Below are 288,358 nucleotides of genomic sequence, written 5' to 3'. Positions count from 1 at the left end.
CAGTTGGTGTTGGCAAAACTGGACAGCTACATGTAAGAGAATGAAACTGGGTTACTGTCTAACCCCATACACAAAAGTAAACTCAAAATGGATCAAAGACCTGAATGTAAGTCATGAAACCATAAAACTCTTGGAAGAAAATGTAGGCAAAACTCTCTTGAATATAAACATGAGCAACTTCTTCATGAACATATCTCCACAGGCAAGGGAAACAAAAGCAAAATGAACAAGTGGGACTATATCAAACTAAAAAGCTTCTGTACAGCAAAGGACATAATCAGTAGAACAAAAAGCCACCCTACAGTATGGGAGAATATATTCATAAATGACATATCCAATAAGGGGTTGACACCCAAAATACACAAAGAGCTCACGCACCTCAACAAACAGCAAATAATCCAATTAAAAAATGGGCAGAGCATCTGAACAGACACTTCTCCAAAGAAGAAATTCCAATGGCCAACAGGCACATGAAAAGATGCTCCACATCACTAATCATCAGAGAAATGCAAATTAAAACCACAATGAGATATCACCTCACATCAGTTAGGATAGCCACCATCCAAAGGACAAACAACAACAAAATGTTGGCAAAGATGTGGAGAAAGGGGAACCCTCCTACACTGCTGGTAGGAATGTAAATTAGTTCAGTCATTATGGAAAACAGTATGGAGGTTCCTCAAAAAACTAAAAATAGAAATACAGAATTCCACTCCTAGGAATTTACCCTAAGAATGCAGGATCCCAGTTTGAAAAAGACATATGCACCCCTATGTTTATTGCAGCACTATTTACAATAGCCGAAAAATGGAAGCAACCTTAGTGTCCATCAGTAGATGAATGGATAAAGATGTGGTACATATACACAATGGAATATGATTCAGCCATAAGAAGAAAACAAATCCTACCATTTGCAACAGCATGGATGGAGCTAGAAGGTATTATGCTCAGTGAAATAAGCCAGGTGGAGAAAGAGAAATACCAAATGATTTCACTCATCTGTGGAGTATAAGAACAAAGAAAAAACTGAAGGAACAAAACAGCACAGCAGACTCACAGAACCCAAAAATAGACTAACAGTTACCAAAGGGGAAGGCACTGGGGAGGGTGGGTGGGAAGAGAGGGATAAGGGGATTAAGGGGCATTACGATTAGCACACATAATGTAAGGGGGTGGGCACGGGGAAGGCAGTATAGCACAGAGAAGACAAGTAGTGATTCTATAGCATCTTACTACACTGATGGACAGTGACTGTAATGGGGTATGTGGTGGGGACTTGATAATGGGGGGACTCTAGTAACCACAATGTTGCTCATATAAATGTATATTAGTGATACCAAAATAAAAAAATACTTTAATAAAAAAAAAGAAAAAGAAATAGGAGACAGAGAAGGGCCCATCCTTAAGAAACATGGAAGTTGAAAACCCAAGGCTGACAGCTGAGACTCCAGGCTGAGTAACCCTTGGCGGTTTTCCCAACAGTCATCTAAATCTCCAGGGTGGCTCAGCTGATTGCACTCAGGGCTCACTTCCACAGTCAAGCTCTAGTCCTTCTTCCCCATCTCCACCTTACCTGGAAGGCAGATCAGGGGAAGATTTTTCTTTGCAACCCTTAGGAACCTCTTCCTTCCCCAGCCTTCCTCTCTTGCTAGAGATAACTTGCTTTAAAGAAAAACTAATCCAAAAATCAGGAAAGGTGTGGATATGAAGAAGCAGCAATCCTTGCTCCCTACTCTACCTGTTTGTGGGTGAGAGAGACAGAGGGGCCCCATACTTCTGCCCACCACCTTCCCCCAGCTGTTTGCGTCCATCACAAGCATCAAGCCTGATGCCACAGGCCAGGGAGCATCCTTCGGCTGCTCCTGGAGCGAACTCTGAGTGGCTCTGACCCACCTCCTCTGCCCTGCCCTAGCCCAGCAGAGCGGCTCAGGCTTGTCCTCCTCCCCGATGAAGATTTGGAATACTCCCTCTGATACATTGCCATCCTTTGCCCATTTCACCTCTTCTCTGACCATCATCACAATTTCTCCTTTACTCACCTGCGATCTGCACTATTTTTTAAAAAGCAACTTTATTCGGGTATAATTCACATTCAGATTCACCCATTTTAAGTGTCTAGCTGATAAGTTTTGATAAATGTGTACAATATGTAACCTCCACCACAGTCATGCCATGTAGAACGCTGTCATCACCCCAAAAGCCCCCCGGACCCCTTTGCAGACTCTGCCTTCCTGTACTGGCCCCTTGGCTACCATGATGTGCTTTCAGGCCCTATCGTTCTGCCTTTTCAAATTTTTATATAGGGAGACTCACACAGTACCTAATTTTTTGTGACAATTTAACAATGCTTTTGAGGTTTATCCAAGTTGTTACATGTATTAATAATTCTTTCTTTTTTATTGCTGAGTATGGATTTGCTTATCCCTTCACCAGTTGAAGGACATTTGAGTTGTTTCTAGTTTAGGGTTACTAGGAATGAAGCTGCCATGAACATCTGCATACAACCTGTACTATTTGTTATTTAACACTTTTCTGTAAATTTTTAAAATCAAAACTACTTTAAACTGGAACTTTCTATCACTACCATAAATGGATAACCTTATAGTGTACCATAAATCAACCAGGTAAAAATATTAAAAGGGATAATAACCAAAAGTTACTAAACTTCAGCTAGATCCTATTGCCTGCTACCTTAGTTTCCCTTCAAGTAAAGTCAGAAATGAAGGTTTTTGCACAAGTGATTTATTGAGGGATGACTTTTGGGGAAGGGGTTGGTGAAAGAGGCTGAGCAAAGGGGTGGGCTCATCTGAAGTCTAGCCTCAGCCTGGTCTGGCTGGGAGCTCTGGAACATGAATGATACCACAGACTTGAATCATCTTGATGAATGAACACTGGGCTACTGTCACCTACATCAGCCAGTTATTACCTTCAGATTGCCCTGGGGCTGATGGTAATCTCCCACCTATTTCCAGGTAAGGCAATGCCCAAGAGAAGGCTGCAGCTGTAAACATTAGCAACTGGCACTCACAGCAGCTGGGAAGTGAGCAGATCAACTGGGCAGAGGACCCGAGCCAGCTAACAGCGTCTGTCACATCAGCCAAAGGCTTGGACCCTAGGTCACCATCTCTCCAAGTTAAAAGAGAGATTAGCACATGTCAGAGAGATGTTAAAACTTTGTTAAGCACCAAATAGAGACCTTTCCATAATGCCTTCAGGTGACTGGAAAGAACTGAAAAGAGAGTAGCTTCCTCGCTCACTGAGAAGCTGTTCCTTGACTGCCCTCCTGGTCTGCCTGCCATCTTCCTCAGCTCCAGTATCTCAGCAGTGTGTCTGATGCTTGGGAACACACCCGCTGTGAGGCCCTAATGGGGCCCCAACCCCCAGACTGTGTGCTCAGCTGCCCTGCTCTCTCAATGCTTTCCTATTTCCTGGCCACGTCATGTGGCGACCATGGCCTGTTGGAGATGCTGCCCACTATTTGCTCCCAGATCTGTTCCCTGACTTTCCACTATTCTCTGTACTACAGGAAGCTGCATTTCCCAGGCTCCCCTACCAGTGGCCTCCAGCTAGCTCTGCCCAATGGAAGGTGCTGGTGGAAGATGGAGTACTGGGGGAGGGGAGAATCAGCATCTTCCCCCCTGTTCCACCTTAGGCAGCACCCTCAGCAGCGGCTGTGTTTCCACTTTCCAGAGGGCAGCCCTTACCTGGCTCCAGCTCCTGCAGGAAGCCCTTCTCGCCATGGGACCACCTCCCACAGGCAGCCTTTGCTCTGATCTGCCTTCTGCCACCCAGCACTGACTCTGGGCTTTCACTCAGCCTTGGGGTAAGAGGCTTCCTGCTATTACAGTGTCCTTAGCTATACCCTATTTTAGCTTCTCATCTTCTCCATTATCAGTGTAGCAAGTTGCTGGTATTAAATTCCTTCTGTTGAAAGGTCGAGTAGTTTCTGGACCCTGACTGACACAGAGAGCAGCAAGGTAGCCCTGAGCTAACCAATGGTTTACAAAGTTACCAATGAGAAGTTCTACATAAACCAGTCAGGTGCTAAGGTCCTGTGGCTGTGAAAGTCATCCAAGGCTAAGGCCCCAGCTTCATGCACTTAAAACCCAGATGGAATATGGCAAGGGAGAGAAGGAGGAGCAATGAGCTGTTCGCATACCTTCAAAGACCCACTGTGTCAACACTGTCCCAACTTGATGCCCTCCTCCCCTTCTGCCTTCCCCTCAAGGAGTGCCAGCCTCCCTGGCTGGCTCGGTTATCAGGACTAACTCCTTCCTGCTGGCTCTCCAAAATATTGTTTCTCATCCTCCAGTGGGCCCTCTCCTTAACAGTCAGGATGTAAAGAAACAGAGATGACACCATGGGACTTTTAGCGCCACTTAAACAGATGGTTTTATGAGACCTAATTCCCTTTGTTGTTTATGAACGGTGCCCCTGAGAATTTGAAGGCTTGCACACAGCACCTGCTTGCAGTTGCATGTGGGCATTACCCTCCAGATGGGAGTCAGGGAGGCAAGTGATCCATCCGAGGAGGATAAGGCCAAGGCTGGACTCAGTGCTTTGCTCAGGACCCTGTGGTCATTTTCTCCCCAGAAATGGCCATGTTAGAGGAAGGGCCAAAAAAGGAGCTCTGGGATGTGAGCCAAGGAGCAGAGTGGCCTAATGTGGAAGCAGCCATGATTTCCTGGGAACAACCCTTTGCTGTGGGTGTCCAGAGACATCGCCTTCAGCAAGGGATTCCCTCCCAGCCAGGCACACAGAAGAGCCTTCAGGAGGCAGGGCCTACTCCACTCACTCAGCCCACAATAGTGCTATGTAAGTCTGTTCCTGTCTGTGGATTTACCACCATCTGGGCAAAGACAACTTGCTGACCATGAATTTGGAAATCTTGCCAGCAGTCTACCCTTCCAGGTTCTGGTTTTCTGTAGAAACCAGGGACTACAGCAATTCTTATTCCACTCTTCCTTCTTCCTCCACTATTAGCAAGAGATTTTCCTTAGAAGACTCCTGTTCCCTTGAGGATGACTTAGTTCATCCACAAGTTTTTTGTGGCTAAACATAAAATTACCGTTTCCCAAGGGAGACTCTGCTTCTAGAACATGGTGAAGTGAATGGAGCACTGGACTGGGAGACAGGAGACCCAGGTTCTTGTCTGGACTGTCACCAGCAGGGTGACCTGGGGTAAGTCACTTCTTCCTCTGTGTCTTGGGTTTCCTCAGAAGAACTGAGCTAATGACCTACCAACTCTATGAATGTGACGTGGGGCCAGGGCACACAGAGTCTCCCCCTAGGAGGAGCACACTTTTTTGTGTAGGCACTTTTTTGAGCATCTAATGGATACTATACCTTATGCCAAGGTTGTGGACATAAGAATTAATAAGTTCAGATCCTCAACATCCAGTGAAGGAGAAAAATAAGTGAAATCAAAGGGACAGAAGTGTTGAGAGCACCTGGCAACAGTTGGCCAGGAATAGCAGGGCTCAAAGTTAGGCTTGAGGAGGTCAAGGAGGGCCTCACAAAAGAACAGAAGCTTGAGCCATGGTGTGAAGGAAGGATGGGTATGTATTGCCAGGAGGATAGGACAGCAAGCGCCTTCCAGGCAGAAGCAGCTGTGTGCACAAAAGCAGGGAGGAAGGCAAGACTGTCATGTGCAGGCAGACAAGTGCCAAGGTGGAGAGGGAGTGGGCGAGGAGCACCCAAGAGAGAGATGGCGGCTGAAGAAGGGATGAGCGAGGCCTCTGGGGCTGCCTGCCAGAACCATTGGTCTGATCTATGTGTGGTGGCAGGCTGACTGGAGCACCCCACATAGGTCCCCAAGCAGAATCCCTGTCCTCCCCTGCAGTCCTTGCTTCCCCAAGAGTGACAAGGACAAGGTGACTCACCACAGACGGCTTCCTACTTGGGAGCAAGCAGGGTGACAAACAGGGCTCCCTTCAGGCGGGAATCACAGAGGGCCTCGGTTTTGCAAGGCCAAGGAAATGAGGACCCCTGCCCCTCAAGCTGCAGTCCAAGCCCTCACAGCATTACTCTTACCTGGGCCAAAGAGAATGAAAGATTGGGCTGCAAGGATTCAAGACTCAGGGACCTATCCTAGGGCCCACTCCTCCAGGCCAGGCATGTAGTATTAAACATTTTAATTTTTGTATGTGCTCTGATGCTCCAATAAGAATGATGGCTTATGAGGCTAAAAACAGTAATGTTTGCCATCTTGATAGTTGCCTTGACCTTTGATCCCTGCTTTGAAATTACCAGGAATGGTTCTGCCCCCAGCTGAGCTACTTCCTGCTGTGTGATTGTGACTGTGACTCTGGAAACCAGGGGTAATTGTTCCCAACAGGCTTACTGGGGAAGGATTACTATTGGGAAGAGTATTGAGGCTGCAGATGTAAAGTGACTCCCACTCCCAGGCCCTCCACTAATGGCAGCTACTGTGACAGCAGTGATCCTGAATGGATGAGGAATTTTTCATACTTCCTCTCTCTGACCCTCCAGTTTCTTCCCTGTAAACAAAGGCACTCAACTTGTTCTCCTTGTTTTTACCTGGAACATCACAGTGTCCTAGCTACTAGCATCCCACAGAAACTCCTTTGCGCTGGGACCTGAAGTTATAGACACATGGTGTCGTCTGTTCCAGACAATAAGACTTAGGGCAATAGTTCATGGATCCTTCCATGGATGGGCCCCAGGGGTGACCCAGGAGACTCTTAAATTGGGTGCAAAATGCTGTAAGAGTACATTTTCCTGGGGAAAAGTTCCATTTAAATTCACCAATCAGTCTGTCTCTATCCAAAAGGGCCCTCAAGGTTTTGGACCCAGTTTCTAATGCCTAGCATGGTGGAGTGAAATTAATGAACACATGTGAATTGATAGAATCCCCCAGCTCTTTTTTTAAAAATCTCTTTTGTCCAGCATATGAAACAGAAGACCTGAATTTAAAGTGGCTACGTTCAATTCCATGGCAAACTCCATTAATTTTGAGACTGGAATACCCTAACATTTATCAAGTTTTAAGCAAGTTCCCATACTCCCTCATATCCCCCACCCCAACAGTTCCTACAAATGCTGATGGGTATAAATTGCTTTTTAAAACATAAAATACAGTAAATTTTATTTGTTTGTAGCTTCTCTGAGACTCTCCTAGCACTTTTACAAGTCACTGATGCTTCCCCCAAGGTACTGAAAAACCAGGATTTGGAAATAGCATCCCCAATCCAAGAAATAAAGATGATTAAGGAAAAATGTGTTTTACAGCCTCTGTCCTAGGAATTTTTCAAAGCCACAGAGTCCATTAGACTTTCAAGGTCAAAGAGTTAATCTAGTCTTGAAACATCAAGATTCCCTCCCTTCTCAGCTCCACTTCACCCCGTACGGATTATACTATACAATTTTAGCACATACTGAATTGCTTTTAAGTTTTACATTATTCAATTAATAGGAGCACATGGTAATAAATTCAGTAGTTCAGAATCACTGATGACAACAGTCCTGCATCCCCGTCTTCCTTACCTCAGAAACAATGCCTTTAGCCACTTCCGTTCTTCAAGTGCTGAATTCCACCGTACGGACTTCGATCGACTCCCGCCGTGAAACGTGGATCTCTCTCACTCCGCCTCCTCTTCACTAGTCTCTCAGTGTTCAACAGTCCTATTATTACCTTTATTCTGTCTACTGGTTGCCTTTCTTAATTTAAATATTCAGAATTTATTTTCCATCAACCTGACATACTCCCTTAACTCCTCACTTTGTAGGATAAACAGATCGGAACGCTTCACCATTTTCTCCATTCTCCTTCCCCCACCTTCCATACTTCATCTTATGTCAGTTACACTTAAATGAAAAGAATAAGAAAAACCTTTTCTTTTAGTAGAACATAAAGAAAAGTGCATGTACCATAAGAGTATACAGACTGACGATTTTTCATAAACCAAACACACTGTGTAACCAGCACCCAGATTAAGAAATGGAGCATTATTAGCTCCCCAGATATACTCCTTGTGGTACTGGAGAAGTCTCAAAGGTGCCCCATATATTAAATTCATGTTTTAAAATCCAGTTTATGTTATCAGCATATGTAGGAATTATCAAGCAAGGAATGTGGAGGAGTCATAGGAAGCAGCATAAAATTAGATAAACACTAGGGTTCTGTAATAAAAAAAAAATCACTGGGGTTTGCTATGGCATTGAACATAGTCTCCTTAAATTCATTTTTGTTTGCTTCCAATACAGACCATAATTTTCTTGTACAACCCCACCACCACCACCAAGTTTCTAATTGACTTAGTTTTCATATCCCTTACATTGTATGTCTTTATCATAGTCTTAATTTTAAAAAAATAACATCTCAACCAAAGTCCTCCATTTTTCCAGGTGTTTCTGCCCTGAACTATTTGCCTTTTGCTCTGAATTGAACTAGTTTCCTTCTTGGAAATATAGTGTCTTGCTTTCACTGCTCTCCTGAGTTATATCTACTGTTTCCAGTATCCCATTTTTTCCTATTTATTGATTTACACATCCCCAAATAGCTTCCTATGAGGAGGAGACGAGAGTTAAATTTTCTGAGACCTTTGCCTATTTGGAAAATGTTTTTTATTTTGCTTTCTTACCTGATAGATGTTTGGCTGAATATAGAATTCCACCTTCAAAATACATTTTTTTCATAACTGACAAAATATTTTCCTGTCATGTCCAGAGTTGCTGCTGAAACCCAATGATTCCTTTTCCATTTTAGTGGACTACTTTTGTCTCTTTGGAAACTTTGGAGATTTGTATTTCCTTGATATTCTGACATTTCCCTAGATATCTTTTTCATTCATTGTGGGCTTCTTAAATGTAAAAATTTGGGTCCTTATTAAACTATGGGAACTTCTCTTCCTGCTTCTTTATTATTTCTCTCTCCATTTTTTTTTGTTTTTTCCCTTCTCTTTTACTCCTACTTTTCTCTCATAATCTGACTCTTTATCAAACTTTACTTCCATCCTTTAAATTTTGATTTTATTGACTCTTCATCCTTTAATTACTTATTCTATTTTGGCAGTCATTTTTAATCCTTAAAAGTGTCTTCTACATTCTGCATACACCTTCTTCTTGTTTTATTGGTGTAATACTGTCTTCAATCTCTGCATTCACTAGATATTTTTTAGAATAGGGCTTCTTCCTGATCCTCATCTTTCTGTTGTTGTTTGTTTGGGTCTAAAATTTTGGGCTATTCCCTTTCATGCTGCTGCTTGCCTCCAAAGCCTTGTGACTGATGGTTTTGCATTCATATTTAAGAAAGAAAGACAGGAGAGCAGGGGTGGGTTTCTGCTGCTGTTGGGTATGATGGACTCTCTTACTATATCTTCTCCAGAGAGGACCACTTTGTGAAGTGGTTGGGTGTATTAATTTCCTAGGGCTGCCATAATGAAATGCCACAGACTGGGTAGCTTTAACAACAGAAATTTATTTTCTCACAGTTCTGGAGGCTGGATGTTTAAGATCAAGACTCTCAGCAAACTTGGTTTCTCTGAAGGCAGCTCTCCTCAGTTTGCAGAGGGCCACCTTCTCTCTGCTCCCTAACCTGGTCTTTCCTCTGGGAACATGCATTCTTGGTGTCTCTTCCTCTACTTATTTATAAAGACACCAGTCCTTCTGTGTTAGGGCCCCACTATGAACTCATTTAACCTTAATTACCTCCTCAAAGGCCTCCTCTGCAAATATAGTCACATTCAAATTTGGCACCTTAACCCATGAATTTTGGGGGGAACACCATTCAGTCCATAAAAGTCGGGCATACATGCTACAGCAGACTGCCAGATATTGTCCCAGGGTGAACGGGAAGGAAGCCAGTTCTAAGGCAGGTGGACCACAAGTGTTGAATGAGCAGGTCTTTCCTCTGAGACACTGTGTCAGTTAGGTATGTTTTCAGTAATGCATTTTAAAACACTCAGCTGAGATTTGTTTTTATTTTTCCACATAAGAAATCTGGAGGTAGATATTCAAGTACTGGTACATAATGTCTTTCTATGCTGACAGATGATAACTACAATTATTGGGGTCAGAATGTAATAACATAGATAACTTGTCGAATCACTATCTTATATACTTGAAACCAATATAATACTGTATATCAACTATACTTCAGTGAACAGGAGATAGTCAAGTACAGACAGCAGCTGAGCAAGGTATTTGAGAAGCCAGACTCTTTCATCTTTGCTCTCTGCTGTCTTAACACTTTGACTCTCATCATCATGATTGCTAGATGGGTCTGCAGCTCCAGGTGTCACATACACTGTACTCAGGGCAGGAAGAGGGGAGGGGCCAGCCCCAGCCACATCTGTGCAGTTTATTAGGGAAGCAGAGCATTGCAGAAGCTCTCCAGCAGTGTTTCTCTTTGGCCATATCTAGACCTCAAGCCCCAGCACTGCAAGGGAAGGGAGCTGGGAAATAGAGTGTCTGACAGTAGAACCGGAAGCAATCACGTGCCAGGGCTAAGGATGGACACACAGGCAGCCACGAACAAGATCAGAGTTCAAACAAAATCGAGGAAGGATGAAGGCAAAGAACAGTTCCGGGGTAGTTAACTCACAGCCCACATCCATACCAGGGGTGCACACACTCCTCCTGTGAAACTCAGACACCTTCCCTCACCCTGACTCCTCCCTGCTCACAAGGCTTCCATGGGTACCTCAACGTTGGCATTAATTCCCTGGTTTGGAAACTGCCTCATCTCTGGCTTCCCTCAGGGCTGTGAGCTCCATGCAGGAGGAGTTGCGTCTTGGTCATCTTGGGACCCCAGAGCCTGCAAAAATGGGGCCTTTGATACTTATTGATGAAGGGTTTTGGGGAATGGGAAAAGGAAGGGGAAGTGAGTCGGTAATTAGTACTCTTTGGATTATTCTTTTGGTTTCTGATTATGATATCTGTAGATTTGGGGTTCTGGAAGTTTTAATATAGTGATATATTAAAATATATAAAGAGAACAAGGCTATTTTAAGGTTTCAGTGTCTGATACCCTGCAGAGAGGTGAGTGAGGAAGGAAAGCTATACCTAGGCTAGTTTAATAAAGAGGAGTCTAGAGACATAATTTCCCAGCTCCTCTGAGGCACGCCCCCTCCTTCTCCAAGATGGTGCCTTGGTATAGAGGGTCCCTGATTCCTGGAGGGTCCCTCTGATCCAGGCAGGGCCCTGTGAGTGCTCACTGCTCTCTGAAGCTGAGTATTTCCTCTGCCCGGCTCTCTGGCACTCGTGGCCCCTGAAGTATCACTGCCCATCTGGCCTCCACTGCTAATGTCCACGGTTCTGGCCATGGCCGCCCTTCATCAGACACAGGCCTCTGATTGTCCACAAGTTCTCTCAGTTTCTCTGCATCCCCTCACTGCAATGTGGGCCCTGCATTACCACACCTGCAAGAGCCGAGATGTTCCACCACAGACTAGTTGTTATAGGCCCCTCTGGCACTATATCCTCACCATCCCTTCTATGTCACACTGAAAATGGTGCTGAACTAGAGGGTTTAGAGGATTAGTTTAGCAGCAGCCACCCCCAGATGCTGTTCAGAGAGGCAGATCTCAAGCCCCAGTGCTCTGAGTCTCCCCCCTCCACAGCAGGAAGAGCCAGGCACCCCTGCCTCCTCACTTGAGGGCTAGCCGCAAGGACAGGGGACATGGAGGGCCCAACCTTTCACCCCACCTCAAGGCCCTTCTCTCACAGTCCTCTGAGGGGGAAAGAACAAGCTGTCTGTGTTTCCCATTTGACTGGGATTTCAACTAGGCTGTATTCTTCTTCCCAATGTTAGTTTCATAGCTGAATTCCAATGGGTCTCTGCAGGGAAGGAAACCAGCCCATCAATATGGAGACATAAATGCTATCCAAAAACATCATATTAGTACAAAAGTAACCCAAATAAACTTGCAGGGAAGAAATATTAATTATATATAGGGATCTTACGTGGATCAGCAGCAAAGAACAAAGCAGAAATAGCAGGACATGGCTGCCTCACAGTCCCCTAGTACAACATTTCTCAATCTTGTATACAGATTCTCAAGAAAGAAACTGATTGCCCAGTGTGAGTCCGGACCAGGGGGATGGGATCCAGGTACAAACGTGGCTTCCAGGGGACTACCTATGCAGCAGGGGACACTTTGGGGGCAGTGTTTGTAGAAGGAACAATTGTTTATGGGCCAGGCAGACATCTCTCAAGTGGTCCACCTGGATGGAGACCTAAATAACTGATGAAAATGAATTAACAGAGCTTTTTAGAGCAATATAAACATACTTGATTAAATAACACAAATATCTTAGAAAAAATGTGTTATGCTTTTAGCCAATATTCAGTGTAAATATGTGGCTTTCCAAATATTCTCTTCATAGAAATATAGTCAGGTGACCTGCTATTTCTGCTATGTTAATTCTCTGTGGGTTGTTTATATGTCCTGTCTCTCTTCCATAAGATTCATGAGGTGGCAATGGATTCTTAGACATGACACCAAGAGAACAAACAACAAAAGTCAAAAATAAATTGGATTTCATATAAGTTAAAAACTCTTGTACATCAAAGGATGCTATCAAGAAAGTGAAAAAACAGCCTACATAATGGAAGAAAACATTTGCAAATCATATGTCTCTTAAGGGTTTAATATCAGAATATTTGAAGAACTCCTAAGAAACAACAAAAAGACAAACAACCCAATGCAAAAATGGGCAAAGGACTTGAACAAACATTTCTCCAAAGAAGATATACAAATGGCCAAAAAGCACATGAAAAGATGCTGCACATCAATAGTCATTAGGGAAATGAAAATCAAAACCACAATGAGAAACCACTTCACATCTACTAGAATGACTGTAATATTTTGTAGTTGATTTATTTATTTTTTACATGAAGGACATTATGTTTACTGGGCTCCCCCTTTCATCAAGTCCCCCCCACATACCCCTTCACAGTCACTGTCCATCAGCGTAGTAAAATGTTGCAAAATCACTACTTGTCTTCTGTGTGTTGCACAGCCCTCCCCATGACCCCCACTCACTATACATGCTAATCATAATGCCCTCTTTCTTTTTCCCTGCCCTTATCCCTCCCTTCCCACCCATCCTCCCCAGTCCCTTTCCCTTGGTAACTGTTAGTCCATTCTTGGGCTCTGTGATTCTGCTGCTGTTTTGTTCCTTCAGTTTTTTTTTGTTCTTATACTCCACATATGAGTGAAATCATTCGGTACTTATCTTTCCGTGCCTGGCTTATTTCACTGAGCATAATACCCTCTAGCTCCATCCATGTTGTTGCAAATTGTAGGATCTGTTTTTTTTCTTATGACTGAGTAATATTCCATTGTGTATACGTACCATATCCTCTTTATCCATTTATCTACTGATGGACACTTAGGTTGCTTCCATATCTTGGCTATTGTAAATAGTGCAGCGATAAACATAGGGGTGCATCTGTCTTTTTCGAACTGGGATCCTGCATCCTTAGGGTAAATTCCTAGGAGTGGAATTCCTGGGTCAAATGGTATTTCTATTTTGAGCATTTTGAGGAACCTCCATATGGCTTTCCACAATGGTTGAACTAATTTACATTCCCACCAGCAGTGTAGGAGGGTTCCCCTTTCTCCACAACCTCGCCAACATTTGTTGTTGTTTGTCTTTTGGATGGTAGCCATCCTAACTGGTGTGAGGTGATATCTCACTGTGGTTTTATTTTGCATTTCTCTGATGACAAGCGCTGTGGAGCATCTTTTCATGTGTCTGTTGGCCATCTGAATTTCTCCTTTAGAGAACTGTCTATTCAGCTCCTCTGCCCATTTTCTAATTGGATTATTTGTTTTCTGTTTGTTGAGGTGTGTGAGCTCTTTATATATCTTGGATTTCAACCCTTTATCGGATCTGTCATTTATGAATATATTCTCCCATACTGTAGGATACCTTTATGTTCTATTGATGGTGTCCTTTGCTGTACAGAAGCTTCTCAGCTTGATATAGTCCCACTTGTTCATTTTTGCTTTTGTTTCCCTTTCCCGGGGAGATATGTTCAGGAAGAGGTCACTCATGTTTATGTCTAAGAGATTTTTGCCTATGTTTTTTTCTAAGAGATTTATGGTTTCATGTCTTACATTCAAATCTTTGATCCATTTCAAATTTACTTTTGTATATGGGGTTAGACAGTGATCCAGTTTCATTCTCCTACATGTAGCTGTCCAGTTTTGCCAGCACCATCTGTTGAAGAGACTGTCATTTCCCCATTGTATGTCCATGGCTCCTTAATCAAATATTAATTGACCATATATGTTTGGGTTAATGTTTGGAGTCTCTATTCTGTTCCATTGGTCTGTGGCTATGTTTTTGTGCCAGTACCAAGTTGTCTTGATTACTGTGGCTTTGTAGTAGAGCTTGAAGTTGGGAAGTGAGATCCCCCCCACTTTATTCTTCCTTCTCAGGATTGCTTTAGCTATTTGGGGTCTTTGGTGTTTCCATATGAATTTTTGAACTATTTGTCCCAGTTCATTGAAGAATGCTGTTGGTAATTTGATGGGGATTGCATCGAATCTGTATATTGTTTTGGGCAGGATGGCCATTTTGATGATATTAATTCTTCCTAGCCAAGAGCATGGGATGAGTTTCCATTTGTTAGTATCCTCATTAATTTCTCTTAAGAGTGTCTTGTAGTTTTCAGGGTATAGGTCTTTCACTTCCTTGGTTAGGTTTATTCCTGGTTATTTTATTCTTTTTGATGCTACTGTGAATGGAATTGTTTTCCTGATTTCTCTTTCTATTAGTTCATTGTTGGTGTACAGGAAAGCCACAGATTTCTGTTTGCTAATTTTAGATCCTGCAACTTTGCTGAATTCTGATATTAGTTCTGGTAGTTTTGGAGTGGAGTCCTTAGGGTTTTTTATGTACAATATCATGTCATCTGCAAATAGTGACAGTTTAACTTCTTCTTTACCAATCTGGATTCCTTGTATTTCTTTGTTTTGTCTAATTGCCGTGGCTATGACCTCCAGTACTATGTTGAATAACGGTGGGGAGAGTGGGCATCCCTGTCTTGTTCCCGATCTCAGAAGAAAAGCTTTCAGCTTCTCACTGTTCAGTTTGATGTTGGCTGTGGATTTATCATATATGGCCTTTATTATGTTGAGGTACTTGCCCTCTATACCCATTCTGTTGAGAGTTTTTATCATGAATGGATGTTGTACTTTGTTGAATGCTTTTTCAGCATCTATGGAGATGATCATGTGGTTTTTGTCCTTCTTTTTGTTTATATGGTGGATGATGTTGATGGATTTTCAAATGTACCATCCTTGCATCCCTGGGATGAATCCCACTTGATCATAGTGTATGATCCTTTTCATGTATTTTTGAATTCGGTTTGCTAATATTTTGTTGAGTATTTTTGCATCTATGTTCATCAGGGATATTGGTCTGTAGTTTTCTTTTTTGGTGGGGTCTTTGCCTGGTTTTGGTATTAGGGTGATGTTGGTTTCATAGAATGAGTTTGGGAGTATTCCCTCCTCTTCTATTTTTTGGAAAACTTTAAGGAGAATGGGTGTTATGTCTTCTCTGTATGTCTGATAAAATTCCAAGGTGAATCCATCTGGCCCAGGGATTTTGTTCTTGGGTAGTTTTTTGATTACCGATTCAATTTCGTTGCTGTTAGTTGGTCTGTTTAGATTTTCTGTTTCTTTCTGGGTCAGTCTTGGAAGGTTGTATTTTTCTAGGAAGTTGTCCATTTCTCCTAGGTTTCCCAGCTTGTTAGCATATAGGTTTTCATAGTATTCTATAATAATTCTTTGTATTTCTGTGGGGTCCTTAGTGATTTTTCCTTTCTCATTTCTGATTCTGTTGATGTGTGTTGATTCTCTTTTTCTCTTAATAAGTCTGGCTAGAGGCTTATCTATTTTGTTTATTTTCTCAAAGAAGCAACTCTTGGTTTCATTGATTTTTTTCTATTGTTTTATTCTTCTCAGTTTTGTTTATTTCTTCTCTGATCTTTATTATGTCCCTCTGTCTGCTGACCTTAGGCCTCATTTGTTCTTCTTTTTCCAATTTTGATAATTGTGACATTAGACTATTCATTTGGGATTGTTCTTCCTTCTTTAAATATGCCTGGATTGCTATATACTTTCCTCTTAAGACTGCTTTCGCTGTGTCCCACAGAAGTTGGGGCTTAGTGTTATTGTTGTCATTTGTTTCCATATATTGCTGGATCTCCATTTTAATTTGGTCGTAGATCCATTGATTATTTAGGAGCATGTTGTTAAGCCTCCATGTGTTTGTGAGCCTTTTTGCTTTCTTTGTACAATTTATTTCTAGTTTTATACCTTTGTGGTCTGAAAAGTTGGTTGGTAGGGTTTCAATCTTTTGGAATTTACTGAGGCCCTTTCTGTGGCCTAGTATGTGGTCTATTCTGGAGAATGTTCCATGTGCACTTGAGAAGAATGTGTATCTTGTTGCTTTTGGGTGTAGAGTTCTGTAGATGTCTATTAGGTCCATCTGTTCTAGTGTGTTGTTCAGTGCCTCTGTGTACTTACTTATTTTCTGTTTTGTGGATCTGTCCTTTGGAGTGAGTTTTGTGTTGAAGTCTCCCAAAATGAATGCATTGCATTCTATTTCCTCCTTCAATTGTGTTAGTATTTGTTTCACATATGCTGGTGCTCCTGTATTGGGTGCGTATATATTTATAATAGTTATATCCTCTTGTTGGACTGAGCCATTTATCATTATGTAATGTCCTTCTTTATCTCTTGTTACTTTCTTTGTTTTGAAGTCTATTTTGTCTCATACTAGTATTGCAACATCTGCTTTTTCTTCCTGTTGTTTGCATGAAGTATCTTTTTCCATCCCTTGACTTTTAATCTGTGCATGTCTTTGGGTTTCTGGTGAGTCTCTTGTAAGGAGCATATAGATGGGTCTTGCTTCTTTATCCATTCTATTACTCTGTGTCTTTTGATTGGTGCATTCAGTCCATTTACATTTAGGGTGACTATTGAAAGATATGCACTTATTGCCATTGCAGGCTTTAAGTTACCAAAGGTTCAAGGTTAGCTTCTTTATTATCTTACTGTCTAACTTAACTCGCTTATTGAGCTATTATAAACACTGTCTGATGATTCTTTATTTCTCTCCCTTCTTATTCCTCCTCCTCTATTCTTCATATGTTGGGTGTTTTGTTCTGTGCTCTTTTTGAGAGTGTTCCCATCTAGAGCAGTCCTTCCAAGATATCCTGTAGAGGTGATTTGTGGGAGGCAAATTCCCTCAACTTTTGCTCATCTGGGAATTTTCTAATCTCTCCTTCATATTTAAATGATAATCGTGCTGGATACAGTATTCTTGGTTCAAGGTCCTTCTGTTTCATTGCATTAAATATATCATGCCATTCTCTTCTGGCCTGTAAGGTTTCTGTAGAGAAGTCTGATAATAGCCTGATGGGTTTTCCTTTGTAGGTGACCTTTTTTCTCTCTCTGGCTGCCTTTAATACTCTGTACTTGTCTTTGATCTTTGCCATTATAATTATTATGTGTCTTGGTGTTGCCCTCCTTGGGTCCCTTGTCATGGGAGTTCTGTGTGCTTCTGTGGTCTGAGAGGCCATTTCCTCCCCCAATTTGGGGAAGTTTTCAGCAATTATTTCTTCAAAGACACTTTCTAACCCTTTTTATCTCTCTTCTTCTTCTGGTACTCCTATGATGCAAATATTGTTCCGTTTCAATTGGTCACACAGTTCTCTTAAAATTCTTTCATTCCTGGAGATCCTTTTATCTCTCTCTGCATCAGCTTCTCTGCGTTCCTGTTCTCTGATTTCTAGTCCATTAATGGTCTCTTGCATCTCGTCCATTCTGCTTTGACGTCCTTCCAGAGATTGTTTTATTTCTGTATTCTCCCTCCTTAGTTCTTGCATATTTCTCTGCAAGTCCATCAGCATGGTTATGACTTTTGTTTTGAATTCTTTTTCAGGAAGAGTGGTTAAATCTATCTCCCCAGATTCCTTCTCAGGGGAAGATGTGGAAGATATCTGGGTTAGTCTGGTCTGGATCAAATTTTTTTTGCCTTTTCATGTTGATAGATGCTGTGGTATACTGTTGACTCATTTGTCACCTGGAAGAACCAAGACCCTTTCCACTTGCTTCTGGCCTTTCTTTACTGGGACAACTGTGACCCCTAGAGGCTTGTGTTGGGCAGTTGCGCATAGACTGGGTCTCTGTTTCTTGCCCGGCCGCTGTTGAGGAAGCTCCCTTGCTGTGAGCGTGGCCAGCCTCAGGCTGCTGCTCTGCTATGGCATGGCCGTGCCTGAGGGGTTACGGGCTGGGGGCTGTTTATCACCGTGAGGGGTCTCAGAGCTGCTGCCCAGGGGGTTAGGGTGCCCGGAGTCCCCTGGGATTCCCAGCTGCTGGGCTAAGTGTCCCAAGATGCTTCCATCCAGCTGTGGGGTCCCTGTCCCTTTAGGTCTTTCAAAAAGCATTCGGTTTTCTTTGTCCCAGGGGCACCGGCTGCAGGGAACTGCTCGCAGGTTTTTACTGTCCCATTTCACTAGTTTCATGCGCTCCTTGCACTGTGTGTCTGCACTCTGGGTGCGGATGGCTAGGGCTGGCTATTTAGCAGTCCTGTGCTCCCTCTCCCTTCCTGCTCCGACTCCTCTCCTCCCACCGGGAGCTGGATTGTATCTTACCCCCTTCGCCAGGTGCTGGCTTCTCGCAGGTGTGGATGTAGTCTGGCTGTTGTCCTGTATCTTCTGGTCTCTCTTTTATGGATAGTTGTATTTGTTGTATTTTCAAAAACATGTATGTTTTTGGGAGGAAATTCCCACTGCCCTACTCATGCCACCATCTTGGCTCCACCCCCCGACTGTAATTTTTTTAAAACACTGAAAATAAGTGTTAGTGAAGCCATGGAGAAATTGGATCTTGTGCATTGCTGGCAGGAATGTAAAATGGTTCAGCTGCTATGAAAACAGTTTGCTGTTTCCTCAAAAAGTTAAACAGAATTACCATATGACCTAGCGTTTTCACTCTTAGCATGTACTCAAAAAAAAAAATGAAGAAAGGGACTCAGATATTTATGCACCAATGTTCACTTCAGTTCAATAGTCAAAAGATGGAAAGAACCAAGTATCCATCAACATATGAATGAATACATAAAAGTAGTAGATCCATACCATGGAATATTACTTAGCCATAAAAAGGAATGTGTCCAAAATTCTGATTCATGCTACAATATAGATGAACCTTGTAAACATATCCTAAGTGAAATAAGCCAGATGTGAAAGGACAAATATTGTATGCTTCCATTTATATGAAATATCTAGAATAGGCAAATTTGAAGATATAAAAAATAGATCAGTGGTTACCAGGCATTGAGGGTAAGGAGGACTTTCTTAAGTCCAGACTATCTGTAATAATGCAAATATTTTTGGAAATATTAGTGATGGTTTTACAATGTAACTAATGCCACTGAACTGTATACTTAAAATGGTTAAAATGACATATTCTATGTCATATATTTTTTATCACACACACACAAGAAAAACATCATGAAGATGTTGGATGAGAATTCTCAGCACTGTTTGTACAGAGCTTCACTGAACCCCCAAACATGAGGAGTCAGGTCTTCTGAAATTATTGTGTTAATAGCTATGTTTGCTTCCTTCATGAATAAAAAAAATAAAAAACAAGTATGTGAGGAGAAGGCAAAAAGGACATGGTTATCTGTGTCCTCTCTTATCTTCTTTGGAAGGGGAAATATGCTGGAATTATTAAATGTAATTAAAGGAATGGGGGATGACATCTTTTAGACACGTGGATGCTATGAAGTATTTATCTCTGGTTACAAGCAATAGCAGCGCCCATGTAATATTAGTTAAGCAGTCTTCTGCCACATGAACATCCATATCTAAGGATGTGGTTATTTGGGAGACTGAGTTTTCTGGGTGGAAGGAAATTCACCATATGATGACTGGAGTTAATAGACTGTGAGATCTATTTCTGCATGATGTCTGAACTAATATATTACTGTGATCTTATATAATGATGACGTTTGCCCCAGCAATCCCAATCCTAGTTATGTACCCAAGAGAAATGAAAGTGTACCTCTCTACAAAAACTTATACACATTCATAGCAGCTTTATTAAAGTAACCAAATATCTGCCAACTAATGAATGGGTAAATAAAATGTGGTACAGCCATACAGTGGAACATTGTTCATCAGTAAAAAGGAATGAAGTGCTTATATGTGCTACAACTTTGATGAACCTTGAGAACACTGCTGAGTGAAAGAAGCCAAATGCAAAAGACCATACATTGTATGATTCCATTTATGTTGAAATGTCCAGACCAGGAAAACTGATATAGACAGGAGATTAATGGTTGCCTAGAGCTAGCTGTATGGGAGAATGAAGGATGACTGCTTCTTTATGGGATGTTGAAAACATTTTAAACATAGATTGAGATGATCAATGCACAATTCTGTGAATATACTAAAAGCCACTGAATCATATGCTGATGGTATGTGAAGCAAATCTCAATAAGATTGTTACCCAAAAAAAGTTAAACTGAAGAGAATCTCCTGGCCATAAGTACTAAGGGAAAGTAAGAGATTCAAGGGTACCTCTGAGTTTACATGGTATAGATGCAAGGGTGTATCTACATGTGTAATTCCCTATGAGTTACAGTGTTTTAGTTTGTAAAAAGTGGTTATTAGACTATCATCCCTAAGACTAAAACATATGCATTGAGTTAAACAAAACCAGAAACTTAAATTACAAAACCTGTAATATAAAAATTTAAAACCAATGATGAGTGGTTTAAATTTCATTTAACAGATAATTTCTTCAAAGGTGCAGAGAGAAAATTACCATTCTTGAGTTACATTAATGTAATCTTTTTTTACAGCTTTATTGAGATCTAGTTCACATACTATGCATTTCAGCCATTTAAAATGTACAATTTTATAGTTTTTAGTATAATTGCAGTAGTTCAACCATCACTGCAGTTTTGGAACACTTCATTTACCCCCAAAAGAAACCCTATAACCTTTAGCAATCATGCCTCATTCCCCCTTCATCCCCCCAGCCCTTGGCAACCACTAATCTTTGTCTGCATAGATTCGCCTATTCTGGACATTTCACATAAATGGAATTATACAATATGTGGCCTTTTGTGATTAGCTTCTTTCCTTAGCATAATGTTTTCAAGGTTCATCATATTGTGTGTCCTTTCTTCATTCCCTTTTGTTGAATAATACTCCATTGTTTGGCTATATGATATTTTATTTATCCATGTATTAGTTGGTGGACATGCGGATTGTTTCCGCTTTTTGGCTATTATGAATAATGCTTCTATGAACATTGGTGTGTAAGTTTTTATGTAGACATAGATTTTTAATTTTCTTGGTATATACTTAGGAGTAGCATTGCTGGATCATACGGTAGTTCCCTTTTGAGGAAATGCCAGACCATTTTCCAAAGGTGCTGTACCATCTTACATTCCTACCAGCAGTATAGGAGGGTTACAGTTTTTCCACGTCCTTGTCAACACTTGTTATTATCCATCTCTTTTTCATAATTGCCATCCAGTGGGTGTGAAGTGATATCTCATTGTGGTTTTGATGTAGGTTTTCCTGATGGTTAATGATGAGCATCTTTTTGTGCATTCAGTTTACATTCAAATTCTCTCTGCTCTCTAACTACCCTGACCACTGCTTGCTTAGGCCCTTACCATCTCATTCCTGACCAGTTTGCATGCCTCCTTACTGGTCTTTCCATCTTCTATTCCACTCCCTAAAATGCAATCTCAGACCCTATCACTTCCTGCCTAAAACGACAGAACCCACACTGCTGAATGTGGCATTCAAGGCCCTTCATGTTCTGTCTCCAACCTCTCTATGCCACATCTCTCTCTGTTCCTGGCTGGGCTATGCCTTTGCCCATGCTGTTGCCTCTGCTCATCATTGCTTCTTGAAGTATCAACCTGATCAGCACTAACTTATCCTTTAAAACTTAGCTCAACTAGAATCTCCTGAATCAAGTTAGACAGGACCCTCATGCTGCTGCACAGCTCTAGCGGGGGCAGTTCTCATTGCAATTCATGTTAGGAGTTAGCAAAGTATGGCCACAGGCCATATCCAGCCAACCACCTGCTTTCATATAGTGTGTGAACCAAGAATTGACATTTACATTTTGTAATAGTTGAAAATAATTAAAAAGTAGACTATTTCATGACACAATTTCAACGCCTATAAATAAAGTTTAACTGAATGCAGCCACTCTCATTTGTTTACGTATCATCTGTTGATGCATTTGTGCTGTAACAGCAGAGTTGAGTAATTGCAACAGGGACAGTATAGCCCACAAAACATAAAATATGTACCATCTGGCCCTTTACAGAAAAAGTTTGCCAAACCCTGGTCTATGTGAATGGTGCCCTGGAGTCGTGTAGTATAAAAACTACATGGATGTGTTCAACAGCCCTGCTTCCAGGCTCCCCTGAAGCTGTCTTCATACCTTTACCCTAATATTTATCACATGGTATAATACCTGGTCTTCTTTACCCACAGACCTTGTGCTCCAAAACCTGACGCTGGCCCTCTGAGTCTGGCTCCCCTTTACATCCTTGGAGTATAGCCAGGATCTAGCACCAAGAAGACCTCAGTAAATGTCTCCATTACTGCACTGAAGTCAATATTTCCAGGATACTGAAGATGAACTAATAAAACATTAAATAATTCAGGATTAACATAACTCATAAAAATGATAGTAGCACTGCTGGCAAAATTCTAGAGCCATTGTTTCTGACTTTAAAAACATTCCACACTCTAGCATAACATGTGTGATTTGACCTTCTCTTCTCCCAGAGAAGAGCCAATCGGCATATTTCAGAGAATCACATTAAAGTCTCCCCATGGTTGGTGTAAGATGCTGGGATGCTGCAGCACCCCTTAACCAGCTGGAGAGCCCAGACTGCATGGAGCTGAAAGCCAAGCCTTTGGAACATGGTTCCAACGAGGGTAGGTTAATGCAGAGAGTTTCACCTGGTGAAATCACAGAGATCTCAGTGAAATGGAAGACTGGGCTTAGTTTTGAGAAGGAGGTACAATAAGAACTTTGAAGCTGTTATGCCCAAGAAATATTCTGGAATGCAGGTGAAAGGCACCAGCCAATATTGATCCCATACTTTTGTGCCAGACACCACGGAAAGGAGGTATCTGGCCTTCCTCAGCTCATTCAGACCTTGAAAAATCCTATTTCTATTGAGGGCACAAACCCAGAGAGTTGACACCACTTGTCCATATCTCTCAAGTGTAGGTCTCATGGATCCCCAGCCTGTATCTTTCTATCTTCCATAGTGTCTTGCCAATGGGTTTCAGCCCCAGACAAGTTCGCTATGGATTCAATGAGACTGAAAAATGACAATGAAATGTTCTTGGGGTGAAAGGGTTTATACTCAACTTTATTCCCATGGTGGCAGGTCAATCACTAGAATCCCATCCACTCAGAGCGAGTCTGCATGCAACAAGCTGGTCTCTGCCTCTGGGCCTCTCTGCCCTCACAGCTGCCTGTCTCTGTCCTCGGCACTGCCACCACTCCAGTCTCTGCTCTCCTGCAGCTATGCAGTAGCCCAGAGCACTGGGCAGGGCTCTTTATATAGAGTCAATAACAACGTATTGCCCACACAAGTGTACTGAGCAAGCCAACCAAGGCCAGGTGGGAATCCTGGCCACAGGGACCTTCCCTTTCTCCACACGGAGACTCTTAATGAAATCACCGAGAGCTTGCTCTTTCAGCAAGGACTCCCCCAGGCCTTTTGTCATTCTTGGTTTCTTTTAGTTCCCTGAAATTTATTTATTTCCCTGGAGAAAAGTCTTAAGCTCTTAACATAAATTAGGAGGCCTTTCAAGACCTGTCCTGTGTCTCCCCCAACCATTATCATCTTCTTTCAGTCTCTCTACATCTCCCTCCATTGGGGTTTCCAGGGCAACTAAATAAAACTTTTAAAGAATAGTTAAGACTTATTTGGTACTTGCCATGCTCTGGTCTAAACAACTTCACCTATACTGTCTCACATCCCATGAAGTAAGTGCAATTGTCAGTTACATTTTATAGATAAGGGAACTGAGCACAGAGAGGTTAAATAACTCGCCTAGGGTCACACTGCCAGTCAATGGTAGAGTTGGAATCTGAACTCAGGTAGCCTAATTTGAGAAAGTATAAAGGTTAAACAAGTATGTTCTTCATCTCTTGCAAATGCCATTTCCTTTTTTTTTTAAAATAAGCCATCTTCCATCTGCCTCTAATCTTTGAACTTGCAGTTCCCTCTTCCTAATACACTCTCCACCTTGCCTGGCCAATTCTACTCATTCTTGAGATCTCAGTTAAAATACCACTTCCTTTGGGAAGCCTCCCTGATTCCCTGGTCTGTTTACTTTTCAGCCATCACTTCTATTGCACCCTCTGTTTCCCCTCAAAAAAGGTACTTGTCACCCTTTTTACTGAGGACAGCTCTTTGCAAGCCTGCCTCCCCGACAAGGCTGTAGACTCTGTGAAGCCAGGAAGTAGGCTTTGGGAATGCTGTTCCAGCTCTGACACTTGGCCTGACCCAAACTAGACTCTTAATAGATATTTGTGGAATGAATACATTTGGCAGTGAACTTCTCAGCAAAACTTTTACCATGAATCAGCCTCAAGATAAAAACTCAAATCAGGGTTTCAGGCTACTTGTAAGATCTACAAGGGTGTGGGAGGCAGTACAAGAGGAAGGAGAAAAAGAAAGCAGTAGAGAGCAGAAGTCAGTATATTGTTGGTGGCACTCAAATAACTTCTCTTTTCCTCCACATCCATAAGTCATCAAGAATTGGTTGTATTCAATCTGCACATTTTTGGCACTGATCCAAACCACTGCATCTCACCCTCAACAACCTAACAGTTCCATTAGCCTGTGGTCAGCCCAGGTGCTCACTGACTGTCACGCCACGGAGTTACAGTAGACAGAGCAACGGTGTTTGACTCAACTGCAGGTGAGGAGTGAGGAGGTAAGGACAGTGACTGGAATGATATGGCACCACTAGTACAAAAAGGAGGGGGCCAGTTACCTCCATACAACTTGGCTCCTGGAAAGAAATAGGACATCTAGTAGCAGTGTTTGCCCTGGGAGACCACAGGACAGAGATGGGAGGGAGAAGTTCATTTTTCTTGCAGACTCTATGGTATGTTGGGATTTTATTTTTCTACTATGGGCATGTACTGTCTATTTAAAAATAACTGAAATGTTGATTTTTAAAAATGAAAGTAAAATGAGTATTGGCAGACTTCCTAACTCAGTCGTGGCCTCTGCACTCAAAGCCTCTGAGGAGGCAGCCCTGGCTGATGGCCTGAGCACATTTCAGAGGGTTGGCTAATTGGGCAGCACAGACTTGCAGCCTTTCCCCTCCTGACACTGCAGTTCCTACTCGTTCTTGGAATTTCAGGCCATCTCAGCTTTCCTCCAGTGACTCATGGAGGGTGTTTCCCAATGCCCGGCTGTTTGCTAGCAACCCCAGGCATTGTTAGGGAAGGATGTCCCACTTTTAGATAACCAGATGGCCAGTTAGACCACTTTGGTAAAAGCGAACATGGGTATGGAGGGATTAGGAAGGACTCTAATTTTCTAGGACTTTTCCCTTTGTTTTTAATTTTCTATACTAATTGAATTTTACAATGTATATGTTACTTCTGCAAACAGAAAAAATTAAAGGTATAAACAGTGCCTGATGAACTACCAGCTGCAGCCAGTGTGCCAAGGACTGATTCTGTGTCCTGCGGGGGAGGCCCCGACCCTTCAGAGGAATAGCGGTCTGCCTGCATCCAGAGGACTCATGTATGGTACAGAAGCACAGCCAGGTTAAAAGGTGTTTAAGGCAAGAGGGAGCCATGGAGAGTTTTATGCTGGGGAGTATAGTCTCTGCTCTGCCACAAGCATTCTCATGTTGAATTATTCTCCAGCTTGCCCCAGGCGTATTGTAAGGTAAGCCTCTTGTGAACACTTCCTGTACTCATTCCAAACTTTATTTTTCCCATTCCATTCTGAGCACACCACCTCCTACCTTCCCTGTCTTTACCACCAATAAATAAATCCACCTGGTGCTCAAGCAAGACACTTAAAGTATATTTATTCTTCATTTTCTCTCTCTTCCTGATAGCTAGTTCCCTAATGAGTAATGATTTCATTTCCCTAATGACCTATGGATTTCTTCTCTAGAACATTTCTCCTGTTCACTCTCTTCCCTCTACACTCAAACTATGACCAAAGCCCAGACCACCCTTCACCTGGGTCACTGCCTCTCGCTAGTCCCCTGATGCCCCTCTTGCCCCTCTCCAGTCCCTCTTGGACTTAGCTGCCAGAATGCTCTTGCTCAGGCACAAATTGGACCTAGATACTCACTTGCTTAAAGTCTCTGATGGCTCCCCAACACACATAAGATGAAATAGAAACTCTGTGATATGACCTACAGGTTGTCCCCAGCATCATCCCAAACCCATCTCCTACTGATTCCCCACATGCACTCCATTTTCCACATAATATTTATTGGTAATTTCATGGTTTTCATGCAATTGCATGTCTTTGCACATGCTTGTGCTCCCGGGATCTGGATTTCTTCATAGGAATCAGCTCCTTTTCTCTCCCACATCTTCTGCCCAGTTATATTCACTTGACCCTATCAATGCATACTAGTAGAAAAATCAAAATTTCAGTTCCTCACCAAACCCTCCCCTTTTCATTGACCAATTGATCAGGTCCACCTAAACTTGATAAGTCATCTGGTTGATTTTTTAAAAATTAAGTAGTTAAATTCAGAACTCAGCTAAATTGGGGAATATCATCTGCCAGCTCTTAAAGAGATCCATGTAACAGTGCAGTGCCTTGGTGAAGCACTGAAGCCCAACTTGGGAAGGCAGTTCCAACCTGACCTCCACTATCCTATGTCATGGCTACACAGCTACTACTGCAAGAGCCCGTGTTCAGTAGTGCCAGAGGTGTTTGGTTTACGGCCCTTGCGATGAGAAGTGTGTAGGGCTAGGAATATAGTAATGCTGATTAACTAACCCTCAGAGCAACATCTACCACCTACTTCCTCTGACAAGCTAATTTCCTTAGCCACAAATATATTTTTGTGCTCTTTATTCCCTAACCCAACTCTAGCATACACTGTTTTCACAATTACATGCATCATTCCATTCTGATGAACCCACATATAAAGACTGGTGGACAAGACTAGCATTTGGCATACCCCTGCGGGAAGCCAATTTTCTGAGGTAGGCCAAATCTCTTTGGTCACTAAATAACAATTTGTTTTTACTGGACAAATTGTGTGAGGTGAGGGTTGTGCAATCCCGTCCTTGTCCTGACTAGCTACTTTTCTAGCAAACGTATTTCCATCAGCAGAGGCTGTCTCCCATCTTGCTGAGGCAGTCATGTGTGTAGACATATGTCTGTAAGTAGTGTTTAGGAGGTGCAGAGGGATGTTACAAAATTCTCTTGTGAGTGCCAAGAAGAAGCAGGACTAGAGAGCCTGCCCTGAGAGTTCAAAGGGCAGACCCCACTTTCTGGGTGCTGAGCTCTGAGGAACCATCTCCAAGGAAACCACCTTGCTGACTATTCAGGCTTCACAACACAGGAATGCTGGGCAGTGGCTGAGGGGGAAAGAGTGCACTCAGTTACCTTGCAGCCTTTTTTTAAGCATTACCGAAGTGCATGCACTGTGACCTCTGGTCTACTTCTGGTTTGTTATTGCGCCTTAGGTATGTGGAGGGCGTAGCTGACTTATGAAAATGACTGATAAGCCCTCTGTCTTTGCATTGAGGTGCAGATTTGAGTCTTCTTTGCGAAGAATGGTGTGTGAGGTCAATTTAGAGTACGCCAGGCCATCTGGAATGTCTCTCCTAAAAAGGTCCTCAGAATTCCCACCTAATAAACAGGTTTGTCTATTTGTTTCTGTAAAAAATACAAAAAGAAAAACTCTTATTTCTTGCCCAATCTTAAAGGATCTCAAATTCATTTTTTAAAAATTATATATTAAATAAGGATTTGAGGAAATCAGAACGAATAACCACAGATGTTTCTCTAGCTCCAACATTTTAGAATTCCGTGAATCACAAAGATTTGTGTCACTCATAATGTTCTGCAAAGTACAATGAAGCTGACATACCAGAAGTATGACTTAAGAATTCACTTAAATTGAAAGATTGAACCTGTAACTTCCTTGAATTGATGCTCTGAAGTAGGAAGACAGGTGAAGGACTTCTGTTAATCCTTCCCTCCGTAAACTTGGCATTTCACAGCAACCTCTCTCTGACTAGGGAAAGGGGAGCAAGTTTTCTAAGGTGAAGTCATTTCACTCCCTGGCCTACAGTCCTGTTACCTGCCCTCCATATTTGCCTTTCCTTCATTCTGACGTGGCCCTCCAACATTTCACAAGGGTGACATTCTTCCACTCATTACCCTTATATGACCTTCCTTCTCTACATAGCAACTTGATTCCATATGCTCACAAATATCCACTCATCAATAATGAATATAGTACAAATCTCTTAGGAATTCTGACCCAATCTGACTCCAACCTGTGTGGCCAGAGGTAGCCCCCTTCTTCCCCAGCACAGACTTACTGCCCAGAGCCCATGTCCCTGTGCCCCCCCCCCAACGTGCTTGGGCCCCTGTGGGGGCTGTTTTTCTCACAACTTGTTTGGTCCAGGTTAAATGCTGCCTTGGAGGTGTGCCCCCTACACGGAATCCCTGCCTCTTCTACAGCATGACTCACCTCTGCTTTTATTCAAACTATGTGTGCAGAAGGCACTTTTTTCATGAGATGGTAAATTCCTTAAGGGTAGGGAATGAGATTTTTCTATTCCCCTACAAGCTTATTATAGGTAAGAAAACAGTATTTTTATTTTGAGTGATTTAATTTTTTTTGTTTTTTTTAGATAATTATTTTTTATTGAAGGGTAGTTGACACACACTATTACATTAGTTTCAGGTGTACAACACAGTGATTCAACATTTATATACATGACAATTCTAGGTACCAGCTATCACCATACCAAGCTGTTACAATATTTTGACTATATTCCTTATGCTATACATTACATCCCGGTTACTTATTTATTTTACAATTGGAAGTGTGTACTTTTTTGTTGTTGTTGTTGTGAGGGCATCTCTCATATTTTTTGATCAAATGGTTGTTAACAACAATAAAATTCTGTATAGGGGACTCAATGCACAATCATTAATCCACCCCAAGCCTAATTTTCATCAGTCTCCAATCTTCTGAAGCATAACGAACAAGTTCTTACATGGAGAACAAATTCTTACATAGTGAGTAAGTTACATGGTGAACAGTACAAAGGCAGTCATCACAGAAACTTTTGGTTTTGCTCATGCATTATGAACTATAAACAGTCAGTTCAAATATGAATACCCATTTGGTTTTTATACTTGATTTATATGTGGATACCACATTTTTCTCTTTATTATTATTATTTTTAATAAAATGCAGAAGTGGTAGGTAGATACAAGATAAAGGTAGAAAACATAGTTTAGTGTTGTAAGAGAGCAAATGTAGATGATCAGGTGTGTGCCTGTAGACTATGTGTTAATCCAAGCTAGACAAGGGCAATAAAACATCCACGTATGCAGAAGATTTCTCTCAGAACGGGGGGGGGGAGGTTCTAAGCCTCACCTCTGTTGATCCCCAATTTCTCACCTGATGGCCCCCCTGCGACTGTGCCTGTCTTAGGTTGTTCCTCCCTTGAGGAATCTTACCCGTCTCTGGCTAACCAGTCATCTTCCGGGGCCATACAGGGAAATATTAAGTTGGTAAGTGAGAGAGAAGCCTTATTGTTTGAAAAGGTTAGCTTTTTACTTCTTTGCATATTTATGCCCTTGAGTGATTTAATTTTTAAAGAACTTCTCTTTGCTCTATAGCAGTCCAATTATTGATCTCCTCCCATGCTTTTCCCACAGAAAACAAAGTAACTCATCTCTTTATAAAACAGGGGAGGAAAAGGGACTAGTACCCAAAATGTTTAACAGGCTCTACATTTTTTTTTATTTGATATTGGAGCTTATTTTTGCCTTATAATGAGTTGTATTTTATTTTTAGTATTTAAAAGCTCTTAAATTATAAAATACGTGATTTGTAAAAAATTAAAAGTATGTAATGTGGGAACAAAAGTCCCCCTGACTCCAGGTTGCCCTGTCAGGTGTAAGGAAGGGAAGCCTTGGGGTGCCGTCCAGTGTCGTGGTAGTGGACAGTGATGTCAGCCAACACAAATGCACAAAAAGCTAGTGCAAGGTGCCCGATGAGCCGCCCTCTTTTATTCCTTTTTTTTAATGATGATACAAAACTGGCAACATCTTAGTACCTCAAAGCTTACAAACATTGCAATGCTAATGGAGTTCCCTCACAGAGCTAAGACAGTTTCAAAATAAATTCCCTGGCAATTTTATACTCCAGAAATAGTCTATATTTCAGGGTCACTGTAAGTCTGTTTCATCACAGACACTGGGAGCATGAGTGAAGTGAATCGAAGGTGAGTCACCTGAAGCAGACTTGGCTGTGGGTGTTAAGAACTGCAGGTTTGGGACTTTACCTTGCTTGTTATGCTGCCACAGTTTCATGGATGTCGGCAGAAGACATGAGACTCCTGAGTCAGAGACAAAGAACTCTCTTACAGCGCTAGCAGTAGCAGATATCAACATTTTCTTGTGTCACTTCCCCAAGTTCCCATTCCCACAGGGTGACGTGAAGAGGGTCAAGGAACATGCACTCATAGCAGGTGGCATGACAGGACAGGAACCTTGTGTGTATTTGGAAATTCACAGCTTTTACAATGGACAGTAAGCACATTTGCTCTTCCAAGGCTGTCAGCAAACCTGCTCTTTGCTCTGGGGCGAGGGAGGCACTATCTCCATTTTCAAAAGCTGTCCACTAAACAAACATTCTTGAAAAGAGTCCAGAACAAAGGCCCTTGGGCCTCTGTTCTATTGAGAAAACTGTCTCCCCAAAGCAGGGTTCTACTTTTGCTGATGCCTTGGGGTAGTCAACAAAGTTCAGAACAATAAATGGCAGCAAATTCAAATAACTCAAAATTCACTGTGAGTTCCTTGGTAGGGCAAGGTGGTCAGAAAATAAATTAATAAGCAAACTAAAAGGGCACATTTAAGATATATCAAATAAGCTGAGGTCAAATTTATTCAGTCATGAGAAGACCTAGGTAAGAGAGGTAGGCGAGGACCAGGGGGACATAGGGAGGAAGTTTGAGTTTTTATTCTGCTGTGGGGAGAAGGCATTGGAAGGTTCAAAGTAGGGTTCTGGGTTATGTAACAAAAATGGAAATACAGTGGCTCAGAAGCCCCTCCTTGTTCTAGTGTAACAGGCAGTGGATCAGCCATGTGAACAATGCAAACATTCAGCCAAAGCCAGTTAAAAACTAATTTCCAGTAAGTCCTCACAGAGATGCAGAAAACTGTAGCCTCATGCTGAAAGCGGATGGTGTCCTCTGCACTTCCAGACGTGCTTTCAGAAAACAGCTGAGGAACAGAATGAGTTGAACTAACATCAAATTTTCATCTCTGGGACAATGGGCTTTTTAAAGCTGATCTCTCTGGGTTATGGAGCATGCATAGCTCTAGGGAAAAGACCCTCTGTGTCATCAAAAGGCAGCACTGTAGCCTAATAGATGTGACCATCTGGGTTCCCATCTCAGCCCAGCTGTGCAGCCCCTGGCAAGTTCATCAACCTCTCTAGCTCTGTTCTGTCCTTTGCAAAGTGGGGATAACAACAGTGTCTATTTCATAGGGTTTTGTAATGTGGGTCATGGCTGCACGTGAAGAGCTCCGCACAGTGCCTCACCCGAAGGAGGGTTCAACTCATATTTGCAGTCAAGTCAAGAGATATAGTGGCCCAAAGATCAAGATTGTTGGGGAACAAAGTCTGTGAAATATAAATGCAAAGCACAGATGGCTTCATCTGCCAATTTTATCAGGTTTGCAGGGGCTGTGACTGGTAATAGAAAGTGGTAAAGAAATAAAAGGCAATAAGGAGGCAGAGTGATATAAAGAAAGGGACTTTGAACCCAGACAGATCTCAGCGTGGAGGTCAGTATATGCCTGCCTAACTGTAATAACCTCAGTTGGGCAAGTTACATTTCCTTGGTTATAAAAAAGGAAGAAACAATTGATAAAATGGGGAAATCTTACCAAAGTTGTGAGGATTAAGTGAATTAATATGAAGCAACTGAGACATGGTAGATATACAGTAAATATTAATAACCTTAGAAGAGCTTTTTCTCTTTTGTACAGATTTTCTTCTACATACAGAATAGAGCTGGGAAAGAGTTTCTAGGCCAGTACCTTCACTCCACAGATGGGAAAGTCCCCAAAGGAGTACTGCCTGCCCTGTGCCCTCAGAGGGCCAGGCTTACAGGTCTTTTCCAGCTCCCCCTGCCATTACTTTGCCCTGTGTCCATGGAGCCCCTGTGACCCAGCTTCCCTGAGAACAGAGTATATGAGATCCCAGTGAGGGTATGAGTTGGAGAAACCTAATCTTGCTGGGAGTTTTGTCAGCTCCCCAGCTGGGCCTGCGTCAATTAGTTTAATGGACTCTTTTGTGCAGCCCCAGCCAGGAAGCAGGAAGGGACAGTATTTATTTACTTTTTTCTTTCACTACCTGGGGTTCACAAATGTGCATCCTTATATTTACTTAGAGGCTCTCAGCATCAGGAAATCTATGCTTGCCCATCCCTGTTGCCATAACAAGGTCCCGAAGGGTGCCAGAAGCATCATGTCCTGCCTTGTTCCTTAAGACCCAGGAAAAAAATGGGACCACTTGGCTCTTATACTTTTTCCAAGAAAAAAAACAAACAAACGTTGTAGTTGACATAGTTTAAAGAATCACACAAAACTTTATTTGGAAGCTACTGAATGACTTGCTTAACAAGATACCTACCTACCCTGGGCTTCTGCTTCATGTCTTAGCCCTGGATGCTAGCTATCATGTCCAGGTTTTGCAATGCTTATCAAGCTGGCAAAGAGCATTTAGAAATCTTACAATTCCCCCTGCCCTCCCAACCCCAGTACCAAGTACAGGTTTAGTGACAAATGTTCAGTTCTTCACTATATGAATATCTAACTTTCCTGGGCCAAAAATTTAGCAACTCACTGGGGATTGAACACCCCAAATACATTTTTATACTAATGTCCTGTGTTTTCCACTAAATCTTATTCTATCAGGTAGAGGTGGGCAGAAGTAGTTTGCATTATTACTGAACGAAACACTTAAACTAGGTAGAGAAACAAAGCATTTTGTTCTCCCTGTGTTTAGAAAATCATTTGTTTGGCATGTTTTGCCAGCAGAAAGAGGAATCAATAAATTGTCTACAAATTGGAGCCTTTTAAATTCTAGAATCTCTTAATGATCTCTGGTTTTCTATCTGTAGTCTGTTTTCATCTTATAACTTCCCTTGAAAGAGTCTACGAAGTATGAACTCAAAGAGAACAAGAAATGGATGCACATTGAGGGAGCTGCCCAAGACAAAGCAAAGAAGAAGAAAATGGTCTTTGAAGGTAGTGTGAAGGTACCAGAGGGTTAAGTTGTTCGGGCACAGCCCTTCTCACATCACCACAAACTAAACTGAGACACTTTGCACATCACCAATTTATCTGAAATTAACTGTTAGGATTCTGGAATTAAGTTCTGTCTCCTATTCTCCATCCCACCTACCTTACTTCGTTCCTTCACTGAAAATTTTTCAATCACCTTTACTGTCTCCTGTGGGGAAAATGAGCACAGAGAAGTCACAGTCCATGTGTGCTTTAATTAAGGAGGACAAGACTTGGAGACATCTAACACAGAACACAAATGAGGGGGTGATGGCCACGTTGTGATCCTACTGCCTGCTGAAGGGGATATTGGTCCAAGGTCAGTCACACCAGAGCTGGGAAGTTCCGACAGAGCACTCTCCGGATTGTATCTTGTAAGAACTGAGGAGATGAATTGGAAGAGAGGTGGCCTGCCTAGTGGGGAAGGCAATGAGATATAAGGGAAGGAATAATCAGCTGAGACTTAGGAGAACTTGGAGGTATATCCAAGCTGCCTTGAAATGGTATCTGTATTTGGGGGTGGGACAGCCCAGGGTCTTCAAAGCCATTTTCTAGTGTTCATAATCTATGATTTGCCCATGACTCTGTGATGGGTCAGGAATACAGAACTGTTCCTAATTTGTGTTACATCCTTTTATAGCCCAATGGGATTCCCGTTTTTCTCAAAATCTTTGCATGTGCCCTTCCATTTGCCAGGAGCTCAATTCTGTTGGATCAGCTCTGTTCAACAGAACTTTGTGGGATGGTAGAAATGTTCTATCAGCTTGTGGAATCCAGTAGAGTAGCCACTAGCAAAATGTACTGCACACATGAAATGTGGCTACTGTGACTGAGGAATAGTTTAATTTTAATTAATTTAAATTTAAATAGGCAGTTTCGGCTCAAGACGGCAGCATGAGTAGGGCAGTGGAAATCTCCTCCCCAAACCACATATATTTCTGAAAATACAACAAATATAACTATTCCTAAAAGAGAGACCAGAGGATACAGTACAACAGCCAGGCTACATCTACACCTGTGAGAACTCAGCACCTCACGAAGGGGGTAAGATACAAAGCCATGACCTGACAGGATGCAAGCACTCCCCCAACCCCAGCTCACCAGCAGGAGGAAAGGAGTCAGACTGGGGAGGGAGTGGAAGCACAGGACTGCTAAATAACCAGCCCTAGTAATCTGCACCAGGAGTGCAGACACACACTGCATGGTGTGCTGGATATTACAGAAATGGAAGGGTAGGGTCCAAGAGAGAGACTGTGAGTGGGTCCCCACAGCCAGCTCCCCTGAGACAAAAGAAAAGCAGGCACTCTTTATAAGTCTTAAAGGGACAAGGGCTCAACAGATGAACAAAATTGTCCCAACACACACAGCCCAGCAGCCTGGGAATCTTGAGGAACTTCGGGTCCCCTAACCCCCTGAGGGGTAAAGCAGCCCTGAAGCCCATCACAGCGATAGGTAGCCTGCCATTCTTTCCCCTGGCCAGTGCTGCAAGCAAACCGGCTGAACTGCCACAGCTGTGGAGCAGCCAGAAAGCGGCCCCACCCACAGCAGCTCAGGACAAGGACAGAGTATTAAAGGCAGCCAGAGAGAGAAAAAAGGTCACCTACAAAGGAAAAACCCATCAGGCTATCATCAGACTTCTCAACAGAAACCTTACAGGCCAGAAGAGAATGGCATGATATATTTAATGCAATGAAGGCCTTGAACCAAGAATACTGTATCAAGCACGATTATCATTTAAATTTGATGGAGGGATTAAACAATTTCCAGACAAGCAAAAGTTGAGGGAATTTGCCTCCCACAAACCACCTTTATAGGGTATTTTAAAGGGACTGCTCTAGATGGGAGCACTCCTAAGACTAAATAGATGTCACCAGAGAAAACAAAATCACAGTAAAGAAAGCAGACCAACCAAATACTAACTAAAGGCAAAAAATAAGATCAACTATCCACAAAAATAGTCAAGGGAAACACAAAAGAGTACAGAATAAAACACCTAACATATAAAGAATGGAAAAGGAAGGATAAAAAGGGAGAGAAATAAAGAATCATCAGACTGTGTTTATAAAACCTTAATAAGAGAGTTAAGTTAGATGGTTAGATAGTAAAGAAGCTACCCTTGAAACTTTGGTAACCATGAATCCAAAGCCTGCAATGGCAAGTACATATCTATCAATAATCACCCTAAATGTAAATGGACTGAATGCACCAATCTAAAGAGACAGAGTAATAGAATGGATAAAAAAGCAAGATCCATCTATATGCTCCTTACAAGCTTTTCCTCTAAAATTGGAAACAAGACAGGGATGCCCACTCTCCCCACTGTTATTAAACATAATTCTGGAGGTCCTGGCCATGGCAATTAGACAAAACAAAGAAATACAAGGCATCCAGATTGGTAAAGAAGAAGTCAAACTGTCACTATTTGCAGATGACATGATACTGTACAGAAAATACCCTAAAGGCTCCACTCCAAAACTACTAGAACTAATATCTGAATTCAGCAAAGCCACAGGATACAAAATTAATACACAGAAATCTGTTGCTTTCCTATACACTAACAATGAACTAATAGAAAGAGAAATCAGGATCAAGACAAATGCTGGGCATAGAAGCCACAGGGCATAAATATGCAAAGAAATAAAAAGCTAACCATTTCAAACAATAAGGCTTCTCTCTCACTTACCAACTTTACATTTCCCTGTATGGCCCCGGAAGATGACTGGTTAGCCAGAGACGGGTAAGATTCCTCAAGGGAGGAACAACCTAAGACAGGCACAGTCGCAGGGGGGTCATCAGGTGAGAAATTGGGGATCAACAGAAGTGAGGCTTAGAACCTCACCCTCCCTGTTCTGAGAGAAATCTTCTGCATATGTGGATGTTTTATTGCCCTTGTCTAGCTTGGATTAACACATAGTCTACAGGCACACACCTGATCATCTACATTTGCTCTCTTACAACACTAAACTATGTTTTCTACCTTTATGTTGTATCTACCTACCACTTCAGCATTTTATTAAAAATAATAAAGAGAGAAATGTGGTATCCACATATAAATCAAGTATAAAAATCAAATGTGTATTCATATTTGAACTGACTGTTTATAGTTCATAATGCATGAGCAAAACCAAAAGTTTCTGTGATGACTGCCCTTGTACTGTTCACCATGTAACTTATTCACTATGTAAGAATTTGTTCTCCATGTAAGAACTTGTTCGTTATGCTTCAGAAGATTGGAGACTGACGAAAATTAGGCTTGGGGTGGATTAATGATTGTGCATTGAGCATTGACTCCCCTATACAGAATTTTATTGTTGTTAACAACCATTTGATCAATAAATATGAGAGATGCCCTAACAACAACAACCAAAAAAAAGTACACACTTCCAATTGTAAAATAAATAAGTAACCGGGATGTAATGTATAGCATAAGGAATATAGTCAAAATATTGTAACAACTTGGTATGGTGATAGCTGGTACCTAGAATTATCATGTATATAAATGTTGAATCACTGTGTTGTACACCTGAAACTAAGGTAATGTAATACTGTGTGTCAACTACCCTTCAATAAAAAATAATTATCTAAAAAAAAAAAAAAAAAAGAAAGAAAGAGAAATCAGGAAAACAATTCCATTCACAATGGCATCAAAAAGAATAAAATACCTAGGAATAAACCTAACCAAGGAAGTGAAAGACCTATACTCTGAAAACTATAAGACACTCCTAAGAGAAATTAAAGTGGACACTAACAAATGGAAACTCATCCCATGCTCTTGGTTGGGAAGAATTAATATTGTTAAAATGGCCATCCTGCCTAGAGCAATCTACAGATTCAATGCAATTCCTATCAAAATACCAACAGCATTCTTCAAAGAACTGGAACAAATAGTTCTAAAATTCATATGGAACCACCAAAGATCCCAAATAGCCAAAGCAATCCTGAGAAGGAAGAATAAAGTTGGGTGGTGGATCTCGCTTCCCAACTTCAAGCTCTACTACAAAGCCATAGTAATCAAAACAATTTGGTACTGGCACAAGAACAGACCCACAGACCAGTGGAAAAGAATGAGAGTCCAGATATTAATCCAAACATATATAGTCAATTAATATATGATAAAGGAGCCATGTATATACAACGGGGAAATGACAGCCTCCTCAACAGCTGGTGTTGGCAAAACTGGACAGCTGCATGTAAAAGAATGAAACTGGATCATTGTCTAACCACATACACAAAAGTAAATTCGAAATGGATCAAAGACCTGAATGTAAGTCATGAAACTGTAAAACTCTTAGAAAAAAACTTAGGCAAAAATCTCTTGGACATAAACATGAGCAACTTCTTCATGAACATATCTCCCTGGGCAAGGGAAACAAAAGCAAAGATGAACAAGTGGGACTATATCAAACTGAAAAGCTTCTGTACAGCAAAGGACACCATCAATAGAACAAAAAGACATCCTACAGTATGGGAGAATATATTTGTAAATGACATATCCGATAAAGGATTTACATCCAAAATATATAAAGAGCTCATGCACCTCAACAAACAAAAAGCAAATAAGCCAATTAAAAAATGGGCAGAGCATCTGAACAGACACTTCTCCAAAGAAGAAAATCAGATGGCCAACAGGCACATGAAAAGATGCTCCACATCGCTAGTCATCAGAGAAATGCAAATTAAAACCACAGTGAGATATCACCTCACACCAGTTAGGATGGCCACCATCCAAAAGACAAACAACAACAAATGTTGGTGAGGATGTGGAGAAAGGGGAACACTCCTACACTGCTGGTGGGAATGTAAATTAGTTCAATCACTGTGGAAAGCAGAATTGAGGTTCCTCAAAAAACTCAAAATAGAAATACCATTTGACCTGGGAATTCCAATCCTAGGAATTTATCCTAAGAATGCAGCAGCCCAGTTTGGAAAAGACAGATGCACCCCTATGTTTATTGCAGCACTATTTACAATAGCCCAGAAATGGAAGCAACTTAAGTGTCCATCAGTAGATGAATGGATAAAGAAGATGTGGTACATATACACAATGGAATATTATTCAGCCATAAAAAGAAAATAAATCCTACCATTTGCAACAATATGGATGGAGCCAGAGGGTATTATGCTCAGTGAAATAAGCCAGGCAGAAAAAGACAATACCAAATGATTTCACTCATCTGTGGAGTATAAGAACAAAGCAAAAATTGAAGGAACAAAACAGCAGCAGACTCACGGAACCCAAGAATGGACTAACAGTTACCAAAGGGAAAGGGACTGGGGAGGATGGGTGGGAAGGGAGGGATGGGGGGAAAAGGGGCATTATGATTAGCAGACATAAAGTAGTTGGGGGGGCATGGGGATGGCTGTACAACACAAAGACAAGTAGTGATTCTATAGCATCTTACTACACTGATGTACAGTGACTGCAATGGGGTATGTGGTAGGGACCTGATGATGGGGGGAGTTTAGTAACCACAATGTCCCTCATGTAATGATACCAAAATAAAAAATAAATAAATAAATAAATTTAAATAGCCACATGTGGCCCCCGTATTGGACAACATGACCCTCGGTTTTCTCATGGCCAATGTTCAGATCTCAGTTCTCAATCACTTTCTCAGAGAAGCTATCTTAGGATTGCCACCTTCACTAGACAGAAGAATGCTGCTCAAGAGACTCCCATGTATTAATCCCCAGAACCTGTGACTATGTTACACTACAATGTAAAAGGGAATTAAGGTTGCAGATGGAATTAAGTTGCTAATCAACTAACCCTGAAATGGGAAGGTTAACCTGGGTTTTCTGGGTGGGTACAACTTAATCACATGAGTGCTTAAAAGTAGAAGTAATTACAGAAGCAGTATGGGCTACAGAGATGAGATGGATGAAAAAAGATGAAAGATTTAGTGTAAGAGGGAATTTACCCACTTCAAACCCACTGCTGCTTTGAAGATGAAGGAAGGGGGCCACAAGCCAAATAATTTGGATAGCCTCTAGCAGGTGGGAACTGCCCTCAGCTGACAGCCAGCAAAGAAACGGGGATCTCAGTCCTATAATGGCTAGGAACTGAATCCTGCTAACAGCCTGAATGAGCAAGGAAATGGATTCTCCCCTATAATTTCCAAAAGACATGCAGCCTGCTGACACTGATTTCAGCCCTGAGATCCTCCAGACTTCTGGCCTACAGAACTATACAAGCTAAAAGATTCCTGTTGTTTTCAGCCACTAAGTTTGTGATGACTTCAGAAGCAATAGGAAACTGATAAACTACCTGTAATAGACCAATTCTGGCCCTCCTCTGTCTTTGGCCCACAGGTGTGAAGAGTCTAAGGGGCCAGAGAGAGCTACCCACCTGGAGCCCCCCATCTATCTTGACCTCCCTTCACCTACCAGAAACCTCTAATGGACGGACAGAACCTCAAGAGAACACCTAGTTAGGCTGTGTTTGGGAATGGGGTGAGCCAGAGCTGGGACATCACAGTGTCCACATGGGCATATGTGAGGCCCCTTGATGTGAGGGACAGAGTAGGGTGGGGGACGGGCAGGGCGAGGAGGAGGTCAGGAGGAGGGCTAAAGGGGGAACCAGCTCTCTTTGTGCTGTCATGCTCCAGTGTGGGATTCTGGGAAGTCTGCAGATTCTAAGTTCAAACCTGGTATTCCAAGTCCCAACGAGGACATATTTGTACTTTTAAAATACTTAGCCCTATGCCTGGGGCCTCCATGCATGCTCTCAAGCTGGCCCCCACAATGACAGGAGCATCCTATTGCTTACTCTCCCCACCTATAGTAGCACCCCCACCCCTTTTCAGTCAATCTCTCCATCACCTACATTATTTTCTCCAGAACCCAGTGCTATCTGAAATTCTTTGTGTGCTTTCTTGCTTGTGTCATCTCTGCCTTTCCCCCCATTAAAATATAAACTCCAGAGAACAGGTCTGCCTTGCTCAATACTGTGTTGCCAACACCTGGATGGAGTAGGTGCATAACTAGTATTTATTAGATGAGAGGATAGGCAAATGCATTAAGGGGGAAGGGCCTTGTGGCTGGGCAGAGATGTTTGGAAATGGTGGTCTTTGTGTAACCTGTACCACCAGCTCTTCTTTACTCTGAGGAATTGGAATAGGAGTCCCTGAGGTCTTTTTAGGTTTTAAATTTCTAAGATACTCTAGGAAGGGGGAAACCCTAGTGGTTCCTGGCTCAGAGGCTCTTATTGCTAACTTTATTAGTTATCTATTGATGTATATCAAGTTACCCCAAAATTAGCAGCTTAAAACAGCAAACATAGATTATTGAACAGCTTCTGTGGTTCAGGAATTTAGGAGCAGCTCAGCTGGGTGGTTCTGATTCAGGGTCTCTCATGAGGTTGCAGTCAAGCTCTTGGCTGGGGCTGCCATCATCTGGAGCCATGGGCTGGACCGGGGCTGGAGGAGCCATGGTGGCTCCTCATATGGTGGCTTCCTCATATGACTGCTGGCTGGAGGCCTTGGTTCCTCACCAGCTGTTGGTAACAACTTGGTAGTTCACCATGTGGACTTCTCCAGAGGGTCCCTTGAGTGTTTTCTTGACAAGGTGGCTGAACCTCCTAGAGTGAGTGATCCAAAAGAGAGAGAACAAAAAGAAAGGCAAAATGCCTTTTGTTGACATGTTTTGGAGGTGGCACACCATCACTTTCATCTTATTTGTTAAAAAGGAGTTGTCAAGTCCCACCCACACCATAGCATTGGGGGATTAAGCTCCACTTTTTAAAAGAAAGTACATTTGTGGATACATTTTTAAACCATTGCACTGACCACAACAGGCCTTACTTCCTTGCCCAGGCTAATCTCTCTCCCTGCTCTCTTCACTTCACCTCTTACTTCTCTTGGATCTTGGAGCCTTTTACCATTTTCTCCCTATCTTGCCTCTTCTATTTTCTTTGGCCACTGTACACAACTCTTCAGCATTCTTAAAAAGTCCCTTTTATTCCATGTCATTTCCCTTCTTAATTCTGTAATTGGCTCCCCACTAGGTCCCTGCCTCCCAACTGTTCTCTATCTCACTGCCCTGCTGGTTCTTCTTCCCCCATCCTCTCTCTGAACACATACAATCCCTAATGCCCTTTGGTTCTCTGTACACTCTTGCCCTTGAAAATCTCATTGGCTTCTATGATTTTAGCCATCCGCTCTAGGTAGACGATACCCCAAAGCATCCTATTCATTCTTCCAAGTTCCATTCCCAAATGTCTTCCTGTCTGCTGTATTCCTCCATCTGGATACCTCAGAGGACTGTGTACACTCAGCCTGCCATGTCTTCATTTCACTTCAATAAGCCCATCATCTTCTCACCACCCAGAGGCAAAACCTGGGGCACTTTGACCCTTCCCTCTCCCTCCCCTCACATGTCCATTTCACTGCTAACTAAGCTCTTCAGATTTTCCCCCATCACAGTGTCACTGATCTACTATGACAGCCTATGAATTGGCCTCCCTGTCTCCAGGGTACATGGTCTAGTCCTTTCTTGCTCAGCATGCCTAGACTAATCTAGTACAGCAGGGCTCTGGGTGTGTGACTCTCCCTGCTTAAAAACTTTCAAGGGCTCCTCCTGGTCACAGACTTAGGAAGGAACTTTTCAGCTTGGCATCCCAGTATGTGAGATTATGGTGCTTTTAATATTTAACTGGCAACAGGTTTACTATCCCAAGACCTGAGATGAAATCCTGGATGTGTCACTTGCTGCTGAAGTGACCCTAGGCAAGTTGCTTCACCTTTATGAGCCTGTGTTTTCTTATCTCCAAAAGGGGAATAGCATTATTTACAACACGGTGTCTTGAGAATTAAATGAGATAACATATATAAAGTACATTTCCTTATTCACATGAGCTGCATTGTGACTGCTGTCATTATCATCCTTAATAAAAATACTTAGCAAAAAGTGCCTCTCACAATGTAGGTGCTCAACAAATCAGTGCCTTCCCAAACTGTTACTTGAGTGTGTGCCTCTGGTGTTATTTTTATTTTTAAATTACTTGTTCCAGTTGCTTCTTATTTATGATGAGTGACAGAATTTCCAAATGCTTATGTCAATGTATATACTCCTTATCAGAGGTTGGCCAACTTTTTCTGTAAAGGACCAGGTAGTAAACATTTTAGGCTGGGTGGGCCATGTATGGTTTATGTCACAACAATTCAATTCTGTTTTTATAGCACAAAAGCAGTCATAGACTGTACATAAATGAGTGGGTATGGCTGTGTCCAAAACAACTACATTAATGGACACAAAAATTTGGATTTCACATGATTTTCACATGTCATGAAATCTTCTTTTGATTTTTTTTCTACCATTTGCAAATACAAAAACTATTCTTAGCTGGTGGTCCTACACAAACAGATGGTGGGCTAGATTTGATCTGTGGGGCTATTTGCTGCCCCCTGGTATAAAGTTATTAAATGTAAGGATAAAACAGTGAATTGATTTAAGAATAATATGACTTAAAGACGAGTACAGATGATAGCAAATCTGGAGAATATTCTGACAGTGGTGAAAGAATAATCTAAGTCACGCAACACATCAATGTTTATTGCCCATAAAGCTCTACAATCTGGTTCAACCTAGTTGTTCAGCTGTATCTCCTCCAGGGCCCAGCCAAACTGGGCTTCTGTTTCCCCACACAGGCCCTCCACATTCTCCGGTCCCTCCATCTGGAATACCCTCTCTGAGTTATTTTTATTCACAATACTTCTGACACCAAACGTGTGAGATTTTTCCACATCAACAGCCAGTTCAACTTTCCAGACACCAGCTGGGTGTCCTACAGTTCAATTCAATTCTGCCACTACCTGGAGCCAGCATCAGACTCCATGGGTTTAAGGGCTTCATCCCACAAGGATGCCCTCACTTCAGATGCCTGTTGCAAGGATTGTTCATCAAAGCATCCACACTCATATCTGACTTGGCTACAAAATTGGAGGTTTCCACAACCCCCCTCTTTCAGGGTTGATAATTTGCTAAAACAGCTCTCAGAACTTAGGAAAGTGCTTTACTTACCATTACCAGTTTATTATAAAGGATATTATAAAGGATACAAAAGAACAGCCAGATGGAGAGGTATGTAGGGTAAGAGGCAGAAGGATCTGTAACACAGGAGCTTCTGCCAGGGATGAAGACCAAATACATATTTCTTATTATATCATGATATAATGTCTTCCCATTACACTTATTAAAATCATATTGTTTAACGGTCACACTAAGTACCACCTCTGTTTAAAAACTCTGCAATTATTCCTTTCTCTCCCCACAAATGGCATTTTCCCTTCTCGTCATGCCCTCTTCCCTCAATAATAGCTTGTTGGCAACTCCATTGTTGTATTATAGTGATTTGGCTCGTTATCTTACTTAAAACCAAGGTTCTCGAGGTCTAGGACCTTACCCATCTAAGATCCTGTAGTGCTTGGCACATAGCAGGTATTCAGAAAGCATTTTTTGAATTTTGTTTCCTTTAATTGAAAAAGATTTGACAGTATTCTGGCCACAACATAATGGAGTGGAAGAGATTCGCTGGTCAAAATTCTAGTAAGTAGAGTGGACTTGTTGGGAGGCTGAGGAGGGGAAAGACTGCATGTGTGGGCAGGGCTGCCAGAGTCCGATTTGCTCTGCAAGGTTGCATAACTTGTCTCTGTTGGTGAAACCTTTGGCAGAAGTGTATGAATAGAGAGAAAACTAAGGCTTCCTAGAACTTACCATGCATCTGAGAGGCTAAGGAAAGAGCAGGTGAGATTCAACTGCTGATTCTCTCCAGGCCTCAGGAGAGCAGTGGTCTGGGAAGGGCCTCACGATACACATCATGCCCCAGTTCCACGAACTGAATCAGGCTCTGAAGCAATTGGCAACAGCCTTAATCACGAGCCACATCTCACAAGTTCAGTACAGACAGGCTTTGTCATTTCTTTGAGGGAATCACTGCCATTTCTCTTGCAGGCCCAAAGCAGCATCCCTTGTCCCATCTAACCCTGATGAGAGGGCAATTTAAACTGCTCCGATTACCACGTTTCATTAGGTAAGGAGGACAGATTAAGCAACGGTGGCCCAAATAGCCTTGTGGTACACAAACGTTTTCAAAACCAGCGGAAGTCTTGCCAAAGTAAAGGATGTCAGGGTGAAATATACTTGAGTATCAGTTTCCTTCTCTCTGGCAATGGAGAGGATTAATTAAATGCTTGTGAAGTGCTTTGAAAATTTAAGCTGTTAAGAATTATTGTTCTGTGTAATAGGGAAAAAATAGAATTGTTGGCCCATTAAAGCTGTAATGTTATAAGCCTGAGTGCTTTTTTCAGGATATCTTTGAGAGCTACATTTTTATTGAAAGAAAGAACAAAAAAGAAGAGAAATGTGTCTGTGAATACACATGCTGAGAGGTCAGCTGGGTTTATCAATTTTTCTGTTGATTAAGAAATGAACTTCCAGAAGCTGTTTCTTATTGATATCCAAAGCGACAGTTACTGAGAATAAACCATCGAATGTGTAGGGACAGTTTCACTAAAGTATCAGCAGACAGACACTTTCTTTCAATAAGGTCAAGGGACTAAAAGGCTGTGAGCTCGTATGCGTGTAAACACAGTTCAGTGAGCTTTGATGGTCTCTTCTATCTTCACATAACTAACCAAGGCAGACATCCTTCTGCCTTCACTCTGTTGGCAGATTTGCCCAGGAACATTTTTGCTGTGTTTCCAGATGATTTGTAGTATTTGAAAGGGCAACATCCTCAGTGGACTCCCACTGCTCTTTCAATCTATATTGACTGAGGACTTTCTTTTGTGTCCGTACTAGTTTCCTATAGCTGTCATACAAACTGCTGCAAACTTAATGGCTTAAAACAACACAAGTGTCTTATTTTACAGTTCTGGATGGCAGAATCTGAAACCAGTCTCACTGGGCTAATGTCAAGGTGTCGACAGGGCCGGTTCCTTCTGGGGGCTCCAGGAGGGAATCTGTTGCCGTGACTTTTCAGCTTTCTGGAGGCTGCCTGCCTTCCCTGATGTATGGCTCTCTCTCAGTATCACCCCAACTTTGGCTTCCCTTCTCACATTTCCTCTTCTCTGACTTCCCCTGGTTCCGTCTTTCCTTCTTAACCTTTGTGATTACATTGGACCTGCTAGGACAGTCCAGGATAATCTCATCTCAAAATCCTTAAAGCAATCCCATCAGCAAAGTCCTTTTTGCCATGTAAGGATGCATACTCAACAGTTCTAAGGATCAGGTTTTAGATGTTTTGGTGGGGGGGATTATTCTATCTGCCACAGTCTCATCTCCCAGCCCTCCTCTGTTTTTTCCTGTCTACTCAAGCCAGACCCAGTTATAAGTTTTCTACATGGATTAACTCATTAAATCTTCACAATCACCCTAGAAGAGAGGTTTGTTAATATAAATGAGGAAACATTTGTGGAATATAACAACGAAGCAAAACTGAAGGAACAAAACTGCAGCAGACTTACAGACTCCAGGAAGGGACTAGCAGTTACCAAAGGGAAGGGGTCGGGGAGAGGGTGGGTGGGGAGGCAGAAGGGGATTGAGGGGTATTATGATTAGTACACATGGTGTGTGAGGCGGTCACAGGGAAGACGGTATAGCACAGAGAAGACAAGTAGTGACTCTTTGGCATCTTACTATGCTGATGGACAGTGACTTCATTGGGGTATGGGTGGGACTTGATAATATGGGTGAAGGTAGTAACCACAATGTTTTTCATGTGAAACCTTCATAAGAGTGTATATCAATGATAACTTAATTAAAAATAGAGAGGTAAGGAAATGGAGGCAAAAAGGTAAATGACTTTCCTAATTAGTACTCAAGCCTAGAATTTATAGACTTTGTCCTTAAAGACCTTTTATTGTCTTTGTTTTTAATTATGTAAGTAACATAATATGTGTGATTTAAAAAAATTCAAATGAAAATCAGGCTCCCTCTCCCTCCACCCTGTCTTCACCTGGATCCTCCTCTGGCCTCACCTAGTAGCCCTTTGCAGCCTTAGTGTTTCCAGCAGTCACCACTTACCCTAAATGTTAAAATACACCTTCATTTTTCAAATTAACATAGATAGTTGTAGGGTAATTGCTCAGGTAATACAACATAAACATTTATTAATTCTTTTAAAATTAGTAAAGTGAACATGTTGATTTAAAAATTCTCATAAAAGACTTGAGGGCTCTGAAGAATTCATGCATAAATCCTTCTAGATCAGTGTACCTCAGCTGAAACACACAGGCATACAGCAAAGAGCAAAGGCTTTGGAGTCAGGCAGCCCTGGATATTTACTTTCACAATACCACTTATTAGTATGTGCCCTTGGAAAAGTCACTTACCTCCTCTGAGTTTCAGTTTCCTCATCTGTAAAACGTTCCCATCATACATGTTTTTAGTTTTACATTAGGTAATCTGTAAATGTAAGCATGTTAGAAATTCAATAAATGCTAGCTCTTCCAAGGAAGAAAGAACAAAGATCTGTTAACAAACAAGGAATGAAAATATATTTCAAGCAGAAAAACTGTAAGTAGATTTCATAGACAGCCAGAGTATTTAGGGACACAGTCCTTGTCTAATATTTCTTTGTTTGCATAAAAAAATTGTTGAGGGCTCTTTATGCACCACACACTGTGCTAGGCCTCCATAGGGATGCCATGCTGAATGTGTCACGACCCTTGCCTTTAAAGGTCTTGGTGGACCCCTTAGCACATAGCTGGAGCTCAACATAAAGTTTTTTAAAAGGCTAAAGTCTGATGACAATAAAGATTTGGATCCATGGAAATGAGTGTGTGTGTATTGAGGGCAAAGTGGGGGAGGGAGTTGGGGGTGGACCAGAGATTATATCAAAAGCACTGGACAGATGCTAACTGTATTTCATTGATTTAAGACTGACATTTAGAAAGTAATTGTAGTTAATATCATCAACCTTGACTGCCAGGTACATAAAAACCTAAATGACTTTCTAGCTTCTTGCAAAATGTAGTGTCTAGCACACATAACTTTATTTCCTAAAGAAATAGATTAAATTTAAGGAAAAAAAACAGCTGTTAGCTTATGTATTTTCTGATCATTTGGGCTTTCGGGAATTTTCTGCAGTTAGTCCCAGGCACATTTTTGGATGTTCATGCTGTATCTTCAATTTCTTCTCATTGTGTTTGGCAGAATTTGTTTTGGATGTTGTTTAATACCTTCATTAACCTGACAGTAAGTGAATGGCAACAGGTGTGTCTGATAAAGAAACATTGTTTCTGCTCTGCTTCAGGCATGTCTGACATGTTGGGGACCTGCTTTCCTTTGCAAAGCTGATAGGAATCTGTTTGGGAGGGAGGAGTGCCTCCCAGTTTCAGGCCAAGAAAAGCTCTCTGTTTGGCTAGCAGCAGAGCTAAGTTTGGAAGGGAATGCTAATATGTCTTCAGATCTATCCATGTAATCTGAATGATAAATGGGTATTAATGGTCTAACATAAGAGGAGATAGCAGTAGTTTGCTGGGCAAGAGACATCTGTGATTGTCTAGAAACAAACACAGCCCATCAGTGGTCCAGGAGTGATGTGTTTGGTCTTGCGAACTAGTCTATTGTAAAACAATTGTATTAACATTACACACTTGGAAATCATCTGTACTGTCTTAACTGGTTTGCCAACTTTGACAGTGTTATCTGGGACTGTGTGTAATGCATGTAAAGGACAACTTGCTTTGACTATACAGAGGACAGTCAGTGTGTCTTAAAAGCACTAACACATTCATCAAATGAGTCAGTGAACTAGTAGAGGCTTGATAGAAGAGAAATACGAGAAATGGGCCTTCCAAAAATTGAGGGGCTGCAGAGACCCATACAAAAAGCTATTAATTAGAGCAGCAGCACAGCAAGAACTTAACAAAGACAGGACTTGGGCTTTGGGAAAGGGGCACTAGTGACTAGGAGGTGAGGGGTCATGCTAAGTGGGGCTAAGGCTTTGAGATTGGGGGCACATTTGGAAAGTTACTATAGGATTGAATTTTTATATTGGAGGGTCTATAAGGAGTTTAGAATTTTATATATCTGATATATATGCTAATAAATATATATATAATTTGTATACAATTATTATATTATATGTATATTATATATGTAGAATTTGAATCCATGGTTCTTAAATTAAGTACACTGATTTGCCAAAGATATGACCAGCCACATGTGTCTGGGTGCTCTTAATTTATGGCACAGTTTAAAAATAGTCACATAAGAGAATGTAGAAGAGGAAAAGAATGTGTGCATATGTATTATTTTTAGTGAATTCCCATGTGAAAGAAATAGTGATGTCTAATATTAAACATGGTTCAATTGTTAGAAATCATGGACCTAGGCAGAGAAAGACAAATACCATATGCTTTCACTTATTTGTGGAGTATAAAACCAAAGCAAAACAGAAGCAACAAAATAGCATCAGACTCACAGACACTGAGAAGGGACTAGTGGTCACCAAGGTGGAGGGGTGAGGAGGACGAGGGGGATTAAAAGGGCACAGTAATTTGCAATCACAATCTAAGTTGTTCACAGGGACTGTTGAACTACTGTGATGTACATTTGAAACCAACATAAGATTGTATATTAATGATACTTAAATTTAAAAAATAAAATAAAAATCATGGACCAATGCAGTAAGTCAAAAACACTTTCTACTTATTCCACTTGCTTCTTGCTTTATCTCTTGGTAAAAAGTTACCAGGCATGATGGAAAGAATAGTTGTTTTTGAGAAGATGCCAATGACTTGGTACCTAATCTATATTAAGTATCAAGTTACTAAGAATTCATATAAGATCCCAAATATAAATAGTATTATTTGTACATGCTTTATTTATAATTAGGACAGAGGAAAGTAGTCACTATCCCTGGAGCATTTACAGTGGGTTAGCTTTGGGACAAGCACTTTATATTCCATTTGAGTGGATGAAATTGCATTTGATGTGATTTGACCAGGAAGGCCGAAATAATTAGACTAGGAGCCCTGAAATAATTTTCTCACATGCCCTGAAAATATTTGTCATTCATCCTGAAATCCCATCAAATAAAGCACTATTTGGGTTGGCTTTACAGTTTACAAAATGCTTTTCTATAGATTAACTGTCGTGGAAGCAAAGTTGCCTCCCTTTTCAGAAAAGGATTAGTAGTTACTTCACAGTGGGGCTGTTTTCCTTCAAACTTGTTTAAAATTTATAGTAGTGAATTTCATGTCCTACCATACCTATTAGCCATTCATATTTTAGGTAGGAATGAACGAAATCAGACTGAGCCTCTCCTAAATCTAGTTAAGATAGTGGAGATGAAATTAATCAAGTGAGATTAGTTTTGTATAAAAAGGAAGGTGAGAAGGAAGAAGCAATTTTAACTCTAGAAGAGAGCAGGCATGAGCCAAGCCAAGAAAAGCAAGTGCGAGAATTCCAGAGGCAGAGGTTACTTTTGAGTGGCTGACATAAAAGCTCCAGCACTTTGAGACTGACCTGCGTGTGGTGTCTCCAGGGAACACTCTGTTCTGGGCACCCCTGCTGCTTAAAAGAATCCACCAGTCTGTAAGATGACTCCCTGACTGTCAGCAGTGGGCTAAATGAGGTATTGTCATTTCTAGATGGGGATAGGAGTGGGCCAAATTTAATTTTGGCAAAACAGGGTGTTTGGAATTTTAATTGCCACATTCGTGAGTTCTCTTCAATCAATGTCCACTATACTGTCTGCAGAGAGGCCAAGAGGTTCTGGGGAGCAGGCAACAGTGATATCTCACCCATTTATGGCCAGAAAGTGACACCTGTATCCTTTACCACCCAGTACAGGGTCTCATGGCTATTCCTAGCACAGCACTTGTGAAAATGGAGAATTACCTCCAAACTGGAGCAAGACTGAACTCTATTGACCTTCCTATATGCAGAGGTGTTATAACTCCCCCCAAAAAATACATGAGAAGAAAAATGCATTTTAAATAGTGTAATTAGGAATACTGTAAAATTGTATTTTGTATCAGTAAATTTTATATGATGGGCATTTATTTATACATATATACCTGTATGGGATTATATAAACAAAACAGTGTATTCTGTAATTCATGGGCAGTTCAAAGGACTTTAAAGGGTAATTTTGATTATACTTATTTTTTTCTTATGGGCAGAGCTTAGAATCTAATCCTGGTAGGATGCCACTATATGTTAAGTCCATCTACACTTTTGTATATACCATGTATTTGCCTCATGTCTCCTTTGTTTTTACTCAGCTTGTTCAGATCTAGCTTATATATTTAAAAATATGTCCTATATTCTATCTTTAATGTCTAGTTTTGCCTTAATTGAATTAAAATTGACAAACTTCAAATGGTCCCTGTAAAGAATCTTCTTAGCTTTCCTTATTAATTCACCTACTAGGCCTCCATTCTCTCTGACTCCAGAGAATCTGACTGCATGGATCACACAAGCTGGGGGAGTGACCTGCAACTTCCTTTCTGAGTTCTGGGCCCCTATTTCCATTTGCTTTTTGCATGTACTCCAGGCACTTCACATGTGATGACTCTAAAACCAGAATTTACCTTTTCTCCCTCACCCTGCCTATCATCATTTGCCAAGCTAGAACAGGCTGTAGCGCAGGGCAATGAAGCAGGGCTTGGATTTGAATCCTGCTTCTACCATTCAGCAGCCGTGTGACCTTAAGCAACTTATTTGACCTCTTTGTGCCTCAGCTGCCTCATAAATCAAAGGGGGATAGTAATGGTTTTCATGAAGGTTTTGTGAGGACTGATGTGGTAATACATGTGCCTGGTACAGAGTAGATGCTTAAAAATGGTAGCTAATACCATTTCTACTAAATTTATGGCATTATCATTAGCCTCAGCTCTTCTCCCTCTTCACATCCACCCCCCCTAAATCCAACTGATTCCACTCCAGATCCTTCTCCATTTCTCTCCAATACTCTCCTCAACATGTCCTTTGCTACCTCCCTGATTCAAGCCTCCATTTCTCGCGTTAGACGTTAAGTGTTCTCCCTTGTCAGCCTTTGATCATTTTGGCCAGTCTCCTCAGCCAAGCCCTACCTCCCTATCACATTCAGTCTTGGACACAACCATTCTCTTTTGTGATTGTCTCTTCATATGTTACCTCAGTTTGGAAAGCCTTTCCATCTCCCTCTGAACAATTCCTACCCTTTAGCCAAAGCCCAATCCAACTTTATTCCACAGTTAATCCTTTCTTGGCTTCACCAGCCCGGAAAGGATCGCCAGTTACCTTGGTCCACAAAACCCAGCACTCTGAACCCCATCAACTTCAGCATCGTCTCCACCTCATCCCTGTGCCTTGTACTCTCCCAGGTCTGTCCTAGTTCCCCCCAGAGGGAGAAAACCACATTGGAGGTTTTTTTCAGTTCCTGGAAGGTGGGTTTCTTACCACACAAGGCCTTCCTCTGAAATGCTTTCCCCCTTACTTGTCTACTTCCCACTCACCTGCAACCTAAGTTCTTCTGATTCTTGGTTCTTTGCTCAGTCACTGTATTTAGCCTATTATATACCTTCTTAGGATTATGAACCATTTTTTTGTAACATTTTTCACTGTTGTAGTGATATGTTTGTGAGACTAATGTTTGTGTTCCACGCTAGACTGTATATATTCAATGAGTGCAGGGCTAGTGGCTCTCTTCCCAGAACCTAGCACTGTGCCTGGCATTGGTCAAATGAACGAGTGAATGTCTTCCTCACAAGCTAAGCTCCATGCATGACCAAGCACGGAGTATGAGACAAGGTATTGAAATCCCTCTGTATTTCTTAAGAAAAGAACCACCCCATCAAAAACTGCATGGACCTATATAATTCAACCAAGTTCCTCTACTAACTTCTGGGCTTTGGGGACCAGCAATTTAGTAGTATATTATCAGCACACAGCTTGCGGTTAAGAACACGTGACTTTTTACTTTCCCAATTTCAAAAAACACTGTTCTGATGTGCTAATGGCCCCAGAGGAAGAGAGCAGAACACAATAAGCAAAGTACTAGGTTGAGAACAGAAGTAGAATAATCAACACAGTCTACAAATTTATTGAAAGAAGCTGGAAATTGGCAGCTTGCATTAGTAACTAACTTTCCGTCCCTTTGGCTTTGGAGCAGCAACTTTTGTGTGTTCTCAGTGAAGTGCTTGCCTAGAAAACTTCTCATCGAGAAAGATTTCCTATTGGTGGGAGCCTGGATATAATGCAGCCACTACTGATGGTTTCTAATAGCTCATATAATAAGTGCCTTTTTTGTTTCCACAGAGAATTTTTATGGAGGATCTTACCTGGAAATCCAATCAATGTGTAAATGTCTCACACTGGTGTTTGCTCATATACATACATTGTACCCATCAAAGAATTGTGGATATTTTCTTTTTATTGTTTTATTTAAAGAAACAGTCCCCTTGAGCTTCCAGATGAGTAAGGACAAGAGAAAAAGGGGCTTCCCACCACCCACTTACCAGCTAAAACAAGCCCTTGAAACTCGTCCGGCTTTTGCTGAAGAGCGGCTCGGACCCAAGGGAGGGACTTGGACTTCTTCTTTCGGGGTGGGGGCCCCGGTCGATCAGCGGCCAAGGTAGCCGGTTTCTTTCTCTTGGGTTAAGATTGGAGTTGGGAAGGGCGGGGGGAGGCGCTGTGAAACCCGCACACACACTAGGAGGGCCTGTAAATAGCGGGGCGGCGGCGCAGGACGACCCCTTGGCCCGAGGAACAAAGCCCCGCGGGGTGCGCGTGTCAAGGGGTCCCTGGCGCAGCAGGCAGTCCCGTTTCTCCCCAGGTGGGGCCGGTTGCGGGCCAGAGCGTGAAGTATCAGTTTGTTGGCAAGAGGTGTGTGCAGTCGCACCAACGGTAACCGAGGAGCCGGAGCGCTAAACGCCAACCTCGGCTGCGCGGGGTGCCGCCGGCCGTGCGAACGCCCCTGCGCCTGCGCACCCACAGGAAGCCCCGCCCCCTCCAGCCTGCCGGCGCGCGGTGCCGCGCCTCCTCATGGCGGCCGCCGCAGTGTGTGGTATTTAGCGGGGGCGCGCGGCGGGCTCGAGGACGCGCGAAACGGCGGCGACGGCGGCGGCGGCGGCCAGGGGGTAGCCGGAGCGGCCGTTGCGGGGCGCGCTCGAGCGGCGGCGGCCTAGGGTGTCCTGTCCAAGTCGGCGCGGGGAAGAGGCCGTGGCGCTGCCCGCGGTGGCGGGGGTTGGTGGCGGCGACGGAGCGCTTTTGAGCCGGGACCGGGGTCCGAGGCGCGCTCTCCGCCCACAGGTAAGTGGGGCCCGGCCTGGAGGGAGGAGTCGGCTGCGAGGGGCTCTCCGGGAAGAGGACTCCCAGGCCTGGTAATGGCGGCGGGCGGGAAGGGCGGCCGGGCCGCGTCGCGCCGGGCGGGGACGCGGGCAGCCCCCGGTGCCGGATGCCTTTGTCTCGGCCCGAGTCCGGCCGCCCGACCGAGCGCCGCCTCCCGCCCCTCCCCTCCCCTGCTCGGCCCTGCCCGCCGCCGCGAGCCGGCTCGCCCCCGCCCCCGGCGCTCCGGGCCGCGTAGGCCCGTGTCGGGGGTCGGGCCAGCGCGGCCGGCGAGGGCGGGGAAGGGCCTCCTTTCGGCGCGGCCCGGCCCTGCCCCCGTGTGACGGGGAGGCGGGCCCGGCCGGGGGAGGCGCCCTGCGCTCCCCGCGACCCGGCCGGCCTTTGTTGTGAAGGGTCCTGGGGTGTGCGGCTAACATGGCGGAGGTCAGCTGAGTGCTGGTAGTGGCCGGCCCTGCGCTCCTGCCGCGTCTCGCAGCGCCCCGAGGCCCAGGGGCCCAACGGGGACTCGGCCGCCCTTGGCCTTCCCTGCCCGCCCCGACCCTGTCCGGAGCAGCCGTCCTGGATTGTGCTGCGCTCTTTCACCGCTCCGGCCGGAGCCTTCACTGTGCGGTGGGAAGAATGCAGCCTCCTCCCTTGTTTATGTCTTTGGGAGATCGCGTGAATGTCTTGCCCGGGAAGCTCCAGCTTCCTACTGTAAACCGTGGTTTCTGTCTAGTAGTTTGGGGGCCTTTCCAAACTCTCCCAGATGTATGACTTGGGAATGTGGGAAACGGCCATAGCATTGCGTAGGTTTTTCTTTTCCCGTTCCTGGAAAGACTTAAAATTTACTTTGACATCCTGAGAAGTCCAGTTTGTGTGTGTGCGTAAAATCAGATTGGGTAGCTAGCTGATTTGTCAAAGTCGTAGAAGCTATGAGCATGGCTATAGGACAGTGATCGAACTGCCCGTTCCTAGCCGTTGAACATTCACCTTTTTTTTGATAAGCGGCTGTCAAGGGTAAATTGTTAACTTCAGCAGTTGAGCAAGGACTCTGAAGTTAAACTGCCTGCTTTGGTTCCAATCCTGCCCCACCGGTTTGTGACCTTTGGTAAGATACTTAAGCTCGCTGTGCTTCATTTTCCTTATCTACAAAATGGGTGTAATGACAGTACCTACCTCAAAAGATTGTTGGGAGAAGGGTAGTAGGTAAAGAGCTTAGAGCAGTTGCAGGCCCCTGTTAAGCCCTCAGTAACTGCTGCTGAGGCAGTTGTAGTTACTTAGTAACTAAACTTGAGGTCGTCTTGGCATGGTAGGTTGGAAATGCATAGGCCAGAATATGTGAAATCACATTATAAATTAATAGTGATTGGGTTTCTCATTCAGTGCATTTGTTATTTATAAAAAATGAAAATAAGGTTTAGATAATAAATTGACATGTTCCGAGATGATGGCATTTGGAAATTTCTGTGGTAAGAGATTTGGATAGGTCTTGTTTGGTTTGGAATTCAAACTAGCAAATTGATTAAAATGAGATTTCCTTTTAGTACTTTTACATTTATGGATCAGATTGCTCACAGGGACTTGAGTTAACTAACTTGGAAAAGTGGAATAGTGAGTCCCTTTGAGTGTTAGGTGTCTGTGGTGTCACCATCTCTTAGACGTTACTGAAGAGCAGAGTGTAGTGTGACGGTAAATGTTATGGTATGGTAATTTTATTAGGGACATACTGGCTCAAATTGTGAAGGAGAGAATTTTGGTTAGCTGTTAGGAGAACTTTGTGATAAGTAGATTTTAAGACCTAATGTGGATTATGCAAATTGTGTAATTTTTGGTCCTGGAAATTAAAGATTGACTTCTGTGATCTGGAATGGTTAATTGCAACCCTAAAGTTTGCTTTGCCAAAATATTTTCTTTAGATATATTACAGAATTAATTTAAATGACCCCTCTTGGTACTTTTTCCAGCATGATTTAGTAACATTTAATATTTTTAACTCAAGTACAGTATAATTAATAGATAATGGGACTTTTCAGCATAAGTATTCCACAAACTACAAACTCAGAAATTTAATGCAATTTAGCTTAATATTTATTCCCTCTAAATTTTTGGAAATTCTTACAAAATTGATGTAGAGCAGTGTTCTTTAATTAAAAAGAATATAACCAGGCTAATAGTAATTGCAGATATATCTAGCAATGGCAACAGTGATACATGAAGAATGGGACTTTATTTTCAGTGTACAGAAACAGGTCTTACATAATGAGGGTAACAAAGTAAGTTGAATAACTGCAAAGTGAACACGGTTGTATTTTAAAGTAGTTGATTTACTCTTTCTAAAGTTGGGGTTGATCTTTGCTTAAAGAGATATTACATGCTATGGTTTTAATTACAGAGTTTTCATACACACCTTATAATGTTTAAATTCTGGATATTTTTGGTACAGACGTTACTACAAATGAAATCGATGTATGAAAACCTCAGCCTCCGTTTCCCTCCTCCCCACAGTAAAACCACAACTGGGTATAGATTTTTCTTTTTTATAATAAGTATCCTTAATGTTTTTTTCCTAAATAGTGATTTTTCTAATTCACTTTAAATTATTTGGCTTTCCTTGTCTGTAGTTAGTTACTAGAGTATCTGCTGCATAAGGAAAGGTGTGATTTTTATTCCACTGTCCTCAGTGCCTAACACTCAATACCTATTTGTTTCCTGATCTATCTGAATGCTGTTGACAATGCAGAGCTCTTTGCTTGCGAACTCTAGACCCATGTATTCTCTTGCCTACAGGTCATTTTTTTTTAATGACTTTTTTTATAGCAGTTTTAGATTCACAGCAAAATTGAACAGAAAGTACAGAGATTTCCCATATACTTCCTGTCTGCACTTGTGCATAGCTTCCTCCATTATCAACATCTTCCACCCAGGTGATACATTTGTTAAAATTGATGCACTTACAGTGACACATAATTATCAACCAAAGCCCATGGTTTACATCATGGTTCACTCTTGATGTTCTGTATTGTAAGTTTTCACAAATGCATAATGATATGTATCCACGATTACAGTATCACATAGGGTAGTTTCACTGCCCTAAAGTTACTCTTTAATCTTCCTATTCACCCCTTTCTTCACACTGACCTCTGGCAAGTGCTGATATTTCAGTGCCTCTATAGTTTTGCCTTTTCCAGAATGTCATGTAATTGGAATCATACAGTGTACAGCCTTTTCAGACTGGCTTCTTTCAACTAGTAATACACATTGAAGGTTTCTCCACGTCTTCATGGCTTAATAGCTGACTTCTTTTTAGTGCTGAATAATACTCCATTGTCTGTATGTATCAGTTTTTCCACTCACCTACCAGAGGACACCTTGGTAGCTTCCATAGTTGGCAGTTATGGAAAAAGCTGCTATAAACATCTGTGTGCAGGTTTTTGTGTGGACATACATTTTCAGCCCCTTTGGGCAAATACCAGGGGGCATGATTGCTGGATCTTAAGGTAAGAGCCTGTTTAGTTTTATGAGAAACTGCCAAACTGCCTTTGAAAGTGGCTGTACTGTTTTTGCGAGTTCTTGTTGCTCCACATGTCCACCAGCATTTGGTGGTGTCAGAGTATTGGATTTTGGCCATTCTACTAGGTGTGTAGTGGTATCTCATGTTGTTTTAATTTACGTTTCCTTGATGATAGAATGATATGGAGCATCTTTCAGAGGCTCATTGGCCATCTGTGTATCTTTGGTGAGGTGTCTGTTAAGGACTTTGGCCCATTTTTTAATTAATGTGTTTGTTATTGTTTAGTTTCAAGAATCTGTGTGTATTTTGGATAACGTTCCTTTATCAGATAATGTTTTGCAAATATTTTCTCCCAGTCTGTGGCTTGTCTTCTCATTCTTTTAAAAGTGTCTTTCCCTGCAGGTCATTTTCTACTTTTATGTATCAGGGTGCTTCAAATACGTGTTTTTTTTGCTGTCCTCCACCCCTTACCCGCCAGCCTACATCCTAACGCTAGAGTGGCACACAGTGGAGTGGAGTGGTTAGGAGGACAGGAGATTTAAGAGTCAGACCTGGAAGTGTCTCTCTTGGCTCTGTCCTCAGTTGTGTTTGTGACTTCAAACTACATGAGAGCAGCATCACTGCCTACTTTTGCATTTAAAACACGTTACCTAACACATAGGAAGTTCTTAAATAATTTAAAAATTAGGTAGTGACTTAATTTCTCTAAATATTCTAATGAGGGAAATAAACAGATATACAAATTTTGATACGTACAGGTCTTCCTCAACTTAAAATAGAGTTCCGTCCCAATAATTGTAAAAGAATATCGTAGCTTAGCCTAGCCTACCTTAAACATGCTTAGAACACTTACATTATCCTACAGGTGGGCACAATTATCTGATAACACAAAGCCTCTTTTATAATAAAGTGTTGAATATCTCATGTAATTTATTGAGTACTGTGATGAAGGTGAAAAGCAGAATAGTTGTATGGGTTCAGATGGTTGTAAATGTATTGGTCGTTTACTCTGTGAACGGCTGACTGGGAGCTGCAGCTGGCTGCCTGCTGCCCCAGCATCAGAAGGGAGAATCATACCACCTATCACTGTGTGGATATGATCAGAAATTCAAACTGTGGTTTCTACTGAATGATTATCATGTTTGCATCATCCTAAAGTCAAACTATTTTAGTTTGGGAACCATCTGTACTCTAACGGAGTCAGAAGTGCTGAAGTAAAGATAATGTTGATGGGAAGAACTGCTGTCAGAAGTGGTGACATTTACACTGTGATAAAAGTATAAAGAGCTAGCCCTTTCAAGGGGGGAAGGAAGAAGAACATCTCAGATTGAAGCAGCAGAGGAAAAAGCCCTGGGGCAGGAAGAATTTAGACTGTTGTTCAAGGAGCTGGGTGAAGAGAGTGTTGCTGGAGCAAATGGATGAGGAGGAGGAGAAGGCAGGGATCAGACCCTGCAGAGTTAAACTAAGGAATGTGAATTTTAAGAAGAACTGAGAAGCCATCAAAAGATTTTAATTAAGGGAGTAACATAATCCACTTTTAATTTTAAGGATTGGATTAACTGTGGTTTGGAGAATTGATTGATTAGAAGCTGGTTCTTTGATCAGGCAGTAGTTGATTATGACCTGGTTTAAGATGGTGGCAGTAGAGATGAAGAGAAGTGGGTGGATTCGAGATGTATTTTGGAGACAGAATTAAAACGAGACTCGATGAATTAGATATGAGAGGCAAGAGAAGAAAGGAATTAGGTGGTTTCTGTCTTGAGCAGCTGTGTGGATCATGGTGCTATATACCAAGGTGGGAAAAACGAGGGGTGATGGGACAGAAGGAATAGCAAGAACATTCCAAGTTAAGATATGTTGGATTTGAGGTTTCTGTGAGAGCCAAAATGATCCATTGAGGTGGAAGGAAAGTTAGATGTGGTGTCACAGAAGCCAGATGGGCAATATTAGAGCATATTTGGGTGTTGGAGTGATCTGGTAGAAAAAGAGGGGGAGGCTGATGTAAGAGAGGAGGGATAATAGGAGTGTGACGTGTGAGAAGGTGAGAGGACAGTGCCCAAGTTGCTTCTTCCCTTTGAACTGGAGGGAAGGAGGTGTTAAGTCATCATTTGATGGCTTCTGTTGTATTTTCTAAAGTAAGTATGGGCAAAGCCATCAGTCAAGAGTATTTATAGTTACTGAATACTGTACTATGCCAGGTTAAAGAAACAGTAGAGAGAGACACATTGAGAAACTGAGCAGAGGTGAAGAGAGGAAAGATGCTGTGATGGGTTAGCCAGTGATGGCACCTGATACTGCTTAAAGGAGATTATAGAAGGATACTAGAGCAATGGTATTTTTTTTTCTAAATGTAAACTTTAATTGAAGTATAGCATAAATACAAGCACAAAAGTGCTCAAATTGTGTGTACAGCTTGATGAATTTTCACAGAGAATACACTATTTTGACCAGCTCCCATATGTCTCCCATTACTTTTACTTTGATTTTTTTGTGTGTGTGAATTGTGGAGTTCTGGGCTGAATGATATAGATAAGATAGTCCATTTGGGGTCATTTTATTCTCTAGGCTTGAGCCACAGTGACCAGAGTGATACTGGCAAAGACCTTTCATTAGTTCGAGGTTGCCTAATCATACTGAATGGTTTTTGTTTATTTTGTTTTGAACAGCAGGGACTTAGGGGCACATGGAAGAAGCTAGAAAGAGATGTTTTTATAAATATAAACTAAAATATGTCTATATGCACATGAAATATATGGGGGATTTTATGTGAGCAAGCTGTTTTTAAAATATTTTTTCCATGTAAGTATCCACTATATAAGTAAGGCATTTTAAGAAAAAAGGAAATCTAAGAAAAAAAAATAAAAGCAGTGAACAAAATCAACTCAATTTCTCAGTGTTCCAAGTTAGTGTAAAAAGTCACCACCAATTCATTAGCAAGAAAGTGGGGACACAAAATATGCACTAATGTCTTAAAATTATAATCCTTTTTTATTGTCAGAATAATATGTTTTATAGAACATGTGAGAAATACAGACAAATGCAAACCCCACCTCCCTCATGATCATTCATAATATGATAATTGGAAAGTAACCATTGTAGACATTTTGGTGTAGTTTCTAGTCTGTATGCCACATTTTTTAAAGTTAGCCATAGAATAAAACTAATTTCTTTGATCTGATATAAGTCCTTGTGGATTATTTTCCCATTAAGTGATTACCACTTGTCTGTAGCTGTACAGGTTTAACTTAATTCCAAATGATGAAGTTTGTGCTGATAGTCTTTGTATCTTGTAGTTCTTGATATTTTGTTTGTAGTTCAGTGGTCCCATCTCTGTTCTCTGAGGTTGCTAAACTTGATCTCCCCATCCCCTTCTTTAATTCCTCATTTTAAGTCTGTAAACCACATTCTGCAATTTGTATGCCCTTCCAGTTTCATTTCTGTCCTATTACATACATACATACATGAAGATAGACAGCTCTATCAGTGCATTATTTACTTATTAATCTTTTTTATTTGAACGCAAATGGGATTGTAATATATTCTGTGGCTTGCCTTTTTTTCTTCACCCACTTAAACAGTTTGATTCTTCTGTGTTAGGTATGAGTCCTCTTATTTTATTTAAAAAAGTTGGTATAGTATTTTGTTGTATGGACTGTAATTTCATCACTTAAGACAGGGCTGTTTTCAGTTATTTTCTGTTACAAACAGGATTGCTCTAGGCATCCATCTACATACATACACCTTAGCTAAAGGGTAAATTGGAAGGTGGATTCAGAAAAAAAGCTGCTGGGACAGAGTATATACACACTTTAAATTGAAACAAACTGTCAAATATTTTATTAGAGGCTTTCACAGTGGACATTGCCAACTGTGCAGGAAAGTCTGTTTCCCCCCCACATCTTTGCCAATAGTTGGACTCAAATACTTGAAAACAAATTTCAGTCTGCCATTTCTTAAGTAATGCATGCAATTTGTGACATTTCTCCTACCAAGTTTGGGAACTTTTTCCTTTTTTCTAGAGTTTTACATGTGCACAGATTACAAATAAAATACTCCACCAGGTTTTCTTTTTTTTTTTTTTTAAAGAAAAACTCTGTGCCCCTGTTCCTCTTCAGCTGCCCTTTGCCAGGGAGCTATTAAAAATAGTTCGGACTGATTTTTGTGTTTACTTTCTTTGTCTCTAAATTAACATGCTTCTATTGTTAAATCCAGATTTAGTTTTAGGCCATATATTGAATTCTTATTGTGGATTTAATTCTTCCTGCCCGTATCACATGTGCATAATACCCTTCCCATTCTATACTCCAACTTAGTATCATCATTTTGTGTTTTACAGTCATCATAATCACTATAAAAGTTATTCACAATTTGAGTCATGTAGTAAACTGATTACTTTTTGTCCTGACATATTTAATTTGTATAATATTCCTTGTAGTTAATACTTGTCTTTTTCCTGTTTTGCTTTTTTTTTCCTGTGCTGTTAATGCTACCCCACATTCCGTACCACTTGTCCAAATATTCAGGCTTGGATGCTTCCTCTTATCTTCTTCCTCTAGTGTAAAGTTGTCATTATCATAAGTGTCCCATTCACCTTTCTTCTGGGTTGTGTCTTCTGTTTGCTGTAGTCCATGTTGTCTTCTTTCTTGGTTCATTTCCTTGTTTTTGGAGAGCTTGTCTTTCAGGAGCTTCCTGAGAACATACGCCAGGGAAGTAATGTTTCAAAACCGTACCTCATTATTCTGCCCTCAACACATTTAGAATAATTTGGTTAGGTATAGAATTCTAGAATGGTAATCATTTTCTTTGAGGATTTTAAAAAGCATTGCTCTATTATACCTAGCTTTGGATATTACTGCTCAAAAGTCCAAAGCTCTTTTGCTTTCTGATTTATTCATTCATTCAACAAATATTTATTGAAACTGCATGATCTGCTAGGCATTGTTTTTGGAATACATCATTGAGCCAGGCAGGGAGGGTGCTACAACAATAAGCATAATAAATAAGCAAATTGTATAGCTTCACAGAAGGTAATACATTCTATGGAAAAAGAGTAGAAGTGGGGGAAGGGAAGAATAGGAGGGATGGAATGGGTAAGGATTAGGAGTGTGTAGTGGAGGTGTCAGTGGGCAGAACACTGGTCACTTTTAAATAGAGGGGACAGGGTAGGCCTCATTAAGTAGGCAAAATACATAAAATCAGAGGTTAGAAGGAGGTGAGAGAGTCCTGTGGTTATCCAGGAGAAACATATTTTAAGGCAGAGGCCCAAAGGAACAACCTGTCTTTATAGAACAAGGAGGCTAGTGCAGAGAATGAGGGGGAAAGAAGTGGCAGATGAAATCTCAGACTAGTGGAAACAGGGCCTTCTAGGCTGTTTTAAGATTTTATCTATTACCCAGGTATGGGTTGCCAGTTGGGGAGGATATTGAGAGGACATGTTTAGATATAAATTTTATCTGGAGTTTTCTTCCGATTGCTATGCTCAGAACCTATTGGGGGTGGGGGTAGGAAACAAAATGGGAGCAGGGAGACTGAGTTAGAAGGATATTGGAATAATACAAGTGAGAGGTAATAGTGGCTTGGACTGTGGTAGTGGTGGAGGTAGTGAGTGATTGGATTCTGTATATATTTTTAAGAAAGTACAATAAGATTTCCTGGTGGTTTTAGATAGGTGGTGTGAAAGGAAGAATCAGAGATGACTTCAAGGCTTTTGAACTGAGTAACTGGGAAGGATAGAGTTGTCATCAGGTGAGGAAAAGGCAATGGGTAGAGTAGTCTGGGAGAAGATAAGGAATTCAGCTTTGGCCATCCCACCTGTAGGGACATCCAGGAGGAGTTGGATGTACAAATCTGGGGTTTAAGACAAACATGAGGGTTTTTAAATTTTTTAATCTGTACTGGAGTCAAACATTTTTGAAGTCTTTGGCAGTAACAGTGGAATTTTAAAACTACAAGACATAAGATAACCAAATTGAACAAAGGTGAACTGTGTTCAACTCCCAATTTCAAGACTTTGGGGAGAAGAGCAGGAATCAATAAAGGAAGCTGAGGAGTTGGTGAGATAGGAAAACCCAACAGTGTGCTGAGTCAGTCAGTGAACAAAGTTTATCAGGCAAGAGCCAATGATTGATCAATTCTGTCAGATGTTGGTGACAGTTCAAAGCTTATAAATTAAATACAAACAAAACTACAAAACCAGAATGTTCAGATTATACTGATTTACTAAAGTATTGGATACTGTATGCTAAACTGAAGTCTTGAAACAAGATGGGTTATGGAATTGACAGTTAACGCTGTAGGCTCTTTTGGAGTTGAGCATACTGAAATTGTCTTGTGCAGTGTGGTCACCATGTGATGTGTTGTCTTTGTAAACCATGATGTCATTTGGGCTTTGCTTCACACAGATGTGTCATTTGTACATTAGGTACCCCTCTGCTTTTCTCTTTAGTCTGCCATAATTAGAGTACCATGGCACCAACTTGGAGCCAGTGTGACTATTGATACAAATGGGAGCATTCAATTACATGACTAACATAGATAGAAGATTCTGAATCTGCTAATACTGTTTTTTAGACTATTAAACATAAGAAAATAAAACATTAAATTTTTTGTAGAGAAATGTGGATCCCCTTTGCCCCCTGCCCCTTGAGAATAGAATATTTGTTTGAGGAAAACTGGAGTATAAGTTAATTCATGTGTTATCTCCTTATTTGAAATAACTAAAATGGTTTGGTTAGAGTTTCAAGTGCAATGCTTATTAAGACAGAGAGTATAAGTATTTCAATGGAATATAATTTAATTTGAATAAGGCTCCATTTATTTTTCAGTATGGCTCTTAATTTCCATAAGTTCCATTATTTTTCTGCTATTTTACTAGTAGAGAGCTAGCAACCATATAATGTATTAAGACTCCCTAATGTGACTTGACCTTGTTTCTTTAATTTCTACTGTCTCCCAAGCAATGTGCTCCTTTCTGTTTAGCTTAGTATCATTAGTTCTTCATAGGTTACTGCCAATTTTGATCTGCTTTAAAATTTTTGTTGTGTGTGTGTGTGTGTGTGTGTGTGTGTATTTACCTAGCACTTGTGAGGTGGAATGTGGAAGTGTATGTTATAGTGTAGAACTGGGTAGGATAGCTTAATGTCAAGATAGAGCACAAGGACAAACATCTAGCAGAATGTGTGAGTTTTATATCCTGAGAGAATATAAAACTTAATCAGAGTAGTAAATAGTAGTAGTCAAACTTGGACACAATAACTAAGTGAATAGTATTTGGATGTGTTTATCTAGACATTGTGAGACTTGGTGATATTGTAGGAGTGATTGTGTTGTAATCATGACTGACATAGTTTCAATAATTTCAAGTGTGTTACCAAAAATTCTATTAGTAATGTATGGTATGAAATAAAAAGGTTGACAAGGCCTATTTAACTATCTTCTACCACTTTGATATAAAACATTTCAAAAATAACTACTTGCTAGGGCTAAATTTAAAGAATTTAGGGAAATTTCACATTTTTTGGTCAATTTTTATAACCACTGAAAAGATGTGTTGGATGCCAATTTAAATATTCTGTACCATGTAAGAAGGAAATTATAAATACTGCTTTTTAGGGTTATTTTGAAAAAAATGAGATTTAGGGACAAAGTAGACAATCTGGCTCTGCTCTTAGTATTTGATTTCTCTGATCTTCAACTTCATCTGCACAATGGAGCTACAGCCTTCTTCATGAGGTTTAAATAGTGTGCATGAAGTAGTTGACACAGTGTCTTACAGATTGGCAGATGCTCAGTTTATGTAGCTTCTTTCACAACAAACTGTAATCTTTATCAGATTTTATTAGACATAGTCCGAAATTGAGATTATGAAAGTAAACACAGTAGGTTGAACAACAGTTTTCAGTAAAATCTCTTGTAATCCATGCCTTTTTTATTTAGTGATTAATTGCAAAGTTACTAGTGTGGCTCTGTAAACATCACTGTGTGAATGTGTTGTTGTTAATATACCAAATATTCCTACATATTTGGTCTCAGTTAATATCCAAAAGCCTGTTGTTGGCTTTATTGCTCCATAAATGAGAAACTTGAGACCCAGGATACTGTATTTTTGCTCAGCATCAAAATAATTAGAAATGAAGTAGGAATTCACATTGAAGTTTCTGATTCTAACCAAAATTCATTGTTCTTTTCCTGTACATTTTTGAGGTATGTTATCATTAGTACATTACTAAAAAATACTGTCTAGGAATTGAGTTTGTGGGTCTCTTTGTCACAAACAAATATTTTGAAAACTTACAGAACTGATTTGGAAACACATCTAAGTTATTTAGATTATGTATGGTGAGAAAATGATTTACTTCACCACATAGGTGTTGTTATTTTTAAAAACAGACTTTATTTATTTATTTGTTAAGGTATCATTGATATACACTCTTATGAAGGTTTCACATGAAAAACAATGTGGTTACTACATTCACCCATATTATTGAGTCCCCCTCATGCCCCATTGCAGTCACTGTCCATCAGTGTCGTAAGATGCCACAGAGTTGCTATTTGTCTTCTCTGAGCTGTGCCGTCTTCCCCATGATCCCCCCCAACACCATGTGTACTAATCATAATACCCCTCAATCCCCTTCTCCCTCCCTCCCAATCCACCCTCCCCCACTGCTCCCCTTTGGTAACTGCTAGTCCATTCTTGGGTTCTGTGAGTCTGCTCCTGTTTTGTTCCTTAAGTTTTGCTTCGTTGTTATACTCCACAAATGAGGGAAATCATTTGGTACTTGCATTTCTCCACCTAGCTTATTTCACTGAGCATAATACCCTCTAGCCCCATCCATGTTGTTGCAAATGGTAGGATTTGTTTCTTATGGCTAAATAGTATTCCATTGTGTATGTACCACATCTTCTTTATCCATTCATCTACTGATGGACACTTAGCTTCCACATCTTGGCTTTTGTAGAAAGTGCTGCAATAAGCATAGGGGTGCATATGTCTTTTTGAAACTGAGAACTTACATTCTTTGGGTAAATTCCAAGGAGTGGGATTCCCGGATCAAATGGTATTTCTATTTTTAGTTTTCTGAGGAACCTCCATATTGCTTTCCACAGTGGTTGGACTAGCTTACATTCCCACCAGCAGTGTAGGAGGGTTCCCCTTTCTCCGCATCCTCGCCAGCATTTGTTGTTCTTAGTCTTTTCGATGCTGGCCATCCTTACTGGTGTGAGGTGATATCTCATTGTGGTTTAAATTTGCATTTCCCTGATCATTAGTGATGTGGAGCATCTTTTCATGTGTCTGTTGGCCATCTGAATTTCTTCTTTGGAGAACCATCTCTTCATATCCTCTGCCCATTTGTTAATTGGGTTATTTGCTTTTTGGGTGTTGAGGTGTGTAAGTTCTTTATATATTTTGGATGTTAACCCCTTGTTGCATATGTCATTTACAAATATATTCTCCCATACTGTAGGATGTCTTTTTGCTCTGTTGATGCTGTCCTTTGCTGTACAGAAACTTTTTAGTTTGATGCAGTCCCATGAGTTCATTTTTGCTTCTGTTTCTCTTGCTTGAGGAGATGCGTTCAGGAAGAAGTTGCTCATGCTTATAGTCAGGAAATTTTTGCCTATATTTTCTTCTTAAGAGTTTTATGGTTTCATGACTTACATTCAGGTCTTTAATCTATTTCAAGTTTACTTTTGTATATGGGGTTAAACAGTAATCCAGTTTCATTCTCTTGCATGTAGCTGTCCAGTTTTGCCAACACCAGCTGTTGAAGAGGCTGTCATTTCCCCATTGTATGTCCATGGCTCCATTATCATTTATTAATTGACCTTATGTGGTTGGGTTTATATCAAGGCTCTCTAGTCTGTTCCATTGATCTGTGGGTCTGTTCTTGTGCATGGTTCATTCTTGATGTTCTGTATTATAATTTACAAATGCATAATCATATGTATCCACAATTATAATATCACACAGGATAGTTTCACTGCCCTAAAAATACTCTTTGATCTTCCTGTTCACCCCTTTCTCCACACTGACCTCTGGCAAGTGCTGATATTTTCAGTGCCTCTATAGTTTTGCCTTTTCCAGAATGTCATGTAATTGGAACCATACAGCATACAGCCTTTTCAGACTGGCTTCTTTCAACTAGTATTACATGTTGAAGGTTTCTCCACATCTTTTCATGGCTTAATAGCTCACTTCTTTTTAGTGCTGAATAATACTCCATTGTCTGTATGTATCAGTTTTTCCACTTCACCTGCCAGAGGACACCTTGGTAGCTTCCATAGTTGGCAGTTATGGAAAAAGCTGCTATAAACATCTGTGTGCAGGTTTTTGTGTGGACATACATTTTCAGCCCCTTGGGCAAATACCAGGGAGCATGATTGCTGGATCTTAAGGTAAGAGCCTGTTTAGTTTTATGAGAGACTGCCAAACTGCCTTTGAAAGTGGCTGTACTGTTTTTGCATTCCCACCAGTAAAGAGTGAGTTCTTGTTGCTCCACATGTCCAGCAGCATTTGGTGTTGTCAGAGTACTGGATATTGGCCATTCTACTAGGTATGTAGTGGTATCTCATGTTGTTTGGATTTGCATTTCCGTGATGATAGAATGATGTGGAGCATCTTTCAGAGGCTCTTTGTGTATTTTGGATAACATTCCTTTATCAGATACTGTGTTTTGCAAATATTTTTCTCCCAGTCTGTGCCTTGTCTTCTCGTTCTCTTGAACAGTGTCCTTTTCAGAGCAGAAATTTTAAATTTTAATCTAATACAGTCTATCAGTTGTTTCTTTCCTGGTTCATGTGTTGTTCCTAAAAAGTCTTTGCCAAACTCAAGGTCATCTAGATTTTCTCCTATGTTCACTTCTATGAGTTTTATAGTTTTTACATTTTACACTTAGGTTTGTGATCCATTTTGAGTTTTTGTGAAGGGTGTAATATCTGTCTAGATTCCTTTTTTTGCATGTGGATGTCCACTTGTTCTGGCACCATTTGTTCAAGAGACTGTCTTTTCTTCCTTGCATTGCCTTTGTTCCTTAGAGACCAGCATAGTGTTATTTTAAAGTGAATTTTAAATCTCATTTGCAAATTCTCTTAAAGGTTGTACCATAGGCTCTAAATCCAATGACTGGTATCCTTATAAGGAGGAGAGGACACAGAGGCAGATACACATAGAAGGAAGAAGCCACGTGAAGAAAGAGGTAGAGATCAGAGTCAGGTTGTCACAAGCCAAGGAATGCTGGCAGGAACCACTAAAAGCTAAGAGATTATTCCCTAGAGCCTTGACAGGGAGCATGACCCCGAAGACACCGTGATTTCAGAGGTGCAGTTCCAGAACTGTAAGGGAATAGATTGTGTTTTGGCGCCCCACTGTTTAAAGCCACCCAGTCTGTAGTACTCTGCTACAGTAGTTCTAGGAAACTATACATCAAGGAAAATACAGTCTCAGTATTAGTTTATAAACTTAAAGATTTAAATGTCAGGCTAAGTGGCAACAAGCAATTTATATTATCCTAACAGGAAAGAAAGACAACTAATAACAATAGATATTATTTTACATGTAAAGGAAATATTAGAACTGCTGTGATGCATACATGGATTGGCATGACAAATACGAACTTGAATTGCATAACTTTGCAACCCAACACATCTAGTAAAAATTACACTTACATTTCTTTGCTCATAAGGGACATCTATATAATTATAAGGAATATAGACATGAATTATGCATTCTGAAATGTATATATTATACTTTGCCACAAATTTTTTTGATAATTTTTAATTATTCAGGTATTTATTTTAAAAAATCACAGGTATCAGTTTAGCATTGATAGAGCATGCATTAAAATCGGTCACCTTCAAGATCAATAGATGGAACAAAAATTTATTCAATTCTTCATACAAATAATGTTTTTTAAAAGTACTTTTATTTAAAAGAACTTGGTAAATAATTGTTAGCTGCTTCTAAAACTGTGTAACATCTATTTAAAAATGCATGTTTAACTGATTATTAGAATACTGGGGTGGGAGCATTTTTCTTGAGAAAGCTTTTCTCAAAAATTAATCCATGAACCATTACTGGATGTGTAGATTTCACTGTTGCTTTGTAGCAGTCTTCCCACTTCTAAGAGGGAAAAAGGCTCAATTAGAAAACAAAAGCAATTGCTTTAAAAAAAAAAAGTTGTACCAATCAACAGATACGTTCTGGTTGTAGAAGCATCAGCAATGAGTGAGTTCTGGTTGTATACATACATGCTATGCCTTCTACTTGGAATCCTTCATGCTGTGTTACTTGATTTATTCATTCCTTTCAGAAATATTTAAGTACTTGGTCTGGGTTGGGTACTATCCTAGGTGCTAGAGATACAAGCGTCAGCAAAACAAACAAGGTCTATTCTTGTGAAGCTTAATATTGTAGAGCAGAGGTTCTGAACCAAAAGTTAATGGTTCAGGAATCCTTGGAATCTCAAGACCCTTTGAGTGTCAAAGCTTTTTTCCACAATTTTGAGACATGAGAGTACAGCGCAGTTGCCCAGAGGTGACATGATGTGTGCTATCTCAAAAGATTAAATGTAGAAGCAGATAATGAATATCCAACTGTATTTTATTATGTTAGGCATTAAAAAGACTTGCAAAAATATAAACAGACTCTTCTCTCTGTTATGGAAAACACTTATTTTTCATAAACATTTAATATGTAATGGATTTTAACATGTTATGAAAAATGTTAGTGGTAATTTTAATATGAAAAACACCTAAAATTTTCTTGACTTAAATTTCTAATATATTAAACATCAATACATATAAACCACATAGGCATAAAGCTCTCTTAGGGTCTTCAATAATTCTTTAAAAGTGTAAAGCAGTGAAGGCAAACTTTTTCTTAAATGGGGCCAGATAGATTTAAAGGGCTTAGGAGTCATGGGTCAGCTATTCAGCGCTGCCTTTAAAAGCACTCATAGACAATATGTAAATGAATGAGCATAACTGTGTTCCAATTAAACTGTTTATAAAAACAGGCAAGTGGCCTGCAGCTGTATTTTGCCAACCATTGCTGTAAAGGGTTCCTGATACCAAAAAAGTTGGAGAGTTGCTGTTATCAGTGAAAAGTTGATATTATTGGAATAGTGGGGGAGAAGGGGAGAAAATAGACAATATGTAAATAGTCTTGAAGAGTTTCAAATGGTAAAAAATTGCATTAAGACAACCAGAAGAGGGATCTGACCTTTAGATAAAGTAATTAGGAAAAAGCCTCACTAAGGAACAGACTTTTGTCAGCTCATACTTGCTCAGAACCTAACAAGGTACTATCTTCCTTCTTTTTTAGCTCCCCTAGCTACATTAGTGATCCTCTTGTGTTGGGAGGGAGAGCAAAAGATAATTTAATTAAATTTTTATTTGTGCTTATTTTGAATCTTAGACTCAAATTCAGAAAAGATCGATTTTTTCAAGTATAATTAGAAAACATTCAAAGCATACCTGCTTTGAAAGATTGAGGAAATTATACAGACTAGATTAGAACATTGACTTGTGTTACATGACATTTAGTAGTTTACTTTTGTATATCATTTTTCTCTTCTAAAAATGAGTTGGTTAAAGTCTCTTCCAAGTCTAAAATTTGTGATATGTTTATTTGCTTTGTCTAGGATGCCATTTGCCACTCCTCCCACCACCTCTCCTAAGTCTTCGCTGATCCAGATATGGTTCCAGCTTCATTTTTTACTAGTTTTATTATCTGAAACATTAACTTTATTTTGAAATCTATTTTCTTACCTGTAAGGTGGGGGTAAATGGAAGCTCACTGTAATAGTTAAATAAGAAGTATGTAAACCATTGAGGACAATACCTGCTACATACTGGGTGCTTAATAAATGTTTGGGGCAGCTCTTTTGGTAAGATGGAGGAGAATCTCTGCTTTGCCTCAGTATTTAGCTTGCTGACCCTGGAGCCCATGTAGACATTAGCAGCCAGAACAAAACCAGCAGCCAACAGGCAGCTCCAATGAGAGATGTGGAAATTAAACATGAAAACTCATAATAGAGTCCATGAGCCGTGCAGTCCAGGTTTATGTGGCCATTCCAACTTTAGGGAAAGGAAGCCGAAGCAGCCATTCTTGACATTAAGTTCTCTTCCTTCGAAGGAAGCTGGGGGTATCTACATAATTTAAAAATGCTCTACCATATCAAGACATAATTTTAACCAAACCAAATTCATTAATTAGAACTTGGTGAGTTCTTCTGGAATGCAGTGTAACACAAAGATTGGAGTTATGAGGAAAAAAATAAAAGTTACAGGAAGAAAGATGGAAGAGAGTCAATATTACAATTATATATATGTGCCTACTCAAATCTACTCATCTAGCAAGGAACTGAGTAGATGAAAAGAATCAAAGAACAATTAGAAGTCCACTAAAATAAAAGAATTAAGCCTTTGGGTTGAAAAGACTCACCTAGTGTTTGGCAAGTATTGATGGCATATACCTACATGTTCTGGTGACAGTTTTTCCAAAGGTAGAACCCTACAAGCCACCTGTCAGTGGTGGATAAGGAAAACATATCAGAAGTTTGAAAAGCCTGCTCTCTAAGTATCAAGCTGTGGCAGAGTGTTAATACAAACTTGTTAGGTCTTGTTGGTAGGACGCTTAGGACACAAATATGTGTTGGTAAGACATCATCTTGGGTCCCCCAAATCCCTAGTTTTTCTTAAACCAAAGAAGAAATAATTTTCCATTAACCTAATATGTTCTCCAAACTTTAGGATCAGTACTCTAAAACTAACTAGAATGGCTGAACTTAACAGGTGTTACCAAGTGTTGGTGAGCAAGCACATGGAGCACTGGGACTCTCGTGCTTTGTTGGTGGAAATGCAAAATAGTATAAACATGTCTTCATCACTGCAGAAAGTTCTGTTCTGTTGGGCAGGTACGGTTCTACATCCTAATTCTATTTTACTTGTTATTATCCTTATGTTTTTGTTTCATGTTGAATCTATAGCTTATCAGCATCAAAAATGAAATCTCCCAAAACAGGGCAAGCCCTAATTAAGTATATGCCCTGTTCACCAGGGTTAGAAGCCTTCAAATACAGTGATTCTGGCAGTTGAAAGCACATGTGCTTTGCTTTACACATTGGAGTTAGGGTTTGCATTTTCCTTTCCATTTACTGTGTCAACAGCTTTGTTCAGACTTCTGTTTTTACAGCAGCCTTCCATCAGGTCCTTTTTCCTGGGCTTCTCCTAAAGCAGATCGTCAGTCTTACTAAACATATAACTCTCCTGTAGCTACAAAGCTTTCAGCATTATAAGGAAAATAGGGCTTTTAGGAAAATGCATACAAATAAAAAAAATTCCTTATTACTTTGCTGCAATTCTAGAAACTAAAAATAGGTTAATTTTTTTTCGTAGCATTATTGTTTTATTACAGTTTGATTTTTAACTTTGGCATTTTAAGCTTTTGAATTTTAAAGGAGACTTTAATTTTGTCAGTAAGAAAAAAATAGCAATTTTTAACATTAATTTTAACAGACACTTTCTGTATAATGTCCATCACAATGTCAAATGTAGGAAGTACCTTTTTCACAAAAAGGAGGAAAGCCCTTAAGTTTTGGATGGAGTTTTTGTTTAACTCACTGATTCTTAATACAGAGAGCAAATTTGTAATCTAAACCTGTACTTTTATTTTATTATGAATATACTGTGTCATTTCTAGGAATATTTTTGGAGAAGTGGAAGAGGGGTAGCAGTATTTGCATGCTGTCCTTTTTTATATAAATTAAGGATGCATTTTATTTTATTTCTAATGATTGTTTTCACAATTCTCAGTCAGACTAATCTTTGCAAGGCAGTTTCTTCGTTGGCAACTTTGAAGGAAATTTTGCTAAAAATCACCAGTGTATAACTACTCAGAGAACCAACTCACTAGTCATTCTCTGATGTAGCTTTCTTGATTTCTCATGTCCCCAGCCATCCATGTATGTTTTGTTTGTAACATGCGTTTATATTACATTGTGATCCTTTTTTCAGGTCTGACAACATTTCTCCATTTTAAACTTTTATTTTGTAAGCCACTCTTGGCTCCCTGATGCTGCTGTAATGTAACATTTTCATGGGTTCAATGGCAGGCATTAGGACTCCGACGTCTTTGCGGAAAGTATTTCCCTGCCATAGTGACAGTGGTAAACTGCACAAAAAAAGTGGTAAGCACATTGTTGTGTATTAATTAGAGTAGGGGTTTATTTATAAAAGAAAAAAGTTCCTCCATGAAGTTGAGAATAAGAATTTAGGTCCATCTACTTCTACTGTAAATATGTTAATGTGGCAAAACATTAAATAGTTAAATGCTCTGAAATGATTAAGACAACATTAAAGACTGATTCTAAGATGTTCTGATTTAGTTTAAAATATATTTACACTTTAGAGCAAACTGGACTTAAGATTTAGGTCTTAGAAAGAATAGGTACTAGTATAATTCCTGCTAAATTTTGTTTTTTTAGCTAATTTTGGATTCTGTGGCCTTGTCTTAGTGTAATGCTTTTATGGAGTTTTCAGCTCTTTGTAAAACCACTTTAAATATTCTCCCAAGTTGAGAAATACTGTTAAGGTTTACTGTGCTAAAAATGAGCTAAATGGCAGTTGATCATTGGCACACGTGTTTGATCACCTTTATAAGCAAAAGGTATATTTGAGACTGTATAGCTGGAACCCACAAGTTTTAGATGCCTAGTTGGTGACTTCAGGTGGGGCAGGTAACTTTTGGAGGTCTCAGGTGAATACTCACTTATTTTGGAGAATGTACCACCTAGGACATACCTAGGTCACCATCTCCTTTAATCCAGATGAAAGCCATGGGAGATTAGAAATACTGTCCCAGTTTTACAACTGAGCAGGTGGTGAAGCCTGGATTTTAATCCAAGTCTAGAGACTCACTTGTTGAGAGATGTGTCAGTAGATTATTCATTTTCAGACAGTGCTGTAAGGTTCTGTACAGGTCCTTTGGAAGAAAAATGAAAAATTTTTTTAGGGGACCAATCATCCCTTTGTTTTGTATATTTGGATTTTGTCTTAATTCTGTTTGTAAAGAGATTCTCTGCCTAAAACATATGAAGTCTCCTGCCTTAGCAACCTGAGACCCATCTAGAATAAACAATGTAGGCAGTACTAATTTATATTTGTCAATGGACAGACTATTTTCAATTGTATTTCTATTCCTAATGATGTTTTGGGTAGCCTAATATTAAAATGAGGTTGAAGTGATTGAACACACTATTAATAAACTGGGAAAGTGATTAGAGTTAAGATTTGACGTGGAAAACGGGTTATCTACAATTTATTGCATAGTGTTCGCCCCCCACTACCAGTTCTTGCTGCTGTTAAAGGCTGCTGTATAAGCATGATGTAATGACAGGTTAAACCTCTGAATGCACAAGCTGACGCAATGCAAATCTGAGGCCCGGACTTGAGTGGGCACAGTAATGCTTGTTTAAATACAAAACAAGCTACTCTGTTTAATGAGGCCATTTAAAATGAATTTGCTGGAGGGAGAAGAGAGTATAATCTCAATTTGGAGGTTGAAGTAGGAGTTTAATATGGTTATGTGTGTTTACTATTCTTTACTGCAGTTTTTTTCCAAGGGAGAGGGGAGTTTAAAATGTGCTGACAGGGGTAGAAATGGAGAAGAAATGAGTTAGAATTGAGGAAATTGGTTATTGACCCTCTGTAAAAAGTTATTGAATGAAGTGGGGAGAATGCTTTTACTCTATAAAAACGCACAGTTAACCTGGAGAGCATAGTAGAGCAGAGCGCTTGTCTGGCTACACACTTCCCATATACTCTGTAGCTCTTAGGTTAAAACCATATGAATTTCCAATATCCGACTGTTTTGGCCTACAGAAATGGCACGTTTCGATCAAAATATAACCTGGTGGAAATGCAGAGGCGTGCACGATGTTTTTTGGGGTACAGGGTTTATGCTATACTACACTGGGTCCTAGGTTTGCACGACAGTGCCCTGGAGCCACCCTGGGCTGCTGTGGTCTGGGTGGGGTCAAGCTTTCAGGCTTAGCCTGTGCCAGCCCGGCCTCACCCCGCCCCGGTGTCGCTCCACCCCACCACGCCCCTCTCTTCCCCTCCCCTGCTCTCCCTGCCCCGCCCCTCAAGCCAGGGGCAGCTGCAGCCCAGGCCGCTGCGAACTGGAGGCAGGCTAACGCTCTGGGTTGGAGCAGACGTTCCTAGCGGCAGCCCAGCCCCAACCTTCGCCTTCAAACTGTTCTCCCAGCACCCCGGATCCTGCAATAGGAGCTCCAGAGCTGGCTCGGAGCGTGCCGCCGCCTCTGGCCACCGCACACCATACAACACCGTCCTTCGCCCGAGCTGGTCGGATTCTAGTTAATGAATCTGGGGGAAGACAAACTTTCGCGACAGATGAACGTTTAGGGCCCAGAAGAGGACAACTCAGCGGTGGCGCCTATTTTTGGAGAGACGGGTGAATTTGAGCTCGCGGGGAGGTGTGGTCGATACCTTTTGGGATGGGAGAGGCTTCATTTCTCTGCCTCCGTAACCAGTGCTTCTCAGCCGTGAATGGAGGGCACGTACCATCTCTTCCTGCAACTTAACCCTGGACAAATATAGGAACAGAAGGTGTTCAGAAGGGCCTTTGTTACAAGTTGTTTCTGCTTCCGGGGGAAAGGCTATGAGCTGCCTGACTTCTCATGACCGGGAAGTCTGCCTTATCTTACTCCTGGAGGGGCGTCTTGCTCACGTGTTTACCAGCAGCTGGGACAAGGAAGAGAAGAGGTATTGACGTTAAGAGACAGGGTTGCTTAACTGTGAAACGGTAAAGTTATTGTAAGCCAGTGGAATCTTACTGGATCAGGGAATGGCTGCAGTGAAATTGAGCTCTCAGTGATGTTTTTGATTGGCTATACTTTTCTCAATTTATCAAGCTTCAGGTTACATCGTGACTTCTACAGTGTTGTTCAGAGACAGAATCCACTGTGTTCTTGGTTCCTACCGCAGGGCTGCTGTCTTGGGGTTGGAATTTTTTTCTGTTTGAAAATGGAGCTGGGTTCCACCTTCAGAGGTTGGGGAGTTTTTAGCAGCTGCTGTCCTGTATGTAAGAACTCCATTCACAGAAATACCGACCGCATTTCACTTGTTTTCACACTGAATAGCAATTTAAATTGTGCTTTCTACAATGTTTGGAAAAATAATAAAAGATATATTGTAACATGAGCATGAACTATTGATGATAAATGTATAGGTATTTTGCTAGGTCAAGAAATTAAACAAGTGTTTCCTTTGTTTAGCAGCTACGTCGAATACAAACTGAGTGTACTGCTTCTTGATGTAATTAACTGTTTTGGTTTGGTGATTTGAAAAGGCATTGGTGGCTTAGACTGTTCCCCAAGGAATCACTTTCCAATTATTATGTTGCTCACTTAAATGAGGAGTATAAAATGAACCATGACATAGGCATACAGTATACATACAAGGGGCTTTCACAGACCTAAAAGCCCAGTTTTACAAGTAACCTCAACGCACAGATCACTGTATGTAAAAGAATATCCTGGGCATGGGGTGGAGGGGGAAAGTACGACGACTGGTACTGGAGGGTTCCTTTATAGTCTTTTTGTTGGGCTGGAACATCTGTCCTCCCCTCCCCTTCAACCCCCATTTAAGTTGTTTATCCATGAGTGATTTAGAACCCAATGCTTTTATACGGTCACATTGGTAACCAGCATTGTTTTTTCAAAGTTAATTCTTTGCAACAAAATTATAATTGAGAAAGCATGACGTTTGAGGTATTAAATATAATTTTATAGAAATAATGGCTTATATTGTTACTGGGAGAACACTCTTAGGACATTATGTCCGTCCCATCCCAGTACCCACTGCCCCAATACAAATAGTGGCCTGCCTTATACCAGCAAAGGTAGATTCCAGGGAAAAGGTGCTTATTTTATTCAGGCTGACTAGTTACACAGTTGATCACTTCTTCAGATGCCATTTATCACTTATATAATAATATTGTGCTGATGAATGCGTCAGCAACCTTGGTGAGCCCTAGGATACAAGGAATTCTTTACCTGTTTACTCTTACCTGATGCTTTTAGCTTTATCCTTTCTTTTCTTGACTCTTTCCCCTTTGCAAATTGTATCTGAGTTATATTGTGGAATGCGAGTAGAATAGAATGATTAACTTTCTCTAAATACCAGACTAAATTTAAACTTAACTTGAGAATGGCCCTCCATTTCTCCCCTATCCCCCTTCACTTTTGAGGGGGGCACTGATCAGTAGGAAACAAAATTATTCCTATCTGATATTAACATTCTAGGGGAACATTTATTAGATGAAGATGGCTGATGGGGTAGCAGCAGGCCTTCCCCTTGTGATCCCCTTCATTCCCAATACACCTGTAGAGCAGATAGCCATTCACCATTAGGAGTTAAAGTCAGTATCCTGGTGACCCCTTGGATCACCTGAAACTGCCCCATAGCTATCAGCAGCTGACTCAGTGTGGGAAGAGACTCAGTAGGGGAATTGAACACAGAGGAGGAGGAGAAATTCTATTCAAAACTGAGTTAAGCTACTTACACAGTGTTTCTTAGTTGCTTATGGTCCAGTTTATATTTCAGCATTTCTCCAAGTAGATCATCCAACGTTTATTTTAATAATTTTTTAAGAAAGGGAATTCTAAATGTGTTTTGAACATTTTGAAGAGATTTTATCCAGTGTACAACTCCTAATAATCAAAATGCATATTTTTTGTTATTTGTATGTTTTTTAAACCCTGTTTTCCTTTTTTCTTTTGCCCAGAGTATATTTAATGTGAAATTTAAGTATTTCTGGTATGTAAATACTATCTACAAAAGAAGGTATAATTGTATTTCTCTTGCCCCTCCTTTTTTTCTTTAAATTGCAGAAATGAGCCGTCAGACTGCAACAGCATTACCTACTGGAACCTCTAAGTGTACACCATCCCAGAGGGTGCCTGCCCTGACTGGCACGACTGCGTCCAACAATGACTTGGCGAGTCTTTTTGAGTGTCCGGTCTGCTTTGACTATGTGTTACCACCCATTCTTCAGTGTCAGAGTGGCCATCTTGTTTGTAGCAACTGTCGCCCAAAGCTCACATGTTGTCCCACTTGCCGGGGCCCATTGGGATCCATTCGCAACTTGGCTATGGAGAAAGTGGCCAATTCAGTACTTTTCCCTTGTAAATATGCCTCTTCTGGATGTGAAGTAACTCTGCCACACACAGAAAAAGCAGACCACGAAGAGCTGTGTGAGTTTAGGCCTTATTCGTGTCCGTGTCCGGGTGCTTCCTGTAAATGGCAAGGCTCTTTGGATGCTGTAATGCCCCATTTGATGCATCAGCATAAGTCCATTACAACCCTACAGGGAGAGGATATAGTTTTCCTTGCTACAGACATTAATCTTCCTGGTGCTGTTGACTGGGTCATGATGCAGTCCTGTTTTGGCTTTCACTTCATGTTAGTATTGGAGAAACAGGAAAAATATGATGGTCACCAGCAGTTCTTTGCAATTGTACAGCTGATAGGAACACGCAAGCAAGCTGAAAATTTTGCTTATCGACTAGAGCTAAATGGTCATAGGCGGCGATTGACTTGGGAAGCGACTCCTCGATCTATTCATGAGGGAATTGCAACAGCCATTATGAATAGTGACTGCCTAGTCTTTGACACCAGCATTGCACAGCTTTTTGCAGAAAATGGCAATTTAGGCATTAATGTAACTATTTCCATGTGTTAAAATGGCAAATGTTTTTCTGGCCAGTGTTTAAAACTTGCTTTCAATTCCACAGAGAATAAAGCAGCCATCCACCTGTCAAACTGAAATTTTTGGTAGGTGGAAGCTAGACACATGAAGGTAAACAAAAGGAAAGGCTGTTAAATACAGGAAACAGTTGCATGTAGTAACACTAATATATTTAAAAATCTGTCAACAGTAAACCACTGAAAAAAAAAAATATATATATATATACACCCAAGATGGGTATTTTTTGTATTAAGGAAGCATTGTAAAATAATTCTGAATTTGTGTTGTAGATTGAGTGTATTGTTAAAAAATATTGGTTTCTTTTTTGTTTTTGTGTGTGTGCGTGTGCGTGTGTGGTTATTTTCCTTTAACTGACAAGCCATGTTGAGTGGTCTTGGACCACTGCTTTTTCCCCTTTGTGAGTCAATACATAGTGCTGCTGTGTATGTATTTTTTTTGTGTGTATTTGCTAATTTTTATTCTAGTTTTTCATTAAATAAATTTGACTTTCTTTTCTGTAATTCAGGTTTTTCCTCATTTTTTGGTATCGTTTTAAAGTTAATGTCTTTTTGGTATGTGTAATTGTTTATGGTAAAGTTATACATAAGTGTTCAGTACATATTTCCTTTTCCCCCATTAATCAGTTTATTAGAAATACTTTAAATTCAGCTATTTTGTGAAGATAATAAGTTCCAGAAAGGAAACATCAGAAGAATTATCAGAAGCTATTTAGAACAGCTGTATGATGGTCTGTCTGTCTCCTTTTTTCTCCAGTTGAGTCATACCTTCAAACTTAGTCTTTGAAAGGTGGTTAGGGAATACTGATTTTCTTCAAACACTGGGGAAAAAATCAGACTCTTTTTCTTTTTCCTTTTTCAAATATCTTGGACAAATCACATGTTTAAAATTTGTTCTTGTATTTATTGGTTTAACAAAGAAGGCATTGTTTTACATGGTATTTGTAATTAAAAGCAAATCATTTGTTTAAAAAAAGGCAGTTTGCAAGACAGTGTTTTTGGTCTTTTATAATCCCCATTAAAATATCTGGCAAATAAAAAATTCTTCTGTGTCTGCTTTAGCTCATAAGTTTAAAATCGCTATTTTCCTGTTCAGTTCTATATTTTATAGCTGAAACCACTGTGCTATATTTTGAAGCATGACAAATTTATTCTAAAGTATAGCAAAAGAATGGGTATATAGCTTCTCTAGACTACACCATCTTGTTTTTCTTTCCTCTTACCACACAACTGTTAGGGGACTGATTGATTAGTTAAAATGACCACTTTTTCCCCCTTAAAAGAGCATCAATAAATAAAAATGAGTTAACATGACTTCCAAGGACCTTAGGGGTCAATTCTAGCTCTAATCCACTTATCAGCTGTGTGACCTTAGGACCTAGTTTTCTAGTGTGTAAAATGGGGTTAATTACCTCAAAGGGTTAAATGGGATACAAGTTACCTAAAACAATGCTTTGCACAGAAGTACTCAATAAATGTTCGTATTATGCCTTTAGCACCTTTTGTTAACTGTTGCTATTTATTCTGAGGCACCTGGCAAGATGCTAAAGGTGCCATCTGAATGGCCAAAGCTCATTTGTCTAGTTTTCATGGGTCCCTTAAACATGGAAAGTCAGTTAAAATTAATTTGGATTTCACCCTTATTCCACCACCAGTTAAGGATTTATTCCTTTTTACCATTTTTAGGGAAGAAGACTGTAGTTTCTTCCCCACATAGGTATTATTTTTGAACCGGTTAGAACATAATGCTAGCCATTTTTGTGCTAAAGGGAACAGGGTCAACAAATGTACCTGGGTCTGTTCCTGTTAGCACGGGTATTTAGAAAAGCAGTTTTCCCCCGTCCCTCATTTTTGTGGTGATAATTTTAAGTATTTTAAAATGTTTATGGAAGTACTGTATGCTCAATATATAACTTTGTTAGAAAATGGCACTTCTGGTAGAGATCTGTAATCTTACCCAGAGATGACTGCAAACATTTTAATTTTTCTAGTCCTTTGTATTACATGTGCTTATATTTATTCTGAAGTAATGTAGTTTTGGATCATGTAATTACATAACCCCTTCACACTCCCATGCATAAAATGATCATCTTTTTCATCACTTTAATAATCTTGGAAACACTCCAATTTGGGTAACTGCTGTGAGGATGGGCTATAATTTTAGTCAGTTTCCTGATGGTGGATATTTGCTTTGCCCAATTTGTCCAGGTAAGTTTTGAGCTATTTTTAAATAACCTGTTAACATTTCTGGTTTCTGATGACTGTATTCTTGAGATTTTTTTTTTAAAAGGTTGTGATACTTTTAACACTGCTTTCTGGAGAGGTTTCAGTGGATACTTACCAGGGCAGTGTGAAGGATTGTCCATTTCATTGTAACCTGTTTTGCTAATTTATGCAAATTTATATAGTAAATTTTGTGTGATGGCTAATAAGGTTGACATTTTAATACATTTCTTCTAAAAGCTGTCATCATATTTTTGGCCTACAGGGATGGGATCTGTAGCTTTGTATTTCTTGGTCCATTTGAGATTTTTGTTCTTAAGTCATAGAATATTCTTCTTTCTCCTATTAATTTCCCTGCCCTCTTTTTGGTGTTCCAAATAAGTGAATTTTTATAGTAAATGAAGCTTTTCCTAGAATTAAAACTTGATACAGCTGTTTTAAAACGTTTCAGTGGTCATTCACTGGATTTGTGTACTGTCTATTCAGATCCTTTTAATATTTCCCATTTTGGTGCTTAGGAAAATTTTTTTTAGTAGTAGTGCAGTTTTCATTGTACTATCTCCTAAATGTTAGTAAAACAAAGTAAAGGAGGATAGCATTGGATCATAAATTATCAAACTGGATAATGACTGCACTTCTGTAGTCAATTTTTTAAGCTGCTAGACAAATTTTCATGAGGAAGGGTGCTGAAATACAACTAATTTCTGCCAAAATAATGGGAGTTTGAACATGTTACTTCATTAAAAAAATAAAACTTCTTGATGTTGGAATATAACCATCCCAGTCAAAAAAAATTTTGGATTTGGAGAGAATTGGCAAAATTAACATTCGTTATGGCTCAGTGTCAAGTTCCTTAATTCTAGGATGGTTTACCTCATTACAGTGGTTCATAAAAGGAAAAAAAGGAGTCAGCCCACTCCAGCCTCAGCAGTTAATTACTTCACAACATAGTTCACTTGGTAAGGTTTAAATGCAGACCAGTCACCTAGCATGGGGAATAGCCATCACTGGGCAATGTCCAGAAGATAGGAATCAGAGTTCTCTGCATTTCAGCACCACTGCCACTCAGAGATGGCACTGGAAATGAAACCTGTTTGCAAATCCACTCTCAATGAAGAGGATCTGTGTTATGACCAGAATGTGAATCTTGATTGACGGTTAAGGGAAAAAGATACCTTTGTGTTTCACTCAGCATATATACTTTGTGTCTCACCCCCTTATTTAAAAAAAATTCAGGCTAAGTATCCTTTAAACACCACTCACATGATCAGGAGACCTTAACTATGGTCACAAATTTATAAATCTGTTGACTATTTCGGTACTGATTGCTTTTAGATGGCATTTTTTTCACTATAAAGGCACTTTTACAGTGATAAATCTTTGCCTCTGACAAACGGTTCATTTTAAGGTTTAACAGAAGAGGCAGAGCCAAGTAAAAACCCTACCTCAAGTAGTACAGAATTTCTTGATTACCAAGACTCCTAAACCCTTATTTACTTTTAATACTTGAAGAGCCTTAAAAGCCCATACATAAAAAGCATATAAAATACTGGTTAAATACACAGATCCCAAGGCCTCACCTCTTGGTCCACTGAATTGAAATTTGAGCTCATCAACATTTTCAATAAAAAAACCATCCTAATGTCAGCTGACTGTGACATTAGGGGTCTTTGGATAACACTTTAAAAAACAATTCTAGAAAAAGATACTTACTACTAGTCATAAGGGAAATGCAACTCAAGATCGAGAGATGCTACTTCACACCCATTAGGATGGCTATTAAACTGCTGGCTAGGATGTGGAGAAATTGGAGCCTTTGTGCATTGCTGGTGGGAATGTCAAATGGTGCAGCCATGGTGGAAAACAGTTTGGTGATTCCTCACAAAGTTAAGCATAGAATTAATCACGTGATCCAGCAATTCTACTTACGGGTGTATACCCAAAAGAACTGTAAAAGCAGGGGCTTGAAGAGATAGTTGCACATGCATGTTCACAGAACTATTCACAATAGCTAAGAGGTGGACAACCCAAATGTCCACCAACCGATGATGTATGTGGCAACTGGAGTATTAGTCATAAACAAAAATGATACATGCTGCAATATGGATAAACTCCTAGGACATGCTAAGCAAATATGCCAGACACAAAAGGACAAATGTATGAGTTCATTTATATAAGGTTACTTAGATTAGGCAAAGGCACAAAGTAAAATGGTGGTTACCAGGGTATTGGGGGTGAAGGAATGAGGAATTACTGTTAAGTGGGTACTGAGTTCAGTTAAAAATGAACAGTTGTAGATACAGACAGTGGGGAAGGCTGCACAACAATGAATGTAGTGTCCCTGATTATACACTTGCTTACAAGACACGAGGCTGCATGTTTAGGGCTCTTGAGAAGGAATACAGGTTAAGTCCCACTTTGTAAAGCCAGCCTTAGAGCCCCTGCCGGGTGGAACAAGCAGAGCAATCTGGCTGTGGATTAGGTCCCTCTGGTTGCTGAAAATGAATTATCATAGTTTCTTTTCCTCCCCTGTAAGATGACAGAACAGAAATGGTAAAATCACAATAAAGTAGTCAATGAAATGTTCTCAGATGTCTTGATGCTCGCTCTTTCCCACTGGTCTTAACAAGCCCCAGATCTCCCAGAACACATTCAGGTTTTTTTAGGTCTGAGCACAGTATATGGGTAACTGGCAAATGCCATTCTCATCCAAGACGTTCCAAAGTTTCTTTACATACCTGTTCTGGTATTTTGTAATACAAGATTCTGAAGTCCATTACTGCCTGGGATAATAATTAGGAACCACTCAATATTATGTTGCAATCTAACAATCTTCACAATAACACTGACTTAACTCCATTTGTACTTCATAGGGAAAGAAAATTCAGATACAAAAGTCTCAAACAGTTGAGCAGAAGAACCTGACTTCATAGTTAGCAACACTGTGGACTAAGTCACGGGAGAAGAGAGGCATGGAAAGTCTACCAGATCTGGGAACTGGCATAGGCAAACGGAGGAAGTGGCACCAGTCAGGATATCAAGCGTAACCACCACCCCAGGCTGGCTAGGTCAGCACTCTTTCTGTGATGTGTGCTAACACATACCACTGCCCAAAAAAAGCACTGAGTGTTTCTTCCTTATGTAAGAAAGGATCTGTCCTGGGAAGTGCAGGCCTCATCTGTTTGCTTCACTTGAATATTTTATTTCCCACCAACACTAACAGTTGGCGATATTTTCATCTTCGTCCAGTTTCCCTTCTAAGTGATTGTTCTCAGGAGCCAATAGAGTCCAAATGTGAATCTGCTAAGGTAATGAGTAATGGTCTAGTTCAGTGGTTCTTGACCTTGACACGGCATCAGAGTCACCTGGAGGGCTTCTTAAAACAGACTTCTGGGCCTCACTACCAGAGTTTGATCCCGACGGTCAGCTGGTGGGTCTTGAGAATTTACATTTCTAACAAGTTCTCAGCACAGATGCTTCTGTTCTGGGGACCCCACTGAGATACTGTTCTCTGCCTTTCCAGGGGCAGTAATGAGCCCACCAAAGATAAGAATTCAATTTTTATCAATTTATTAACATTTCTGTAATAAACACTAGCCACCACTTGAGTGAAATTTGTTACTGTTTTGATTATGTTCACAAATTAGAGACATTTTGCTTACTCTATTGGTGTGAATAAAATCAATCTTGCCAGTACCTTTTGGCACTCATAACCTGAAGTTATGGGAGTTGAGATTTGGGCCTACAATTTGCTATTTAAGAGACCAAGTCTGGTCTTGACAGTAAAGCCACCATCAAAAGCTGCATTAAGAACTTCATCGAGGCAGCTTGCTGTGACAAAACTTAAATCCTGTCGTACGTTGCCTGGGATTTCTTCAAGGTCTTTTTCATTCCTCTGAGGAATAATGATTCGCTTCAATCCTGCTCTGTGTGCTGCCAGCACTTTGTCTTTAATTCCACCCACCTGTAAGGAGAGAAGAACGTTAAGATTTATGTCCATCTTCAGGCCAACAAAGAAGCCCTGGCCCACTTTTTTTTCCAAGAGTATTTCAAAATATCCAAATCATCTCCCATTTGGTTATAGCAAGAGGTAGGAAAACCATTAAAAAGGGTGAACAAATAATAAATTCTTTACATTTCAATCAGTGTTATATTAAATCCTTTTAATATTCTAAATTTTTGATAGGTATGAGCACCTCTTCTGTCCATGTTCTGTTTTATATCATCAAGGTTAACATTTACATCCCATTCTGTAATCACAACAATCTTGTCTGTAGGTTGATTCTGAAAAAGCACTGAATTATTTTAATCATAAATATCATGCCAACAGAGCTGTGCAGTTGTGTGCCAGGATCATCTCTTGTATAGGTTTAAAACCATGACCTTTGTGCAACTTGAAGAACACATGTCCCAAAATGATTAGGCGTTCATGGTGGTTTTAAAATATGTTCACAATGGTCCCTTCAAAAGATGGAGTCTAATCCCCTATGGCCCGCCCCACGGCCCCCAGTACCAACCCCCACCCCACATGTGGGCAGGTCTCATGACTCACTTCTAAGAAATAAGAGTCTGCTGGAAGCGATGCTACATGCCTTCCAAGGGTGAGTCACAGAAAATTAGAGCTTCTGCTGGGATCTGTCTCCCTTGAATTTCTGACTGGAGGAACTCGGCTACCATGCCTAAAGTCAACCAAGTAACTTATGGAGGAGCCTAAGGTAACTGGGGCCTTCTGCCGACCAGGAGCGAACCATGTTGGAATCAGAGTCCTCAACCCCAGTCAACCTGACTATGACCTGGCTGGTTGGTGTCTTGAACTATGACGAGACCCTGAGCCAGAGGCCAGCTAAGCCTCTCCTGCATTCTTGATCCACAGAAATGGTAGGAATAATAAATACTATTGTTTTGGGGTGGTGTGTTTTATACAGCTTTCATACACCTAGAACACATAATCCCTGGGAAGGGCCTCCCGGTTCTCCAAACTGCTGCACCAAGACTGGCTGCTCTACAGGCCATCCTGCACAGCTGCCGTCCTGACCCACTACCATCTGCTTTATGTTGAAGTACACTTTCAAAGTTTCCTTCTTCAGAAAACAGACTGATTCCTACATGTATGAAAATGTCTATTCTGCTTTTACAATAGTAAGTCTGTGTATATACAAGACTAGATTTAAACTGATTTTCCCTCAGCATTGTGAAGGTGTCACTAATGAGAAAGCTTTTTCCTTGGTGATCTAGAAAGGCATGAGGATGACACCCTTTCCCAGATGGTGTAGGCCCTTTCAGTCTGAACATTACCTTAAATTCTAGAAATGCTCCATTATTTCTTTGATAGTTTGTCCTGTTGCATTTCCTTTGTTTGCTAAAACTCCTGTTAGATGTTGTATCTTGTCGGATTGTTTCTTCTATTATTTTTTTTGAATAACTGACCAATTTTAAAACCACAGTTTTAAATCCAAGAGATTTAAAATCCTGATTTTTAATCCAGATATTTCTGTCTCATCTCCATTCTTGAATTATGTTTTCTCTAGCCTGAGCAGGTCCTTCCAACAAATGTTGCTACTTTTCTTCTGTTTCATGTTAAGAGTTTAGAGCTGAAGGCTTGCCTTACTCACAGTTGCTGTGGCCCTTCTCTGTTGGGAGTGGGGAAGTCTTTACCTGGGTGCTTATTTGCTCTGAGAGCAGGGGACCAAATGGAGGAACCATTTGTTCTATGGAGATTCAACGAATCTTCTGGGTTTTGTTCCCCATTTCCTTTCTACTCTCCTGGCTCTAAGCCAGCGCCTCTCCCAGATTCCTGCTGGGAAGACTATCTCCACTTCCACTTCATCAGTCAGGAACTTTTATCTGCCAGAAGTTGGCTGAACTATCAGCTGATGACTCCCCACTCATTTTTGAGTGTTAGAATTTACTCCCTTTAGTCCTTGCTTAATCTACTATCTTGAACTAGGAAACTGAGGAGTTTCTGTTGAGAAGGAACTTGCTCATTTCCTTTTAGTATCATTAACCCTTAGTTAACCACTAATATTAAACCCTCTGTCACTTAAAAATGCAAATTTCTGGTGAAGAAAAAACTGACCATTCCTTTTAAGTATAGTCTACACATATATCACAATAAATTAGGGTTCAGAATATGACTTTCTGGTTCACTTAAAAATTGGGGAACTGAGAGTCTTTTTAGTGATCTTAAGTGGTGACTCTATGATCTACTTTCACCATTACCTCATAAAATAAAGGCGTTCTCAGAGTACAGAACATTCCTTCTCCCCATCCCCCACCCCACTTTGCTATGAACTTGCCAAAATTCTGTTGTAGACCGGTACTGATAACGACTTAAAACCCTAAATGATCTCTTAAGTTCTATGCACTTCATGAACTATGAACTCACGTTCTAAACACTTTAACAGTGTTTTAATAAGTAGTTTAGGTATGGACCAAAACTCCTGAAGTCCCATATGAATAGAACTTGTTCAGAATTTAGTAGTTAAACATGGTTAGTCTTTAAATATTACCGTTTCCACTTTATACTACTGATTTTCCTATAAACCTACCAATTATAGTAATCTAAGTTACTAAGTAATCTAAGTGGATGTCTCATAGGAACTTCAAAAGGTGAGAACTGGGCTTAAAGTTTAAAAATAAGCTACTATCCTATTTTACACATATGCTATATAGTTAATAATTTGTTAACTAGAACAAAACTTCAAATCTTCACCTGAACAGTTGATCTGATGACCAGACTGATACTTTTTTTCCTCAGCAAGGCACCTTCCTTAGAAGGGAAAACATGGGGAAAATTGTTGTTTTTTTCTTATTTGATCAAAATTAAAAAATGTGAATTAGCCAGTATAAAAATTTACTATGTATTTTAAAACTAAGGTGTGGTTCAAAGGAAGAAGGCAAACTATTAATTTAATTTTAAAACTAGTAAAGATAAAAAATTTAAAAACCTCATATAAGTAGGTTTCTTCATACTTACTGGAAGAACAAGACCTCTCAGTGTAATTTCTCCAGTCATGGCTACATCTGAACGTACCAGCCGCCCACTAAAAAGTGAGGCGAGACAGGTTACTATGGTAACTCCAGCAGATGGTCCATCTTTTGTGACAGCTCCAGCTGGGAAGTGCAGATGGATGTCTGTGTTGTCAAGAAGATCAAAACTTCCAGAAGCTTTAAAAAGGAAAAAAGGATTTTAATGTAGAAAAATTTAATATTTTCTTCTTCTCCTAAAAAAAGAGTATCAAAGAGATAAAAATAAATGTTTTGGGTAAACTGGTCCTTCAAAACATTAATGGGTAGTACAATTAGGGCAGGGTCTAGAAGGACGGTTTCATACTATTCCAAGTAGGACTAAAACCAAAACAAATGCTTGGAATTAGCTTCCCGTTCAGGCATTAGCCAAGGAGTCCTAACATGGGAACTAGAATTTCTACGGGGGTTCAAAATCAAAGGGTTGTACTTTACTGACAGTGTAACTGACGGTCTGAAGCTCCTCTTCACCTTTGTCACCGAACTGTGAGATGCCTCCTGATTCTTTGCTCACAGCTGTACCCCAACCATGGCGAGCTCACTTACCATTAGTCAGATGGTATTTCTTTGCATTGCTGCGGAGCCAGCTAATAGCGAGATGGGCAGATTCCTTCATGACATCTCCTAGTTGGCCAGTCAGAGTTAACTGACCCTCACCATCCATTCGACTTGCCTCCACGAACATGATTTCTCCACCTAAGGGAGTCCAAGCCAAACCTATTGCCACTCCGGGTTGACTCAAACGCTCAGACACCTTGAGCAAAAGAAGGAAAATGATCGTTAGGTCTGTAACAGCCAAGTTACTTTCAGACTGACTGACCCAATCACAGTATGCTGCAAGAGTCTGCTCCTTCCTCGGAGGGCTTAAGATTAGACTGTACCTCAAAGTACTTACTCTCTCACAGGATTTGGAGTCACACTCACCACTTACATACATGGCCATCTGCCAGGAGAAAACTAAATTTCCTCTTTGGCATTTATCAGAAGCACTTTTACCACGTAATTAGGTGTGAATAATACATACTGACTCAAAAGAGCCACATCTTATTAAACATGCCCTAGTTTTCAAGGAAGAAACCCAATTGTATCTATTTACTATTTTTATTAGGCTGCATATTTATAAATACTCCAGAAACTAACTTCATTTTAAGTAATTACAAATTTGTTTCAGAAAGTAGAAACCCTCTTTTTACCATACAGTTAAGAAGTGTTAGCTCCAGAGTCCAAGTGTGAGGCTATATATTAAAACCCCTAGATTTTATTTCTCTGCTACTTACCCTTCTTTCTCTGCTCTTGCTACAGACACTCTCAAATACTACCTCAAGATGCCCTAGATCCTTTGCTGTGCTCTCGGAGGCCCACCGTGTTGCCTCACTGCTACTATAAACTGAACATGTCTCTCACTTGAGATTACGAGCCAAGGTGATGAGCCAAAGAGGTTAACACATCCAAGTTATGAGAAAACATAGAAAGTAACAGTTGAAAAACAGTCATGTTAACTTTTATTGTGCCCTTTGCGCCTCTAAATTTCTTATCTTATAGAAGTTATCCACGTCAGAGGAACTGAGCACAATGTCAACCCAGCACTAGTCCAATATGAGATTTTTTTCTGCCGAGCGGTAACTTTCTCACTAAGGAACAGCAGAGTCTGTAGCTGCAGTTTCTGGTTAAAGGGCTAGGTTGCGGGTGCTTATGCCTTTTCCAAGGGGCTTAGATGGCAAAGATTCTGATTTTAAAACTTACCCCAAAATCATGTATGGCAGCCATTGAAGCTATTAGGCACTTATTTTTAGTAATAAACATGAAAGCCTATGTTTAAAGTTGGCTTTGTATTTTAAAAATTTAATGCCAATTAATATCATTTAAGTTATAGACTTGGAAGTCCAAACTGCAGCACGAGAGGAGATGCTACTGTGTGCCACAGCTCTCACCTCCCTCAGCTTTGGCACTTGCTGTGTTCCATATTTACATGAGGAGAAAGACCCAAAAGATCAATTTGCAAAAGACTGGTACTATTTAAGGAAAACACAGAAACAGTTACTTGTAAAAGTGTTCACAAGGCTTGTATTTTCTCATATAAATCAATTCTCTGTAACTTAACATCTAATTTATGTGGGAATTTGCCAGGGATTCCTGCTTTATTACATGGGCCTTTTCTTGGACTGAGTAAACTAATTCTAAAGAATTACCTTCAATGTGCTGAACCATGTGAATTTAAAAGAAAAAGCCATTTGGCACGATTTTGTTAGCTATAATAAGACAATCCCTTTTTTACAGCTAAATCCTCAAAACTCATTTGTCAGAATAACATAAAAAATGTCCTTCCTCAAAGAATCAGGACTAAGATTCTTTTGATTCCACACTGCTTCAAGAAACCAAGCCAGTTTTCTGACACTCTCCATCTGCTGGAAAATCTTGGTACTCTGGGTAGAAATAACTGATGCAGTTAATGGAAAGGATGGGTGTAGCTAAGTACATAAAGCCAAATCACAAACATCCAGGCTCACAATCACTTTATCCTAACTTGATGGTGAGTGTTTTAACATGAACCTGAAGATGGAACAAATGACAGATATGTGTAACCTAACAGCAACATACATAGCTGGAAGAACCAAAGGGCACGAGTTCCTATCACATCCAGACTCTTTGTGATAAGGCGAACAGTAGTTATCTAAGTAAAGAATCTCTAATTCTTAGATTGGGAGTCATATTCTTTGAGGGCATGATTCTGTAACAATCAAACATCTGCTTTCTATGTATTTTCCCTCAGAAATGATAAGAGCAAGTAAATGTGAATTCACGGAGTAAGACGAAGCTCTCTTACTTTTGAATGCAAGTACAGTTTCCCAGCCATCTTAACCACTTGGTACAGAACAATTTGTCTTACAGCATTCCTTAGTAAGTGATTCAACACAGTCATTTCAAAACCATATTATTCTTTCAGTACTTATCAGTTTCTAATTCCATTACTGGTTTATAGAATCATCAGTTACATCAGCCAAGACATGTCTAGGCCTGAAGCTAAGAATGTCTTCCCACTGTCAAAGTGGAGCATAAATATCTCAAGTTTATTTTTGTCCTTCAATTTCCTACTAGTATATCCTTGAGCTTTAGTTTCCTTACCTGTTAACTAAATCTTTATTCAAAGAAATAATCAATTTCTTCTGTAATAATTCTATCAATCATGCTAATATGCTGATTTAGAAGTGTTTAAAATATTTAATGAAAAAACCTAATTAGTAATACAATGTCTTAGAAAGTACGGTGGTAGTCTGAATGATAGTATTGTTAACAGAGCATTTGAGTATTTAATCATAGCCAGTTTCCCATTGTTCTTCCCCCTTGATTAACTAAAAATAATGATATTTGACTGCATCTGTTTGATGTGCAACTCTCTGTGACAGTTCTCAGCCTTGACTAACATTTACAGTTTTATTACTTTGTTATTTACAACTGCAGCCCCATCAGAGGGATCAAGGTTTTACATTTCAAGTGCTTTACCAAGCATCCTGAACCAGGCCCTGTTACAGATCATAGAGATATAGAAGTGAATACCTGTTGGAACTGACAGACTGTTTAAGGACATCAGATAAAGGGAAAATTATCCTCCAGCATGGGAGTACAACAGCAGGAACTCCCAAGTGCTCGTATCCACCAAGAGCCCTGACGAGTCTGGGGGGTTGGGACAACTGCCAAAAGAGAGGCTGCATTGGTCTTAAAATACGAGTAGGAAGGAGTCTGCTGGCATAGAAAGGCCAGGAAGCGTTTTCAGAGGCCAGCAGGTGTCAAGGACTGGAGACATTAATAATACTGTGGGTCTTCTTTCTAGCTGATAAGCACGGTACCAGGCCAAACATAAACCTGTATGTCAGATGGTTGTGCGACGTGTGCGATTTGTTTTGCAGTGACATCGCCACCATAAATTGGTTTCTTTTACACCTCATGTAGCTCTTTGTCTGCTCCTGCCAGGGTTGTGACCACAGCAGCTATCCACTTGCCAACTTCCTTAAATATCTCTGCACTAAGATCCTAAGCCTTGAATCATGAATATTTGATTTTTCTAGTTGTAAATTTGTTTCAGTACATTTAGAAAAGGGACGGTCGGATTCCATTTCCCTTGGAGAGGTGCTGGGGTCTACCACTGTCATCTCTTAAAGAAGTATTGAATAGCCCTCATCTGGCTTGATGCTGGCACTCCTGGGAGCCAGCTGCTCTCAGATCCTTCCAGTAGGGCCTTTTCTTGGCACAACCGATTCGTGATGGGACACTGAACCAGACTCCCGTGCCGTCTTTCTCAGAGGCATGTAGTACAGCATGTGTAAATGGGGTGGGATGGAGAAGTAATTTACTACCAGGATTCTCTTGGGCATTTGTTAAGTTTACACTCTGCCCATTTCTAGCACCTGATTCTGTCTGTTTGAAAGGCAGGTGTGCTGATAGAAATTCCTGGATTTCACCAGTCTATTCAGGCTGCTTTTTAAAATTCCTATCTATCCCCTTCTTCCCTTTCCATTACTTTTTAAGGGCAGTGACCTTTGGATAAGGACTCTTCATACCACTGTCACGCCAATACTGAGGCTTTAATACAAATATGAAGGGCATCAGGAATACTCAAGATGACACAGTCTCAGACTAGCAGGCTGGATAGAATACAGACACTTGTAGCTTGAGTGACTGGTTTTTTGAGGCTGAAAACTAAATTTATCCTGGCAAGACTATAGCCTTCTTGTTCTTCTGATTGTGTATCAGTACATTTACAATTTGTGAGTTTAAGACTGTTACCTACAGAGATAAATAGGAACTCTTTCTGTTGGCTATTTTTTGTGCCAACTACAAGATTGGCCAGCTAGGATATGTATCTAATAATGTGGAGACTTCTCATGGCTTCACTAAGATTCTCATTTGCTGCCAAAGATGATCAGGTAATCAATAAAAGTAACTGTAACTGAGTTTACATTTTTAATGGCAATCTCATAACTGACCAGATGAAATCAGATGAAATAGCTGTGATTCGATTCCTGTGCCCGTCCTAAATCTTCCACCTTGATCTGCTCCTGCCCAGGCTTTTGAGGCAGCACTCCCAGTCAGTCTGTGCTGTGAATGATACCTGCACGTCTCCCACTTTCTCTTACAGTGCAGGACAGTTTTCAGAATTCGGTGAGTTGATGTATATAAAGCCGGGTACATGCTAAAAGAATGAACAGATACTAGTTCCTTCAACCACCATGCTCCCCAAAAACAGACAGATGTATCCCCAATCACCAAAAAAGGGGGGAAAAATTCCTAGTTGTTTTTATAATCCTAATTTTATACCATCACCTGCATTTAATAACTTTATACTATTTCTTACTATTCTTTACCTTCACTGAAGATGAATCTGGAAAATATATTAGTACCGAAACTGTTCCTGACCCAGCAAACTAACAATGAGAAGAAGGGCAAGAAGGCACACTTTTAACACTAAGTTATATCCCTTAAACAGGCGAAAAATGAGTTCTAGGAACTTAGTCTAGATCTGGGCAGTTAAGAGACTGCCATTAAAAATGTAAACTTGGTTAAAATTACTTTTATTGATTACCTGAACATCTTTTTTGCTTTATTTTTATTTTTTATTAAGGTATCATTGATATACACTCTTATGAAGGTTTCACATGAACAACAATGTGGGTACTACATTCATCCATATTATTGAGTTCCCCCCATTCCCCACTGAAGTCGCTGGATTACCTGGACATCTTTGGAAGGAAATGAGAATCTGATAATTTTCATTTTCATCTTAGTGAAGACAGGAGAAGCCTCCACATTATTAGATACACATCTTAGGGTGAGAAGGCACGCTTTTAGTACTATGCTATGCACCTTAAACAGGTGAAAAATGAGTTCTAGGAACTTAGTCTAGATTTAAAATTTAGTAACAGTATCATAAGTCACCTTTTCAAATACAGTAAGTTTCCTAGAGAAAAAAGATCAGTTAAATGCATTTTAAAAAAAAAGGAGAGAAAAGATCTCCCTTCACTGTAAGAGAAAGAGTGGGAAAGAGCGGGGAAAGCATGATTCACTTAGTCTTTTTAAACTTTTTTCCTGTGAATGGAAGACTCCTAGTCCTCATGACGATAAAGAAATATTCCATAAATCTTCATTTCATACATACAAATGCTGAGACAGAGGGCAGTTAAACAATTTGGGGCTGATGGTCATCAGAACACTAAAGGGAGAGACAGAAACCACAGGGTGAATTCTCTCAAGTGAAGAAAAGATGAACAAAATGTTCCAAATTCCCAGACACCAAATCTTCTCTCCTATTCTGAGATGTAATTTATAAACAGTAAAATGGCTACTGGAATCTACCTTTCAGATTCATGTTGGTCAAAATGTTCAATATGTAATAATAGCTCAGATGCTACATGAAAAACAAAATGAATTTCTCCAATGATATCAAACAGAGCTGTTAAGCAGTGTTTACAAAATTTCCCATCTCTATTCTGGCTCTTTCTTTGTCAAATCTCTAAGAATGTCAGCAATGCTTTCAAACTTAATAGCAGCACAAAGGGCTGGGAAAGGAGCACATATGCAACAGAAACATACGTCAGTCTTTTGTTTTTATTTGTTGCTCTAGTTTAAATTCCTAAAGGACTGCTGGCTTGTACTGCTCTGTACATGCCCACTGGATGTGCAGGAGTCGGAACCTATTTACTTCTTTACTCATAAAATCATTTTATTTTCTCAGAGCAGAAAAGTAGGGTTTGCTCACTTTCTCAAGTAAGAGAAGTTTTGCTCCATTTCTTTCATCACTTCAACATTTACACCTAAAGAGTTCAAATAACCAACATGATGCCTCTGGTTCTATCAGTCAAGACCAGATTTACTGTCAAGAGCAAGTTCTATTCTTGTAACTGCGAGCTTCGCAGAAAGGCTCATTAGCTTTACATGACCAGCTCAGAGTTTAAACAGATAAGCAAGATGGGTTTGGGGACTATTTCTCTTCTCCTTGAGGAGAGGACTTAGGAAAACTGTATCTACTGATAATGATTTCAAATGTTAGATGGACAGATTATCTTCTGCATAATGTATCAGATTTATCCTCTGAAAATCTTTTTTCGTTAAACTGACAAGAAGGCAATGGTAAAGCTTCTGAAAAAAGATGTTAAAGTCAGGAATATGATATAATTTTTTTTCTGGTAACTGGCCCATAAAAGCTCATTTAAACATCCTATAAAATATATCATAATTCCTCAGCAGTCACAGATTCAAACACCTAGTTCCATCTAGCTGCCTCTAGGGTTGGGTGTTCTGCTGTGAGGGACAGTTGGAGGAGAAAGGTAGAAACAGGGCTAGACCTATACCCAGGTTTAACCCAAAAGGAATTATTAACAGTGAAACAATATGTTTCTGAAAGATGCCATATACGTCTGCACTAGAGCAGACTGAAGAGCATAGCTTATGGCTCATGTTTTCAGATATTTTGTACTAGGTTGTCTCCCCTACCTCTTCCCACCCAAGCCTTTGATAGCACAAGGAAACCCTTATTTAAGGCACATACAATAGAATATTGAATTCCTACAGAGCAAAGTCTGAGAAAGTCAGCAATACTGTTCTTAAAATGGAACTGATAGCAGAGAATAAGATCAGATTGGGTTTCTAAAAGAGGATATGGTCAGGCTCTCTGCAAAAACCGTATTATCACATTAAGCACTAAAATTCAATACTTTAGAGAAAACAAGTTTCCAATCTTAAGACAAAATTCAGTCTCCCCTGAAACCCAATTTTACATTTCCCCTAATCTATTAAGCAACCACCAGAGTAAGCTGGTGAGTGTCAACCAAAAAATGAGTCTGATCACCTCCATTTCATACATAGGGGGCCCAAGGATGTCTTTCAAGGCATGGAAATCAATCAAAATTGGCATTTCAGGTGGTAGGGCCAAGTCAGCAGTATCATCAATAGATTCAGGTTTTGAATCTTCTAAGATGTGTTCTCTGCAACCTAAGAGAAAAAAAATTATTTAGAAATTCTCAGATTTCTAGGTTTGAAAACTCATTAGCAGTACATATAAAAAAGCATAGTGGACTTCAACAATTCAGTCACCTTTACACAATTATTAAGGTACAAAAACTCACCTTGTTTATCTGGGGAACTCAGAGTAACTGTCCTTCAAGAGCCCCTGGAGACTAACATAAAGCAGTTCCCATTCACTCATTTTCACTTGTTCCTTGTCTATCTCCCCCCATGAAAGTTTAAGTAAGCTAGGGGAGGGCAGCAACCTTGCTTGTCTTCTTTTTAACCATTACATTTTTAAGCCAAGAACAATGCCTGACACTAGTTCACTAATGGCCTTTAGAGACCAGATACTTAAAGGTCAAACGCCATAGATTATCTTGTACAATTCTGTTAGATCAACGAAATGCAAACTTTTTAATTCCCTCTTTAGAGGAGTTTCATCAGGTGTCCCATTTCCTGACAGGCAACATGAACTTGGAAATGATAGGACCTGTATGAGCAATGGCTCTTTTGTAAACATATAGCTCAACTCCAAGGTTATCATTTTCCAACAAAAACAAATAAAACTGGCAGTGCCAGGGTAAGAGAATATGATACCTGATTTGAAATCCCTATAATAATGCACTATTTCCTTAACATGCCTAAAAGCCTGGTTGCTGACATCTTTTCAAAGTATCGACTCATTTTGGTTTGGACCGAGACATACAGAGAGCAGGAAGGAGCCATTTGACCTGTCAGACCATCTTTTCTATTGGTCTAATTCCAATTTGAGTAAAGAAAAATGTTACTTCAGTCTGCAGCCAGAGACCTAAAATGAGTAGAGGTTTAAGCAATGTAGGAAATATTTGGATCTATTCCTCATTCCTAGCTTTGTCATCATTCTTCTAGTTCTTGAACCATTTTAAGTATCTTTTTTTTATTGCCTTTTTTTTCATACACCCTCCCTTTGGGAAATAATTACTGTATATATTAATATACAACATATAATTATATGTCATCTAACATTGTATATCTATGTAGTTATTATAGTTTTGCTGTGATTCTTCCTTTCTAGTATTTCATAAAGTTAAAAGAATTTCCACTGACTCCTTTCCTTCTCAGAGTGATTACTGATTATGTTTAAGAATATCAGACCCTTATTTAGACCCTAATTTAATGATAACTGGAGACCTCCTAGGATGGTCCTAAGTGGGCCCCATGCATTACAACTCTGCTATGACCTTCCGGGGAAGGGGCTCTCTTGGTCTTCTACTCTCCTCCTGGACCCTGTGAAGCTCCTCTTCACGATGAGTGACACAGAGAGGCAGGAGAGAAAACAGACAACAGCTCCAACGTTCTGCCACTCGCTGGCTATTTCATCCTTTGAAAAGCACTACACCTCTCACTACCTATCTTTGCAGGATTCTTAATCCTTATAAATAAAGGGAATTAGAGAGAAAATCCTTTATAGACTGCCAACTGCAATGCACATGCTCCATCTATAAGTGTAAGTCATGAGTTATATATATTCTCTCAGTCATACCTCTGCAGTGTCACTTGATCTCTCAAACCAGATTTCACGAAGTTCTCCCTCATCTTTCCAACTTTGTATAGCACTTGGCTGTTTCACAAAATCTAACAGTTATGGAGTTGCTCAGGAGCTCATGGACATGGAGACTTTCTGTCTGCTGCTGTTTGCGAGCACACCTAAGCAGTATCACTGAACAAGGGTAGGAAGGCACTCAAAATGATCAGGTTAGCTTCAGGTAGATCTCAGGGCACAACAGTAATCAGGTGTCATTGCTTAATTAAAATTAATGCCCAGAAAGAAAAGCACCACCTGTCTAAGGTTACTGTACCACCCTAAAAATAAAGGGCTCTGAACTTCAGCTGATACACAGGTGAGGCTGCAAGTTTCTTTGGTCTGTTGTGCTTTGTGATGCGCTTTTCTGAGATCTAATTACTGTTAAAGCCTGGAATTTACTCTTACAAGAGGAAGTAAAGTTTGGATGGGTGAAAACCAGTCCACAATTATGTAACCAAAGCTTTAGGACACCCAATCCCTTTCCAATGCAGTAGTGAATTCAGTGCTTTGACCACTGAGGGAGTGGGGGTAGGGAGAACTATTTCTAATGAAAGTAGACCTTATAATATACAAGGTGGCAATTTAGGCTTTAAGGCACAGCAGCTTAAAGTCTTATGAAAAATTCAATAAACTTAGAACTAATCTGTGCTTCAAAATGTTCAATCATTAGAACACATGCCTAGGGAATTAAAGCTCAAGTCAAGAAAATGGTGTCAGCTAACAGGAAAGATAGGCTAGCACTGGATTTTAAGAATCATCTAGTGCACCTTGTGCAATACAAAGTGAGAGTAAGGAAATCCTGGATTTTCAGAGAATTCACACTCTGACTTCTCATTAAAATAAACAACGACCAAATATCACCTCACAAAGATGCCATTCAAGAAACGAGGTCCAAGTTTTAGCTGACCTTCTGAGTCTATGCACAAGCTTCCAAGTACGCAGCTCTAGTGCCATGTTCTCCTGCTCAGAAGGCATCAACACCAAGAGAAGAAAGTGGCAGAGACCCTAAGATTCAGTCCTGGTCTTACCCCAGTTTGTAACATTCAAGCAAGATGGACTTTTTAAGGCAATGCAAACAAAAACAATTTAAAAAGTTAAACCTTCCAACATAACATGGACCCTGTCCCACAAACCCTTTCTAATGCAATTAAGCAGTTTTCTTCTATGTCCTTCTCTTGGGCTAAAACAGTGGTTCAAACTAAATGGTTCACAGTCACATGAAAAAATGATTATTTCACTAAGAAGGAAAGTGTAAATAATAAAAGCAAGACACTGTTTTCTGGTCACCCAATTAAGCTAACTAGTAAAGGTGTTTAAGAAATGACAAAGATCAATGTTAAAGTAAAGAGATCCTCTTAAATGCTGTTGTTGCTCAGGAAATATAAATTGATTCAATCTTTCAGGAAAGACGCTTGTCAATATATTGAAAGCCCTCCAAACACTCGAACCTCAGACTCAGTGATTCTGTTTTGCAGGAACCTGTCCTTAAGGACATAACCCAAAGTGCAGACAACCATTGTGCAGAGAACAGTTTAGACAATAAAGCTACTTGCTGAAGCCCTATCTGTTAATAGCAAAAATTAGATCTAATATAAACAGTCAACATTAGAAACATGGTTGAGTACACAGTGGTATATCTATCTAATAAAATACTACACAGTCACTAAAATTGTTTTCCAAGTGTTTTTAAGTAATGTAAGAAAATCCTTTTGAAACAATATTAAATTGAGGGAAGAGGAGGGTATGTATATATTTTCACATGGCATGATTTTTACTGATATATAATATATATATACATGAGGATGAATGAAATGATGCAGTCCAAAATGTTGACAGAAGTTATTCCCTGAGATGGATTACAATTACATGATGAAACAGCCAATAAATAATAGTCACCAATTCTGGCTCTGGCTTCCTAGTTGGTCTTGAAAAAAGTTACTTTACCTCCTTGTATCTGTTTTTCTACTCAGTGAAACCATAACAATTACAGTTACCCTCAAAGACTTGCTGGGAGAATTTAATAATGCTTAAAGCCTTAGTATGTATAAAATGAGAATAACTCAATTATATAGTTAGAGAAATACCTAATACACACTTCTAAAATTCACATGTCTCACTCCATAGTCCCTTCATTAGAAGAAAACAAAATGTTCTCTGCAACCTAATTCCACCCAGGGCTTTGACCACAATCAGATGACTGTTGGGAATCACATGAATTTAATATATGTAGGAAAAAAAAGATACTAAGACTCAAGACTCTGCCCTATGCTATAATATATAATACCATTATATTTCATATGCTAAAACTTTCTTTATAAGTAGTTTTGGTGTGTATTTTTAAAAGTAATAAATTGCTATTAAATAGAGTTTGAAAAGGAAGGGAATGGAAAAATAAAAAGAGTAGAATAAATTAGCCTAAATCCACTCCAACTATTTATTCACTTAAAAGATAGACACAAAATTGTTCTGAAAGTGGGAGGGAGCTAAAGTTATTTTAGTTGATTTACTCTGCTCAGAGATATCTCCAAGCTCTTCTTTCATCCACATTATCAGCCTGTTTTGCCTCTAATTCAGGACATAGCCAGTCTGGTCAGGGTATAGCAGAGTTTAAAAGCATGAAGGCAGCAGATAAGCAAATGGCACCCAGGGCAGACCCTGCAATGCTGAACAGGGGCCACCCTGCAGCACAAATATGGGCTCTGGTGACAGCTGTTCACAAAGCAAAGGTGAAATGTGGGAGCACTCCCTAAGGGGGATAAGCCAGACTCTAGAACTGATGTCACCACAGCTATCATAAAAGGATATCCTATAGATGCAAACTCCTCATGAGAAAGGGTTAGGTTTTTCCAAAGCAGCTGTCACTAGGCCACCACAAGCATTCTTTTCCACTCACTGTTTGTCTGTCAGAGGAACACAACTTAAATGAAAGCAGGCCCAAGAGCCAAAGAATTGCTGTGGGAAGGAGGGAGAAAGTCAGATATGAGGAGGGGAAGTAAAGAAGACTAGAGGGTGCAATACCTCAGGCAACTCCAGTAGCTTTCTTTCCAAAAACAAAGTTTCTTATCTTCTGAATAAATGTATAGCAAATGGTGTCTCTAGGCAGGTGATCCAGCCAATGGAAAATAGCAGAGACCAGGAACACAAAAAAGGCTATTAACAGCAGCAGTAATTCCCCAGAATGTGGTAGAAATGAGAATCTACCTAACCACAGATAGCCGTAGGTTATCTATAATCATCTTTACTCAAGACAGAAAATTTTAGCTACCAGTTATTATTCTCTACATTCTGCTTAACTTGAGGCATATACTATACTCACAAGCCCAGTCTCATGGGTTCAAAAGCAACATTTTGTAGTATAGTGGTAACAGGAACCCCTTCCAGATTATTAAAGAAGTCTTCCTTTTCACAAGGAGCATGTTTTTAATGCCTGTGGGGTGGGGGTGGAGGAGGGAACAGTGTATAAGAACCTTGTTAACTGTAGCCAGCTAACTAACAGGGCTCAGAAACAGGGTTAATTCTCCAAAGAAATGAATACTACCTGTTTCTGTCATATTAATACAATGTCCTTGGGAAATAGTTGCCTGCAAATGTCTAGGTCTCATTCTGAGACTAAGGAGAATTTGGGAAGAATCAGGAATTCAAGACGCAAACAATCATGATATGTAAAACTTAAAAAGACAGGCAGAGAATCAAGATCTGTTCCAACCCTCCACATTATACTAAAGGAAACTGGGATCCAGGAAGTTAAACAAAGTGCCTCGAGTACAAAGCCAAAAAAAAAGTCACAAAGAGTATCCATATTCCAGTCTCCCAGCCAAGGACACCTTTTGTCCCAACCTAAAATCTAGTCTAAAAAAGCTGCCTGCGGCTCAGGAGCTCCTTGACAAGACAATACAATCTGTTGGTGAATAACTGAGAGATCAGATTTTTTTCTTGACTGAAAATAACTAACATAACTGGTATTATAAACAAGATTCCCTTCTTCGACTGTTGTCAGAAAAAATGTGAAAGACAGGGAAATGAGTAAAAATAGATTAGTGAGCATGTTGTCCAGAGCATCCTTCCAGGTTGTCCACGTGTTACTGCCTTTCAGCTATTTTTCAATTCTGTAAGTCATAGAAAACTGATAGTAATGGAAATGATTCTTGTCCAGTAGAGGTACAACTGATCCTCTCCCTGTGCCGAGAAGCTGGTTTTACAAATTAATTTCAGTATTCCTGACTGCCTATATATGTGTCTACTTTCTGGATTCGCCTTTAAATCAGTTTTAACATCTTACTGGCTTCTCTCACCAATTAATGAGTTATTTACAATATCTGACACATGTTCATTTTATATCTCTATGATAGTGATAATTTTGCCATTAAGAAATTATCCTTTAATACTGTACAGAGACCCTTGTTTCTAATGAATGATATTCGCAGTAGCCAACTCTTAACCTCTAAGAATGCGGGTATGTTTAGATTAAAAAATCTTAGGGCCTCAGACAGATAGATATACCAAATTGTTTTAGATATAAAAACATGAAACTTAACCATTTTCAGTATTTCTGCTTATGGGTAGATCCTCGGAAATATCCAGTAGAGGTACAACTGATCCTCCATACTTGAAAGAGGCCCTGGAGTCAGATAGCCTGGGTTTGTGGTCCAGCTCTTCCTGTTTACAAGCTGTACAACTTTGGGAAATCTTTATCTTTTTATAACTGTTTTTTTTAAAGTGAAATATATGTAACATAATACTGATCTTTTTAACCATTTGCAAGTGGGAATTGGTTAACAATTCAGTGGCATTAAATACATTCACACTATTGTTGTAACTGTCACCACTAATTACCCAAAATTTTTTCATCATGTCAGCATACACTCTGTACCCATAAAATAATAAGTTCCCATTCTCCCTTCCCTATAGGCCCCTGGTAATCTCCAGTCTACTTTTCTGTCTCTATGAATTTGCCTATTCTAGGTACCTCATATTAAGTGGAATTATACAATGCCTGTCCTGTGTCTGCTTTATTTCACTTAGCACAATGTTTTCTAGGTCCAGCCATGTTGTAACATATACTAATTTTCATTCTGCTTAATGGATGAATAATACTCCGTTACATGTAGACAACACATCTTGTTTATCCATTTATCCGCTGATGGACACCTGAGTCATTTCCATCTTTTGGCTATTGTTGACTACTGCTGCCATGAACACTGGCATCTGTTGGGAGTCCCACTTTTCAGCTCTTTGGACATATACCCAGGAGTGGAACTGCTGGGTTACATGGTAGTTCTGCGTTTGACTTTTTGAAGAACTGATGAACTGTTCTCCACAGTAGCTGTACCATTTTACACTCTCACCAGCAATGCACGAGGGCTTCCGATTTCTCTACATTCTCACCAATGCAGTTTTCATTTTTTTGGTTATAGTCATCATATTAGGTGTGAAGTAGTACCTCATTAGATTTTCATTTGTACTTTTTTAATGACTAATAGTGTTAAGCATCCTTCCATGTGCTTATTGGCCATTTTTCCAACTTATTTGGAGAAGTCTATTCAAGTCCTTTGTTCATTTCTGAATTGGGCTGTTGCTGTTGTTTGAGTTGTAGGAGTCCTTTATATATTCTTGATATCAATCCCCTATCAGATACATTATTTTCAAATATTACTCCAGTTGCTTTTATACATTCTTGATAGTGTCTTTTGATGATACTAGTTTTTAATTTTGATGAAGTCCACTTAATCTTTTTTCTTTTGTTGCCTATGCCTTTGTTGTTATCTCCATGAAATCACTGTCAAACCTAATTGTTATCCAAATTTTCCCCAATGTTTTTACTCTAAGAATTTTATAATTTTTGCTCCCAAGCTTAGAGCACCAATCAATTTTTATGTAACTTTTGTATACAGTATAAAGTCAGAGGCCAACTTCATTACTTTGCATGTAGGCATCCAGTTCTCCCACCACCACTTGTTAAAAAGACTTTCCTTTCCCCACTGGTCTTGGATTCCTTGTTAAAACCACTTGACCATATATATGAGCTTTATTTTAGTGTTCTCTAGTCTGTCCCATTGGTCTATATATGTCTGTCCTATGCCAATACTATACTGTCTTAATTACTATAGCTCTATAGAAGGTTCAGGTGGTGTGAATCCTCCATTTTGTTCTTCTTTTTCAATATTGTTTTGGCTATTTGTGGCCCACTGCAATTCCATATGAATTTGAAGATCAGCTTTACCATTTCTCTGAAAAAGGCTTTTGATGATTTGGAAGAGACTGCACTGAATCTACAGATTGCACTGAATTTGTAGATCTTAACAGTGCTACATCTTTCTATGCATAAGCACAGGATATTTTTTCTATTTACTTAGGTCTTTTAAAATTTCTTCCCAGCAGTGGTTGGTAGTTTTCAGTATTAAAGTTTTTCACCTCCTTGGTGAGATTTAAGTACTTAATTCTTTTAAATGCTATTGGAAATGGAATTAGTTTCTTAATTTCCTTTCCAGATTGTTCATTTCCCTAGTCTCTTTAAGGTCCCATTTCTCATCTGAAATGAGAGAAATAGTATCTATACTTCAAATAGTTGTTATAGGGATAATGGATATAGGATATATAGGAATAATGAAAACATAGTATAGTCACTGAGTTTAGCCTTATAGCTAGCCTCCCTAGGTTAGAATCTTAAGATTCTGATGTTTACTAGCTAGAACCTTGGGCACATTACTTAATTTCCTGCATCTTAATTTTCTCATCTGTAAAATGGGCCTAAACAAACATCTCCTGAATATAAGCACGAGCAACTTCTTCCTGAACGCATCTCCTCGAGAAAGGGAAACAAAAGCAAAAATGAACACATGGGACTACATCAAACTAAAAAGTTTTTGTACAGCAAAGGACATCATTAACAAAACAAAAAGGCACCCTCAGTATGGGAGAATATATTTGTAAATGACATATCCGACAAGGGGTTAACATCCAAAATATATAAAGAACTTACACGCCTCAACACCCAAAAAGCAAATAACCCGATTAACAAATGGGCAGAGGATATGAAGAGCTGGTTCTCCAAAGAAGAAATTCAGATGGCCAACAGACACATGAAAAGATGCTCCACATCACTAATGATCAGGGAAATGCAAATTAAAACCACAATGAGATATCACCTCACACCAGTTAGGATGGCCAGCATCGAAAAGACTTAAGAACAACAAATGCTGGCGAGGATGCGGAGAAAGGGGAACCCTCCTACACTGCTGGTGGGAATGTAAATTAGTTCAACCATTGTGGAAAGCAATATGGAGGTTCCTCAAAAAGCTCAAAATAGAAATACCATTTGATCCAGGAATCCCACTCCTAGGAATTTACCCAAAGAATACAACTTCTCAGATTCAAAAAGACATATGCACCCCTATGTTTATCGCAGCACTTTTTACAATAGCCAAGATATGGAAACAACCTAAGTGTCCATCAGTAGATGAATGGATAAAGAAGATGTGGTACATATACACAATGGAATATTATTCAGCCATAAGAAGAAAGCAAATCCTACCATTTGCAACAAAATGGTTGGAGCTAGAGGGTATTATGCTCAGTGAAATAAGCCAGGTGGAGAGAGACAAGTACCAAATGATTTCACTCATATGTGGAGTGTATGAACAAAGCAAAACTGAAGGAACAAAACAGCAGCAGACTCACAAAACCCAAGAATGGACAAATAGTTACCAAAGGGAAAGGGACTGAGGAGGATGGGTGAGAAGGGAGGGATAAGGGTGGGGAAAAAGAAAGGGGGCATTATGATTAGCATGTGTAATGTGGGGGGGGGGGGCACGGGGAGGGCTGTACAACACAGAGAAAATGAGTAGGGATTCTGCAGCAACTTACTATGCTGATGGACAGTGACTGTAATGGGGTTTGTGGGGGGGACTTGGTAAAGGGGGGAGCCTAGTAAACATAATGTTCTTCGTGTAATTGTAGATTACTGATACCAAAATTTAAAAAAATAAAGAAACAAGGTGAAAAAAAAATGCTTAGAATAGAGTCTAGCAAATAGCAGGAATAAAGATGACATTTATCTTTACTTCCTTGATTATCAAAATAACCTACTATAGCTGAATCTCAAAACAACATGGGTTTGAACTGGGAGGGACCAAATATGCAGATTTTTTTTCAGTAAATACACTGGAAAATTATTTTGGAAATACATGACAATTTGAAAAAACATTTTCTTTTCTCTAGCCTACTTTATTGTAAGAATTCAGTATATAATACCTATAATAAAATGTTAATCAACTGTTTATGTTATTGGTAAGGCTTTCTAGTCAACAGTATTTGTAGTTAAGTTTTTGGGCAGTCAAAAGTTATATGTGAATTTTTTACTGCACTGGCAGATGGCGCCCATAACCCCTCTGTTGTTCAAGGATCAAGTGTAATTTGGGTTTTCAACCTAGTTTTCCTACTATAGGCACGCCTCATTTTGCTGCACTTCACTTCATTGCGCTTTGCAAATATTACGTTTTTTTTTTTTTTTTTACAAAATTCAAGGTTTGTGGCAATTCTGCATTAAGCCAAGTATATTGACACCATTTTTCCAACAGTTCACTCTGTGTCTCTGTGCCACATTTTGGTAATTCTTGCAATATTTCAAACTTTTTCATTAGTTTTGTATTTGTTACGGTGATCTGTGATCAGTGATCTTTAATGTTACTACTGAAATTGTTTTGGAGCACTACGAACCACACCCACGTAAGATGGCAAACTTCACTGATACATGTATGTGTTCCGACTTGCTCCATTGACTGGCTAGTCCTGTTTCTCTCCCTCTTCTTGGGCCTCCCTATTTTTTGAGACACACAATACTGAAATCAGGCCAGTGAATAACCCTGCAATGGCCTCTGAGTGTTCAAGTGAAAGGAAGAGTCACCTGTCTCTCAGTTTAAATCAAAAGCTAGAAATGTTTAAGCTTAGTGAGGAGGGCATCTGGAAAGCTGAGATAGGCTGAAAGCTAGGTTTTTTGTGCCAAACAGTTGGCCAAGCTGTGAATGCAATGGAAAGGTTCTTGAAGGAAATGAGAAGTGCTACTCCAGTGAACACACGAATGATAAGAAAGTCAGACCGACTTACTGCTGACAGAGAAAGTTTGAGTGGTCTGGAGAGAAGATCAAACCAGCCACAACATTCCCTTAAGCCAAAGCCTAATCCAGAGCAAGGTCCTCTCTTCAATTCTATGAAGGCTGAGAGAGGTGAGGAAGCTGCAGAAGTTTGAAGCTAGCAGAGGATGGTTCATGAGGTTTAAGGATAAAAGCAGTTTCCATAACATGAAAAGTGAAGCAAGAAGTGCTGATTTAGAAGCTGCAAGTTATCCAGAAGATTTAGCTAAGATAATCAATGAAGGTGGCTACAGTGAACAAAAGATTTTCAACTTAGACAAAACAGCCTTCTATTGTAAGATGACATCTAGGACTTTCATAGTTACAGAGGAGAAGTCAGTGCCTGGCTTCAAAGCTTCAAAGGACAGGCTGACTCTCTTGTTTGGGGCTAATGTAGCTGGTGACTTCAGGTTGAAGCCAATGCTGACATACAATTCTGAAAATCCTAGGACCCTTAAGAATTATGTTAAATCTACTCTGCCTATGCTCTATAAATGGGACAGTAAAGCCTAGACGACAGTACATTTGTTTACAACATGGTTTACTGAATATTTTGAGACCACTGCTGAGACCTATTGCTCAGAAAAAAGATTCCTTCCAAAATATTACTGCTTATTGACAGTGTACCTGGTCACCCAAGAGCTCTGATGGAGATGTACAGTGTTTAATGTTATTTTTTTCAGGCCTGCTAATAGCATCCACTCTGCAGCCCATGGATCAAGAGTAATTTTGACTTTTACATATTATTTAAGAAATACATTAAGGTAAGACTATAGTGTCATGGACAATGATTCCTCTAACGTATGTGAGCAAAGTTAAGTTGAAAACCTCTGGAAAGATTTCACCATTTTAGATGCCATTAAGAACATTTAATTCATGGGAAGAGGTCAAAATATCAACATTAACAGAAGTTAGGAAGAAGTTGATTCCAACCCTCATGGATGACTTTGAAGGGTTCAAAACTTCACTGGAGTAAGTGCTGAACTGCAGATGTGGTGGAAATAACAAGAGAACTAGAATTCGAAGTGGAGACTGAAGATCTAACTGAACTGCAGCATCTCATGATAAAATGAACAGATGAGAAATTACTTCTTATGGATGAACAGAGAAAATGATTTCTGGAGATGTAATCTATGCCTGTGAAGATGTTGTGAAGTTTGTTGATATTACAATAAAGGATTTAGTACATCTAATAAATAATTAAACTTAACTGATAAAGCAGTGGCAGGGTTTAAGAAGACTGACTCCAATTTTCAAAGAAGTTTCACTGTGGGTGAAATGCTATCAAACAGTATCACATGCTACATAGAAACTTTTCATGAAAGTAAGTCAACTCATGTGGCAGACTTTACTGTTGTCTTATTTTAAGAAATTGCCACAGCCATCAGTAACCACTACCTGGTCAGTGAGCAGTCATCAACACTAGGAAAGACCCTCCACAAGCAAAAAGATGATGACTTCCTCAAAGTGCAGATGATGATTGCATTTTGTAAGCAATTAAGTATTTTTAAATTAAGGTATGTAACATTTTAAAAGACATAATGTCATTGCGCAATTACTAGACTACAGTAAAGTATAAATAGAACTTTTACGTGCACTGGGAAACCAAAAAATTCATTTGACTTGCTCTACTATGATACTCACAATTGCGGTGGTCTGGAACTGAACCTGCAGAATCTCTGAGGTGTGCCTGTATCCATTTTATTCACTACTTGTAAATGAATCTTTCTAAATCACTGCTCTAATTACACCAGTTCTGGACCTAAACATCTTCACTAGTTTTTCATCATAGATTTAAGCAAATTCCTAACTTCTGAGAGTTGCATTCAATATCTACCACAGTATAGTGCCAAATTACCTTTGTTAGTGTGGTTCTCACTATTCTGGGATGCCTTGTAGACTGAAGGAGTAACCACAACCAACAGTATGAACAGAGAAACTCAACTAACATTCATGAAGCACAATCTTGGGTAAGAAACTGGGCATTATATTCCTTATCTATAAAATCAAAGTCAGACAAGATGAACTCTAATCTTGTCATATTAACTCATCATAGTGCCTTCCACAATATAGGTGTTCAACATGGTCTGCTGAATTAAATTGTATTTGGATTATTTCAATTCTTTAAATCTTAATAACATCTGTGGACAAATGACAAATCACCAAGACACTTAATCATTACTTTGATTTGCCAAAGTACTACTGTTTTTAATGCTGAATTGGTCAAGTAAACATAAACATTTTTAATCAGTGAAAATTAATTATGTGATAAAATTATTACCAAATGACAAATTTTTCTCAAAATTTAAATCAAACCATACTGGGATCCTGAATTCTGAAGTAGGAAGAAAATGAAACTAGCAGATTGGTTTTACTAAGCTGTATGTTTATGCAGGGTGTAGGGGTATGTTACTAGGTATATTAACACAACCAGCTGGCATATTTCATGCATGAACCAAGGAAGTGGAATACTGTTTACATCTCAATTCTTTAGCATGTATGGGTATGTATGCACGGATCCAGACTCCATTTAGGCATGTACAGAAAGATTCATATGGCTGCAGTTACAAAAACAACTAAGTTATAATTTTTTTTAACAGTCTTCTTTAAAAAATGAGATGAGATAAGATGGCTGAGGTTGTAAGCGGCTTTGTTATTACTTACAAAATAGTACAATTATGTACCTCAGAGCTAACTGACCATGGATACAATGCATCTGAGAACCTTCTTTTGGGAGGAAAAAGGAGAAAACAAACTGTCTTAACAAATCAGAAAAACCAGAATATTTCCAACTGTTTAAGTTGTGCTGTCAGTTTCAGGTTAATCTTTCCCAGAGAACAATGCTACCAGCCAGAGGAAGTGTGCTAAATGCACCTGAGGTTTGAGTTACTGACCAGGGCTGCCAAGGCATTTGTGCCTCCATTATTTTCAATCTGGTTTTCTAAAGGCACTAGCTGTAATGGAGAAATCTGTGGATTAAATGCCCAAAAAACCTTCATTCTAGCAGTAAAATCTTGGAAGTCCTTCCTGCCAATATTGTCTTCATTATTTTGGGGACGATCATACAACCTTAAACATTAACAAATACACGTACTTCAAGTTTACCTACTAAACATTTCTATATGATAACTACTGAGTTATAGATGGAAATTATTTCTCAGTTTTAATGGTAGTTACTTACTCATGAAAACAAACATCTATGAAAAGCATCTGGAAAACACTTTTTTCTGTCTATCCATTCAAATTAATTTTGATGTAAACAAATTAAGAAAAGCCATTTTAATAAGCTACGTTATCTGTAATAGTAAAATGGAGATTTCAATGATCAATGCAGTGCCTCCGCAGAACTTTAAAAAGCCAGCATTTATCCCACATATAAAAATTACTTGATTATATATTTACACTTCTCCCAATGGACTACATTATTTGTTAGAAGTTCTCTTGCATCTGCTTCCTGGAATCCAATCTAGAATCTGGCATATAGTAAGTATTCAGTAAATGCTAGCTGATTCACTGACTGAATGAGTCAATATAATATTATATGAGTCCAAGACACAGGATCCAAACTTTGTCAAAGACAAGGGAGCTTGTACCCCTGTCTCAGTAGGTTTTTTGCATTAATAAATTTCCTTTCCTGTATAAGATATTCAGAACATAGTCTTGGAGAATTATCTGAATTAGCAGTTAAAATATAGAGGCCATATGAAATATCTTTTAAAAAAGTATTTTTAATATCTTGAAACTTATTAAAAGGCTGACTTTGATAACATATAACAATGACACCCAAATGCCATTGTATCTTCTCATGAGTCATTAAATGGAACAATGACTTATTAATTTTTTGACAAAATTTGACTTTCCTGTCCCAAAATGGAATTTAAATAATAATGTTTGGCTTCTATCATACTTAAGCAGGGGTTTTCCATCACTGCAGCTCCATTCTGGTCTACATAGGCAAATAAATGTCTTAAGCAAGGCCAATATTGATGAGGGAACAAAGAGTAAACTAGTGTAAATGTCAGAAAAGAATATTCAGTGTATTTTCATGATATTGGCAGTGTATGCCAACACATTATTTTCATCTCAACATCAGACCACTACTTGATTTTAGATGTTCGGACACAACAGGGTGCCTAATATCCCTACAAATGCAAAGGACTTAGCATAGACAGTCTTCATCTCTAGATTTAATTTTTTTATAATCTTGGTTTGCAAAATCCAATTAGCTGTAACAGAACTTGTGACAAATCCCCAAAGCTTTAGAACCAGCACATCAGGTACCTTGGGAATAAAACTCCCTCTGAAGTCCATATTCTTCAACTACTAAGGAACCTTAGTTCCTTTGAGTATTAGAAAACTGTAACTGTCTTGAGTCACTAACATCAAAGGAAAGATAATCATCAACACATAAACAGCAAGACCTTAAATATTGAAAATACAAAACTGAATTAAAACTTCTAAGTTCTGCCTGTGTAATCTGGGTCTTTAATAAGAAATCAGCTCAAGTTTGATGAATGGATATTCAATAGGACAAACTTCAATGGTGGCTTAGAAAATCGTTCTGATGATAAAGGCTCTTAGACTGTGATGACTATTGCTGCTATAACCTTTTAAATTAGTAAATTCCATAGGAATAAGTAGACATTTTAAAAATTATGTTGCTTAAAAATTAGGAAAATGTAGGCCAATTTAAATTCAACCATCATAATACTGAAACCACGACTTGTCACACTAAGTTTGAAGACCTCTTACTAACAGACACAGGCATTTCTTCAAAACCAAAAATCTGACTTCTGAGTATTATAATAAACAAAGATAAACAGCCAAATCATCTGGTCTGTGGTTTTTGGGTTCAGAGGATACATGCAAATTACTCCCTCTTTTTTGTTGTAATTCTAGCCTGAAAGGAAGATGTGAGACTTAGGTTAAAATATTTGAGGACTTTTATATGTAACTGGTACCAAGTAATAAGGAAACTATCCAATTATCTTTGTTTCACTTTTTAAAAACAGCTAACCAAGTTTTTATGTCCAAAAACAAAACAGGCAAGAACATCAAGAAAATTCACAAAAGCTGACAAATAAAGGTTGTTTTAATTGTTGCTAAAGAAAAATTACTTTGCATGTAGGTCTTACTAAGCTTTCCTCCCCTGAGGGCCTACCAACCACAGTAAAATAGCTATTCTTAACTGATTTGGAAGCACAGAAATTTCCACTCTCTAGTAACAACCCAAACCACAGGTTTGCTTTAGGACTCTAAACAAATTATTTCAACCCTTGGAAATGGGGGTTGTAGTAATAGAAATGAAATGTATCAAAACCTTCTTTATTAAATAAGCAAAAAACATTTTTAAAAGCCAGCCTTCAAGATGGTACCCAATGATCCCTACCTCTTGTTATTCACCCCTGTGTAGTGCCATATCCCATTGTACCAACAGGACTGTGACCAACAGAACATAGCAGAAGTGACATTTATAAAAGATGGCAGCTTTCTGTTTTCCCCCCCTTTCACATATCAGTCTCTCTGGGGGAAGCCAGCTGCCATGTCGTGAGCCTGGGGACAGGTCTATGTGGTGAGAAACTGAATACCTGGCCAATAGTCAGCAAGAACTGACGTCAGCTAACAACCTTGTAAGTGAGCTTGGAAATAGCTCCTTCAAGCTGAACCTCCAGTTGGCTGACAGGTTGACTGTAACCGCATGAGAGGCTCTGAGTCAGAATTATTTAGCTAAACTGCTCCTGGATTCCTGTCCCAGATGCTGTGAGATAATAAATGTTTGTTAAATACTTTCATATAGTAAATTTTGGGGTAACTCAGCACCTAATGTAAAATCCAAAACAGAGACAGATCCTCTAACAGGTACAAAACTGCTAAAAGAAGTCAAAGAAAAAAGTATTTAGCAGAAAGTTACACAAAGCTCAGAGGTTATTTCCTAAAAACGTTATACACATTTTCCATTAATATAAGAAATGCATTCAACACAGTGGACAAGAGAATGGATATGCTTCATATTTGGAGAAGAATAGTTTTAAAAAAAGTTGAAATGATAAAAAGCACTTGATTGTCCTGCAGGAACAGCTTCCTGTTTTGCTTACCAAGGAGCCACACTTAAAATAACTTTAATAAAGCATGCCTAGGGCTTGGCAAGTCAACAGCAGGAAGCCACAACAAAGATCCCAGAAAGGAACCTGACAGATGATTCCTCCTGGAACCTGGGTCCAAAAAAGGCTAAGAGAAAAGCTAGCCCAGGAAATGGGTGAGATGTAAAATAAAGAATGCACAACAATGAGCAGGGAGCGGACATTCAGACCATTAGGATATGGCTCCTCCTACAGCACTTGTCTCCTTGGCATGAAGCGGACTTGCTGACACGGCAGGGTACCTTTTTTCCACCCAGCATATTCTTGGCAAGAGTTGAGTGGGGTGCGCTGGGAGAATTCATGTTAATGAATGAGAAGATGCAGTACTGTAAAATTTGAGCATTTTATTTCAATGCATTTTTAACTGTGAAGCTGTCTAGAGAGGATGTACCAAAAAACTGAGGATAACTTATCTGCCTTCTTTCACTACATTAGGTTGATTTCACTGTCCTACACAAGGTAAATATATCAGAGAAACAACACATGTCAAAATCCAACTCAAAGTGAGATCCAGAATGAACTACAGAAATTGTCATAGAGTTAGGTTTGTGGTCTAGCCAGCCCCGTGTTTTGTGGTTAGCCGGGTCCCAGGGAATCTATCATGAGAGGGTAGTCATGTTTTCACTGACATCAAATCCTATTGCTTATGACTCATACCACCCAACTATTCAGTCCTTTTCCAAATCACAGCTTCTCTTTTCCCATGGACTAGGAAATACCCAGCTAAGTTTATAAAGATGTGTCTGTTAACAAAGTCAAATAGGCAGGGCATTGTGTTTTTTTGGGCTGTTGTAAAGGGATTTATTAATCAAATCAGAGTCAAACTAGAAAGCTACCGAATCAATCCTATTCAATTGAGATTTTATATAGTCAATTAGGTGATGAGTGGTGGCCCAAAGGTACAAAGCAAAGGCTATATAGGCTGGTAATTCCTTCACAGGCTTTTTTCTGCGTACTTTGTCTATTACCGCTATTTTTATTCAACATTTTCCTGGAAGTCCCAGCTAGCACATTAGGGCAAAAAATGAAAGAAAAGATACAATGATCAGAAAAGAAGCAGCAGTAAAAACTGACATTATTTTGCATCTGTGATGACTCATGGTGTATACAGAAAATCCAAAATAACCTAGTTACAATTGGTCAACTTAGCAAGTTTTCCGGATACAGATAAACATTCCCATAAAGTAGCAACAAAAAATTAGAAAATACAAATTAAAAATGCAATAATACACCTATATTCACAAAGAAATAACTAGGAATATATCTAAAGAAAAAATACACGAGATGGGCGGAAGATGGCAGCGTGAGTAGAGCAGCGGAAATCTCCTCCCAAAACCACATATATCTATGAAAATATAACAAAGACAACCCTTCATAGGATAAAGACCAGAGGACACAGGACAATATCCAGACCACATCCGCACCTGAGAGAACCCAGCGCCTCGCGAAGGGGGTAAGATACAAGCCCCGGCCCCGCGGGAGCCGAGCGCCCCTCCCCCCAGCTCCCGGCGGGAGAAGAGCAGGCAGAGCAGGAGGGAGACGGAGCCCAGGACTGCCGAACACCCAGCCCCAGCCATCCGGGCCAGAGTGCAGGGCCCTCGATACTGGGAAAACAGGGCAGCAAGAACAGTGAGCAGGCACTGGAGGCTGGGCGCCAGAGGACATAAGAAAAGGGAGCGGCCATTTTTTTTTTTTGCTGTTTTGTTTTGGCAAGCACTTTTTGGAAGTCTTAAAGGGACAGGGCCCCCAATACTAGGGCAACAGGGCAGCAAGAACAGTGAGCGGGCACCGGTGGCCTGGCGCCGGAGGACACCAGAAAAGCGAGCGACCACTTTTTTTTTTTTTGCTGTTTTGTTTTGGTAAGCGCTTTTTGGAAGTCTTAAAGGGATAGGGACCCCAATACTACGGAAGCAGGGCAGCAAGACCAGTGAGCAGATGCCTGAGGCTGGGGCTGGAGAATAAAGAAAAACGAGCAGCGACCTTTTTTTTTTTAATTAAAAAAAAATTTATTTATTTTTTATTTTAAATTTTTCTTTTTTTTTTTTGGTGGTTGTTGTTTTGTTTTGGCGGGTGCTTTTTGGAAGTCTTAAAGGGGCAGGGCGGGTCACTTAATCCAGAGGTAGGGAATCCGGGATCTCTGGGCACCCTAACCCCTGGGCTGCAGGGAGCAGGGAGGCCCCTTACGGAGATAAATAGCCTCCCAGCAGCTCCTGCTCCAACGCGACTCCACCATTTTGGAGCAGCGGCCCGAGCCAGGCCACGCCCACAGCAACAGCGGAGATTAACTCCATAGCAGCCGGGCAGGAAGCAGAAACCCTGTCTGCGCGCAGCTGCGCAGCACAAGCCACTAGAGGCCGCTGTTCTCCCAGGAGAGGAGGGCCACAAACCAACAAGAAAGGAAGTCCTTCCAGCTGTCACTCGTCCCAGTTCTGCAAACTATTCCTATCACCATGAAAAGGCAAAGCTACAGGCAGACAAAGATCACAGAGACAACACCAGAGAAGGAGACAGACCTAACCAGTCTTCCTGAAAAAGAATTCAAAATAAGAATCATAAACATGCTGACAGAGATGCAGAGAAATACGCAAGAGATATGGGATGAAGTCCAGAGGGAGATCACAGATGCCAGAAAGGAGATCGCAGAAATGAAACAAACTCTGGAAGGGTTTATAAGCAGAATGGATAGAATGCAAGAGGCCATTGATGGAATTGAAATCAGAGAACAGGAACGCATAGAAGCTGACATAGAGAGAGACAAAAGGATCTCCAGGAATGAAACAATATTAAGAGAACTGTGTGACCAATCTAAAAGGAGCAATATCCGTATTATAGGGGTCCCAGAAGAAGAAGAGAGAGGCAAAGAGATGGAAAGTATCTTAGAAGAAATAATTGCTGAAAACTTCCCCACACTGGGGGAGGAAATAATCGAACAGACAACAGAAATACACAGAACTCCCAACAGAAAGGATCCAAGAAGGACAACACCAAGACACATAATAATTAAAATGGCAAACATCAAAGACAAGGAAAGAGTTTTAAAGGCAGCTAGAGAGAAAAAGGTCACCTATAAAGGGAAACCCATCAGGCTAACATCAGACTTCTCGACAGAAACCCTACAGGCCAGAAGAGAATGGCATGATATATTTAATACAATGAAACAGAAGGGCCTTGAACCAAAGATACTGCATCCAGCACGACTATCATTCAAATATGACGGTGGGATTAAACAATTCCCAGACAAACAAAAGCTGAGGGAATTTGCTTCCCACAAACCACCTCTACAGAACATCTTACAGGGACTGCTCTAGATGGGAGCACTCCTAGAAAGAGCACAGCACAAAACACCCAACATATGAAGAATCGAGGAGGAGGAATAAGAAGGGAGAGAAGAAAAGAATCTCCTGACAGTGTATATAACAGCTCAATAAGCGAGCTAAGTTAGGCAGTAAGATACTAAAGACACTAACCTTGAACCTTTGGTAACCACGAATTTAAAGCCTGCAATGGCAATAAGTACATATCTTTCAATAGTCACCCTAAATGTTAATGGGCTTAATTCACCAATCAAAAGACATAGAGTAATAGAATGGATAAAAAAGCAAGACCCATCTATATGCTGCTTACAAGAAACTCACCTCAAACCCTAAGACATGTACAGACTATAAGTCAAGGGATGGAAAAACATATTTCAAGCAAACAACAGCGAGAAGAAAGCAGGGGTTGCAGTACTAATATCAGACAAAATAGACTTCAAAACAAAGAAAGTAACAAGAGATAAAGAAGGACACTACATAATGATAAAGGGCTCAGTCCAACAAGAGGATATAACCATTCTAAATATACATGCACCCAAGAGAGGAGCACCAGCATATGTGAAACAAATACTAACAGAACTAAAGGGGGAAATAGACTGCAATGCATTCATTCTAGGAGACTTCAACACACCACTCACCCCAAAGGATAGATCCACCAGGCAGAAAATAAGTAAGGACATGGAAGCACTGAACAACACAGTAGAGCAGATGGACCTAATAGACATCTATAGAACTCTACATCCAAAAGCAACAGGATATACATTCTTCTCAAGTGCACATGGAACATTCTCAAGAATAGACCACATACTAGGCCACAAAAAGAGCCTCAGAAAATTCCAAAAGATTGAAATCCTACCAACCAACTTTTCAGACCACAAAGATATAAAACTAGAAATAAACTGTACAAAGAAAGCAAAGAGGCTCACAAACACATGGAAGCATAACAACACGCTCCTAAATAATCAATGGATCAATGACCAAATCAAAATGGAGATCCAGCAATATATGGGAACAAATGACAACAACAACACTAAGCCCCAACTTCTGTGGGACACAGCGAAAGGAGACTTAAGAGGAAAGTATATAGCAATCCAAGCATATTTAAAAAAGGAAGAACAATCCCAAATGAATGGTCTAATGTCACAATTATTGAAATTGGAAAAAGAAGAACAGATGAGGCCTAAGGTCAGCAGAAGGAGGGACATAATAAAGATCAGAGAAGAAATAAATAAAATTGAGAAGAATAAAACAATAGCAAAAATCAATGAAACCAAGAGCTGGTTCTTCGAGAAAATAAACAAAATAGATAAGCCTCTAGCCAGACTTATTAAGAAGAAAAGAGAGTTAACACAAATCAACAGTATCAGAAATGAGAAAGGAAAAATCACGACGGACCCCACAGAAATACAAAGAATTATTAGAGAATACTATGAAAACCTATATACTAACAAGCTGGGAAACCTAGGAGAAATGGACAACTTCCTATAAAAATACAACCTTCCAAGATTGACCCAGAAAGAAACAGAAAATCTAAACAGACCAATTACCAGAAATGAAATTGAAGCAGTAATCAAAAAACTACCAAAGAACAAAACCCCCGGGGCCAGACGGATTTACCTCGGAATTTTATCAGACATACAGGGAAGACATAATACCCATTCTCCTTAGAGTTTTCCAAAAAATAGAGGAGGAGGGGATACTCCCAAACTCATTCTATGAAGCTAACATCACCCTAATACAAAAACCAGGCAAAGACCCCACCAAAAAAGAAAACTACAGACCAATATCCCTGATGAACGTAGATACAAAAATACTCAACAAAATATTAGCAAACCGAATTCAAAAATACATCAAAACCATCGTACACCATGACCAAGTGGGATTCATCCCAGGGATGCAAGGATGGTACAACATTCGAAAGTCCATCAACATCATCCACCACATCAACAAAAAGAAAGACAAAAACCACATGATCGGGGGGCGGAAGATGGCGGCGTGAGTAGAGCAGCGGAAATCTCCTCCCAAAACAGCATATATCTATGAAAATATAACAAAGACAACCCTTCCTAGAATAAAGACCAGAGGACACAGGACAATATCCAGACCACATCCACACCTAAGAGAACCCAGCGCCTCGCGAAGGGGGTAAGATACAAGCCCCGGCCCCGCGGGAGCCGAGCGCCCCTCCCCCCAACTCCCGGCAGGAGAAGAGCAGGCAGAGCGGGAGGGAGACGGAGCCCAGGGCTGCCGAACACCCAGCCCCAGCCATCCGGGCCAGAGTGCAGGGCCCTCGATACTGGGAAAACAGGGCAGAAAGAACAGTGAGCAGGCACTGGAGGCGGGGCGACAGAGGACATAAGAAAAGCGCGCGACCATTTTTTTTTTTTTGCTTTTTTGCTGCTTTGTTTTGGCGAGCGCTTTTTGGAAGTCTTAAAGGGACAGGGACCCCAATATTAGGGAAACAGGGCAGAAAGACCGGTGAGCAGAGGACTGAGGCTGGCACCGGAGAATAAAGAAAAACGAACGACCACCTTTTTTTTTTAATTAAAAAAATTTTTTTTTTTAATTAAAAAAATTTTTTTTTCTTGTTTTTTTTGTGGTCGTTGTTTTGTTTTGGCGGGTGCTTTTTGGAAGTCTTAAAGGGGCAGGGCGGGCCACTTAATCCAGAGGTAGGGAATCCGGGATCTCTGGGCACCCTAACCCCTGGGCTGCAGGGAGCAGGGAGGCCCCTTACGGAGATAAATAGCCTCCCAGCAGCTCCTGCTCCAACGCGACTCCACCATTTTGGAGTAGCTGCCCGAGCCAGGCCACGCCCACAGCAACAGCGGAGATTAACTCCATAGCAGCCGGGGAGGAAGCAGAAACCCTGTCTGCGCGCAGCTGCACAGCACAAGCCACTAGAGGCCGCTGTTCTCCCAGGAGAGGAGGGCCACAAACCAACAAGAAAGGAAGTCCTTCCAGCCGTCACTCGTCCCAGTTCTGCAAACTATTCCTATCACCATGAAAAGGCAAAGCTACAGGCAGACAAAGATCACAGAGACAACACCAGAGAAGGAGACAGACCTAACCAGTCTTCCTGACAAAGAATTCAAAATAAGAATCATAAACATGCTGACAGAGATGCAGAGAAATACGCAAGAAAAATGGGATGAAGTCCGGAAAGAGATCACAGATGCCAGAAAGGAGATCGCAGAAATGAAACAAACTCTGGAAGGGTTTATAAGCAGAATGGATAGAATGCAAGAGGCCATTGATGGAAATGAAATCAGAGAACAGGAACGCATAGAAGCTGACATAGAGAGAGACAAAAGGATCTCCAGGAATGAAACAATATTAAGAGAACTGTGTGACCAATCTAAAAGGAGCAATATCCGTATTATAGGGGTCCCAGAAGAAGAAGAGAGAGGCAAAGAGATGGAAAGTATCTTAGAAGAAATAATTGCTGAAAACTTCCCCACACTGGGGGAGGAAGTAATCAAACAGACCACGGAAATACACAGAACCCCCAACAGAAAGGATCCAAGAAGGGCAACACCAAGACACATAATAATTAAAATGGCAAAGATCAAGGACAAGGAAAGAGTGTTAAAGGCAGCTAGAGAGAAAAAGGTCACCTATAAAGGGAAACCCATCAGGCTAACATCAGATTTCTCAACAGAAACCCTACAGGCCAGAAGAGAATGGCATGATATATTTAATACAATGAAACAGAAGGGCCTTGAACCAAGGATACTGTATCCAGCACGACTATCATTCAAATATGATGGTGGGATTAAACAATTCCCAGACAAACAAAAGCTGAGGGAATTTGCTTTCCACAAACCACCTCTACAGAACATCTTACAGGGACTGCTCTAGATGGGAGCACTCCTAGAAAGAGCACAGAACAAAACACCCAACATATGAAGAATCGAGGAGGAGGAACAAGAAGGGAGAGAAGAAAAGAATCTCCAGACAGTGTATATAACAGCTCAATAAGCGAGCTAAGTTAGGCAGTAAGATACTAAAGAGGCTAACCTTGAACCTTTGGTAACCACGAATTTAAAGCCTGCAATGGCAATAAGTACATATCTTTCAATAGTCACCCTAAATGTTAATGGGTTGAATGCACCAATCAAAAGACACAGAGTAACAGAATGGATAAAAAAGCAAGACCCATCTATATGCTGCTTACAAGAAACTCACCTCAAACCCAAAGACATGTACAGACTAAAAGTCAAGGGATGGAAAAACATATTTCAAGCAAACAACAGTGAGAAGAAAGCAGGGGTTGCAGTACTAATATCAGACAAAATAGACTTCAAAACAAAGAAAGTAACAAGAGATAAAGAAGGACACTACATAATGATAAAGGGCTCAGTCAAACAAGAGGATATAACCATTCTAAATATATATGCACCCAACACAGGAGCACCAGCATATGTGAAACAAATACTAACAGAACTAAAGGGGGATATAGACTGCAATGCATTCATTCTAGGAGACTTCAACACACCACTCACCACAAAGGATAGATCCACCGGGCAGAAAATAAGTAAGGACACGGAAGCACTGAACAACACAGTAGAGCAGATGGACCTAATAGACATCTATAGAACTCTACATCCAAAAGCAGCGGGATATACATTCTTCTCAAGTGCACATGGAACATTCTCCAGAATAGACCACATACTAGGCCACAAAAAGAGCCTCAGAAAATTCCAAAAGATTGAAATCCTACCAACCAACTTTTCAGACCACAAAGGCATAAAACTAGAAATAAACTGTACAAAGAAAGCAAAGAGGCTCACGAACACATGGAGGCTTAACAACACGCTCCTAAATAATCAATGGATCAATGACCAAATCAAAATGGAGATCCAGCAATATATGGAAACAAATGACAACAACAACACTAAGCCCCAACTTCTGTGGGACGCAGCAAAAGCAGTCTTAAGAGGAAAGTATATAGCAATCCAAGCATATTTAAAAAAGGAAGAGCAATCCCAAATGAATGGTCTAATGTCACAATTATCGAAATTGGAAAAAGAAGAACAGATGAGGCCTAAGGTCAGCAGAAGGAGGGACATAATAAAGATCAGAGAAGAAATAAATAAAATTGAGAAGAATAAAACAATAGCAAAAATCAATGAAACCAAGAGCTGGTTCTTTGAGAAAATAAACAAAATAGATAAGCCTCTAGCCAGACTTATTAAGAAGAAAAGAGAGTCAACACAAATCAACAGTATCAGAAACGAGAAAGGAAAAATCACGACGGACCCCACGGAAATGCAAAGAATTATTGGAGAATACTATGAAAACCTATATGCTAACAAGCTGGGAAACCTAGGAGAAATGGACAACTTCCTAGAAAAATATAACCTTCCAAGATTGACCCAGGAAGAAACAGAAAATCTAAACAGACCAATTACCAGCAACGAAATTGAAGAGGTAATCAAAAAACTACCAAAGAACAAAACCCCCGGGCCAGATGGATTTACCTCGGAATTTTATCAGACATACAGGGAAGACATAATACCCATTCTCCTTAAAGTTTTCCAAAAAATAGAGGAGGAGGGGATACTCCCAAACTCATTCTATGAAGCTAACATCACCCTAATACCAAAACCAGGCAAAGACCCCACCAAAAAAGAAAACTACAGACCAATATCCCTGATGAACGTAGATGCAAAAATACTCAACAAAATATTAGCAAACCGAATTCAAAAATACATCAAAAGGATCATACACCATGACCAAGTGGGATTCATTCCAGGGATGCAAGGATGGTACAACATTCGAAAGTCCATCAACATCATCCACCACATCAACAAAAAGAAAGACAAAAACCACATGATCATCTCCATAGATGCTGAAAAAGCATTTGACAAAGTTCAACATCCATTCATGTTAAAAACTCTCAGCAAAATGGGAATAGAGGGCAAGTACCTCAACATAATAAAGGCCATCTATGATAAACCCACAGCCAACATTATATTGAACAGCGAGAAGCTGAAAGCATTTCCTCTGAGATCGGGAACTAGACAGGGATGCCCACTCTCTCCACTGTTATTTAACATAGTACTGGAGGTCCTAGCCACGGCAATCAGACAAAATAAAGAAATACAAGGAATCCAGATTGGTAAAGAAGAAGTTAAACTGTCACTATTTGCAGATGACATGATACTGTACATAAAAAACCCTAAAGATTCCACCCCAAAACTACTAGAACTGATATCGGAATACAGCAAAGTTGCAGGATACAAAATCAACACACAGAAATCTGTGGCTTTCCTATATACTAACAATGAACCAACAGAGAGAGAAATCAGGAAAACAACTCCATTCACAATTGCATCAAAAAAAATAAAATACCTAGGAATAAACCTAACCAAAGAAGTGAAAGACTTATACTCTGAAAACTACAAGTCACTCTTAAGAGAAATTAAAGGGGACACTAACAGATGGAAACTCATCCCATGCTCGTGGCTAGGAAGAATTAATATCGTTAAAATGGCCATCCTGCCCAAAGCAATATACAGATTTGATGCAATCCCTATGAAACTACCAGCAACATTCTTCAATGAACTGGAACAAATAATTCAAAAATTCATATGGAAACACCAAAGACCCCGAATAGCCAAAGCAATCCTGAGAAAGAAGAATAAAGTAGGGGGGATCTCACTTCCCAACTTCAAGCTCTACTATAAAGCCATAGTAATCAAGACAATTTGGTACTGGCACAAGAGCAGAGCCACAGACCAATGGAACAGACTACAGAATCCAGACATTAACCCAGACATATATGGTCAATTAATATTTGATAAAGGAGCCATGGACATACAATGGCGAAATGACAGTCTCTTCAACAGGTGGTGCTGGCAAAACTGGACAGCTACATGTAGGAGAATGAAACTGGACCATTGTCTAACCCCATATACAAAAGTAAACTCAAAATGGATCAAAGACCTGAATGTAAGCCATGAAACCATTAAACTCTTGGAAGAAAACATAGGCGAAAACCTCTTAGACATAAACATGAGTGACCTCTTCTTGAACATATCTCCCCGGGCAAGGAAAACAACAGCAAAAATGAGTAAGTGGGACTATATTAAGCTGAAAAGCTTCTGTACAGCAAAAGACACCATCAATAGAACAAGAAGGATCCCTACAGTATGGGAGAATATATTTGAAAATGACACATCCGATAAAGGCTTGACATCCAGAATATATAAGGAGCTCTCACGCCTCAACAAACAAAAAACAAATAACCCAATTAAAAAATGGGCAGAGGAACTGAACAGACAGTTCTCCAAAAAAGAAATACAGATGGCCAACAGACACATGAAAAGATGCTCCACATCGCTAATTATCAGAGAAATGCAAATTAAAACTACAATGAGGTATCACCTCACACCAGTAAGGATGGCTGCCATCCAAAAGACAAACAACAACAAATGTTGGCGAGGCTGTGGAGAAAGGGGAACCCTCCTACACTGCTGGTGGGAATGTAAGTTAGTTCAACCATTGTGGAAAGCAGTATGGAGGTACATCAAAATGCTCAAAACAGACTTACCATTTGACCCAGGAATTGCACTCCTAGGAATTTACCCTAAGAATGCAGCAATCAAGTTTGAGAAAGACAGATGCACCCCTATGTTTATTGCAGCACTATTTACAATAGCCAAGAATTGGAAGCAACCTAAATGTCCATCAATAGATGAATGGATAAAGAAGATGTGGTACATATACACAATGGAATACTACTCAGCTATAAGAAAAGGGAAAATCCAATCATTTGCAGCAACATGGATGGAGCTGGAGGGTATTATGCTCAGTGAAACAAGCCAAGCGGAGAAAGAGAAACACCAAATGATTTCACTCATCTGTGGAATATAAGAACAAAGGAAAAACTGAAGGAACAAAACAGCAGCAGAATCACAGAACTCAAGAATGGACTAACAGGTACCAAAGGGAAAGGGACTGGGGAGGATGGGTGGGTAGGGAGGGATAAGGGGGGGAGAAGTAGGGGGGTATTAAGATTAACATGCATGGGGGGGTAGGAGAAAAGGGAGGGCTGTACAACACAGAGAAGGCAAGTAGTGATTCTACAACATTTTGCTATGCTGATGGACAGTGACTGTAAAGGGGTTTATAGGGGAGACCTGGTATAGGGGAGAGCCTAGTAAACATAATATTCGTCATGTAAGTGTAGATTAGTGATAGCAAAAAAAAAAAAAAGGGCAGTTCCTGTGTGGTAACCTCCAACGAGTTCTACACAAGGGTATAAAGGGCATATAAAAGTGTAGGCAAAGGGTCTGTTTGTGTTTATACAGAGGATCAAAGCCTAATTGGGCTACCCCGAAAATGAACTAAGATACGATATGAAAAAGAACTTCCAACATCTGCACCCTCTGGAAGACTCATGCCAGAAGATGATCATCAAAAAACCCCAACAAAGATCCACGCACTGCTACAGCTGTAGATGCACTCATCCCACCAGTTCCTGGACCTGCCATGGGAATGAGGAAGGAGATATCTAAGCTGGCCTGTGCATACAGTAAAACAACAAAATTGGACTGGATCTATACTGTTGGAACTCAACCAAGATTTTGGAGAAGTGCAAATTGTAGCGCTCCAAAGTCTTACAACTACAAACTATTTATTGTTAAAAGAACATATGGCATGTGAACAGTCCCCAGGAATGGGTTGTTTTAATTTGTCTGATTTCTCTCAGACTGTTCAAGTTCATTTGGACAATATCCACCATATCATAGATAAGTTTTCACAAATGCCTAAGGTGCCTAACTGGTTTTCTTGGTTTCACTGCAGATGGCTGGTAATTACAGATATGCTTTGGTTATGTAACTATACTCCTATTATGTTAATGTGTGTGTGCAATTTAAGTAGTAGCTTAAAACCTATACATGCTGAAGTTACTCTACAAGAAGATATATCAAAGAAATAATCAATCTTCCCATGTTTTCTTCCGCCTGCTACTTCTATAGCTTTTCTTCTTCCTTCCTAATTACAACCCTTAAATAGAATTCGTGCCTCATATCAAATTTACCGAGTATCATAATTCTTCCAAGTGGTAAAGATACCTCAAGACAAATGCTGGGCATAGAAGCCACAGGGCATAAATATGCAAAGAAGTAAAAAGTTAACTTTTTCAAACAATAAGGCTTCTCTCTCACTTACCAACTTCACATTTCCCTGTATGGCCCCGGAAGATGACTGGTTAGCCAGAGACGGGTAAGATTCCTCAAGGGAGGAACAACCTAAGACAGGCACAGTCGCAGGGGGGCCATCAGGTGAGAAATTGGGGATCAACAGAGGTGAGGCTTAGAACCTCACCCCCCCGTTCTGAGAGAAATCTTCTGCATACGTGGATGTTTTATTGCCCTGGTCTAGCTTGGATTAACACATAGTCTACAGGCACACACCTGATCATCTACATGTGCTCTCTTACAACACTAAACTATGTTTTCTACCTTTATCTTGTATCTACCTACCACTTCAGCATTTTATTAAAAATAATAATAATAAAGAGAGAAATGTGGTATCCACATATAAATCAAGTATAAAAACCAAATGAGTATTCATATTTGAACTGTTTATAGTTCATAATGCATGAGCAAAACCGAAAGTTTCTGTGATGACTGCCCTTGTACTGTTCACCATGTAACTTATTCATTATGTAAGAATTTGTTCTACATGTAAGAACTTGTTCGTTATGCCTCAGAAGATTGGAGACTGACGAAAATTAGGCTTGGGGTGGAATAATGATTGTGCATTGAGCATTGACTCCCCTATACAGAATTTTATTGTCGTTAACAACCATTTGATCAATAAATATGAGAGATGCCCTCACAAAAAAAAAAAAAAAAAAAAAAAAAAAGGACAGACTTCCAACGGTAAAATAAATTAGTAACCGGGATGTAAGGTATAGCATAAGGAATATAGTCAAGATATTGTAACAGCTTGGTAGGGTGATAGCTGGAACCTAGAATTATGTATATAAATGTTCTACCACTGTGTTGTACACTTGAAACTCATGTAATGTAATAGTGTGTGTCAACTACCCTTCAATAAAAAATAATTATTAAAATTAAAAAAAAAAAAAAAAAAAAAAAAAACCACATGATCATCTCCATAGATGCTGAAAAAGCATTTGACAAAGTTCAATATCCATTCATGATAAAAACTCTCAGCAAAATGGGAATAGAGGGCAAGTACCTCAACATAATAAAGGCCATCTATGATAAACCCACAGCCAACATCATACTAAACAGTGAGAAGCTGAAAGCTTTTCCTCTGAGATCAGGAACTAGACAGGGATGCCCACTCTCTCCAATGTTATTTAACATAGTACTGGAGGTCCTAGCCACGGCAATCAGACAAAACAAAGAAATACAAGGAATCCAGATTGGTAAAGAAGAAGTTAAACTGTCACTATTTGCAGATGACATGATACTGTACATAAAAAACCCTAAAGACTCCACCCCAAAACTACTAGAACTGATATCGGAATACAGCAAAGTTGCAGGATACAAAATCAACACACAGAAATCTGTGGCTTTCCTATACACTAACAATGAACCAACAGAAAGAGAAATCAGGAAAACAACTCCATTCACAATTGCATCAAAAAAAATAAAATACCTAGGAACAAACCTAACCAAAGAAGTGAAAGACTTATACTCTGAAAACTACAAGTCACTCTTAAGAGAAATTAAAGGGGACACTAACAGATGGAAACTCATCCCATGCTCGTGGCTAGGAAGAATTAATATCGTCAAAATGGCCATCCTGCCCAAAGCAATATACAGATTTGATGCAATCCCTATGAAACTACCAGCAACCTTCTTCAATGAACTGGAACAAATAATTCAAAAATTCATATGGAAACACCAAAGACCCCGAATAGCCAAAGCAATCCTGAGAAAGAAGAATAAAGTAGGGGGGATCTCACTCCCCAACTTCAAGCTCTACTATAAAGCCATAGTAATCAAGACAATTTGGTACTGGCACAAGAGCAGAGCCACAGACCAATGGAACAGACTACAGAATCCAGACATTAACCCAGACATATATGGTCAATTAATGTTTGATAAAGGAGCCATGGACATACAATGGTGAAATGACAGTCTCTTCAACAGGTGGTGCTGGCAAAACTGGACAGCTACATGTAGGAGAATGAAACTGGACCATTGTCTAACCCCATATACTAAAGTAAACTCAAAATGGATCAAAGACCTGAATGTAAGTCACGAAACCATTAAACTCTTGGAAGAAAACATAGGCAAAAACCTCTTAGACATAAACATGAGTGACCTCTTCTTGAACATATCTCCCCGGGCAAGGAAAACAACAGCAAAAATGAACAAGTGGGACTATATTAAGCTGAAAAGCTTCTGTACAGCAAAAGACACCATCAATAGAACAAAAAGGATCCCTACAGTATGGGAGAATATATTTGAAAATGACACATCTGATAAAGGCTTGACGTCCAGAATATATTAAGAGCTCACATGCCTCAACAAAGAAAAAAGAAATAACCCAATTAAAAAATGGGCAGAGGAACTGAACAGACAGTTCTCCAAAAAAGAAATACAGATGGCCAACAGACACATGAAAAGATGCTCCACATCGCTAATTATCAGAGAAATGCAAATTAAAACTACAATGAGGTATCACCTCACACCAGTAAGGATGGCTGCCATCCAAAAGACAAACAACAACAAATGTTGGCGAGGCTGTGGAGAAAGGGGAACCCTCCTACACTGCTGGGGGGAATGTAAGTTGGTTCAACCATTGTGGAAAGCAGTATGGAGGTACATCAAAATGCTCAAAACAGACCTACCATTTGACCCAGGAATTGCACTCCTAGGAATTTACCCTAAGAATGCAGGAATCAAGTATGAGAAAGATCAGTGCACCCCTATGTTTATCGCAGCACTATTTACAATAGCCAAGAATTGGAAGCAACCTAAATGTCCATCGATAGATGAATGGATAAAGAAGATGTGGTACATATACTCAATGGAATACTACTCAGCCATAAGAAAAGGGCAAATCCAACCATTTGCAGCAACATGGATGGAGCTGGAGGGTATTATGCTCAGTGAAACAAGCCAAGCGGAGAAAGAGAAACACCAAATGATTTCACTCATCTGTGGAATATAAGAACAAAGGAAAAACTGAAGGAACAAAACAGCACCAGAATCACAGAACTCAAGAATGGACTAACAGGTACCAAAGGGAAAGGGACTGGGGAGGATGGGTGGGTAGTGAGGGATAAGGGGGGGGAGAAGTAGGGGGGTATTAAGATTAGCATGCATGGGTGGGTAGGAGAAAAGGGAGGGCTGTACAACATAGAGAAGGCAAGTAGTGATTCTACAACATTTTGCTATGCTGATGGACAGTGACTGTAAAGGGGTTGATAGGGGGGACCTGGTATAGGGGAGAGCCTAGTAAACATAATATTCGTCATGTAAGTGTAGATTAGTGATACCAAAAAAAGAAAAAAAAAAAAAAAGGGCAGTTCCTGTGTGGTAACCTCCAATGAGTTCTACACAAGGGTATAAAGGGCATATAAAAGTGTAGGCAAAAGGTCTGTTTGCGTTTATACAGTAGATCAAAGCCTAATTGGGCTACCCCGACAATGAACTAAGATACGATATGAAAGAGAACTTCCAACATCAGCACTCTCTGGAAGACTCATGCCAGAAGATGATCATCAAAAAACCCCAACAAAGATCCACGCACTGCTACAGCTGTAGATGCACTCATCCCACCAGCTCCTGGACTTGCCATGGGAATGAAGGAGATATCTAAGCTGGCCTGTGCATACAGTAAAACAACAAATTTGACTGGATCTATACTGTTGGAGCTCAACCAAGAATTAGGAGAAGTGCAAATTGTAGCGCTCCAAAATCTTACAACTACAGACTATTTACTGTTAAAAGAACATAAGGGATGTGAACATTCCCCAGGAATGGGTTGTTTTAATTTGTCTGATTTCTCTCAGACTGTTCAAGCTCAGTTGGACAATATCCATCATATCATAGATAAGTTTTCACAAATGCCTAAGGTGCCTAACTGGTTTTCTTGGTTTCACTGGAGATGGATGGTAATTACAGGTATGCTTTGGTTATGTAACTATACTCCTATTATATTAATGTGTGTGCGCAATTTAAGTAGTAGCTTAAAACCTATACATGCTGAAGTTACTCTACAAGAAGATATGTCAAAGAAATAATGTCTTCCCATATTTTCTTCCACCTGCTACTTCTATAGGTTTTCTTCTTCCTTCCTAATTACAACCCTTAAATAGAATTCATGCCTCATATCAAATTTACCGAGTATCATAATTCTTCCAAGTGGTAAAGATACCTCAAGACAAATGCTGGGCATAGAAGCTACAGGGCATAAATCTGCAAAGAAATAAAAAGGTAACCATTTCAAACAATAAGGCTTCTCTCTCACTTAACCAACTTTACATTTCCCTGTATGGCCCCAGAAGATGACTGGTTAGCCAGAGACGGGTAAGATTCCTCAAGGGAGGAACAACCTAAGACAGGCACAGTCACAGGGGGGTCATCAGGTGAGAAACTGGGGATCAACAGAGGTGAGGCTTAGAACCTCACCCCCCCTGTTCTGAGAGAAATCTTCTGCATACATGGATGTTTTATTGCCCTTGTCTAGCTTGGATTAACACATAGTCTACAGGCACACACCTGATCATCTACATTTGCTCTCTTACAACACTAAACTATGTTTTCTACCTTTATCTTGTATCTACCTACCACTTCAGCATTTTATTAAAAATAATAATAATAAAGAGAGAAATGTGGTATCCACATATAAATCAAGTATAAAAATCAAATGAGTATTCATATTTGAACTGACTGTTTGTAATTCATAATGCATGAGCAAAACCGAAGGTTTCTGTGATGGCTGCCCTTGTACTGTTCACTATGTAACTTATTCATTATGTAAGAATTTGTTCTCCATGTAAGAACTTGTTTGTTATGCCTCAGAAGATTGGAGACTGACGAAAATTAGGCTTGGGGTGGATCAAAGATTGTGCATTGAGCATTGACTCCCCTATACAGAATTTTATTGTTGTTAACAACCATTTGATCAATAAATATGAGAGATGCCCTCACAAACAAACAAACAAACAAAAAAAAAGTACACACTTCCAACGGTAAAATAATAAGTAACCGGGATGTAATGAATATAGTCAAGATATTGTAACAGCTTGGTATGGTGATAGCTGGTACCTAGAATTGTCATGTATATAAATGTTGAATCACTATGTTGTACACCTGAAACTAATGTAATATAATACTGTGTGTCAACTACCCTTCAATAAAAAATAATTATTTTCCAAAAAAAAAAAAAATACACAAAAGCTTACCCCTGAAAACTGTTAGAACGCTTAAAAACATTTATTAAGACTTAATAAATGAGCTAGTCTGAGCTGGAAGACGTGAAACTATCAAACTGTCAATTTTCCCCAAACTGATTTACAGATTTAATGCAATCAGAATATCAGGAGATTTTATTTATTATTTATTGGTAAAAATTTACAAGCTGATTCTAAAATTTATATGGGTGTTTGAAGGGCCTAAAATAGCCAAGGCAACTTTGAGGGAAACAAAGCTGGAGGACCTAAAAAACAAGCACCAGGACTATCTGAGAGACTCTGTATGATCTGGCCACTGAAAATTTCATCCCAGGCCCGAAGTACCCGTTCACTTATTTGCTAGTTTAATTAATTTTTCCTACAAATGTTTATTTGAGATCTCCATAACATAACTTCTTACAGTATTGCTTTAAGTGATATTTAAAAAGCTTATTTATAATACTCCATGAGTAACTGTTTTACTTCTGTCAAAATTTTTTTTTAAACCAATTTTTCAGGTGACTTCCAAAATAATAAGAAACTAATATCTTGAGGTTCATAAAGGCTAACGTAGCTTCTCCAATAAACACTGTATTTTTCAAAAATAATTGAGAGTACTTCATATTCTGAGAAACTCTGTAAGGATTGAGTATAACACAGATCCTTTGCTGAGGATTTTTGAGGAAATCTTATTAGATATTAAATGGACATATATAGTATGTGAATACTAGAACAAATGGACATCTGCTTAACTCTTTACAGAGAAACATCCCAGTATGTAAAATTAAATATATCGAACATTTGAGTCCTTGCGTAATGGCAAACAAAAAGCAAAATAAAACTTTAGCCAATCTCTCAACTCAACTAAACTAATATTCCATAAATGAAAAGGGCAATTCAGAATACATAACAACATATAGAACAACATACACAGTACTTTTTTTATGAAACAATTCCCATATTTATAAATAAGTGACAGAAACCATAAATATTCCTCTTCTAACACAGATCAACTATAAATCCCACCAGCCTTTTAAACTCCGTTATTATTTGCTCTGTTTAACTGCCAGTTAAGACCTCACAAATACAAAGGCAACTGTTCACAGACCAGTATTTCTTGGCCTACTCCAGAAAGTTTGTTTGATACACTGGAGGTTTCTGCCTGTTTTGAAGCTTGTGGCCTGAAATTACTTTTCTTCCTGGCAGTAACACTAAGTCCAGCAATATTTTTAACATTAAAAATATCTCTCTCACTGCATTACTTGAAATTTCTAAACCAACTGTTTTATTTTATACTCTAACTTTAAATAATTCATTTCTTAGTGAGAAAATTCCAGTGTCTAAGCTAGCTCCATTTGAACTTTATGCTGAATACATAATATAGACTTTTGTAGAAATTTTTCTTTTGGCTTTGTTAAGCGTCATAAACACCAATTCAGGACACCTTATAATTATCTTACTAAAATCTGGAGGAAAGTCGTTTACAGTAACTCAGGAGTATCTTACAATATTAGAGCTGGCTTGGAGTCCACATACCTCTAAGAAGAACCACAACCCAAACCAACCAAGACACAGGTATTTATCCTAATTATTTATTCATCTGCATGTCTTTGGTAGTACTTTAACAACCCAAATTTGTTTAACTATGTTATCATTTAGGACTTGTTTCTGTGAATCATGGATTAAAAAAAAACTAAAATAAATGTTACCATGAAAAACTGTATGCTCTCACACAGTTCACAACCTGTTTCAACAGGTTCTTGACTATTTCTGGGTTATCTTTAAAGAGCTAATATGATCACAGATATTAGATACATGCTAATGGATATATGTATAAACATGAAGCATTGTATAACTATGTAAAGTTTCCCTGGATATTAAATTCTTCTGAATGTATTATTATAAATTCTGAAACATGTCACCTAAGTCCTAAATATAATTTTCAACTAAATTAGCTAAATAAACTCATTTCACTCTTTGCCTATTGTATCACAGACAACAATAAAAAGACATAAGTTCAGTTCCTTGAGGCCACAGAACACAAGTATTTTAAGAAGAAGGGGAGATTTAGGAAGATTTAGGACTTACATTTAGAAAGGGAAAAATATCTCAATTCCCCACCATTCCAGTGGTTCATTGTAGATAGGCTATCAGTCAGTCACCTAGGGCACTTAAAAAAATTCAGATTTCTGAAAATGGTGGTCTTAACATGTGCTTATCTTTAAAATTCCTCTCCAAATCCTAGTAAAAAGACAAATTAAGAAATAAAAAAAAGGTATGTACCCACAAGAATAAAAAGAGTACGAAAGAAGACAGTAGGTGATAAGAGATGCTGGTAACATTTTGGAAAACAGAAAGTGAATGGAGAAGAAGTAACAAACATTTAGTAGGCTAGAGAAGGTACAAACCTTAATGTTTATTGAGAGCAGGGAGGTTATCCATAAAATCCTACAAAGGATCAGGAATTTGAAGTAACTATGAAAATGTCAGTGAGGAATGGGACTAAACACAAAAAAATGTAAAAATCTGTATAAGAAGTAATTAGAGCTTAAGATCCCTAACCCTACTCCACACAATGAGGGCACTACCCCTCTCCAATTCAACAGGAGATGGGGAAGGTTTACTTTCTGGAGAAAATGAACCCATGAGGTTCTAGGAGGAGTATGTGAAAAATGTCTACTCTTTTGATGGTACTGCTGTTAAATGCAGTGTGTTTAGCAATAGAAGGAAAAACAGAAAAGATGTTTAATTGCATCTATTTCACTAAGCCTATTACAAATTATGGTTCTTCAACCATATTCTTCAAACTCCTTTCTAGAAAACTACTGAAATGGTAGAACTTCTTATAAATCTCTTGTATGAGAGAAAATTTCAATTCCCTACTCCTCAAGTCTTATTTGTTAAAGCAAGTTTTGGCAACCTACATAGCAGTATGGTGTGATAACTGAGATCCTGCAACAGTCTGGGCCAAGAAGTTATAAACACTTTAACTGGGTACCAAAGGAAATGTCCATATGCAATTAATTCTAATAACAGCACCCTTCCCTTTCTTTCCCTTGTCACTACCTCCATAACTATTTTCCTAAAAAAAACCCACAAATTTTATTCTTCTTGTGTACTTATCAAAGAAAATGTGTGAGAAAAACAAAATGATTCATATTAAGTTATTCTAGACTACAAACACCTGCCTCTGCAGCCCTTGGATAGCTTGGACTTTTTGCATTGTTTTAATAACTTTCTGTACTATAAATATTGAAAGACTTTAACAATCTGGAAGAGAAGGGAAAAAGAGAACATAGAACACATACATAAAAGTATACCATTATTATAAATCCAGAGAAATTTACTACATCCTTAAAGCACTGAGTATTATACCAGCTAACACTCTGATTCTCTGTAAGAGAATCCTCTTGATAAAATACATCTAACATTAAGCTATTACTTACTCATTGGATGCATTTACCAGGGGAGTAATATGTGCCATTGCTCCAAGGACACCCAATACCATCCCTCCATGTCCTGTTTTTTTGCTACTCCTAACCACCAAGTCTGAAAGCACAGATCAAGGTCACAGACCTTCTCCCTCAGTCACATCAGAACGGTCCAATCTGGCTTCTTTGTGTTGTCCTTCTGCTACCTTTACAGCAACAGCTCGGCAAATGGCCCCAAACTTCCTATCCAGAGAGCGAACCCCTGCCTCTCTGGTATACCTGTCATCAAAGAAAAGTTTTTTATTTTTGGCTAAAAATCATCTGTAAAAATAGAAGTAATATGATTAAAAGTTATACTAAAGAAACAGCATACAAAGTACATTGTATTTTCTTAAATATTAATTTCATCACATTAAAAATTCCTCATTATTATTTCCTAAATATTCAGATATATTTTCAGCTACAACTTTTCCCTTTATACAGATTAACTTGAACCAATACTCTATACTAAAAAACAAATCCTTGATTTATTTATATTGCAAACATAAATTCAGTAGCACATCAAACATTTTATTCCTTCATGATACATATGAGCTTTCTTAGAAAAAACTGTCAGTTTAAGAAAATTTTAGATAAATTTATACTTGAATACTGCTAAAAGAATCAGAAAAAAACTTTTTTCCAACTAAAGTAAAAATCTGAGGCAGAAATCTAGTTTTTACTAGGAACAGTGCTAATCCCTTCCATTCAGTGTATTTTCATTGTAGAGATCTCTAAAAAAAGAAGGCATGTATGCTTAGTGATGCAAGCATAGTGATTTTGTGAAAAAGACTCTAAATGTGATTAAGCAGAGTTTCTAAAAAACTTGTTAGACTTAAACTCCATAAGCTACTTCATAAACCATTGTGTAATACAACTTTTTTGGCCACCCAGCTTTGGATGGATTTAAATGGGCAGCATTAGGCAGAGAATGCAGTTTTATCCGAAAAACTGGATTTAATTAGGCAGTCAGACAAATATTCTAGATTTCAGAGAAGCAGATTTAAAAGTTCGGAGTAAAGACAAATAACGCTCTTGGCTAACCACTAATGTAAAACTCTTCAATCAAAGGGATAGGAAAACATAAGAATAAAGTCTGGATTATACAACTGCATATAATTTCCCTAAGGAAGAAAGCAGGGAGGAATCTTAAAAATAAACAAACCAATATGTAGCAACAAAAACCAAAATCCAATTTTGCTTTCTAGAAACTCTCGGATCAGCTCAGATTGAATGGTGTGAACAAAAGGAAAAGGGACTCAGGGAGCTTATGGAGGAATGACATGAACATGCAGAAATGGTACCAGAAGTTAGAATGAACTGGAGCTCGTCAAAATTAATGACAACAAAAACAAAATACTTTTTTTTAGGTGGTTAGGACAATAATGGGCTACGAACTAATGTAGACCGTGTTAACATTAACAGCTAACTGGAAAAAGCTAGACACACCAATCCCTATTTAATATTTTAAAACTGAAATAGGAAGAGTCACCAGTGTCAAATAAGAACTGGTTCACATTTCTTATCAATGACTTGAGCCTGAAGATGCTATATATATGCCAGATATCAGAGGACATAAAACTAACTCAATTTGCTGCAATGGTAATGAGACTAACAATAACATATAAAAGATTGCAAAAGTCTGCCTGCATTTGGGCTTTAAAAACTTCAACCCTAAAAATACAAAATGGGATGGGCAAAGCTCAGCAAAATTCATATGAAAAAGAACTAAGGTATTAGGTGATCATAAATGCAAAAGGCAAGAGAATAACCTAAATAAGCTAAGAATGTTGAGATACAGTCAGTCATAAAATGGTACAGTCAGAATAAGAAATTCAGTGGTCTTCTTAAACTACGAACTGTTTAGGCTACATCTGAAATACTGAGTTCCACTCTGGGTGTTTACTTTTAAAAGGGACATTGATATCACAGGTATCAGTCAGAGGAAGACTAATAAGGAAGAGTCTTGAAAGTGGGTCAAGAGGAATGGTAAAGAGAACAGGAATGTTTAGTTTGAAGGGATGTGGAACTGAAGAATTTCTTTTTAACACCAAAAGGGCCGTCCAAGGGCAGATCTATGCTTACATCCCAGGTGCTCCTAGAGGGAAGGACTAGATAGTTATAGCTAGAATATAAAGACTATTCTATAAGAATTATATTTACTCTCCAAGGAGTAGTTTGCAGTAAACACTTTAGCACTGGAAGAATTCCAGTAGGCTAGTTACTCTGGGAGGTAAGGAGAACTAGATGATTTCTAAGATTCCTCCCCTCTGCCTGAATATCATGGGTCTATGTCTATGACTCACGAAAAGATGAAAAACACTTTTCATCAATAGATGACAAACCATGTCCAAGTTTGGTAACTTACTAAATATCCAAAACTTGTCTGCAATAGTGAATACCTACCTGTGCTGTTTTTAAAAATAACACAACTACAGATATTTTCTAATATCCAGAACTTTTAATATCTGATGTTTTGAGCTAATAGGTATATAATAAAACAAACAGTACTCCAGGCAGCAATTAGGAAATACAAATAGTGAATTACTCTTCAGAGTCATTATACAGATCCAGATAAACTATGGATGTATTTTTCTCTGTCACTCATGTTTTACAGATGGTGAAGCTATCAAAAAGGTTAAGTGACTTGTTCAAAGTTAACCAAAGGTGTTACCTGGAATAATATTATTATTGGAAGACTTTAGCATGTAAATCACCTACTTTATTTCTCCTGGCATTATCCACACAGTAAATTACAAGTTAAGAAAAGGAACTCCCACGTCAGTTTCAGTCTTGGTGTTTTGTATATAAATTTAAAGAGACTTCCATAAGAAGGCTGGCCTTAGATCAAAAAGCAGGCTGACTGGCCAAAGTCTGAAATGCAGAAATATTTCACTTCTCTTGAAAAACAGCAGTTACTCGGAAAGGGTTTGGCATTCTGACACCATCTGCCAGATGATGCAATGGATCTGTAATGCTGAGCCAGGAAAACAGTACGAGGCTACTGCAGATATAAATTCTCAAAAGGATATATTTTCCATTCAAACATGCAATCTATAAATTAGACTAAGCAATACCCTACTCAGATAATTTATGTACTGCTTGCCACAAGGCCTAAGCACTTGTTAAGTAACTTGGGAAGGTACCTTCTCTACTGTTCCAGTGTTGATTCTGAAAATGGGAACCCTAAAGGATTAAAAAAAATCTCTCAAAGAGGAGAAAAGAAAATCCAAGTAACCTAAAACACATGTCTGAAATAGAATCTCACTTCTTGAAAGAATTTAACTTTTAAAAGAATTTAATTTTTAAGATCCTGGGGTATAAAAGACATCTCAGTATTTTCAAGTTTTTAGTTCTTAATTTATCAAAATTAATCCCTTATATTATTGTGTAAAGGTTGAAATTCTAGTTCAAGTCCTTAGCTATAAAGACACTAAATGGTGTCTCTATGAATTTCTGCCTTATACAGAGCCCTGTGTAAATCAATAGTTATGGAAATGCTTACTGGGAATCTGTTGGAGAGAGAGAAATGGATGCTAGTTGCCAGTAAAATAACCTCCTTTTCAGATTCAACCATTAATGAAGTCTCAGGATGGCTGACTAACCTGGTGATGATGTCAAGAGTAGTAACCTGAGGGATCTGAATCTGCTGAGGAGTCAGCCCATGCTGTTCCAATTGCTTTGGGATCAAGTGCCTGTGAGCAATCTCTATTTTCTCCTCTTGTGTATACCCTGGAAAAGAAGTGATCTTATTTTCAAATTATTCACACAGTTTTCACAGTTTTCTAATGAATCAAATGCAGATTCAACAGAGCTTGGATTTAGAATGAATTTACATGTTACTTCAACTACGATTATAATCAGAATAAAGAAATTTAATCCCCTATCAAATATTGTTACAATTCCCAATTTTTTCACAAACAGAACAAGCATTTACTAAGCATGGTGTTTGAAAGTCTTCTGATTAAATGATATATCTCTCAAAGATAAAACAAATTGAAGTCAAACCTTAGAGATAATTATCTCCTTAACTCAAATTCAAGTTTTTATTTTGTTATTTATTAGGAAAATAAAACATCCCTTTTCTTCAGCATAACTTCATACGCAGTATAAAAACTTAAAATGACAATAAAGACTCAGAGTGAATAAGTCACAGGGCCCAGGGGAAGGGATGCAAAAAGGCTTCTTCCACAGCTTTGACTACAAAGGTGTCCCTATGAAAGCATTTCCTTCTGCATGTTGGAATTATAAGTATAATTTATATATTTAAAATATTTTATGTTCCTATTTAAAAGCCTCAATGAGTGCAGATTTATTTTATTTTTAAATCTTGTAAGACAAAATTCCCTTCAATGAATTGTCCCCTTTCTGTTTAACAAGCAAAAATTAAAGATGAATTGATAAGACATCTTTTGAGTAGAAAAAGTAAATAAAACACAAGAAAAGCTAGAAGATAAAATAACCAAACCTGCAGGTAGAACGTGGTTATCACATGTCTACCCCTGCAGTTGTCCTGGTTACTTCACTTCCCATTAGTGTGTCTTACGGATTTTTTGCCTTAATTCAGAGTATCTAGGCAAGTGGATCTCATTATTTATTTTATCTTATAATTATGCATAAAGCAATATTTGATTTCACCATATTTTAAAACTTAGCTGCAGGAACCTGTAGGGCTCAAAGATAACCAAGAAATTTAATTATCATTCACTTGATGGTAAAAATTTATCTCATATTAATATGAAATGTCTATTTAGATTATACTTAGAATCTAAATAAGTTTATATTCTACTGTATTTTCATTTTAACAAATTCCCACCAATATTTGATCTAGGGAAAAATAATTCTGAGCAATTAAAATAAGGTAAAAACATTAGAATTTATTTAGTGTTAGGAACCAACGGACTTTACTTTGCATACTCTAATGGAGGAGAAAACATGGCAAAAAATATGTAAGTCCATGACAGATCCAACTAAAGAGAAGAATTTAAAAACACCCTGCACTTTTATATAAAAGTTGAGGCCAGATGTAATAAAGAGAAAGTTTGGCTACTCTTTAGAACCCATCTCTTAACAAAAATAAATGATTATACTTCCCCAGAGATGAAAACTTCAAAATCTGATAGGAAGCTAAATTGACCATGTGAAGATCTATTTTTAAACACTTTGAAAAAAAAAAATTATTTTCATCAGTAATTTTAGAAATTGCTTCAAAGAAGAATGTCTTATTTTCCACAAAAAAAGATCATTCTGTAACACTGTTAAATCTGAAATTATTATGCAAACTTTATTCTTTATGTGTTACAGCATATATATGTACTCTTATCCGTCACAGTTAAAACAAATAAACAAATAACATTTTGTTGTTTCAGTCTCTGAATCTACATAAAAACTGGTTATACACTAGACTCAAACTTTTGAAGATCAAAAACTGGCCAATCAACTTTTTACTCAAAACACCATAGCTCAGCCAGTTTTAAAGGGTTATGCTCAGACAGGAAAGAAATAGCAAGTAATGATTTTATTTTTGAATAAGCACCTGGGACCTGGATGATCTCCATTCTGTCCAACAAGGCAGGTGGAATGGTAGCAGTAGTGTTGGCAGTGGCTATAAACAGAACTTGTGAAAGGTCAAAGGCCACATTTAGATAATGATCTGTGAAGTTATGGTTTTGTTCAGGATCCAACACCTATGGGAGAATAAACAACATTTAAACAAATTCAGTAGTTTCAACAGAAAGCTGTATGAATTAAAACATGTATGACATACTAGCTAGGTTGATACTTCTGCTCAACACAGTCAGTCTGAGAAATATGGGGATAACACTAAACCCTGAGCATCATTCTTTACATTCCCTACATTCTAAGTCTTTCTTTAAAAAAAAAAGAAACATGTTCAATGTTAAAATTTTTTGAAACCTATGTAAGCACAAAGCAGCAGAAATTACCCTTCCAAGCTTTGTTCTTAAATCTACTAATTAATGACTCATTGTAGGACCATAAATAAATTACCAATCCTGTAGAACCAGTTTCCCTCTTCTTAATACACCCTCTCTTACCGGCTATGGGAATATAAAGTAAATGTGTAGAGTATTTTGAAATTCTTAGGTAACAGGTAAAATAATAATTAGTATATTCCTCCTCAAACATTATCAGAAAGTCTGGGATAAAGTCCAACTGAAAGAGGGATTCCAAACAAGAGTAAACTAGTGAAAATCACTAAGCTGCTTTATTCTGATACAGCACAAGGAAAAATTCATGTTTTAAAAATGCTTTAAAGCAAAACCTTTGTTTATAATGAACAATTTATCATTATCTCTTAAAACTATTAAATAAAAACTATTTTAAATCTCTTTAAAACTTTTTGAATAAATTAGATAATTTACCAATTAGATTCTTAGAATGTTGAACAATTGTGTATTAGAGCATATACCTTCTTCACACTATTGTTCACACATGCTCTGAGTCACAGGCTGTGGAGAAGCCTACAAAGACTTCAAAGAAGGCACCAAGTGCTTTCTATGTGTTCTGAGCCTTTAATATATAATCACTTTCACTTACACAAGACAAGCATAGGTATGAATAGGGTTGACACACGTACTCAAAAAGAAAGTAAAATGATTAGAACACTTACTAATCACAATTTTACTGTATAACCAGCTTTTCTTAGCTTCTGATTCCCCTCAATATTTTACTTATTTTTAAATATACCCACAAGTTAGTCTTAACTAAAAGCCCTTTACAAAGAATCTTGAATTTTGTTAAATAATGAATATTATTTAACTTTAATTATGCTAACTCAGTTTGCCTAGAATACAATTCTCAGATACACTATTCATATTTTCACAAGATTTAATACTGTTTAATGCTATAAAAATAAAGTACTTCCAAGTCTTTGAAGGCAATTTCAATTATATTCAGTATATGCTTAAGAGTAATCTCACTGTCGAACAATTATCTGAAACTGGTAGCTATGTTTGGAAAATATGGCAATCTTAGTTAAGCCTGTTATCTAGTAAAAATGAAAACTTATTCTTTAATAGCTCTAGTTAAATTTAACATATACATGTTGGGTATGTTTTAGATAGTTGTCAGACCTTTCCAAGTCAAGTTAATTTCTTTTCTTAAGACACTGGGGTTTCAAAGAAGTGGAAAATCAATGAACAGTGTTTCTGAACTGTGAATGAGGTCTTTTAAAATGCATTACAGGATACCTGGGTCATGAGGAGAGATGTCCAACTTGCCTGCCTCCATCTTTTATTCAGGAAAACACAAAAACATATGCAGAGTTCAAACAGCATCAGAAATACTGAATAATAGTCTGTCAGGTAAGAATAATTTCTAGTAACCATCACTCAGATGAAACCCTAAGGTAAACTGGTGAGTCCATGGAGGGACAAAAACTACAGTAAGAATGTTAGAGCAATGGCTTCCACAGCCCAACTCACCCACACCTAGGAGCTGCTTTCAAGAATGACTAGAACTGTTATTTTTCTCTTTTTCCTCATTAAAAGGTCTTTCTACATCAGTTGGAGGACTCTGATTCCTACCTACACAGTATGACTGAGGATTGAAATAGCTGTGATATATGACACTTTATTTTTGGGCACATGAAGTCACAGTTGGGATAAACCATGGGGAGGGATAAACCAAATGCTTGCTGAGAGTTGTTTTTCAATAATAATTTCTGGCAAGAGGTAAAATACAGATAACTGCAGGCAATCCAGGAATATACTCCACTCATTAAGATGACTAGGTAACTGTCATCTTTAGGTCTAATAGTGTGCTTACATTTTTAAAAGTCTGTACCTTTCAGAGATAGATACTAAAATATTTATGAATATTTGGTGTCTGGAATTTGACTCAAAGTAAATAGGAATAGAGTGGGGAAGAATGGGTAGGAATAGATGAAAGAATATTGTCCATGAGATCATAATTGTTAAAGCTTGGTGATGAGTTTATATGGTTCACTATACTATTTTTTCTATTTTTGTTATGGTTGAAGTTTTCAATGACAAAAATGTAAAAATAAATAAAGTAAAATAAAATAACTAAAATCAATTCTGGAAGCCACAGAAGATTAATGCTATAGAAATTATATCAGCAGTAAAGACAAACTTGAGAAAAATGTCCACAACATAGAAGGAAAAGACATTAAACCTATGTAGGGGATAGATATGGAAAAAATAGAGATATCTAATTCATAGCTAGTTGATGTTAACTAAAGATGAGGTCTCAACAAATGGAAAATAGGGCATAATTATAGAAATAACTGGGAAAATATTCCAGAAGACCCAACACTACAGACTGAAAAGCCCTGGACTCCTGTTGTGAATAAATGACAAAATGTTATTAGAATGACTGCCTGTGAAAGTTTAGATCAAAATTATAACTGATTTAAAGTATTTCAAAAACCTTTAATATACAGAATTAAACATACATAAGATATGAAGCATCACAAAATAAACACATGTGAACCCATTACCCAACTGTTACTACATTTGTATTTTGTATTTAGATCAGTGGTCATAAAAGTGCAATGCTTGAAACGACCCATCAAAGTACAAGCAAAAAACATTAGTGTGTGTGTGTGTATATATACATATATATATATACATATTCATCTTTATATATAAACACAGGAAATAAATTAGTTTTTTAAATATTTAACATGTAAAATGGATGTAATGCCCTCACTTGGAACACCCATCATATATATTGAGATATCCTAAGAGAAAGAGGAAATTCCATAACATGAAAAGCCTGGTTGTGGTGCCCTCACTTGTCTGCTTTCACTGTAATTATAGCACAGAGGTCCACGTGAGCCTGACTAAGTGTTTTTATAGATTATAAATGTATGAATCAAGTGTGTTAAAAAGATTCCCGCAAAGTATCATTAAAAGATAATAGAGGCAAAGACATGAACAAGAAAATGATAGTTGATATTTTTATCTCTGGAATGAGCTTTGATAGCCACATTATGAAATAAAAACAATTATCTAATTAGAAAACATTGTTTTCACTAAAAATAGTTATCTTTTAAAATTTATTCTGTGTGGTATACATATAAGTATACAGTAGCATATGTGTTATGTATATATATATATATATATATATATATATCCTTTACTATGGATTGAGTTGTATGTCCTCAATGTGACTGCATTTGGAAATAGGACCTTTAAGGAGGTAATTAAGGCTAAATGAAGTCATAAGGGTGGGGCCCTAACCAGTATGACTGGTGTCCTTCTAAGAAGAAAAAGAGATGAAGGATGCATGAGTACAGAGAAAAGACCACTGTAGGACACAGTAAGGAGGCAGCTATTTGTAAGACAAGGAGAGAGACCTCGGAGGAAACCAAACTTGCCTACACCTTTATCTTGGACTTCCAGCTTCCAGAACTGTGAGAAAATAAATTTTTTTAAAGTCAGTCTGTGGTATTTTGTTATGGCAGCCACAGCAGACTAATATATCCTTATTACATATATATTTATGATATGTCTTCAAAACATTTTGCTGATGGGATATGTGAACAAAATATATGGAGTTTACTGGTACAGATACAAAGATACCTTAGCAAATATAAAAGGCCTCAAAACGTATCCATAAACAAATCCTTGAAATAAGTAACTTTAAGATATATTCCATCTGAACAGATAAATCAAAATAAAAGGATTAGAAGCAATAAAATCATTTAAGCATAGAATTAAAACTGAATGTATTAGGAAGCACTTCTAGAATGGCAGAGTAAGAAATCCGGAAAGTCTGCTCCTCCATAAAAGCAATGAGAACGCTACTATCAAAATCAACTTTTTCAGAATTCTAGAAATTAACTTGCAACAATCTGAAGAGTGTTTATTCAAGAAGAACAGCTGAATCTCAGTAAATGTGGCAAACTTTGTGGTGTTTTAACTTGCTTTACTACCAATCCTCTTCACCCAAGTTCATGGTAGCCTTGAAAGCCAATAGCCTCACGATCACAGTAGCCCTGAAAATCAGAAGCCTGGCAACCACTGTAGGGGGCAAAATAGGTCTAGAGCTCCTCAAAAGTCCCATCCCCAGAGAACTGTCACTATTTTATCTGTCTGATAGTTCTATGGAAAAGCTCCATTCTCAGGATTTATCTTTATTTTACCTGACTCAGAGATCATTCTGTGTGAACACTTTCAACCTGGGCATGTGTTAAAAACGACCAATAGCAACTGTTTACAATACTGCAGTTGCCTCAGGCAGTGATACCAGTTGGGACTAATGAAAGAATGGTCAAAAAACTTAAAAGGAAAAACTGGAGAATGAGATATTCATGGGGGCCTTTAAAAAGCTCTGAAATATTCCTGGGAATCTAGAGAGTCATGCAAACAAACAGAACTACCATCATAACCAGGAAAGATCTGAGAAGGACCTAAAAGCTCACTCCAGGTAGACACTGAGGCTATGTAAAAGCAGGAAATGAAGGCTGAGCATTAAAGGCATGCCTCCATACACACACAAAGAGCCCTTTGGCCAACAGTGGAACTACTGAGTCAGGCACTTAGGGAAATCTCTGTCTAATTATGAGCTGACCACTAAAGAATACAGACTTTACAGAAAGACCCCAGGAGAATCACTAAACACCCAAATAGCAACACCACAACCAACAAATCCTTGGGGAGTGGGTGGGATCTTATTACATTATTTAAATATAATTATACCTTTTATGTTCATTTTCAACAAAAACTATGAGACATATGAAGACACATGAAAGTATAGCCTAAGAAGAGTAAAACAGTCAACCTGGAAAATGTTTTTGGTTAAAATTAACATTTAAATTGGTGAAACTTTGGTAAAATAGATTGCCTTTCGCAATGTGAGTGGACCTCATACAATCAGCTGAAGGTCGACTACAACAAAGATACTAGCCTCCTTGAGCAAGAGAAAATTCTCCAGCAAACTGTCTTTGGATTTCATCTGCACCATTAGCTATTCTGGGTCTCAAGCCTGATGGTCCACACTGCAGATTTTGGACTTCCCAGTCTCCACAACTATATGAGCTGATTTCTTATAAAAAAATCTCCTTACATGTATATATCTAGATGTCTATACATAATATATATGTATACATATATATGGACATTAATAATCTATATTTATATGTAATTTATATTTATATCCATATATTCAATAATAGGCAAAACTAGAAAAAGGTCAACAAAGACACAAAATGGCTAAACAATCTTGAAAAAGAATTTGGTGGATTCACACTTCCTGATTCCCAAAGTTTCTACACAATTACAGTGATCAAGACTGTGTGGTACTGGCATTAAGGACAGAAATATAGATCAATGGAATACAGTTGGAAGGAAATAAGTAAACCCTTATGTAAGATAAATTTCAGCTGAAATAAGCAGGCGAAGAGAGGCAACAAAGGGCCAGGTAGTTTATTTTAATGCCCCCAGGTGATGTTCCCCAGTCTATGGAAATGGAGGCTGGGGAAGTCGCGCGAAAGTAGACAGGCAGGGAGTTTTTAAAGGTAGGGGGAGGCAGAGCTTAGATTTACAGGGGCGCGAGGATTGGCTGGCCTAAGGCACATTTTTCAGGTTGGGAGGGGGCAGCAGCCGGGGATTTTGGCACGTCATCAGCGTCTGACGTGCTCCCCCCTTCCCCCAGTGCCTTCAACCTTACACCTTACATTTATAGTCAATTTCAACCAGGGTAGTAACACCATTCCAGGGAAAAAGAAGAGCTTTCAACAAATGCTGCTTTAGACAACTCGTTATCTACCTGCAAAAGAATGAAGCTGGATCTCTACATCTCACACCACACTAAACAATCATTAACTAAAAATGGATCGTAGACCTAAATATAAGAACTAAGACTATAAAACTCTTAGAAGAAAATATAGCAGTAATTTATCATAACCTAGATCAGGCAATGGCTTCTTAGACATGACACAAAAACTAATGTACATGGGCAATGACAATGTGCCAAAATTAGATGATGGCTGCACAACTTGTGAATATACTAAAAAACACAGAATTGCACATTTAAGGGGTGAATCTTATGTCTGTGAATTATCTCAATGTCTGTTATTAAAAAAATAAAGGCAGGAAATATCTTTACAAAAAAAGAACACAAAACAATGGGATACTACTACAAACCTATGAGAATGGAAAATCCAGAACAGTACATACACTAAATGCTGGTGAGGATGTGAAGCAACAGGAACTGTCATTTTATTGCTGGTGGGAATGCAAAATGGTACAGCCACTTTGAAAGATGGTTTGATAGTTCTTACAAAACTAAACATGCTCTTACCTTGTGATCCAGCAACTGTACTCCCTAGTATTATCCAAGTGAGCTGAAATGAAATCTTATATCCACACAAAAACCTGCACACAAATATTTATAGTAGATTTATTTGTAATTGCCAAAACCTAGAACTAAGATGTCCTTCAATAGGTAACTGGATAAACTGTGGTACATCCATACAATGGAATACTATTCAGTGATAAAAAGAAATGAACTAGCAACCCATAAAAAGACATGGAAGAATCTTTAATGCCTATAACTAATTAAAAGACGTCAATCTGTAAAGGTTATACACTGTATGATTCCAACTACATGACATGGAAAAGGCAAAACTATGGAGACAATAGAAAAGATCAGTGATTGTTGAGGGCTTGGGGAGAGGGAAGAATGAACAAGTGGACCACATGGGACCTGTAGGGTGATGACACTGTTCTGTATGCTCCTGTAATAGTGGACACCTACTGTTATACATTTAACAAAATCCACAGAATGTACAACAAAAAGTGAGCCCTTATATAAACTATGAACTTTAGTTAAAATAATATATTAGTATTGGTTCATAAGTTGTAACAAGTATACCCCACTAATGTCGATATTAATAAAAGGGGAAACTGGGGAAAGAAAGATGACATGTTACAATGGGACTACTGGGGTTCTCCACTTAATTGTGTTCTAAATCTAAAACTGTTTTTAAAAAAGGCTATTAATTAAAAACAAAAAATAACATAAAAAATTGAAAACAGTTTCTCATAAAGATACATAATATTTAAAAAATCAAGTGAAGTAACCAGGAAGTAAAATGCAGATGCCTTTTGACTATTACAAACTTCCTCTTTGGAAAATTTGTTGTGAGAATATAAAAACAGACAGATCTAGCTAAATGATAAAATGTTGGTAGGCAGTAGAGTTCAGACAAGGCATCAAACGTGTGCACACAAGAATTTCAATAATCTTAATATCACACATTATATATATAAAGGAGCAATCAAGAATCATCAAAGATTGGAGGAAAGCCTTAACATAAGAGAAAGGGACAAACAAAAAGGCAGAATGAGAAAGTAACTGAATTAATAAATGAGTTAAACAAGTTGAAGGATACAAAATCACTGCACAAAATATAAATTGTACTTTTTCTAGCAACAATCAGAAACTGAACTAAAAAACAACATCAAGAAATGAAATTAATTTGGGATAAATGTGACAAAGTACAAGAGCTGTATGCTGAAAGTAATAAAACACTGCTGAGAAAGAAAGGCAGACCTAAAAAAATGGAGAGATATATGGGTTTATGGATGAGAAGATATATTTTTAAGAAGATAATTTTTCCCGGATGATTTACAGATTAGAACAAAACACCAATTAAAATCTCAGCAGAATCCCAGCAGACTGTTTTGCAGCAACTGACAAGATGATTCTAAAATTTATATGGAAATGTAATGAACCTAGACAAAAAAATTTTGGAAAAGTTAAGTGAAGTTGGACCAAGAACTAACATAATTACAAGACCTATTATAAAGCAATAGTAATCACTCAGCATGGAACTAGAATAAACACAGACTTCAGAAATATAAAACACACCCACAAAATCTATCAACTAATATTTGACATAGGTGTCTTTGGCAGTTTAATGGGCAAAAGACAATTTTTTCAATAAATTGCATTAGAACAATCAACAGGAAATCTGGCCCTTAACACATATTATATATAAATAATAATTCAGCATAGATAATAGATCCAAATGTTAGATCTAATAAATGTAAAATTTCCAGAAAAAAAAATAGGAGAAAATCTGTGTGGCTTTGGTTTAGGTAAAGATTTCTTAATTATAACAAAAAGCATTTTCAAAAAAACAAACAAATTGAACTTTGTAAAGACAAAAAAACACTTTGCCCCTTCAAAAGACTCAGTAAACTATGTGGAGAAAATATCTGAAAAATATGTATCTGACAAAGGAAATCTATCTAGAATACATAAGGAATTCTTTTAACTCAATTAAAAGGAAAAAGAATTAGATATTCCACCAAAAGAGATACAGGATGGCAAATAATCCACATGCAAAGATGCTCAGCACCTCATTTATCACTAGGAAAATGCAAACTGGAGCCAGAATGAGACAATACAACACACCCACCAGAATGACTGAAGTTACAAAAACTTCCACATATCATATTGGCAAAGATGTGGAGCAACTGGAACTCTTGTACACTACTAGCAGAAATGCAAAATGGTAAGACCATTTTGGAAAACCATTCGGCAGTTTCTTAAAAAGTTAAAACATACACCTCCCATCTGACCAAGCCATCCAGTCTTAGGTATTTATCAAAGAGAAATAAAAGTACATGTCCATACAAAAACTTGTATGTAAGTATTCATAATTTATAGCAGCTCTACCTGTAATAGCCAAAATCCTGAAAAACCCAAATGTCCATCAAAATGTGAATGGATACACCAACTGTTTTTCTCTTGCTTCTTTCAAAGTTTTTTTTCACTATGTTATGTATCTATGGGTTTCTTTGTGCTTATCCTACATTAAATTCACTGAGCTTCTTAGATGTGTATGTTTATGTTTTTCAGCAAATATGGGAAGTTTTCATCCATTACTTCTTTGAAATCTTTTTCTGCTCCCATCTCCTCTGCTGTCCTATTATACATATATTGTTCTACTTAATAATGTCTCACATTTCCCTGATGATCTGTTCATTTTCATTTTTTTAAATTGGTTCTTCAGACTATATGATCTCTATCAATCTGTATTCAAATTCACTGATTCTTCTGCCAATTCAAATCTATTGCTGATCCCCTTTAGTGAATTTTTCATTTTAGAAGTAGAAATTCTATTTTTTTTATTTGACTCTGCTTATGGCTTCAAGATTTATACACATGTCACAATTAATCAAATTGTACATTTAAAATATACTCACTTTACTATGTCAATTATATCTCACTAATGCTATTAAATAAATCAATAAAATATATTCAAATAATTTTTTTAAAGGGTGAGCTGATTTGTTTTAATCAATGACAATCAGCTTACATCTCACTCTGACCTCCACTTGTGAATTAAACTGCCAAAGCTGAGCATACATTTTACAGAACATTCAAATTTTTTCACTAATTTTTGGCAAAGGGGAATAATCAATATAAAGGAGGTTCCTCTATAATTTTGTAAATATTATCTGTTCTTCATGTGAAAAATAAGTATAACCTTTTAAATACTGGTAAAACATTTCCCCAAATGGAAAGTATAGTTTGTAAAGTGTTTGTTCATGAAAACCTGAAATTCAGAGATTAAACCCAACTCATTATTTCTTAATTTATTAGTTAAATTACTGTTTCTCAACTTATTTTTTTTTTCAACTTATTTTTTTCTCAACTTAAAATTTATTGTCTATACTTTTCTCAGGTGGCTTTTTCCCCCCTTTTCTTATTTTACTACTGAATCCAGTGTTGGGTTCTTTGAAAAACAAAAAAGATGGCAAGGGCCAGGATTTGGGCCACAAGTTTGTCCAATCATCTCCTGATATAGCATCCCTGAGGATGGTAGGAGAGGAAAAGTAAGATGCTGTAGACTCACTACTTGTCTTCTCTGTGTTGCACATTCCTCCCTATGCCCCCACCCCACATTATACATGCTAATCATAAGGCCCCCTTTCTTTTTCCCTGCCCTTATCCCTCGGGAGAGGAAAAGTAAACCTATGAGATAATCTAGTCACAAATTCATAAATAATTCACCCAACTCATTCCAAGATTTTCATGTAAATTTAATCACACAATCCAATCACGACCTAACTCTAGTAATAAGAGTTCAATGAGAATAAATAAAGAGTAGAAATGAGAAACAATTTTGATTGAGAATTCAGCTAAGGACTGCAGGGCAGTGGAAAATCAGGTGGCAGCTTATGCATATGTGGGGGTCAGGGGGATAGGTGGCTAATAAGAAAAAGACAACAAAAAAATGGGAGTAGGGTATAAAAAGAAAAGCAAAAGGCTAACAAAAACATTAAGACATTATTATGTATTTCCAAGTAGGCCTTGGGCACTCACAACAGGGTTGCTACCATCAAGAATTAATAACTGGAAGGTCCTCATTTCCCTAATTTTGCTTAGTCTGATCATTCAGTTGTAGTCTTCCCCCTAATTAGAGATAGTAGAGAGAAAAAGAAGGGAAAAATAGAAAAATAAAGGGGAAAAATGGCCATGTGTCTTCATCTACACTTCTCTCATAAGATTAGTATATAAGGCATCTTTTCCTCTGCAAGAGCTTCAGAATTTATACTGTAAATACAGCACATAATGTGATATCCTGGACCTCAAGTTTTTCATTTATAAAAGGATTAGATGTTTCCTAAGCCCCTCTCCTTTGACATTCTTTGACAATATTTTTATAGCTTAGATTAGAAGACTGTATGTCTGTTGTATGTAAGTAGTAATTATCCTACTTGATTAATTACTAACTGGATCTACTTCTAATTAAGAAGTTCAGTTTTAAAAGAAGACATTTATTATGTCTAGACTAGTGACTTCTCTACTTTGGGGATACTACATATTATTTAAAATTGTAAATACAGCTACCTATATGGAAAATTCATAAAGTATCTATGCATTTTATTTGCCCATTCACACAAAAGTATATTTCAGAAATGTACTTTTATTTAACAAAGTCTGAATCTTGCACAAATTATATATATGATAAAATCAACCCAATAAGAATTGTGTAATTTTCTTTTGAGTCTACTGATTAAATAGGACTTTCCTTGTATCTAATATTTAAATACTACTCAACAGACTTGTCTGAACTCTACTGCCCACTGTCTGAACACTTATCAATTAGCTAGATCTATTTTTATATTCTCACAACAAATTTTCAAAAGAGGGTATCTAAATTTGAGTAAGTATTCCTTTGTTGAGAACAGTAACTAGAAACACATTCTAGTATTTATCATATATAAGCAATAATTCCATGGAAGTTCATGGCAAAAAGCATATGCTTCACGACTATATATGAAGGCAAGAAGAATTTGTAGGCAGAACAACTTTATTTTTGAATTTATTCCGAGTAACCACTCCCTACCTACTATGCTCTTAAATCTGCTATATATTCTCTTAATATAAATTACTGATAAAATAACCTTATACAAGTATATTCTACAAATGAGATCTAGCTGTCATTTTTGTGTGTGTGTGTTTGATAATTCTAGCTTTTTTTTTTGGTATCATTAATATACAGTTACATGAGCAACACTGTCAAGTCTCCACCACATATTCCATTACAGTCACTGTCCATCAGTGTAGTAAGATGCTATGGAGTGACTACATGTCTTCTCCATGCTATACTGCCTTCCCCATGACCCCACCCCTACATTATGTGTGTGAATGGTAATGCCCCTTATTCCCCTTCTCCCTCCCTTTCCACCACCCTCACACCCAGTCCTTTTCCCTTTGGCAACTGTGAGTCCATTCTTGGGTTCTGTGAGTCTGCTGCTGTTTTGTTCCCTCAGTTTTTGCTTTGTTCAAATGCTCCACAGATAAGTGAAATCATTTGATACTTATCTTTCTCCGCCTGGCTTATTTCACTGAACATAATACCCTCTAGCTCCATCCATGTTGTTGCAAATAGTAGGATTTGTTTTCTTATGGCTGCATAACATTCCATTCCATATACATACTACATCTTCTTTATCCATTCATCTACTGATGGACACTTAGGTTTGCATAATATTCCATTGTGTATACGTACCACCTCTTTTTTATCTATCTACTGAAGGACACTTAGGTTGCTTCCATATCTTGGCTATTGTAAATAGTGCTGTGATAAACATAGGGGTGCATATGTCTTTTTGAAACTGTGAAACTGTATTCTTAGGGTAAATTCCTAGGAGTGGAGTTCCTGGGTCAAATGACATTTCTATTTTTGGTTTTTTGAGGAATCTCCATACTGCTTTCCACAATGATTGAACTAGTTTACATTCCCACAAGCAGTGTAGGAGGGTTCCCCTTTCTCCGTATCCTCGCCAATATTTGTTGTTCCTATTCTTTTCTTTGTTGGCCATTCTAATTGGCGTGAGGAGATATCTCATTGTGGTTTTAATTTGCATTTCCCTGATAATTAGCGATGTGGAGCATCTTTTCATATGCCTGTTGGCCTTCTGAATTTCTTCTTTGGAGAAGTGTCCATTCATATCCTCTGCCCATTTTTTAATAGGGTTATTTGCTTTTTGGGTGCTGAGACATTTGAGTTCTTTATATATTTTGGATTTTAACCCTTTGTCGGGTATTTCATTTACAGATATATTCTTCCATACTATAGGATGCCTTTTTGTTCTGCTGATGGTGTCCTTTGCTGTAGAGAAGCTTTTTAGCATGATGTAGTCACATTTGTTCATTCTTGATTTTGTTACCCTTGCCTGAGGAGTTGTGTTCAGGAAAAAGTTGCTCATGTTTATATTCAAGAGATTTTTGCCTGTTTTCTTCTAAGAGTTTTATGGTTTCATGACTTACATTCAGGTCTTTGATCCATTTTGAGTTTACTTTTGTGTGTGGAGTTAAACAATAATCCAGTTTCATTGTCTTGCATGTAGCTGTCCAGCTGTTGCCAACACCAGCTGTTGAAGAGGCTGTCATTTCCCCACTGTACATCCATGGCTCCTTTATCGTATACTAATTGACCATTGTCTTGCATGTAGCTGTCCAGCTGTTGCCAACACCAGCTGTTGAAGAGGCTGTCATTTCCCCACTGTACATCCATGGCTCCTTTATCGTATACTAATTGACCATATATGGCTGGTTTTATATCTGGGCTCTCTAGTCTGTTCCATTGGCCTATGGCTTTGTTCTTATGCAAGTACTACATTGTCTTGATTACTGTGGCTTTGTAGTAGAACTTGAAGTTGGTGAGCATAATACTCCCACCTTTATTCTTCCTTCTCAGGATTGCTTTGACTATTCAGGGTCTTTTGTGGTTCCATATGAATTTTAGAACTATTTGCTCTAGTTTGTTGAAGAATGCTGTTGGTATTTTGATAGGGATTGCATCGAACCTGTAGATTGCTTTAGGCAGGATGGCCATTTTTACAATATTAAGCCTTCCTATCCATGAGCACAGGATGTATTTCCATTTATTGGTATCTTCTTTAATTTCTCTCACGAGTGTCTTGTAGTTTTCAATGTATAGGTCTTTCACGTCCTTTGTTAGGTTTATTCCTAGGCATTTTATTCTTTTTGATGCAATTGTGAATGGAATTTTTTCTGATTTCTCTTTCTGCTTGTTCATTGTTAGTGTATAGGAATGCAACAGATTTCTGTGTATTAATTTTGTATCCTGCAACTTTGCTGAATTCAGATATTAGATCTAGTAGTTCTGAATTGGATTCTTCAGGGTTTTTATGTACATCATCATGTCATCTGCAAACAGGGGCAGTTTAACTTCTTCCTTGCCAATCTGGATACCTTTTATTCTTTGTGTTGTCTGATTGCCATGGCTAGGACCTCCAGAGCTATGGTGAATAAAAGTGGGGAGAGTGGGCATCCTTGTCTTGGATGGAAAAGACTTTCAGCTTCTTGATGCTAAGTATAATGTTGGCTGTGGGTTTGTCTTATGTGGCCTTTATTATGTTGAGGTACTTGCCCTCTATATCCATTTTGTTGAGAGTTTTTATCATGAAAAGATGTTGAATTTTGTCAAATGCTTTTTCAGCATCTATGGAGACAATCATGCAGTTTTTGTCCTTTTGTTTGTTGATGTGGTGGATAATGTTGATGGATTTATGAATGTTGTACCATCCTTGCATCCCTGGGATGAATCCCACTTGATCATGATGGATGATCTTTTGATGTTATTTTTGAATTTGGTTTGCTAATATTTTGTTGAGTATTTTTGCATCTATGATCATCATGGGTATTGGTTTGTAATTTTCTTTTTTTTGTGGTGTCTTTGCCTTGTTTGGCATTAGAGTGATACTGGCCTCATTGAATGAGTTTGGAAGTATTCCCTCTTCTACTTTTTGGAAAACTTTAAGGAGGATGGGTATTAGGTCTTCACTGAATGTCTGATAAAATTCAGCGGTGAAGCCATCTGGTCCAGGTGTTTTGTTCTTAGGTAGTTTTTTTTATTACCAATTCTATTTCATTGCTGGTAATTGGTCTGTTCAGATTTTCTGTTTCTTTCTGTGTCCATCTTGGAAGGTTGTATTTTTCTAGAAAGTTGTCCATTTCTTCTAGGTTATCTATTAGCATATAATTTTTCATAGTATTCTCTAATAATTATTTGTATTTCTGTGGTGTCTGTAGTGATTTTTCCTTTCTCATTTCTGATTCTGTTTATGTGGGCAGACTCTCTTTTTTTCCTGGTAAGTCTGGCTAGGGATTTATCTATTTCGTTTATTTTCTCAAAGAATCAGCTCCTGTTTTCATTGATCCTTTTTATTGTTTTATTCTTCTTGATTTTATTTATTTATGCTCTGATCTTTATTATGTCCCTCCTTCTACTGACTTTGGGCCTTATTCTTCCTTTTCTAGTTTCATTAATTGTGAGTTTATACTGTTCATTTGGGATTGTTCTTCTTTCCTAAGGTAGGCCTATATTGCAATTTACTTTCCTCTTAGCATGCATGGCCTTCACTGCGTCCCATAGGTTTTGCGGTGTTGAATTATTGTTGTCATTTGTCTCCATGTATTGCTTGATCTCTGTTTTTATTTGGTCATTGATCCACTGATTATTTAGGAGCAAGCTATTAAGCCTCCATGTGTTTGTGGGCTTTTTCATTTTCTTTGTGTAATTTATTTCTAGTTTCATACCTTTGTGATCTGAGAAGCTGTTTGGTACAATTTCTATCTTTTTAAATTTACTGAGGCTCTTTTTGTGGCCTAGTATATGATCTATTCTAGAAAATTTTCCATGTGCACTTGCGAAGAATGTGTATCCTGTTGTTTTTGATGGAGTGTTCTGTAGATGTCTGTTAGGTCTATCTGTTCTAATACGTTGTTTAGTGCCCCTGTCTCTTTACTTATTATCTGTCTGGTTGATCTGTCCTTTGGATTAAGTGGTGTGTTGAAGTCTCCTAAAATGATTGCACTGCACTCTATTTGCCCCTTCAATTATGTTAGTATTTGTTTCACATATGTAGGTGATCCTGTGTTGGGTGCACAGATATTTATAATAGTTATATCCTTTAGTTGGACTGACCCCTTTATCTTTATGTAATGTCCTTCTTTGTCTCTTGTCACTTCTTTGTATCGAAGTCTATTTTGTCTGATACAAGTACTGCAACTCCTGCGTTTTTCTCCCTATTAGTTGCATGAAATATCTTCTTCCATTCCTTTACTTTCAGTCTGAGTATGTCTGTGGGTTTGAAGTGAGTCTCTTGTAGGCAGCATATAGATGGGTCTTGTTTTTTATCCATTAAGTGACTCTGTGTCTTTTTATTGGTGCATTCAGACCATTTACATTTAGGGTGATTATCGCTAGGTATGTGCTTATTGTCATTGCAGGCTTTAGATTAGTGTTTACCAAAGGTTCAAGTGTAATTCCCTTACTATCTAACAGTCTAATTTAACTCACTTAGTATGCTATTACAAACAAAACCTAACAGTTCTTTTTTCCCCCTCATTTTTCTTTCTCCTCCATTTTTTATGTTAGGTATCATATTCTGTACTCTTTGCCTATCCCTTGATTGACTTTGGGGGTTGTTGATTTGATTTTGCATCTGCTTAGTAATTAATTGTTCTACTTTGCTGTGGTTTTATTTTCCCTGGTGACAGCTATTTAGCTTTAGGAATACTTCCATCTATAGCAGTCCCTCCAAAATGCACTGTAGAGGGGGTTTGTGGGAGGTAAATTCTCTCAGCTTTTGCTTATCTGAAAATTGTTCAATCCCTTCTTCAAACTTGAATGATAACCTTGCTGGGTGTAGTATTCTTGGTTTGAGGCCCTTCTATTTCATTCCATTAAATATATCATGCCACTCCCTTCTTGCCTGTTTCTGTTGACAAATCTGATGATAGCGTGATGTGTTTTCCTTTGTTTGTGATCTTTTTTTCTCTCTCTGGCTGCTTTTAATACTCTGTCCTTGTCTTTGATCTTTGCCATTTAATTAGTATATGTCTTGGTGTTCTCCTTTGGTCCCTTATGTTGGGAGATCTGTGGGTCTCCATGGTCTGAGAGACTATTTCCTTCCCCAGACTGGGGAAGTTTTCAGCAATTATTTCTTCAAAGACACTTTCTATCCCTCTTTCTCTCTCTTCTTCTGGTACCCCTAAAATGCGAATATTGTTCCATTTGGATTGGTCACACAGTTCTCTTAATATTCTTTCATTCTTAGAGATCCTTTTTTCTCTCTATGCCTCAGCTTCTTTGTATTCCTCTTCTCTAATTTCAATTCCATTTACCGTCTCTTCTACTACATCTAATCTGCTTTTAAATCCCTCCATTGTAAGTTGCATTTCATATATGGAATTTCTTAATGATTGAATCTCTGTCTTAAATTTGTTCCTGAGTTCTTGAATATTTTTCTGTACCTCCATGAGCATTTTAATGATTTTTATTTTGAACCCTCAGGAAGATTGGTGAGTTCAGTTTAGTTTGGCCCTTATTCTCAGGTTTGTGAGATTTTGGTCTGAACCAGGTTCCTTTGTCATTTCATATTTCTATCTGGCACCCTATTGTGCCCAGAAGCTCTAGTCTCTGGAGCTGTTCAGTCCCTGGAGTGAGGTTGGGGGTTGCAGGGGAGTGGCATTGGTGCCTTGTGGGAGGAAAGATCTGTTTCCTGATTCCCGGCTGCAGTGCCTGTCTCCAGTATCAGAGCCAGGGGGCTGAGCACACAGGTGTAAGCCTCTGTGCTTTGCATCTTTAGCTGTTGTAGGCAGGGCCTCCCTCTGGCTGGCCTGACACCAGTACAGTGACTGCCGGTTCATGAGCCGGTGCCAGCAGGCCGGGGGGAAGGCACAGCAGGCTGCATATCACAGTGGGGGCCTTGGAGCTGAGTAGCCAGCTAGGCGGATGGAGTGCCTTAAGTTCCTCAAAGGTCCCAACCTGCTGGGCCTTTGACAACCCTTGTCCAGACAACCTCGTCTACCTACCCATTCTCCCGCGCAGCAATCTCCTTGAAAACCCAACCTTTTCAGCAGCCCTGTCGCTGCTAGGAAGCCTCTCAGACTACTTGCCTTTCCTTTGTCCCAGAGGGGCCAAATGTGGATCCCTGTCATCCACAAATGGCTGGAAGCTCAGTCTCTGAAGTACTCCGCCTGTCTTAGCTTTCCAACCCCACTATTCTCCAGAGCACCATGCAATGTAGGTTTGTGCTCCAATGCAGATGTCCAGGCTGGGTGTTCAACAGTCCTAGGCTTCCACCCCCTCCCCACTCCGTTTCTCTTCCTCCCGCCGGTGAGTTGGGGTGGGGGAAGGGCTTGGGTCCCGCCAGATCAAGGCTTTGGTACGTTACCCTGTTTCGTGAGGTCTACTCTGTTCTCCAGGTGTATTCAGTCTGGTACAGCTTTCTTTCCTGTTGCTGTTTTAGGATTAGTTGTATTAACTATATATTTGTACTATATGTGGTTTTTATATGTGGTTTGGGAGGAGTTGTCTCTCTCTCACCTCTCACACTGCCATCTTGAATTGATCTCCTAGATGTCATTTTTTTTTTAAGTAGGTTTTCTATGTGGAAAGATAAAAACCTGTATTCCTGGATACTCCAGACTGTCAGTAATATTCTACTTTCAATAAAAGGTATTGAGGAATTGAATTTGTTTTTCTTTTCATTCAAGTAGGTCTACCAGTGATAGAAAAAGCTAGTTGCTTTCAAAATGGACACATAAGAAGTATCAGTGGATATTAAATTAAAATAACATCTATCTTTGCAGTTTACAGAGCATTTTTACATATATTCTATGTAATAGTTTCAACAACCTATGAGGTATAAGAAGTTGTTTCTGAAGATTTGGACAGGTAGGAAGGAGAAGGGAGTTAAGTGCCAAGATACTTAGTTCTTCCATATATATATCTTGCTTTATTCTACAACACCAAGTCTATAAGGAACTGATGTTATATGTAACTAAACTGTAGTGATAAGTATGTGGCCAATGTGACACTTACTTTGAGGTATCATTTGAAGCTTTCATACTTTTTTATTTTAGAATATTAATAAATCAATTATCAAAAAAGTGATTACCAAATTCTACATCAGACAAGAAAGTATCATTATGCTAGCTCAAAGATAAATTCAATCAACAAATATTGCTGAATCACTATGAAGCACTAGGTACAAGACCTAAAATATACTATGTAACAAACAAACAGACATATAGGGGGCTTAACCACCTCCTACTACTTGCAAAGCTGTCTTTGGTGGACTTGTTTCAGGACTCCCAGTCTGCTGAGAAACCTAAGTGTCAGGGAATTACTCTGAAACGCTTTTTTACAGGGTAAGTGTAAGTGTCTAATGGGAGAGTCTGTCAGATTATCTGCAACATGCCCCAATGTAAAATTAACTGAAAGTCTAAAGTTATTATCTGACAAACCACTAAAATCTTAGAAGAGGTTATTTTATTGCTTATAGTACTGATAAAGCAGTAATTGAGTCAGAAGAAAATTGTCTTATGATAAAAACAAGCAAACCAAACCAAATCAAACTCTTACCTCCAATCTCTGGGGCTTTTAAGTAGGTTAACTGTACTTTTTATTGTTCAAACAAGACCCGCTTTTGAGATTAAAAGAGAATGCAACTAATAATGAGAATGCAACTAATAATCAGGAATAAAGCAAGACTGTCCCAAGCAAACCAGAATGTAATGTACAGTCTCCCTGCTTATAAAACCCATGTCCCAGGCTGTCCTGTTATAAGAATACACAGACAGAAAAGAAACAGGAAGCCAGAGGGAATCCAAAGCAAGGAATTAAACAAGAAAAAGAGAAACTTTTATAAAACAAGTTTTCCCTTGATTTTATAAATCAATTTGAATATTAATATTTTATTTAAGCCATGGCAAATGGAGGAGCAGAGATGGTAAAATTAGGACTGGCTAAAGTAATTTATGAAGCCGTCAGGTCCCAGATCCCTTCCCCAATTCTAGCAAAATTCTGGAGGTTTATTTTCTTAAACACATAAAACAGTTGCCTGCACAGGTGACACTGAGCAGAGCTAAGCAGAGTATGTACTGTACTGAAAACAACACTTCAAGGGAATGCATACATCCAGGGTGCTGAGTGCCATGACACTCCCCTCCCCCACGCTTCTTCCCCTGCCTGGGTCCCAGAATGCTGGCAGTCAGGGCCTTCATTCCCAGGCAAGAGACTTGTAGAGCATTCTCTGAGAAATCTGATGAGTCTCAAAAGAAAGACCTAAAGTTAATGATACAGGAGGTTGGTTCCTCAACCAAACAGCCCAGTCATATGACCCCACTGTGAAAGTCAATAATATGCTCACAGCTCCCAGTCGGTTTCTTTGTTCCTCACTACTAAATAGTGAACATGCAAACAAAAATTACCAGAAATCTAATAAAGACTCTAGAGTAAAAGGAGACCAGTAAAAATATATAACAAACAGATAAAAGCAGCTCAGAATAAGAGGAGGAAAATACAATCTTTTAGTATCTTTCTGATAAGAGGACATAGTACAACTATATAACAAGAGCCAGACACTATAAAAAGAACATGCAGAGAAGTTAAAAATAAAAGTTCTTTGAAATTATAAACTCATAGGAGGATTAAAAAATAAAGCTGAGGAAGATTTCACAGAAAGTAGAGCAAAAAATTAAAGATAAGTAATAAGAGAAAAAAGATAAAAAAAAATACAGATCTAACATCCAATCAATAGGAATACCAAAAAAAAAAAAAAAAAAATGAAGGAGAGGAAATCATGAAAGGAATTCAAGAAAACTTTACAGAAACAAAGGACAGGATTTTCCAATTCAAATAATCTTCAAAATCATCAACAAAAATGGAAAAGAAAGAGACCCATGCCAAGGCAGATCACTATACAATTTCAGAACACTGGGATAAAGAGAATATCCTAAAAGTTTTCAAAGAGTAAAACAAGTCATAAAAGACAGGACCAGAATGGCTTGAGTCTTATCAACAGCAACACTAGAAAATGGAAAACAATGGGAACATGTCTTCAAAATTTTGCAGGAATATCATTTCCAACTAGAATTCTACACCCAGTCAAACTACCAGTCAAATATGAGGGAAATGAATTTTCAGATATGCCAAGCTGAAAAACATTTACCACCCAGCAATCAAGATAATGAGAATAAACCAAGAAAAAGGAAGATACAGAATACAAGAAACAGGAAACCTAACACGGTGGGAGGTGAAAGGACAGTCTAGGAAGACAGCTATGTACCAGATACGGAAAACTGCTAGTTCAGATCAGAGGCTTAAAAAAAATAAAACTGACAGAACACCCAGTATCTTCAAGTCTTAAAAGGAGAACTGGACAACTGAAAGTAAACAAAAGAAACAAGACAATTATTAACTCTAAAAAGATTTTTAAAAACATGTTCAGAAAAACAAAAAGGAAGACAGGAAAAGAGAAGTAATCACAGTTGACCATATGGCTCATCTGTGAAAAGCACTTATATAATAATAAGGTAAATATTCAATAATGACTTCAAATCAGGACAAAATTTATGTTGGGAGATTAGGGGTATAAAAATGATACAGTAGGGGCAGAGGGAAGAAAGCAAGCAAAATTCTCATCTTCTATAGTGGGGAATCAATAGATAATGCCAAAAACCATAAATTCAAGAAGGAGCAATTTTGACAAAGAACTACTCAACTAAAAGTTAAAGAGGTCAAAGTGAAGAACAAGAAATAGGGAACCCCAGGGAGGAGACTTTCTTGCTGTTTTTTAAAAATGATTTTACAGAATTACTTGTCTCTAAACAATAAACATGCATATAACTCTGACAACAACAACAACAACAAAAAGAAATGAGGGGAATTACTAGAAAAATAAATCTCTAAGACATTTCAATTTAAATTTTAAATTGCTTCATATTTTAGTCTGTATCAAACTTTTTCCCATGACTAAACCCACATCAATGTACATGCTACTTCATATGACTATCTGTCTTCATCTATACTCTTCAAGTATGATTATAGACAGGGAATTTTCTAAATATTACCTCAAGCAGAGCTGCTGCAGGATCACCTTGTAGACTTTTTCCTAGTTTGTCAACCTCATCCAATAGGAACACTGGATTGTTAACCCCAACTGTCTTCAAGCCATTGATTATACGTCCAGGCATACTGCCAACATAGGTGCGCCTACAGAAAGTAAGCAGCAAATTTACAAGGTGTCAGGAGACAAGAGCAGTACCACTTAGAAATCAGGGGTGCGAAAAAATCATTTAGTTATCACAGTAACACAGCAGAGAGGTACTATACATGGTACATCAAGGAGTTATTAGATTCAATTCTTATCTCATTTTCTATTCTGGCTGTAAGTTAACCATGATATTGGAAGAACTGTATCTAAATTTTGCCTTTACATAAAATTATAAACTTTTACATTAAGTCAAGTTTTTTAAAAATAAAATTGAAATATAGTTGATATACAGTGTATTAGTTTCAGGTGAACAACATAATGAAAATTATATACATTGTGAAATGTCTGACAATAAGTGTCACCAGGAAGAGATATTACAGTATTATTGATTATATTCCCTATGGTATACTTATTACTTTCATCTCTGGGATTTATTTCATAACTGAAAGTTTGTACCTCTTTACTCCTTTCATTTACTTCAACCACCCTCCATTCTCCTCCCCTATGGCAACCACTAGTTTGTTCTTTGTTTTTATAACTCTAATTCTGCTTATTTTTTCAGATTATATAAGTGAAATTATATAGTATTTGTCTTTAACTTATTTCACTTAACATACTGTGTCATTTATCTGTGTCGTCATAAATAGCAAGATTTCATTCTTTTTTATGGCTGAGTACATTGTATATATGTACCACATCTTTATCTATTTATCTATTGATGGACACTTGGGTTGCTTCCATATCTTGGCTATTGTAAATAATGCTTCAATAAATGTAGAAGTGAACATATCTTTCTGAATTAGTGATAATTTCTTCATGTAAATACCTGGAAGTGGAATTATTGGGTCATTTGGTATTTCTATTTTTAGTTTATTGAGGTACCTACATACTGTTTTCTGTAGTGGTTGCCCTTGCACCAATTTATATTCCCACCAACAGTGCAGGAGGGTTCCCTTTTCTCCACATTCTCACCAACACTTGTTATTTCATGTCTTTTGGATAGTGGTCACTCTAAAAGGTGTGGGGTGGTATCTCACTGTGGCTTTGATTTGCATTTCCCTGATGATTAGTGATATTGACATCTTTTCATGTCCCTGTTGGCCATCTGCATTTCTTCTTTGGAAAAATGTCTATTCAGGTACTCTATTTTTTAATCAGACTGTTTATTTGGTATTGAGTTATATGAGATCTTTATGTATTTCAGACAGTTACCCCTTATGTCATTTGATTCTTACTTTTCAAGATTCTGGAATGTCCAAAGGAACTTATGAACTTAATTCTCATGCTTTTCCTAGTTTTTCAGAGCACCTACCTTGCACCCTCTCACCCCCCAACACAACCACCTATTATATACTAAATGGCTGCCCCAGATTGGCTTAAAACATTATCATCATCTTCATAAAGGAAATTAGAATTGTTTCAAAGGGCCACTCAAAATGCAGACAGGAAAGAAAGAAGGGAGGGAGGGAGAAATGAAGGCAGGGAGGCAGGAAGGCAGCAGGAAGAAAGATTCCAAACTCTTATTTTCAGAGTCAATAATTTGATTTTGACTGTAGTAAGAGGATCTGGGGTGTAGTAAGAGGATTCCATTAATTCTAGCCTTTTGAATAAAACTGTTTTCATCCTGTATACACTAATTGGCATAAGCAAATTCAGCCAGATATTCTGTTGTGCATTAAAATGTTAGAGGGTGCTTTATCATACTTGAATAAGAATCATCTATATAATTATGAGAGATGTTGAGTGTGGCATGAAATAAAAACAAATATTTGTCAAACTGTAAAAGTGCTATTTTTACAAAGCAAACAACTTTATTTTAAGCAGCAATTTACTAATTTTAATTTGCTGCCTAAATTTGCTGCCCAACAGCATACGCAAAGCAAATGTGGTTATGAAAGACAAAAGGGTGACTGCCTAGAAGAAAGTCATCAGTGATAAGTGGAACAGAAGCAGTTACCTCAGAATCTGCACAAAGCCAGTTCACAGTGCTAGCAGGCCTCAGTTCTGCCAGATGACTGGTATAAAGTAGGACAGAATAAATAGAGTGACCTTTGAAAAGGCAAGAAAGCCTGAAAAATACCGTGGGAATGCCTTTCATCCAGGGCGGGTGACCAAGGCACTGGAACCAGATACAATAAACATTGCCCTGTTATGATAAGGAGTTAGCACATTCAAGATTTCAGAATGAGATATAGGAAGGACAAGATTCAAAATTAATACATTCTCTGAAATTATTTCTCTGGAGAACTTACTGATTTGCCTGCATTCTGTGAATGAGTAAGATAATTTTTAAAAAAAACAAAAAACCTCAAAGCCTCTAAGGGTTATTTCTTGCTGCATTAATTTTTCCTTTCCTTACTATTTTTAATAGGTAGAGTTCCAGAGCAGGTACTGACGCTTCTAGACCTAGTCATGGAAAGAAAATAATATTCAAGGAAGGTATTGGGAAATCTAGACACTACTCATTGTTTATCAACAGCTCCTCCTAAACTTTCCATTGCTTCCCAGAACCTGAGAATAAGGTCCAAACTCCTTTGTCTAGAATTCAAGGCTCTTTATAATCCAGCTCCCATATTCTGACTTGCTGCCATTATGCTCTTGTTTGTCTAGAATCGATATCTCATAACAGCCCTTATGCTGTTTTACCTTTGCTAATATGGTGCCTTCCTGCCTTCATAAAACCGGAAATTCTAAAAAACTTTTCCTGACCATCTTTTACAAAGTGATCCTTCCAATAATGCAACATTTATGGCATTTACTGACCTTATAATTCATCTGATGCAAATTTATGACCTAGTTTTTATTCATAGGTACCAAGTATATAGCTTCCTCTAAAAAGATGGTGAGCACTTTGATGACAGACTGGGTCATATCACAGAGTAGATGCTGGATATAGAGCTGTAAGATTGTTCCCCAAACAGCAGCTCATTTCTCCTATTTACTTAAGGGCACTTAATCAACCAAGCCAGCACCCGAAGTATCAGTCACTGCAGTTAAGGTAATACTAGTCTTTGAACACTGCTTTGGACAAACTACTTGACCTAAGTCTCAATTTCCTCATCTGTAAAATGGGGATAACAACAGTGCCAACCTTATGGATTATATGATTATTAGAGAACACAATAGGCAAAACACAGAGCACAGTGCTTGAATACACAGTAAGCTTTCAAAACATGTTAACTGTAATTGTCATTAGTAACAGCTACTGTAAGTCCGCTTCTGGTTTCCTAGAAGAACTACAGAAGCAGAAATCAGTACACCTGGATTTGAGTCCGATTTCTATCTGTGTCTCATGGAAGCAACACTCATAAATGTCTTTTCATAGTACCAAGAACATGTAATGCCCTAGTGTTTCTCAACCACAGGAGACATCCCCCAAATGTGCACCACTAGTCTAGAGGTCAAAATCAAGAAGACACAGTGGCCATTAGCTATGGAAAATATCTATAATGTGCTCATATTTTGCCAGAAGGTATGGTAGCATGCAATTCACTTACTGATGATACAGAATATATCTTGAATTATGGAATATGAATGAGATGGTGAACAAGGTAGTATACAAAATAAAAATGTTTTTTCAAAATCACGAAACACAACCATTTTCTTTTCTTAAAAACAAAGTAGCATCACAAAATATCCTCCTAAGAAACTACTGGGGTAGGAAATAAATGAAACTAGCACTCTTTCACAAATTAACTTTTTTGAGGGCAAAATATATTCTTTTCTGTTTCTTCCTCCTAATACAACATCTAGAAAGTAACACAACATAATGCAGGAAAGTTTCCAAAGAACATATCACTTCAGTTCCTCATTATTCAGCCGGAATGCATGACTAGATAGAAGTTTCTCTTAAAATTGAAGTACACAAATTGATTAAAAAATATAAGAATTCATACTTTTCTTGTAATTGATGTAGACAGTTCACTGGTTCAACAGGACTACTTTAGTAAGATACACAAAAACAAGAGAGTCTACATAGTTCAAAATTTTAAGTTCCAAGATTACCATTTTTCATTGTCCAAAAAATAGTCTGGATTACACTTCAAGAAAATGCAGAGAATTACAGTATCAACTTATGTATATGTATCATATATAAATATATATATCATCTATTTATATATTCATGGTATTCAACAACTTTACTATTTAGCCCATCCCTAGATATCTTCAAATCTAATATAATGCAAAAGGGTGGTCAGCCTGTCACTGCCTGTAACATCTAGCAGTATCAGGAGTAAGTATGTAGAGAAAAATCAGGCATTTTACCAATCAATTTTTCATGCTTTTCAATTAAGGAGCTCTTATGGACAGTAACACAAACTATTAAAGTGATATTTTAAAATAATTGATAATATAAAAGTTTTTGTTAAGTGAAAAGAATAGGGTTAAAATTCTGTTATTAAGGGAAAAAGGCAAAAACTGCCCAATGAAAAATCTGGCAGGAAATAAAATGTTAAAAGTAATTATCTGTATGGTAGAAAAGCATGCGGATTTTTTTTTCCAAATTTTCTACCAAGGATGTGTATATCTTTCCAATTAGAAAAAGTAGTAAGCCTTGAAAGAGATCTTAATCATCTCAAAAAGAAAAACAGTCCTTAAGGAACTAAAAATAGTCTTTAATCATGTCTAAACAAATCAACTCATTATTCTTATAGTCATCTTTCCCAAACCTTCTTATACATTCATTTGTATGGTTGCACTCATCAAAAGGAATGCATGACTTCCAAAATATAATTATGTTTTACTCTTATTCAAATTCACAAAGCACTTAGCAAGCTCTTACCATATTTAGCACTGTGCTAAGCAGCATGGAGTGATACAAGGGAGCGTAAGATATGATAAAACCCCTACTCTACAGAGCTAATACTTTTTATACATTTATGTTTTATCTCTGCAGTTATACATTAGAAATGCCAGAGGCCTATACTAGTCACTAAATGAACACAGTCAATAAGTGGTCAGTTAGAGGAGAGTATCACAATGGACTACACTTACATTAATGGAGAAAGCCTTGGGCTGGGGCTTTAAAATAAACCTAAGTTGTAGAGAGGCAAAGAGCAGCTATATACAAATGTTATAAGGAGGAACAGTGAGCAAACTATATGTCTGCCATATAGTACTAAAAATATATTAGAAGCTTGTACTTCAGTTATTTTTCTCTTGTAGATACTAATAATGAAACAGCTGATTTACTTAAAAAATCACTACTTCAGGTTATATATGAAAACTTATCAATGTAGAAAGTGAAAGTTCATTTTTCATCTCATCTCATCTGAAAATTGAGCCAAGGATTTCTTGCAATGATATTTTATTATTTGAACAAACAGCTGAAAAGTACTTCCAAAGAGTTAGTCTCTACAGAAACTTGAGATACAAAATAAAAATAAGTATATTTCATCAAGGAACAGTTAATGAAGAACATTATTATATAAACATGATTTCATAAAGCTTCATCCTAAAAGAAGTTATTTTATATTTCATTTCTATTAACTGCTTTAAATGTAATATTTAAATATAAAAATCTAAGTTGTAAAAACTAATAGATGTTCATACCAGTAAGGATTGCCACCATCCAAAAGACTCAAACAACAACAAATGTTGGCGAGGTTGTGGAGAAAGGGGAACCCTCCTACACTGCTGGTGGGAATGTAAATTAGTTCAACCATTGTGGAAAGCAGTATGGAGATTCCTCAAAATGCTCAAAATAGAAATACCATTTGACCCAGGAATTCCACTTCTAGGAATTTACCCTAAGAATGCAGCAGCCCAGTTTGAAAAAGACAGATGCACCCCTATGTTTATCGCAGCACTATTTACAAAAGCCAAGAAATGGAAACAACCTAAGTGTCCATCAGTAGATGAATGGATAAAGAAGATGTGGTACATATACACAATTGTGAATATTATTCAGCCATAAGAAGAAAACAAATCCTACCATTTGCAACAACATGGATGGAGCTAGAGGGTATTATGCTCAGTGAAATAAGCCAGGCGGAGAAAGACAAGTACCAAATGAATTCACTCATATGTGGAGTATAAGAACAAAGAAAAACTGAAGGAACAAAACAGCAGCAGAATCACAGAACCCAAGAATGGACGAACAGTTACCAAAGGGAAAGGGACTGGGGAGGATGGGTGGGAAGGGAGGGATAAGGGCGGGAAAAAAGAAAGGGGGCATTACAATTAGCATGTGTAATGTGTGTGGTGGGCACAGGGAGGGATGTGCAACACGGAGAAGACAAGTAGGGATTCTGCAGCATCCATCTTACTACGATGATGGACAGTGACTGTAATAGGATTTGTTGGGGGGACTTGGTGAGGGGGGAAGCCTAGTAAACATAACATTCTTCATGTAATTGTAGATTACTGATACCAAAATAAAATAAATAAATAATAGATGGGAACAGAGAGTCTGTGGCATAAAAGTGGACAAAAAAAAAACCCCAATGGAGATAAAACGAAATGAGAAAAGTTGAGAAGACTGAAAAACTGCATTAGTTAATATGGAACATAAACATGACTTTTTCCTTTAAGTCACTCAAAATAACAGGAATCAAAAGTGGGCCAATGTTTACTCAGGTCATTCTTACTTTCCCAGTTTAAGATTTAAATGTAAACCAGTCTTTCTTTTTCTTCCCCATCTCCCATCTCATTATCATTTTCTAAAAGACGTAGTTTGGTTGTTTTAAAAATCAATTTCTAAGTTATTATCACTCTCCTTTGCAGAAGCCAGTTCTTCTAGCAAAAGGCTGGTGTTCCATGCATGGAAAAATAGGGAAAGTGGGGGACAAAATCAAGGGAATAAGCAAGGAGGTAATATAAAGCAGCTCTGTTTTTCCTTGGCTATTTTAGGACTGCAGAACAGTGGTGCCTTCTCAGAAATTGAGGAAAAACAAAACTCAGCATGAACTCTAATTGTGAGCATGTGACCAGTATTTAAATGCCAAGACCTGGGCGTTTCCAAAATGCTTCAACTGTCACATGGAACCACTTGTTCCCACAAACTCCAGTCCATGGCTGTGCTATAATCCTCTACCGTTCTCTCTCCCCTCCTATTCACCTTTAATCCACAACTCTTATGTAAGCACATACTCTGCTCTCAACTTTTCTGTGCTTAACAACCATACCCCACTCTCCACTTGTTTCCAAACAGGTTTTCAAAGGAAAATTTTCTCCAGGTTTTGATAATTTAGTGGGTAGTTGGGTACTAAGTCCCCCTATAGCACAGGGTAGGTGGTTTTAGTGGCTAATGAAATTATCTGGTACAGCGATGGCTATGGAGTCCTTATCAGTGAGGTGTATTGCAAATCAGTCTTAAAAGAATGATTCACTGACAAACCCACATATTTGTTATTTGGCAATGATCACAGCTTCTATACATACCATGCATTTCTAAAACACTTATATTTACACCTGTTTTAGGCAACTACACAACCTCATTTTACAAAAGACTCTTAAGATTCAATTCTGTTAATGTCACTACCAAAAAGTATATTCACTTGAAAAAAGTGGACAGTATTTGTATCTATAGTGTCAAAAAGGATTTAAAAAGAGGGGGCGGAAGATGGCGGCGTGAGTAGAGCAGCAGAAATCTCCTCCCAAAACCACATATATCTATGAAAATATAACAAAGACAACCCTTCCTAGAATAAAGACCAGAGGACACAGGACAATATCCAGACCACATCCGCACCTGAGAGAACCCAGCGCCTCGCGAAGGGGGTAAGATACAAGCCCCAGCCCCGCGGGAGCCGAGCGCCCCTCCCCCCAGCTCCCGGCGGGAGAAGAGCAGGCAGAGCGGGAGGGAGACGGAGCCCAGGGCTGCCGAACACCCAGCCCCTGCCATCCGGGCCAGAGTGCAGGGCCCTCGATACTGGGAAAACAGGGCAGCAAGAACAGTGAGCAGGCACTGAAGGCTGGGCGACAGAGGACATAAGAAAAGCGCGCGACCATTTTTTTTTTTTTTTTTGCTTTTTTGCTGCTTTGTTTTGGCGAGCGCTTTTTGGAAGTCTTAAAGGGACAGGGACCCCAATATTAGGGAAACAGGCAGAAAGACCGGTGAGCAGAGGCCTGAGGCTGGCACCGGAGAATAAAGAAAAACGAACGACCACCTTTTTTTTTTTTTTAATTAAAAATTTTTTTTTTTTTTTTTTTAATTAAAAAAATTTTTTTTCTTGTTTTTTTTTGTGGTCGTTGTTTTGTTTTGGCGGGTGCTTTTTGGAAGTCTTAAAGGGGCAGGGCGGGTCACTTAATCCAGAGGTAGGGAATCCGGGATCTCTGGGCACCCTAACCCCTGGGCTGCAGGGAGCAGGGAGGCCCCTTACGGAGATAAATAGCCTCCCAGCAGCTCCTGCTCCAACGCGACTCCACCATTTTGGAGTAGCTGCCCGAGCCAGGCCACGCCCACAGCAACAGCGGAGATTAACTCCATAGCAGCCAGGCAGGAAGCAGAAACCCTGTCTGCGCGCAGCTGCGCAGCACAAGCCACTAGAGGCCGCTGTTCTCCCAGGAGAGGAGGGCCACAAACCAACAAGAAAGGAAGTCCTTCCAGCCGTCACTCGTCCCAGTTCTGCAGACTATTCCTAGCACCATGAAAAGGCAAAGCTACAGGCAGACAAAGATCACAGAGACAACACCAGAGAAGGAGACAGACCTAACCAGTCTTCCTGACAAAGAATTCAAAATAAGAATCATAAACATGCTGACAGAGATGCAGAGAAATACGCAAGAAAAATGGGATGAAGTCCGGAAAGAGATCACAGATGCCAGAAAGGAGATCGCAGAAATGAAACAAACTCTGGAAGGGTTTATAAGCAGAATGGATAGAATGCAAGAGGCCATTGATGGAATTGAAATCAGAGAACAGGAACGCATAGAAGCTGACATAGAGAGAGACAAAAGGATCTCCAGGAATGAAACAATATTAAGAGAACTGTGTGACCAATCTAAAAGGAGCAATATCCGTATTATAGGGGTCCCAGAAGAAGAAGAGAGAGGCAAAGAGATGGAAAGTATCTTAGAAGAAATAATTGCTGAAAACTTCCCCACACTGGGGGAGGAAGTAATCAAACAGACCACGGAAATACACAGAACCCCCAACAGAAAGGATCCAAGAAGGGCAACACCAAGACACATAATAATTAAAATGGCAAAGATCAAGGACAAGGAAAGAGTGTTAAAGGCAGCTAGAGAGAAAAAGGTCACCTATAAAGGGAAACCCATCAGGCTAACGTCAGATTTCTCAACAGAAACCCTACAGGCCAGAAGAGAATGGCATGATATATTTAATACAATGAAACAGAAGGGCCTTGAACCAAGGATACTGTATCCAGCACGACTATCATTCAAATATGACGGTGGGATTAAACAATTCCCAGACAAACAAAAGCTGAGGGAATTTGCTTCCCACAAACCACCTCTACAGAACATCTTACAGGGACTGCTCTAGATGGGAGCACTCCTAGAAAGAGCACAGCACAAAACACCCAACATATGAAGAATCGAGGAGGAGGAACAAGAAGGGAGAGAAGAAAAGAATCTCCAGACAGTGTATATAACAGCTCAATAAGCGAGCTAAGTTAGGCAGTAAGATACTAAAGAGGCTAACCTTGAACCTTTGGTAACCACAAATTTAAAGCCTGCAATGGCAATAAGTACATATCTTTCAATAGTCACCCTAAATGTTAATGGGTTGAATGCACCAATCAAAAGACAAAGAGTAACAGAATGGATAAAAAAGCAAGACCCATCTATATGCTGCTTACAAGAAACTCACCTCAAACCCAAAGACATGTACAGACTAAAAGTCAAGGGATGGAAAAACATATTTCAAGCAAACAACAGTGAGAAGAAAGCAGGGGTTGCAGTACTAATATCAGACAAAATAGACTTCAAAACAAAGAAAGCAACAAGAGATAAAGAAGGACACTACATAATGATAAAGGGCTCAGTGAAACAAGAGGATATAACCATTCTAAATATATATGCACCCAATACAGGAGCACCAGCATATGTGAAACAAATACTAACAGAACTAAAGGGGGATATAGACTGCAATGCATTCATTCTAGGAGACTTCAACACACAACTCACCCCAAAGGATAGATCCACTGGGCAGAAAATAAGTAAGGACACGGACGCACTGAACAACACAGTAGAGCAGATGGACCTAATAGACATCTATAGAACTCTACATCCAAAAGCAGCGGGATATACATTCTTCTCAAGTGCACATGGAACATTCTCCAGAATAGACCACATACTAGGCCACAAAAAGAGCCTCAGAAAATTCCAAAAGATTGAAATCCTACCAACCAACTTTTCAGACCACAAAGGCATAAAACTAGAAATAAACTGTACAAAGAAAGCAAAGAGGCTCACAAACACATGGAGGCTTAACAACACGCTCCTAAATAATCAATGGATCAATGACCAAATCAAAATGGAGATCCAGCAATATATGGAAACAAATGACAACAACAACACTAAGCCCCAACTTCTGTGGGACACAGCAAAAGCAGTCTTAAGAGGAAAGTATATAGCAATCCAAGCATATTTAAAAAAGGAAGAGCAATCCCAAATGAATGGTCTAATGTCACAATTATCGAAATTGGAAAAAGAAGAACAGATGAGGCCTAAGGTCAGCAGAAGGAGGGACATAATAAAGATCAGAGAAGAAATAAATAAAATTGAGAAGAATAAAACAATAGCAAAAATCAATGAAACCAAGAGCTGGTTCTTCGAGAAAATAAACAAAATAGATAAGCCTCTAGCCAGACTTATTAAGAAGAAAAGAGAATCAACACAAATCAACAGTATCAGAAACGAGAAAGGAAAAATCACGACGGACCCCACGGAAATGCAAAGAATTATTGGAGAATACTATGAAAACCTATATGCTAACAAGCTGGGAAACCTAGGAGAAATGGACAACTTCCTAGAAAAATATAACCTTCCAAGATTGACCCAGGAAGAAACAGAAAATCTAAACAGACCAATTACCAGCAACGAAATTGAAGAGGTAATCAAAAAACTACCAAAGAACAACCCCCCGGGCCAGATGGATTCACCTCGGAATTTTATCAGACATACAGGGAAGACATAATACCCATTCTCCTTAAAGTTTTCCAAAAAATAGAGGAGGAGGGGATACTCCCAAACTCATTCTATGAAGCTAACATCACCCTAATACCAAAACCAAGCAAAGACCCCACCAAAAAAGAAAACTACAGACCAATATCCCTGATGAACGTAGATGCAAAAATACTCAACAAAATATTAGCAAACCGAATTCAAAAATACATCAAAAGGATCATACACCATGACCAAGTGGAATTCATTCCAGGGATGCAAGGATGGTACAACATTCGAAAGTCCATCAACATCATCCACCACATCAACAAAAAGAAAGACAAAAACCACATGATCATCTCCATAGATGCTGAAAAAGCATTTGACAAAGTTCAACATCCATTCATGTTAAAAACTCTCAGCAAAATGGGAATAGAGGGCAAGTACCTCAACATAATAAAGGCCATCTATGATAAACCCACAGCCAACATTATATTGAACAGCGAGAAGCTGAAAGCATTTCCTCTGAGATCGGGAACTAGACAGGGATGCCCACTCTCTCCACTGTTATTTAACATAGTACTGGAGGTCCTAGCCACGGCAATCAGACAAAATAAAGAAATACAAGGAATCCAGATTGGTAAAGAAGAAGTTAAACTGTCACTATTTGCAGATGACATGATACTGTACATAAAAAACCCTAAAGACTCCACCCCAAAACTACTAGAACTGATATCGGAATACAGCAAAGTTGCAGGATACAAAATCAACACACAGAAATCTGTGGCTTTCCTATATACTAACAATGAACCAACAGAAAGAGAAATCAGGAAAACAACTCCATTCACAATTGCATCAAAAAAAATAAAATACCTAGGAATAAACCTAACCAAAGAAGTGAAAGACTTATACTCTGAAAACTACAAGTCACTCTTAAGAGAAATTAAAGGGGACACTAACAGATGGAAACTCATCCCATGCTCGTGGCTAGGAAGAATTAATATCGTTAAAATGGCCATCCTGCCCAAAGCAATATACAGATTTGATGCAATCCCTATGAAACTACCAGCAACATTCTTCAATGAACTGGAACAAACAATTCAAAAATTCATATGGAAACACCAAAGACCCCGAATAGCCAAAGCAATCCTGAGAAAGAAGAATAAAGTAGGGGGGATCTCACTCCCCAACTTCAAGCTCTACTATAAAGCCATAGTAATCAAGACAATTTGGTACTGGCACAAGAGCAGAGCCACAGACCAATGGAACAGACTAGAGAATCCAGACATTAACCCAGACATATATGGTCAATTAATATTTGATAAAGGAGCCATGGACATACAATGGCGAAATGACAGTCTCTTCAACAGATGGTGCTGGCAAAACTGGACAGCTACATGTAGGAGAATGAAACTGGACCATTGTCTAACCCCATATACAAAAGTAAACTCAAAATGGATCAAAGACCTGAATGTAAGCCATGAAACCATTAAACTCTTGGAAGAAAACATAGGCGAAAACCTCTTAGACATAAACATGAGTGACCTCTTCTTGAACATATCTCCCCGGGCAAGGAAAACAACAGCAAAAATGAGTAAGTGGGACTATATTAAGCTGAAAAGCTTCTGTACAGCAAAAGACACCATCAATAGAACAAGAAGGATCCCTACAGTATGGGAGAATATATTTGAAAATGACACATCCGATAAAGGCTTGACATCCAGAATATATAAGGAGCTCTCACGCCTCAACAAACAAAAAACAAATAACCCAATTAAAAAATGGGCAGAGGAACTGAACAGACAGTTCTCCAAAAAAGAAATACAGATGGCCAACAGACACATGAAAAGATGCTCCACATCGCTAATTATCAGAGAAATGCAAATTAAAACTACAATGAGGTATCACCTCACACCAGTAAGGATGGCTGCCATCCAAAAGACAAACAACAACAAATGTTGGCGAGGCTGTGGAGAAAGGGGAACCCTCCTACACTGCTGGTGGGAATGTAAGTTAGTTCAACCACTGTGGAAAGCAGTATGGAGGTACATCAAAATGCTCAAAACAGACTTACCATTTGACCCAGGAATTCCACTCCTAGGAATTTACCCTAAGAATGCAGCAATCAAGTTTGAGAAAGACAGATGCACCCCTATGTTTATTGCAGCACTATTTACAATAGCCAAGAATTGGAAGCAACCTAAATGTCCATCAATAGATGAATGGATAAAGAAGATGTGGTACATATACACAATGGAATACTACTCAGCTATAAGAAAAGGGCAAATCCAATCATTTGCAGCAACATGGATGGAGCTGGAGGGTATTATGCTCAGTGAAACAAGCCAAGCGGAGAAAGAGAAATACCAAATGATTTCACTTATCTGTGGAATATAAGAACAAAGGAAAAACTGAAGGAACAAAACAGCAGCAGAATCACAGAACTCAAGAATGGACTAACAGGTACCAAAGGGAAAGGGACTGGGGAGGATGGGTGGGTAGGGAGGGATAAGGGGGGGAGAAGTAGGGGGGTATTAAGATTAACATGCATGGGGGGGTAGGAGAAAAGGGAGGGCTGTACAACACAGAGAAGGCAAGTAGTGATTCTACAACATTTTGCTATGCTGATGGACAGTGACTGTAAAGGGGTTTATAGGGGAGACCTGGTATAGGGGAGAGCCTAGTAAACATAATATTCGTCATGTAAGTGTAGATTAGTGATAGCAAAAAAAAAAAAAAACAAGGGCAGTTCCTGTGTGGTAACCTCCAACGAGTTCTACACAAGGGTATAAAGGGCATATAAAAGTGTAGGCAAAGGGTCTGTTTGTGTTTATACAGAGGATCAAAGCCTAATTGGGCTACCCCGAAAATGAACTAAGATACGATATGAAAAAGAACTTCCAACATCTGCACTCTCTGGAAGACTCATGCCAGAAGATGATCATCAAAAAACCCCAACAAAGATCCACGCACTGCTACAGCTGTAGATGCACTCATCCCACCAGTTCCTGGACCTGCCATGGGAATGAGGAAGGAGATATCTAAGCTGGCCTGTGCATGCAGTAAAACAACAAAATTGGACTGGATCTATACTGTTGGAACTCAACCAAGAATTTGGAGAAGTGCAAATTGTAGCGCTCCAAAGTCTTACAACTACAAACTATTTATTGTTAAAAGAACATATGGCACGTGAACAGTCCCCAGGAATGGGTTGTTTTAATTTGTCTGATTTCTCTCAGACTGTTCAAGTTCATTTGGACAATATCCACCATATCATAGATAAGTTTTCACAAATGCCTAAGGTGCCTAACTGGTTTTCTTGGTTTCACTGCAGATGGCTGGTAATTACAGATATGCTTTGGTTATGTAACTATACTCCTATTATGTTAATGTGTGTGTGCAATTTAAGTAGTAGCTTAAAACCTATACATGCTGAAGTTACTCTACAAGAAGATATATCAAAGAAATAATCAATCTTCCCATGTTTTCTTCCGCCTGCTACCTCTATAGCTTTTCTTCTTCCTTCCTAATTACAACCCTTAAATAGAATTCGTGCCTCATATCAAATTTACCGAGTATCATAATTCTTCCAAGTGGTAAAGATACCTCAAGACAAATGCTGGGCATAGAAGCCACAGGGCATAAATATGCAAAGAAGTAAAAAGCTAACTTTTTCAAACAATAAGGCTTCTCTCTCACTTACCAACTTCACATTTCCCTGTATGGCCCCGGAAGATGACTGGTTAGCCAGAGACGGGTAAGATTCCTCAAGGGAGGAACAACCTAAGACAGGCACAGTCGCAGGGGGGCCATCAGGTGAGAAATTGGGGATCAACAGAGGTGAGGCTTAGAACCTCACCCCCCCTGTTCTGAGAGAAATCTTCTGCATACGTGGATGTTTTATTGCCCTGGTCTAGCTTGGATTAACACATAGTCTACAGGCACACACCTGATCATCTACATTTGCTCTCTTACAACACTAAACTATGTTTTCTACCTTTATCTTGTATCTACCTACCACTTCAGCATTTTATTAAAAATAATAATAATAAAGAGAGAAATGTGGTATCCACATATAAATCAAGTATAAAAACCAAATGAGTATTCATATTTGAACTGACTGTTTATAGTTCATAATGCATGAGCAAAACCGAAAGTTTCTGTGATGACTGCCCTTGTACTGTTCACTATGTAACTTATTCATTATGTAAGAATTTGTTCTACATGTAAAAACTTGTTTGTTATGCCTCAGAAGATTGGAGACTGACAAAAATTAGGCTTGGGGTGGAATAATGATTGTGCATTGAGCATTGACTCCCCTATACAGAATTTTATTGTCGTTAACAACCATTTGATCAATAAATATGAGAGATGCCCTCACAAAAAAAAAAAAAAAAAAAAAGGACAGACTTCCAATGGTAAAATAAATTAGTAACCAGGATGTAATGTATAGCATAAGGAATATAGTCAAGATATTGTAACAGCCTGGTAGGGTGATAGCTGGAACCTAGAATTATGTATATAAATGTTCTACCACTGTGTTGTACACTTGAAACTCATGTAATGTAATACTGTGTGTCAACTACCCTTCAATAAAAAAAAAAAAAAAAAAAAAAAGGATTTAAAATCTGTTTAGACCCAAAAGTGTTCATAAGAAGTGGTGATAACTATATTATAAACTGTCCACCAACAGGCATCAGGAAACTACATTTTTCCATAATTCTGCCATGAAAATTAAATGATAATGCTGAGAACAGGATATTTTAGGTACACTTTAAGAGTCAGACTGGATTTTGAAAAGTCATACTGAAGCTTCTGTAATCTCAACTTGTCCTCCTGAGAATTTAGAATTAAAATAATAAAGCTAATTTTTATTGAGTGCTCACTGTATGCCAGCACTGAGTAAGCATTTCCAAGCCTTACTGAATAATCGATACCATCATGGGAAAAAGTAACTACAAATTACTATTATATGTCACGTACTTATGACTTATGACATTAATTTCACATGACAATAATTCTACAAACTCACTCTCTAAATTCCATCAAATATGTACACAGTACTATGCTACAGGTAACAAAAGGAAGAAACAGACAAAAATGACTCTGAGTGCATGATCAAGACACTTGAATGGAGAATACTTCCCCAAAACTCTGTAGTTAAAATTTGAAGACTTAAGCCATAGGCCCAGCTTCTTCCAAGATGACAATTTCTTTACAAAAGCAAACTACAGCCTCTAGTGGCACATGTGAGAATAAGAAAGTCTAGGCAAAAAATCATCAGAACTTGACAGAAAGAATGACCCAAATTAGTTCCTGACCTAACTTGCAGCCCAAACTGCTGATTTATTAAAATATTATAATGACTTTTCTTTAATTATAAAGAAGCAAATAAAAGAGAATAAAGAGAGCCATTTTTTATGGAACTTATTGAGTTTCCCTTCCTTGCCTAAGGTCTGTGATTCATGAATAAGGCAAATGTAAAGAAAATGAGATGCTATAAAACATCATTTTTTTTTTTTCACAATACACATTTAATCCATATCCACCAAACTGTAAATGTGCATTCAAACTACTCTTGGCCACTGACAGTTGTTCACTGTTTACACTGGCATAAATATGTGAAAACTTTCACTCATAATTTGAGTTGCTTTAACAACTTTAAGATTGAGGCTGTGATTTGAAGATAGAAGTTTTATCCTCATTTTAACTACTTTCTAATGTAAGTTAAGCAGATTGTTTTTCTAAAAAAAATTTTTAAGAAGCTGTAACTGACATATAATTAGTTTTCAGGTGTACTCTGTATTGATTTATAAATAGTTCATGATTTCTACATTTTTAAATTTCTACATTTTAAAATGTTAATTAACACTGTGAAATAGACATGCTCTTCCAAAGTATCTTCCAATCTGAGCAACAGAGACCACAGAGAATGAAACAATGAATGTAATGTGCAAATCTGATTTTAATGTCAGATTAATGAGAGATATAGTTGTTATAGTTTAATGTATTTTCATAGGAATGGTGTCAAAATGCAAGGATAGACCTTAATAACTATCCTAACCTCTCTCTTACATTACAAATCAGCCTTCGTAAAAGACTGTTAAACTGCAAACACAACAAATTTGTTATCAAAGATTTCTTACCATCTCCTACCTGGACTTATTTTTTTAAACTCTTAAGAGCCATGGGTCATTTTTTATGAAATGCTAGTGGGCGCAAATAAATGTAAAGACATTATTGTATCTAATCATAACAAATTTTCATTGCATACAAATGAGACTCCAGGAAAACTGAAGCACAGACTTGCTATCCATTGTCATTCAAGTATCAAGGCTACTATGGGTGTACCACTTAGGCTAGCTGTTTAGTACTGGAAATGTCTTTTCCACTGAAGTTACCATAAATAGCCCCTTAAGAAAAGGATACATATTATGCACTGGCTTTTGGGGGGCTCTAGTCAACTGAAATGGCAGAAGAATCAGAATGAACTGCTAGAAGTATTCTACCTGTGTCCTCGAATGTCAGACTGATCACACACTCCTCCAAGTGCGATCCTGTGGAACTCTCGACCTAGAGTCTTGGCCACTGATCTTCCCACACTTGTTTTACCAACTCCAGGAGGGCCAACGAAGCACAGAATGGGGCCCTTCAGATTGTTTTTCAGTTGTCTGACAGCCAAGTATTCCAGCACTCTTTTCTTCAATTTTTCCATGGCATAATGGTCATTATCCAGAAGAATACGGGCTGCTCGAATGTCCAGGCGGTCTGTCAAATAACCCAACAGAAATAATCTGAAAACATGGAATTTTTAAATGGAAGAACTCCTTTCAAGGCTGGGAAGAGCCAAAAGTTTTTTTAGAAAAAAAGATGTGACACAATAGACTTGAGTCCTTCTAAATGAGTATTTCAGTGAGATCCAGACTGGTGTCTTTTCTGCTTAAGATGATTCCGGTATCTACAAAAATAGTAGGTACTACGCAATTAAAAACTCAAGGCGTTAATACTCAAAACATTTCTTTGGAATGATTTTCTAGATTCACATTATTTCTGTGGAGATATAATTTCTAAATATTCTATTTTGCTGGCCTTTGTTCCTTTTTTTAAGTGTATTTTTCCTATTACTGAAGTTAATACATTTCATACCAGAAAATCTGATGACACTAATAAAAAAGGAAATAATCACTCATAACCTCATGTCCCCAATAGAGTGTCACTACCCTCTATTATTTCAGGTTCTGTGTGTAGCGTGCATGTGTGCAACATAGTTTCATACTTGCTTTTCAAAATGGGATTACATGAGGCCTTAAAGTTCTGTAAAATGTTTTTTTAGTTAATATATTATGGATATCTTTCAGTGTCAAATGCATGTTCAGTAACACTTTAGTGGTTATTTAATTATCCATACTCATTTAACTAGCTCCCTACTGCTGAGGATTTAGTTTATCTACAAATCTTTACAGTTATGAAGCATGCTTCACTGTGCATCCTTCTAACTAAATCTCCACATATATCTGTAATTATTTTCTTCAGCTAATCTATAAACAAAAGTGCTGGGTCAAAAAAAAAAAAGAAGACATAAATAATTGCCCGAGTTCTATCAATTAAAGTCTCACCAGAAAAGTATAAATTAGGCTTTGTTTCTAAAGCCAAGCTTTCATCAGGTTTACTGATGTGCTTTAGTACTTAAAATACTCTGGTTTAACAGTAGATCATGGAAGCCAAAATGAATTCATGAGCTAGGTGGCAGCCAGGGGTAAGACACAGCCAAATGATCATACTGCGAGTGAAAGAAGAAGATGAGAGGAAAACACATACACACCCACTCTTCCAATGTGTGATCTGGAAATTGCTATATATTTATTACATAAGAAAAAAAAATGGCCATTTAAAAATGGCCTTAAATGGTAGTTTGGTTCCCAAGCTAGGCTACAAAAACCTAGCTAAGCAGTTAATATATCTAATTTAATTATATTGCTTTCAGTCAGAATCCTGGCTGAGCAATTTGGAAAGGGAAGAATAAAATGTCTTCCTCCTTTTCTGCTTTAGATCCCAACCAGTAAATACATGAATAAATGAAAGATAAGAGTTTCCTAACTGCTTTACAATACTAACCTTGAAACTAACTAAAACTACCACAGTAAATGCAAAAGAAAAGTTCAGACCAATACTATTTTGGAGCTTTAAATATTAAAATGCTAGTAAATCAAGTCTATTAAAAGAGTAATCTTCTAAATTCAATTAAAGTAAGTAATTCTACAAAATTCTATTTATTTTTGTTATGCAAAGATGGGTCAATATTCATTATCAATATATTTATTATATCACCTTATCCAAGGAAAAAAGTTTTCTATCAAAATGTCATTTTGTGCCTAAAAAGGTACTTCTTATAATGCAACATCCATTCCTTATTAACATTTAGTAAATAAACTAAGCGAATTCTATGTAATTCAGAAAAAACTGAAAACAAGGTGAAGAAATTTCTTCTGAGAAATATGCCAAGAAAAGGTAATTTAAAAAGTAAGTTCTTTCACACTTTTCAGAAAAGATAATTTCCATGCTATAGAAATTATCGTTTTGTTTCTTTTCTATACAGGATACATTTTTTTCTGATTATTCCTTTCAATGACTAAGAGAGCATACTTCCTATTCTGAATAATGCTTATGATTACATGCAAAAGTCTTAAAACTTGAACATATATCTTTCTATTTACAATTGAAGAATGAAATGGTTATCTACTTGCTCTTTCTATTCAGGGTAGAAAAATTAGTAAATTTATTTCCTCCAAGTCTTTCTTCTCTGCTTTTTTCTCTGCTTTTGATGATCTCAACTTAGGTAAGCTTCTCTTTCAAGAATTATGAAAAACATTTTAATGGTTTTGTAATCATACAACAGTTATTTAGGCCTAATTCTATACAATAATGGTTTAGAAGCTCCACATGACTCCTTTGATGCCACAGTTAACCCCACCTTCAGTTCTCTGTTGAAAGGCTAACAATGAGAAGTATTTTCATGAAGGGTGCATGAGCGCTATGCAGCTCTCTGCTGACACAGAGCCAGCATGTATCTGAGCTTCTGGTATGTAGGTGGCCTCCTTCCCTGATTGTGAAGATAAGAAGTAACTTTGCTCTGTTTTTATAGTTTCTTGGTTATTTCAGTAAAGAATGGGTATCAGCACTCTGTGTTCAAATAAACATTTTGCTTAAAAATCTCTACAATTATATGTATAAGCCTGATAAAAATGCCTGGTTAGTAGTTAATTTCACTTTATAAATAGCACAAGTGGGGAGGGGAGGAAACAGAGCAACAACACATTAGGCTACTAATGGCAAATATTCAAATGTATTATTTTGGTATTCTCAGGGCATTATACTATATGCACCTCACATTTCTCTGAAGTCATTAGTTAAGATAAATCCTGCAGCACAGAAAAATATTACTGAGAGAATGTGAAAATTTCAAAAGAAGACCCCTGCTGTTACCAAGTTATCTAGATGTTCTTCACCTTGTGTACTAGACCTACTGTCAAACAAGAAAATAACGAGGTTTGAAAATCATCACGACTCCATCAATGACATAAAAATACCTATCAAACAGATACTAACATGGGAACTTGGCAGATGAAACAAAAGCAGAGGACTTAAACACATATAAAGTTTAAATGTAACTTTCATTCCCAGGTCTAAAAACTAATAGGAACATGGACCTCTCCAAATCTCACAGAATAGGTACACTTCTCTTAAAAAGTAGTCCCTGGAGAGTTACGAGTTCACAGAAGACTATATGAACCAAAATGGTTTTCCCAACAGCCTAGTTAGATGCAGACCAACATCTGAACTCAAACTGATCAGGTGACAATAAGAGGTTAATTCAAAAGGAATGCACACTCCCCTACATTCATCTCACTATAGAATTCCCACAAAATTTTGAATTAAGAATTAAACCAAGAAATTTAGCTTCAGTTTGTTTGGTAAGACACCTTCAACTAGAAGGGAGCATGTTGTCATGACATGTAAACATGACATAAATTAAGAAATAAATTTCCAAGCACAATTCATTACAGCTTTGCATGAAGTAGCCAACAAAAGAATGAAAACCCAAATGTTCAACCACAAGTAAACGGATTAACAAATTACTGACCCATAACTCATCTATGCAGCAACATGGATGAACCTCAAAATAATTATGCTGAGTTGAAGAACCAGAAAAAAAGGAGTAGATATCATTTCATTAAGAAAAAATTTCAGAAAATATGAACTAATCTACAGTAGTTACTTGTGGATAGAAAGCCAAGGCAGAAGAGGGATAAGAGAAGCATGAGGAAACTTTTGGAGGTAATGGATGTGTTCATTATCTTAATTATGAAGATGGTATTACAAATATACACATATGTTCAATGTATATTAAAATGTACATTTCCTGTGTGCAGCTACCATATTACATATAGTTTACCAGTATAACCTGACTTCAGATTGTCTTAGGCTAGCTGTTTAGTACTGTAAATGTCCTTTCCACTGAAGGCATTTTTTTGAGTCTGTAGGGAAAGAATACACTGAAAATCTCATGAAAATATATGGATTCTCAGAATTTAAGGAAAAACAAAATGTGAATTAACCTTTTAACTTTATATACAAACATTCAAACAGAAATAAATTAAAAAATAACCCAAAAATGTAGATAACAGGATGATGACAAATTTACAAAGCATTCATGAAAGAATAATTAGCACAACTCAGAACTCACTTGCCTCCCCAAACAAAGACTTAAGAACAGGAATGAAATCTAAAGGTTGTCAAAACAAAAGGAAGATGATGAGGCCAATGTCATCACAGTACCTAAACACACACATCAATAAATGTGTTAAATAATCCTATTAAAAAATCTAATTAAAAAGGGCTATTTAAACTGTAACACTGCCCCAGTATAGTTAATTTAACACAAATATGCTTCATTCTGGGACCTCTTTGAGACAAAAACAAAATTTTTTTAAAATTCTCAGTATCAGAAAGGTACTTGTTAATTTCAATATTAGGTTAAAAGGTAAGTATTTTTTAATATTAAAAGTTCAACATTCTGAAATCTGGTATGTATAGTATATCTTATATGGGGTATAAATGTGTATATTAGGGCTAACATTTTTCAAAATCTCCAGCCTTTTTTTTTAAACGTAGGAATTTTATTAACCAGGATATCTATCTGTTGGATTTTCGAAAGTCAACATAGCTAACTCTTGTGCCAACAGTAGTTTAAGCCATCAATCCATTACTGAACTCTGTAAACCTTCTAATGTAAATTTAACAAGTGTCCAGTAATAGAAACAAATGTAAATAAAATGATTCTGAAAATTTTGAAAGACAACTGAATATTTCTTATCCCAAGAGAAAATAAATAGCAAATACATACAAAAACTGGTATAAAATGTTCCTGATAGAGGGAAAAATTTTACTAAAGGATAGAATGATAAATTTTTAAGCTCTTTAAATAGGTTCTAGCAGGAGAAAAACATACTTCCAAATGGTAAAACTGTTCTATTGTTATTCTGCCTTTATAGGTAATTATTTTTTTAGAAAACATAAAAAAAGATACTTTAAAAGCCGGCAATAAGTAATCTGGAAATTATTGCTGGCTACCTCAAAGTGTTAGCTTTCTTATGCTCCTGACAAATAGTATATAAATATAAAAGTTTATATAGTATATAAATATATCAGTATAAATACTGATACTGAGAAAAACTTATTTTTCCAATTACAGAAAAGCCTACTTTCTCCAAAATCTGGCAAAAGGCACTTCCATGTAGCACCCTCTTTTCTGTTTGATCCCAAGACTAGGTGATATAAGTTCAGTCCATGAATAATTTACATCAGGAACTAATTTAACAGTAAGACAATCAACAGTAAACATTTCAGTAGAATTTGCATAAACTTTCTGAGTGACAATTAGACTGCAAAAAGGTGTTAGTGTTGGCTCACCAGTTGTACTTTTGTTCCAAGGAAGCTCCACCATAAGTTCTAGGTAATTTCTAGTCAGAGCATATTCTGGCATTGACTGAGGCATTTTTTTGAGTCTGTAGGGAAGGATACATGGCAAACATGTTCAAGAACATAAAAGAATTCCATAGGAACAGAAAAATCAAATATATCTGCTTTTCTTGGTCAGATATATCATGTATATCTGGTTAAACAAATCTGAAATTTTTTAAAGTCTAGTTAATAAAACATTTATTTTGTTTTGTGATTTATTTATAAAACAAAATTAAACAGACACCTGCAAACTGGGGGGTGAGGAGTGTGTAACGAGACACACACTATCTGATTCTATCCTTGAAATATGGCCTTATCAGTATCAGTGCCAGTATTTCACAGGGCAAGTCCCAAGTGACATTTAGCCATCCATTTACTTACCACAGTAAGATTTCAATACCTAACTGTGCTTAACATAATTATTGTACCTTTTTTTGTATCAGGATGAAGTCAGCTCATTAAGCAAGCTAACATCAGATTAATAAAAATACAGTACTTAACAAAGTGTTCTGCATACAACAGATGCTCTACATTTATTAACTAATGTCACAGTCAACATAAAATACCCCTCACATTTATTAATGTTTTAACTATAAACTTAAGTCAAATTTTAAGTCAAATGTTACTAAGCATTCAATTAGATTTATTATTAGTTCACTAATAAGAGAAAATGAAATACAGTTACAAGTATGTAAAGGAAAATCGTTTTCTATTTAACCCTGAGCTTATCCAGAAAATGTAATCAATTCAAATTCTCTATGCTGTCATCAAGGTTTCCCTGTACTTGATTTTGTACAAAGAGAAACTGACAGCCTCTGCCCTCTAGAGTTTATAATCTAAAGAAAATGGAGACATGTGAAGAACACAATGATAAATGTTAAACACTTTGTTTTAACAAAGTATGACCCATTCTTTAAGATAATGAAAAGGCAGTAACAGTAGTGATCATGTTTGACTGTAGGTGGAAAAGTTGTATCACTTATGCTCAGCATTAAGAAAAGACTAGTGAAAGTGGTGGTAATTCAGGAGTATTATAAATGTTTTAAGGTTCAGATTCTGATTGAGGAATGAAGAGCAAGAAGCATCAACAGATCACAGCTACAACCTGAGAATTTAGGAAGCCATGAAAAGTTAAAAGTTGATAATGGAAAGATAAGATGAACAGAGCGGTCTCTGACTATTTTAAATATAAGAAAAGGAGGAAGATCAAAAAATATAAAATAAAGGACTCAGCTTTCAATCTGTGATCTGAAGTAGCAGATTCAAGTTCCCATGTGCAATAGTTTTTAACATTAATAAGCAAAATGAAAACACTAATGAAGGAACACTAAGGAATGAATAGCTTCTAAAACTTACCTTTTTATCTCTTTGACACAGACTTTATGAGCCTGCTCTGGCATACTGGATGTTTGTATTTTTTTCTCTAGCATGACAATGTCATCATTATCTTCCTCCTCATCCTCATCTTCTAAACTGCCTGGAATGTGTGTAATCCTCCTAATAGGGCGTATTGCTATAACCTAAAGTAGAAAGTAGAAAACTTCTGTCAAAATAAATTGGAAATAAAGTACTAGTTACACGTAAGATTAAAATTGGTATTGAATAAACAAACATTTTATGGTTGGAATCTAAATCTTTAGGAACTAAAGTTCAGAATGGTAACTGGGAGGCACAGGCACATATGGAAGCACAGAATTTAGAAAGCAGACAACATATAAGGTGGACATGATTATTTGGTATATGCTTACACTAAAATAGGAGAAAAAACTATTCAAGCAACTGGCTACTATAAATAATGAAGACATCAGGAATTATCTGTCTTTGAGCTACTACTGCAGCCACTGTTTTCTTGATATACATTACTACTTACCACTGGCAACTGAATAAATTCCATTTTTCCACCTACATTACAAAATTTCTCTTTAATATCTTTAACCTTCCCATCATTGCTCTCTTCTTTTGTCTTCAAAACAGAAAAGTTGTCTTCCTTTCAAAATATTTTATCTGACCTATATCCCTTCCAGTTAACTACACACTTTCAATGATGTTGGCTTTTCTGATGTTGGCTTTTCCAACAAGTGGCTTTAACAACCACCAACTGCTTCAGTAATTTGTACTTCGTACTTTGGCTTTTGTCTCCATCATGCTGAAATTGTTCCTTGAAATTCAACAACTGTCTTCTATGCCAAGTCAAATGGCCTTCTTTGTGTTCTCTTTCTCCATAATCTATTCTATTTTAAAACTACCTAAGTGCTCTTCTGAAATTCTCAATCATTAGTATCATGAATCAACCCCAGCCAATACTAGGCCAAATGATAATACATAGGTATCTAATTTAAAAGCTTCAGAATTTATTTTTTCTGACCCAAGAAATTATCTAATACATTCAAATGTAAAAAGTTAAAAACATAAATCAGTAAATAAAAATGTAATTTTATAAAAACAAATATTAAATATATTCTTAATGTATTTTCTTTAATATATTCTTAAATTATTTAAGAACTTTTGTTCTTAAATAAGTCATTAGCAGATAAAATTTAATAAAATATTTTAAAGTATGGAAACTGAAAATGCAGTATTTTGTTTTTTTAAAGTGAGATTTTTAAAAAGCACATCAATTATTCCTTTTTTTTTTTTTTTTTTTTTTAGATAATTATTTTTTATTGAAGGGTAGTTGACACACAGTATTACATTACATTAGTTTCAGGTGTACAACACAGTGATTCAACATTTATATACATGATAATTCTAAGTACCAGCTATCACCATACCAAGTTGTTACAATATTTTGACTATATTCCTTATCTATACATTACATCCTGGTTGCTTATTTATTTTACAATTGGAAGTGTGTACTTTTTCTTGGTTGTTGTTGTTAGGGCATCTCTCATATTTATTGATCAAATGGTTGTTAACAACAATAAAATTCTGTATAGGGGAGTCAATGCTCAATGCACAATCATTAATCCACCCCAAGCCTAATTTTCGTCAGTCTCCAATCTTCTGAAGCATAACGAACAAGTTCTTACATGGAGAACAAATTCTTACATAGTGAATAAGTTACATGGTGAACAGTACAAGGGCAGTCATCACAGAAACTTTTGGTTTTGCTCATGCATTATGAACTATAAACAGTCAGTTCAAATATGAATACACATTCGATTTTTATACTTGATTTATATGTGGATACCACATTTCTCTCTTTATTATTTTTAATAAGATGCTGAAGTGGTAGGTAGATACAACATAAAGGTAGAAAACATAGTTTAGTGTTGTAAGAGAGCAAATGTAGATGATCAGGTGTGTGCCTGTAGACTATGTGTTAATCCAAGCTAGACAAGGGCAATAAAACATCCACATATGCAGAAGATTTCTCTCAGAACAGGGGGGGTGAGGTTCTAAGCCTCACCTCTGTTGATCCCCAATTTCTCACCTGATGACCCCCCTGCGACTGTGCCTGTCTTAGGTTGTTCCTCCCTTGAGGAATCTTACCCGTCTCTGGCTAACCAGTCATCTTCCGGGGCCATACAGGGAAATGTGAAGTTGGTAAGTGAGAGAGAAGCCTTATTGTTTGAAATGGTTAGCTTTTTATTTCTTTGCATATTTATGCCCTGTGGCTTCTATGCCCAGCATTTGTCTTGAGGTATCTTTACCACTTGGAGGAGTTATGATACTCGGTAAATTTGATATGAGGCACGAATTCTATTTAAGAATTCGTTGTAATTAGGAAGGAAGAAGAAAAGCTATAGAAGTAGCAGGCGGGAGAAAACATGGGAAGATTGATTATTTCTTTGACATATCTTCTTGTAGAGTAACTTCAGCATGTATATATTTTAAGCTACTACTTAAATTGTGCACACACATTAACATAATAGGAGTATAGTTACATAACCAAAGCATACCTGTAATTACCAGCCATCTCCAGTGAAACCAAGAAAACCAGTTAGGCACCCTAGGCATTTGTGAAAACTTATCAATGATATGATGGTTACTATCTAACTGAATTTGAATAGTTTGAGAAAAATCAGACAAATTAAAACAACCCATTCCTGGGCACTGTTCACATCCCATATGTTCTTTTAACAGTAAATAGTCTGTAGTTGTAAGATTTTGGAGCGCTACAATTTGCACTTCTCCTAATTCTTGGTTGAGTTCCAACAGTATAGATCCAGTCAAATTTGTTGTTTTACTGTATGCACAGGCCAGCTTAGATATCTCCTTCATTCCCATGGCAAGTCCAGGAGCTGGTGGGATGAGTGCATCTACAGCTGTAGCAGTGCGTGGATCTTTGTTGGGGTTTTTTGATGATCATCTTCTGGCATGAGTCTTCCTGAGAGTGCTGATGTTGGAAGTTCTCTTTCATATCGTTTCTTAGTTCATTTTCGGGGTAGCCAAATTAGGCTTTGATCCTCTGTATAAACACAAAAAGACCCTTTGCCTACACTTTTATATGTCCTTTATATCATTGTGTAGAACTCATTAGAGGTCACCACATAGGAACTGCATTTTTTTTTTTTTAATCATTAATCTACACTTACATGACGAATACTTTGTTTACTAGGCTCTCCCCTATACCAGGTCCCCCCTATATACTCCTTTACAGTCACTGTCCATCAGCGTAGCAACCTGTTGTAGAATCACTACTAGTCTTCTCTGTCTATACCAGGTCCCCCCTATATACTGCTTTACAGTCACTGTCCATCAGCGTAGCAACCTGTTGTAGAATCACTACTAGTCTTCTCTGTGTTGTACAGCCCTCCCCTTTCTCCCACCCCGCTATGGATGCTAATCTTAATACCCCCCTACTTCTCCCCCCCTTATCCCTCCCTTCCCACCCATCCTCCCCAGTCCCTTTCCCTTTGGTACCTGTTAGTCCATTCTTGAGTTCTGTGATTCTGCTGCTGTTTTGTTCCTTCAGTTTTTCCTTTGTTCTTATATTCCACAGATGAGTGAAATCATTTGGTATTTCTCTTTCTCTGCTTGGCTTGTTTCACTGAGCAAAATACCCTCCAGCTCCATCCATGTTGCTGCAAATGGTTGGATTTGCCCTTTTCTTATGGCTGAGTAGTATTCCATTGTGTATATGTACCACATCTTCTTTATCCATTCATCTATCGATGGACATTTAGGTTGCTTCCAATTCTTGGCTATTGTAAATAGTGCTGCGATAAACATAGGGGTGCACTGATCTTTCTCATACTTGATTGCTGCATTCCTAGGGTAAATTCCTAGGAGTGCAATTCCTGGGTCAAATGGTAAGTCTGTTTTGAGCATTTTGATGTACCTCCATACTGCTTTCCACAATGGTTGAACAAGTTTACATTCCCACCAGCAGTGTAGGAGGGTTCCCCTTTCTCCACAGCCTCGCCAACATTTGTTGTTGTTTGTCTTTTGGATGGCAGCCATCCTTACTGGTGTGAGGTGATACCTCATTGTAGTTTTAATTTGCATTTCTCTGATAATTAGCGATGTGGAGCATCTTTTCATGTGTCTGTTGGCCATCTGTATTTCTTTTTTGGAGAACCGTCTGTTCAGTTCCTTTGCCCATTTTTTAATTGGGTTATTTGTTTTTTGTTTGTTGAGGCGTGTGAGCTCTTTATATATTCTGGACGTCAAGCCTTTATCGGATGTGTCATTTTCAAAGATATTCTCCCATACTGTAGGGTTTCTTTTTGTTCTATTGATGGTGTCTTTTGCTGTACAGAAGCTTTTCAGCTTAATATAGTCCCACTTGTTCATTTTTGCTGTTGTTTTCCTTGCCCGGGGAGATATGTTCAAGAAGAGGTCACTCATGTTTATGTCTAAGAGGTTTGTGCCTATGTTTTCTTCCAAGAGTTTAATGGTTTCATGACTTACATTCAGGTCTTTGATCCATTTTGAGTTTACTTTTGTATATGGGGTAAGACGATGGTCCAGTTTCATTCTCCTACATGTAGCTGTCCAGTTTTGCCAGCACCATCTGTTGAAGAGACTGTCATTTTGCCATTGTATGTCCATGGCTCCTTTATCAAATATTAATTGACCATATATGTCTGGGTTAATGTCTGGATTGTCTAGTCTGTTCCATTGGTCTGTGGCTCTGTTCTTGTGCCAGTACCAAATTGTCTTGATTACTATGGCTTTATAATAGAGCTTGAAGTTGGGGAGTGAGATCCCCCCTACTTTATTCTTCTTTCTCAGGATTGCTTTGGCTATTCGGGGTCTTTGGTGGTTCCATATGAATTTTTGAATTATTTGATCCAGTTCATTGAAGAATGTTGCTGGTAGTTTCATAGGGATTGCATCAAATCTGTATATTGCTTTGGGCAGGATGGCCATTTTGACGATATTAATTCTTCCTAGCCATGAGCATGGGATGCGTTTCCATCTGTTAGTGTCCCCTTTAATTTCTTTTAAGAGTGACTTGTAGTTTTCAGAATATAAGTCTTTCACTTCTTTGGTTAGGTTTATTCCTAGGTATTTTATTTTTTTTGATGCAATTGTGAATGAAGTTGTTTTCCTGATTTCTCTTTCTGTTGGTTCATTGTTGGTATATAGGAAAGCCACAGATTTCTGTGTGTTGATTTTGTATCCTGCAACTTTGCTGTATTCCGATATCAGTTCTAGTAGTTCTGGGGTGGAGTCTTTAGGGTTTTTTATGTACAGTATCATGTCATCTGCAAATAGTGACAGTTTGACTTCTTCTTTGCCAATCTGGATTCCTTGTATTTTTTGTTTTGTCTGATTGCCGTGGCTAGGACCTCTAGTACAATGTTAAATAACAGTGGGGAGAGTGGGCATCCCTGTCTAGTTCCCGATCTCAGCGGAAATGCTTTCAGCTTCTCGCTGTTCAATATAATGTTGGCTGTGGGTTTTTCATAGATGGCCTTTATTATGTTGAGGTACTTGCCCTCTATTCCCATTTTGCTGAGAGTTTTTATCATGAATGGATGTTGAACTTTGTCAAATGCTTTTTCAGCATCTATGGAGATGATCATGTGGTTTTTGTCTTTCTTTTTGTTGATGTGGTGGATGATATTGATGGACTTTCGAATGTTGTGCCATCCTTGCATCCCTGGTATGAATCCCACTTGGTCATGGTGTACGATGGTTTTGATGTATTTTTGAATTCGGTTTGCTAAAATTTTGTTGAGTATTTTTGCGTCTACGTTCATCAGGGATATTGGTCTATAGTTTTCTTTTTTGGTGGTGTCTTTGCCTGGTTTTGGTATTAGGGTGATGTTAGCTTCATAGAATGAGTTTGGGAGTATCCCCTCCTCTTCTATTTCTTGGAAAACTTTAAGGAGAATGGGTATTATGTCTTCCCTGTATGTCTGATAAAATTCCGAGGTAAATCCATCTGGCCCGGGGGTTTTGTTCTTTGGTAGTTTTTTGATTACCGCTTCAATTTCGTTGCTGGTAATTGGTCTGTTTAGATTTTCTGTTTCTTTTTGGGTCAGTCTTGGAAGGTTGTATTTTTCTAGGAAGTTGTCCATTTCTCCTAGGTTTCCCAGCTTGTTAGCATATAGGTTTTCATAGTAGTCTCTAATAATTCTTTGTATTTCTGTGGGATCTGTTGTGATTTTTCCTTTCTCATTTCTGATACTGTTGATTTGTGTTGACTCTCTTTTCCTCTTAATAAGTCTGGCTAGAGGCTTATCTATTTTGTTTATTTTCTCGAAGAACCAGCTCTTGGTTTCATTGATTTTTGCTATAGTTTTATTCTTCTCAATTTTATTTATTTCTTCTCTGATCTTTATTATGTCCCTCCTTCTGCTGACCTTAGGCCTCATTTGTTCTTCTTTTTCCAATTTTGATAGTTGTGACATTAGACCGTTCATTTGGGATTGCTCTTCCTTTTTTAAATATGCTTGGAGTGCTATATACTTTCCTCTTAAGACTGCTTTTGCTGCGTCCCACAGAAGTTGGGGCTTAGTGTTGTTGTTGTCATTTGTTTCCATATATTGCTGGATCTCCATTTTGATTTGGTCATTGATCCATTGATTATTTAGGAGCGTGTTGTTTAGCCTCCATGTGTTTGTGAGCCTTTTTGCTTTCTTTGAACAGTTTATTTCTAGTTTAATGCCTTTGTGGTCTGAAAAGTTGGTTGGTAGGATTTCAATCTTTTGGAATTTACTGAGGCTCTTTTTGTGTCCTAGTATGTGGTCTATTCTGGAGAATGTTCCATGTGCACTTGAGAAGAACGTGTATCCTGTTGCTTTTGGATGTAGAGTTCTGTAGATGTCTATTAGGTCCATCTGTTCTAGTGTGTTTTTCAGTGCCTCTGTGTCCTTACTTATTTTCTGTCTGGTGGATCTGTCCTTTGGAGTGAGTGGTGTGTTGAAGTCTCCTAGAATGAATGCATTGCATTCTATTTCCTCCTTTAGTTCTGTTAATATTTGTTTCAGGTATGTTGGTGCTCCTGTATTGGGTGCATATATATTTATAATGGTTATATCCTCTTGATGGACTGAGCCCTTTATCATTATGTAATGTCCTTCTTTGTCTTTTGTTACTTTCTTTATTTTGAAGTCTGTTTTGTCTGATACCAGAATTGCAACACCTGCTTTCTTCTCTCTCTTGTTTGCTTGAAATATCTTTTTCCATCCCTTGACTTTAAGTCTGTGCGCGTCTTTGGGTTTGAGGTGAGTCTCTTGTAAGCAGCATATGGATGGATCTTGCTTTTTTATCCATTCTATTACTCTGTGTCTTTTGATTGGTACATTCAGTCCATTTACATTTAGGGTGATTATTGAAAGGTATGAATTTATTGCCATTGCAGGCTTTAAGTTTGTGGTTACCAAAGGTTTAGGGTTAGCTTCCTTACTATCTTACTGTCTAACTTAACTTGCTTGTTGAGCTATTATAAACGCGGTCTGCTGATTCTTTATTTCTCTCCCTTCTTATTCCTCCTCCTCCCTTCTTCATATGTTGGTGTTTTGTTATGTGCTCTTTTTAGGAGTGCTCCCATCTAGAGCAGTCCCTGTAGGATGCCCTGTAGAGGTGGTTTGTGGGAGGCAAATTCCCTCAACTTTTGCTTGTCTGGGAATTGTTTAATCCCTCCTTCATATTTAAATGATATTCGTGCTGGATACAGTAGTCTTGGTTCGAGGCCCTTCTGTTTCATTGCATTAAGTATATCATGCCATTCTCTTCTGGCCTGTAGGGTTTCTGTTGAGAAGTCTGATGATAGCCTGATGGGTTTTCCTTTGTAGGTAACCTTTTTTTTCTCTCTGGCTGCTTGTAATACTTTGTCCTTGTCTTTGATCTTTGCCATTTTAATTATTATGTGTCTTGGTGTTGCCCTCCTTGGATCCCTTGTCATGGGAGTTCTGTGTACCTCTGTGGTCTGAGAGGCCATTTCTTCCCCTAGTTTGGGGAAATTTTCAGCAATTATTTCTTCAAAGACATTTTCTATCCCCTTTTCTCTCTCTACTTCTTCTGGAATGCCTATGATTCTTATATTATTTCTTTTATATTGATCACTCAGCTCTCTTAAAATTCTTTCATTCCTGGAGATCCTTTTATCTCTCTCTGCATCAGCTTCTCTGCGTTCCTGTTCTCTGTTTTCTAGTCCATTAATGGTCTCTTGCATCTCGTCCATTCTGTTTTGAAGTCCTTCCAGAGCTTGTTTTATTTCTGAATTCTCCTTCCTTAGTTCTTGCATATTTCTCTGCAAGTCCATCAGCATGGTTATGACTTTTGTTTTGAATTCTTTTTCAGGTAGACTGGCTAAATCTATCTCCCCAGATTCCTTCTCAGGGGAAGATGTAGCAGATGCCGAAGCTGTCTGGGTTAGTCTTGTCTGAATCATATTTTTTTGCCTTTTCATGTTGACAGGTGCTATTGACTGTCAGCTGGGAGGGCCAAAATTTTCACTTACTACTGGCCTTTCTTTACTGGGGCAACTGCGACCCCTAGTGGCTTGTGTTGGGTAATTGCGTGTAGAGTGGGTCTTTGTGTCTTGCCCGGCCGGAAGGGAGGAATTTCCCTTTCTGTGGGCGGAATTTGTCTCAGGCTGCTTCTCTGCTTTCGCAGCGCCCGGTGGGGTGATGGATGGGGGGGCTGCTTGACTGTTTGCCTCCGTGAGGGGTCTCAGAGCTGTTGCCCAGGGGGTTAGTGCACCCGGTTTTCCCTGTAATTTCCAGCTGCTGTACTGTGACCTGGGTTGTTTCCGTCAAGCTGTTAAGTCCCTGTCCCTTTAAGACTTTCAAAAAGCCCCCGCTTTTCTTTGTCACAGGGGCATCAGCTTCGGCACCCGCTCAGAGGTCTTACTCCCTGTTCCCCCAGTATCCAGGGCCCCCTGGGCACGTACTGTGTCTGCGCTCTGGCCCGGATGGCTGGGGCTGGGTGTTCGGCAGTCCTGGGCTCCGTCTCCCTCCCGCTCTGCCTGCTCTTCTTCCGCCCGGAGCTGGGGGGAGGGGCGCTCGGGTCCCGCAGGGCCGGGGCTTGTATCTTACCCCTTTCACCAGTCGCTGGGTTCTCGCTGGTGTAGCTGCAGTCTGGCCACTGTCCTGCGTCTTCTGGTCTCTCTTTTAGGGCTAGTTGTGTTTGTTGTATTTTCAAAAGTATATATGTTTTTGGGAGGAGATTCCCACTGTCCTACTCCCGCCGCCATGTTGGCTCCGCCCCTCACATCAATTATTTCATTGTTGATATGACTTTAAAGCAACCCCCACCCCCCACCTCCCCAGCTACTAAAAAAGCACTTTTCAACTCTTAGGGAAAAAGGCAGCAATAGATTTGACTAACTCCAAATATTATCCTCTGATTCTTACATTTTCAAATAATAGCCGTTTGTTTGACCATTTTCTAGAATAATTTTGAACACTTTCTTTTTAAGCAATTGGTAGTATTTATTAAGAGTAAGTAAGCTACAGTCTTCCGTGTCTCCCAGTGCACAGTATGCACTTGGTTTGTCTTTCTGCACAAAATAAAACGGAGTTATCTGACCTCAAGCCAGAAATAATTCATATTCCTGGTGTTTATGTTAAACAGAATGGTGTCCTGGAATAGTGAAACCAGAGACGCTACTCCTCCCTCTCTCATCACTCTCCTCAGCCTATTCTACTGCTCCTTTAGTCCAAAAAGGGAGGAATCCTTCATTTCTGCTTTTCTTTCTCTATAATGTATTCTTTTTGTGAACACACACTTCAGTGCTGATGACAATGATCAAATCTCTTAACATTATTCTCAACCTTTCACTTAATCTCCAATAGCCTTCAAGAGGTGGCATTTTCACTCTTGTCCACATCAAACATATTTTCCTGATCTTAACTCTGCTCCCACATAACTAGTAAAATCAACAGCTCAAGGTACACTTGAGACTGACTGGATTTCACATAAATATAAGGTATGATAATGAGGATGTCACATGGGGAAGTGAAGGAGTACTTAATAATAGTGGTGAGTAAAATAAAAAGCTATTTGGGGAAAAACACAACTGCTATCTTCACCAATAATAAATTATATATGGGTTAAAGATCAATACTCTTCAAAAATCAACTAAAGCAAAACTAAAAGGTTAGTGGATATTTATCAAATCCCTGGAAGATAGGGGACTCTAAGCTTAGAAGACAGGAAAAGACTAACAGTTTGACTAAATGAATATTGAAACTTTCATAGGTTAAAAACAAAAAGTCAGCCAAATTATGACACAACATACTGATACAGTCCTTTTAGGAAAATTCTGTGGTATGTTCTTAATACTACATATGGTAAAATAAAAAAGTTATACTCAAAGACATTCAGTTATTGTCTAATTTTTAAAATACAGAAAATAATGGAAATAACACATGTAAATAGCAAGAAGAGAAATGGCTTAGTAAATTATCCTTTTAATGATTACCAAAATAAGACAAGAAAATGAGAAAATATTTAGACGCTTAAAAAAAAAAGGATCCATGCATGGAAAAGGACTAGAGAGAAACACACCAAATTCAAAATTTTATCAATGGTAAGAGACAATTAACATTTTTCTTCTTTGTTCTTAATTCCCCCAATTTTTTTCATTAAAAAAACAACAGGGAACCTGAAGAAATGGATTAAAAGAAATATTTACCCGCTTATCATCATCTTGCTTGTGTTTTCTGGTGTTTTGAAGCAATTTCAGGCCTTCAATTTGTCTGACAAGCAGTGGTATGGTCATCTTGAACCGTTCCTCCAGACTCACAGCATCTAAAATCTAAGGAAACAGGAGTCAATTAGTAAGAATCTCTCTCAGAAACACATGCTCCAAAAACTAGGCAGTCAGAGTCACGACTTACATTGTTACATAAAAAAGACAACAACTGTCAATACTCACAGCTTCACTATGTCTAATACAACCAAATTGATTATATTAAATCACCGAGGTCATTTGACATGAATACTAGAATCCTAAAAATGAAAATTATCGTGAGTTTCCATCTAAAAATGAAGCCATGTGTACTGTTTCAGGAGCAAGAACAAAACACATTTTATATCAATTCTTTCTGGGAATTACTGTCTTATAGTCTCAAATGTGTCTGTATATTAGGTCTGAACAAATTCTACATTCAAAATACTAAATTCTTACATACACAAGAGAATAGGAGCTCTTTTAACCAACCTCTGAGTAGCTAACCCTCTCCGTTTCCTCAGTAAAGCACACTTGCTAATGCCCACAGCCAGGTTCCTCTCTAGTGACTCCTGCACTCTTCTGCTCCAACAAGTTGAACTGAATTCTTGTTTATACCTAACCGTCCGTCTGCATGAGTTGCACTATTTTAACTGTTAGATTTAAATATTAAATAAACTGATAAAATAAGGACGGTTGTTTCAGTGAAAACTAATTTAAATGTTCTACAAGATTCAGTAAAGCAGACTGCTTAATACTACGAAAATAAATGTGCAAGAAAAATTTTGTAGTTTTGGGGAAAGACATGCAAATCTAAGATTCTGCACCTGGATTATCTTTCAGTATCTTTAAATCTCATTTCACTTTAAATAACTAGAAACTGGTAATACATCAAAGGTGTGGCCTATTTTAAGAAACATTAAGAAGAATTCTAATAAAGCGGACCCAAACACAAAGGTCACAGTTCCACATGTTAAAACATAGATGAAGTATATTTATATATTTAAGTTAAATTAAATATTTACTTTTTATTATTCTCTGCTTTAGCTTTATCCAAAAATTGGCAAACTACTAGTACTGGTCATATGAATAAAGTAGCTGTTTCGGTATATAAAAATGTAAAGCAATTACTTTCGAAAGGCAACTTAACTACTTCTGTGAGTCTTTGGTATCTCTTACCTGAAGTTCAAAATTTACCTAGATCCAAATAAAAATTGACAAAGCAACTTGGCATTCAAAAAGGGACCACTGTACCTGGAGTTTCTCTTTGTTGCTTGTTCGGATAATTGATGTCAGAATATCTGGTAAAGCTTCCCTTGGAAGACTGTCTAAAAGACGTCTCAATTTAGCAACTGCAGGGACAGACATATCCAACATTTCAACCAGCTACAAGGAAAAAAAGTCTTTTTAATGAAACCTGGCATTATTTTTGAACTTAAAAATTACCAGATCTCCATTTTTATGTTGTTAGCCTCAGGTTTTTTCCCCCCCTAAAGGTAACTGACTAGTCCAGACATTTTACAGGCCTCAGAAGAAAAAAGTACTTTCAAAATATCAATCAGAATGAAAAGCAAAAATGACTCAAAAGTGAATAATACCAATGCTTATAAAAGCCTTTGTAAATCTGTTATTTTTTATTTTGAAAAGAATTTAAATAGAATAGTTAAAATAATACAATAAACTCTTATGTATCCTTCCCCTAAATTCACCAGTTCTTAACATTTTGCCACATTTGCTTTCTCTCTCTCTCCACACACACACACACAAGTAGTGCTGAACACTTCAGAGTAAGCAGCAGTGATCATGACCCTTGTTCTTACAAACAAGAGTATTCTCTTATATAATCACAGTTTAATTGCTCAATTTTGGAAATTTAACATAGGTGATGCAATTATTTTTAAAAATCAGTAGCTGAAATGTTGGTTTTCTTTATAGGACATCTGGGTTAATTAGAATCTGAGCACTGACTGAATCAATTTTATAAAACAACTTCCAGTATATATCCTGGCACTAAGTCACATTAAGCTTAAAGGCAAGCTTTCACTAACTGTGACAGTCACTGGGGCTTGAGCCAAAGATACCCCTTTTCTTTTGAGTACATGACAGGACTATTCTTTTTCACCTCCTCTGAATATAGATGTGGCTATGAGACTTGCCTTGCTTGATCCATGAAACCTGGGGGAAGTGACAGTTCCTTCTAGGTCGAAGCATTGAAAGCCAGTCGAGAGATTGTCACATTTCCTTTTCCTGCCTCAGTAACATCGAAAGCATGTTTTGAGATGAATCTCTAATCTACCTGGAATTCTAAGTGATACTAATAGGGAGATCACCACATCCACTAGTTTTAGGCATGAAGCACTGAGTGAGAAACATACCTTTGTTATGTTGTATGACTGAGATTTTGGAGTACTTGACACAGCAGAACTTGCTCATCCTAATTCACAAATGATATATGAAATCCTCATTTAATCACTCTAGTAAGATTTAATATGCAATGAAAATCAAATCAAATCAAAGCACTGTAATTTAGGGACCTATCTATTATCTGCCGAGGGTCAAGGGAATTAAAGTATAATTATGATGAAGCTGTTCAGGTGGGAGAAGTAGATAATAAATTTGAAGACTCTTTCTCCTAGGAATTTATCCTAAAAAAATAAAACAGTTAAAACTTAATCTCCAAGCACTTATGAGTACAAAGTACCTCTTAGACCCAATATACTGCTCAGTACAGAGTGGTACTTTAAGGGATAAATTCAGTTTGTTGTGGGAAACACACATGTAAGATAAATTTCAACCCAATGTAATAAGCATTATATTTAAAAGGTTTGTATAAGGGATTGTGAAGGCAAATTTACAGTCTACTGGATTTGGGAAAATATAAAAAAGAATTTTGAAAATTCAGAATGAAAGATCATTCCCAGCAGAGAGAACAGAGGCAAAATCATAGATATGAAGTAACATGACATGAAACTCTCTGGCGTATAGTGTGACTAGAGCTATGGGTATAAATGGGGGTTTCCAGAGTTGTGGAGGGCCTTAATGTTATAATAAGCAATTTTAACTTTATCCTATAGCTATTAAAGTCTATTCCTCAGGGGAGAGGCATGCCCAAAACTGGTTTAGAAAGACTTATTGAACAGGATGGGTCAGAGAGAAAAAAACAGGAGATCAGTTAGGAAACTACTGATGAGAGATGCAGAAGTAAATGTAGAAGGGGATGAAATAAAAGTACTAATTAGAAACAATCTTAATGTTTACAAGGAGGAATGATAAAATTATGATATCCCAACTTGTGAAATTTATAAAAGTACTTAATATGAAAATTAGACATGGATATGAAAATAAGACATAAGAATGAATATGGACAAAGACCAGGAAGATAAGCAAAAATTAAATTAGATGCATGATGGTAGTAAAATTATGGTGCTGTTTCTAAAATATACTTTAATGTCATTACAAAATCCTTACATGTTTAAAATTACTCTGGTGATTTAAAATGGGAAGAAGTAAAGAACAAGAGAATGAACCTGTGTTCATTCCAGCAGAAGACCAATTCAGGGAGAAAGGATTACCAGGAAAAGGAAGAGAAATTCTATTCCCTCCTCTATCTCCTTCATTCCTAAATAGCATAATCACTTACTCCAGTTCTCAAACTGAAGTTTCTTTCTTCAGAGTAAGTTCTTCCTTTCAGCCCTCACAAAAATTATAGCTCCAAATTCTCTATTTTTCTATTGTTGTTCACCATACCTAGTGCAGTGTGTCACTTCAAATGCTCTATCAGGTACAAATAGCACAGGCTGTAAACACTTGCCCTACTCATTTTTCAGTGACTAATGGTGTTTATAATCAAGATCTTTAGACAATGCCTGATCCTCATACAGCCAATAATAGTCACTATATCACACCGATTTGCATTGACAGAAAGTAGAAGACTACATTTTATAATGTATTTCAATATATTTTGAAACAAAATGGGATGAGTGGAGGAGCTTTCTATTCCATTTAGAGTTGACCAAAAAATTCAAACCTAGAATTAAGGAGTCAAATATTCAATGCATGCCTTAATGGATGCTTCCCTCCCAGCATTCTAGTTGATCAAGGTTTTAACCATACTTGAAATTAGTCTAGTGTGGGCTTAAACTTCCATAGTTATTGCCTTACTGTGCCCTTGACTTCTGAACCAACATAATTCATACAATTTGGTGTCTACATATTCTAATGGCAAATAGCTTCTGTGGAGTATTTTAATCTTTAATATTAATTAGGGTTAATAACTATCTGGAGATACTGGAAGTTATAAGGAAAGCTCTAGAATACTCTGGAAAACTTTCAGAAAGGGTTGGCCAAAAAGTCCTAGAGTGATTTAGATACAATCCCAAACAAGCGCAAATTGAAATTAACAATTTTATTACTAAGTCACATATGCATATACTGCCCTAAAACTTCACCACTCAACAAATTCATCATATCTTAGGGCAGCAAAGGAAAATGGAATTCCAAGAGTGAAAAAAAAGACAACTCACTTGTACTGCGTATTTGTAAAACTGTTCTGACAGCTCTCCTAGCTCCTCCCTAGTTTTATAGGTGCTGGAAAATTCCTCGAGTCGGTCCAACTGTTCCACTTCAGCAACAGGATATGGCTTCTCTTTCAAGACCTGCACAATCTGGAAACGGCACAGGCCCGTAATCAGTAAAGTATAGTGGGGCTTGGGCCAGTTACTGCCCACAACCTGAACTGCCAGTGCAGCGGTCCCAATCCTGAAAAACACACAAAACATCAGTATTACAAATATTCAATATAGTAGAACAGAAACTCACCTCAAAAAGTATTGCCTTTTCTGAGAAATTCATTAAAAAACTAAGAACATCTAGAGTATAAATGAATTATTTATTTGACTTGGCATCTGGCACATGATTTGCCAGTTCACCATCATCAGCTATATGGCAAAAGCAGACTGCCTCATTCTAATTAGCACCTGTTATAAAAATCAGGTAGAACTTTACCTGAGGTGAAAAACATGTACTCTGAAAACTGTAAGACACTGATGAAAGAAACTGAAGACAACATGAATGAAGGGAAAGATATTCCATAATCTGGTTGGATGGAAAAATTAATATTGTAAAATGGCCATACCTCAAAGCAATCTACAGATTCAATGTAATCCCTATTTAAGGAAGCATGGCATTTTCTACAGAATTAGAGCAATCCTCAAATCTGTATGAAACTACAAAAGACCACAAATAGCCAAAGCTATTTGAGAAAGTAGAACAAACCTGGAAGTATCATACTCCCTGACTTCACACTATACTACAAAGCTATATTAATCAAAACAGTATGGTACCAGTTCCCAAAATAGCCATTTAGATCAACAGAACAGAGCACCCAGAAATAAACCTACACTTACATGGTCAACTAATATATGACAAAGGAGGCAAGAATATAGAATGGGAAAAAAACCATCTCTCCAATAAATGGTAGTGCAAAACTGGATAGCTACATGCTAAAGAATGAAGCTGGACCACTGCCTTACACCACACACAAAATATACTCAAAATAGATCAAAGACCTAACTATAAGACCTGAAACCATAACACTCCTAAAGGAAAATATAGGCAATAAACTCGTGAAAACTGGCATTAGCTATTTTTTTCTAGATAGGTCTCCCCAGGCAAGAAAAACAAAAGCAAAAATAAACAAGTGAGAGTACATCACACTAAAAAGCTTCTGCACAGAAAAGGAAGCCATCAACAAAAAGGGAACTTACTGAATATATGTGCAAATGATATATCTGATAAGGGGTTAACATCCAAAATATATAAAGAATCCATACCACTGAACACCAAAAAAACCCACAAATTATCTGGTTAAAAAATGGGCAGAGGACCTGAATAGACATTTTTCCAAGGAAGACATACAGATGGCCAGCAAACACATGAAAAGATGCTCCACATCACTAATCATCAGGGAAATACAAATCAAAACCACAATAAGATATTACCTCACACCAGTCAAAGTAGCTGGTATCAAAAAGACAAGAAATAAGTGCTAGTGAGGATGGGGAGAAAGGGAATGCTAATGCACTGTCGATGGGAATACAAACTGGCACAGCTACTATGGAAAATAGTATGGAGGTTCCTCAATAAATTAAAAATAGATATACCATACAGCCTAGTAATTCCAGTTCTGGATGTTTAACTGAAGAAAACAAAATCACTAACTCAAAAAGATATATCCACCCCTGTGTTTTTTGCAGCATTATTTACAATAGCCAAGATATGGAAACACCTAAGTGTCCACCAACAGACAAATGGATAAAGATGTGATACATATGTACAATGGAATACTACTCAGCCATAAAAAAAATGAAACCTTGCATTTGGGACAACATGGATAGACCTAGAGGGTATTATGCTAAGTGAAATAAGTCTGACAAAAGACAACTACCATATGACTTCATGTATATATGGAATCCAAAAAAAAACCAACCAGAAACAGATTCGTAAATACAAACTGGTGGTTGCTATAGGGAAGCAGGGTAGGGGAATGGGTGGAATAGGGGACAAAGAGATACAAACTTTCAATTATAAAATAAATAAGACATGGGGATAAAAAGTACAGCATAGGGAATATAGTCAATAATACTGTAGTATCTTTTTATGTGATAAATGGTAACTACACTTATCATGGTGAGTCTCATAACGTACATAATTGTTGAATCACTATGTTATATACCTGACACCAATAAAATATTGTGTATCAACTATGCTGCAATAAAAAAGTATACTAAAAAAATTAGGTAGCAATTTCTAAACATTTGGATTATTTAAGCATAAAAACATAAGAGTAAAAGTTGAAAATTACATAGCTTAAATTAATTTTGCTGGAATGAGGAAGTCTTACATTAGAACAAATGTTAGCATTTTAAACAGATTTAAATATAAACGGCATGATGTAAATCAATTTAAGAAATGTTTCAATACCTGTTTTGTTTCTAACATCATACCAGTTTTTTTTTACACAATCTATAAAACTTCTATACATCCACCTTATCACAACTGCAATCAAATCTGGGAATTAACATGTATACCCTTGAATACTGAATTTCTAAGTGTAGAGATTAAATAGTAGAGGTCATACACTGTCATGAACTGAGGAGAGTTGAAGACCTACTACATATCAAGAAGATACAAAACCAGCTCTGTTCTAAGTGGTAATAACCTCACCTAATGCTGACTGAAAAAACTATTTTATTTAAGCCTTAGTTCCTTATCAAAAGATACAATCCTGACCAAGCCACAAATAAACTTATTTTACAGGAAAGAAGCCTCATCCAAACTAAACCCAAGTTATCCAAAATAGAAATATTAACATTCAGAAGGGAGTTCCAGGTTTTAACTAAAATTGTATATTCTCTCAGTCATAGGAAACGTGGTAATTTCAGAAAAGAAACTGGAATTAAAGTGACTAAAGCTCTGAACACCCTGGGAAAATGGTAATACTAGAATACTGCACTTGTTCATCTCAAACATACAGAATTACATACAAGTACAGTATGTGAATAGTTTAGTGACTTTGCTTATTTCTACATGCAGTTTATTCTTGATTACTTCCTTATAAATTACTCATCCTGTAGATTTTGTGCAACCTTCGGTTTTACTCTGCCCTCAGTTTACTGTGAACTACGTTCATTCTTCCTTTTCATCTTTTCAGTCCTATCATGTGTATGGAGGATAAAAATTGATTTAAGCAATTTAACCAAGTAGTTAGGAAGGTAATTTGGTGGGGAGAAAAAAAACATATACTTTAAAAACCTGAAACGATTTAGCAATTATCTATTGAGTTATTTGTATTGTGCCTGCTTTTCCTCCATAATTAATAGCAGTATTTTATATATCGCATTTCCTGAAAACTAACTCAGATTGCCTGACCAATTCCTGCAATGATCAGAGACCAACGAAAACTATAATTCACCGCAGATGACATCCATCAATGCTTACACAATGCAGGAAGAGTTCATCACCGGACAAGAAACCGACCCCTGCCCTAAGGGGTTTACAAACTAGAAACCAATGAGAAACGAGAGAGATGAGAAGAATCCAAATCTCCAGATTGGGAGATGAATTTAATCATTAAGCCTAAGTCATTGATTAAAGGTGAGATCTAAAATGAATTATCTTACAAAGCAAATAAAATACTTTTGCTGTGAAAAGATGTTACAAACTGAAAAGAGATTAACTTGGATTTAGGCTATGCCTCTCCTCCTGACAGAAGTTTTAATTATTGGTTCTTAAAATCACTTACAGATGACTAGAATGTACCCTTTTAAAGAAAAGCATGATCTATGAAATAATAGGTGACTTGAAACAGAGAACCTGGTGAAAGACATTATGGGAGAAAAGGTTCTGTGAATAGGACTGTTGAGTGTTATTTTGGACAAGTTCTATTGTGTATCAGGCTCTAGGTTTTATACATAAAAATAGGTATTAAGTAAACAAAATATTCAATTAGTATAATTCTAACATAATAGGTTTTATATTAGTCATCTTCCTAAATATTCTGGTTCTTCTTTTAACACATGCTTTACTAGGCATGACCAAAACGCAACATTTTGATTTTGCAACAGATCCAAATTTATAACCCAAATGAGTGGTGTTCTTTCCCTTTTAGTAGTTCTGTAAACCTACACCTTAATTACTGTGATATTTTACAGGGCAAAGAGTTTTGAAACTCCTAACCAAGGATCTACTTTCAGAGTTGTAAAATATTATTTTAACCTGAAGTCTGACTACAACAGCTATAATTTGTGTAATCTGGAAATTGATTTAGATGATACAAGAGGTCCTAACGTATTTGAGAACCATTAACTGTACTGATGGGAATGTCTAAAAGCAGCAATACTGCAAAAAGTAGTTTTCCAACATGAGGATATTAGATAAATATTTAAACTCTAGTTTATATGTCAAGCATTTGCTTTTTTTGTTTAACTTTTAAGCCCTCCATTTGTCTTGGAATCCTCAATCTTCCAAGTACTTTCTGTAATGATGTTAGTTGTTTTGCCCATGTTGAAAGAATTATGGGGCCTCCCCACTCCTCCACCAACCTCCATTTGTGAAATTTACATTTAAACTACCCATTTGGGAAATGATACTACTAACATATAGGTTTACTGCTTTGCAGTTTACAAAAGGCTTTCATAGGTATTTCATTATATACTGCATTTCAACCTTGTGAGAAAGGTAGTATCATCTCCACCTGTAGAGAAACCTTCCTTAAAAAGAATAAATGCAGATTTAAGAAAATCTAAGTCAAGCTAACCTTACAGATTTGCTAGTGCAAAAGATTAAATTTAAAAATCTTAGTATTTATCAGGCATTTCCTGAATGCCTAAGAATGCTAAGGGATACATTTAGGAAAGATGCATGAACAGAGTTGACTCAAATTATGAAAATGTGCACCTGCTATACATAATGCATTCACTCTTTGTTAGACAAATGACAATGAAATGAATTTGGGGTCCTAGTGATGAAGAGACCAAAAACACTTAAGACTGAGGAAGGATTGAAAAATCAGCACTAAGAGGAAATGAAGCCATGTACTCTGAAGAATGCAAAGCTAGAAGACTGGATGACCGTCTTGAGATGCATGAAAGGACAGTGTACAAATAAGGTTAAATTATCCATTTCACTAAGAAAAAATTGCATCACTCAGGAGCCACAAAAAATGCAGTACAGTGAAGCATGGGAGCCAAGTGCTACATTGCAGGGATCATCCACAGCTCTTCCTTTAAAAAGGTTCCTGTCAGGCAACATGCCTACACTGTTCAGAACTGTGAAGGAAGTGGTCCAGGTAAGTCAACATCTGGCCCTGCTACTTTGTGTGGCAAAGAACAGAGGAGAACAAATTACTTCTGCTGCTTCTTAAAGTCGGTGGCATTGTCACCTGGCTGGTCTAGAGGAAACAAGACACAAAAGCAGAGCCCCTCCACTTTCCTTCTCGGGTACTACTACGACCTGGAAAAGCAGGTAACTGGGGAAAGGCAGATTTATGTATCAAAACAGAATAGTGTCCTGGATAACTCCATTTCTATTATTAAAGCTTTTAGAAAGAACTTTTAAAGTGTTTAAAGGTCATTATTAGGGAAAAAAGACATTAGAACCTAATACTGAAAAATGCAGTACAATCTTTCTACCTAGACTTTTCAAGTGGCAAACAATATTTCTAGGATAACTAGATAGTCTGGTGGGTCCTAATAACACTGGAATCCTATGAAGAATTTTAGTGTATGTTTCTTAACTTAAATGATGGAATTTTAACACTGCTATTCACTTAAAACAAAGGCAGCAATATGAACATCAAGGATAAGATTTTTCATCATCTGTATATTAATGATTACTTCAAAGCAGAAGAATTGACTTATGTTCTTTTGGAGGGAGTTACATTAAAACAAACAAACAAGGTATCTGGCCAGATAGTATCCATCAATAGTCACTCAAAACTACTTTCTAAATTCACGGGGTACCCATGGGTTATCACCATATAATACTTAGTAGAAATAAAACAAAAAATCTAATCACGAGCACTCCTGCCTCAATAAGCAACTATGCCTGTGCACAGAAAGTAAAAAAAATTCTGGGAGGAATAAACAGAGGCTTAAGGAGTAGGGTCATATGCAAGGAAACCAAAATCAAGTTACAATTATCAGAGTTTCTGAAATTTGAAAATTATTCAATTCCACTCAAGTTATAACCAAAGCAGATCAGATAGAAGCCAAAATGTTTTCCATGCCTAAGAAATGCAAGACTTTTACAATGTGAACTAATAATGAACTGCTATGGTATTTTTGTTTTGTTAGTAAAGGGGGTCTCCTTTGAGAATCTGAAGAAAGCTGTGCACTCTCCTTAAACAACGTATACAGCCACAAGATTTTAGATAAAAATAAGGCATTCTTTACCTTCCTGAAATCCGTTCAGATTCAGGAACCCATAATTTAAAAAAATAACTGTAAATGAATGAGGGTCTCTAACTTCTCAAGAAGAGTTAACAACAGGAGGCAGGGGCTTGGGAGCCGAGTTTGAAAATAATTATAGAATTTAAGAGCATACTGTATACCAGCACTGACCAACAGAAATACAACAAGGGGCACAGGTGTAATTTTGTATCCACATTATAAAGTAAAAAGAAACAGGTGAATTGCTAGTATTTTATTTAACCATAAATAGCAAAAATATTAACATTCCAATATATAGTCTATATATTAATCAAAAAAACATTTTTCATACTAAATTTTCAAAATCTAGTGTATACTATACACTTACAGCGACTAATCCCCTGGTGTGTCTGGGACAAAGGTAGTTCTTGGGATGTACGACTTTGAATGCTAAAACCTGGACAGTCCCCAACAAATGGGGGCAACTGGTCACTCTAGTATCTTAATTTGGAGGAGGCTCATTTCAAGTGAGGCTCTACAACCACATGTGGCTAGTGACTACAGTACTGGACAGCGCAATATCAACCAAGCAGATTACACATATTATTTCATTTCTCTTCCTAACACATCTAAGAGATAAATGCAGTCAGTTTCTAATTACAGATGAACAGGCACAGGTTAAGTCACACAACTAGGGCCATGATGAAGAGCAATCTAATTGTAAGATTGGGGCCTAAGAACAGAAACGAAAGGAAATGCTATGATATGAGAGAAGAGAGACGAGAAGATAGGAAAGTTCCAGAAAGAGAGGTAAGAGAAAATGTGGGCAGGAAAGGCCCTTTAAGGAGAACATAAATACTAACTGGGAGAGAGAAAGGGTAGGCAGGGGGTATGGAAGAAAGGCACACAAAAGTTAATGGATGGGGCAGTGCAGTTTAGGTTGCAACAGGAAAAGAAAAAACGTGTGCAATAGTATGTGTCTTAGTCAAGAGAACGAAAAAGACAGTAAGAAGGAAGAGGAAGGGAAAGCTGGAAAAGAGGAGGAGCCTACAAAGTTAGTAACTCTGACCGAGAGTCTGAACACCTGGGGGCAGGGATAATTAAAACCAAATGAACAGCGGCAGCTAACAGTTTTCACTACCCAAAGCAGCTGTCATCCCCATTTGAGACGTGAGACGTAAGAAGCAGAACCAAGCTGCGCAGGCTGCTTGCAAGCCTCGGCACCCCTGGACCCCGAAGCCAAATCCGGGCTGGCCCGGCTCGGGGTCCCAGGCGGAGGCCGCGCCGCCGGCAGCTGCCGCGCGGGTCGCACGGCCTACCTGTGCAGCGGCGGCAGGTCCTGCGCGTCGCTGGCCGGGTCGGGGGTGTTGGGGATGACGCCCAGGATGGTGCTCTGCAGCGACGTGCCCTTGAGCAGGCGGCTCCGCACCAGCTGCAGGTTGCGGGCCGAGTCCACGCTAGTGCGCATGGTGGAGCCCGGCAGCAGAACGCCCTCGTGGGTGAGCAGCAGCGGGAGGCGCCTCGGGATCTGGATGGGGCTCACCGACGACATGGCAGCGGCCGCTCGCAATAGCGGCGTCCCAGGGCGCCGGACCGACTGCTCAGCGAGGCCCACCCGACCGCGACCAAAGTTCACAGCCCCGGGCCCGCCGCCACTTCCGACCCCTCCCCCGGTCACGCCACGCCCCCTGGCTCAGGCACCACCGCTTCCGGCCCCGCGCCGCGGCCCGCCCCCGGAATCAAGCGCCGCCGCTTCGTGCTGCCCCCTCCCGGAGCTGCCGAGTAGGACGCGCGTGACAGGTGAAAACAAGCGCGCAAAAGCCCCTCCCCTAGGACCGTGCCTCTCCAGGCCTGCTCACCACCACCTGAGATTCCTTCATATAGTGTGTTTGGAGGGATGATTGTGTTTAAACTACATATACTTGAAATGGTTTTCACTGGTAATTGAATTGATTTTAGAGTTTACCAAAATGTTGCAAAAATATGGCAGTGAGTTTCCAGCTTCCCCTGTTACCATATCATAATCATTGTTTAGTTCAATTTTAAAACAAGGAAATTACCATTACTGTTATCTAATTTATAGAATTTACACAAATTTTGCCAGTTTTTTCACTAATATCCTCTTTTCTAGCCCAGGATGCCATTTTTCATTTAGTTGTCTACTCAATAGTTTTGTTTTTCCTTTTAAAACCTTATACTCTTAAAGAGTACTAGTCTGTTATTTTGTAGAATGTCCCTTGATTTAGGTTTATCTGATGTTTTCTCAAGATCAATGTTAGACATTTTTGGCAGCAAGACCATGGAAGTGATATGGCCTTCTTGGTAATATGTAATGGTGAAACGTCTTCGACCTTGACTACTTGGTGAAGGGGTTATCTGCCAGGTTTCTCCATTGTAAGTTACTATTTGCCTCTTTAAAGGTAACAGATATCTTGTGGAGAGTTAATTTTATATTTATTAACTGGAATTTTGTGAGAAAAAGCTGCCCTCTCTCCCTCATTAATTCAACTATTTTTTAATGTTAGTATGGAGTCATGTATAGGTATGTTTTCATAGGTTAAAACCCAATAATATCATGTATTTCATTGCTTGAATTTTTTTCAGATTTGCCATTGGGATTTGACTTTGGTTTGGTTGTAAGTTGAAGAGGGAAAATTTTCCTAAATGTGAAGCCCAGCAGTGCTCTCAGAATCCAGGAGGGAATTGAAAGTCCATTCAAGTCAACAAGCATTGGTTGAGGGACTGCTAAGTCCAAGGCCTTGGGATAATTGTGGAGTGGGGAGGCAAGGTCCTACCCTGGAGCATCTCTTGGCCATGGGGACAGACCCATAGGTGGTTGAGTCTGGTGGAAGGGCAGATGGAACTATATGTTTTTGTGTGTGCAGCAGATAAGGGAAAGGAGAAGGCAGATACTAGCTACTATGGTGATGTGTTAAGACAGACAAGGTTCCTGTTTTCATGGAGCTGACTCTCTAGTAGAGGAAACAAACAAGCAAGAAAAATACTATTGGATAGTGATTACGTCCTTTCGATGGTCAGAGAAGGGCTTGCTGATGAGATGACCTTTAAACTGAGCACCACACTATGAGAAGGCAGCAATGCAAAGATCAGGGGGTAGGTGCTGAGGGGGCACTACTCCAGGCAGAAGCAATAATTGCAAAGACTTTGTGGCTGGAATGAATTTAGGATGTCTGAGGAATCTGCTCCTGGAATTTACTGAGTGAGGGGCCTAGTGGTATGAATCAGATAAGAGAAGTGGTCCGAGTTGTGTTATAGAGGGCTATGTAAGGAGTAAGAGTCAGAGAAAGGAATCTGGTAGGGAGCTGGGGTCTTTCTCTAAGCCTGCTGCAAGCCATTGGTGGTTTCAAGTCACAGAATAACTTTTCTGGCTTATGTTTCCAAAAGATCATTTTGGCTGCTGTGTAGAGAGTTGAATGTAATGATTTGAGGTCGAAAGCAAAAAAGTCAAATAGGAAATGGTTGCAGTTGTCCAGGCTTGAGCTGATGGTGACTTGGACCAGAAGTATTGGATTCAAGCTATGTTCGAATATAGCTTCAACAGAATATGCTGATATTGATAATGAAGGACATGATAATTGAAGCATGGGGGCCCACACCATGAGGGCCTAGAGAGAAGTTAAGCTGATAGCTCAAGATTCTGGATAAAATCTGCAAGCTATAGATCAAGCTCTGAATGTATACTGTGTACCCTACCCTGTGATAGACTCTGGTGTGGGGGGCAGGGAGTGATACAGAGATAAAATATCCATGGCCCAGGTCCATTAGAGCTTATCTTTTCATCAAGGCTTTTTCAAGGGCTAGGGGGAAGGGGCCCAGTTTTTTGAGGCTCCCAGTATTTTAACAAAAAACTTTAAAACTATCCTATAAACTCTGCAGTATATATCTTAAACACTTATATTTAATGCTTTTTTACATATACCCACATAGCACTCCCCATAATAACAACAAATAATGTAAGTGTTCTGTTCACATAACAATTGCTGGATTTATTCTTTCAAATACAAGTTTATACTGCACTACAGAAAGTATGCTGTGGAAGTGGGTCCACACTTAAGTTGCTTGCTTTCTAAAACATTTTTTGCTTTCAGTCCTGCCAGTATATTTCTGTGATGGGATGTGTCAGTCCATTTGAAAAAGCATGAAGAATCTAAATGTGACCTTCTTTCAGTCCTGCCAGTATATTTCTGTGAGGGGATGTGTCAGTCCATTTGAAAAAGCATCAAGAATCTAAATGTGAGTTCTTCAGTGGCTATGTGGCTCTCCTGGTTCCTTCTTTAACAGGCTATGCATCTACTTTGTTCATTTATCCATCAAATATTTATTAAGCATCTACATGTGCTGGACACTATTCTAGATTCACCAATATATTTGTGAATAAGACAAAGCCCCTTCTTTTATTATTTATTTATTTATTTATTTACTTGTTTGTTTATTTATTTATTTATTTATTATTAACGTACCATTGATATACTTTTATGAATATTTCACATAAAAAACAATGTGGTTACGACATTCACCCATGTTATCAAGTCCTCACCCATACCTCATTGCAGTCACTGTCCATCAGTGTAGTAAGATGCCACAGATTGACTATTTGCCTTCTCTGTACCACACTGTCTTCCCTGTGATGCCCCACACCATGTGTACTAAACATAATACCCCTCAATCCCCTTCTCCCTCCTTGCCCACCCACCCTCACACACCCCTCCCCTTTGGTAATCGCTAGTCCCTTTCTTGGAGTCTGTGAGTCTGATGCTGTTTTGTTCCTTCAGTTTTGCTTCATTGTTATACTCCACAAATGAGGGAAATCATTTGGCACTTGTCTTTCTCTGCCTGGCTCATTTCACTGAGCATAATATCCTCCAGCTCCATCCATGTTGTTGCAAATGATAGGATTTGTTTCTTTCTTATGGCTGAATAGTATTCCATTGTGTATATGTGCCACATTTTCTTTATCCATTCATCTACTGATGGACACTTAGGTTGCTTCCATATCTTGGCTATTGTAAATTGTGCAGTGATAAACATAGGGGTGCTTATGTCTTTTTTGAATCTGAGAACTTGCATTCTTTGGGTAAATTCCAAGGAGTGGGATTCCCAGTTCAAGTGGTATATCTATTTTTAGTATTCTGAGGAACCTCCATATTGCTTACCACAATGGTTGAACTAGCTTACATTCCCAGCAGTGTAGGATGGTTCCCCTTTCTCCGCATCCTCGCCAGCATTTGTTGTTCTTAGTCTTTTCGATGCTGGCCATCCTAACTGGTGTAAAGTGATATCTCATTGTGGTTTTAATTTGCATTCCCCTGATGATTAGTGATGTGGAGCATCTTTTCATATGCCTATTGACCATCCGAATTTCTTTGGAGAATTGTCTCTTCATATCCTCTGCCCCATTTTTTAATTGGGTTATTTGCTTTTTGAGTGTTGAGGCATGTGAGTACTTTATATAACTTGGATATTAACCCGTTGTCAGATATGTCGTTTACAAATATATTCTCCCATACTGTAGGATGCCTTTTTGTTCTGCCGATGTGTACTTTGCTGTACAGAAGCTTTATAGTTTGATGTAGTCCCGTGTGTTCATTATTGCTTTTGTTTCCCTTGCTAGATAAGATGTTTTCAGAAAGAAGTTGCTCATGTTTATATTCAAGAGATTTTTGCCTATGTTTGCTTCTAAGAGTTTTATGGTTTCATGATTTGCACTCAGGTCTTTGATCCATTTTGAGTTTACTTTTGTGTATGGGGTTAAACAATAATCCAGTTTCATTCTCTTGCATATAACTGTCCAGTTTTGCCAACACCAGTTGTTGAAGAGGCTGTCATTTCCCCATTGTATGTCCACAGCTCCTTTATCATATATTAATTGTCCATATATGTTTGGGTTTATATTTGGTCTCTCTAGTCTGTCTCATTGGTCTATTGTTATGTTCTTGTGCCAGTATCAAATTGTCTTGATTACTGTGGCTTTGTAGTAGAGCTTAAAGTTGGGGAGCATAATCCCTCCAGCTTTATTCTTCCTTCTCAGGATTGCTTTGGCTATTCGGGGTCTTTTGAGGTTCCATAAGAATTTTAGAATGATTTGCTCTAGTTCATTGAAGAATGTTGTTGGTATTTTTATAGGAATTGCATTGAACCTGTAGATTGCTTTAGGCAGGATGGCCATTTTAACAATATTAATTCTTCCTATACATGAGCACGTAATGTGTTTCCATTTATTGGTATCTTCTTTAATTTCTCTCATGAGTGTCTTGTAGTTTTCAAAGTATAGGTCTTTCACTTCCTTGGTTAGGTTTATTCCTAGGTATTTTATTCTTTTTGATGCAGTTGTGAATGGAATTGTTTTTCTGATTTCTCTTTCCACTAGTTTATTGTTAGTGTATAGGACTGCAACAGAGTTTTGTGTATTAATTTTGTATCCTGCAACTTTGCTGAATACAGATATTAGATCTAGTAGTTTTCAAGTGGGTTCTTTAGGGTTTTTTTATGTACAGTATCATGTCATCTGCAAACAGGGACAGTTTAACTTCTTCCTTACCAATCTGGATGCCCTTTATTTCTTTGTGTTGTCTAATTGCTGTGGCTAGGACCTTCAGAACTATGTTGAATAAAAGTGGAGAGAGTGGGCATCCTTGTTTTGCTCCCAACCTTAAAGGAAAGGCTTTCAGCTTCTTGCTATTAAGTATAATGTTGGCTGTGGGTTTATCATATATGGCCTTTATTATGTTGAGGTACTTGCCCTCTATACGCATTTTGTTGAGAGTTTTTATCATGAATGGATGTTGAATTTTGTTGAATGCTTTTTCGGCATCTATGGAGATAATCATGTGGTTTTTGTCCTTTTTGTTGATGTGGTGGATGATGTTGATGGATTTACTAATGTTGTAGCATCCTTGCATCCATGGAATAAATCCTACTTGATCCTGGTGGATGATCTTTTTGATATATTTTTGAATTCGTTTTGCTAATATTTTGTTGAGTATTTTTGTATCTTTGTTCATCAGGGATATTGGTCTGTAATTTTCTTTTTTGTGGTGTCTTTGCCTGGTTTTGGTATTACAGTGATGCTGGCCTCATAGAAAGAGTTTGGAAGTATTCCCTCTTCTACTTTTTGGAAAACTTTAAGGAGGATGGGTATTAGGTCTTCACTAAATGTTTGACAAAATTAGTGGTGAAGCCATCTGGTCCAGGGGTTTTGTTCTTAGGTAGTTTTTGATCACCAGTTCATTTTCATTGCTGGTAATTGCTCTGTTCAGATTTTGTGTTTCTTCCTGGGTCAGCCTTGGAAGGTTGTATTTTTCTAGAAAGTTGTCCATTTCTTATGTTATCCAGTTTGTTAGCATATAATTTTTCATAGTATTCTCTCATAATTTTTTGTATTTCTGTGGTGCCTGTAGTGATTTTTCCTTTCTCATTTCTGATTTTTGTTTATGTGTGTAGACTCTTTTTTTTTCTTGATATGTATGGCTACGGGTTTATCTATTTTGTTTGTTTTCTTAAAGAACCAGCTCCTTCTTTCAGTGATTCTTTCTATTGTTTTGTTCTTCTCAATTTTATTTATTTCTGCTCTCCTCCTGACTTTATTATGTCCCTCCTTCTCCTGACTTTGGGCCTCATTTGTTCTCTTTTTCTAGTTTTGTTAATTGTGAGTTTAGACTGCTCATATGATATTGTTCTTCTTTCCTGAGGTAGGCCTGTATTTGGATATACTTTCCTCTTCGCATGACCTTTGCTGTGTCCCACAGATTTTACGGGGTTGAATTATTATTGTCTTTTGTCTCCATTTATTGCTTGATCTCTGTTTTTATTTGGTCATTGATCCATTGGTTATTTAGGAGCATGTTGTTATGCCTCCATGTGTTTGTGGGCTTTTTCATTTTCTTTGCATAATTTATTTCTAGTTTCATACCTCTGTGGTCTGAGAAGCTGGTTGGTACAATTTCTATCTTTTTGAATTTACTGAGGTTCTTTTTGTGGCCTAGTATATGATCTATTCTTGAAAATGTTCCATGTGCACTTGAGAAGAATGTGTATTCTGCTGCTTTTGGGTAGAGAGCTCTGTAGATGTCTCTTAGGTCCATCTGTTCTAATGTGTTGTTCAGTACCTCTGTATCCTTACTTATTTTTTGTCTGGTTTATCTGTCCTTTGGAGTGAGTGGTGTGTTGAAGTCTCCTAAAATGAATGTATTGCCTTCTATTTCCCCCTTTAATTCTGTTAGTATTTGTTTCATATATGTAGGTGCTACTGTGTTGGGTGCATATATATTTATAATGGTTATATCGTCTTGTTGGACTGACCCCTTTATCATTGTGTAATGTTCTTCTTTGTATCTTGTTACTTTCTTTGTTTTGAAGTCCGTTTTGTCTGATACAAGTACTGTGACACCTGCTTTTTCCTCCCTATTGTTGGCATGAAATATCTTTTTCAATCCCTTTACTTTCGGTCTGTGTATATCTTTGGGTTTGAAGTGAGTCTCTTGTAGGCAGCATATAGATGGGTCTTGCTTTTTTATCCAATGTGTAACTTTGTGTCCTTTGATTAGTTCATTCAGTCCATTTACATTTAGGGTGATTATCAATAGATATGTACTTATTGCCATTGCAGGTTTTAGATTTGTGTTTACCAAAGGTTCAGACTTAACTTCTTTACTGTCTAAGAATTTAACTTAACTCACTTAGTATGCTATTACAAACACTATCTAAAGGTTCTTTTGTTCTCCTCCTTTTTCTTCCTCCTCCATTCTTTATGTATTAGGTATCATATTCTGTACTCTTTGTCTATCCCTTAACTGACTTTGGGGGTAGTTGATTTAATTTTGCATTTGCTCAGTAATTAACTGTTCTACTTTCTTTACTGTGTTTTATTACCTTTGGTGACAGCTGTTAAACCTTAGGAGCCCTTCCATCTATAGCAGTCCCTCCAAAATAGACTGTAGAGATGGTTTGTGGGAAGTAAACTCTCTCAGCTTTTGCTTATCTGGGAATTATTTAATCCCTCCTTCAAATTTAAAAATAATCTTGCCAGATAAAGTGTTCTTGGTTCTAGGCCCTTCTGCTTCATTGCATTAAATATATCATGCCACTCCCTTCTGGCCTGTAAGGTTTCTGCTGAGAAGTCTGATGAGAGCCTGATGGGCTTTCCTTTGTATGTGATCTTATTTCTCTCTCCGGCTGCTTTTATCCTTGATCTTTGCCATTTTAATTATTATATGTCTTTGTGTTTTCTTCCTTGGGTCCCTTGTGTTGGGAGGTCTGTGCACCTCCATGGCCTGAAAGACTATCTCTTTCTGCGTATTGGGGAAGTTTTCAGCAACTACCTCCTCAAAGACACTTTCTATCCCTTTTTCTCTCTCTTCTTCTGGTAACCCTATAATACGAATATTGTTCCGTTTGGATTGGTCACACAGTTCTCACAATATTCTGTCATTCTTAGAGTTTCTTTTTTCTCTCTGTGCTTCAGCTTCTTTGTATTCCTCTTCTCTAATTTCTATTTCATTTATCATCTCCTCCACTGTATCTAATCTGCTTCTAAAACCTTCCATTGTATGTTTCATTTATGATACTGTGTTCTGTAATGATTGGATCTCTGACCGGAATTCATTCCTGAGTTCTTGAATATTTTTCTGTACCTCCATGAGCATGTTTATGATTTTTATTTTGAAGTCTCTTTCAGGAAGATTCATGAGATCAGTTTCATTTGACTTTTTGTCTGGTATATGTATGATTTTGCTTTGAACCAGGTTCCTTTGATATTTCATATTTGTATGTGGTGCCCTCTGGTGCCCAGAAGCTCTACTCTCTGGAGCTGCCCAGCATCTGGAGCAATGTTAGGGGTCGTAGGGGAGCGGTGTCGCTGCCTTGGTGGAGGAAAGAGCTGTTTCCTGCTTCCCGGCTGCTATGCCTGTCTCCACTGCCTGAACCAGTGGGCCAAACACAGAGGTATAAGCCTCTATGCTTTGCGTTTGTAGCTGCTGTAGGCAGTGCTTCCCTCTGGCTGGTCTGATGCCAGGGCAGGGTTTGCTGGTTTGCTAGCCAGGTGTGCTCTGGCCGTGAGGAAGGCACAGCAGGCTGTGTGTACAAGGCTCCTTTCTTTTAAAGAGCTTTTTGCATTCTAGTGAGGGATGCAGAAACTAAAAAAGCCAATAAATAAATGGCAATTCTAGAAAGTGATAAGTAAATAAAATCTAATAGGAAAAATCTGTACAAGGTGAAAGGGGAGGAGTAAAACACTGGGTAGGGAGGTCTGTGGAGGTTACTCTGTATTGGTGGCATTTGAGCTGAGACCTGAATGACAAGAATGGACCAGTCTGCAAGGAGCTAGGAGGAGAATGTTCCTTGGCAGAGATTAGGACTAGTGCCAAGATCAGGGTGGGAGGAGCTTCCCAGCTTCTGGAACAGAGGAAAACAGGCATTGAGATATAGAGATTCAGCAGTCAGGGATTCAGATGGCTAGTGACAGCACCCAGAATCATTTGAGCTAGCAGAAGGAAATACCCTAAGAACAGGGAAAGTTAACTAGCCCAGGGAAAGAGCAGCCTGGAAGGGAGAGGGACAGGAGGATTCAGGCCTAATCATCTGAACTTCTTCAGGGTCGGGCTTGCAGGTGCCTCTGGCTGCACGCCCCCAGCACCGCGGAGGGCTTCTGCCGCCGACTGGGCCGGCCGGAGGGCGGCGGGCTCACGGTGGGCGCGCCCCTCCCCGCGCCCCTTCCCGCGCCCGGCCGGCGCTCCGAGCGTCCTCGCTCCGCCCAGGCCGGTGCCGGCTGCGGGGTCTCCGGCGCCCTGCGTTTCCCCCGGATGCTGCGAGCTCGGCGGCGACGAGGGCCCCGGGCGGGGCTTGCGGGCGGGCTCGCACCCCGGCCGCCCGTCCCCGGCCCGCGGCTCCTCGGCCAGGGACCGCGACGTTGAGGAACTTGTCCTCCCGTCTCCAGTGCCCCAGACCTGGGTGGAGACACAGAGGCATCGCTGACCGGGTGGGTGTCCGTGAGCATGTTACTACCGTTTGGGTGACACTCAGAGACAGTGAGGGTGCTTTTGAAGAGGAAGAAAGAGCCCCAAAGTCACATGAGTTTTACTTATAAAAGAAAAACCTGTGGGCTGGGCCGGCGCGACCAGCCGAGCCAGCGGCGGCGGCCCGGGCCCTCCTCGCCCAGCGCCAGCGGCCCGCGCCCGCCCTCGGCCCGCGGAGACCCGCCTCCCGCCCGCCGGCCCCGGGAGGGCCGCGCCGAGCCGCGGGGGCGCCTGGACTGCGGTCAGGGAAACGGAAAGAAGGGGGAGCGAGGCCCACCCGGATAACCTTGACGCCGGGGTTCTTGTTTGCGGAGCCGAAGAATGAGCTTAGCTAACAGTGAGGGTAGGAGAGCCAGGGAGGCTTTTATGGAGAGACAGTGAGAGGACAGACAGAGCTCCCGGCTCACGCCAGGAGGGGGCAAGAGAGCCGTAGTGGTGCGCTATCTAGGGGGTTTAATAGGCAGTTGAGGATTTTTCGAGAACATGAAAAAAAGCTTAGGAGTGTGGACTTTGTAGGATATTTACAATTAACTTCATTCAAGTAACCTCCTGCCCTGTAGATTTCTCCCTGAGGTACCAGCATCTTGGTCTGGGGGCATATGAAACAAGGCCACCTGCTCAGCCCCCAAGCTGGGCTGAGGCATTGTTTGTCAAAGAGTAAGTTAAGTGCAATCTTATCTTTAATGTGGAATCCTTCTTGCCTTTTACTCTGTTATGGCTGGGCTTGCATGCTAAATTAGTTTGCCCAGTTTGCAAAATCACTTCATCAGATCTGAAGGAGGGAAGACAGCACATAGGCCTGGGCCTTTTAGCATGTTAAAGTGAATCTTATGCATGCTTATAAATGTTTAGCATAAAATAAACATGTGCTACTCTTATTTATCTGGGGTACACCAACTGCTCTCACTGAAGAATGACTCTCGAGCTGAATGTTTAACACAGAGTTTTAGAAGGGGGTTTCCTTGCACGTAGTTCCATTGCTCTGACTGCAAATATCTTGCCTTGCTTTATTCCGGAGGCCCTCACCCTACTCTGACTACACCCACCGTTCCAGCCTCAACCTGACGCAGCTGAGGACCGAGGAGAGGCTCAGGAGCAGCCGCCCAGCCTCTGCGGGATCTCCAGCCACCGCGAGCGGCTGCCGGACGGAGAGAGGAGCAGAGTGCGGAGAGACAGGCGCGCCGACACCTTCCATGGCGGTGCAGGGGGAAGGAGGGCAGAGCTGCCGGTGCTGCCCGACCTCCTGTTCAGTTACGGGAGAAACTTCATGTGCCTGTGAAAGAACGTCCAAATTTTAATTTTTTGGGGAGAATCCTTGGACCTGCTAAACAGCTTGAAGCAGAAACAGGAGGTCAAGTAATGGTCCAAGGCAAAGGCGCAATGAGAGATAAAAAGGAGGAGCAGCAAAACAGAGGCAAGCCTGATTGGGAGCACCTCCATGAAGGTTCACATGTACTGATCACTGTGGAAGGCGCTCAAAGCAGAGCAGACATCAAACTGGAAGAGCCTTTTGTCTTTCTTTTTTATTGTTTAAGTACTGGAATAAGTCTAAAGAAAAGAAAGTACCTTATTTTCCTTCATGGTCATTTAGTCAAGTGTCTGGTAAGATCAGCTCCTTCCTCAAAATACAAGTTAATGCATGTTACTCCGTAGCCCAGTATGTGAAAGAAGATAGGAGGGGAGATGAACGAGTTGATGATTTGAATTATATGATTTTTGCCACGTTATCTTGATACAAATTTGCTAAATTTGATATTGTGAAAAAACTTTGATACCTTTTCTAATGCCTGACAAAGTTTTAAAACATCTTTCTTTGTAAGTCATAATTGAACGCTTTGGTTATTGTGCTATTTAATATTAGCCCAAAGGATTCCGAGATGAAAATTATGTGTGTGAACATCACTTTAGAGACAAAATTAGAGCTTTATTTTATTCGGAGAAGGGATTGGGGGTGTTAATGTTTATTTTTAAATTATTAATTGGAGATAATAGTATACTTGGCAAACTTGTTCACAAAAGTGAAACTTTGTGATTTTCATTCGGGAAAACAGTGTTTTTAAATGACCCAAATTTAATCAGACTTTCTGTCATGTACCAGATCACTTGGGTAATCCATTTCTGCTGGTTTTAGTAACTGAAGCTGCCCCACTCCCCACAAACCACCCTCCCACATACTTTTTTTTTTAACTTGAAAAGAATGTTGTGCATATAAATACTCAACTACATGTGAGTTTTAAGCTTCCAGTTTCTCATCAAGTTCAGTTTTGTAGTTGAAGCAGTTTGCACAGAGCCTACATCTAAACATGTAAGTAGATAGTCTCTAACTGCTCAGGACCAGATGTGGCAAATCTCAAGCGGCAGTGGGTCCCCAGCTCATCAGCTCGCTCCCTCTGACACCTTCACAGTCAGAGGTCAGCAGGAAGCTCTGGGAGCACCTGTGTGGTGACGTTAGTCATCTTGCCTCACTTGGAAAAGTCTTCAGTTTATTTACTACACAATAGACATTCATTGTTCTGTATTCAGCTAGCTCTGGTTTAATATGCCACTGCTGTGTCTTTCTGTTATACATACAGTTGTTTTGATTTCCTTACAGTATATGCTGTGCCACTTTGATTTTAATTTTGTTTGTTTGGTTGAATAAATTTGCGACATTCAAACCCTTGAGGTGATAGTGTAAACTTAAAAATGATACGATTATTTGATCCAGTTTCATCTCACCTATGTTATACCTGGACATTTCAGATGTTTATCAAAGGTCTTTTATGGGGAAGTAAATGTCTGAAATAAATGTGTGACATTTGTGAGTAGTGTTAGCTCCGAACAAACTTTTGAAAACTTAGTTGACAAAATTTTGGATCAAACTGAAAAAAAGAATGACTTTTGAAATTTCTAAATGCCTTAGTTCGCAGTATCATTCTTTATTGAATTTATTTCTTACTAAAATATGTAGTTTTTAAGCCTTTTTTCTGACAGTATTATGTAATTTTTTTAGCATGGGTAGATGGGAGTGTGCTTGTATGTTACCATACAGCCATCATGTATTTTTGTCTATTCTTTATTACCTGAGTGGTTTCATGCTGTGTATGTACCGCAACCAACCTACTGCCTATGAGAAACATGTAAGATAATGTATTTACAGCCATTGTTACAAGTTTATAATATATTTTTCTATCTTGTTTTATATGTATGTTATTTAACATTCAAAAAGAATTTTTTTCTTGATTGAGAAAAGGATACAAAATGAAAATCCACAATTTTGATAACTGAAAAAAAAAGATATTTCTACCCTCATTTTTTGTATTACTCTAACTGCATTGTGTCCTTGTTATTGAGGAGTGATTTCTGTTAATATTAATTAACTACTAATATACATACAAGACATACCTCTATATGAGGGCATATAGCATAGTACAGTGCCTCTTAAACCTTAATATACATAGAAATCACTGCAGGTTCTAATTCAGCAAGTCTGAGGTAGGGCCTGAATTTCTGCATTACTGAAGAGGTTTCAAGTGAGGACAGCACTGCTTGGCTGCAGACTGCAGGCTGGTGATTGAGTGCAGACCCTGGGACCACACTGCACAGGTTCAAATCCTACCACTTGCATTTATAGCTGTGTAAACCAGGGCACAGTTCTTAACCTCTCTACCTTAGTTTTCTCATCTGTAAAATGAGAATGGTAACAGTCCCCAGGTATTTCACAGGGGTGTTATGAGGATTACATTAATTATTATGTGTCAAACACTTACAAAAGTGTCAGGCACATAATCTGTGCTATGTCATATTCCTCTAGTTTTTCAGATGGCCAATGCAGTAGTACGTCTAATGGCTTTAAACCAGATTGACTTGAGTCCTGCATTGTGCGTTAGTCCCTCCTAGATCCTGTGCCATACTTCTGGAAGCCACCAGTTCTACTAGTGGTGCTAATTAAGGGATCCCATAAAGAGGCATTAGACTGAGACTGCCTTAGAAAAAAGAAAACCCACTGAAAGGATTTCAAACAGATTGACTATTCAATGTATTTTACCTGTTGGAAATGTCACCAGGTTCTTCCCCATGGGGTGACTGGGGCCTCCACACAAAAGATATTCCTACATGCAGGACTAGAGTGGGGATGGTGCTCAGATAGTGCATTTGAAAGCATTTCCAGCCTAACCTGAAGGCCCAGTTGATAGCTAAGAGAGCTGCACCAGTGCCCTTCTCTCTGCAAGAACCAGGCAGCCTCTCAACTGCACCAGCCAATGAATAGATTCTCTATTGTTGTTTGCATCTTGCTCCTTTAATCTGCCTCCAGCACCCCTGTAGACATCCTTAATGGGTCTTCTGGAAACACCTTTCTCTGGCCTGTCAGCTCTGATCTGTGTTCATGGCCCACTTTCATCTCCCTGCTTGCTTGGCCTATTGCTCTATTCTCATCGTTTTCTGATGTTAAACTGCAGCTTGTAGAGTTTGGATGATCTTTAAAGCATTTTTGCCCCCCTCTTAGTAACTGTATTAGAAAAATAGCTGTTAATCTCAATTAGGTTTTGATAGCTAATTAGCAGCTACCTGTCAGGATCAAGCAGCCTTCTTCCTGGTCCCTTCAGCTATTTCTCATACAACTGGTATGCTTGGTTTCCATGAAAACCATTAAGCTAGATGCCTTCTTAACCAAACTGCCATCTCTTCGGCAGCCTTTGTAATATCTCTCCAGTAAGCTCTGAGGAGCCTTGTCTACTTCCTCCCTCCTGGTTTGTTTAATTTCATTGTCCAGCCAGAGTTTCAGTGAAAGCCACCCTGTCTCTGTTGCCAGTATGTCTTGGAAGGACAATTAGTCCTATTAACTCGATTCATAAGTCCACTAATTTGACCCCAAGTTAAGAATCCATGCTTTGAAATTTCATCTTTAGACTTGTGATTTCCAGTTCTGCATGTAAGGAGCTTGGAAGTTGCCACTCCATTCTAACAAGTAAAAAGCTGGATAAACTGAAAAGTCAACTAGTCTCCTTGGATACATAAGAGAAGTGAAGTCACAGGGCAAATTGCTGCCCCCCAAATTGGACACACTGACAGACAAATATAGAGAATCACAATCCACTATAGCAGCAACCTCTGCAGGAACAGGTGTGGAAGAGGAAAGTCTGAACTATAACTGCCAAATTGCGGGAGGTTCGGTGTGGACAACTGTGAAAGTTAAAAGCTCAAGGAAAACGCAGTTATTGGGGGTCTTCACAATTTTTAGAGTTTTTCCTCCAGGAGCTCTAGCAGGTCCTCAAAAGTGAGTATCAGAGAAAAGTTGCCTCTTGCTTCCAAAAGTGGGAGGGGAAAAGAAACATTTTAAATACTGTCAGAGCATTCTGTCTTTCTTAACAAGATCTGCCCACAGGAGAAACTATTTAACCACTGCATCACCTGCAGGGTTTTTTTTCAAAGCCTAACTGACCTGGGGGAAGGGAAATACCCAGTTGTAGTCCCCTCTAGCTTTCCATGTGGAGGAAAGGAAATACCCAACTCTAGCCCACTCTAGACTTTGTATCCCCACTAAAGGGTAGGGGGATGTGGAACTGAGAAACGTGTGAAGTTCACAATCCAGATACAACCTCACTGAAACACTGAGATCTACTAATAGGACTACAGAGCATTTTCCCAACCCTTACACCTTACCACCACTTTACTAAAGGATTACTTACAGTACTTCCTTTTACCCAGGACATCATGCCTGGCTATTAGGGAAAAAATTACTAGACATACAGAAAGGCAAAGAATGTAGTTTGAAGAGATGGAGTAAGCATCAAAACAAGACTCAGGAATGGCAGGATGTTGGAATTATTAGACCAGGAATTTAAAACAACTATGATTAATATGCTAACAGCTCTTATGGATAAAGTAGTCAACATGCAAAAGCAGATTGGCAGTGCAAGCAGAGAGATGGGAATGCTAAAAGATCAAACATACTAACAGAAATGAAGAACACCTTTGATGGATTTATTAGGAGACTGGACATGGCTGAGGAAATAAATAATCTCTGAGCTTTAGGATGTCCTAACAGAAATTGCCAAAACTGAAAAGCAAAGAGAAAAAGGACTGAAAAAAAAAAAAAGTCCAGGATATCTAGGAACAGTGAGACAACTACAAATGGTGCAATATATGTGTAATGAGAATGCTAGAAGGAGAAGATAGAAGGAAAAAAAAAAACTATTGAAACCAAAATAACTGAGACCTTCACAAATTAATATCAGAAACTAAACCATAGGTTCAGGAAACTCAGAGAATACTAAGTAGGATAAATACCAGAAAAATTACACTCAGGCATATTATTTCAAACATTTAGGAAATCAGATAAAGAAAAAAAATGTGAAAAAGCCCAGAGGTGGGGTGGAAATATCTTACTTATGGAAGAGTAAAGATAAGAACTACATTTGACTTACTTTCAAGAAACCATGTGATGGAATCTGGACTGGAGTGCCACCTTTTTGAATAAGCCCACCCACCATCACAGAGAGACCTAGGTGTCCCCTTACCTAGGCTACAAGCATTCTCCAGAGGACACGTCAGCAAGCCACAAGCCCACCTTTCCCTGACCCCTCCCCTCAAAGAGCCCACCCAAAACCTGGCCATAAAAAGCCTCTTAGCCTGTAAGAGAACCTTCTTTGTTCTGCTGGCCAGGACAGAGGGGTCCCTCTCGGATTTAGCCATAAACCCGCTTGGACTGTAAAGTTTGCATCCCCTCTTTTCCTGTCACTATGAAGCAAGAAGAGAGCAGAGTGCAGCATTTACAGTGTTAAGAGAAACAAGTATCAACCTGGAATTCTGTGCACTGTGAAATTATCTTTTGAAAGTGAATGAGAAATAAAGCCTTTATCAGACAAATAAAAATAAGGAAATTTGTTGCCAATAGACCTGCCATGAAAGAAATGTTAAAGAAGTTCTTTAGAGAGAAAGAAAACTCAGATTTACATAAAGAAAGGAAGATCATCAGAGAAGCAATAAGTGAAGGTAAACATGTATTTTTCTAATTCTTAATTGATCTAACATAATAAATGATATAGTGTATCATAATAAATGAAATATAGTGTATTTCAAAGTAATAAATGATATAGTGAAGTGATACAGTGTTATTTAATAGTGGATTTGGATTAGTTGTATATTGCAAATTTCAGGGTAACCACTAAGAAAAGAAAAGAAAAAAACAATATACTAAGAAAGAAGAGAAATGGAATCATATAAAATGCTGAATTAAAATCACAAAAGACAGAAGGGAGTGGAAGACAAAAATACAGAGAATAAGGGCCACAAATAGCAAACTGTAACAAATATCTTACCTATTATTTTGGTAATTCTATATATAATTTTTAAGAATTCTGTTTATTTCTCAGGAACTCACTATTTTTTACAGACACAATACCCTCACAACTATTTCTGAGAGTGTTAAGCTCTTTAACAGTTTTTCTTTTCTCTAGTAACTCCATTTCCTCACAGATTGATTCTGGTCCATGTTTAGAATCTCTCACTTACGACATTGGTTTTCCTCAACTAGTTTTATTTTTGAGTTTGAGAGTCTAATCCTAACTCTAGTCTCAAGGTTGGCAAACTATGGCCCATGGGCCAAATCCAGCCCACATGTCACTTGTGTTTGTAAATAAAGTTTTATTGGAACACAGCTGCACTCATTCATTTATGTATTTTCCATGGCCAGTTTTCTATGGCTGCTTTTGTGCTATAGAAAAATTGAGTAGTTGCAGCAGAGAACTGCGAATCCAAAAGTGTCTAATATCTGACTCTTCACAGAAAACAATGGCTACTCTAAACTGAACACAAACTTACCATAGGCAAATAGCACACTTATTTGCCTGTTGAATAAGAGCTCTGAATGTAGGTGAGTATAGTGGGCAAGATGGATATGGCAAGATGGACTTCCAGATGAAGAGGCTCAATTTCCACCTGACGGCAGTAATTTGATTGGGGTGCATGCCAGTGTGCTCAGCTCCCAGGCAACTCTGAGAGTCCCCCTTGTCAGAACTACCACTTCAGAGAATCGTATTGTACACAAATCATTCTGAGGAGGGAAATCTCTTCCTCCTCTCTCTGCCAGCATTGAGGAGGTATGAAATTCTCAGTCTATTCCCCTTTCCCTCCAGCCATGACATTCATATTAGGTACTTTGCAAATATTCCCTTTATTTTTAAAGTCATTCCTGGGACTTTATTCTGAGAATAAATACCCTGGCTATGCCCTGCTCAGTGTTGTGGACAGTAGAGAGGGGTGTCTGTTGGCCCACTTGCTAGGAATGTAGACCTTCATTTAATGATCCTGCTGATTATTCCTGTTGCACCTGTATTTAGTTTCCCTAGGGCAGGAGTTCTTGAACTCCTTGTGCATCAGAGTCACCTGGAGGGCTTGTTAAAATCTAGATGGTTGGGTCCCATTCCCTGAATTTCAAATTCTATAGGTCTGCTGGTCAGAGGACCACCCTTTGAGAGAATGCCTGCTTTAAGGCTTTATTGGGAAGAACAGTTCTTACTTGTGAAGCACCTTATCTCTTTTTGTTTTGAGCTATAATTTCTCCAGTTTCTATCTTCCAGAGCATCAGTTTCTGGTACACTGATAGTACTTATTTGTTTGTTTTCTGGAAGATTTGATTCTTTCAAGCTACTCTATCACTTCCGTGGGCACTGGGACCAGAAGGAGATATACACATATGCTTCATCCTCTATCGGAATTTACTCTTCTTTTGTAATCTCTTCTGATTTATTCATGCTTAAAGAGGACTTCTCATTTTATATTTACCTCTGGCATTTAATAGGCGAAGGGCCACCCACTGCAATTTATTTTAGAGTGTAATTTAACTTTGTTTTTCCCAATAGTTAACTATCTATCCCAGTACCATTTATTCAATAATGATTCCTTTCCTCACAGATTTGTGATGCCAACTTTAATATGTACTAAGTTTGCATCTATAGTTGGGTTGATTTCTGGACTATCAAATCCATTACATTGATCTGTCTGTCAATTCTCTTGTCAGTGACACACTGCTTTAATTATTGAAGTTGTATTATCTAGTAAGGCAAGTTCTCTTTAATTAGTCTTCACTTTCAATATATTCTTGGTTATTTTTACTCTTTATCTTTAAAATTACTTTGTCACAGTCTCACATCCCCATCTATCCTGGATTTTTAAGGAGGATTTCATTAATCTATTAAGTATTTTGTGAAAGACTGGCATCACTTTTTCAAAGCAAAAATATAATAATCTATTTATTCAAGGCTTCTTTTATATATCTCAAAGTTTAGGTCACATACTTTCCTAGGTATTTTATCTTTTTGTTGAATTATTAAATTGAACTTTATTCTTCATTAAAGTTTCTTATTCCCATTTTGAGAGAGATTTGGGGGTGGAGGAGAGGGAATATTTGCAAGAAAGCCCTTTTTGTAATAAGAGAATTCAATATGAACTGGGAGCAACATGAACTGGGAGCTCATGAATGTGGGTGTTTATTTTGGATTTCCATATGTTTGAACTAATGGCAATGCTTGGTGGTTCTTAACTTAAAACCCATAATAATATGCTTGCATTGTGCCAAACTTTTACAGTAAAACAAAAAGAATGTTAAAAATCTAGTAATAAACAAAAATGTAATTCATAGTTAAGTTGCCCATCAGTAGCCAAGGACAGTGGAGTGCATCAAGCATACAATTAAGTGGATACCCTCTTTTTCATTTTATCCAAGGTCAATTTGTTCAGTGCCTGAATTTTGCTAGAATATGTCAGCCCCTTAAAAATATTTTTTAATTTAGTTGATATTCCCAAATGATCTTCCCAATTTTGGATGATGTTTTGCACATTGACTTTGGTTCACAAACCAGAATGTATTCTTCAGGCAATAAAATCTTATTCTGCTATTAAAGTTCAACTAGGCATGCTCTGGAGATGTGCTAGCATGAAAATGCTGTTTCATAATACTAGAAGATACATAAAACTTGAAGAAACTTTGAGGAAAGGCTTGCTTAAATAGTTAAACAGCCATAAGTAGGAAGGAAGGAAAGAAGGAAGAAAGGAAGGAAGGAAGGAAGGAAGGAAGAAAGGAAGGAAGGAAGGAAGGAAGGAAGGAAGGAAGGAAGGAAGGAAGGAAGGAAGGAAGGAAGGAAGGAAGGAAGGAAGGAAGGAAAGAAGGAAGGAAGGAAGGAAGGAAGGAAGGAATGAAGGAAGGAAGGAAGGAAGGAAAGAAGGAAGGAAGGAAGGAAGGAAGGGAGGGAGGGAGGGAGGAAGGGAGGGGAAATCCCAAAGCCTAAAGGATTCATCAAATCTATAGTATTTCATCAGACCTAAGACACCACCATTATAAGACACAACATTATTTTGTGTATTGCAAAGAAGGAAAAATATTCCGCCAGATGATTCCTAACCCCCTTGTTTTAAAATCACTACGCCTATCTAAGACTTGTCCAGTTTTAGAAATTTTAAAGCAAGGGGGTTAGAGTGGAAAATGTGCCTCTTAGAATCAATGAGATATATTTGTTAGTCTGTTTTGGACTAACATAAATCTGATTCAGAAATCATCCCTGGAAGCTGAGAGGAAGTGGCAGCTTCAGAAAGGGGTGATCCGCAAGTTCAATATTGTCATTAGGGACCTGTTGTCCTATCACAAGATCAACTTCATTCTCCAAGGCTGGTTCCCCCTGCAAAAAAACCCCAGATGCCAGCAGCAAATGGTCCACAGAATTCCATGTTCACTGCCATTGAGTCAAAGGCAGAGGATTACTTCCGAAAAATTAAAAAGGAATTTTCCAGACATCCCTAGCCAAACTTTTCATTTTTTTCTCAACAGTCTGACTCGAAACCCAGTCACCTATACCCGTCTCTGAACAAACTTCTCTCTCAGCTGTGTTGTTACCAATATGATGATGGTGACTCACTGTTATGGTCCCATACAGAGGCAGATGGACTCTCACCCAAAATCCTAGTAGGATGTCCAAATTGATGACGCCACTCCCACACCGAGAAGGTATGAGAAGGCTGATAACTCCCATAACTGAAGTCTGGGGAGAGCAGGGCAGTTCTCCCTAGCAGATGTGAAATGGTTTGAGAGAGCAGGAAAGGGGTCTGGCCTGTTTTTTCACTGTAGTCAGCGTTGAGGAGGGTGGGAGGGTTCCTGGGTGTGGGCAGGGACTGGAGTGGTTTGTATCTCCCACTGGTGCCAAAGGAGGCGCACACAAGCTTTCTTACCCACTTACACAGTGTGGGCGCAAAGGGAAGGGAGAGGGGTGAGGCCTAAGAGTTGTCAGCAACCAGCATTCAAAAAATGTAGTGAGATTCCTTAATACACTTGCCAAAGGTGATTGTTTATATTTAAATTAAAAATAAAGGAGAATCAAAAATTTGATTCCGTAGTCACGCCGGACACATTCCAAATATTCAACAGCCACGTGTGGCCAACTTATTGAAAATTTTCACCATCCCGGAAAATGCTGTTGGACAATGCTGGTCCCTAAAGCAAGTGTCCCCAGACTACAGCCTACAGGCCAAATTCAACACGGTGTTCATAACTAAAACTGGTTTTTACATTTTTAAATGGTTGAAGAAAAGTCAAAAGGAGAATGCTATTTCATGATGTGAAATTACATGAAACCAAAACATTAGTGTCCACAAAGCTTTCTCAGTCACCTTCATTTGCATTGTATTTACAGAGGGCCCTTTACAGGAGAGGTTTGCTGACCTCTGGTCTGCAAGAGCGGGATGGCCCTTCCTTGGTCCTGCTCAATCCCAGGCACTGTGGCGGGGCCAGGGCTCCCCCAGGCTCCCCCTGTGTGTGGAGGCCAAGGGGAAGCCTCAGCAACCTCAGGGGTCTGCTGGGAAGGGAAAAGCCAAGCTGGACACCAGGTCCCCACCAGTGCCCCCTACATCTAATAGGAAGCATAGACGGACATGTAACTTCTGTATGGAACTGAGCTGATAGTCTGCAAGTGGATCTCTCTGCCCACTAAACAAACGGCATTTCTTGCTATAACACTGCAACCTTTCCATTTTAAGATGCAAGTATTAGATTCTACTTTAGGTTCATGATTTCACTCAAGATCCATGCTTTCTCAGTCCTGGCATATACATTCCATATTCATCCACTTTATTTCATTGTTAACTTCTGGTTTGCATGAGATACAAAATTTCAAACCGATTTGTCTTTTCTCAACTTCCATCCTTTCTCTCTCCCTATCCCCTTACCTCCAGTTTTTCTGTCAATAACTTAAATTTCTTATTTAAAAGAGCCCTGCCTAATTAACTTTGGTCAGACAATTTTGAAAGGTAATACCCAAGTGGAAAAAAATTAGCATTAGAAATTATTGGTTTAATCTGTAGAAATTTCATCACTGCCCATTCATAAATTAACTGAGTTTTAATTTTCCTCAAAACAGGACACACATTCTAAAATATGCACTGAGCAGATTTAGTTGATGTTAAAGGAACAAATTATTAAAACACCTTTTAATCTGTTTAGGATACCATGGTAGCGAATACATAGAACACACTATAAGTGAACTAGAATTGCAGAAGTTCTTTTCAAAAAGGATCTTTTATCTAGAAAGTTTGAGGGCAATTTGACTCTAAAATATCTTAGAATCTTTTTTTTAAATTTTCTTCCAGTGAGTTGATCAAAGTGGAATTCACTGTAATACAAATAGCTGAGTGTTCTTGTGAATGACCAGTAGGCTTTAAATGAAGCCTTGGCCCTGTCTTTGCGAATGTCACAACATCACAGCTCTTTACATTGCTTGCCAATGAATAAAGTTTGTGGATTTGTAAGAAAAGTGAACCAAGAAAGGGGAGGGGTTGAGTTAACAGAAAACAGAAGAGGGATGTCAGGTAAGAATATTTCAACTCCACTAGTTTTGGAAGAGCTATTTTGCGATATTGATATTGTGGAAACCTAGAAAAAGCTCCTTGTTACTCTGATTGCTAATTGGTTTTGAATGGAAAAAATTGTGGATTTAAAAATTTGTGTCACTCTCAAAGCTATTATCTTCTTAAAAACAAGAGAGAAAAGTTTCTTTATTGAAAGCATTTATAGCTCTTGGCAGAGATGGAGTTTTTTTAAAAAGGCACAGAGCCCTATTGAAACTGCTCAGCACCTCACCCTGTGCCAGCCAGGGTGGGATAATTAGCAGGTGCTTCTCTCACACATGCTGATGGCCATCATTGGAGGGAGGGAGGCTGCTGAGTCCCTGAGGAATGGGCTGTAGGAACTAAATGGCAATGAGTTTCAGGAGAGAGAGAAAACAGAGGAAAAGCAGGATCATGCTTTACTCCTTGCTTCTCAGAGTAAAAGTTTAATCTTCAAGTGTCTAATTTGACAGTAAAAAGCATGAAAAAGAAGTTCTCTGCACAATGCATTCTAGTCATGTAGAGGACACATGGCTACATCTATTACCACACCATCTGAGGCCAGGCTGGGAAGATTATCCCCAGCAACTGTCCCCACTGTTAAAGCTCACCTTTGCACCCTCAATCAGTGGCCATAACGACCTAATTATTCCAAAGTCTTCAGCTTGTCTAGCACAATAGCAATGGAAGGAGTCAGGCGAGACTTTGTTTATCCCTTTCTACCTGAACTGATTTTATCTTGGGGAAGGAGCCAAGTAGTAAGGACTTGAGATACTAAGTATCAGCTGAGTGCAAAATGTTACTACTTTCCTTACCTCACACATTTGATTTTCCAGTTTACACATGCTTTTTTTTTTTTACATATCCTTTGAAGCTCTTTGAAGATAAAGAAGCCCTCTATCCTTTGCCCAGAGAAGTTCCACATGCAAAGAGGTCTTTTCAAGTGAGCTTTTAATCACACCAGAGACAAGTTTGCCCTGTAGTTTTCTGTATGTGGCTGGCACACTGCAGGCCATGTTAGTCTCAAACTGAAGACGTTATTTCCCAATACCTAAAGACTATGTGTCTAGACACCCTAGAATAGAAGGGTTGTGCTGATAACCATATTAAAAGCATACAAATACCATTATGTTTTCCAAGGTAGAGTCAGGTTTAGTTAATCAGAATTGGTTTACAAAATTCCATTTGTTTCTGTGTTTAAAATATTGTCAGGTTGACAAGTCTTTTGTTCTCACACTATCACAATGGATTCTATTCTAATCTGTGTGATACCAGGGCAATACAGATAAGCTAAATGTGGTTTAATCAATTCTGACTCTTCTGATCTGACTGATATTTTTGTATGGATTTTGATTAATCAGAAATGTATAGAATATTCGTGACTCATACTGTTGTCATGACAGGTACAGAGTTTGCTTTCAATACATTCGGAATGATGCCCCAATTCAGTGTCCCTTTCATCTGACATACTACTAATTGAATTATTTATTTTATTTTTTTGAAATAACAGAATAGCTTGTTGGCTTTATACTTTTGAAATAGGAAATGGGAAATGTGGTTTAGAAAAGCTTCTGTGAAGTGTTATCCAGGGTAAATAAATTCGTAATAATGTAACTCACATACTCTCTTAACACAAGAGAATTTCAGAAGGTTTTATTGACTTGATAAGGAGAATACTAGAAAAAATCCAAAATGAACTCTATTTCAAATGTTGAAATATTCAAATCAACAAAGGAGGTGGAAATCATCTTACCCTCAAGGGGAGTAAATTTTTCAGTTCTCCGTCAGGACCTTTAATTCCAAATCCCTGAAAATACAGCCAAAGGAAAGGTACAGGCATGGGTGGGCAGATGGGATCTTGTTTCAAACACAAGGCAGATTTCTAGCTGTCTCATCAAAAGCAGACAGATACTTTCTGTTCCATCTGGCGTTGCAGTAAGCTAGAAAAAGCACCATGCCCATCCTTACAACAATAACAGCAATGACACAACACAAAGCCAACAAATGGAAATCCGTAAATGTTATTTACACTATCAGAGAGGTAAGAGATGACAGGTGCTACAGAGAGAGAGGAGGTGAGAACATTTTCTTACCTGGGACAGATGCAGGTAGACACTGAAAAGGACTTAGCTATAATTTTAACAATTTCTTGAAGACTGAGTATAGGTGAGCAAAGGCTGAGTGTATGTGAGTAATGTAGAGAATATAGAATTGACGGGACTTTAGATTTTCACCAACTTTACACTCTTGTCCACTAACGTCACCATGTGCTCACACACACACACACACACACACACACACACACACACACACACACACACAAATAACGGTGAGAGTCTTGAGAAAGCACCCCTTGAAGTGCATGCTTGCAAGAGATGAATGGTGGGGGGTGGGAAGGGACCCCCTTCTCCTTGATCTTTTTTCCATACCTCCCCTGTGGAGCACAAGCTTTATACTGTGTGAAGGAGAGCTGCAAACACTGTCACCCTTAGGTGCTGGTGAAAAGCCCTTGCAGTTAGGGAGGAAAATAGAAACAATAAATCTCCTAAATTTAAAGAAGAGCAGGAGTATTAAGAAAGCAGTGAAAACCCATGAGACTCAGAGATAGAGTGACTACCTAAGTCTGAGGTATTATTTGAACTATAGAAAATACTCTGTCACCATCCCTAAGCTAACACATGTCAAGTAACAGTGATACACTATGATTAGTATGCTAAAAACTCTAATAGGAAAGGAGGACAATATGCAAGTAAGACTGGTGATTTTAGCAAAGAACTGAAAACTATGAGTAAAATCACATAGAAATGCTTAACATAAAAAAAAAAGAAAACCACAGTAATAAGGCTATAGAATGTCTTCAAGAGGCTCATCAGTAGACCCAGCACAGCTGAGGAAAGAATTAGTGAACTTGAAATTATGTCAATACAAATTATAAAACTGAAACACAAAGAGCAAAATCAATGGTAAATGAACAAATAGAACAGGCACCTAAGAGCTGGGAGAAAATTAATGGTCTAGCATATGTGTACTTAGAAATCCTAGGAAGAGAAGAAAAAGGAGAGAAGAAATCATGGCTAAAAATTTTCTAAAGTCAATGACAATTAGCAAATCACAATTTTAGAAAGAGAAGACTAAACAAGATAAATAACAAACACCCAAATACACACATGCACACAAACCTTTGGCCATATCATATCCAAACTGCTCAAAACCAAAGTGGAGGTAGGAGAGAAATCTTAGAGGCAGCTAGAGAAAAAACAAAACAGATGGACAAGCAAAGATAAGAATTACAGAAGGCTTCTTGCCAGAAACTATACATCCAGAGACAATGGAGTGACAACAGCACTGAAAGGAAAAACATAGAACAAAAGGAAAAAGAAGAAACAAAATTGTCAACTCAGAATTCTACCCCTGGAAAATAAATCTTCTAAAAAGTAAAGGAGAAATACAGAATTTATCATACAAATAAAAATATAAAACTTATTGACATCATATACTGCAGGAAATGTTTTTTAAAGGTCTTCAGGCAAAAGGAATATATCAAAAACTTGTATGTACACAAAATTAAGAACAAAACTTAATTTATGACTTAAATTCATATTTTCTTACTTGTAACTCCTCTAAAAGATGAGAGTACCAAAAGCAAAAAATAATTTTGATTTTTAAATGGGTGCAAATTTTTCTTGACAAAATTCAACATCCATCCATGATTAAAATCTCTCAGCAAAATGAGAACACTTTGAACAGTATAAAAGGCACCTGCTAGGAGCCTACAACTAACATCATAAATGGAGACTGAATGCTTTCTCCCAAAGACAGGGAACAGGCAGGGATTTCTTCTCTTACCATTCCTGTTCAACACTGGACAAGAAGTCCTAGTCAGGACAATAAAGCAGTAAAAAGAAATAAAAGGCATGCAGATTGGAAAAGAGGATATAAAATTCTCTAACACAGATGACATAATTGCACATTATAAAATTCCAGAAAATCCCTAAAAGGGTCCTAGAACTAATAACTCCATTCACAAGGTCACAAAATACATGATCAATATGCAAATATTAATTGTATTTTTTTATATTTAATAAAACATTACAATTTGAAATTAAAAACAGTATAACTTACAATAATGCTAATTGCGGTATCTGTATCTTGAAAACTACAAAATGTTGATGAGAGAAATCAAAGAAACCTAAAGCAATGGATAGACACGTATTCATGGACTGACTCAATATTGTTAACATGTCCATTCTCCCCAGTTGATCTAGACATTCAAAGAAATCCCAATGAAAATCCCAGGAGCATGTTTTATTGATATTGATAAGTTGTTTATAACACTTACATGAAAGAAGAAAGGAACTAGAATAGTAAAAATGATTTTGAAAAAGAAGAACAAAGTTGCAGGACTCACACTAGCAGATTTCAAAGCTGACTAAAAAGTTATAGAACCAAGACAGTGAGTTATTGGCAGAAGAATAGACATGTAGATCAGTGGAACAGAGTAAAGATTCCAGAAGTAGGCTAACACATATGTGACAGTTGGTTTGTTATAAAGGTACAAAGACAAATCAGGAGGAAATGACAGTCTTTTCAATGAATGCTGCTGCATGTCCCTGTGCAAAAAAGTGTGAGGCCTGAGTGCAGTACTTGGCACACTGTGGGCCCCCAGCGAGTGCTGGTCCCCACAAGGGCATGTTTCACATACTCCTTTCTGTTGCCCATCTTCTACTCCTACTGTTTTCATTCTATTCACTATGAGAAAAGGTAAATCAAGACAGACCTAAAAATGTTGTTTTTTCTCAGTTGGCTCTTGCTTCTGTCCAATTTTCTTTCTTTTGGGACCCCTTTGTTTTAGTCTCTGGCTCATCAGCCTAAGCCACTGAACTGTTCTTGATATCATCACTTTCCTGCTATTTACACACACAGGTTATACTAAATCAGACCATGTCCTGATTTAGTATAACCTGCAATTTTCATGAATAAAGAAAAAGATTCACTCCCTCATCCAAATTAATGATGAAGGCATTCAATAAGGCCATATCTGACAGCCATATCTGTACCTTTCTACAACCAGATACTTTGCAATTTATCAATAACCTTTCTTTGTGATCTTGTAGCTTATTTTACAAATAAAATTTCCTGAGATATATCAAATCTTTACTAATATAAGATGTATTACATCTCTTGCATTTCCCCTTCATCTATTCATAACTGTTGGGGGGAAAAAAAAGCTCTTGTGCTAGCATGATTTCTTTGAAGCCTAAGTCACTTATTTTTCTTTTTCTTGATATCATCACATTCCTGCTACTTACACACACACACACACACACACACACACACACACACACACACACACACAACACACACACAGAGTTATGGCTGGAAGTGATGTGTACAGAGTGATAATTGCCAGTATCTTTCTTTTCTTCTTTCTCACTTTGAAGAACAGGTTGTGTTTCATATTCACAAGGGTCCATTCATCTCATAATTTTTCTGATTCCACACCAAGTACTCAGCCTGGTCTTCTGTGATTACTGTGTGAATCTTATCAGGATGCCCATACTCTGGATGTTGACTTACACCCTGAATAATACAGGGCAGTGTCAAGAGGGTATCTGCTCCTTCACAGTGTCAGAGAATAGTACTTTCCAGGTTCCAAAAGAGGAGCACAAAAATTGTAGGTCCTGCCACTGTTGGAAATATTTTCTCTTTCAGTGAGCCTCTGATACAGAGTTTTTAGAAAATGATAAGAATTTCAGAAATCAGTTAAGAATATAAGTCCTGGAGAGGAGCCAAGATGGTGGCATGAGTAGGACAGTGGAAATCTCCTCCCAAAAACATACATATTTTTGAATATACAACAAATACAACTATTCCTAAAAGAGAGACCAGAAGACAGACAACAACAGCCAGGTTACATCTACACCTGCGAGAACCCAGCACCTCATGAAGGGGGTAAGATACAAGCCATGGCCTGGTGGGACCCAAGCGCCCCTCACCCCAGCTCCCAGCAGGAGGAGAGGAGTCGGAGCAGGGAGGGAGAGGGAGCCCAGGCCTGCTGAAGACCCAGCCCTAGCCATCCGCATCGGGAGCGCAGACACACACTGTGTGGTGTGCTGAATACTAGGGAAACGGGACAGTAAAACCTGCGAGCGGGTCCCCACAGCTGGTGACCCTAGGAAAAAGAAAAGTGAGTGCCCTTTGAAAGTCTTAAAGGGACAGGGACCCCACAGCTGGACAGAAGCATCCCGGAACACTTAGCTCACAACTGGGAATCACAACTCTGGGCGCCCTAACCTGTGGGCGGCAGCGCAGCTTGGAGGCCCCTCACGGAGATAAACAGCCCCCCATCCATTCCCCCTCTGGCGTGGCTCTGCCACAGCAGAGCAGCAGCCTGAGAGTGGCCATGCCCACAGCAACCATGGAGCTTACTCCACAGCAGCCAGGCAAGAATCAGACCCCATCTACACACAGGTGCACAACACAAACCACTAGGGGTCGCCATTCTCTGAGGAAAGGAAGGCCAGCCAAAAGTGGAAAGGGTCTTGGTTCTCCCAGCCGACACACGCACCAACTGCACATGACTACCTCTATCGCCATGAAAAGGCAGAAGAATTTGATACAGACCAGACTAACCCAGACATCCTCCCCTGAGAGGAAATCTAACGAGATAGATTTAATCAATCTTCCTGAAAAAGAATTCAAAATAAAGGTTATAATCATGCTGATGGACTTGCAGAGAAATATGGAAGAACTAAGGAGGGAGAATAAAGAAATAAAACAATCTCTGGAAGGACTTAAAAACAGAATGGATGAGATGCAACAGGCCATTAATGGAATAGAAATCAGAGAACAGGAATGCAGAGAAGCTGATGCAGAGAGAGATAAAAGGATCTCCAGGAATACAAACAATATTAAGACAACTGTGTGACCAATCCAAATGGAACAATATTCGCACTATAGGGGTACCAGAAGAAGAGCAAGAAAAATGGATAGTAAGTGCCTTTGAAGAAATAATTGCTGAAAACTTCCCCAAACTGGGGGAGGAAATAGTCTCTCAGACCATGAAAGCCCACAGATCTCCTAACACAAGGGACCCAAGGAGGACAACACCAAGACATATAATAATTAAAATGGCCAAGATCAAGGACAAGGACAGAGTATTAAAGGCAGCCAGAGAGAGAAAAAAGGTCACCTACAAAGGAAAACCCATCAGGCTATCATCAGACTTCTCAACAGAAACCCTACAGGCCAGAAGAGAATGGCATGATATATTTAATGCAATGAAACAGAAGGGCCTTGAACCAAGAATACTGTATATTCAGCATGATTATCATTTACATATGAAGGAGGGATTAAACAATTCCCAGACAAGCAAAAGTTGAGGGAATTTGCCTCCCAGAAACCACCTCTACAGTGTATTTTAGAGGGACTGTTCTAGATGGGAGCACTCCTAAGGCTAAACAGATGTCACCAGAGAAAATAAAATCACAGCAAAGAAAGCAGAACAATCAAATGCTAACTAAAGGCACAAAATAAAATCAACTACACACGAAAGGAGTCAAAGGAAACACAAAAGAGCACATAATAAAACACCTAACATATAAAGAATGGAGGAGGAAGAATAAGAAGGGAGAGAAATAAAGAATCATCAGACTGTGTTTATAATAGCTCAATAAGTGAGTTAAGTTAGACAGTAAGAGAGTAAAGAAGCTAACCTTGAACCTTTGGTAACCATGAACTTAAAGCCTGCAATGACAATAAGTACATATCTTTCAATAATCACCCTAAATGTAAATGGACTGAGTGCACCAATCAAAAGACACAGAGTAATAGAATGGATAAAAAAGCAAGACCCATCTATATGCTGCTTACAAGAGAGTCACCTGAAACCCAAAGAAATGCACAGACTAAAAATCAAGGGATGGAAAAAGATATTTCATGCAAACAACAAGGAGAAAAAAGTAGGTGTTGCAGCACTAGTATCAGACAAAATAGACTTTGAAACAAAGAAAGTCACAAGAGATAAAGAAGGACATTATATAACAATAAAGAGGTCAATCCAACAAGAGGATATAAACATTATAAATATATATATATGCACCCAATACAGGAGTACCAACATATGTAAACAAATACTAACAGAATTAAAGGAGGAAATAGAATGCAGTGCATTTATTCTAGGAGACTTCAACACACCACTCACTCCAAAGGACAGATCCACCAGACAGAAAATAAGTAAGGACACAGAGGCACTGAACAGCACACTGGAACAGATGGACCTAATAGACATCTATAGAACTCTACATACAAAAGAAACCGGATACACATTCTTCTCAAGTGCACATGGAACATTCTCCAAAATAGACCACATACTAGGCCACAAAAAGAGCCTCAATAAATTCAAAAACATTGAAATTCTACCAACCAACTTCTCAGAACACAAAGGTATAAAACTAGAAATAAATTGTACAAAGAAAGCAAAAAGGCTCACAAACACATGGAGGCTTAACAACATGCTCCTAAATAATCAATGGATCAATGACTAAATCAAAATAGAGATAAAGCAATATATGGAAACAAATGACAACAACAACACAAAGCCCCAACTTCTGTGGGATGCAGCGAAAGCGGTTTTAAGAGGAAAGTATATAGCAATCCAAGCATATTTAAAGAAAGAAGAACAATCCCAAATGAATAGTCTTAAGACACAATTATCAAAATTAGAAAAAGAAGAACAAATGAGGCCTAAAGTCAGCAGAAGGAGGGCTATAATAAAGATGAGAGAAGAAATAAATAAAATTGAGAAGAATAAAACAATAGCTGGGCATAGAAGCCACAGGGCATAAATATGCAAAGATGTAAAAAGCTAACCTTTTCAAACAATAAGGCTTCCCTCTCACTTACCAACTTCACATTTCCCTGTATGGCCCCGGAAGATGACTGGTTAGCCAGAGACAGGTAAGATTCCTCAAGGGAGGAACAACCTAAGACAGGCACAGTCGCAGGGGGGCCATCAGGTGAGAAATTGGGGATCAACAGAGGTGAGGCTTAGAACCTCACCCCCCCTGTTCTGAGAGAAATCTTCTGCATACGTGGATGTTTTATTGCCCTGGTCTAGCTTGGATTAACACATAGTCTACAGGCACACACCTGATCATCTACATTTGCTCTCTTACAACACTAAACTATGTTTTCTACCTTTATCTTGTATCTACCTACCACTTCAGCATTTTATTAAAAATAATAATAATAAAGAGAGAAATGTGGTATCCACATATAAATCAAGTATAAAAACCAAATGAGTATTCATATTTGAACTGACTGTTTAGAGTTCATAATGCATGAGCAAAACTGAAAGTTTCGGTGATGACTGTCCTTGTACTGTTCACTATGTAACTTATTCATTATGTAAGAATTTGTTCCCCATGTAAGAACTTGTTTGTTATGCCTCAGAAGATTGGAGACTCACGAAAATTAGGCTTGGGGTGGATTAATGATTGTGCATTGAGCATTGACTCCCCTATACAGAATTTTATTGTCGTTAACAACCATTTGATCAATAAATATGAGAGATGCCCTCACAAAAAAAAAAAAAGGACAGACTTCCAATGGTAAAATAAATAAGTAACCGGGATGTAATGTATAGCATAAGGAATATAGTCAAGATATTGTAACAGCTTGGTAGGGTGATAGCTGGAACCTAGAATTATGTATATAAATATTTTATCACTGTGTTGTACTCTTGAAACTAATGTAATGTAATACTGTGCGACAACTACCCTTCAATAAAAAATAATTATTTAAAAAAAAAAAGAATAAAACAATAGAAAAAATCAATGAAACCAAGAGCTGATTTTTTGAGAGAATAAACAAAATAGATAAGACCCTAGCCAGACTTATAAAAAGAAAAAGAGAATCTACATATATCAACAGAATTAGAAATGAGAAAGGAAAAATCACGATGGACTGCACAGAAATACAAAGAATTCTTAGAGAATATTACAAAAAACTATATGCTAACAAGCTGGAAAACCTATAAGAAATGGACAACTTCCTAGAAAAATACAATCTTCCAAGACTGACCAAGGAAGAAACAGAAAATCTAAACAGAACAATTACCAGCAAAGAAATTGAATCGGTAATCAAAAAACTAACCAAGAGCAAAACTCCCAGGCCAGATGGATTTACCTCGGAATTTCATCAGACATACAGAGAAGACATAATACCCATTCTCCTTAAAGTTCTCCAAAAAATACAAGAGGAGGGAATACTCTCAAACCCATTCTATGAAGCCAACATCACTCTAATACCAAAAACAAAGACCCCACCAAGAAAGAAAATTACAGACCAATATCCCTGATGAACATAGATGCAAAAACACTCAACAAAACATTAGCAAACAGAATTCAAAAATACATCAAAAGGATCATACACCATGACCAAGTGGGATTCATCCCAGGGATGCATGGATGGTACAACATTTGAAAATCCATCAACATCATCCATCACATAAACAAAAAAGGACAAAAATCACATGATCATCTCCATAGCTGCTGAAAAAGCATTTGACAAAATTCAACATCCATTCATGATAAAGACTGTCAGCAAAATGGGTATAGAGGGCAAGTACCTCAACACAATAAAGGCCACATATGAAAAACCCACAGCCAACATCTTACTGAACAGCGAGAAGCTGAAAACATTTCCTCTGAAATCAGGAACAAGACAGGGATGCCCACTCTCCCCACTGTTATTCAACATAGTACTGGAGGTTCTAGCCTTGGCAATTAGACAAAACAAAGAAATACAAGGAGCGCAGATCAGTAAAGAAGAAGTCAAACTGTCACTATTTGCAGATGACAGTGATATTGTACATAAAAAACCCTAAAGACTCCACTTCAAAACTACTAGAACTGATATCAGAATACAGCAAAGTTGCAGGATACAAAATTAATACACAGAAATCTGAGGCTTTCCTATACACTAACAATAAACTAATAGAAAGAGAAACCAGGAAAACAATTCCATTCACAATTGCATCAAAAAAAATAAAATACCTAGGAATAAACCTAACCAAGAAATTGAAAGACCTATACCCTGAAAACTACAAGACATTCTTAAGAGAAATTAAAGAGGACACTAACAAATGGAAACTCATTCCATGCTCTAGGCTAGGAAGAATTAATATTGTCAAAATGGCCATCCTGCCCAAAGCAGTATACAGATTTGATGCAATCCCTATCAGATTACCAAAAGCATTCTTCAACAAACTGGAACAAATAGTTCTAAAATTCATATGGAAACACCAAAGACCCTGAGTAGCCAAAGCAATCCTGAGAAGGAAAAATAAAGTTGGGGGAGTGGATCTCACTTCCCAACGTCAAGCACTACTACAAAGCCACAGTAATCAAGACAATCTGGTACTGGCACAAGAACAGAGTCACAGACCAGTGGAACAGAATAGAGTCTCCAGACATTAACCCAAACATATATGGTCAATTAATATACGATAAAGGAGCCATGGACATACAATAGGGAAATGACAGTCTCTTCAACAGCTGGTGTTGGCAAAACTGGACAGCTACGTATAAGAGAATGAAACTGGATCACTGTCTAATCCCATACACAAAAGTTAATTCGAAATGGATCAAAGACCTGAATGTAAGCCATGAAACCCTAAAACTCTTAGAAAAAATTATAGGTAAAAGTTTCTTGGACATAAACATGAGCAACTTCTTCATGAACATATCTCCCCAGGCAAGGGAAACAAAAGCAAAAATGAACAAGTGGGACTATATCAAGCTGAAAAGCTTCTGTACAGCAAAGGACACCATCAATAGAACAAAAATTATCCTACAGTATGGGAGAATATATTCATAAATGACAGATCTGATAAAGGGTTGACATCCAAAATATATAAAGAGCTCATGCACCTCAACAAACAAGAAGCGAACAATCCAATTAAAAAATGGGCAGAGTAGCTGAACAAACAGTTCTCCAAAGAAGAAATTCAGATGGCCAACAGACACATGAAAAGATGCTCCACATCGCTAGTCATCAGAGAAATGCAAATTAAAACCACAATGAGATATCACCTCACACCAGTAAGGATCACCACCATCCAAAAGACAGAGAACAACAAAGGTTGTGGAGAAAGGGGAACCCTCCTACACTGCTGGTGGGAATGTAAATTAGTTCAACCATTGTGGAAAGCAGTATGGAAGTTCCTCAAAAAGCTCAAAATAGAAATACCATTTGATCCAGGAATCCCACTTCCAGGAATTTACCCTAACAATGCAGCAGCCAATTTGAAAAAGACAGATACACCCCTATGTTTATTGCAGCACTATTTACAATAGCCAAGAAATGGAAGCAACCTAAGTGTCCATCAGTAGATGAATGAATAAAGAAGATGTTGTACATATACACAATGGAATATTATTCAGCTATAAGAAGAAAACAAATCCTACAATTTGCAACAACATGGATGGAGCTAGAGGGTATTATGCTCAGTGAAATAAGCCAGGTGGAGAGAGACAAGTACCAAATGATTTCGCTCATATGTGGAGTATAAGAACAAAGAAAAACTGAAGGAACAAAACAGCAGCAGAATCACAGAACCCAAGAATGGACGAACAGTTTCCAAAGGGAAAGGGACTGACGAGGATGGGTGGGAAGGGAGGGATAAGGGTGGGGAAAAAGAAAGGGGGCATAACGATTAGCATGTGTAATGTGTGTGTGGGGCACGGGGAGGGCTGTGCAACACGGAGAAGACAAGTAGTGATTTTTACAGTATTTTACTACACTGATGGACAGTGACTAATGGGGTACGGGGGGACTTGGTGAAGGGGGGAGTCTAGTAAACGTAATGTTCCTTATGTAATTGTAGATTAATGATACCAAAATAAAAATAAATAAATAAATAAATAAATAATAGAAGTCCTGCCTCATTTACATGTGACCTAAAGTAAAAAAGGAAGCTTGGCCATCTTAATCTCCTAAACATTTTACTTCTTGTGGTGCCTTTTTTAAAGAAAGAAAGTTGACATTTATTGAAGGCTGATCCTAGGCCAGACTTTCTTCAAACTCTCATTTAATCCCATAACAGCCCTTAATATATATTTTATTATACCCATTTTACAGATGATGTAGAGACTCTGACTGCATGGTTTCACCTGAAGCCACAGGGCAAAGGATAGATCAGGGACTCATACGCAATCTATATAGCTTCAGAGACCTGTCATTCTATACAATCCACACTGTTCTTTATTTTGCAGAAAATCATTCTGTGACTGTGAACAAATTTCTTAACTACTCTGACCCTAGTTTCCTCACCTGTGAAAGGGAGACATTGGAATAGCTTAGCACTAGAATCTCTGCCTGTTCTAACATTCTGAAAGACTTGAAGTATATGAATTCGGGGCAGGAAAAGACCTGATTGTATTTCCAATTGGAAAATATTAATTTTTAAAAATAGAAAGAAAATAAAGAGGTGAGTAATAAGAGCAGGGGTGCTGGCCTAAATAAATATCAGTGAGGTTCATGCCAATTCAGAAAGCTTAACAATTAGAAGGATTTTGCAGTTCTAGGAGCAAGAGGAACGAAAGTTCCCATGAAAGTTGCCATAGACATCCCAATGAAAAAGACAGGAAATGCCTAGATTTAAGTGTATGGCTTCTAAACTGCTGACTCCAACTCTTGAGTTCTAGTATTTCACCAGGTAATCTAACAGTATGATTCTGTTTACTGACATTTCCCTAAATCCTCATCACTTAAAGAATTTAAATTACTCATATGCCCTTCTGTTTACCTCCCTTCCCCGGCTCCTCCCTTTATACACAGTAGACAAGATGTCTTTTCACATAATTTAGTACTTTTTTGATAGGGAGAAAAGTTCTCTAAAGGTAATGAGAGGTGCCATTATGTATATGGTTGAGCACTTGGTTCTCAATGTTCTTCCTCCCTCCATCCCTTTCTCTGCCCCCCTTGAGGCCCCCCACCCCCTGCACCCCCCACCCCAGGAGGGGGGTTTTGCTTTCAGGAGTTACTGTATTCTAATTTGTGGCTTTGACAAACTGTATCATACTTTAAGGAATTCGATGGGTACAGCTTTATTTAAAATTTCTCTATATTTCCATGGAGTGAAGTCATGCTAACTCTTTTGATACCTTTCGATGAACTAATTACTTTAAGTTAGGGCTCCTCTCTCAACAGGTTGAATACAATTAAATTTAGAAGAGATCCCTGTGCAGTTTTGGATGGACATGTAAGCTAGCTGGTAAAAGTTCAACTCCCAAGTACCCCTCCAATCATATTGTAAAAATATATGTATTTTAGAAATTGAGATTCATGTAATTTTCTTGATTGAAGTAGAAACTCTCAGCAAGAGCTTGATTTCCAGCCCATTAGCCAGACCAGAGAGGTTTGGATGAGCATCTGTTAAGTATGCAGTTCTAAAGCCCTCTAATTCTGCTCATCATCAGTAAAGGCATGTTGCAAATGACAAGCGGAGGAGCTTTTGTGTCCTCTAACTTCCACTGTCTGGGCTACCAGCGTGTGGTGCCCAGCATTCTAATACGTAATGCCAGCTCAGCGCCCTTTCTCGGAACATCTACTTGACTGCTTCACAGTGGTTACTCCCCTGGGCAGGGAACATAGAGGGATGGCAACTCTAGGATAACAAATGCCACTGCATAATATTATCGGGGATGCAGAATGGTGATAAAGTTATTAAGCACCTTGGAGCCTCAATTTTCCTATCTTTAAAATGGGGGTAATACATTGCTCCAGTGTGATTTGAAACTGAAGTGATCTATGTGTACTATATAAAGTGTCTCACAAAAGGCTTAGCTTGGGAACGAGTTAATTGCCTGTGGACTGGTGCTTCTTGGTATTAGTTAATGAATGCAGCAGACATATGGGGGCCCTGCTTCATGCCCATTCCTCGGCAGGCTCTGAGATGACAAGACCTGGGGGCTTCTGTCCAGGCAGAGCCTGCAAAGACCCCTCCCCGAGCCCAGGCTCTGCTGAGCCATCGGTGCCTGGAGCTCTTTGTCCTTCCCCATCTTGTTGGGCCTCTTCATGTGCTGCCACATGTCATCCAGTTCACCAGGCCTGTTACTCATGCAATATCAGGCTTGGAAGAAACTTTTACCATCTAAATGAAAGAGGAATCCTAATCTCTTTCTCTCCCAATTCCTGAAATTAGATGGTCACGAGAGCTTAGATACATAACTTTTTTCTCCAGTGCTTCAAAATGGGTGTACTTCTTAGCTCAGGCCTACAGGTGATTTGTTCTTTATGGATATAAGAGTCAAGATATCAGTGCTCAATCTGAGCATATCTTAAAATTATAGATATGATGCTTCTTTTTATAAAAGGTTTTGGGAAGCTGAAACCATCTGGCATGTGACAGTCATTTTAATAAATTGTGTGTATGTCTGTGTGTAGCATAAGTTCTGCATGCTCTTTTAAAAATTATAAAATTGAGATATACCAGAAGGAATAAAAATGTAAATGACCCAAAATCCCACTCTCCAGAGTCCATCTAATTATTAAGTAATCTTCTCAACTCTTGGTTGTCCAAATATGTGCATCTAAATAAAAAATGTAGACATCCTGTAATAAAATAGGGCTATATTTTACATACTGATTTTATTCCACTCAATAATATTGTGACTTTGTTTGCACGTCTTTCTATATATATTTACATCTTCATTCCAAATGACTATGACTACCATAATTTATTTAATCAATTTTCTATTATCAGTCAGTTTGTTTTAATTTTTTTATTCATAAATGTGACTTGAATGTCTCTGGCTTTACTAGCCAATGAGTACAAATGCTGTCTTAGTGAAGTTAATTCCCCAGATTTAATAATGCTAAGGCCCTAATCCTCATGATTGTCAGAGTCTTCCTCCTTAAATAGTTTGAAGTGTCCCCGGAGTGCTCACCTGTGGCAGCCATCCATCTGGGCAGTGCCTGCTCCCGTGGCCAGCCAGGCCAAGGCCCCTCCCACACCTGACAGTCCACAGGGATGCGCTTTGGCTGGATCTTTGCCCCTCATGTACAACAGAGCATCATATTCTGAAAATCTGCTATTCCAAATGCTGGCACCACCAAAATGCCAGTAGTGTACTTCACAATTGGCAATCTTCATTTCTCTTACTACGCCTGTGGAGTGGAAAGGAAAACATGGCTTTGCTATGGTCAGTGAGGGTCCCAAAGCCCAGCGTGCCCAGGATTGTGCTGCTGAGCTACACCCTCTGTCATTTGCACACAGTTTCATGCTCTGCATGCCCACCTGCACCTCCCTAGAAGAGGGTAGGAAGACCGACCATTCCAGTTTGCCAGAACTTTCCTGATTTCAACACTGGGAGTTCCTCATTGTAGGTAACTCCTCAATCCCAGGCAAACTGGAATGGTCAGTCTACCGTAGAGGAATTGGTTCAAGTGCGGGATTAGTCAGCATGTCATGTTTAGAACCACTGTTTCCTTCCAGTGACTAGGCCCTATTGCTGAAATTCGTCTTAGGTTTCCCCCTCATCTTCATTTCACAGCCATCATATTCACCAGACCCGCCAGTGTATGTCACAGCCTCAAAAATGAGACAGTTCAATCACTTCATCCTCGAGAGGCTCTTTGGCTCCTCCCTCAGCCTTGTGCTCAGCCTCCTAAACCGGTGGGTGCAAATGCATATGTGGTGAGAGAGGCAGCTTGACCCTGCCCCGTGGAACACTGGGATCCCATCACTTTCACATAAACAACACCCTGATGAGCATGCTTACTCAGAGCTCTGTGTGTGACTCTGTTTCTTCAGGATGAATCTCCCAAAATAGAACGGCCTCTGGGTTATTGACACACATTGCCGGAGTGCTCTCCACAAAGTCTATCCAGTGTACCTTTTTGGGTTGATTTTTTAAACCATGCAAATTTATGTCCAGGATAAAAGGTACACTGGATACCTGTTTCCAGGCTATCAGAGCATATTCCATGGCAGAACGTCCTTGCCAGAGGGGAAAGGGAGAGAATAGGAGAGGAGGCCTGGGGAAGATGAACAGTTGCAGTCCTGCCTGACAGGATATAGGCGTTCACACCCCTCCCCTCAGTGCTTGGTGGGTGCTGCGCGGCACCCCTCCCTGCCAGGATAGCCCTTCTGCACAGTCCGTCGGGCAGTGTTTCCTCCTTCACTCAGATCCAGATTCCTGCGGGCTGCCCAGGCAGACCCCAGCCAGGAACTCTGCATTTGGAAGGAAAACAGAGGCTGGGAAAATTCCACTCTGACTTGCCCTCTTTTCTTGTTTGATTCCCACGGAATCTCTGGCTGTTGGCCCCCAGGAAATAGAAATGAAGAGAAACCCAGACGCAGGTCACTGTTAGCAAAATGAAGCAGCTGTCTAGCTTGGTGGAGAGCAGCACCATGGTGGGTGAGGGGTTCTGCCTCGGACAAAGTTCCAGGAACAACACGGGAGACTGATCAGCATATGCACTTACACAGCCCCTGAATACCAGGCATCTGGGCTGGCTGCACCCAGCTCCATAACGAAGGGCTGGCCGGGCACCCCCAGAATCAGTCAGTGAAGGTGAAAGCTGAGAGCATGGAGACAGCAGGTGATTTTACCCTATAAGGTAAATACATTCCGATACTTCGGAATAAAAAACACAGGAGTTGTGTGCCAAGAGCATATCCACCTCTATCTCAAATCCAAGTAAAAAAAATGTAAGGCCTTCAAAATGAAGAGGACGCCGTGTTTGCATGACCAACATATAATGCTCCTTCTGCAGAAGTCAGTGGTAATGATTTGCTCCTCACCGGGCAGTACGGGAAGCAAAGCAATATTACCGTTAGATCTGATCTAAATGCTGAGTGCACTAAATAGACATATATTTACATAATTAACCATCCAGACTAACACAAATGAAAGACTCAATTCCCTCAGCACTCCTGCAGAATCTGGGGCAGGCAGATGGTCCTGATCTTAGTCCAAACGGATAAAAGTTTTCCCACTTGAAACAGGCTTTCAGGATGCTCCTGCTTGACTCATTCAAGACATTTCCCTGAGCTGCCTGGACATGAATGAAAAACAAGGAACAAAAGATCACTGCCCAGAAGAACACGGCAGACATGATGCTCTCATTTGGGTGCTTAACTCTCCTCTGCCTCCTCGGGGGAAGCATTCCAGCAGAGCATACAGGAAACTTGGTTTCTAGTCCCAGGACATCAATTTTCCAACTGTGTTACCATAAACAATTTGTTTCTCCTATCTGAGCATCAGTTTTCTGGTCTTTTAAAATTAGGAGTTTGAACTAAATTGTCTCCCAAGATCTTTCGCCTCTAATGTCAGCAAAATGGCTGTCACCAAATAAATAACATGCACCTCTTTGGAGTTTGGGGAAAATTCAATCTGAAACCATCTGCTGAATTTCTGCAGCCACTACCTGGAGAGCCACATGCTGAGGTTCAGATGCTCCTCTGTGTCCTCCACTTTTCAGCTCTTTCTGCCCTCGGTGGCCTTTGGTGGTGGCACCTGTCCAAGACCCCTGGGTGTGCCCCCCTCACCACAGCAATGGCCAAGGAGAGTGTGGTCTTGATCTTTGGGTGCCACACTTTGGGTTTCCCCGCTTCTTGGAAGGCAGATCAAATGAGCCCTTCCCACCTTCACTGCTACCCTCCTGTATTTTATGCTTTTCTGAAGTAGCTGCTATCTGTACTCACCTCAAGCTCAGATTCTACATGAACTGATACCTACTCCGACTTTCTCCAAGCCACAACTCAGAGAACATCTGAGAGAAGCTCATACTTGTTGAAACACGGTCGCCTGGTTTCCACTGTTGATGTTAGGAAGCCAGTGTGATTATGGTGCCCACGGAGGTAACCTGTCTTTCCTCTAGCTACTTTTAAGGGTTCTCCTTTATATTTCATGTTCTATAATTTCACTATAGTGTGTCTACATGGGGATTTCTTTTCATTTATATCCTTCTTGGTATTTATTTGGTTCTAAAATATATCGATACAGCTTTAGTACTTTTCCCTTCAAAAAATAGAGACTGATTGCTTTCCCCTTGAGTGTGGGCTGGATTTACTGACTTGCTTCAACGCATATAATAGGATGAAAATAACAGTGAGCGGCTCAAGACCAGGTTACCGGAAGTGCTGTGGCTGCCTGCTTGCTGCCCTGGGGTTGGTCCCCCCAGGACAGCCAGCTGGTGTGATGCTGGGACACCAAGCAGGCAGTTTCCCAGGGACCTACCTGAGGAACAGTCTTGAGCATGCTGTTAGTCTCCCTTTGCAGGTATTCTCTGGGGTCACTGGCTTCCATTCCAGTCTAGGGGGACTGCTCAGGGGGCTTCCACGAGTGCTCAGTCATGGGCAGCACCCTGCTCTCCTTGCCACCCCACCTCTTCCTGTCTTTCTTATTGTCAGCTGGAAGTTTATATAACCAAATGATGAGCTCATAGAGCACACACACACCCAGTGTGTAAGCAATTTGACTTCCCTAAACCTCAGATGGTTCATCTACAAAATGGGAGCAACAGCACCTGTCTCATGCACTTGTTGTAATTGTAAGTGCCATAATATATACACATATAAAGCTGAACAAAAGGTAGTTACCCAGAAAGTTTAACAAGTCTGACTGATGTCAGTTGGTGGGGTAGCATGTAGTGAGGAAAGGTTTATTTTACATATATTCCAGGTTTCACATTTCATTGTAACACAAATGTAATTTCAGTGAAAACACCTGGATGAGAGTATACAAAGTCTTTCCTATAGCCTCTATCAACCCTGAGACTTAACAACATTTAAGAGGGCTATTTAGACAGTTTAACACTTCAAATTTGCAGGTGGGATTTCAAGGGTGAAAGCCCGTTTGTAACCCTGAAGTGTTTCAACAACCCTGCAATTTGATCTCAAATTCCCCCAGAACTATCTCAACTCCTCCAGCCTCCTATCTGCCAGTCCAGGACCACCTGTCAGTTGCTGTGATGGCTGGGGCTTTGTGGGGCTCCCAGCTGTAACCTGATCTCCACAACTGTTCAAGGGGTGCCACAGCTGCCACGGAATTTCTAAGCTTTACAGTGTCGTACAGTGGCTGCGGTTCAGTGGCATGCCTCTGGAACGTTTCCATTCATTCATTTACTCATTCACCAAGACGGGTGGAGTACTTACTAAGGGCTAACTATGCACTGGGATAGAAAGGGAGGAAAATAGGGCCTCTGTCTTTGGGGGTGCGCAGATGAGCAGTGGGCACAGACGACATATTACCACAGCGTCGTGGTACAAGAATCGAAATGGATCACATTCCTGAGAGAAAGTGATTAACCCTCTAAGGTGGGGGGATGGAGGAAGGGACAGTTTTCCACAACAGTGACATCTGTGTGGGCTATCTGATATTTCTCTTGTCTATTATCACATCTTTGTCTAGGTCTGTGTCATTGTCAGACAAGTCCCCAGTTTCTTATCACCTCGTCTTTGTACCCATGCCTTCCACCCCCAGCACACACCCAGAGACACTCTAAGTTCAACATTAAATCCTGCTGTTTCTTCGTCTGTCTGCCTTCTCCTTCCCACAGCTTTGGACCAAGCCATGATCGCTGCACACCTGGACTCTTGCCTTCCAGTCAGCAGCCCTTCCTCCAGCCTGTGTGGGTCCCCTCTCATCTATTAGACACACATCGTTGAGAATCATCTTCCTCCAGTGCCCCTCGGATCACACCACTCTCCTCTGCACACACCCGTAAAGGCTGCCGGCTGCCTCCCGAAACATACTAAACTCCTCTTGTCTTGGGCCTCCAGGCTCACTGCCCATCAGCCCTGCTTTCCCTAACCGCCGTCCATTCCTGCTAAGCTCAGGCTGCCGGGCTTCGCTCCAGCCGGGCAAAGCTCTGCCACCTGTTCCTGTCCACCCGTGCTGCCACCCCTAAGCATGAGGCTCTGAGATGGCTGTGTGTGCACACACTCGCAGGTATATGTATGTGGCAGGGTGTGTGTGGTGGGGGCCACAACTGGCAGGGGAAGGAAGAAGACAGAAAGGAAGCCAACACTTCCTCGATACTCTATGATAGGGGAAAGCTTTAAAACACTAGCACCAAGGGTAGAGGTGAAAGGCCAACCCCGCAGAGGGTGGCGTGGGCAGCTGCCAGGAGGGGAAGTGCCGCTGAGCGGTGCGCTGGGGCCGGTTGGGGACAGCGCAAAGGGCGTGCGAGACACCGGGTGCCTCTGCTAATGTGCTGCTTTGCCTCCCTGTCTTCCTGCCGCACTGCCCTGCCTTCCCCAGGCTGATCCCTCGAATCCCTTCTACCTGTACGTTGAACCCAGGGTATTCTTATCCTTAAAGCCCTTCCACAGCTTCTTCTCAGGTGGAATATAGCTCTGCCCTTGTGCTCAGATGGCCGTGGTCTGACTCCGCCTCCTCCAGCCCCATCTCACACTGCTTGCCTCCTCCTCGGCGCGCTCGGGGTCGGGGAGCTGCAGGCCCTCCCGTGACGGGGCCTCCGCACACGCTGTTCCCTCTGCCCGGCATCTCGACCACGCCCCTTGTCTCACTGACCCTCTTCATGGCTCAGGTCTCAGCTTCCACGTCTCCTTCCCCGCCCACCTTCACTGTAATTCCCTATGATGGGAAAGCTCTGTCTGTTCCCTTCGTAGTACTAGCCACAGGGTGTGAGCCTACACATCAGTCTGCTTTCTTGGTTGGCCATCTCCACCAGTAGATTGTAAGCTCCTGGAGGCGGGAAACCATTTGTCTTGTTCATTGATGTGTTCCCACTACATGCCTGACACAGAGAGCGAGGACCTTGCTCTCCCAGCATCAGCTGATTGATCTCTATGATTTCTCCAAAGCCCAGACACCCTATGATTGGCCTAATTTTTTCTCAAGAGGAAATGCTTTGGTTTTCTAGAAAGCTTCCCTCTAAAATGCCTCACAAGCCTAATTCACCAGGCCGCTGTATCTTGCCTATCAAAATCTGTTTAAGAATTTCCTACTTCCAAGACCCTTTACAAACTAACCCTTCCTGAGTGTGGCCCAGGCCTTGCAAATTGAAATGGCTCCAGACCAGGCCAGTAATTGAGAGGGGTGGGGGAGGTATAAGGTGATAAGGAGTGCTGGGCACCCTGGCTAACTGCCAGGCTTATGTCCCACTAAAGAGGCACAGTCCCTGCTCTGCTCCAGTGGATGTTAATATGCAAGACAAGCAATACCTGTATTGTTAGATTTCTGATTTTTCAAAAGAGCTAAAAAATATATGAATTTTCATATGAAACATCCAGATTTTTAAAACATGATACAGGCATATTTCTGCAATCTCTAACAGCCTGATGGTTACTTTCTCTCTCTTCTTTCAAGGGAGTTGTTTGGCCCTTGTGTTCATGTGTGGTAGGCATGCTTATATCCTGTGCTGTGTCCTTTAGCCAGTGCCAGGCTTCCCCTGAGGGCAGAAATTATGCCTCTGCCTTTTTGCAGTCCCTCTAAAACACCTACTGAGCACCGAACACTTTTCTCCCTGTTGATGGTGGTGAATAAAGCATTTCTTATGAAGGCAGCCCAAGCTTTGCTGCTTTGTGAACAGAAGCCTTGCCTGTTATACACAGAAGCACAGCACTTCATACAAGGCTCATATATTTTGTTCATTAGGCCTTCTTCCCTCAATTAGTGTGAGTTACAGGCTCTCTCCACTTCATCCATTCTCCATCTGCCTTAGTATCTTGTTGATAAGTATCCCTGTCCTTTGTTCTAAATTCTAATCACTTTTGTGCTATGATGATAATGTTAATTTTGTAATTGTGCGTAAGTCAACAAACCAAAGTAATGCTTTATTCATCCAGCATCGTCAAGAAATGAGGTGTTCCACATAATTAAATTGTCCACGTGACTAGAGCTAACCAACATTTTAAAGACCAACATTTAAAAAAGAGTAAATGGGAACATCCCAAAATGTTTATATGCGCTTTTGCCTTCTTCATTTTTAAATTATTTTATATCTTTTTTGTCGGAAGAGAAACAAAAGAGTAGAGAGTGATTAATCAAGTCTACCCCCCACCCCGGTGCCCAGTATCCCACTCCCCATCCCTACCAAATGCTGTGTTACCACCATCACCAGGTTATAGGGTGTCTCCTTACTCAGAGATCTATACTCACACAAGCATTTTTTTTTTTTAGGAGAGGTGGCAAGCTGTGACACTGTCCTGCACCTTGTTTTTAAATCTTCTGTCTTGCTCAACACTGTGCATCCACACTTACAGTTTGGCCTTATTCCCTATAAGGGCAGCATCTTGTCCCATTGCATGGGTGTGGCACTCATTTTTTAAACAGCCCCTGCAGATTGGCATCTTAGTGTTCCAATCTATAAAGGTGTTATAAAATGTGTTAGTCATTATAAAAAATGCTGCAGTTATCATCTCTATATTTTCTCCATTCTGTACACGTTTGCGTGTCTCTGTAGGTTGAATTCTCTGAAGAGAACCACTGGGTCCAGGAGAGAGTATAAACCCTGGTACTTTTGAGAACTATTGTTCCATCTCCCTGCCTGGAGCCTGTATCAGGTTTTCCACTTGCTGTCACTGTATGAGAGGACCTGTTTCCCCACACCTTTTTAGCACAGTATGTAGCCAAACTCTTCTTTTGAAGTTTTGTCCTTCAGTGTGGAAAGAATATTAACTTATTTACTTAAAAGAATTTTTTAATTGTGGAATGTGACTTTTATCAACTGTCCTTCTTTGTCTCTTCTAATATGGTTTGGCTTGAATTTTACTTTGACATTAGGATTGCAACACCTACTTTCTTATTGTTTCCATTTTTCATATAAATCTTTGTCCATCCCTTTTTTAGAAAGTTAAGAAACTTTATTTTATTTTAATTTTTTCAGGTTTACAGACAGATTGAGCCAAAAGCACAGATTTCCTATATAGACCATTTCTGTCGCCTCCACGTCCCCACCTGAACCATACAGTTTCCCCTATTATTCATGTCTTGCATTACTGTGGTATATTCATTATAAATGATGAGCCAATATTGATACATTATTATTAGCTATATCCATAGTTTATATTAGGTTCACTCTTTGTGTTTGGGTTTTGATATGTACAAAGTATCATGTGTATGTGTCCCCCACTACATACAGAATAGTTTCACTGCCCTAAAACTCCACTGGTCTGCCTATTCATCCCTCCTCTCTACCCCCAACCCTGGTAACCACTGATTCTTTTACTGGCTTCATAGTTTTGCCTTCTCCAGGAAGTCATATAGTTGAAATACATTTCATATGTTGTCATTTCATATTGGCTTCTTCCAAGGGGCCTTATTCATTTAAAGTTCTTCCATGTCATTCCATGGCTTGCCAGCCCATTTCTTTTTAGCACTGAATAATATTCCATTGTCAGCATGTAACACAGTCAGGCTATCTATTCACCTGTTGAAAGACAACTTGGTGGCTTCCAATATTTGATAAATAAAGAAAGCTGCTATAAACATTTGTGTGGATGCTTTATGTCGACATAAGTTTTTCAGTTCTTATGGCTAAATACCTAGGAGCATGTCTCCTGGACTGTATGATGAGAGTATGTTTACTGTTTCCCAAAGTGCCTGTGCCATGTACATACCTGTCAGTACTGAATGACAGTTCCTGTTGCTCAGCATCCTTGGTAGCATTTAATGTTGTCAGTGTTTTGGATTTTAGCCATTTGAAGGGGTGTGTCATAGTATCACACTGTTATTTTAATTTGCAATTCCTTACGTCTGGTCTGCTCTCGTGCATCTTTCCACGTGCTCAGTTGCTGTCTGTGTGTCTTCTTTGGTAAGATGCCTGTTTAGATATTTGGTCCATGTCTTAACTGGGTGGCTTATTTTCTTATTAAGTTTTAAGAAGTTTTTATTCTTATTCTGGGGATACAAGTCCTTTACCTGATACTTGTTTTGCAAATATTTTTTCCCTGTCAGTGGTTTGTCTATAACTCATTTACTTTTAATTTGAAGCTTTCTTATTCTGAATGAGTTTGAGCATCTTTCCACATTTTAAGGACCATTTGTATTTCCCTTTCCGTGAGCTGTGTAGTCACATCCTTTGGTCCTTTCATGTTAATAACTCAACAGACCTAGCAAAATGTAACTGTTATTTGAGAACTTAATCACTAATATGGACATTGATTGCTATACTGTACTGTGATTGTCCAAACTGCTTTGTTTTCTTGAGCTCTTGTATTTGTTTTTGCTCTTCTTCTCTCCCTAGGTTTTAGGATATGTACCATCACTTTTTTTTGCCTCCCTCAAATATCTCTCTCAAAACCCCTGCCTCCTCTTGTAATTTGCTTCCTCTGATAAGAGTTTCTGATACTGAAACAACAAAACGTGTTAGAAGAGCCTGGGAAGCTTGATTCGTGAGTGTTTTCATAGACCTCAGCGCACATACTTTATTCAGCTACTTTGGCCTTTCAGGAGTCTTTATATCATTTCCTGGTTCTTGGCCTTCCTCAGGATATTCAGAATTATCCAGCAAATGAACTATTCTAGCTTTCTCTGCCAGAACACTGGAGGATACTCACAAGTTAGAACCCCAAGTTGTGAATGGGGCCCATGTGACTATATGTTATTATGCATATAAATATGATTGCCTGGCAGAGAAGAAAATTTACCCTCTCCCTCTTTAAAGCAGCAGTATGAACTTATATTTCTGGAAGGCTTTACACAAATGAATGTCCATGGAATTTTCACACAGAGGCGTGGGACAGTGCCTGTGCTCGCAGTGCATGAACATCTCCGCGTGCCTTTGTCACTGGGGTTGCCCGCGGATTACACGGGAGGGGCCCCAGCTGCCTTGGGAGCCCTGCTACATCCCATAGATGGCAGTAAGCACACTTCCTAAGCACTTAATTTCATCTTCATTGGAATCAGGCTCCTTCAGGGAAAGAAAATATATGCAGAAACTGAGGAGTAATAATTAGCAAACAGACTCTAGCCATTTGAAAAACTGGCAAGAAGCCTTATTAAAGGAGGTAATAATAGTCATATTTTGCACTTCTAATAGGGCCTTTTATCTCCAGACCTCCAAGAGCCTGTCTGAGTCCTGTGAAGGAAAAAAATCCTGAGCTAGGTCAGAAGTCAGGAAACAAGGGCTCTTGATTTTAAAGTGAAGGTAGAGCATCTCTGATGCATTTAAATAGCAGGAATTTATGCCACTTAGGAAAAGAAAGGCAGCAGGGTCCCTGAGGCAAACTCTTCATTGCCCTGGCTAATACAGAGAACATGCTTCTCTCAATGTTATTCTTCTGTGGGAGTAACAATAGAGCTTTAAATACTTTGCCTCCGATAAACACATGGACAGCATTATTATTCACAGTGAGCTAGACAATTTGAAAAGAGGTTTTATATCCTCTTTCGTGTATCAAGGTGTAATTATCAGCACATCCTTGTATTTATTCATATGAGGATGGAATAAATACTGCTGCTGACATATCCTGGGAACTTGGTGTCATTCGTTCTTTATCTCTGGTAGGGGTGGTAGCAGAACAAAACGACCCCTCACACGTATACACCGCAAATGCCTTAAATCTACAAGGTAGGGCTTTCCTCCTTGTCCCACATTAAACCTCTGTCTTCAGTTTCTCACATAAACTCCAGATCTCTTGAAATCTTGAACATTAAAATTCTTCTTCATTGTCATCGAGGTTTAGTAACTTGACAACCAGGAGACAGACTCCCTCATGCTCTGAGGGAACGTAGGTTTGGGAATAAAGGTGCATTAAAATTTGCTTTGGGCCTGATTAGAACGTGTTTTGTAATAACCATTCTTTAGCTGTGTAGCTCTGACTTGGGGCAAGCCAGGGAACTTCTCTGAGCATCAGTTCTTTACTGTAAAAAATCCTATCTCACAAAAGTTGGTTTAAGGAATAAATGAAATCATGAATCTAAAAGCATTTAGCACAACACCTATCACTCAGTAGGTATCCTGTAAGTACTGGTTGTTAAAAAATAGACACACACATATGCAGACATACATACATGAGGGGAAGATGGACAGAGAACAAGACAGAGAGAGAGATTTCTACTGGGCTCTCTGGAGCCCTAGAGATTTAAATTATTCAAATCCCCAATTCTGAACCCATCAGTCCTCTTCACAGTTCCTACAAGTTCGTGACCTTACTTCGGTATCTTCCATTCTTCTAAAGCCACGAACCTCAGGTTAGTTTAATGCCCATCAGGAAAAAAAAATACCCATCCTCGTGCACAATCTGATAAGCTGACTGGAGAAGGACATTTGGGAAGAGCCAGGCCCTTGGGCATCTCAGCGCTTTGTCTCTTGACTGGCTCCTTCTCACCCCATCATCTTCCAAAGTGCAGGCCTGCAACATGGAGCCCACACACCTGGGCAGCCTCCTGCCTGGGAGGCATAGCCCAGTCCTTCCCCACCCTCTCCAACCTCTTTTCCGGTGGAGAACAGTTGGAGCTGACCAACTGAATTGTTCTCACCTTCTTGGAATTTTGCAAAATAAAATTTCTTCCCCCTTATTACTTTATGATTATTAATTCACTGTAAAACTCAGTAGTAACCTTCTTATAAATAATGCCATTTCCTTTATTCTATGGGACAAACTATTACATGTTTATATGTTACAGCATACATACAAAATAAACACTGACATTATTTCAGACCCTAAGAAACACATAACAAGGTATTGTTTGAAAGATTACCTGGTTTGTTTTTAGAATTTTACTGTTTGTGTGTAAAGTTTTCTGTTCATTGCTTTCATCCTTGTCTTATTTTATTCCCACCCAGAACATAAATTCTTCTCTTCCTGGTGGTTGGCAGCCATCAGTATGTGTAATTTAGGTGGTGCTCTGCCCTCTGTTGGTACTGGTCGGGCTATCCAGGGCTATTTGTCCTGCACTAAATGGCCCCAGATTCCTCAGTGTTTGGAGTTACTGTGTCTGGTCGGTGGGTTTTTTCCCTAGTCTTTTGTCTCCTTGTCTCTTTTGCTGTTATCAGTGTCTCCTGTCTCCAGAAGCAACCCTTTCCCCTGCACTTTCCGTTTGCAGCATCTGGTCTGCTGACTGATGGAAACAAGGCCAACGTGAAAGGTGGCCTTAAAGCCAAAGCCACTGGCATGGAATCCCTCCCAAGAACTCTCCGAGGAGCAGAGCGTGTGAGCTTTGATACGGAGACCTTGTAGGCACAGTAAGTGGCTTGGTCTTCTTTTTGCTGAACTCTCCTGGTTCTTGGCTGGGCTTTAGATTACTTGGATCCTAGGAAAAATGACCTGAGAGGAGTCAATTGTTATTATATTATTTTCCCATTGATCTCATTTTAGAACTCCAGATCAATGGCATCTGAGGGCTGAGGTCTGGCTGGGTCTCAGGAACTCCATGGACCAGGGAGCCCTGCTCTGACTGGTCGGGACCCCGGCCGAACTGGTTGTAAACAAACTTCAAATGTCACTCTGGGACACATCACTGTAAGTCTTAAGGAAGGTTCGATATACTGAAAATCTTAAATCAAAATATTTCCTATGAAGGCAAAAAAAATCACTGAACAGAAGGGAATCAATAAGGTGATGATTTCTTACCATTTTAGGTGATCGTATAGTTTAAGGTGATCAGATTATATTTTCATTACCATGCTGTCATACAAGAGGTAAACACCAGAGGTAAATATAAGAGAAAAGTTTTCCTTTCTCCATCCCCTCCCTCCTAACTATCCCTCTGTCCATCATTTTTCCCTTTCTCCCTTTTCTCCTTTCTTCATATGCAAACCAACGATTCTCTTTTCTGTTGATGGCAGGAAAGGAAAAGTTACCAAAATGTTTGTATGCAGGCCGAGACCATTAAACTATGGATACATGCCGTTAACAAGGAACTTTTTCCTTTCTAACTTTGAGAGTAACTATGCTAATTTAAATAAAAACTTAATATCTTGCAGGATTTTCACAGTATGAACATGTTTCTCCTGAGTTTCACATTATTTATAATTGAAAATCGAGCCCTTCCTATGGTGTAGAAAACATTTCTGATTCCTCTTTTGCCGTGTGTGAGATTCCAGGGGCAAGGATGGCCGCAAAGGGATGCACGCACTCCGGTCTCTGCAGGCTGTTGAGCGTGACCTGGGGCTGGTGGCCAATGAAGCGCTGAGTCCAGGCCACGTGTATATCATTCCCGAAAAGGTCCTTCCTGGCAAGTCATGAGTGCACAGTCTGCATGCTTTTCTTTTCGGCACTGAGCCCTGGCAGCCGTAGCAATGTAAGTGAGAGCTGGACCCCCTGAGCTAAAATTCTGACCTTAGACAAGTTACTTAACCTCTCTGTGCATCGATTTGTTTATCTCTAGAAAGTAGATAATAATAGTGTTTACCTCATAGGATTAATGGAACCGGTGTATAAAGTCCTTAGAACCAAGCCAGAAGCACAGCAGTGCTGTCAGTGTTCGTTAGCGTTGTGTGCAGAAGGTAGAAGGAGGGCGTCTACAATGCGCCCGTGGAGTTACGAGAGCGTGGATTTGGGGCGCAGCCTCGTGTGGATTCCAGCATTTGCTCTCTCACCCCCCAGTGGCATGACCTTGAACAAACTGAGCCTCAGCCCCTTACCTGTAGGAGGGGTTAGTCACGGTATCTTCCTCACTGGGCTGCTATGGGGATGAAATGCTCTGCGAGAGCCCAGGAGATGCTGGGCGCAGGGAAAGTGCTCCGCAGAGGTTAGCCGGGCGGGTTGTGTGGAGGCAGAGGAGGATGCAGGTGGTGTGACAGCTTGGCTACTGAGGATTTTAAGGGGCCATTCCGTCTCTTCCCTTGGGAAGTATGGGAAGTAGTTCCCACTGTTCTCTCTGTGCTTAGCTGGGGGACAGGAGGAGGGCAACTATAAGCAAAACAAGACTTGGGGACTTGAGCCAAATCTGCAGGCACTTGGGTTCAGACACCTCCCAAAGGGAACTGCTGGGCTCTGCCCAGCAGCCCCTGACCAGCAGCACAGCCTGCAAACCAGGGAGATGGGAACACAGTGCTGGCCCTGGGCCCAGATCAGAGAGCAATCCTCGCTGAAACAAGGATTCTATTTTCTGGATTTCCTTCAATTCTCAAATCCATTTCCCTGAAGGAGGGTGGGGAAGGATGACTGGGATAGTTTAGCTTCCATTCGCTATTTTATTTTTCTGGAATGTCTTCCTCGAAGAAAACTTTTCCTCTTGGAAATCCCCTACCTCCCTTTCGAGGCCAAGTTCAAATGTCACTTCAGGAAGCCAGTCCTCTTTAGCTGCACATGTGTGTTGTGAGGTAGGAGAGGAAGGGGAGAGATCATGGATTTTGGAAATAGTTACCTGCCTCAGCCAGCTGGGTCTCTATTTGCCACCAATAAGCCATGTGAATTGTGTCTGTTGTGACTAAGTGCCTGGATGAAATGAGGAGGCTGATCAGACAGCTGTAAGTCTTACAAGAATCTGAAGGGTTGTACCAATGAAAGCAATCTCCTGCTCGGTACTGACTGTGAAGACTCGGTGGCAAACAGTGCTCCTTGAGGATGGAGACTTTGCCCTGCTCGGCTTTCCCTCTGGCCAGAGCCTCCTGCCTGGCACAGCGCCTGGCACAGCTGCTCTGCAGTGTGATGGCGATGATGGTCCCTCTGAATCCTGAGACAAAGTCTACCTGTAAGTGTCACCTGTCTTCCACATGCTGTCCTCTCAGGCCATGTAAACCAAGTCTACAGCTTTTCCTATATTTTTCCTATCTGCAGGCAAGTGCCAAACTTATGTTATTATCCCCACCCTGTGTTTCCTCCCAAGTATCTGCCTGTCCTTGGCCTGCACTGTTTCTCATACACCATCATTTTAATTCCCCTTGCTTTGGGTGGCTCTCCCCCAGACTCACTCAAGTTCATCAACACTTTAAAATGCTGCCCACCGAATTGAACTCATCCTCCCCTTCTCCTGGCCTGCTGCCCTTCTGCCTTCTTGTCTCTGTGCTCATTGAACTACCCGTCATTTACGCAGGCTCCTCCGGCTCCTCCATCATCTCCCCACCCGCCTCCCGTCAGGCACTAAGTCTTATCGATTGTTCCAACTAAATATTGAACAACTATAGTAGGTATTCAGACAGCATATGGTGAAGGAATATAAATGAATAAAATTCATCCTTTATATTCATTCCTGCTATTTCTGCACTGAGCAAGGGTTTTGTTTTGCTTGCTTTTATTTTTAAAAATTTCAAATATACAGAAAAGTTGAAAGAAATCGTGATGAACACCCATATATCCTTCCCCTAGATTCATTAGCCGTTTACATTTCACCTCAACTGCTTGCTCTCTCTTTCTTTCCTCCCAACACATGCACACACTTCTAAACATTTGTTGTCAAACCATTTGAAAGTAAGTTGCAGGCACTGTGACATACCATCTTTAAATACTGCAGCACACATCTCCTAAGAAGAATGAAATTCTCCTTAGGGAGCAAACTGTTTCCCACAAATACCTTTAGAATGAAGGCTTGTAAGCTGGGGTTCATGGGTGGGCTTAGGGAGTCCATGAAATTCATGAAATCAGCTAGAAAATTTTGAACATGTGAGCAGTTTTCTGGGCAGAAAGCTCATGGCTTATATCAGAGGTTCAAACCTCCAAATGTGTGTGGGTCCTTCCTGCAGCCTCTCTCTCTTTAACCCAAGTCGGCCAGCAGTCTGGCCAGTTGTACATGTTCATCTACCTCAGAGTAGTGACAGGTCAGTGGTGACCTAAAATGTGTTCAATGGTTTCCCATTGGCTGTGTGAGAAAGTTAATATTTCTTAGCATGACAGACAGAACTGCTATAATCATCCTACTCATGATATCTCTCTTCTTCCATAGCTCCCTGCTCCCCAATGGAACTGGCACAGGTCCTGACCCAGATCATGCTCTGGGCTTCACCTCAACAGCCTCCTCGTCCAATTTCCTACCCATTTCCCCATTGGAAAACTTCTACATTCTTTTCAAGACCCAACTCAGCTGCCACTGCTTCTGGGAACACTCCCCAACTCTCTCCCCCATTGCTTCTGCCTATAATTTGTACATTCTTTTACTATATCATTTATATTATTTACTATGCCTATTTGTTTACATAGCTTCATCCTTAGTGGTACTGTGAAACACTCGACATAGGAATAAATGGACTCATCAAGAGAGGATTACACAGCCCTTGCTAATCACCTAGATTCTGACTCCTGCCCACTCTGTTCTCGGAAGCCTGTTTACACCCTGAGTGCAGCTGACTCTCCTGGTCTCAGACCCAAGCTCTGCCTTCACCAGGTTTCGGATCCCTCTCCGTGTGACGCTCCCAGGTCCTCTCACTGTGGCAGATCACCTCATACCCACATCCCTTGGCTGTCCAAATTCAACCACCTGAAAAGACAAGTCTATATGCACACACAGTAAAGACTGAGATTTAGAGGGGTGTGGACACAGGACACGGATGTCTGTCCAGGCCCTGGGATGCCAGGAAAAGCATGAAATGGAATCGGCTCCAGTGCCTTGTGTAAAAGCACTCAACTGTGCTGCAGGGCTGCTGTTCCTCGGAGCAGAATGCGCTGCCGTGTTGGCCGAGCTACAGGTGCTGGCGTGTGGGGAGGCCTCCAGCACCCTGGCGACATCCCTGCCCTGGGAGGGGAGGAGGGAGCATGAGCTTGAGGCCGTGTCCTTTGGTTTTTCCAGGTGACTCCATTGTGCCTTTCCAACATTGGTGCTCACACTTCATAGGTCCTGGCTTGCCAGAGGGCAAGCGGCTGGCCTTGTGGCTGGAGTCCAGGTCTGCGGTCCAGGTAGAAGATCTGAGCTGTATTACTCCAAGCAGAGCATGGTTAAGTGAATGCTGCGATGGGTTGGAGTGAGGGAGTGGCTGTTCCGCTGGGTCTATTTGCCTGCAGGAGAGGTTGCCAAAGAGGATTTGCAGGACACACTGAGGATTCAGAAAAGAGGGCTGAGGACATCCTGTGGAGCCTCCAGCTTGCCCAGGGATTAGCCCCCAGCAGCCATGGGTCTGTGCTGGGAAGCTCAAAGGCTGCTAAGCTATCTGCTAATGTCAAGGCCGACCTCAGCTGGCAGCACCCTCCTCTTCCTCTTCCCTTGTGGATTGGCCCCTGTGGAATGATAGTCCATCTGCTCTCAGAAATGTGGCTTCCCCAGCCCGTTCCCTCAATGGCTCCCTTCCTCCCCCACAGCAGGAGCGCCTCTGGTGAGTTATGGTTCTGAACGGATTCAGTCCCCAGGGCTCCAATTGGACGGAATGCATTACCACGCAGGGCGGGTCAGCTCCGCGGTTTGGCTTTAACAATAAATCTCCTTGCTTTCATGAGTTTAAATCAGACTTTAAAACATCGCCCTTAATGTTCTTTTAATGCAGTTTTCTTCTGAATGAGTTCCCTTTAGGTCCAGTCCTTGTCATTAATACACTCTCTTGGCAAATGAAGGAGGGCTGCTTCGAGGAGAGCCCTGCCAGTTGAGGAAACCAGCTGAATTGCCTTGGTGATGCCAGGAGCCTCTTGCATTTTACAAGACACTTGAGAAAACAAAACTCTCTGACTGTAAATTTAATTTTCTCTTGACATCCTCAGTGTCTCTGCAGCCCCATAAGTTATTCACTCCTTCTTTCTTCTGTAAATAAAATTGAGGGGGGAAATGTACAGGATTAGCAAGTTCTAATTTTCATTGATGAGCTCTAAGAGCATATCAATAATGGGATCAGAAAAGCTGCTTTGCCTAAGCTCTATTTCTCTAGGATGTCTGATTTTGATAGAGAATCTCGCTGAGGGTAGAAAATGCTGGTTTCCAAGAGTCCCATTGCCAAAGTCAGGAAGGCGCAGGGCAGGCCAACCATGTCTGTAGCAGGAGTGAGCAGAAGAGCAGCACGGCCTTGCTACTGTTACAGACTCGGCATTCAGGCTCAGGGGAGCTGATTACAGGGAAGAATTAAACAGCCTGTCTTTCTCACACATGTTCCTTTTCTATGGATGGATTTTGCAGGAAAGGAGCTTGCACTTATCTGCTTAGAGGAAGAAAGATATTTCCAATTAAAAGAATATTGGTGGTAATTCCTTTGGAGTTATACATTTGTAGATACAAATGCTTTATCAGAGGATAGGGATATTCATCCTGTTTGTCACCCACAGGGATGTAGCTGAACATGGGTTTCTCTTCAAGAAAGTGCCTTCCAAGAGGCACTGAGCTGATCCATAGCACCTGGGCTGTGTCATTTCAAAAGCTGTGACACACAGACTCCCAGTGAATGTGACAGGCATGTGACAGGAATAAGCTGCTTAATTGACTTGCACAGGTTCCACAAAACTCCCAATCAGGCGCAGAAGTGATGTAAGCTAGGATTTTTTTTTAAGGACAGGGAAGTGAAGTGTAGACACCAGGAGGCAGGAACTCTAGCGCCTAGCCTTGGAGTTCTTCTGTGGAAGAACCTGTTCTGTAGAAGAACAGAGGTCTCTGCTATATTCAACTGGGATTGGGCTTATGAGTGTCAGGCAGAAATTGGATGATGTGGTTCCAAAGCTTTCTTGCTTAGAGCTGGAAGGTTTGGGATATCTCCTGAGACCAAGAAAGTGCACAGGCTGGCAGAAAAGGCCAGCAGCTGGGGATTCTGTCAAACTGATACCAGTTTGGCTCCTGTCATAAGGAACTTCTTAGACTAAGACTAGAGAATCACAGCCTAGTGAGGTCACCTTTTCTGTGTACTCTGTCAGCCTTTTCCCAGAGGTCACCATTTCTGTGTATTCTGCCAGCTTTCTGGCTAAGCAGCCCTCCTTCCCATACCAAGAACAGGCTGCACTGCAGCAAAATCTGGGTACCGAGGACAGTCTCATCTCTAGGATATTGGAGGTATTAAACCCTATTAGAGGTAACTAAAATTATATGGATAGGGCAGGAGCATGCACTCTAGCCAAATGGTTGAGTTTGAATAGAGAGGTGTACTCTTATTAGCTATGTGCTCTTGGGCAAGTTACTTAACCACTCTGAGCCTCTATGTTCTTTTCTGTAAGAAAAAGGTGATTTTAGTCTCATCTCATAGGGTTATTATGAGGATTAAATGAATGAAAACATGTAAGTCATATAGAACAGTGTCCAGCATATAGAAGACACACAAAAAAATGTTAATAACTTATATATCATGCTATTTAATTAGTGACCTTGCCAAAGACAGACTGATAAACCTCTCAGAGCCCCACTTCGGTGATTTAAAACTGAGATTTTAAACCCAGATGGCCTAGCTCACTGTTTTGAAAAGGCGGGATAGTTCTGGTGGTACACAAGGTGATCTCTGAGGGGTGCATGGATGGACAGTTTTAACTTAATAACTACGCATTTGGAAAAAATATCAAGTCCATTATTCCCTGAGCAGTATTGATCAGATTGAAGACAAGGCTTTTAAAATGGGCAAACAGACAAATCAAAACAAACAATCATGAAGCATCCATTCTGGTGAAGGGTGTCAATCAACAAAACAAAAAGTAAGGTATGAAGTGCAGAAAATGGAGGTAAGTGCCATTGATAAAAATAAAGCAGGAAGGGAATATAAGGAGGGCCTTGTTGGGTGAGGGATGGTGAGTAACAGTAGTAAGTAGGAAGGTCAGGAAAGGCACCACTGGGAGGGTGATTTTGAATCAAGATCTGAAGGAGGTCAGGAAGGGGGTGGTGTAAATATCAGGGGAAACATGTTCTTGGCAGAGGGAGCACAGAGAGCCAGTGCCCGGAACGGGACCAAAGAGCAGCCCAGCAGGCTCTCACCCGGAACAGTGTCCACGGCGACACTGAAGAGTCAGCATATGCACATCAAGGCTCCATCCAGGTGGAGTTCGCAGCCCGTTTTCTTTGTGACCATGACGTATGGCATTTAACCTTGATTATAACACAATTGTAAAAGAGCTGTATGCCCGTTTCTATCCCGTTTGCCTCCTCATCCTTCCTGACTGCAAGCTAACTGCTCCCGTCTGTCCCTTCTCATGGGGCCCACCTTCCTGCACAGGGCGCACGCAAGGGATGTAACCCTCTTTGGCTTTCGGAACTGACTGTATTGCCAGTTGGGTTTGCAGTCTGGGAGCCAGGACTGAGGTGTAGTGAGGGAGACCAGAAGGGGAAGGCCAGAATCATAAGCGTAGGTAGGATCCTAGGATATAGAGAAGCCAAATTTTAGTAGCAGGGGAAAGGATAGGTGTTCTCACTCTTGAATTCAGAGATCATTCTGGGACTCTGGTTTTGTCCTGTGGGAGAAGTCAGGCAAGGAATAATTACTGGAGGCTTAAGATCAAATATTCACAGTCAGTTCAGAAAAGACTGGGCAGTAGGGCAACTTACAGAACCAAGACGACACAGAAATTTGCCGATAGGCCCGTTTGCTAGGGTAGGTGCAGCAGAAGATCCTGCGAAACCCAAGTTCAGGGCCAGGCAATGGAGCCTCCAGAGCACTCAGGACTCAGACAAGACTTGGTTCCAATTTAATTGGATCAGGCCTACCTCAGTGATGAGGCAGAGTTACCCGCTTGAGCTCCTTCAATCCCTTGTCTGGAGACAAGACTGGCTCCAGAGTCTTGGCTGAGGCCAACCTTAACTGTGGGATTAAGTGGCTCCAGCTTTGAAATATGGGGGTGGTCATAGCCCACAACCCTTAAAAACATATGAATAACATAACTATTGGCTCCAATTATTTACCAGTTTCTATAACTACAATCTTATCAAGGCCAACTCATGGGGGAGAATACTTCCCAGCCTCTTGCCCCAGACTGGCCATGTGACTTGCTTTGGCCAACAATACGTGGGTAAAAGTAACAGTGTGTCAGTCCCAAGCTAGGCCTCAGGAGACATTTCCACCTGCCCTCTTGAGCCTCTGCCGTCAGCATGAGAACAGACGCTGGCTCATCCTCTGGTCTCAGAAGGAAAATGGAGACATGAGGAGCAGATCTGCTTGGCCACTGCAGCCTTGAGCAGAGCTACCAGCCAAGCCCAGTCTTGGCAGGCAGACCCCAGATGACTTGCAGACACAGGAACAGCAATACATGATCGTTGCTTCATTAAGACATGAAGACATAGACCAAACCATTTTTTGCTCTGCATCAAGGTGCCTCACAGTTTGCCCCAAAAGCCTCAAAACTGACTCATTAGTTTCATTTGATATGCTTGCTGGACATCAACTGGATATCTGTGTTCCCCTTGGCAAGGGGACACCTAGACGCTCCTATGCAGGTGACGAATTAAAAAGCTATAAGGAGGTTTCCTTCGGCACCAGGAGCCATGACTGAGCTTGCTGTCCTGCGCCTGCCCATTGCATAGTCACAGTATCTGAAGGAGAACACTGAAGGTCTACAGTAGTTTGGGACTCACAAAAAATCATTCATTATGCATAATGGTGATGTTGGCAGTGCGTGCCAAATGGTTAAGTCTAATGTAGCATACTGTTTCATTAAGGCACAACAAAATTAATCTATCCCTTCCCACCAGGAGGTTTAAACAAAAGCAATGGGGAAGGAGCTGCATGTAAAAAGCAGCAATTCATTAATGAAATGGAGACATGTAAAATAATTAGGCTTATAACAGGAAATTAGGGAACTAAATTAACCCTTCTGTTTACTTTGCACGGAATGCAACACAGAACTTTGGCAAATGTTATTATGGAAATATCACCTCAAAAGGTTGACCTGGTGGCCTCCCATGAAAGGAATGACCCGTGTCAGTCCCCAGGCTAATGACTTTGTTTTATGATAGTTAAAGCCATATCTGCATGGTATTTCTGTTTTGGTCCTGGAGACAGGAAAGAAAGCAGTTACTACCATGGAGTTGCAAATGAAACAGTTAATTAAAAAAAAGTAGGGGTTTGGTGTTGACATTCTGTATGCTAACTTGGGTAATTAATAATATTGAAATGAAAGGGCTAATCTAAATCAATGGTGGGCTGAAGCTTTCCTCTGCGTGGTTGGTGATGATAAGCCTAGGGGGACAATCCAGCTTCTTTTCTTAATAACTCCTGAGTCATCATCTGCATGGGGGAGTGGTGGGAACAAGGAACTGTCCATGTGATGGGGTAAAATGCATCTCAGCACGGAGCACACTGGGAAATGGAATGTGCACATCCTGGCAGGTGCCCTCCTGGTGGAGGAGCTTGAGGCTTTGGAACCTGACCCTGGTTCCTTGCATCTTGTCTCCCTAATTAAAAGACTACAGTACAAATTTGTAGGCTTGTGTTTCCTCCACCTGCCATACTTTTGGCAGAAATCTAAACTCTTAATGGACTTGCACTGCAAATCTAGACTCTGAGCTCCTGTCACTAAAGCTGGGTGGGTGCGGGGAGTTGGGAGTGAATGGCCTTGGTAAGAGCGCACACCCACTCTTCAAAGCGGACAGACAGCAAGAAGCACTGTGCCCCAGGAACAGTGGCTGTGAGCAGGGAGGGAACGGCCCAACCCACTGACTCAAGGGGGATCTTCTGGATGGAGATGGGAAACAGTGCCCCCTCTGGGACTCTACCACAGTGTCAACCCCACAAAGGAAGCTGGGCCCTGGCCAGGGTCTACACAGGTTCCTTCCCCAACGCCCGCACTCCCACAGGCCATGCCCTAGGCCATAGATGCTCTTGTGTCTCACATCCCAGGGATAACTGTATTGTTCCACGCTGATGAGAAACAGTGGCCCTTACTCCATTCTACATGGTGAACAGAGGATCAGAAGGTTGTGTGAGACACAGAACCAAAATGAACATTTGTTTAGCACCTAGTTTGTGACTGGTGTTTCTCCTACCTTATCTCGTTTCATCACCCAGTGCCAAAGACATTGTGTTCCATTTGGCAGATCAGTAAGCTAGAGCTAAGGCACAGTAAGAAATTAGCCTGAAATCATTTTAAATATGACTGTGACTTTTGAAGTTTTTATAAGTATGCAAGTCATCTTCTATGGCACCTTCCCAAGCCATCTGGAGAGGAGGTAAAAATCACAGTGAGGGAGGGAAGAGAGAACAGAGACCAGCTGCGGGCCCTCTCACAGCTCTCCGTCCTGAGCTTTCTGGAGCACGTGACTTCGCGGCACTTGTCCTCCCTGCCTCATCCCTGAGCTGTTACTGGCAGAGGGAAGGTCAGCAAGTCACAAGGGAGAATAAGGTGAGAACACGGCTGGGCTGCTGGAAGAGATCTTAGGCACCTGGTCTCCTGAAGAGGCCGGCGTGAACAGCAAGCATTAATTCCGAACTAAAAGTGGGGTAATGACTTCATGTAAGTATCTTTAATGACGAATATTTGAAATTCTGGAATTTCGGTAGACACAGAGCTATCCTATTTGAGGATTTTGGGGAAGCACTGCATCCTCTTCCTCTGGATTATCCATTCATCCAGAAAGCCAGTGTTGGGTCTTTCCACACCTTGACCCAAGCCAGAGAGAAGAGAGCAAGTGTAAGGAGACAAAGACACACAATTTCTTCCTTTTTAGAATTCTCGATGCTCAGCCCTATTCTCCAGCTTCCACGTGGGCTGTTTTTCCATTGTTTGGTTTGTTTTTTCTGTGCTTTTCTGGGTTCCTCCCATGGCTAGACATTGTGCTGAGCACTTCTCTCCTGGCGCCTTATTTGTCACAAAGACCTGCAGAGAGGGCACTGTTAACCCTGGTTTATAAACGAGAAAGCCGTCGCGCAGGGAGGCTGAGTAATGCCGCACACGTCTCAGCACACGGGTGTCGGGGCCGCCTTCGGACCCAGGCTCTCCTGCCCCTCCGCACACGCACAGTGTCTCCCCTGCCCCACGTTTGCATCCACCACTTTTGCTAGATTTTTACCATTATTATCCTCAAGACAGAAGGTACTTCCCCCATTATCCATATGTTCAGATGGAGGTCCCAGGGTCATTTCGGAATAAATGAGAACTTAGAACCTCCTTAGACTGTAGTAAAATCTTTATTAATCTTTCATAATCTACTTTGCCTGCTGAACCACACTGTAATTTCCAATACTAAGTAGAACAGTGCCCCCTGAGAGGTGTTGAGTTCTTGATGGTATTTCAAACAAAGAACAAATTGTAAAACTTTGTAGATCTGTGAATAATAGATGGTGTCCAGAGCCTAACATAGTGTCTTGTGCATATTAAGTGTTTAATAAAGATTTGCTTTGACTGAATGAGTGAATGAATGAACAAATGAATGACTGTGAAAGGTCCCCGAGCCTTCCCTGATCTCCTCAGACCATTGCTGCAGATGCCAAGACGTGTGAGGGGGGGAGGAAGAGCAGGGGCCTGGTGGGCTGTTCTGCTCCCGAGGCAGCTGCCGTCTGGGGGTCCAGTGCCCCGTTTCTGAGGCACTGCTTCTTTATATTCATGCCAAGCATTTGTCTGAGATTCCCCACAAAGGCTGGTGGAATTTGTTTTTAGGATTACCTGACATGCATTCAAAGCAATTGACTTCAGAGCAAATACTAAGGAGTCATTTTGTTCATTGTCATTGATTTAAGGGGGATCAAGGAGAAAATCGGGTGCCAAACTACCATTTTTAAAGAAATTTCCTTTTATTTATTAAAGGCAGAGATACCTCCACCTCATGACCCCCTTCTTGTCTAATTAAATTAAATAATGGTGGGAGGAATTATGTAGCTAGAGATTTGCAAGTGTCTAGACTCTAGAGGGGAAACATGATATGTATGGAATTTTCCGTTTCAAAAAAATATATGTAAATAAGAATGGATCCTTTGTGCCTAAATTATGCAGATGTGATAAATAAAAATCTTTCAAATTATTGAAGATTTATGTTTTACAAAATGTCTCACCCATAATCTGCCTCTTCTTTGCATTCCCATATCTTACTCTAATCTCCTGGGTCTTATTAGGCTACTTGGGCTGAAAGGAACGTATAGTCAAGCACATCCAGAAGGCAATTTTCACTTACCTCCTAGTGGACTTGGTGCTCTGAGTCATGGTGTCTTTGGACTGTGCTGTCACTGTTTTTGCAGACATCTCTGCACCTGTTCTGCAATGCTCCCTGCTTTTAATTCTTGCAATGGCTTTGAACACACTCAAGCAGAGTGTCATGAACACTTGAGAAATCCCCAAACTTAACCAAGACCATCCTCACTTCTGTTGGTGGTTCTGGATCAAATCCCTCCAATCCGCAACCTTTGGTAATTTTTAGCTTCAGCTCACCTTCTAATCTGCCTGTGGGTTGAGTTCCAGCTAGAAAAGTCTTTCCTTTTTATTTTTCAGGGAGGGAGGGAAGGTAGTTACCTAACAGTTGTGATTAGGTTGGTGCCAGGAGGTACCTAAGGAAAAGAAATACTCTTCTCCCACAACTAGAGTATTTTCTTTTGGGTTACCCCTGTTAAGTTGCAAATACCTTGCTTGGGTTGATGTCTGAGTACATTTGAAAAAGAGAAAAATTATCTAAATTAGCTCTGAAAATAATCTCAAGAGGTGAGTTTGAGAAGAGTTTTGAGTGACAAAGGCATTGCTTCAGTGGGGCCTCCAAGGTGACCATTTTAAAGAATAATACTTACTTGATGTGAAAGTTTTGATATGTTGAAAAAAAGATTTACATGAGTTTTTAGTGTCCTTAATGCAAATTTTTTATGCTCGAAAAAGATTAGAGTGTTATTTTTGTTTTCAAAATTGATAGGTTATACTCACACAAACATTCAGTTTTCAAGTTAAACTTAAACATTGTTTTATTTCAAAATCAAGCAAATCAAATGCTTGCTTTTAAGAGGATCTTTGACTAATTTCTGGTCTGATTTACAAATCAATCATTAAATTACTTTAAACATTTTAAACACAGTGTAAAAATTTCATATAATTCAATTTTCTTTGTAAGCACATCCTTTGTCCAACTAGCAAACACAGTTCTCTCAAAATTGTTTTGGCTCAAAACCACAAGTCTACTCATTTTAAATTGAAATTATTAAGACTGACCTAGTATTCTAGTAGGCTAAGTTCTGTTACTCATTACAAGTTCCCCCAAATACTAAATATGCACATATTACTCATAAACACCCAAAGGTTATTGTTATGAGATTGGTTTCTTTAAAAAAATATGCATAATTCTAAATGTACCTGGGGTTAAGAAATGCATATCCACTAAGGAAAAACTTATGTCATTTTAAATATTTTTGTAGTAACCTTCATAGCAGTTTTTAAGGACAACATCTTTAGCTGAATTAGGTTACTTAGTGATGAAAGAGGCCATGTACCAGACACCAACTGGATTTATGCCTGTGACACGGATGGGCATGTAAAGCCCTCCTCAGCTTTAGAGTTGCTTTGGCGATGCTCACCAAATGTTAACATCATATTATCTTATATTTGCGTCTGACTTTAAGAATCTCTGATCCTTACATTCTGCTTTACCACCTGCTTGGATTCAACTTCTTTCCTTACTGCTTTGTTACATGATCTTTTAAAAAAATCTTCATGTCAGAGCCACAAGTTAAAGAGATATCTAAATAGTATGTAATTGAATCTCATTGTTTTGTCAATGTCTCAATTAGGTCATGCCAGTGACAAAAATCAATCACAGTATTTTATTGCTATGTTTCTCCACTACAGAGGAGGGTTGACCTTTCAAGTGTCACCCTGGGAAACTATGCGAGTTACTGAGTTGCCCCAACTCCCTCCAACACACACACTCACTGGACCTGCATGGGACTTTTGTTTCCTTACACACCATTGCTGAAAAAGTGAAGATAGTATTTATGATGTCCTCAAATGGAGTTCATAAAGTATTTCCTATGTGAATGTTGCTAAGCAAATTGTTTAATTTCCGTGTGAATGTTGCTCAGTGTCCTGCTAGGTTGGACTCATGGTTATGTCATGGTCATGGGGCACAGTAGGTCTCCTCATAGCCTGCTCATTATGTCTTTTGGAACAGAGAGGGCAGTTTGAGGCAAAGGCAGGAGGCAAGTGAAATGTCTGTTTTCTAGAATTCTCATTTTTTTTTTTTTTTTTTTTTTAGATAATTATTTTTTATTGAAGGGTAGTTGACACACAGTATTACATTACATTAGTTTCAGGTGTACAACACAGTGATTCAACATTTATATACATGATAATTCTAAGTACCAGCTATCACCATACCAAGTTGTTACAATATTTTGACTATATTCCTTATGCTATACATTACATCCCGGTTGCTTATTTATTTTACAATTGGAAGTGTGTACTTTTCTTGGTTGTTGTTGTTAGGGCATCTCTCATATTTATTGATCAAATGGTTGTTAACAACAATAAAATTCTGTATAGGGGAGTCAATGCTCAATGCACAATCATTAATCCACCCCAAGCCTAATTTTCGTCAGTATCCAATCTTCTGAAGCATAACGAACAAGTTCTTACATGGAGAACAAATTCTTACATAGTGAATAAGTTACATGGTGAACAGTACAAGGGCAGTCATCACAGAAACTTTTGGTTTTGCTCATGCATTATGAACTATAAACAGTCAGTTCAAATATGAATACACATTTGATTTTTATACTTGATTTATATGTGGATACCACATTTCTCTCTTTATTATTTTTAATAAGATGCTGAAGTGGTAGGTAGATACAACATAAAGGTAGAAAACATAGTTTAGTGTTGTAAGAGAGCAAATGTAGATGATCAGGTGTGTGCCTGTAGACTATGTGTTAATCCAAGCTAGACAAGGGCAATAAAACATCCACATATGCAGAAGATTTCTCTCAGAACAGGGGGGGTGAGGTTCTAAGCCTCACCTCTGTTGATCCCCAATTTCTCACCTGATGACCCCCCTGCGACTGTGCCTGTCTTAGGTTGTTCCTCCCTTGAGGAATCTTACCCATCTCTGGCTAACCAGTCATCTTCCGGGGCCATACAGGGAAATGTGAAGTTGGTAAGTGAGAGAGAAGCCTTATTGTTTGAAAAAGTTAGCTTTTTACTTCTTTGCATATTTATGCCCTGTGGCTTCTATGCCCAGCATTTGTCTTGAGGTATCTTTACCACTTGGAGGAGTTATGATACTCGGTAAATTTGATATGAGGCACGAATTCTATTTAAGAATTCGTTGTAATTAGGAAGAAAGAAGAAAAGCTATAGAAGTAGCAGGCGGGAGAAAACATGGGAAGATTGATTATTTCTTTGACATATCTTCTTGTAGAGTAACTTCAGCATGTATAGATTTTAAGCTACTACTTAAATTGCGCACACACATTAACATAATAGGAGTATAGTTACATAACCAAAGCATACCTGTAATTACCAGCCATCTCCAGTGAAACCAAGAAAACCAGTTAGGCACCCTAGGCATTTGTGAAAACTTATCAATGATATGATGGTTATTATCTAACTGAATTTGAGTAGTTTGAGAAAAATCAGACAAATTAAAACAACCCATTCCTGGGCACTGTTCACATCCCATACGTTCTTTTAACAGTAAATAGTCTGTAGTTGCAAGATTTTGGAGCGCTACAATTTGCACTTCTCCTAATTCTTGGTTGAGTTCCAACAGTATAGATCCAGTCAAATTTGTTGTTTTACTGTATGCACAGGCCAGCTTAGATATCTCCTTCATTCCCATGGCAAGTCCAGGAGCTGGTGGGATGAGTGCATCTACAGCTGTAGCAGTGCGTGGATCTTTGTTGGGGTTTTTTGATGATCATCTTCTGGCATGAGTCTTCCCGAGAGTGCTGATGTTGGAAGTTCTCTTTCATATCGTTTCTTAGTTCATTTTCGGGGTAGCCAAATTAGGCTTTGATCCTCTGTATAAACACAAACAGACCCTTTGCCTACACTTTTATATGTCCTTTATATCATTGTGTAGAACTCATTAGAGGTCACCACATAGGAACTGCATTTTTTTTTTTAATCATTAATCTACACTTACATGACGAATACTTTGTTTACTAGGCTCTCCCCTATACCAGGTCCCCCCTATATACTCCTTTACAGTCACTGTCCATCAGCGTAGCAACCTGTTGTAGAATCACTACTTGTCTTCTCTGTGTTGTACAGCCCTCCCCTTTCTCCCACCCCGCTATGGATGCTAATCTTAATACCCCCCTACTTCTCCCCCCCTTATCCCTCCCTACCCACCCATCCTCCCCAGTCCCTTTCCCTTTGGTACCTGTTAGTCCATTCTTGAGTTCTGTGATTCTGCTGCTGTTTTGTTCCTTCAGTTTTTCCTTTGTTCTTATATTCCACAGTTGAGTGAAATCATTTGGTATTTCTCTTTCTCTGCTTGGCTTGTTTCACTGAGCAAAATACCCTCCAGCTCCATCCAGGTTGCTGCAAATGGTTGGATTTGCCCTTTTCTTATGGCTGAGTAGTATTCCATTGTGTATATGTACCACATCTTCTTTATCCATTCATCTATCGATGGACATTTAGGTTGCTTCCAATTCTTGGCTATTGTAAATAGTGCTGCGATAAACATAGGGGTGCACTGATCTTTCTCATACTTGATTGCTGCATTCTTAGGGTAAATTCCTAGGAGTGCAATTCCTGGGTCAAATGGTAAGTCTGTTTTGAGCATTTTGATGTACCTCCATACTGCTTTCCACAATGGTTGAACAAGTTTACATTCCCACCAGCAGTGTAGGAGGGTTCCCCTTTCTCCACAGCCTCGCCAACATTTGTTGTTGTTTGTCTTTTGGATGGCAGCCATCCTTACTGGTGTGAGGTGATACCTCATTGTAGTTTTAATTTGCATTTCTCTGATAATTAGCGATGTGGAGCATCTTTTCATGTGTCTGTTGGCCATCTGTATTTCTTTTTTGGAGAACCGTCTGTTCAGTTCCTTTGCCCATTTTTTAATTGGGTTATTTGTTTTTTGTTTGTTGAGGCGTGTGAGCTCTTTATATATTCTGGACGTCAAGCCTTTATCGGATGTGTCATTTTCAAAGATATTCTCCCATACTGTAGGGTTTCTTTTTGTTCTATTGATGGTGTCTTTTGCTGTACAGAAGCTTTTCAGCTTAATATAGTCCCACTTGTTCATTTTTGCTGTTGTTTTCCTTGCCCGGGGAGATATGTTCAAGAAGAGGTCACTCATGTTTATGTCTAAGAGGTTTGTGCCTATGTTTTCTTCCAAGAGTTTAATGGTTTCATGACTTACATTCAGGTCTTTGATCCATTTTGAGTTTACTTTTGTATATGGGGTTAGACGATGGTCCAGTTTCATTCTCCTACATGTAGCTGTCCAGTTTTGCCAGCACCATCTGTTGAAGAGACTGTCATTTCGCCATTGTATGTCCATGGCTCCTTTATCAAATATTAATTGACCATATATGTCTGAGTTAATGTCTGGATTCTCTAGTCTGTTCCATTGGTCTGTGGCTCTGTTCTTGTGCCAGTACCAAATTGTCTTGATTACTATGGCTTTATAATAGAGCTTGAAGTTGGGGAGTGAGATCCCCCCTACTTTATTCTTCTTTCTCAGGATTGCTTTGGCTATTCGGGGTCTTTGGTGGTTCCATATGAATTTTTGAATTATTTGATCCAGTTCATTGAAGAATGTTGCTGGTAGTTTCATAGGGATTGCATCAAATCTGTATATTGCTTTGGGCAGGATGGCCATTTTGACGATATTAATTCTTCCTAGCCATGAGCATGGGATGCGTTTCCATCTGTTAGTGTCCCCTTTAATTTCTTTTAAGAGTGACTTGTAGTTTTCAGAATATAAGTCTTTCACTTCTTTGGTTAGGTTTATTCCTAGGTATTTTATTTTTTTTGATGCAATTGTGAATGGAGTTGTTTTCCTGATTTCTCTTTCTGTTGGTTCATTGTTGGTATATAGGAAAGCCACAGATTTCTGTGTGTTGATTTTGTATCCTGCAACTTTGCTGTATTCCGATATCAGTTCTAGTAGTTCTGGGGTGGAGTCTTTAGGGTTTTTTATGTACAGTATCATGTCATCTGCAAATAGTGACAGTTTGACTTCTTCTTTGCCAATCTGGATTCCTTGTATTTTTTTGTTTTGTCTGATTGCCGTGGCTAGGACCTCCAGTACTATGTTAAATAACAGTGGGGAGAGTGGGCATCCCTGTCTAGTTCCCGATCTCAGCAGAAATGCTTTCAGCTTCTCGCTATTCAATATAATGTTGGCTGTGGGTTTTTCATAGATGGCCTTTATTATGTTGAGGTACTTGCCCTCTATTCCCATTTTGCTGAGAGTTTTTATCATGAATGGATGTTGAACTTTGTCAAATGCTTTTTCAGCATCTATGGAGATGATCATGTGGTTTTTGTCTTTCTTTTTGTTGATGTGGTGGATGATATTGATGGACTTTCGAATGTTGTGCCATCCTTGCATCCCTGGGATGAATCCCACTTGGTCATGGTGTACGATGGTTTTGATGTATTTTTGAATTCGGTTTGCTAAAATTTTGTTGAGTATTTTTGCGTCTACGTTCATCAGGGATATTGGTCTATAGTTTTCTTTTTTGGTGGTGTCTTTGCCTGGTTTTGGTATTAGGGTGATGTTAGCTTCATAGAATGAGTTTGGGAGTATCCCCTCGTCTTCTATTTCTTGGAAAACTTTAAGGAGAATGGGTATTATGTCTTCCCTGTATGTCTGATAAAATTCCGAGGTAAATCCATCTGGCCCGGGGGTTTTGTTCTTTGGTAGTTTTTTGATTACCTCTTCAATTTCGTTGCTGGTAATTGGTCTGTTTAGATTTTCTGTTTCTTTTTGGGTCAGTCTTGGAAGGTTGTATTTTTCTAGGAAGTTGTCCATTTCTCCTAGGTTTCCCAGCTTGTTAGCATATAGGTTTTCATAGTAGTCTCTAATAATTCTTTGTATTTCTGCGGGATCTGTTGTGATTTTTCCTTTCTCATTTCTGATACTGTTGATTTGTGTTGACTCTCTTTTCCTCTTAATAAGTCTGGCTAGAGGCTTATCTATTTTGTTTATTTTCTCGAAGAACCAGCTCTTGGTTTCATTGATTTTTGCTATTGTTTTATTCTTCTCAATTTTATTTATTTCTTCTCTGATCTTTATTATGTCCCTCCTTCTGCTGACCTTAGGCCTCATTTGTTCTTCTTTTTCCAATTTTGATAGTTGTGACATTAGACCGTTCATTTGGGATTGCTCTTCCTTTTTTAAATATGCTTGGAGTGCTATATACTTTCCTCTTAAGACTGCTTTTGCTGCGTCCCACAGAAGTTGGGGCTTAGTGTTGTTGTTGTCATTTGTTTCCATATATTGCTGGATCTCCATTTTGATTTGGTCATTGATCCATTGATTATTTAGGAGCGTGTTGTTTAGCCTCCATGTGTTTGTGAGCCTTTTTGCTTTCTTTGAACAGTTTATTTCTAGTTTAATGCCTTTGTGGTCTGAAAAGTTGGTTGGTAGGATTTCAATCTTTTGGAATTTACTGAGGCTCTTTTTGTGTCCTAGTATGTGATCTATTCTGGAGAATGTTCCATGAGCACTTGAGAAGAATGTGTATCCTATTGCTTTTGGATGTAGAGTTCTGTAGATGTCTATTAGGTCCATCTGTTCTAGTGTGTTGTTCAGTGCCTCTGTGTCCTTACTTATTTTCTGTCTGGTGGATCTGTCCTTTGGAGTGAGTGGTGTGTTGAAGTCTCCTAGAATGAATGCATTGCATTCTATTTCCTCCTTTAGTTCTCTTAATATTTGTTTCAGGTATGTTGGTGCTCCTGTATTGGGTGCATATATATTTATAATGGTTATATCCTCTTGATGGACTGAGCCCTTTATCAGTATGTAATGTCCTTCTTTGTCTTTTGTTACTTTCTTTATTTTGAAGTCTGTTTTGTCTGATACCAGAATTGCAACACCTGCTTTCTTCTCTCTGTTGTTTGCTTGAAATATCTTTTTCCATCCCTTGACTTTAAGTCTGTGCGCGTCTTTGGGTTTGAGGTGAGTCTCTTGTAAGCAGCATATGGATGGATCTTGCTTTTTTATCCATTCTATTACTCTGTGTCTTTTGATTGGTGCATTCAGTCTATTTACATTTAGGGTGATTATTGAAAGGTATGAATTTATTGCCATTGCAGGCTTTAAGTTTGTGGTTACCAAAGGTTTAGGGTTAGCTTCTTTACTGTCTTACTGTCTAACTTAACTCGCTTGTTGAGCTATTATAAACACAATCTGATGATTCTTTATTTCTCTCCCTTCTTATTCCTCCTCCTCCCTTCTTCATATGTTGGGTGTTTTGTTGTGTGCTCTTTTTAGGAGTGCTCCCCTCTAGAGCAGTCCCTGTAGGATGCCCTGTAGAGGTGGTTTGTGGGAGGCAAATTCCCTCAACTTTTGCTTGTCTGGGAATTGTTTAATCCCTCCTTCATATTTAAATGATATTCGTGCTGGATACAGTAGTCTTGGTTCGAGGCCCTTCTGTTTCATTGCATTAAGTATATCATGCCATTCTCTTCTGGCCTGTAGGGTTTCTGTTGAGAAGTCTGATGATAGCCTGATGGGTTTTCCTTTGTAGGTAACCTTTTTTTTCTCTCTGGCTGCTTGTAATACTTTGTCCTTGTCTTTGATCTTTGCCATTTTAATTATTATGTGTCTTGGTGTTGCCCTCCTTGGATCCCTTGTCATGGGAGTTCTGTGTACCTCTGTGGTCTGAGAGGCCATTTCTTCCCCTAGTTTGGGGAAATTTTCAGCAATTATTTCTTCAAAGACATTTTCTATCCCCTTTTCTCTCTCTACTTCTTCTGGAATGCCTATGATTCTTATATTATTTCTTTTATATTGATCACTCAGCTCTCTTAAAATTCTTTCATTCCTGGAGATCCTTTTATCTCTCTCTGCATCAGCTTCTCTGCGTTCCTGTTCTCTGTTTTCTAGTCCATTAATGGTCTCTTGCATCTCGTCCATTCTGTTTTGAAGTCCTTCCAGAGCTTGTTTTATTTCTGAATTCTCCTTCCTTAGTTCTTGCATATTTCTCTGCAAGTCCATCAGCATGATTATGACTTTTGTTTTGAATTCTTTTTCAGGTAGACTGGCTAAATCTATCTCCCCAGATTCCTTCTCAGGGGAAGATGTAGCAGATGCCGAAGCTGTCTGGGTTAGTCTTGTCTGGATCATATTTTTTTGCCTTTTCATGTTGACAGGTGCTATTGACTGTCAGCTGGGAGGGCCAAAATTTTCACTTACTACTGGCCTTTCTTTACTGGGGCAACTGCGACCCCTAGTGGCTTGTGTTGGGTAATTGCGTGTAGAGTGGGTCTTTGTGTCTTGCCTGGCCGGGAGGGAGAAATTTCCCTTTCTGTGGGCGGAATTTGTCTCAGGCTGCTTCTCTGCTTTCGCAGCGCCCGGTGGGGTGATGGATGGGGGGGCTGCTTGACTGTTTGCCTCCGTGAGGGGTCTCAGAGCTGTTGTCCAGGGGGTTAGTGCACCCGGTTTTCCCTGTAATTTCCAGCTGCTGTACTGTGACCTGGGTTTTTTCCGTCAAGCTGTTAAGTCCCTGTCCCTTTAAGACTTTCAAAAAGCCCCCGCTTTTCTTTGTCACAGGGGCATCAGCTTCGGCACCCACTCAGAGGTCTTACTCCCTGTTTCCCGAGTATCCAGGGCCCCCTAGGCACGTACTGTGTCTGCGCTCTGGCCCGGATGGCTGGGGCTGGGTGTTCGGCAGTCCTGGGCTCCGTCTCCCTCCCGCTCTGCCTATTGTTCTCCCGACAGGAGCTGGGGGGAGGGGCGCTCGGGTCCCGCCGGGCGGGGGCTTGTATCTTACCCCTTTCACCAGTCGCTGGGTTCTCGCTGGTGTAGCTGCAGTCTGGCCACTGTCCTGCGTCTTCTGGTCTCTCTTTTAGGGCTAGTTGTGTTTGTTGTATTTTCAAAAGTATATATGTTTTTGGGAGGAGATTCCCACTGTCCTACTCACGCCGCCATGTTGGCTCCGCCTCTCTCCTAGAATCCTCACTTTTTCCTGGGTTCTCCTCTGTCTTCCAGAGAAACCCTCTGACTGTGCTTACCTCCAGTCTGCTGGGAAGGAGGAGCAATCTGCTGCCTTCACTGATTTCAGTCTGAATACTTGCACTGGAATGCTGGTTGACTGTGGTCGGGCGCAAGTGAGGGGCCCAGAGCAACCCTAACAGGGTGATGACGTTAGGGAGAGAAGAAAGCTGAAGTGCTGGTGGTGGTGGATTTAAGGAAAGGGGCAGGGAAGACTCAGCACTGTTCTGGAAATCAGATGAGGTAAGTAAGTCAATCAATCTGAGCAGTGCACAATGAGATTCAAGATCACTTCCTCCTTCAACCAGTGACTAGGCTTTGCATCAGTCTCTCGTCCTTGACTTTCTCCTGCTAAATGGTTTCTTTCCAGGGAGCTCTTGTGTCCTTTATGTGAGTCATCCTCAACAGACCCTGCCCCACAGGGTCATCAGACCTGCTCCAACAGGGACGAGTGTGCAGCTTGTATGTAGCCCCTCACTGTATGGACCCGCACTGACCATCTTGTTCCCACACAAAGACAAGTCAAGATGAAGCAGGCTGTCTGGAGAGCTGGCAATTCGGCAATTCTCCATTACTGTTCCTGGGGCATTCAGACCCCTGGTGATACTCAGCAAGGATCAAAGAGGGAAAATTCAGTTGCAGAAATGGGAGTTTATGACTTTGTGAAGCTATTCTTCGCTTAGAGGCCTCATCCCACATCATATCAGACATATTCAAATATGCCCACGCTACACACAAAAGGTACTGTTTTTGCTGTGAAACATTGGGAGAATCTTGTATAATTTTGTTTTGAAATTGTTTTATTTAGGATAAAATATTTACAATCATTTATAATCTGTGGTCACTTGTTTCACATCCAATTATCCCGACACCCAGTTGGCCCCTATTTGCATTGGCTCATGATGCCACCTTTGCCAAATACCAGCTCCACTTATATATGAGCCTATTTCTCCTCTGCGGCATTGGCCTGCTTATCTATCCCTGTGGGAATGCCACTGCCCCACCTGGCACCCATCGCCTCTCTTCTGTAAAATTGCCTTAGTTATACTGGGTTATTTGTTATTCCATATGATCTTTAGGATCAGTGTACTAACCATCGTCAAAAACTCTATTTGTGTTTCAATCAAAATTGTGTTTAATCTATAATTTGGCAAGGATTCACATCTTTCTATCTTTCAATAAAGTTTTGTAATTATCTCTACAAAGATCTTGCATATCTTTTGTTAGATTTATTTCAATGGCTTTTGTTGCATTTTAAGTTGACATTGATTTAAAGTTATGTTTTCTAATTGCGTGTTAAATGTACAGGAATGCTACTAATTTGGGTGTACCTACCTTACTGAGCTCTTATTGATTGTAGACATTACCTGAACATACAAAAAAGCCCTGCACTTTCCAGGTGTCCTGCATTCAGGGAACATGTGACCAGCTGTGGCCAATGGAATGGGAAAGGAGGTGAATGAAAATCTGCATGGTTTTTTCAACTCACTTTTCCTTCTGAAACACCTAGTGTTGAGATGGCACACCCTGGATAGATGAACCACTACACGGTAGAACCTGAACGGACTGCATGAGGGGGAAATAAACTGCTGTTAAGTCACTGATGATTCAGGGTTAATTGGTACCAAAGCATAATTCACCCTCTACTGATTTAAACAGGTGGTCTACAGATTCCCTTGGATTTTTTTTTAATGCAGACCATTATAGCAGCTGTGAATAATGAGTTTTGTTTCTTCCTTTCTAATTCTTAGGTAATTCAATTTTCATGAACACCAAACTTAACAATTAATGAAGTTGACACAACGTTGTATTTTGTAGATCTTTAATTAAACATTTATTAATTTTGATTTGCAGTTTTCCTTTGTGTTCCTTCAGTTCTTAGACATTTGCTAGGCCCTTAAGACGCTGATAGGCCCCAGGCCCTGTGATAAGAGGGCCTGAAGGGTTAGCAAGGCCCTGGTGATGCTGGTTGGCACTTGGAGAACTTACCAGTCTAGGAGCTTGCAGTTCCAGAGTAACTGATGTGACAGGGCCACAGAGAGCCTTGGCAGGATGGCGTTAGCCAGGCTTAGACCAAAAGTAACAATAGCACTATGGGTATCCTGGTGCTATTGTTGACAAAACTGACACTAGAAAGTCTCCCTTTTTTCCAGCTCATCTTTTCCTTGAGGAGAAGCAGAGTTGGTTTTCAATCTCTCTTTCTCTTATTTCTAAAATTTGGTGAAGGCTCTGAATAGCTTATTATCACCATTCTAACCCTGTAGTTCTGCTCTAGTTCAAAAAGGCCCAAAATAATAAAACCCGGCCTTATCAAAGAATATATGAATTGGAGGATGGTAATTTGCTTTGCAAAGGGTTCCCTGTTCCACCAAATGAATTCAACTTTGGTGTCCCTAAAATAGCCAGTTCCCTTGGTGCATGTTAAATATAATTCAATTTACAAAAATTCTATTTGCATATAACCTTCTTAGTAGCACATCCATTCTGCAAAGCAATGTACACTTGTAATTGGCTGCAAACTGCCAGGAGACCACCCTTGCACATATTTTCCCAGATGTGCAGTTTTTCTGAATCTCCCCAGGATAGAGGAGTTGAGTGACGAAAGTTCCAGTCGTTGATCTGATTCCATTGACTATGCCCAGAAAGGACAGTTGTCAGTTCTTTGGGGACAACAGGCACTATGTACGAATTAATATGGTGTACTTAGAAGCAGGAACTGAGGAAAGGTTAGGAGAACAGCATGGAATGCCGGGGCTGGCTTTGTGTGACCGTTTTGCTGTGTTGGAGGAGTTCGCTTTATCTTGGTGGCTTGACAGGCATCAGGAGAAAATGAAATGAAGCAAGTGACAATTTACAATCATGGTTTAGACATCATTTGTTCTCCATGAGATGATGGGCCTGCAGGAGCATCTTCCAAGGGAAACAGAGCCAAGCGTAGTGACCAGAGCCATGGGGCTAAGAGGAGGCATAGCCGACTCAGCCAGCTCCAGCACCTGCCCCCGGGCTGCTCTGCTCGCTGTGCCCCCAGAGGGTAGCCAAGGTACTTAGCAAGGCAAGTGGAGATTTTCTCATGTGTTATGTAAAAGGCAAAAGTGGCATCTTTTATGGCAAATTGAATTAAAGTAGATTATTGCTGATGATGTCAAGTCACATCTAAACCCCTGTTCAACCTGAATATTAAAAACTCTGCCTGGCACATCAGACTGTCTTTTAAGAAATGATACCTCTAAATATGCAAAGAAGTAAAAAGCTAACTTTTTCAAACAATAAGGCTTCTCTCTCACTTACCAACTTCACATTTCCCTGTATGGCCCCGGAAGATGACTGGTTAGCCAGAGACGGGTAAGATTCCTCAAGGGAGGAACAACCTAAGACAGGCACAGTCGCAGGGGGGCCATCAGGTGAGAAATTGGGGATCAACAGAGGTGAGGCTTAGAACCTCACCCCCCCGTTGTGAGAGAAATGTTCTGCATACGTGGATGTTTTATTGCCCTTGTCTAGCTTGGATTAACACATAGTCTACAGGCACACACCTGATCATCTACATTTGCTCTCTTACAACACTAAACTATGTTTTCTACCTTTATGTTGTATCTACCTACCACTTCAGCATTTTATTAAAAATAATAATAATAAAGAGAGAAAAGTGGTATCCACATATAAATCAAGTATAAAAACAAAATGAGTATTCATATTTGAACTGACTGTTTAGAGTTCATAATGCATGAGCAAAACCGAAAGTTTCTGTGATGACTGCCCTTGTACTGTTCACTATGTAACTTATTCATTATGTAAGAATTTGTTCTACATGTAAAAACTTGTTTGTTATGCCTCAGAAGATTGGAGACTGACAAAAATTAGGCTTGGGGTGGATTAATGATTGTGCATTGAGCATTGACTCCCCTATACAGAATTTTATTGTCGTTAACAACCATTTGATCAATAAATATGAGAGATGCCCTCACAAAAAAAAAAAAAAAAAAAAAAAGGACAGACTTCCAATGGTAAAATAAATTAGTAACCGGGATGTAATGTATAGCATAAGGAATATAGTCAAGATATTGTAACAGCCTGGTAGGGTGATAGCTGGAACCTAGAATTATGTATATAAATGTTCTACCACTGTGTTGTACACTTGAAACTCATGTAATGTAATACTGTGTGTCAACTACCCTTCAATAAAAAATAAAAAAAAATAAAAAATAAAAAAGAAATGATACCTCCTCACACGATCCTACTGCCCCCTTCCCCACGTCTGGAGCCAGGGCCCTTCCCTTCTGATTAGGAAGCTCCCTCTGGGATTTCAGCCAGGGCGGCTTAAAAGCTCTCCTTTTCCAGGCTCGCCTGCAGGGAGTGTCCTACGAGTGGCAAGAGTCAGATCCTCCCTCCTGGAGACCCTGGGCTCCTTCGCCAGCTTAGGGCTGGGGTGGGGAGGGCTGCTGAAAGGAGCTGAATGGGGCTAATCTAGACCCAGCTTTTTGTTTTTTCAGGTTTTTCTCTGCTAGAGGGCATGACTCCTTATTCCCCAGTTCAGCTGAACAGTCTCACGGGGCAAGTTCGCCACCCCGAAGGCAGGGCGTGGCTCCTCCTGGGTCTGAGTCAGGTGTCCTAAACTGGCTGCAGAAGCTCCTGGGTGCAGAGCAGTTAACAACTAGAAAAGAGGAATTTCTGCTAAAGCAAATAAAACTACTGTGATATTTCTTAGAAGTCCAAATTTGGGATAGCTGATTAAGCACTTTATCTCAGCCCACATCCAATACAGAATTCGTTGTTTAGCCAAAAATTTATTTTTGCTTCAATGGATGGGCACAGCTGCCCCATCAGGCACACACCCGGCTCCCCACATGACTCCAGGACGTGCCGTTAGCATCGATGGGTGAGGACGCTGCTCCTCAAGAGTTTGGCAGTTCACAACTTGCACTGGCCTGGGAAGAGTTGAGATGCTATATTTCTATCCAGGAGGCCTGAATTCAGGGAAAGAGGACAACTTGGGTGCAGACTGACCTAGGTGCACATTCTCACTTGGCCACTTCGATATAATCTGTGCAATCCCAGACAATATACAAACTTTTCCCCTATGAGCCACATACAGCAATGTTCGACTCAGCCAATAAAGATGGTGAAGTGGAAATGCCTGGCAGGATGTCCAGCATAAATGCAATGGTCCCTTCCTGTGAGTGCTGCTGGGGCTGGGTGGGTCTAGCAGCCAAGCTGGACAGGTCACTGTTTGTCCCTTGTTCATCTGCTTTGATTCTGGAGACAGAGGAGAGATCGAGAAAGTAGCCGGTGCCGGGGGCCATGGCTCAGTGGCCTCCATGGGGTCTGTGTGCACAGTGGCTTATCCAGATGTGTTAAGCCCCAGCCACACCCAGGCGACCTGAGTGCCTCAGAAAAGATGCCTCATATTTGCTCTGTCAAAGCTAAGTCACTTCCCTGGTGGGGGCAGAAGCTTGAGCGGTGGGTGAGGTGGGATGGGGAATAGGCCAGGGAGGGCATGTGTGCTCCATCCATTCCCAGGGCGGAAGGGATGGCTGGCAGTGGGAGAAGGGGAACTCTCTCCTTGTATGCATATAGTGTTTTCTTTGCTGCTTTCTCTGGTTTTTAGC

At 39.4% G+C, this 288,358-nt stretch overlaps 2 protein-coding genes across 5 annotated transcripts; one reads left to right on the top strand and one right to left on the bottom strand.

Moving 5' to 3' along the window:
• Positions 1 to 53,685: 53,685 nt before the first annotated feature.
• On the top strand, positions 53,686 to 80,126 carry SIAH1 (siah E3 ubiquitin protein ligase 1). Of its 4 annotated transcripts, none has more exons than XM_036932535.2 (2): positions 53,686 to 53,838; positions 78,277 to 80,126. In XM_036932535.2, exon 2 carries the CDS (start codon positions 78,279 to 78,281, stop codon positions 79,125 to 79,127), a length of 849 nt encoding a protein of 282 aa, XP_036788430.1. In that variant the 5' UTR covers positions 53,686 to 53,838; positions 78,277 to 78,278; the 3' UTR covers positions 79,128 to 80,126. The 4 variants fall into 4 exon arrangements, with proteins under 4 accessions (XP_036788430.1, XP_036788431.1, XP_036788432.1 ...); XM_036932536.2 differs by lacking the exon at positions 53,686 to 53,838 and adding an exon at positions 54,351 to 54,483; XM_036932537.2 differs by lacking the exon at positions 53,686 to 53,838 and adding an exon at positions 54,520 to 54,961.
• Positions 80,127 to 84,926: 4,800 nt separating this feature from the next.
• Positions 84,927 to 209,726, bottom strand: LONP2 (lon peptidase 2, peroxisomal). Its single transcript, XM_036932533.2, has 15 exons — positions 209,368 to 209,726; positions 201,644 to 201,878; positions 198,375 to 198,506; positions 197,085 to 197,207; positions 186,401 to 186,564; positions 184,994 to 185,088; positions 179,533 to 179,791; positions 161,811 to 161,952; positions 139,945 to 140,095; positions 138,014 to 138,140; positions 134,515 to 134,648; positions 96,240 to 96,382; positions 88,946 to 89,153; positions 88,350 to 88,540; positions 84,927 to 85,337 (listed from the first exon to the last, which is right to left on the bottom strand). Exons 1-15 carry the CDS (start codon positions 209,598 to 209,600, stop codon positions 85,116 to 85,118), a joined length of 2,559 nt encoding a protein of 852 aa, XP_036788428.1. The 5' UTR covers positions 209,601 to 209,726; the 3' UTR covers positions 84,927 to 85,115.
• Positions 209,727 to 288,358: the final 78,632 nt, after the last annotated feature.

This window comes from Manis pentadactyla, chromosome 15 (assembly GCF_030020395.1).
Source record: "Manis pentadactyla isolate mManPen7 chromosome 15, mManPen7.hap1, whole genome shotgun sequence".
NCBI lineage: Eukaryota > Metazoa > Chordata > Mammalia > Pholidota > Manidae > Manis > Manis pentadactyla.
Note: the sequence above shows the minus strand (reverse complement) of the source record. Positions and strands in the feature narration are given on the sequence as shown.

Excerpts from the sequence above, each read along its gene's own strand:
- LONP2 (XM_036932533.2), bottom strand. The coding sequence starts at position 209,600 with ATGTCGTCGGTGAGCCCCATCCAGATCCCGAGGCGCCTCCCGCTGCTG. Across the intron at positions 186,565-197,084 it reads AGCAAGATGATGATAAGCGG|GTTATAGCAATACGCCCTAT; the intron begins GTAAATATTTCT and ends TTTCTACTTTAG. Across the intron at positions 140,096-161,810 it reads CTGCAGCAGCTCTGCTTGAG|GTGTTGGATCCTGAACAAAA; the intron begins GTAATATTTAGA and ends ATTCTCCCATAG.
- SIAH1 (XM_036932534.2), top strand. The coding sequence starts at position 76,063 with ATGACCGGGAAGTCTGCCTTATCTTACTCCTGGAGGGGCGTCTTGCTC. Across the intron at positions 76,148-78,276 it reads TGGGACAAGGAAGAGAAGAG|AAATGAGCCGTCAGACTGCA; the intron begins GTATTGACGTTA and ends TTTAAATTGCAG.